The following is a 239,048-nucleotide window of genomic DNA, read 5'->3' on the forward strand; positions in this document are numbered from 1 at the left end:
CTATCTGTATGGAAATCAGATAGAACTGGAGAAACTAGTTCAGATTTTTTTCTCTGATAATACTTGCATGGTGTTGATCAAATCTTATTGTTTCTCTCAGCCTCAGTATCCTTCATATGTAACATGAGGATAATGATATTTGCCTATTTCATAAGACAATTGTGTGGAATACTCTAGTTGTTCTAGTTCTGCAGAAAGGTGTCCTATTATTCTCCCAGTAGTTCACTCAAGAAAAAAATTAACATGAACAAGAGATTGCTTGATTTAGCAGTAAGAACAATTGAGCTTTTACTACATGCCCCACAATTGTGAATGGCACAAAGAAACTTCGGATCTGGTCTCTATTCTCTATCCTCTAGAACCTCACAGTCTGCTTATGGAAGTGATTACAATTAGAATTAGAATTGTAGAATTAGATATAATTGCTGCCATAACTGAATGTTTCAAGTTCAAAAGATAAATCAGTAGTCACAGAAGATTTTTGGAAAAGGAATGGGGGATAAGACTCTAGCAGGAATTTGAAGACTGGGTATAATTTGGAGAGGTATAGAAAAATGGGGAAGGTTTTCAGGGGGAGAGCAGGAGGAGAGTTAATTCCATTTCTCTCACTTCAAGTATTTTGTCTTTTCAAATATCTGCTTTATGATAGTCGTTCATTTATTAGCTTAGTGATGAGAGACAGATGGAGAGAGAAAGAGATGGAGAAGGATAGGGAAAGATGGAGACAGAGATAAAGATATGAAGACAGAAATACAAAAAGAGAAATGGAGAGAGAAGGAAAAAAGGAATGGAGAAAGACAGATAAACAGGGAGAAAAAGAAAGAGACAGACACAGAGAGGAGATAGAGAAAGAGAGAGACAGAGACAAAGACAGAGAATGCCAAACTGTATGTGGAAGAAGTTTCTCTCTTAGAAAATTACAATGAATCACAAGTCCCGTCCCTCTTTATTTGAAATAATTATTGAAACTTCTAAAGGAATCAACTTATTTCCAAGATGATGTTCTGATGATCCATGGAGTTCCTTTTCTTTTTCCTCTTGCATGTCTCATTTCTGCAGATGGGCTCCCAGGAGACCTCAGAAGCACTTTGAAAAATCCTTCTATTATATGTTCAGTAATAAAACCAACACCCTTGAGTAGAAGATAAATAAGTCTAAGAAATCAATGCCCTCAGATTCCCAAATGCTGCCAGTCAGTTTAAATTAAAATGTAAAAGACCGCAGAGCTCAAAACCCTAAGTACCTGAGAAAAGGTCACTGGCGAATGAAAGGGGATTGATTTATTTTTCCTGATCAGACCAGCTGCTCAAAGGAGTGGGGAAAGGAAGAGGGGTCAGGGAACTAAAGGACTCTTTCCCTCCCCAGTTTTAACACTTCAGCCCATGAGTGGGACATTCAGAAGAGGTGAAAAGATCACAGATTTATAGCTCAAAGGGATATTTTTGTGTGCTGAACTAACTTTTGACCACCTGAGGGAAGGGTATGGATACCTTCTTAGAGTAATGTTTTCAAATGTATAAAATAAAATGCAAAGGACTATCAAGGAAACTAATTATAAGATGCAGTTATCAAGATATATTCATTGCAATATAGTAATATATATGATTAATGCATTAAATAACAAGATGATCTATTTTAAAACATAGGCTAACATTCAATTTTATTTTTAAAATACTTTTTATATTTTTATTTTTAAAAGACATTATTATTTAGCTTGAATAATAACATTAAACTGTGGGATTGTCTTTAACAAGACAATTCACACAGTACAGTACAATATGTACAAATCATCCATTCGGTTTGGTTTTTCTTTGAATGGTTCCAAGAGTAGATAACTTGATTCACAAAGATACATTGTTGCAAATGGAATTAAACCTTTCATAATTTGCCTTCCAAGAGACACAGTAATTTCAAGTAGTGATGAATATAAGTGATATTTCAAGATAATGCAACAATTGTAATGAGATAGGAAAATAACTGGTTTTTATTAATGGAAAGTTTCAGGTATTGGTAATAACACTGTAATTTGTTGCCTGTTTTCAAAATTGACTTTTCAGTTAGAGGTTAATGAACATAAAGAAGTATGTTTTTCCATCCAAGATCAGAGATCCTCTGTAATCTATCCACAGACCCATAAGAGTCCGTGGGCCCCTCTGATCTAGTTTAGCCCACTTGTTTTAATGGGAACTTGTGATTTCCTTGGAGTATAGAACTCCCTCCTCCAATAACCTTCTGGCCAATTTCCAGGCCAGCTTTTGGAGTGTTTCTGTGAGTTCTCTTGGCTCACAAGATTAATATGACAATATGGCTGGATTTGAAGCTGCCCCCAAGGCTATTCTTGCCCCTCATTATTCAGAGCTGCATTTGAAAACCCAGAGAGATTAATTAATTTGGGCAGAGTCCAGAGCTGAAGTGCCATTTTCCAAGCCCAAATTAAGCTCTCTTAGTACCACTCACTGGAAAGTACCAGGTTATCGACCCATTTCCCTACTTTTACAGAGAAAGCCCAAAGAGGGAAGCGCACTTGCCCAATATCATCCAGGAGTGATATTCCCCAGCTCTTTTGAGAGCATAGTCACCACACTTATCCCATAGCACTGACTAAGCACGTTAGGGGAAAGGGAAACTCAACCTCCTAGATGTTGATGCTGGCACTGTGCTAAGAACATTTTAGATACTATCTCACTTAAAAATACAAATAGGAATATTCTATAAAAATGTGATCCATGCTGATTTCTCATCAGTTAAATATAGTTTACAGAAAGCAATCAAGTAATTAAATTCAATGGTAAGAAGAATGGGTTGTGTTTATTTTAATAATGACAGAATGTAACTATATTGTGAATATAATAATTTGTCTACTGAATCCATCAAAACATTGGATATCCCTTAGGCAGGCAGTAAAAACCCTTCAAATCAAATCAATTTAAAGTAACTTGTCCAGGGTCACACAGTGCCTAAAATAGGATTGGAATCTAAGTCTCCTTGAAACCTGAATCTATTGCCTAATCATACTTACTAGATTTCTAGTCCTACATTCTTCATCCACCTATCAAAATTGTTAAGTAATTTGAAGTCTGTCTCTGGGGCACTTTTCTCTGCCTATAGCTTCCCCTCCACATACACATACCCACTTCCTTTTTACTGCTCTTTCCCTATTTAACATTTCCCCTGTCTGCAAAAACCTTATTCTTGTGTAGAAGGAAAAACAAGATAAACTTGTTACTCTCTGGTAAGATCTTGCTTAGGTTAGAGACTCTGCGTTTCCCTTCCTGAAGTGTTTGGAATTTAGAAGGTCAATCTTTAGGAGGGAAATTTTTAACCCAAAGGAATGAATCCACTAATGGTGGAATTTGGGGAGAACAAAGACATGGAACCCTTTTCACAATGATAACTTAAACTTTCCACAAAGTACAACAACCCTACAAGGTATTACTGTTCCCATTTTCCAAAAGAGAAAACTAGGGTTAAGATGTAAAGAAGCAGCTGTTGTTATGACTGGGACAGGAATCTGAGCGTTCTGACCCCCAAGGCCATTAGACCATGATGCATCTCTCTAGGCTGCCAAATTCTGGGGAGGGCTCCCATTTAAACAAAAGGGAAACATCTATGAATTATTTAAAAGGTGCTGCAGTGCTAAGGACTTGATCTGTCAGGGAATATAGTTAATCTTCAGGCCACTGGAGGGGAAAAAATAGGAATATTCCACTAGATGGGATCAAAGCATATTTTTCTCGGGTAAGACACAATTTACAGAAAGCAACCAGGTAACTGAACTCAGTGGCAAGGAGAATGGATTCTATTCATTTTGGTAATAAAGGAAACTTAACTGAACAGCTAGGTGGTGTAGAAAATAGAATGCTGAGCCTAGAGTTAGGAAGATTCATTTTCCTGAGTTCAAATCTGATCTCAGATACTACTAGCAGAGCAAGTCACTTAACCCTGCTTGCCTCAGTTTTCTCATCTGTCAAATGAGCTGGAGAAAGAAATGGCAAACCACTTCAGTATCTTTGCCAAGAAAAGCTCAAATGGAATCAGAAAAAATGACTGAACAATAAAATATTGTACCATAAAGCATTATGAGTACAGTAATTTGGTTACTGAATCCATTAAACACTGGAAACCCTGTAGATAGTAAGTACACCCTTTAAATCAAATTGATTCCAAAATTTTGAATACCTGCTATATGTAAGTCACTGATACTGCTACTGCATTAGATAACAGAGCATGAGTATTACTTTAAAAAGCAGAGGTATATTGTAAATATATTTAATATTGGTAGAATCTTAAAGCAGCTCCAAGCTAGGCAGATTAGCCTATGTTCCCCCCTCCCTCCACAAACATTTTTATATGGTTTAAAAGGACAAATCAATATCAAACATGAGTCTCATGCAGCCTGGGAATTTCTAGATGTGTGCCCATAAATTCTACCAGGTTGGGGCAGTCTTCTTATTTTTTTTATTAATATATTAAAAGATTGGGGTTGCAGACTGGTAACTAGAGGTTTCCCAAAAGAATTTGCAGACTTAAACTGAATTGAATTTGGGCTAAATTCCAAAAGAATTTAGCAAAGAACCAGGAGCCAGAAGATAAATTCATAAGAAAAGACAGATCTTCTTGTTCTTTGATTGAAGATTGTTCTTCATGTCACTGATATGCTAATTTTATGGCTTAGAGGAAGAATTGAGGAGTGATCTAGTAGGCACCTCAATATTGAATTTTATGCTTTAGAGGTGAGTTGAGAAGTAGTCTAGAATACCTCATCATTGAACTCAGAAACCAGTTATCACTGACCAACAGATTGCAGAAAGCAATATTTGTAGGATTATACTACGGTATTCCTAAAGCCAAGAGACTTTAGGATCATTGAGAAATATATTGTTAGAACACTAGCACTCTCCAGGTCTGGGGCTCTCAGGATTACTGCTGTGTTTCACCTAGAAGATGCACCCTATTGTTTGGGACAATTGCATCTACCCAAACTGACTACTCAGGAGTCATTCCAAATGATGTACAGAAAGAATTTATTAGAATCTCGAGAAGCGGACCATCCTGGCCTGTGGGCCCAAAAGGACAGCAAAGATACTCACAGGAAGAGAGTCATTCATTTGAAGATGCTTACAACTTTTATACATTTCCGACAATGAACTCCCCAAATCCCACCCTCTATAGGTTGTGATTGGTTACATAAACCTTTATCCCCCTATTTGGTCAGTGGAATGCAGTGAAAAAGGTGATACACAGCTTGGGCCACTTAATTCCTTCCTTGGACAATGGAATGCAGTCCAGGACTCATCTAAAATCACATGACTGGGGCCTCTAGGCCTGATCTACTTCAGTTAACAGTCTCTGATCAATATGTACTTAATCTGTAAGTTCTTCACCTTTCCACACACTATCAAATAAATATTGTTTTCCAGTTTGGATGAATTCATGATCATTGCTACTTTTGCTAAATGGAATTTAGATAACTGAAATAGCATCACCTATGGATAGCTGAGAAGGTAATTACGTCAAGAGAAAGCCATTTGGCTTCCAAAGAAGGCAAAATAAAAGACAAACCAACAAGACCGAGACAGGATTCAAAGTATTTTTTCCCTTGACTGAGTAATCCCCCTCTTCCCACTTCCCCTAGAAAATATAAGTTTCAAGCCCTTCCTCTTTCTCCAAGCTAATGTTTTTCAGGTCTCCTCCTTCCCTTTAAATTTATTCATTTGGTCAGACAGGCTTTAAAGAGCTGAAACTGAAGTAGGACATTTCCTAAAAAAACTTTTTTTTTAAATCCTCTTGGTCTTTTTGCTGACATTTGCAAGGATGGGAAGGAAGACAGGATATGAGGGAGGGAGGAGAGGGAGAATCGCATAGATGACCATCAAGCTGCCATCTTCCGTGACGCAGGAAGCGAAGCCAGAGATTACAGAGACGAGGACCGAAATCCAACGCTGCCTTGCTCTTTTTAAACTGCTGACTGTGTGATCTTGGACGAGTCCCCTTGTTTCCGAATTGCTCAACAGTCTAACGAGATTGTTGGTAGGTGAAATGCTAAAGTCCCTATCATTTCTATTTATTGATTCTGCAAGCTGTTTTACATTTGTAAAATGGGGGAATTAACATTTATCAAACAACTGTCCCTGCCCTCGAAGAAGGAGGCAACGTGCCCAGCCTTGGCAGAGCGGAGGGGGTGGTGGCCCCGTCACCTAGTAACCTCTCCGGGCTGGCAGCCAATGGGAGGCGCCGCACTATTGGGCACGGCTTAACGTCACGGACCGGCGGCCAATAGGAGCTTGGCGCGGGGCTTGGGAGGCTGGCAAGGGAAGGATGGCGCGGAGCTCGTGCCATGCGGGTCCTTAGCGGGGGCGCCGGGAGCCCCGGGGGCCCCGGGGGCCCGGGGATCTCGGGGATCTCGGGGGCGGCCGCCCTGGGGGGCTCAGCCCTACTCATTTTCCTCCTCCTCCTGCTGCTGCTGCTGCTGCTCCGGCCCAAGCGGCCGGCCAGCTTCCCCCCGGGCCCCGCCGGACTGCCGCTCCTCGGCAACATCTTCTCCCTGGCCGCCTCCGCGCAGCTGCCGCACGTCTACATGGAGCAGCAGAGCCACGTGCACGGCCAGGTACCGCTTCCGCGCCGGGCCTCAGCCCAGCAGCCAGCCCGAGCCGGTCCGGGAGACGCGAGATTGCCGGGTCCGAGCTCCGCCCCTGGGCGGCCCCTCCCCTCTCCCCGTGGCCAATTACCCACTTTCTCCTAGTGGCCACCTGCTGTGGCCACCCCCTTTTGTCCCTTCGGTCATTCCCCCACCTTCCTCCTATTTACCACCCCCCAAATATCTAGCTTGTGACCCCCGTGAGCGGTGCCCGCCGGGCCGCGTGGACTTTAGAACACTGCGGCCTCCGCTCCATCGGCCCGGGGTTAATCGTTAATTGGACGCGTCCTCGGACAAGTCTGAGCTACGAGCTGAGCCTGCACCGAGCGACCTAAGGACGTCCGGGCCGGGGGCTCAGCTGGGGGTCCTGCCCGCGCCTGCGCTGCCTGTCTGTGTGTGTCTGTATCTGTGTCTCTTGTCTCTGCCTTTCTTAGTCTCTGTCTCTCTATCTCTTTGTCTCTCTTTCTGTCTCAGTCTCTGTCTCCTTGTCTCTGTATCCGTGTCTCATCTCTGCCTCTCTCTGTCTCTGTCTCTGTCTCCTCCTCTCTGTCCCTATCTCTTTGTCTCTCTTTATCTCCCTCCCTCCCTCCTTCTTTCTTTCTCTTCCCTTCTTCTTCCCTTATTGGTTTCCTTTATAATTAATCACTTATATGCAGTGTTTGTGCATTGAAAAAAAATGATTCTCAGGGAATCTGGCATATCTTCATGTCATAGTGGATAGAGCTAAGGAGCAGAGTCAGGAAGACTCTTGAGTTCAAATCTGGCCTCAGGCACTTACTGTGTGACCCTTCATCCTGCTTGCCAAACCACTCCAGTATCTTTGCCAAGAACAGCCCAAAAGAGCTCTGTTTTATTGTTGTGTTGTTTTCAGTTGTGACCTCCTTTATGGTAATTACTTTATAAATGTTAACTATTAGTATTAAATAAGGGGATTATTAGAATGGTAAGAGAAGTGTAGAAATGGAAAGTTCACTTGTAGCTGGGAGAATCAGTGAATAACATTGTTATTTGAAACTTGTAATTGGACAGTTCTGTTGTTTTAAGAGTAATCTGTAGGACTTCCTAAAAGTATCCCTGCTAGGCTCAGTGATCATATTGGAACCAAAATGAAAACACTAAACAAGAGGCAGTCTGGGGAATTTTAAGAAAACAATCTTAGCCAAAACTTGTGATTGGAAGAAATAGACGGAAGGAAGGAAGGAAGGAAAAGGCAGGGAAAGGAGAGAGGAAAAAAGGGGAAGAAAGAGAAATGAGAGGGAGGAAGGAAAGGAGGAAGGGGTTTCAGCATTTACTTTGCATAACTCATTGTGTTAAGTACCTGGGCTACAAATAGAAGAGCAAGAATGATCACATTCTAATGGAGGGTGGAGTGGGGTACAGGCAACAGGATATAGGAAGATTCAGCCATAAGTCTATAAGCAAAGGTCCAGGGGCCCACACCTTACAGGATAAAGCTAACAGTAATGCATCTTCTTTAATGTCCCCTCCAATGATAGAGTCATTTCCAATGTTGAACCATTTGATGCTGCCAAAGATTTTGATGGTTAGTACTTTCTTTTAGAGGGTTGCAGCACCCACAGAGGCTGGTGGCCCGGTCCCCTCTCCTCAGTGGTTGCTTGTGTGCTCTTCTGCGATGGATGGCTCATGGCTGGTGGTTGCTTCTGTTCCTGGGGTTCTTGGGTTTAGAGTCCTGGCCTGTTTCCACCAGGGTCTGAAGGGACATTGTAGTTGAAGGAGGTGGCAGTGGTTTGATCTGCCTGGCATTTTTGAGGGCATTTACTTGGCTACTTCAGGTAAGTAGGTTGGAGGCTTGACTGTTGTTGGTGATCATCCATCAAGTCAAAAACATTATGTGACTGGAATGTGGCAGGCAGACCCACCATTATTGAAGCCATTGCAGTAATCCAGGCGTGAAGTGGTAATGGCCAATGCTCCAGGTGGAGCAGTGTCAGAAAAGGGGGGTGTGTGTGTGTGTGTGTGTGAGAGAGAGAGAGAGAGAGAAAGAGAGAGAGAGAGAGAGAGAGAGAGAGAGAGAGAGAGAGAGAGAGAGAGAGAGAGAGAGAGAGAGAGAGAGAGAGGAGGTTCCCAGGTTGGGGAGCTGAGGCACTGGCAGGATGGTGCTGCCCTCTGGTTGTTGTTAGGGAAAGAAGGAGGTAGGGAGTATTTAGAGGAAAAGATGATAACTTGAGTTTTAGACACCACGAGTTTTCCATGTCTTCTGAATATCCAATTCTGGGTGTCTGAAGGGCAGGTGGGAGATGGGAGATTGGAGGTCAGCAGGGCCACTTCTTAGTAATAATGCCCTTTATACCCAATTCACTATCTTCACAACAGTTCTATGAGACATTAGCTGGTATCATGTCTTTTTATAGAAGACACTAGCTCCAGGAGAGAGAACTTAAGTTGGTGACAGGGCCAACCCTTGAAGCCAGGCTCTGGGACTCACTGTTCTTTTCACTGTTCCATGCTTGCTGGGTCCAGCAAAACCTGCCACCTCCATCACTAGGAGAGACTCTCTCTCCTTGTGAAGTATTTAAAAGGCCTTTCATTTATAAGCCTCTTTGACTTATAAATGTGGTTTTTAACTATGTATAATCAATTCTAGCTTTAACTGCAATCCATCGATCACATTACCTATCTTCTAGTTCCGCTCTGTATAGTCTGGCTGATTGGACTTTCTCAGTTTGCTAAGCTACTATGCAGTAATAAGCAGTTATGACATGAGTAAGCAGCCCCCTACTTGCCAAACAGAAATCTTCCAGTGTCACAGCCTCTCCTTCAATAGAAGCCATCCCAAACATCAGCTTTGCACATTGAGGGTACCAGGCCCACCCTCTGTGCCTATCCGCATTCCACATCCTCTGGTCAACAGATGTTGTAACTAAAGAAGACAATGTGATCTATTGGAAATTGTAGTTATTTATTGTCATCCGAGAGCCTGGGGTCATGCCCCCCAACTCTTCTCCCTGTGTGATCTTTGGGCAACTGCCTGACGGGCACTCTCAGGGTCTTCGTTTCAAAATTCTGTAAAATCTTGGAATTGGAATAAATAGATTGTCTCTACAATTCTTTCCAGGTCTAAGATCACGTGGGATGCTAGGTAAAAGCAATTAATTTTCTGTTTCTTTGGGTATTTCTAACCCAGACACTTGACAGTCATCATAAGATATCTTCATCTATACAAAAACCACCTGTCAAATCTGCATGAGACAGGGAAGTGGTTTCTTTTATACAGAAGGGGAATGTCCATGGAAGGACGCCGGCCATCAAGCCCGGGCTCTGGTCTGGGTCCACTCTGGTTCAGTCCCTCATCATCTCGTCTGCACTATTGCAGGAGCTGCTGGGGGATGGGGAGAGGGGGCTCTCTCCACTCCAGTCTGCTCCATTCATCTGCAAAAGTGATTTTCCAAATTGCTTAACTCATCCAAACATCAGTTTCCTCCCATAAGTCAGCATACTTCTGGCATTTCCTACTCCACAGAGTTATTGTGGCAACACAGAAGATGTGAAAGTGCTTTGAAAATTGACAAATTTAAAGCATTTCAGAAACTCTGAAGCCACACAGAGAGGAGAGAACTTTTGTTCTTACATCATAGAAATGTAAGAGTACAACATGACATGACATGATTCAGATATTAATTGATAATAGATGTGTTCCCAAGTCTCTAATTAGCCAAAATTTACTCTGTTGACCAGAAGATATAGAACGTGGACAGGCAGAGGGTGGGTCTGGTACCCTCAATGTGCAAAGCTGAGGTTTGGGGTGGCTTCTATAGGAAGGGGAGGTTATGACACTGGAAGATTTCTGTGTTTGGCAACTGCTTTTTACTGGGTAGTAGGTTAGCTGCCTGAGAAAGTCCAATCAGCCAGATTGTATAAAGCAAAACTAGAAGATAGATAGCATTACTGATGGATTGCAGTTAAAATCATAATTGATTTTACATAGTTTAAAACCACATTTATAAGTCAAGTGGCTTATAAATGAGAGGCTTTTAAAATACTTAACAAGGAGAGTCTCTGCTAGGTGGCAGGTTTTACTGGACCCAGCAAGAATAGAACAGTGAGAAGAGCAGTCACAGATGGGAGTCCCAAAGTCTGGCTTCAAGGGCTGTCCCTGCCATCAATTTAAGTCCCTTCTCCTGGAGCTAGTGTCTTCTATAAAAAATATCATCTTTTACTAGCTAATGTCTCATAGAACTGTTGTGAAGAAAGTGAATTGGGTATAAAGGGCAGTTATGAAGAGTGGGTGTGAAACTAGTATGCTCAGGTACATTAATAAATAAGTCATGATGAAATAATGAATCATCAAAATAAACAAAAATCTTTGCAAAGAGATCGTTAGTCAAAACCATGTTCAGTTCTGTGTGGAAATGAGAAAGAAGAAGGGATCTCAGAACTTCTCTTCCCACAATTGGTGCACTTCTCACTGACCCAAAAGGTTGAAAGTGACATAAACTGTGCTTGAGCTAAAATGGACTTCTGATTATTTGCTCCAACCCTATTCACCCCCATTTAACAGAGGATAAACTAAACCCAGAATTTGGCCTGACTTGTGTGAGGTCACCCAGTTAGAGGTGGTGGATCATATCTCCTGATCCCTCACCCTGTGCTCTCTTCTTTATGCCCATTGAGCCAAGGAGGATGCTGTACATGGTTCAGGGTTTAGCAGAAAGGAAGCCTTTGTGGTCCTCCTAAGACCTCAGTTATTGCCATCAGTACTTGCTGGTCAATTACTGAAGCTTGGAAAGGCACCTAAACATACTCCTGGATAGTAACTCTGACTCCGATAAATCTTGGAAAAGAACATAAAGATTTCATTAATGTTCTTTCCCCAGATGACGTATTTAAATTCTGGTTTTTTTCTTACTCTTTTTCCAAAGATTTTCAGTTTGGATCTTGGAGGTTTGTTCACTGTGGTCTTGAATGGCTATGATATAGTAAAAGAATGTCTTGTTCATCAAAGTGAAATTTTTGCAGACAGACCTGCTCTCCCGCTGTTCAAGAAGCTGACCAAAATGGGAGGTATGTGTATTTTCAACTATTAAGGATTTACTAAAATATCTTAAACTTCTTTTAGGTATCATTTGGTTTGAGAAAAGTCTATGTCATGCACAAACCAAAATACCCTTCATATACAGACTTGGGCAAATGAAATGATATTTGTAAATCTGTTTAGTGCAGGGGCTTTATGTGTACTTTTATAAAGGTTATTTTTCCTCCTCTCACCTTGGGCACTCTCCCTGAATTGTAGTTCTTCATGTAGAAAATGGAAATATTTGTACAACTTTCTTAATGGAGTTGTCAGTATCAGATGACATGATATAGGTCAAGTTCCTTATAATCCTTAAGCAGCATTTAAACCCTAAGTGGATATTTGAATTCTTATCCATTTTTCATCTAAGTATATCCCAATTTATTAAAGGAAAACAGATGATTTAACCTATTCAACAAACATTTATTAAGTCCCCTTAATATGATGAAAATATCATGGTCTATATCCTTCAGAAACATTTTCTCTTCTAATAGAGGAAATGATACACATGGGAGAGGAGGGTATAAATCAGAGATTTTAAGAAATTTGAATAGGAAAAACACTTAAGGGAATCAGAAGAGGGTTCCTAGAGGAAATGGCACATGAGTTGGGCCTTGAAGAAAAGGATTTTGGTAAACAGAGATGGGAGAACATTGGGTGCAATGGGGACAGAATCTGCAGATATGGAAAGATGGGAGAGGCCAGAATGAAAGTAGAGAATGATTCTATGCCTGAAAGGGCATGGAATGAGTTAAGGTGAGGAGGGCAAATTGGAGCCACACTGGGGGGTGCCTTTTTATTCTGTTCATTGGGCAAAAAACACTGTATGTGTGTGAGCGAGGAGTGATGGGATCAAAGCTGGGTCAAGGTGTAGTCTGAAAGGTGATGGATCAGAGAGAACAAGAGGAGACTTAAGGCAGGTGGCAGCAGGTGGCTTGAACCCCCAGTGGCAGAAGACAAGAAAAGAACAGACAGGGACCTGGAGCAGACAGAGGAAAAGTTAGGTTTGGAAGAGAAATGAGGATTTATGTTGAATTCTCTGAGCTTCCAGTTGGAGGGAACGTTCTGGAGCCTTGAGATCTAGATTCAGACATGATCTACGTATGCATGCAGCAGAGAGAGCTGGGTCTGGATGATAGGGAAAGGGGAATAACTGGTTCAATCTTCCCTGTAGGTTTGCTCAATGCCACATACGGCCGGGGCTGGGTAGACCACCGAAGGCTAGCCGTGAACAGCTTCCGCTGCTTTGGCTCTGGTCAGAAATCCTTTGAATCCAAAATCCTTGAAGAAGCCAAGTGCTTTGTTGATGCCATTGACACTTATAAAGGGAAACCCTTTGACCTTAAGCAGTTGATAACAAACGCAGTTTCGAACATCACCAACATAATTATTTTTGGACAACGTTTTTCCTATGAAGACACAGAATTTCAGCACATGATTGAGATCTTCAGTGAGAATGTGGAGCTGGCTGCCAGTGCCTCTGTCTTCTTGTATAATTCTTTCCCCTGGATCGGCATCTTCCCCTTTGGGAAACACCAGCAACTTTTTAAGAATGCAGCTGTGGTTTATGATTTTCTCTCTAGAATTATCGAAAAGGTGTCTGCCAACAGAAAACCACAGTCCCCTCAGCATTTCGTCGATGCATATTTAGATGAGATGGATAAAGGCAGAAATGACCCAGGCTCCACATATTCCAAGGAAAACCTGATTTTCTCTGTAGGGGAGCTTATCATCGCCGGAACAGAAACCACCACCAATGTACTGAGATGGGCAGTTCTTTTTATGGGCCTTTATCCCAATATTCAAGGTGAGAAATCTGCCTGAAACTGGTGCCCTCTGAATGGAGGAGGGAGTGGGAGAGAGCTCAGCTGCCAAGGAAAGGGCACTTGATATGAACTCATGGGTCCATTATCTACCTGTGGGAACTCGGGTGAATCATTTAATCTCTTTGGATGTTTCCTAACTGCCAAATGAGGGTTTTGGACTAAACTTCCAAGGTCAGGCCCCTTTCAGCTCTAAGCCTTCAACTGATAAGATGAGCCACATTTGGAGCTGTTTATATAAAAGTATAGATTAAACATAGTCCTGACTGAGGAAGAGGAAGACAAACAATATGTTTTTTCTCCCAAAATATAACATTTTCCCTTTAGGTCCCTGTTAAAATTTAAGAGTTTTCTGTATACCAGACTTTAGCAGGAAAATTGGTTGCCCTCAAATACTACCTGGGAGTGCCAGAGAGTCTAGGAAGTGTGTTTTAATTGTACTTATTGTCTGCATGGCTGTTCTGGGGGGGGGTCGTGTGTTCCATTATCCCCTTTTAAAATATAGGGAAACAAAAGGAGGGGGAAAAAATCTGTATGGGAGCATCAGCCTGAAATCTACTTATTTAGAATAATCTCAGTGCTGTCCAGTAGTAGTATCTTCAACCTCTTCATGTATGAGGTCAAAATAATGTAAAGTTTTATGAGTTTAATAATTTCCTAATAACTTGCACCCTTTTCCTCTAACAGGACAAGTCCATAAAGAGATTGATTTAATTGTGGGACCTAATAGGACACCTTCTTTGGAGGACAAAGCCCAAATGCCATTTACTGAGGCAGTTTTGCATGAAGTTTTGCGGTTCTGTAATGTAGTCCCACTGGGTATTTTCCATGCAACTTCTCAAGATGCAGTTGTACGTGGTTATTCTATTCCTCGGGGTACTACAGTCATTACAAATCTTTATTCCGTTCACTTTGACAAAAAGTACTGGAAAAACCCAGAAGTTTTTTATCCAGAACGATTTCTGGACAGCCACGGACAGTTTGTTAAGAAAGAAGCGCTGGTTCCTTTCTCACTAGGTAAGATATACCTGGATATGAGGGTCTCTGGTCTGTAGCAAGAAGTTTTCCTGGTGACCTCCTCATGAAAGAGCCAAGCCCAGGTGCTTCTTGGGAGAGGATCTTTGTAAATAGCCATTGGTCAAAGTAATGAGAAAGTTATTTTTAAAATGTAATTAATCTGGGTTTTAGAACAAACCTGGCCATTCTCCTCCTTCCCTCAAAGTTATTGTAAAGAAAGCTTTTTTGTCAGTGCTGATGCACTCAAGAAATGGTGCTGTCATATTAATAGTAGTAGTCCATCCATTGTCATCATTCTTGGAATTTGTAAAACACTTGGACAAACATTATCTCATTTTATTCTCATAACACCCTGGGAGAGGCACTATTATTTCCCCCATTTTACAGATATGGAAACTGAGGAGATGGAGATTAAAGTGACTTCTTGGGAGACATATAGCTAGTAAGTTCCTAAGTTTAGGATTTGAACTCAAATCTTCTAAGCACCAAAGTTAGCTCTCAATCCACTGTGCTACACAGTAGCCCAAGTAAGAATGAGAGGACTATGGAGATCATCAATGAATAAAACTTTTGTTAGGTTCCTTCTATGAATCAAGTTACTGTGGTAAGCACTAGGGATGCAGAAAGAGGCAAAAGACAGCCCTTAAAGAGCTTTACAATCTTAACGAATGAGACAACATGCACACACGCAAAATAAGCTATAAATGGGATAAATGAGAAAACACACAGAAGGCGTCAGAACTAAAAGGGATTGGGAACAGCTTTCAGTAAAAAAAAAAAAAAATGGGATTTTAGGTAGGACCTACTTAAAGGAAGCCAGAAAATTTAATAGGCAAGGATTAGAAGGAAGAGCATTGCAGTTTGGGGGAAAGTCTGGAGCAGAAAGGGTTGTGTCTTGTTCCTGAAACAGACTAAGCCAGTGTCACTAGATGGAAGAATAGAGAGTGAGGAAGGAGGTGTTAGAAGCCTGGAAAAGTAGGAGGGGACTGGGTTCTGAAGGGCTCTGAACACCAAAAAGAGCATTTTGTATTGGTCTGGAAGGTGATAGGGGGCCGTGGAGCTCATTTTATAGGGAGGTGACATGGCCAGACCGGGGCTTTAGGGAAAAAATCTTGTTGACTAAATGGTTGGGGAAAGCCTTGAGGCAGGCCAGCCCACCAGCAGGCTACTGCAATGATCCAGGGGTGGGTGATGAGGGCAGTGTCAGAGAGAGGGAACTTATTTGAGAGATGCTGCAAAGGTGACATCAGGAAGTCTTGGGGATAGAGAGGGAGGAGTCCAGGACTCCTGGGTTGTGAGCCTGAACGATTAGGAGGATGGTGTTGCCTTCTATAATAAGGATAAAAGAATTGGGGGAAGGATAATTAGTTCACTTTTAAATATCAAATTTAAGAATTTAAATATTGAATTAGATACGAGATTGAACAGAGAAATTGGGGCAGGAGAGGCAGGTTTGAGAATGCTCAGCACAGAGATAATGAGAAATCCATGGGAGCTGGTGAGCTCCCAGAGTTAAGTTGTATGGAGGGAAAAGAGAAGGGGGCCCAGGACAGGACAGAACTCTGCTTAGTGGGTATGATCAGGAGGAGGACCCGGCAAAGGAACAGAGGAGTGGTCAGATAGGTAGGAAGAAGCCGGAGAGATAGGTGTCCAGAAAACCTTGAGAGGAAAGTCAGAGACAAGATGGTAATCACCACTGTCAAGAAGAATGAGGATCGAGAAAAGATAATCCCTTAACAAGAATGAGTCCCTGGGAGTACAAGGCTTACCCAAGGTCGCCCAGTACATGAACAGCAGAATCAGACCCCCCCCCCGTCCCACATTTTCTTCACTCAATATAGCTTCCCTCCTGGAAAAGAGCTGAGGGAACGCATTTGGTCCTTGACATGGATTTAGCTTTTATCAGGAACCCAGAGATGTCCTGTGACTGACAGCAGCTCTGGAGCGCTCTGCCACCCAGTAAAACCTCTAAGCCCCTCAGCTGGGGGCGGGGGGCGTTTTCCAGCTGCCCTCCTCAGTCTTGCAGTCATTACCGAGCACCTCTTGGGCCCCCAAGAAGCAAGCTTGAAGGTCTGGCCCCCGAGTCTGTGCCACCGTTGCCAAAGCATCCTTCATCCTTTAAGAGTTGGACCTGACACATAGGAGACACTTATGGATTAATTGGTACCACTGAATTCCTTATCGTAACACTTCCAGTTCTATGTAGTGTGTTTAGGAGAAGAGGGAGGAGAAGGCACTGTTTGATCTTGGGAAAAGACTGATTTTTCCTCTTCTCTTCAGGAAGAAGACATTGTCTTGGAGAACAGCTGGCTAGGATGGAGATGTTTTTGTTTTTCACATCATTGCTTCAGCGATTCCACTTGCATTTTCCACCCGAGGTAGTTCCAAATCTCAAACCCAAATTAGGCATGACATTGCAGCCACTACCGTACCTCCTCTGTGCAGAAAGACGGTAGCCAGAGTGGAGTTATGTATTTATAGACCATGAAAGAGTCTGCCGTCTGCTCAGAATTTGAACAATAGCTCCATTCTCTTAGTTTTATTTGAAACTATTTTCAAAAATCTAAATTGAGAAATGCAGAGTTTTTAAAATATAGTTGTACCCGCAGACCCACCTTTCTAACTGCCTACTTTTTAATCTAGATTCTTGATTTTTCTGGGAATCCAGAGAGGGGATGTCCTCTGCCCTTTCTCTTTGGGGACAGTGTTTGTTAGAGAAGGAAAAAATAATAAAAAAAACAAGATTCCAAGGCAGGGATTGGGGGGGCGGAGGAAAGGGGTGTTTGGTGGGGAATGGGATTTGGATTTTTCAACAAATTCTGGTCTTTCTCTTTACCTGGCTTCAGGTAAGGTTCCTTGCTTTCAAAGTGGAAGAGTTTAGTTAATATTAAATAATGACACTTCTGTTTGTAAAATAAAAGTGACTGGTTTGCCTAGATTTCTCATTCAATAGTTATTTGCAACCATAAATAGTAATAGATTATATTGTTTTTGAGAATACTCTGACTTTTGGGGAAAACTGACCACCACTATTGGTTATTTGGCTCAGTTGACTTTAAAACTAGATATAGATCGTCTAAAGGCAAATCATCTTTCTCTTAACACAAAGCAAGGAGACGATCATTGGCCAGAGGGGAGGGCCCGTTTGGTGGAGCTGATGAACATCCTCCCTTAAACTCGTAAGATTTAGTGCTGGAAGGGACTTCAGAGGTTAGCTCGCTTACAAATGAGATGAATGCAGAATACAAATCCAATGCCTTTCCCAGCCAGGGGAATGGAAGGGAGGCAGAGGCTCTCAGAAACTGAGAAGCAGTTTCCTGCCTCTCGTCAGCATCAAGTCATTGCAAGAGAAAGATATGGTCCTTCACCTCTATTAATAACCCCCAGTGGGCTACCTCCAAACCAGAACCTAGAATCTCAAGGGGGAAAACACAGTGGTGGTCCTACTCAAGTTGCTGGGCCTGAGCCTTGCTTCTCGAGTACGTTTTTAGCAATGCCCTTGTCCTTGCTTTACTTGCTCTCAGTGGTTTTGACCCAAAGTGGAATGTAAGAAATGGCATCAGAAACAAATTCTAGAAATGACAGTGGGCATGGGCACTGTGAGTAGGGTTTGAGTTTACAGTGAAGACTTCTACTTGGCTACTGAACCCCATGTTTCAGAATGTAGAGATGTTTGACATTAGATAGAATGGGGTTCATTCACATAGCTCAGTCCTGGAGTTCAAGTTGCTGTTCAGGAGCATTATCTCCATTTAAAATAGCTCTTAATGGGAGTAGCTGAAGTTATAACTACAGTTGGCAATAATGAACAACCAGCAAGCTCCATGGCTCCCAATTTGTCTCCAAAACACTTTTAGTTCAAGTCAATAGGAAAGATTTCTGTTTCCAAAGAGAAATAACAGCTTTGATTTCACTTTGGAAGTTGGTTTAAGATCTGACATACAAACTTTTTAGATATTAACTATGTTGATATAAAATTTCCTCGGCCTGGTTGCTTTCATGGTTGGTTTCTTCAAATCCAAACTGACTAGTGTTCCCAGTGGCCAGGGAAATTATTAATTCCCAACCATCTGGACCTCAGCTCTCAGTTTTTAATGGCTCATGCTCACTGTAGTTTCTGTTGATAGTGACCTCAAGGGCTGGTAAAAATTTTGGTCCCCTTTGCACTGTAACTTTTGGGTAGAGATATTGGTAGCAATCACAAACTTAAGTGTGAACTTAAAATGTATTCGTTGCTAAAATCCATGCAACTTTAAGATACTTGACTGACAAGTCTACTGTCCAAAATGAGAGCTTTCCTCTATGTGCAGCTGGAGTTTCAGGTGATTCGGAAGCTCATTTACAGGAGCATGAACAGGCTGAAGTGGCCCAGCAGTACAGGAGAGATTAGGTGAAAACTGAAGAAAGGCAAGAAGAGTCCTTAGCAATGAGAGCTTTCTAAGAGCAGAAAGGATAGGCTGGGAAGTCTGGGAAGAAACCAGAAGTGGCTGGTTCTTCCTCCACTAGGCAGGGTCTTAGCTAGATGAGTTCTCCGATTCACAGATGATTGGATTAGTGAGCCTTCATGCATGTGTGCACATGTGTATGTATGTAAGTATCTGATGAGTGAACCAATGACAAAAAGAAATCTCCATCCCTGGGCAAAATATAGACTCAACTGTATGGAAATTTTTGCTTTCTAGCAAAGGTCATTTAAGTACCTGAAAGATTGAGTACAATCTGGGGCTCAGGAGAACTGAAAGGAGAAGCAGGCCTCGAAGGGCCATTTGCTGTGATCTCAGCTTTTGAATCAGTTTTTGTTATGGAGATGGCAGGTTATCTGGCTAACACACAGTAGCAGGCAAATTATGGTATATGGAAAGGCATCATGCTGCATATCAAGTATGGACTAGACTAGTACAAAAACTTACCTAAGCTTCTAGATTCTGATTTTGTATTATCTGCCAGAATTAGCTTAGGACAACTATGGTGATTCACACAGTACTATGCTAGAGTTCCCTGGAAGAACAAAGAGACAAGACCCTTTAACAAAAGTATCCAAAGGTCTCTCAGGATGGCCTGCACATCCTCCCCAGTCACAGCAGAAAATAAAAGTTACACTTGGGAACAACTGGTATCTTTAAAATATTTAATATATCATATCTGTTCCTTATGATTATGCAAGTAACAAATTGGACAAAAATACTTTGCAGAGTTTCTTTGGGCTAAAGTCACTTGTTTATAAGCCATAATCAAGGAACAAAAAGTTGAAAAGCTCTAATGTTGAAAAATCAACAGCCAATTGTCAAATTATTCCATTATTTTAAAATAAATTCCAGTAACTGAATATTCTAAAAGAATAAAAAAGAATAACACGCTTCTATTGAGAAGCTAAATGAAAACTTTACATTAAATTCCCCCCTGCCTCCCCTTCAAATTCTTAACCAAAAAGGGCTCTCCCTTTAGTGCCTGCTTTGTCACTGACAGGTGTGCTGCACAGAACCCACAGCAATGGTGCTCTTCTGAGGCTGGTTTCTGGTGGGGGAAAAAAAAAAAACAGGAAAAAGGCCAAACCATTAACTGTAGATGAAACCGGGTCTACATGGTACAAGTTCCCTTGGTGAGTGTGTGGCAGGTGGTGGTCACTGTTGGGAGCAGGAACTTGTGTGTTAACACCCAACAAAAGCATCTTTTGCAAACTGCTGACACCATATTCCAGATGGATGGCCATGGCTCCTTTGGGGGTGACAGCTGTACAATCTGGATTACCTCTCCAGTCACATCAGGCTCGCAAACCAAACACATCTTTACCCTGCCAAGAGGCCACGGCCAGATGCCTTTAGTCCAGGCTGAGCTCCATCATTCATTATTTGACAGGCATCGGTAGGAGCTGGTTTGGGTGCTGCCTTCCCCACAGACTCATACATAGCTCAGTGTGAATTTCCCCACACAAAATTACATTTCCAACCTTCCTAGCTCACACGTGCTATAGAAAAGCTGCCCATGCATGTGTTCTGCAACCATCTTCACCATGATCATCCGAGAAGTTTTAGGAAGATGGTGGGTAAAAATAATTTTAGGTAGCAAGAGAAATCCAGAATCAGGGCAATTCTACATGGTGATATAGTTCTGAAACAAAACCAACAACTGGGCAATAGGAATAAATACACAGTAGTCATCTTAAGTTTAACCTTTTCAAAAGCTTCCCAGAATGCATCTGGGGCAGAAGAAAACAGATCCAAAGCTGGGTGCCTCAGTGTCACCCACATATACTTCTAAGAGCACTGACCGGGGGAATTCTGACTGAAGATGGCTGGTCCGATTCTGTGTTTACTGCAAGAAGGCACACAGACTTTTTCATTTGGCTGTTCATGAACTTTTTGTAGGAGTGGTTTGCATTATATGTAAGGATCAGAGGGGATTTCAATTCAACAAAAAGAATGAGGCCGAGTTTTTCCCTTTTTTGGCTTTGATCTGTCTCAAAATGTGTATCTGCGAGTGGAACATAGCTCAGGCCCCACAGTGGGATGGGACTGCGTTCATTGGGTTTAGTAGAATATGCTTAAAAAGATTCATCCTGAGTAAGAGTGAAAAAATGTAGCAGTACTGTGTCGAAACAAACCTCTTTAAAGATTAAAAAATTCTACCATGGAGCATCAGTATATAAATTTAAAAGAGGCAAAATCTGATGCTCACAGCAAACCTGAATCATTTCAGCAAAACTGCAACAATGGTGCACAAGAGTCAAAGGCATCAGAAATTGATGTCTTAATCCATCCGAATCGTTTTTAAAAATTAGAATATCCTGTGGATGTCCCAGTCCCCAAATGGGAGACCAAAGGTGGGAGGCTAAGACACACCATGGAGACCATCCCTTGGCTGTGCAGCAAACACCATCTTCGTCATTAGACAGGAAGAGCCACGGAGATGCAAGAACAGAGCAGAGTGAATCCCAGTCTCACGCAAACCAGAGTTCTGCCTCCTTGGCAAACGAAGAGCTTTCTCAGCTTGCAGGCTCTGCACGTAAAGGCCCAAAGATCTGCCCCAACGGGGGACTTCCAGAGACTTTACAATCATGGGATTTACCAAAGCCCAGACCCCACTGCCTGGTCCCTGAGGACATGGCTGGGGCGGCACCAAGGCCTCCCCTCCCAGAAGATGGGCTGGTCCTTCCTCAGTCCAGGGGACAAGCCGGGGCCAGAGGGCGGGGGATGGAGTGCTCCTCCCCCACTCCTCCCACACTGCCTCCCTCTGGCTAGCGGAGGGGATGCCAGGGACCAAGGGCAAGATGGCAGCAGCCTTTCCCGCCTCAGAGTTCTTCACTCGGAAGTGGGCTGGGGCCCTCCCCACCCGGCGTGAAGTCTGCAGTGGGGCCCTCGCTTCCTCTCTCCACCAGCCTCTTCCACAGCTGATGATTCTCATTCAGATGCTGAGTTAGCTGGCAAAACTTGCGGTACTTGACCTTCCTTTTTCGTTGTAGTTCTGTGAAAATCAAAATACAGCTTTAACATCTGAGCACTGCCATGGCAAGGACTCACCTATGACACAGATGAAGCCGAGAGCCACCTAGAAAGAGCTTTCTGAGAGCTGGGAGGGGAAGGGGGGGGGGAGGATTCTACACATACCTGGGAAGATAAGAGGAGGGCAACGTGGGAGGGGCTGATATGGGAGGAGAACGTGGGAGGAGGACAATGGAGGGGGAGATGGGAGGAGGAGTTAGGAGGAGGATAATGGAAGGGGACATGGGAGGAGGAGGACTTGGGAGGAGGACAATGGAGAGGGACATGGGAGGAGGAGGACTTGGGAGGACGACAATGGAGGGGGACATGGGAGGGCGCCTTACTTGGCCTGGCCCCAGGCAGAGAAGCCTCAGGAGCAGGGGCAGGACCTCCATCTTCTTCTGACTGGGACTGCTCACAAAACTCCTCCCTCGCAGCATCTTCACACTCCTCCTCGATCCACAGGCCAGGCAGCAGGCCCGCTGCATTGTAGGAATTACACAGGGGCCCCACTATGTGAGAGATAAAAGATTCCTGCAACTTGGCAAGCTGTGGGCAGTGGCGATCCATGAAGGGACTGATGGGCAGCCCAAGACTGGCCTCTTCATCTCCCTGAACAATTTAAAAAACAAGCACAAGGGGCACTTTATACACTTCCAGTGTTCCCCTCTCTGACCCTACATCCCATCTCCAGAATGGCACCAGAACGTTTTCAACTACGTGACCACTGCCTTGCAAAGGACTCATGTGGAGATGGAGTATTTCTCATCAGGGCTGTGATCTCTATGACAGAATACTAGTGATGAAGCTGAGCTATGAGCTCTAAATGTATACCGTTTGTTGGCTGTTTCCTTCTCTATTTCTAAGGCCAACCTAATATTTTTCTTTATTTAAAAATCATGCTGAGATAATTGTACAAATAGGGTTACATATGTTGGATTTAACTTTTTTTTTTACCATGTTTAATATATATTGGATTACTTGCCATCTAGGGGAGGGGTGAGGGGAAGGTGGGGAAAATTGGAACACAAGGTTTTCCATGAGTCAATGGAGAAAAATTATCCATGCATATGTTTTGAAAATAAAAAGCTTTAATAAAAAAATAAATAAAATTCCTAGCTCCACTGGGGGAAAAAAAAGATCATGTTGGCCAACATCTTGAGAAGTTTTCTACAGCTGTGATTCTAAGTACGTAATCACATCCAGGTCTTTAGAAAGTATCACATGCACACCAGACTTCTGTGTATTTTCCTTTTAGTTGGTTCCTCAGTTTTTAGCAGTTTCTACTAATAGATTTTGGGTTCATTCAACAGTGAAATGGCACTGAAAAGAGAGACTGCTTCTTCTTTGAGCACCCACTCCCCCAAACCACTAAAAGGCCAAGAATGTGAATAATGAGGGGAAGAAATGATCTCCCCCTTTTCTCAAGCCCACTTGCTCTCAGAGGCTGGCAGCTAATGAGAACAGGCATTCCTTGCCCAGCCCACAGGAAGGCCCTGGTGATGGGAGCAGTATAAGGCAGTCAGGACTTGACTCCTCTGACAGGAAATTTGGGATATTACCCATTTGGGGGGTCATTTTCTTCCCACTTTAAGAAGGAGTAAAAGAAATTTGTTTCTCACAACATTAAGACTTTAGTATTTATGTTTTTATTGAAAGACAAATACTTTCAACAAATAAAAAATTGTAAACTCTTGAAGGAGCACCTCAATGAATTTGATTTGCCCCATGCTTGGAGAATTTGGGGCTGACAGGATTGTGTTCTGTTGCTCTCTGGAGAGGGAATTAGGATGAATGGAAAGAAATTATAAAAAGGCAGCTTTCATCAATGTGTGAAGTACTTTCTAATTATGGAAGTTATTCTATAGTCTGTTTCACAAAGGAGTGAACTCTCTGTCCCTGGAGTTCTTCAAGCAGACGCTAACTAGATGTAGGATAGTATGAGACGCATAGGAAATAAAAAAGATTCCTACTTAAATGAACCATGTTTTGAGTGACTTTTAAGGGTACCATTCAAGAATAAAATTATGGCATGTTATGAAAATACATTGGTAAGTTTATGAAACACAAGATAAACATCTTGTACCACAATACTGAAAGACCCTGTTGGAGTCAACACCAAGTGGAGGATGGGCACGAACCTAAAAGGACTCCTGAGAGGGCATACAGAGGGCAGAGCTGGAGGAGGAGGAAGGGGAGGACAACGTGGTCACGTCTAATGTATTCCCAGAGCAATGACTCCTTACTAGAATAGGAACAGTAAAGTCCTGGCAGTCAAGGAGACCAGGGAGATCACCTCCTGTTACATGTATTTGAATGAGGAAAGAAGGATTCCTCACTCAAAGTCAAAGAGCCTAGATTTGCGTGTGGCGCGGACTAAGCCACGTGATTAGCTAATCTGTAAACAAGGGGAGGACTTCACCACCGCACCAAAATTGGTGATTCTGTGCTCGTAGGACAATATCAAAAGAAAACCACGAATCTGGCAAAGCCGTGGCCTGCCCCTCCTCTCTCAAGGCCTCCCAGCTCTTCCTTCTCCAAGGCAAGAAGCTGCAGTGGGAAGTGGGCAATGGGGGCTTCGGGTCAGAGGGCCTGAATTTGTTGGGCTCTTTTATGTAAAGTGACTTAAACTCAGTTATTCCATCTGGAAAAGGTGGAGGGAGGGAAGAGAGGAACTCAATGATCTCTAATGAGCTAGAAAAATCTTGCCCAGAACTTACTTTTCAGAACAGAACTCGGACCACCTTGGCCTTTGCCTTCTTCCTCCTCCTGGCCTTAGTCACCCCAAGACACTGTTTGGATGAGATGGGTGAGACCAACTATTCTAGGAAGCTGTAAGACCCCAGCCCAGGAAGAGTCCCTGATCTCCTGGTGCTGCCTGGGATCCTAGGGGCTTTGCCAGCTGTTGCACCCTTAGGTTATTCAAGCTTTTACATCTGCCCTGATCCTCAGCTCCCTTGGATGAGCTGTAAGAGTGGGATCTCTCTGAAAAGGGATCCAGTCTCTCCTTCTCTTGTATGTCCTCCTACCTCTGAGGACTTTGCCACAGAATATACTTGTCTTGGACCATTCTGTAAGCTAGACTCATCTCACCTCCAGACAGATCAGACTCCAACTAGCCTTCGGTGATGAGAACTGATTCTTCTTGTCACTTCTGCTGGCAAAAGCCAAAGGGGCTGGGGTGGAGGAAGGGGAGATGGAAGGCTGCCTTTCCCCTCCCGGCCCAGGCCTCTCTCCTGAGCTGCCGGCCTCCCCTCTGGGTCCTGGGCTCACCTGGTCATAGAACTCACTGACAATCCCTTCTGTCCACTTCACATGCAGATCTTCAGCTTTTGCTGGACCATTTATGTCGGCCAATTTGATGCACACCTGACACACAAGGAGCCGATCATCTTCACTATTCCACTGTATGCCAGGACTGTTCACATCATTGGCCTAGTTGAGGAGAAAGAAGAATTCTTAAGCTTCGCCCATCATTGTTCCCCACTGAGCCCGACTGTGATTCTCGTCCAAATGAGAGAGTCGTTTTCCCAAGTCCTCACCAACCACTTATGGCAAGAGCTCTCTGGCTCGAAGGACACTTCCTGCTCTCTAAGATCATGTTACAGATTTTTGTCCCTCAAGACAGCAAACTTCCCCAAGTAGTTCTGTCGATTTAAAGGGTTCAAACACCATTTTTAGCTATAAAGAACTATCTGATATGGAATAGGGTCTGAACCTGTGATTTCTCTAGGAGAATTCTCAAATAAAGAAACTCCCTCTAGGAATCAGCACTTTCTTGGCAGCTAAAAGTCCTGAAGTTGACTTGCCTAAAACCACCCAGCTGATATATATCAGAAGCAGGATTTGAACTCAGGCTGACTCAGAGGCCAGCTCTCTATCCACAAGGCCATGCTTCCTCTCAATTATATTTATAACTACCAAAAATAATGACAATAATGGCTAGTGTTACATGGTGGACAAAGTCAGCCCAGGAGTCAACGTTCCAGGTCCTATGTTCCAGGCCCACCTGTGACCCTCTGCCAGTCCCGGAAACCTGAACAAACCCCTCCCTTCTGACTAGCCCAGGGCCTGGACCCTGATGAGGATCTTCTCCTAGCATTCTTCTGGGGGTCCTCAGTAATTCGGGTCTTCAGGAAGAGCTGTGATCTCTCCAGGGACATAGAATATATTAGAAACTGCCACTAACCAGCTGGCAGACACTGGGAGATCTGAATTTAATGATCACTGTCAGCATGCCTTTTGCCACGACTGGTATTGCCCGATTCTAACTCAGAAGGTTGTTGGAAGATACCCCGAGGGTGGGGAATATTAAAGAGTTCCTTCCTAGAGAGTCTGGGAATTATCTTAGAATGGTTTCCTCCTGATAGGGGGAGAGAATAAGTCACAAGGGAGAGGGCCAAGTAAGTTGACTAGGGAAAAGCAGAATGAGACTGGAGTACTGGGCCTGGAATTAGGAAGACATCAGATGCTTACTGGCTTCCTTTAGACCCTATGCAAGTTATTTAACCTCAGTTTGCTTCAATCCACTGGAAAGGGAAATGGTGAATCTCTCCAGTATCTTTGCCAAGAAAACCCAATAACTGTACCTTGCATGTTATGGTCACAACTAATTGATGGAATAAGAGAATGCACAGCTGAGATTTTAAATCAAATTTGTAGAGAACTAAGTCAGCACAATCTAATAATTTTCTCCAGTTTTGTTTAGCAATATATGAATGACAACAAAAAAAAATGTAGATAGTTGTTGGGATTTGACAAGGCATGACCAACAATAAATTTTATCATTGATTCTTATAAAACCTTCCCATAAAATATTCCTCATTTCCAGCAGCAAATAAAGTGATCTAACCATTGTGAAATGCAACTGGTATTTATGGTAAAGGAGCAATTCAACTTTCCATACCCTTTGACCCACTTCTAGGAAGGATCACCTAATAAGATCAGAGACAGAAAAAAAAGCCCGCTATCCAGTACAAGATTCAAAGCACTAGCTTCAATGATAGCAAAGAATTAGAAAAAGGCAAATGTTCATTGATTGGGAAGTGACTGAATAAATGAGAATATCTGAATGTAAGAGACTGCTATTATGCCATTAGCAACAATATTGAAGATTTCAGAAAATCACAGAAAAACAACCCCCAAAACTGCAAAAGTCAGATGAACACTAAGAACTAGAAAGACCAAGTTGAGCTAGAAACCAAGTTAAGAAAATCCATTGCAGAGGCAAGAGATTGCCTATCAACTATAAACTTTCAGATACAATGTATTAGGGTGATCTTGCTGAATGTATTATTTTCAAATCTTTGCTATAAGGACAATTCACTGAATAGAAGGAGGGTATATTAAGAAATGAATATGCTGTAAAAACAAGAGGTAGACAGACAGATAAACAACCAACTAGGATGAAGATAGAAAACCTCCTTCCCAATCCAACTTACTCAAAAGAAATAAAAACAACCCAATATTTCTACCCTTAAGTTTAGGTAACAATCCATAAGACAAACCTTAGTATTAAAATCAGCAAGAAAATCAAAGTGCTTTTTGAGATCTGTGGCTAGAATAGCTTCAATCACTAAATAACGAAAATGCTTGAACTCTGGTTGATTAAGGTTACTGAGGAAGTTGAAATCAGGGCGAGAAAGAAATAGGTTCCAAGCAGCAGCAGCATGATGATTTTCTAAGACAGAGCGGTCATTGTACAACACAGCCTAAAAAGGAACAAGGAAATATGTCAGCAGTATCAGAAAACATTACATCTTAGTAAGACATTTAAAAGATTTTGAAATCAAGAAAGGTAAATGACAAAATGCTATCATTATTTAGAATCAAATAATTTTATAGCTAGAAAAGAATTCTGTGTCACTCTAACCTTATCTTTTGATTAATTAGATTTACATGTGGCCAGTATAGAATACCACCTGCAAAAAGCCTTCTACTTACATCAAGAATTAATGTTTAGATATGTGCAGAGACTACTTTCATGAGGACTTTGCAGAAATAAAAACATAAGCACAGAGTTCAGTATTACTGGTATTTTCTCAATCATGGGAGAAAGAGGAAGGGAGTAATGATATAAGTGATTTTTTTCTTTAAGGATCTGGCTGATATCTTCCTCCTTCAAGGCTCAATACAAAACTGAGTCATCTACTGCACAGGCCCCCTCTGGTGACAAATGAATAAATGCCGATGTCCTTCCCACTGTTCACAATTTTTAGTGTTTTTCCTACTTCCTCATGTAACCCCTGTGGATTGTAAAGTTAGAACCCAAGTGTGGTGGCTCCATTATTAATGTAAAGAATAGTTGATTATGGTCATTTTAATAGGTCTTTTTATCCTTTGCTGGTTATCTTTCCAGTTTCATCCAGTTTCATGAGAGCTTAAATTTAAGCTTGAAAGTTAGCTTAACAAAGTCTCTCTCATCAACTTTTCTGGTTTTTGCTATACTACCTGCTCTTTTTTAAGGAGTTCATAACCTTCCACCATCTTCTGATTTTCTTCTTAAATGTAATTATGTTGTTTTTACATGCAATTTGTTTCTGAAGATGCCCCCTTTCCCCTTTCCCTATCCAGAAACCTTCCTTGTAACAAATATTTTTTGTTTAAAAAAAAAGCAATTAAGAGACTTCTAGCATAAGATTTTATAAATGAATTTATATCCTAAACCAGTTATGTTAACTGTCACATTTCTCTACTTAGTAAATTAGTATTTCCTAGCTAAGAGATGGTTTCTAGGCTTTTTTTTATATTCTTGTTATGGTGATTCATTTGTATTTTAAACTTTTTTGAAAATGGCAATATTCTATATCAATATTATTTTTATCCATGAGTGAGTGAGGCATACTGCTGGCCATATTTCTTCATTTTTATTTTTCTCTTGATTTTGATCTGTGCCATAAGATGATCATTATATAAACTGTTGAGGTTTCACATTGAGTCATACATTGTAATCAATTGTTTTCTGTCAAGAAAAAAAATCAACTTTTTGTGTTATTTAGCATCTCCTGACTCTCTCTTGAATAAAACATTAATGATAAAAAGACATTACTATGGCTAAGGGACTATCCCAGTAAGGAATGTCCAACAACAAAGGAATGTCCAAGAAGCAAATTGTTCCCAAATGGATGGGGAAATAGAGTATAAAACAAAAATTGTGGGAATTAGAAGACTAGATAGATACTCTCATCCAAAATTCTCATTTTATGGTTGAAGAAGCTAAGGCCCTGGGAAGGAAAGACTTTTGCCCAAGTTCAAAAAGGCAGCTAAGTAGTAAAGCTAGGACAAAAGACTTGAACAATATGAGGCCTTTTTAGATAAAAGGACCTACTGCAAGAATGATTTTTGGAGGAAAAAAATTCTACCCTGTAGGTAATAGAAGATGATATAGGCTCTCTACATCCTTTCCTTATATATGATGCTCAACCACCTCCTTTAACATAAGCATATAGGAACTTTAAACCAAGTATATATGTATAAATGAAAAAGTATCTGCAGGATATCTATGTAATAGTCACTGAATCCTCTTATTTTCCAGACCTAATAAGTATTTTATAAGAAATTTTGCATCCTAATTGTTCTTTTCTCTGATATAGAAGCACTGTCCAGTTTAGATCATTGTTGATTTGCCACTCCTTCAGAAACTTGTACACAGTATTATTCTCTGAATTTATAGATATTATAGCAATCTCGAACAAGATTACTAAAACTTTTGTGATATTAAGCCCATTTAACCCAAAGTTCTGGAAAACAAGATTTGAACAGAAAAATAAAATATTAAAAAGTTGGACTATTATTATATTTTTCTCAAGTCAGGTCTTTTTGTTTATTTGAAGTATTCTGTATTCCTAAAACACTGGATAGGGTTATCCAAAATTATGTACCAAAACCAAGTATAAATGACAGATCTTTTATTTGGAGATTTAATTCGCAAGCACACACATACACTTATCATCATGGACTGCTGACCAGGCACCCAATCTTATTCAGTGATGAAAATCCAGTACTGACAATCATTGCCATAATTCTGCTTCTACTGATCCAGTAGTCCACGCACCAAACTACTCTAGTAACTGGGTCTTTGTGACCTGACTCCATTTGGGGTTTTCTTCTTAATCTGGAGGGGATGTATATATAACTATGTATGTTTGCATAATATAAAGGAAACAAAATTGATCTTGGGGCCAACTATACTTATACTATTTGCAGAATTATTCCAAGGAAAGTTCTTAGTAAATTTAAATGTGCTTTATAAATGGGAGTTATTATGGACATCTGAGATACAAAAGAGAGGAATTTATCAGAACAATGTTTAATTTACATAGCTTTCCTAGTCAAATCTCATGCTATTTCTTCCCCTGCAAAGTCCCTCTCCTCAATTGCTCTCCTGAAGCTGCTTCTTTTACATTCTTAGGATTTGTAAAGAATTGCAGAGAAAAGAATAAAGCAGACCAAAAAAAAGTGCAATTGTCCATTGAACCAGGCCTGGAGTCAGGAGGACTCATCTTCTTGAGTTCAAATTCAGCCTCCAACACTTACTAGCTGCGTGACTCTGTTTGCCTCAGTTTTCGCATCTGTAAAATGAGCTAGAGAAGGCAATGGCAAACTTCTCCAATATCTTTACCAAGAAAACCCAGATAGGGTCGGGTTACAAAGAGTCAGACACAACTGAACATTACCATTTACAGGGGAAGGCAGGAAAACCGGCCAGAGTTCTGGGACAGAGATTCAATGGCAGAGAGGAAAAGAGGGGGGGAGGGGAGATACCCATGGCCTGATAAGGAACTTCAGGCCAAAATGTGTCCCTGCAGCCTCTTGGCAGTTAGAGTAGTCCCTGACAAACTGCAGGGCTAAAGATGTCACACATCCCATCACCCTCTTCAGCACCAGGGGAGAAATTCCAAGGCATGTTCAAAGGCCCAAAGAGTCGGCATCTCGGCCCAAGGCTTCAACAAGCAAAAGGAAAAGAGATCTCATCTACCAATGTCATTGTCAAGTTGTTCATCCACCTTTGTCACAGTCACACTCAGGCTAGAAACAGCGTTTCTAGGAGAGGGATGAATCCTTCCATCCATTTCCTGCTTTCTGAAAATCCAGACTAAATTATGATATTTTGAAAGTGATGAAGACTTTCCCAAGTGGGTATGAACTTTCATCTGATGACATGCTGATAAATTGCACCACAGGAGCAGATCTTTAGTTGCTAACTCAGCATTCCCATTCCATGACCCTTTATTTCCACTTTAAGGTTAATTTACTGATTCAGAACCAGCTCATAAACTTAGTCTACATGCCTGAACCTAGCTTATAAAAAAGAGTTCAAGAGATAAAAAGAACCAAAGACCTGATGACTGTAAGAGGAAGACTACAGAAAATAAGACTCAGTTTCCAAGTTAAAGACAAAATCATAAAGAAAGGCTCCAACGTTTTTCCACAGCAATGTCAATCTTTCATAAACCATCTATCTATAGCCATCTGGATAACCAAAGGGGAAGACTTTTGACCATTTTCTTAAGACAGATTGATGTGAGCAACACATCACCCCTTTAAAATCAATGAAGGATCCAATGGGAGGAAATGGATATTTAATTGTTATATAATTATATCAATTTTTAACAGTTTCTTAACTATTCCTCTCCAAGTTTTGTAATAAATAATGTTCCTACCTGAGGATCACTAGTGGCCACCAAAAATGCATTTGTCCGCCCTGGGTGATCATAGTCGTGCATAGCTGCTGCCACATAAAGAGCCATCAGTTCCAAAGCAGGAATGTTCAGAGCTACACACCCATAGTTTGGATCCGTCATCGGGCAACTCTTGGAGGAAGTGTATGAAATGCGTATAGGAGATAGTCCACTATTATATTCTGAGAGGGAAATAAAAAGCAGAAGCAACTGTCATTATTTTCAGTTCAAAGCAACAAAGATTTTTAAAGTCTTACATAAAATAAAGGCTTGGCATTGGGGACATCCCAGAGAAATGAGATTCAACCTTTGTATAAACCTTAAAGTCTAATATAAACAGTATGACACAGAAACAAATAACTCCTCCGAAAAGCAGAATATGTTAAGAGGACAGCACGCTAAGTGATCTATAAACTCTTGGTGTGAAATGTCAATATGACCTGGGGAAGTGGGGTTAAAAGAAAGCTTCATAGAAGAGGCAGAAGCTGAACTGGCCCCTGAAGGACCCATCATCCTGCTAAGCTTCCTTCCACTCAGAATTACTTGCCTTATTTTTGTATAATCTTATAATTGTCTACATGCAATCAATGATACTGATAATTTAAAAATTATCAGCTCTGAAGTAGACATGACCAACTTTTTTATTGTTGCTGGACTTAGGACTTCGCTGGTATAGGATCTTCTAGCAGATTAGTTAACTCCTGCACAATTCAGAGAGTTGCCTAAGACACTGAGAGGTTAAGTGTCTTGACATAGTAATCTTGCCTGCTTGAGTCTGTATTTTGCTTAGAGTGTTCCCAAAAGGCAGATTAGCTCTTTGCTGTTCAGGTTAAGCAGTATAAAAATCCTTTGTTTTAGGTACTCCTTAACTCATTATCTCCATTTTTAGGGTGAGTGACTGATTCCTAGACTAGGAGCTCAGCAACCTGGAGCGGAAGCTGGCGTATCTACAAGGTCCAAACACCACACAGCCCCAGGACCCATGGGGCGATTTTGATGCCATTCGCCCACGGCAGTGATGGAATCCTGGGGTAGTCCCCACAATGAGCAACAACAGATATGGGGCCAGGGTGGAGGAGCCAGCCTAGACCTTGTCCTGCCTCAGCACTCCCAAGTGACGCTTCTCGCTCTTCCCTATTTCTTTAGCCCTTCTGGGAGGCTGATGTCACATGACATGCTAATAAATTAGCACTATAAGAGCAGTTCTTAAGTTGCTAATTCAGCATCCCTTCTACCCAGGCCCACAAATGACCATGGCACAGTCTGTGCCTTGTAATCCCCTCAGCAAGGCTTTTACTGCTGCAGTCATCATTGCCACGATTCCCAGCCCTCACCATCATCCCCAATTCTGTGGCAACAAGTAGAAAATGCAATTCTGCTTCCCCCCACCTTCTCCAATTAATCCTGGCAGGATCTTGAGGCACTGAAAATGCCTTGTCTCCTGGCCTTCAGGACTGGGGTGGGGGTTGTTATCCGGCCGTATGGAAAGGGTACAGATATCCAGCTAAATCCAACTGTGTGTCTGTCTAGGTTGTCACTAAATTGGCACTAAGGCCAGTGAAGAGTGATTCCTCAATATGGAAAGAGACTGTGACAGCTTTGAGACCCAGTCTTCAGGAGATCTTCTACCCTCAAAAGGGAAGGTAGCAGGAAGTGAATGATAGTGGAATATAGAAGAAAAAAAGAAATTACCAAAGACCTTAAGAGAAAGAAAACAGCTAAATGTCCTGAGCCCAAGCATATAAACAACAGGGAAGCTATCAATAACAGATGGAATCATGGTCACCAGAACACCTAAACAAGTCCAAACATATCTGAATTAATGTAAAACAAAGGAAACTGATTGAGGCAGAGGACCGTGTAGATTCCCTCAAGGGTTAGAACCATAGAAAGAAACTGTTCTCAATGATTCAAAAAAGAATTATGGAGCAAAATTTAGGGCCTGCATAGCAAAAATAACTAGCAAAAGAGAAAAACTTTAATCCATGGTGGTAAGTTTCCATAGAAGCAAAAGAAATATTGTTTGGGAAAACAAATATACAGAAAGCAAAGATGATCTAGAATAAGAGAAGTAAAAGTCACAAATTTAGAAAGAACACATCTCTATAAAAAAGCAAAACGTACTGATCTTGAGGACAGTCAGATTGTGTAGAGACACTGATCAAAGACCTTCCAAAAGAACAAAAGTGAAAAAACCTGAATACCATAATTCAATACTATCAGAAAACTTCCCCAGAATTTCTAAATACAGAAAAGACTCAGTAAAAGGAATCCAGAGACTGCTTCCAAGGGAACAAAAACCCTTAAGACACACAATGATTAAATTTTTAAATTACAACAACAAACAGTAAATCCTGCAAGCAACAAGGAGAAAGACTTTCAAATATTGAAAAGAAAAGGAAATCTAGATAAAAGAAATTTATTTTACACCCACCAAAAGCCCAGAAAGGAATGGAATATGTCTCCATGGGCAAAGGTAGTGTCAAGATATAAACTAAAGTGACATTCTCGTTAAACTGAGCCTAACTATTAATGAAAAAAGGACATTCAATTTTTTAAATAAACTTGAGGCATCCCTAACAACAAAAAAATTCTTATGTGAGCAAGTTATTTATTTTATAACCATCCCAGACGATAGGAAGAAAAGTATAATAAATTAGTTAAATTATTGGGAGAGAGGAGGAGAAAAAGTCGCCTTTGGCCTTAACAATCAAAGCAAAGGGACCATTAAAAGATTTTTAACTATATACAAAGAGATAAAGATAAAAATGAAACCTAAACAGGAGAAATGTGCATGAAAAAAAAACATAGACTACATCAGAGATTTTTGTGAGACTTCAAGACTAACCCATAGATAGAATAGGAGGGCCCATAAAAGGAAACTTTAAAAGAAAGACGTTTGAGTGAAATGTGTAATGTATTCCAACCAAGTCATTGATAAACAATGAAGAGAAGATAGCTCATGTAGTCTTTCTGGAAGAAGGGAAGCCACATGAAAAATGAAGCTATAGATGAAATGGCAAAGGGAGGGATTGAAACGGAGGAAAGATATCTTGGGAAAAAATCTTAATTCTGTAGCCAGAGAGGATCCCATAAAGAACCCTGACATGAGGAAAGAGATCTATTTCTGTAATTGGAAATGGGAACTTTATAATGGACTTAATCTGTACATATTTTTCTTCAGAGAGACTGTTGGTAGTTATGAATCAATTTTGACTGTTCTGGATATAAGCATGGAATTATGCAAGTCACTAAAGTGCCTTATGTCTCCTCTGACCCAATGATCTCCCTACTGAGCATACATCTCAAAAAAGTTAAAGACTACTGTCTTTAAACATACAAAGATGTAACATGCACCAAAATATTCACATTACAAAAGGTGATCCAGAATCTTAAAAAAAAATAGAATTAGGAAGCAACTAGGTGGCACAGTGGAAAAAGCACCATCCCTGAAATCAGGAGGACCTCAGTTCAAATCTGGTCTCAGACTCTTAACACTTCCTAGCTGTGTGACTCTGGGCAAGACCCAAATGCCTCAGGGAGGAAAAAAGAAAAGAAAAGAAAAAGAAAATTAGAATTAAACAAGGGGAAATCAGTGAAACTATAAGGGACCAAGAAATAACAAAACAAAACATAAAAAATGAAAAAATAGAAAAGAATGTAAAACATAAGAAAAACAACAGATCTGGAAAACAGGTCAAGAAGAGAAAACATAAGAATAATTGGACTACTTGAAAGCTGTGACCAAAAAAAAAAGCTCAATACAATAAAACAGGAAATAATCCAAGAAAATTGTCCTGATGGGGTGGAACAGGAGAAAGTAGAAATAGGAAAAAAAATCCACCAGTCACCACCTGAAAGAGATCCTACAAGAAAAATACATTATATAAGGATCATTTTTATAATTGCTAAATTTTGAAACCCCTACATCAAAGAGAAAATTTTACAAGAAAGAAAAGAAATTCAAATAGGCTAGAACTACAAGTAGAATTGAACAGGATCTATCAGCAGCTACAATAAAAGACCACAGGCCCTGGAATATTATATGTCAACAATTAAAAGAACTAGGCCTATGGCCAAAAATACTATATCCAGCAAAACTAAGCATAATATTGAAAGCACTCAGTAAACTCAAAGATTTAAAAAATTTTGTTTCAAACAAACCTGAACTCAGTAGAAAATTCAATATATAAGAGCCAACATCAGAGACTAATTTCAAGGCACTCAAAAAAAAAAAAAACCCACCATGTTTTATATATGTGAAAATGTAAATCATTTAAGTTTAAAATTGACTGAGCAATTGAGTAGTCCAAATGAAGGATTGGGAAAGAACTGAGTATGATCTGACTCTAAAAGGGAAAACCATCTAGGAAAAGATAAAAATAATAATTGTGCTATATGAAATGAGATGCAGAGTAAGAACTGAATAAAGGCACTAGATGGGGGAAAGGACAAGTAGTTCCAAAAACCTACTCACATTGAGAATGGGTTAAATAGGGAAAATATCACAAAGATTATAGCATCCTCCAAAATCTAGAAAGAAGTAAGTGGGGAAAGAATAAGGTAAAGGAAGGAGTATAGATTTATAGCAGTGGGACAAAGTGTATAGATTAATGGGAAAGGCATGAAATGAGGGGAAAGGTGGCACAGGATAATATGAGATACAGTAAAATGATTAGATTAATTGGAAAGGGATCAGGTATGTAGATGAATGGAATGAAAAAGAAGGGGAAGGATGGAGAGAAAATAAGGGAGAGCTCCATTGGGAGGGAAGTTAAATAATAGCAAGGCAAATTAAGGAGTAGAATTAAAGTAGAATTTATTAGGAAAAAAAACCTAGAGCTAGTTATCTTTGATCTCAGACAAAGTCAAACTTAAAAATTCAATCAAGAGAGAAATCTCTATTATATGTTATATTATATTATATGTTAGTTATATTAATATTATTTAGATGCATATCTATGTATGTATAAATGCTTATTGTATATGTGTGTGAAGATATGCATGTAGGTGTATGCATGTGAGTCTATGGGGGTGGGTATGGGGATGGAGGGCGGTGTACACATACATAAATATATATGTGCTTAACTATAGTTTTCTTGAGGGAATCTGGGGGTATGTAAGAGGGAAAAAAAGAATAAGGTAAAAAGTGCACAGCAGAAAACAAAACAATAATGTATAAGGAAGAAAAGAAAAAATAGTCATGTATATGATGTCTTTTATTACATATGCTTTCTTGAACTGAAAATGTTACATATTTTGAATCCTCTCTGATGTTCTGTGGGGCACATGACCATGCTTTATTTTGTTTTGTCTTATTTTCCTTTTTCCATCTTTCTTTTTTTATTTGGTTTTATTTTTTATTTTGCACTTAGTTTTAAATAAAGAAATTTTTTAAAATTCAGTCTGAATGTTAAAAGGAAAATTTATAAACATGACAAAGTTCTAAGATTTCAATCTCAAGACAGGTAAGGTACAATCTATCCTACTGGAGACTTCCCAGTTTGCTTCACTACCATAAAAGCAAATATCCCCAAGTAATGATATTCACAAGGAATTTCCTGTAGACTTCTTGAAATAAAGCTTTGACCACTAGAGACTTGGCAGTAATTATCGCTGGTTAACTAATATAATGAAGAATTGTTCTGGAAAATAAATAAGATTTCAGAGATAAGCCAGCTCACTTATCTCAGCCAATATCAGATTTATTTATAGTCTGGGTGTTATTGTTGTTGATGATAATCAATCATGTTTGACTCTCTGTGACCTCATGGACCAACTGTCCATGAAGTTTTCTTGGCAAAAATGCTGGATTGGTTTGCTATTTCCTTCTCCCATAAATCCTTTTTGTCAGACAATAGAGAGTTTGACTTGTCCAGGATCATACAATAAGGAAGTGTGTGAGGCTGGACTTGAACATGGCTTTTCCTGATCCCAGACCCAGTGCTCTCCCATCAGCTGTCTCCTGGGGCGTGGACCATAATTCAGTGTCTCCCCTTAAAATGTCATACAATGGTCGTAATTGATAGGTAGTCAAGCCTAATACTGGATGCATCCATTGGATATCTCCTATCAATTTTTGGAAATCATTTAAGGTATTTAACTTCTCTGTCCTTAAAGAAAGTTTTTGTACTGTAAGTGCCTTAGGATATACTTCATATCCTAAATATTGAAAAGAAGCATGCCTTTGAGTTTTTTCTGTAGCAATATAAAGTTTGTAATTTCTTAGTGTTTCTATGGTCTTTTGTAGACATACTTCTCACATTTGTTCCTCAGGTGCACACCCCAAAATATCATTCATATAATTCTTTTGCAAACCTCATTGACATTTTCCTTAGCCAGATGTCTGGTCATTATTTCTGTGGCAGCATTATCTCCAGTGGTTCTTATTACAGCTGTTTGCAAACGTCCCACAAAATCCGCAAAAGGTTCATTGGAACCTTGCTCTATTTTTGTGAAGGCTTTATTTCCATCTTTCTGTCCAGGGAGAGAACTCCAAGCTTTTACTGCAGCCTTAGAAATTTGCTCATACACTGTTATGGGATAATAAATCTGTTCTGAATTCTCTCCATACTGACCTTCACTAGCTAGTTGGTCAAAAGTGATTTGTCCGATAGCTCCTGTTTGCCTATTGTGTTAGGCTTGAATCCTACATAATTCACGAAACTCCGAAAGCCACAACAAATTTTGTCCAGGTTCTAGACATGTCCTAGCTATGGATTTCCAATCATTCAGGGTTAAGATTTCATAAGACAAATTATCTAGTAACTGCTTAACATAAGAGGATGTGCAACCCTTTTTCAAATCTTTATTTTTTTTTTCCAAATTTAAAGGAGTGTATCTTCTCCCTTTTTGACCTGAAGAGTCAAGCTCTTCGATCACAGGATATGCATTTATAAAATCAGATATGTCTTCTCCTTCATTTTTTGCCTTAATTAATGCTTTTTCTAATCCTGTTATATTCTGCTTCACAGAAGATGCCTTAATAGGAGGTTCGGATTGCATTACTCCCTCTTCCCCTCTTACTTCTTCCTCCACCCATGAAGGGTTAATTGAGGGGGGAGGGTCATGAGATGTGGAATGATCTAATTTCTCCTACTGTGAAGTATCATAGTAGATTGTACTTAACTCCATTCTTATCTGATTCTTCCTGCTTTTCACCTAGTTTAGTTGGCACCTCCCCTTCCTGCACTTTCTTTTTCTTCATTCTAACACTTAACTAATTTCCTAAAGCCAGCACCAAGGTGAAAGCTGGAACGAATCTCTTGTCTCCCAGAGAGGGCTTCTCTCTGTACTCACTTGACACTCCCCCTCAATCTTTTCAGCTGAACTAACTTGACTGGCTCACTGAAGCTCTATTTATGCTCCTTCTCTGAGAATGGGATTGTGGGATCTGAGAGTGGGATTATGGGTTTCCTCCCAGAGTGCTCTCTGGTCCTAAGAGCTTCTTGCTCTCTAAAGGTGTGAACACAAGCATTGCTTCTATCAGTATTAGCTGATAGCAGTATTTCACCTTGTAAGGATTATCTCTAAGGTGTGAACCAATAAGCATTGTATCAATTCCATTGAGTTAACTCTAGGATTCTAACATCTCCCTTGAGTTATCACCTTGTTTCAAGTTGAGTTAACACTAGGATTCTAACATGCAAACATATCCATCTGTAGATTTTATTATAAAGGAAAAAAACTATGTTTTGATAACTTCAAATATATAAAACTAATGGAACTTCTTCCATTACACTATTAATTTGTCTCTAAAAATTAAACACTCTAAGAATCATTTTGCTCAAATTACTGATGAATTATATTTATGTTCTATACTTATTTATGATTTAGAATTTTCTAATACATTTTAAAACATCCATTTGTTTAGCTGTAATTATTCTTCAGTTTGTGAGCACTAGAATTGTATATACTGGAATTATTTTTAATACAAAACAGAAGAAAAATTAGACATTCTCTTGGGCAAATGTATTTATATAAGAATGAGTTTATATTTCCAGTATTTTTAACCAGGAAAAATCAATTATCAAATATAGAACAAAAACTGAAAATTTGGGGGGGGGTGTAAATATGTCATTTATTTAGAGTAGAATATCTGAATGTATACATTTCCATGCCCAAAATGTAATCATTCAGTGATTTAATTGAAGCATCAAAAAAGTCTAGATTTTCTTTGTTACAGTAAATGAAGCTATTGCTAAATATCTTAAAGCATTAAAATACTTTTTAATAAATATGATAAAGTATTAATGTGATTTAAGCAAGAAATTTCATTTTTAAAAGTAAGAATTAATGAATTCAGACCTCCTCGGAAGTTAAAAGTTTGAGTGTGATACATTTATAATATCCAAATAAGAAATATTGAATGACCAAGTAAATGTTCATTCAAATGAAACCACAGCAGGATCCATTGATCAGAATCACTTTGAGAGACAGTGATTTGATTCTGTTTGATTTACATGAAAAGGTCATCAAAGTCAGATGAAAGAGCTTCTTCTTGCAAGAGCGTTGCTAACACCGAACTTAACCTTCGATCCCGGTCAATCAGCATCTGTGTTAGCCTTTCTTTCAATAGAGCCTCGATAACATGGCATAGATCAGGAGGACAACAATATAACATGGATGAGCAATGATAAATGTTGCTGGGCTTCCCATCAGCAGTGCAGCAACAGGAAATAGTGGATTTTCAGAGCTTTTCAGGCATATTTTAAATTTGGTCATATCTTAAATTCTTTTACTGAGACATTTTAGCAAGAGAGTAATAAAACAGCCTATCATTTATTTTGCTATATCTGTTAGCCTAACATTTGAATGTTCCATCTGAGTCAGGGCTCTAGGCTCTTTGATCCTAATGAAAACTTGACTGAATGATCTTTCTGTTACTTCAGCAGAATCTATATGTGTTTGCATTTCTTCTTGAATGTGTATTGGAGGTTCACAATGCATTACAAGCTTCTGACTGGTCATTCCTGGGCACTTCTCTGAGGGAAAGTGACCAGCCTCTCCAGGACAAAGTCTGCAGACAGACCGAGAGCTTGTGGAAGGCAGAGGTACAATAAGGGACCAGATCTGACCTTCTGGAAAAAAAAAGAGAACTGGCTTTTGGCACTGGCAGGAAATGGCTATGAACTGGTTAGCTGGCCATGAAATCAATGCAATGTGTACGTATCTGATAGGCCTGGATATCAGTGCAGAAGGTGATGGAACGGCATTTTACCCAGGGGAAGAGTCAACCCGTACATGATAAGGCAGCAAATGGCAAGGAAAGAATTAGGAAAGGAAACTGTGTCAGTCATTTATTGCTAGATTACAAATCTCCTAGTGTGCTTTTTGTGTTCTGTAAACTTCTACACTTGATCCTTTTTATTTTCCCTTTTTCCCAAGATGCTAGTGAAGTTCTTTTTTGAAATACTTAAGCTTTGTCTCAAATGACATGGGAAGGGAAGATTTTATTCAAAGAGACAGAACCCTAGCAATCAGTAAAGATTGGAGAAGCAGTAGAGAGAGAAAGAGGCCACCATTCCAGAAGCAGCTCTATGGTATGGGCCTATGAGAAGTCCATTCACCTGCAATTCCATTATGAATGTTTTCCTCCCATCAGCATGAGCACCAATTTGTCATTATGCCAAAACATAAAGAGCTCACTACTAGCTCCTGACCTGTCCCTCCAAATCCCCAAACCAAAAACCTTTGAAATATGAACACCATATAATAATGCCCAATTAATTTTAACTTTTCCAGATGGATTAAAATAATTGGCTAACTTTATTAATACAATATTCATTAAAGTAGAGCTTAATGATCTGGCCAGAAGGCACAAGAGAATGTGCTTTCTAAACTACTGAACTTATTCTCAGGCTTATCCTTAAACATTCCTTTAACAAAGGCAGTACCTGAACGAATCACTTTCACAAGATCTTGCCGGATCTGTTTAAATCCAGGAATCGGCCGAGTTGTCAGGTACCAAACTGCGTGTAAGACATCTGTAGCATGTACGCGATTGTGATCTACAAATCAACAAAATATTAGGGAAATAAATTCATTTATTATACATAAAAGGATTGGAAAATGGGATGCTGAAGAGATTTAAAAAGTCTCAACATTTTGTTTAAAATCTAAAAAGATATCTAAGAAGAAAAGTATTGCTTCCATTTCACATAATATTTTTCTTAACACTCTTCCTTTTCACTTATAATTTACATGTCCACTCATGTGCTAAAAAAAATGTCATTTTCCAAAGATTACTTTGACCACTTGCTTTCTCAGTAACACTAAGGCAAAATTTTTAAATTGACAAGCATTTTTCTCATAGCACATTTTTTTATTCTGAATTTAAATACTAAATAAAATTGACATTTCTATGTACATCCTATGACAGTAGTGTTGCACATGAAACTATAGATTTCTATTATCTACAGCTTGCTTTTCAAGTACATGATAAAATCAACCTGCAGTTTTCAAAACAAATCCATAAATACGTATTTTATTTTTAAAGATTGTATCCTTCTTTCTCTCTGTCTGAAAAATAAGCACTATTCATGGACCAGATTCAACTGGATCCCAAAGAGTTTTAGCCTGCTCTGTTTCTGACTCTCCCTGGGTGATCAGGTGGCCCCTACTGCCAAGGGTTCACCAAATCAATGCCCAGCTTAATGCAGACAATCCATCAGCTTATTCCAAAGTGGCGGAGAACTTCTGAGCTCCAGCCTCCCCAACGAAAAGAGAATCTGGGCCAGCACCAAACAAGCATTTTTAAAAGGTGCTTTCTTCCTCTATATTACTATCTGAAGATCAATGGAAGTGAAAAGGTAACATAATTAGTGATATATCACAAAATCCCAAGTAGTAAATGTTTTAAAATAATTTATTTTTTTAGGTTGTACATGTTCATTTTTTCACATATTTCCATGAGTTAAGAGAGAAAAATCAGAACAAAAGGGAAAAACCATGAGAAAAAAAGACATTAACCAAAAAAAAGGTGAAAATAATATGCCTTGCTCTGTATTCCGTCCCTATAATACTCTCTCTCTCTCAATGTGGATGGCATCTTTCACCCAAAGTTTATTGGAATTGCCTTGGATCAGCACACTGCTAAGAAAAGCGAAGTCTGTCATAGTTGATCATCACACAATTTTGCTATTGCTGTGTCCAGTGTTTTCCTGACTCACTCAGATTAATTCATATAACTCTTTTCAGACTTTTCTAAAATCAGCCTGTTCATCATTTCTTATATAATAATAATATTCCATTACTTTCATTCAATATTTTTAAAAGTGAAATTGTGACCCACACCAGCAATTTGTTCTCAGTATTGTGGCTATTACTACAATATTAAAATGCTGACTTTCCCATGTCCTTTCCTGGAAATAACTTTGTGGATAAATTTCCAATTTCTACTTGGGACCCACCCTCAGAGGCCATCTTGTCCAATCTCATTGCAGAAATTTGGAAATTGAGGCCCAAGGAAGTTAAATAACTAAGCTAGGAACTCAAAAGATGGCTTTGGAGCTCAGATCTAATAACTCAGGAGCCATCATTAACTTCTTATGATACAAATTAGAATATAAAAAGTTCCAAGTAATCATGAGTTCTGATTCATCAAATAAAATACTCATTAGAATGATTCCTAAGTTGGGAAATCATCCAGAAAATATTCTTGCAGATCCATTATTTGTTCAGTAAGAACAGGGTCTCAATCTCCACCTCTTCCCTCAGCGTGATCTTACAAACTCTAGATAACATGCTTTTCTGGGGCATAAATAACTTAGTTCTTTCCCATTAATGCAAGCAGTAGTAAACAGCTCAATGTGTGCTTGGTTTGCTTGGTGTTTACTGCTTCACAATTTACAAAGCTCTTTCCTCAAAACAAGCCTGAGAGAGAATTTAAGTATCTCCACTTATTAGATAAGGATCCTGGTGATAAAAAAAAAATAGGAAACAGTAAGTCCTCAGTCACACGATTAGGTGGCAAAAGCTGACCTGAAACTCAGTTCTTCTGACTCTTCAATGATTATCAAATGCTTCAACCACTTCTCTATACTATCAACAACCCATTTATTCTTCTCAGAATGGGCATTCTTCATATCCTCTCAATCACAATTCACATTTTTAAGAAAAAAAAGTCTTTACAAAAGAAGAAAAACACTCTTCTGAAATGATAAAGGAATGCTATTATGAATTTATATTACATAGGATATAAAAATTACCATCTCCTAGAACATGGGGTTTTTTTTCCTCCTCTCATTCTCCCTCTTCTTCTCCCTCTCCCTTTCTCTCCAAAAAGCAGAAAAATTAATGCCTTAGCAATAATTTTATCTTTTAAAAGTTGAAGGAATCTAGAAAGGAAATTCTATTCTAGATCTAATTCTTACTAAAAGAGAGCAAGCAGTTGCTGGGGGGAGAAAGAGGGAACTTGGAGGAAACTTGTAGGGAAGTAACCATTTCATCCTAGTTTGTGACAGAGAGGCTCAGAGCACAGCACAACACACATCTTAGATTGAGGGAGAGCATGCTTGAAATGATTCGGAGAAAAGACAGGCAGCCTTCTATGGATAAAAATACTTTGGAGGAAATCAGCCCAAGAGGGAAGGAAGATACTCAGGAATAAATCTCTCAGGCTACAAAGGGAAACCATTCCATTCAGGAAGAACGTTGGGACTTGCTGAAGTGATCAATGTGGATACACAAAGCATTCACCGAACAAATTCTTGGTAGGGAAGCTAGGCCAGGCCACAAAAGAGGAATGAAAGGAAGATCCAGGCCTGGGCCTAGAACATGAGTTGGTGATCGGGGAGCTCAGCTGAGGCAAAGGCTTCATTAAAAACTCAGCTCTGGTGGGAGACCAAGGAGGGTCAGACTGGGAAGGAACCTTGGCTGGGTAGGGAGCAAGATAGTGGGAAATGATCACTGGGAGGTAGCGGCTGGGCCATTACCTTTGCTCTGCTTCTGAAAATGACTGAAAAAGAAGTGATACCCCATCAAAGTAAGAAACAAACACAGAGAAAGAAGAGATTTTTAATCAAAACCCCCTGACTTGGGCCCTGAAAGAAACTATGGACCACGGAGTCAAGCGGAGGCAGCGGGAGGGCTGCCGGGATTCCTTCTAGGGTTCTAGAGCCGCTGCAGCTCCCAAACGGGAATGTCCATTCTTCAGTGCACAGGACGTGATCCCCTTACTACGAGTTTTTCATTGTAATACACGTGTCACACCTCTTACATGACCAAGACTCGAGGAAGATGGCGCCTTCTGACTCTTCAAAAGTGGCTAGCAATAATCTTTTGCCCAACTCCAGAGTCAAAAGATGAAGGATTCAAGTGTCTGAGTCACTTTATGTAACAAAAGTAAGAACAACTTTGGTGAACACACAGAAACTTAGGGCTCTACTTCATTTCCTGATCATGTTAGCTCTAAATATAGGTAATAAGTATTACTCTGCTACAGAAAAACAGTTACAAAAGCTGAATAACAGAGCATCACCACACCAAAATAATCCCAAACTGGAGCAAGGAAAATAAACTTATTTCCTTCAGCACAAATGAAGCCATGCCATTTGACTTTTAAAATTGGTCTATTCAGAAAAACCTGGAAAGACTTAACATGAACTGATGCTGAGTGAAGTGAGCAGAATCAGGACAACATTGGACAGAGTAACAGCAATATTGGGTGATGATAAACTATGACAAATTTGGCTCCTCTCAGAAAGGTGGTATTGCAAGACATTTCCAACAGACTTGGGATGGAAAATGCCTTCTGCATCCAGAGTGAGAACTGTAGAGACTGAATGTGGATCAAAGCATACTATTTTTACTTTTATTTTGTTTTTGTTTTTTTCTCAGTTTTTCCTTTTTGTTCTTTTTTTTCTTTCATAATGAAATATGAAATATGTTTTAAATGATCAGACATGTAAAACCTTTATTAGATTGTCTGTTGTCTTGGTGAGTGGAGAAGGAAGTGGGGAGGGAGAGAGAAAAAAAATGGAACTCAAAATTTTACAAAAATAAATGTTGAAAGCTATCTTTACATGTAGTTGAAAAAAATAAAATATTACTAAGTGGAAGAATACTTTCAATGAAAAATCAATCAAAGATAGATAATATTTAAAAAATAAAATAGGTCTATGTGATAATGGAAATATAGAAACCCTAGCTCTTTAAACCGATTTTTTTCTTTCTACTTTTCAACTTAAAAACCTAAGAAGTATGTGTTGTTCCCATTTTCTCTGAGAGACAATGAGGTTGAACAATGCAAGCTAGCAAGAAGAAACCACTTATCCTAGAGATGTCATCTTTGGCTGGAGCTGGAAGGGACCTCATTCAAGACCTAGACCAAGCCTAACGATTTCCAAAGAAAGACACAGAGCTAGTTCAAGTCAGGATCCAAAACCAAGCCTCCTGACTACCTGTCCAGAGATCCTTCTGGAAGGTCCAGGTAAAAGTTACTGGAGATTACTGTCCCAATTCAAAGTTTAATTCCATCAGGATAGCCCCAGGACCTTAAAAGATGACCCCTCTAGGAGCCCTCAATTTCCCAAGCTTGAAGTCATGCTGTGCTTCAGTCCTCTCCCAGAGGATGAGGAGATAGCCTGGCTTCTGCCCTTGAGACAGGAAATCTCCTTTGTTTCCCATAAGACTTCCATTATGTGAAGGGGCTCTGACATAATTTATCAGTGAAGGACTTTAAAACTAATACAGCGGGCAAGGCCATCTTTTGTCTTTTGAAAACAAATCTATGTACCTATAGGCTCCTAAGATTTAATTCTGGGAGGGGCTTTAGAGCTCATCTCATCTAACCCTATCACTGTAAAAATGGGGCTGAGCCCTGGAAAGTAGGAGCAGTCCAACCAGAGCCCTGAGAGACAGAAGGGAGCTGGGAGCCGCCCTGCTGCCCCTCACTCCACCAAGGATACATTGGCTTGGGGCTCCATAACAACAGGATTCTGAAGGGAAGGCTTCCCACTTTCTCATTGAGCCCTATGACAGTAATAGCACAGAGGTGAATGGCACCTGTTTCTGTTCTCTTTCTTTTACAATGATATTGCTCAGCTCTGCCCAAGTTTGAATGTGAACTGGATAAAGCACTGTTTAAGCTTTATCGGCCATTGTTAGGGGCAGGCCAGGAATTGGCAAACTTAGTTCAGGATACATCTGAGGAGATGGGGCCCACTGAGCAGTTACAAAAGGCGCTGACGGGGCCCTAACCAAAGCAAGGGCAGGTAAGAAGGATATGGTGGCACTTGGCTCCTCTCCACCTGGCCCACCTTTCCTCTGTAGGTGTGTCAGTCCATCTGACCTCCACCAAGTCAGAGGGTCCCCAATTCCCCATGCGTGGAACTTAGTTTACCCCATGTGACCTAGCTGGATCCTGGACTGGCTTTGTCACGTCTCAGAAAAAACAATTCCTGTTGAGGGGAAAGAGGAAGACAAGGAGAAATAATCATAGTAGACAGCAGTTTTATCATATGTAAAATAAGCATTCACATTGTGAACAGAGGCACAGGTAGCCCAAGGAGGGAAAAAGACCTTGGAAAATGGGAGAGCACAAGACTGAACAAGGATAAATATCCACTTTTTTAAAAGGGGAAAAGACTGCAAACTTTAAGTCAGTGATTTCCACTTGACCATTAAAGAACAAGGTTGTTAAACACCAGGAAGTGGTCATGACAAAGAACATAGCTGTCTCAAGAGCAGGACATGCAAGAGGGACTTCATTTCCTCTCCTGACAAAAGAATCAAGGCAGTAGATAAGGGATGCTAGAGAGAATTTACCCAGATTTGGCCAAGATTTAGAGTGGGCTCCACCTGGTGCTTGGGACACGCTCCTTGCAGACAGGGTGGAGGCTTGGGTCCTGCCCCCATTCACGACATTTGGGGTGCTTACTGTGGGGACAGAAGCCTTCTGATTAGCCACTAAGCCAGAAGTACGCATAAATAACTAAGGCCCCCCAAGCTGGCCTTCCTCTCCAGGACCGAGAGAGAAAGGCTGTCAGCCTGGGGGGAGGGAGTACCTTCCCTGGCTGATCACCAAGGGGCCTTAGACCCATGGCACTTCTGCTTCTTCTGCCTCGGTTGGGATTTATTTTTCCTTGATCCTATGTGAATGAGGATCCCAGAGAGAAGGACCTTGTGGTCTTCAGAACATCCCAAGTTCCCCCAGAAGTCAGCACTGGCAGCCATTGAGTCTGCAGCCCAGCAGGGGGCGGGGCTACACCCAGGGGCTCAGCCACCCCCAGGGGGTCCACCTGCAGCCGCTTGGGTACTCGGGTCCTCACAATTTCCAACTCTTTCTTTACTGCAATTTCTCAGTGTCCTAACAGATACCAACCCGTTATTTATGATTTCAAAGCGACATTAACTGGTCAAAACTGCACTGGGGCCTTACTCACTGCGTGCGTGATGCTGGGACGGCGTTTAATTGTGTGAATGAAGTGGGGACATGAAGGCTGGCTAGACCCTTATGGCTCCGAGGACTGCATCTTCCAGTGCAACTGTGCTGGGGAGTCCCTTCAGGGGACACACACACTCACACACACACACACAGAGTATCCCAAAAGGCTTAGTGTAGTTTTAAGTTTTAATCAACTTACTGTATAAATTCTACAAACTTACCAAAAATTCTGAAATTTTAATTAGTAAAATTTCTTTTACTTTTACGCTTAGTTTTGTGAATGTTGAAAAACATTTTTATCTATAACTTTAATAAAGACTTGGAGGACATGCTTATCAAATTTTCAAATGGCAACAAGTTGGGATAGATAATACAGTGGATGCTAGAGTCAAGATGCAAAAGGGATCTTGACAGCCAACTGTATTATACTGAAATAATAATATGAAATTCAATAGGCATAAAAACAAAAGCCTTACACTTAAGTACTAAAAAAATCAGCTTTCCAAATATAAAGTGGAGAAGGCATTGTTCTGGGAATATCTGGGGAGTTCAGCAGCCTGCAAGCTCACAAACACTAATGGAAGCTTAGGACAGATTAGAAAAGGCACAGCCTCTAGAAAAGGGGAAGTGATAACCCTCGCACGAGGCACTCTATCCTGCTCAGATCTTGTCTAGGGGACCACATCCAGCACTGTGCATCATGGTTTAAGAAGAGCCCTAATTTGGGGAATATCCAAGATGATGAAGGTCCTTGAGTCCATGTCAAAGGAAGACTGACTGAAGGAAAAGGGCAGGTGAGGAGCCCAGAGAAGGCTAACTCAGCAAGGAGAGGACAGCCGTCTTTGAGCACTGTGGAGGAGATAGGAGACTAGTTTTAGTTTTAGATCATCTAGTTTTAGATGGCCCAGGAGACAGAACCAAGAGCAACAGGCAGAAAGGCAAACTCGGGCAGAACCAGAGGAGGCTGGGCTGCTTCCAGAGGGGGTGGGTAAGATGTCCACTTGTTAGACCAGAGGTGGATGGCCCCTACGGCATCTTCTAACAAATTCTGTCCCTTTCTCATTCATCACTAGCTTTGTGACCCAGAGTAAGTCACTTTACTTCTATGACCCTCAGTTCATTCATCTATAAAATCAGGATGATTCTATCTCTAATATTCACCTCTCAAGGTTGTGGATAGGAAAGTGCTTTGTAAATTCTCAAATCCTATTAAGGGTGTCCCCAAAGTCCCCAAAGCTAGGAGGGTTTCTTAATCTAACACGGGCATCAGATGGGATCGATGGGGTAACACACATAAAGTGCTACAGATAAATATCACTGGCCATTATTTTAAGTATTATGTTTACCCACAAATAGTTTTAAGTTTTTTTCCCAACTAATAAATAAAATATTCACTCCCTTTCCCAGCTCAATCCTTAGCTTGACAAGATGTCTTCCAAAAGCAGGAATGCTGACAGATTATTCTATCTGTCCACTATAAAAGCACATTGTGCCAACCCCACAGTGCACTAAGCAGGCCAGAAATCCTGGGTGTGTGCAGAATGGAATAAATCAGATTTGGATTCACAGAAGACTGACTTCAATTCCTAGAACATTAAAAATCTCTTACAATGCCAAAAAGAAAACTATGATCATATCAAAGAAATCTAAAGAAATAGGCCCAATGGTTTATTCTACTATTAAATAGGAAAATGACATGCTTATATATATTTACTGCTTTACTATGATACCCATACTTTCAAATTTTAACCTGTCACAAAAGCAAATGAGGAAGCAGACACTTCTCAAAATCATTCTTTAGGGAGACACTTAAATATAGTCAGAAATCTTAAAGACAAAAAAAAGTTTTTAAAAATAATGCAGTTGAGCACTTTCAGAACTACTACAACTGTCTGAAGCAGCTAACCATTTCAAAAGGAATACTTCCCCCTTTATGACTCAATTACATTGCAGTTCCATTACGTACTAATTTATACTTACAAGGAATGTCCCGGTAGCCATTTTCTAATGCATGGAAGTAGCTCACAAATTCTGGAACAGGGATTTTGAACATGTCCATCAAACCAGTGTCTTGAAACAAGGTATACATAGTCTAAGAATAAATTCAAATAATTTTCATTTTAAGGATCAAAATTCCTAAGCTTTATAACTAGTTATGGCTTATTTTAAAGGCATGACACTTTTTAGTTTTCACGAAATAGAAATGTCAGTTACCCTGCTTATTAGATCATTGAAGTGAATCAATATTTCCCTAAAATCTCCCCTTCCCCAATCTGTCATCTTGGAAGACTACAAAAATTATTTAAAAAAATTATAGAGCACCATCTATAAAGAAATTTGGAACACATATATCCTAAATCACTCTTTGAATTGGATGGGAACCTATCAATCAACCTAGTCCAATTCCCTTATTTATAAATGAGGAAACTGAAAGGATACATGATTTGTCCAAGGTCATACAACTAAGTGGCTAGTGGTACAGTCAACCGACTAAGCCTTGAATAACTATATAAACTTCAGTATCAATTATATAATTTGAAAAGGAGGGACAGGGAAATTTGGGTAGGGAATGCAGATATGATATAATCACTACAGAGAACTATTCCAAAGAATTTGGCTTTACTAGCTAAACAGAAAAGACCTAGTGGATGAAAATCTACTGCTTAGATCGCACCATGCATTTGTATGGATGACAGAGAGATCTTAGCTGTCAATGTGTTCATCAGTACATATACCATAAAAACAGGCAAATTGGGCCCAAAGTTGAGCAAGAAAAGAGTGGAGAAAAATCCAAGATTCTTCTAGAAACAAAGATCCATCTTTTTAACACTAAGTGAGGCTGTATGGCAGCAAAAAATGGAACATGACAGTCTCAGAAAAGTCAAGAATATTACCTGGAGGCAATGGAGAGATGTACAGAACTTTAAGAGAGAAGATTAAGTATTTTATCAAGGAAATATATAATTGAAAAAGAAAATCAGTAGCTATCTGGACAGTGAGAGGAGAAAGTGAAAAGGGATCTCCCTCAGGTTGCTGGGTGAACCTGTTTTTTTGGATTTACAGGAGGACACAGAAGAGTTACATAGAAGGGCACACACAGATAAGTTGAAATCTGCATCACTGAAAAGCACATCAATATTGATGATGTCACATTTCCTTATAAATTCCGAGTGAAGAAATTGTGCTACCGATGCAGATCAGCAATGGTTCTGTGACTTAAAAGTCTTTTCAGAAAGAGTTTTCTAGGGCAAAAGACTAAGAGATTATCTAACTTATCTAGGACCACTTTGCGAAATATGTCAGAAAAGGGAGTTGAATATACCTGATCCTGAAGCTAAGTATTTATCCAATATACCATAATATCTCCTTGCAGAGAGACATGTAAGAGAATTTTGAAAATTAGAAAATTTCCAGTCTCTAAACACTCTCGACTTTCAATACAATCTGTCTGGGGCTATACCTAACTACATTTGATATGATAAAACCAAATTAGCCATTGGCCAACTTTTCAAAAGCATTTCATCTCTAGAATGAGCTCAAGGGAAAAATTTTACCTGAAATACAATATTGTAAATACTTATGATTCCATCAAAATGTTTTTTAAAAATGGAAGGAGGAGAGAAATTAACTAGGAATCATCATTCATTGAATTTGAAGAGTTTTTTAAAAAGAATAATATGCCCAGTCCTATCTGCAATAGCAATAACTTTGGATTATAATTTTAAACAACTTCAAATGAAAAATGTTTCTAGAAGTGAAAAAAGGAACATACAACAGAATAAATTAATTTCCTTCTTTAGTTCTTGTACTAAAGAAGAAATCCACTGTGATGGAAAGATCACTAGACAAAGAATGAAGAGACCCTGGTGCTTATGTAGGCCCTAGAAGAGCTCAGCATCCTCTTCTGTACAATGAGTAGGTTGGATGAATAACCACTGAGGTATCTTTCTAGGTCTAACAATCCATGATTATTATGTTTAATTGCTCAACAAAAATGGTACAAAAGTGGAAGGAGAAGCCTTTGAAGGTAATGGAGGTTTTCAAGTGAAAGCTGAAAGACTCCATTCTAGGTATAAAGAGGATTCCTGCTTCAGATATGGATTTGAATTAGATGTTCTCTATGGTCCCTCCCCCAACTCTAAGGCACAAAGATATTCTTTAAGACATACAACTGTATTCCTTAAAATTTGGAAGAACAAAACGTATCCTTATAATCTTTTTGATATCCTTATACTATATCCCTATAATCCTTTTATTTTTATAAATAAAATTATAAAGAGACAAACTTTCTAAAAACAAGCAATTCCCTCATTAGGAAGATGAGTGTCGATTACTAGAAGCAGATAAAAAGTATTCGGTACTTTTACTTCCTGATATATTGTGTTTTAAATGAATGTGCAAACTTCTATTTTATCTTGGTGGAATCAGCAAGTTATATTATGACACATGAAAAATAACAACTGGATAAAATGGCCGAGTTACCAACTAGAGCAATGTGACAAAAGATGTCATTATAAATTTTGTTCTATTTCCTGAGAAAAGAGATAAAAATCAAAGACAAAAATCATCTTCTCACAGACAACCTGCTTCTGTTAAAATAACATCTAAAGTTTCCTATTCAATACCAATGAATAGTGATACCTAAAAGGTACCAGGTAATGATAATAGCTAGCACACGTACAGTATCTACTGTACGTCAGCCACTGGGCTAAGTACCTTACGAATATCATCTCATTTGATCTATAGGACAACCTTAGGAGGTAATTGCTATCATTATCCCCATTTTACTGATGACAAAAAGAGGTGTATCAGTTAAGTAACTTACCCAGGATCAAAATATAGGGCCTGAGTTAGTATAATTGCCTCCTCCTGTCTATACATTTACAAGGCCCAGTACATTTTCTACACAGAAGCATTACTAAGTGACTTCTAATGGCTGAAATAAATTGATATAGTATTAATACCATACTCAATTTACACAAAATGTAAATCTTCCAAATTGCATATGTATAAATGGAAATAGCCAATTTAAATAAATCCAGATGCTTATCTATTTCCCAACAATTTTAAATTTCCAGACATTAGCACAGCTCATCAATGAGTATTGAGCCAATTATGCCAGACACACTTTGCATTTTTATCCTATTATTTACACATGAGATTGTTGTTGCCTTTTCCTAATTAGAGCTATACTCTACTCTTTTAGAAAAATGTTTTACAGGTTAGCAGAAATGTTTTAATACTTAAAAGACTCGTAGTGCCTTTTGATGAAGTGACCACATTGCTTTGTCCTTTGACCTGTCCAATTCAACATGTTTATTAATGATCTATGGCTGATGCATAAAGATCTCTGGGTCTCCTTCTCCTGTAGACTATCAGGCTTTATCAGATCTTAACTTTCTCTTTGTCTCCCCCGAAGCTCGGCACAATACTCCTGTACAGCAGGCACTTAACAATGATTGAATGAAAGAATGACACGGAAGAATCCACACAAGGCCAAATTTTCACATGACACAAAGATAGAAGGGATGGCTAACATAGGATAGTGGAATAAAGATTCAGAATGTCTATAAGAGACTGAAATTCTGGCTGAAGCTAAAAAGAAAAAAACATTAACAATAATAAAACCACTGAATCACAAAACTTTATAGAGGTGGAAGGGACTTCAATGGTCAGCAGTTCCAACTACCATCCAATGCTCATTTCTACAGCATATCAGACAAATGGCCACTTAGCCTCTGATCGAAGAACTTCCCAGAGGAAGAAGTCCACTACTTCCAAATAGAGGCCATTCTACTTATAGATGGCTCTGTTATTAGGAAGTTTTTTCCTGACATAAAGCCAAAATTTACCGCCATGTCATCAATACAACTAAATATTCCAGTCGTGCTTATTCAGCTTTCTAGATCCCATAAAGTTGAATGTCCCCCAAAGTGTTATATTTTCCCAGCTATAGATGTTAATCAGCATATATCTGTACACTCTAACTCCACTCAAAAGCAAGGAAAAAGGCAGAGGGAAGACGGGGCCATGTCATCACTCCAAGAACAGAGTTTAAAAAAAAAACTTAGTTTTTAATATTTCCAGCACAGCAGAATAAAAACTACCATCAGAAAAGGCTGTTGTAACAAAACAGCTCAGGAACCTCAGGGCACTCTCTCATGCAATTGTTGGCTCTCTCCTCTCTCTCTTTCTCACTATATTCACTCTTTCTTTCTCACTCACTAGCTCTTGTCCTCATTCTTTCTCTCCTTTCTCTTTCCTTTTTCCACTCAGGGGCTTGTCCCTTTACAGAAGGCAGCCAGAATTAGTAATAAGATTTTAAAACTGAACAAAGGATGTATCATCTTCTAGCTGAGTAACAGCTTTCCTCCTCTTGCTAGCCTTCCATTTCCCCATCTGAAATTAAACCCAACATTCAGGGTAAAAAAATAAAGTCAATGAAACAAATACAGAGAGAGGATTTGGTTTAACAGTATCTGGTAGGGCAAATATCTGTAGAATTTAGCTGAACACAAGCTTGGTACAAGCCAACAGGTTAATAGAACTTATTTTTTAAAAGCTACTACAAACTTGGGCTGGGTATGTTCAGACAATAAAAAGTCAAAGCCCTACCACACTCTCTTTTGGGCTCATCATAGCTAGAAAATCTATCTAATTTTGAGTAGTGCAATTAGATAGAACATTCATAAACTGGACTGGGTCAATCAGAGGAGACCAGGAAGCTACAGGAACAACAGTTTAAAAAAATCAGGGCTGTTTAATTTAAGGAAAAATCCATAGTGTGATTCAACAGGTTAAAGCACTGTCATTTCTTTTGAAAAGAAAGTTTTATCAACACCTTTTATTCTTCATAATATAGTCAGCTCATCTCCTCACCCTCCAATACATAATTGCCTCTATAGCAACCTTTATCTGACAACATATTAACCATTAATTCTCCACCCATACAAGAGCTATTATTTAGAAAAAGGAGATGGCATGCAACTGTGTTACTTGAACCAGTCATTCTTATTCACCTTCCTAGATCCCATAAAGTTGAATGTCCCCTGAAGTGTTGTTTTCCACTATGTTTACAAGAAACCAGCTACAGATGTTAATCAGTATATATTTGTACACTGTTATTGTGACACTCTGACTGTGTTACTTTAGAGGATGCAACTGAGCCAATAGATAGAAGTTATCCAGAAGATTTATTTCGGCTCAAAATAACGACTTTATAACTACTCAGCTGTCCAAAGATGGAATGAACTCCCTGATTAAATCACTGAACTATTCAAATGGAAGCTTTGGTCAGCAACCTGATCAAAAGAGCTTTGGAGATTGGATAGGAGTGTAGACTGAGTGATCTGCACAGTTCCTTCCAGCTCCAAGCCTCAGCAGTCTATATAAAGAGTATCCCCCCCCCCCCCCGAGGCAACTGGGGTTAAGTGACTTGCCCAGGGTCACACAGCTAGGAAGTGTTAAGTGTCTGAGGTCAAATTTAAACTCAGGTCCTCCTGACTTCAGGACTGGTACTCTATCGACTGCGCCACCTAGCTATCCCTAAATGCAGTATTTCTTGATAGAATAACAAACCTGGCTCAGGATCCTTCCTGATCTTCCTCCCATTGTTTCCATGACTTCAAAAATAGGGAAATTCCAGTTGTTCATCTTCGCTATTAGTGCATCATGATCTTCTCTTAATGTCAATTCCAGTAAGCACTCCTCATCTATCTGTGTGCAAACACACATTTATACACCTAAGAAAACATTGCTTTTCTACTGTGATAAATTTATCTTGACATCACAACCCCAAATAGATGCTACAAATCCTCAATATTGTGTTCTTATTATGATAGAATGATGTTTTCAAATCATGTTAAATAAATTATATTGAAAGACTTCTAAACATTAGGAGATTCTAAAGGAGGTACTAAAGAGATGACCTCCCCATTAGTAGCCTATAATTGAAAATAAAGCCTTATTTCTGCAAATAAAAATCTTTTCATGCTAAAAACCTACTAAATGAATTCTAAAATTAATCATTTTTATTTAAAATTTATCATATGTATTCTGATGGAAGTGGATTTCTATGACAAAGAGACCTAACTGAGTTTCAATGGATAAATGATGGACAGAGAGAGCTACACCCAGAGAAGGAACACTGGGAAACGAATGTGAACTATTTGCATTTTTGATTTTCTTCCCGAGTTATTTTTACCTTCTGAATCCAATTCTCCCTGTGCAACAGGAGAACTGTTCGGTTCTGCAAATATGTATTATATCTAGGATATACTGCAACATACTTAACATATATAGGACTGCTTGCCATCTTGGGGGGGGTGGAGGGAGGGAGGGGAAAAAACAAAACATAAGCAAGTGCAAGGGATAATGTTGTAAAAAATTACAACATTCTGGATTCTGTCAATACAAAGTTATTATTAAATAAAATAAAATTTAAATTAAAAAAAATCTAATACCTTTCAAAAAAATAAATAAAATAAAATAAAATTTATCATACATGTCTTGAGATACCAGATGTAAACTAACATATCTGTTTTTGGGATTTTTATCTAGAAAAAAAAAGACTTTTTTTCCTATTGTGTTTTTGAGTCTTCAGAGAAAAAGTAAAACCAAAAGTGCCTAGAATAAAGGCATCATATTTTTTTGCACTGGCATACAAATTTTCCAAAAATTGAAAAGCAGTACTCTTTAAAATAGTATTACCTCTGCGTTTCCATAAGGATAATTTGAGTTTTTATTCTGCTGTATCACTGATGGCACCTGTTCTTTCTCCCCTTCCTTTTCTTTTTCTTCATCTTCCTTCAAGGCTTTCTGGTCATAGCACCTAACTGGGTCATGGATTAAGTCCTCTCCTGGTTTATCAGAGGACTTCCATTGGGCCTCTTCTGAGTCTTCTTCCCCTTTTCCTTTCTCCTTCTCCTTCTCCTCCTCCTTTTTCTTCTCTTTGCTCTCCTTTTCTTCCTTCAGTTGTCTGTCAAGTCTCTTGTCTGGTTCTTGCTCTGGCTCCTCTCTAGCTTCTGTGATTGGTTCTTGGGTAATACTGGTGTTTCCCACTTCAACTTTCAAAGAAAGAGATGAAATTAAAAGTAATACATATATTTGCTTTATCCTTTGCAGACAATTTGGTGAGAAAGAAAATTTTTCTTGTTATGTTTTGATTTGGTTATAATTGTTAGACTATATTAAGCCCGGTGTTAACAGAGTCCACTCAAAACCACTGACTGGAAGCATGGGATACTCAGTGGCACACACCTAGATCTGTTTTACCCAGTAAATGACACTAGACTTCATTCAGTCTTTTTCAAAGGAGCCCCAGGTCCCAAAGGAATCTTTTCCAAAATACCTTAATTTATTCATATAAGAATGAAGAAAAACTGCCTAGTGTGTGAAGAATGAAAAATGTTTAATCAGTTCCTAGAAATGGTAACATTAATTTTCTAAGCACAGTTCCAAGCACAAAGTTATTTAAATTTCATTTACAGAAAAATTTTAAGTTCACTCACAACAGCAACCAATTCAATGAACTAAGATGTACTTTCTTCCACCAAACTAGCTGGCTTATTCCTATGGGAAAGAGAATCTGAACTCTGATCCACTAAATGGTCCCAATAACTAATAATGACAATTCCATTAAGTGAATCACCATCTTCATACTGGAAAACATCATTTTAACATGTAAAAATAAAGTTATAAGACTATAAAAGTGGAATCAATTAATTTTCAATTATCTGATACAAAAATTATTTAGATTTGGAATGCCATGTATGTTTTTTTGTGAAAGAATAGCATTCCTAAGTGTGCCCAGTTTAGGATAAATTTTAAAATCTATGTGTAATTCCTTAGCACATACCAACTGAGAACAAGTGAAATCTATCTATATTCACACTGGGCAAGAGGCAAACTATCTGGAAATACAATTCTGGCTTGGCCAATAAAGTCTGTCAATAGTTCCTCTAACAAGTACTCTTAAAAAAATTTAAGAAATCCCCATCAGAAGTGAATATCTTTGGCAAAGAGAAGATTTAATTCAGTTCCAGTTGATCAATGATGGACAGAATCAGCTACACCCAGAGAAGGAATACTAGGAAATGAGTGTAAACTGTTTGCATTTTTGTTTTTCTTCCCGGGTTATTTTTACCCTCTGAATCCAATTCTTCCTGTGCAACAAGAGAACTGTTTCGTTCTGCACACATATATTGTATCTAGGATATACTATGACATATTTAATATGTATAGGATTTCTTGCCATCTAGGGGAGGGGGAGGAGGGAGGGAAAGGATAAATCGGAACAGAAGTGAGTGCAAGGGATAATGTTATAAAAAATTACCTATGCATATGTACTGTCAATAAAAAGTTATAATAATAAAAAAGAAATACCCATCATCATTATTATAGAAGCATAAATAGTAATTTTTCTAATCACATTACACTGTGACATAATCATTATAAATACAATTTCTGGTTTTGAAATACATACTATTTCACAGCTATAAAATATTTAAAATTTCTAAAAAATAATTTTCTTACCAAAAAAAATCCAAAACATACCTATATAAACTCTAAATACACATAAAGGCCCCAAATTCAATGTAAGTATAATTACTTCAAATATTTATTATTGCTATTGTTAATAGTCTTATCTATTATTAATAGTGTGTTATCTTGTCCACATTCTCTAGATATTTTCATTCTAAAAATCTTGTAAAATAAGATACAATTCTGTGATGCAGAAGGATAAACTAAAATACAAGGAAGTTAAATGATTTGCCTGGAACGGACCATCTAGTCAGTGACAGAACTTAATTTGGAACCATTATCTAGACTCCTCAAGCACCTACACACTGTCTTCTCCTTATCTCACTACCGAATCTAACTCTAGATGGATTCCAAGAATTAGCAATGGAAGAGACAAGGGAGAGATTCCATAGGTTTCCTTCAATCGTGGGTTCTCCCTCACCTTACATGACTTGTGTAGTTTCCTCTAACACATATAATATCCTCATTTGATTAAACATTGAGTAACAATGAAAGGGCCATGTTCCATACTAACAGGCTATGGAGCACTTTCCATTTGCTGATTGATCAAAAACAACAAAAAATATTTTAAATTCTAGGGTGATATTTATGTACTTGAAAGACATAGTAACATCATTTCTTCATTTAATTTTAGGCCAACTTAAAAAAAATACAATAAAATACTACTAAGCATATGTATTTTTTGAAATCTCACCTGGTTTTCCACCCTGGTCATCTGTATCATATTCAGATTCATGTATTGAAACATGCTTCAGTACCTCACGTCCACAACTTAAGAAATAAATTAGATAAAATATATCAAAAGGCTATTTCTCTTAATTTTTATCTAAATATTCTTTCCCACCTAAACCCAATGGAAAATTCACCTAAGATCACAACTTCCTTAAATCTAGTAGGTTTTCTTCTAGAGATCACTCTAATAATGCTCCCAGCTTCTGGGGAGCTGGCAGTGTTTTTGCATTTGATATTCATTTGATCCCAGTAACTCTAAGGGAAAAGGGGAACAAAGGAAGATAAGAATGTATATAATGTCTACAAAGTGCCAGATACTATGTTAAGTACGTTTACAAACATCATCTCATTTGATCCTCACAACAACCCTGTTATAATCCCCATTTTATAGCTGAGGAAATTGAGGCAGTCAGAGGACAACTGAATTGCCCAGGATTACGCAGCAAGTTTAATGTCTGAGAATAGATTTGAACTCAAGTCTTTCTGACTCCAGGGGCAGAACTTGATCCACTGCACCACCTAGCTGCCTCAAATTTCCTCCCGTGAAAGAGGTAATAGAAGTATTTTATAAGTAGAAGGAAACCAAGGTTCAGAGAGATTCAATTACCTTACCAATTAGCTCCCAACTCAATCTCTCTTTTACTACAATAGCAACAAACAAGTGAGTACAACTCAGGAAAACATATGACTTTTAGATAAGATTATTCTTCATCAAACTACAACTAGAGTGAAAATATCACACTAGACAAGTTGCCAATATTGAACAAAATGAGCCGGGATTTAGAGAAGACCAAACCCAACGGCCAGGCTGCTTTACAGGCCACTGTAGTCCCTCTGCCCTTTGGACCGCTACCAGGCCTCCCACATAGCCTTTTCTTCTGTTCCCCATCGTGAACCTGCTTCTGCAGCTTCAGGAGGGAAAACACAGCGGACTGAGCAGCAGAAAGGAAGAAAAGAGGGGCCCTGGGTCCAACCCAAGTTAAGGTTTGCAAGGCCTGGCCAAGCCTAAGCCAAAGGACAAAAAGGGAGGAGAGAGGCCCACTGACCGCACGCCCTCACCGTTTTAAATGGCAAATGATGAGCTCAGTCTTTTTAAAGAGAGCGGCATGGCGGGAGGAAGCCGGAGGGCCCCTGCTAGCCGAGTCCCCAGGGACACTGACAATGAACAGGAACGATCCCTTGCCCTGCCTCTCTTCCCAGGAGAGCCAGTGTGGACCAGGCATTCTAGAGCTGTAAGTCACCCCATACTTTCACTCAACAACTGCTGGTCTACTTGCTTGCTGCCTCATTCAGGGGAGCTGCAAAACTAGCAAAAAGCCCATGGAGAACGCCAACTGTTCTGCATCCTCCCTTATAGTTCCTCCAAAGGAGAGAATACAGGTTCCTTTCCTAGAAGTAGGTGCCCAGCTGAGGGAGGGGCTGGCAGGGGGTGATCTCATTGTTTCAGCAAATAAAGAGGTGGCTGAGGTCTTTGGGAGCCAAACAACACTGCAACAGCCAGGAATAACGAGGGCAGACGCCACAACCTGCCAGAGAAGGGCCAGGGACCCTGGGTTATTTTGAAAAAAAAAAAAAAGAGTTCTGAACATCTCGGATTTCCGAGGAGTCCAGCTCGCCTCTGACCACGTAGAAACCACATGCACCTGCTGAAAGAAAGGGTTTCCCAGGCCATGGGCACTGGCTGACACAAAGGAAGCCTCGGGGCCCAGGAAGCATCATACTGCTCTGAGCTAACCTAGTAGCGAGGCCGCTGAGGAACTGAGAGACCTCTCCATTCCCTATTCTAAACTTTCCTGATACCCTGCAATATCAGCATTCGGTGATTCTAGTTTTTAAATAGTTCTTTATTTCATCCCAGAGAGGTAGGGAAAATTTTCAAAGGAAAAATTTCAATTTTTATTGAAAAATGGATAAAGCTTATTTAATATGAATGAGATGATAGAATAAAAACACTACATAAACAGAAGTGTCAGACTACCCACAGGATTACAGCTATCTAGTCTATTGTGGATTTGGATGAGGGAACAGACAAATGCACGTATATACAATGACTAAAATGACATCTATGTCTGATAATAAAATAAGTAAAAGTTTACAGAGCTTACCTGGTACATATTTGGCTATCAGAAGTTCTAAATTGCCGAGGCAAATCTGTAGTACTAAGTGCAATCCCCAGAGGTTTGGGTAAAGTAACATTCGGCTTAGTAAGAAAATCAGCAGCATCAGGAAATCCTATAGGTGACCAGTTAACTAGAGAACCAGTGGACTTTGATTCGTGGCTAGGTGAACTCAGGTTGGGTGAAGCACCTAAAAGAAAATTAATCATGCAATTCTTTTCTTCGAAGAAGCTAAAGTATCTGCAATACAGACTGTTCCTGGCAGGTCAGCATTAGACACCGACATTCTTCTTGGAGCTCCCTTGAAACTCCAGCAAAACTTGTTACTCTTCCCTTTATCGATGACCACTGACAGGTCGGGAAGGAAAGGAACATTGCAGGAACACGCTTGCAGGAATGTTTCTCATTTGGTATAGTTATTTCCCAATTTCTCTAGTGCTAGAGTTTTATTCACATAGTATCAAAGCCAAATCCTATTTTTAAGACCCCATGAGCAGAGTGACAAGTCCTATGGTGATACTATTGCTGACATTATTTTTTTAAATCTCCACTCCCCAAAAATCTTCAGCACAGCATGAAGCCTCTTTATTTAATGGTCCACACCATTTTCTCATCAAGAAAAAGGATTTCTATCAGAAATAACAACTAGTGGTCTCAATATCTGTCCTAAGACTTTAGGAAGACCCTGCAAATTCAAGGCAGAGAAGGCCCAAGTCTCAAACTGCCCAAAAGGAATATCAGACTTGACTATAATTTTGTAATTTCAATTAGATATTTTAATTTTTATATAAATATGGTGGGGCCAGGAAGAGAAAAAATGACTGTTGTTTCTAGCTGTCATGTTGATCTACTGGATGATTATAAATCTGAATGATGGCCAGAGGGAGGGAAAGGGACTGCAGAACATCCTAGGCTGGTGTTTTGCATGTCTTAAAGTTTATATAAGTAACCTGCAGCATGGAATAAATAGCATAGGAAAATTCTGAGAAGAGGGATAAAATAGGAAATCTGGGAAACCTAGTTACTCTTCAATCAGGTCTTCTGAATTTAGCCTCATTATTTTAGCTTTAGCCTTCTGAATTCTCATAAGATCAAACAGGCAAACACAATCCTAACAACACATTGCCAAAAAAATATAAAAATCTGAACCAGTACAAATTTGCCATTATTTACAGTAGGACTTCCTTCTATTATCTTAGATAATGGAAAGATATTTTCCCTCTTAACAATACTACTTTTAAATATTTCAGAGAAAAATACTCTGAACCGAATGGTTTAGGTTAGAGACCAACCAGGAGAAAATAAGGTTTTTCATTCCCTCCCATACTGCTATACCTAGAACATTCTCCCCATGATTACTATTCCATGAAGTGGAACAAGAAGAGGGTGGTTATTACCTCCTGAAAACCTCCCCTCACACTTGTTCTCCTCCTGAATGCAGGATATTGCATTACTGGAACTGTAATCATGCAACTTAGCAACTAATTCCCCATGACCAAATGAAAAGCAATATAAACTGCTGAGTCACATAGATTTTTATGGCAATGTAAGTTGAATAAAAACAAGAAAAGTGGGTCTGAAACAACTCCCCCAAATGTCATGTTTTTTATCTCCCAAAAATGTCAAATATTTTTCTATCCCTGTATTTAAATCACAAAAACCAATATCTTACCAGATCTCAGAGGACTCCTATAGTCAGTCAAGGTTACTGAAGATGACCTTTGCTTTGGGAATGTAAATACATTTGAATCTGGAGATTCTAGGCTAAAAGGAGAATACAAGTTAAGCACCTGCTCAGGTAGCAATTGAACTAAATAACGCCTGAACCCCTTGATACGCTGTGATTCTATTTCTCTAATGGTACTCTGACTCCACTCACTCTGGACTTCCCTCTGATTTTTTGTGCCCAGAATTTCAGCTTTCTTAGGACCCAAAGACTTACCAAGGGAATGGATAATTAGGTAATGAAGTTAAGATAGGTAAACACAGACATCAAGAGAACCACTTCATCTTACCAAAAGATCCCCACACACTTAGACACTAACAGATGCCAAAAGAAATATATCTGTTCATAACTAAAACTAAAGTAAAAACTTATATAACTGAGGGCAGAGGGCAAGAGGATAATCTCATGATATACTCCACTTTAGGAACGTAAAATCTGTTAACCCACTGGTTAGTGACTGTCAAAAGGAATTATCACTACCTATAACTTGCACTCTGCAATATTTTCATAAATCAATAACTAGAAAACAGACTCTCCAGACAGTGAGCCAGGAAGGATCAAAACCAATGGCCTGGAATCAGAAGATCTGGATTAGAGGTCCAGCTCCGCCACTGACCAACTGTGCATCCTGAGAAGCCAAACGGTGGAGGGGGAGACCCTGGCTGCGGGGACTGCTGAGGGACCCAAGGCAAACCCTTTACTCTCTGGGACTCTGTTTCTGACATGTAAAATGAGAGAGTTGGACTACATGACGCTCCTCAAGTTCCTCTGTCTCTAAATCTATATTTATGGCTCTAGAACCTTGACCAAATTATTTTCCATCTTTGAGCTCCATTATTTCCTGAGAAAAGGAAGAGGGCAAGATAATCTCTGAGGTCCTTTCTATCCTTGACATTTTATGATTTGGTAACTGCTACCACTGTTCTTCCTTGAGGATCCTAGATTGCTTAGTCACATATAACACATGAGATGGCGCCTTAAAAAAAATTATGTCTTTTGTTTTTACATCACCTTCATTTCTAAACGTTATGCTTCCTCTTCCCCATACCATACCAAGCCTTCCCTTGTAACAAAGATGAAGAACAGTTCAGCAAAGCCTGTGATACATTTACCTCATGAGCCAGGCCATGTGACATTCCCAACATTTCCCCCACTTCTCTGACGGAGAGAAACAAGTCTATTGTCTCATCTCTTCACCAGAGCACCAGGGCCTGCCCCAGTCCTCTGTATGCTCAATTTAGCATTATAATTCCTGCTCTCTCTTAGAATTATGGCAAATACCGTGGTCTTGGTTCTGCCACTTTACTCTACATTAATGTATACATAATGTATGCATCTCTTGATGCTCTGAATTCATTGTGTTCATCATTTCTTACAACAAATATTTGCAATATTTCCAAACAATGACACTTATTTTGCCTCCAGTTCTTCTCTACCAAAGAAAAATGCTGCTGTTTTCACATATATGGAACCTTCCTTTCTCTCTTTAATGTTCTGACTCTTTGATGGTCCAACAGTGAGACCAGCCAAATTCTTACATATCCTTCCCTCTATTAAGGTGGTATAGCAAATAAAGCACTGAGTCTTCAATTAGGAAGATCTGAGTTCAAATCCAGTCTCAGACATTCACTAGGTGGGTGATACTACATAAGTCACTTAACTTCTATATGCCTCAGTTTCCTCATCTGTAAAGTGGGGATAACCATTTTACATCCCAGAGTCATTATGAGGATCAAATGAAATAATATTTGTAAAGAGATTAGCACAGTGTCTAGTATGCAGTGGGTGCTTAATAAATGTTTGTTCCCTTCTGTCCTCTTCACTTACCAAGAACAAGTAGAGATGAGGTAAAAAAAAAAAAAAAACACAATTTTCCCCCAGAAGAGAACTTCTGACTGATTCTTTTCTGGGCCAAAAACCCAATCTGAGGTCTAGGAGTCAGATCAAAGATTAGAGTTCCCTTTGTGAACTTCAAAGGAAGAATGGTTGTGGGGTAGAGAAAGGGATCTGGAAGTAGTGGAGAGGACCAGGCAGTATCCCTCCTCCTCTTCTTCTGGCTACTCTTCCTCCTCCTTCTAGTTCAGTGAGCAGGTACATGGGGTGGAGGGGGAAGGGAATGAAAGCATATCCAGTATTAGAAAAGGTGGCTACGGATGCGGGGGGGAGGAGGGGAGAGGAGCCACGTCTCTGTGATTCACAGCAGATGGACAGAGCATGAGAGACAAAGGGCTAATATGAAAGGTGATTAACAACTGATCAGGGGAGCCACATGGGACACAACAGGGAAGGTCCAGCACACAGGTGGCTGGAGGCCAATGGGGATGATAGAGAAAGGAGTGGCAGTCGTGGAAGGGAAGCTTCACCTAGACCAGCTCTGCTTCTCAATCACAGGGATCCAGAGAGGAGAAAGAGAAGATGAGCCGGATGTCAGGGCCCTCCAGCTCATAATGCACTTGACATTTCCCTCTAACTGGGACTAAGAGGCTGGGAGTAAGAGGCTCGTCCTGGTTGTGCAGGTTGAAGCTGTGGCTGTCAGCAAGGGCATTTCTGCCTCAGACCAACTCTAATGTTCATCTGATTCCTACTAGCTGAGGAAAGGTTCTGTATATCAAAGGTGAGGAAGCAAAGTAAAGTGCAAAGGAAATCCAGACTGAGAATCAAACTTGCCTCTGCTCTTGAATCTCCCACTATGTCTCCTTTGCAAAGTCCCTTCTCAGAGTCCTCATTCTCTTCTATCAAAATAAGAGGACTGGATAAAATTAATCTCTAACTAAAAGCTGCTTCTAGCTAAAAAATTATAGGATTCTCTATATTCACAATAGGGGAAAATAGATTCTTATTAATATTATGATGCTCTATATCTATTAAAAACTCTATAAATCATAGAAATAAATGGAACTTTCTTTAATATAGTAAATACTCTATTTAAATCCATGAGTAATGAACGCCTTTCCAATAAGATAAATCAAGGAAGATTATCACCATTACTATTGTTTAACAAAACTACAGAAATGGCAGAGCAATAAGACAAGAAAAAGAAACTGAGAAATGAACATAGGCAAAATAGAAACAAAATTATCAGTTGTATAGGTATTATGATGATGTGCTAGAGAAGCCTAGGGGTCAATTAAAATTAATTTCATAAAAACTTCATAGAATAATCCACATAAGTCATCAGCATCCCTATATATTACCAGCAAAATCCAGAAGGATAAATTAGAAGACAAATTCCATTCAAAATACCTACAGAAGTTATAAAATGAATATCTGGGGATACATCTACCAAGGTTCGCCCAGGGATTACATGAATTAGCTATAAAATACTCTTTGAAGAAATAAAAATAGAATTATTGGAGAAACATTAATTGTCCCCTAGGTAGGTTGAGCCAATGTAATAAAAATGAAACTAATACTTTATTTACTTATTCAGTGCTGTACTGACCAAACTATTCCAAATGATTACTTTATAGTTAGAAAAAATAACAAAATTCATAATCTGTATTACAAAGCAGTAATCAACAAAAATGATTTGGGTACTGATTTTAAAGAGAGATTGATTAGTGGAACAGATCAGATTATACAAAAACAAATTAACAAAGAAGCATAGTGTCTGATGAACACAAAAGCACCAGTTAGTGAGGGAAAGATTCAGGATTTGAATTAAGTGCAGTAATGTAATGATGTAAGACAGTAATCTGGCAGAAATCAGGTTTACAGCAACACTTCAAAACATACTTCAAGACAAACTTCACAGAGACACATGACACAGCTATAAAAAGGTATACATTGTTTAAAAAGAGAGAGGAGCAAGGAAGAAATTGCCTTTCAGATCTATGAATAGATAAGGAAAAGAATCCATCACTAAACAAATAATAGAACCACAGTTAAAATGGACAGTTTTGATTATTTAAAATTAAACACAACAATAAACAAAGCATAAACAAATCTAAATCTAACACAGCACATGCCCTCATTACCTCAAGCCTGGACTGTGGCAAGAGTTTGCTGCTTTGTCTCTTTGTCACAAGTCTCTCCCAACTTTTCTATCAAACTGACCTTCCTTAAACACAATCACGACACCACCCTTAAGCCCACCGTTTCTCTATTATTTTCAGGTGCAAATTAGAACCTTGCTCCCCTTGCTCCCCTTCCAGTTTTCTGATACCTTGCTCTGCAATTCAGCGCCACCAGCCTTCTTGCTGTCTCATATGACACGTCCAGATCCCAAGCATTTTCCCTGGCTGGCTGGCCCCCACACCTCGAATGCTCTCCCTCCTCATCTCTAATTCCTGGATTCCTTGCCAAAAGTCTCTGCTAAAGTCCTACCTTCTTGAACAACTTCCCAGTCTTCACGAGTCCTAGTGACTTCCTGCCAAAATCATCTACAATCTATCCCTGTGTTTTGTGTGTGTGTGTGTGTGTGTGTGTGTGTGTGTGTGCGCGCTTTGTTTGTACATAATTATCTGCATGATATCTCTCCCATTAGTAGAGATTTTTTTTGGCCTTCCTCAGTATTTAGCACTGTGTCTAGCACACAGATTAGATACCTAATAATGCAAGGTGACTGACTAATATGATAAAAATTAACTGGAAAACATCTTTGCAGTAAGTTGCTCTGATAAAGGTATCATTCCTAACTAAAATGGGTATCCCAAAAGCCTTACTGTGGTTTTAAGCTAAGACTTTGGGGACATCCTATATAAAGAAAGGATTCAAACTTAGAAGAATAAGACCCTGATAAATGGTTCGAGATTAGTAATTTACAAAGGAAGAAATACAAACCATCAACAGGCTATGAAGAAATGCTCTAAATGATTCAAATTAGCTGAGTCTGCATTAACCTAACAATAACTAGAAAAATACAAATTAAAGCAACTTTGAGATTCAACATTACATGTACAGACTGACGATGATGACAAAAGAAATGACAAATGTTGAAGGGGCTATAGAAAAATAGGCACAGGTAATGGAGCTAAAAAAAAATTAGGAACTTATGCTCAGAAAGTTCTCAGACTGTGAATACTCTTTGACTCATCCATCCCATGACTAGGCCTACCCTCCAATAAAAAAGAGAGAGGAAAAGGGTCCATACCTGCACAAATATTAAAAGCAGCTCTTTCAGTGGTAGTCAACAACTAGAACTCCTATTGGAGAATGGCTAAACGAATTGAATTCAAAATATAAATGGAATAATACTGTGCCATAAAAAAATGATGAAATGGACATTTCAAAGGAAACTGAAACAATCTCTAAGAACTAATACAAAAGAAGGAAGAATTAGAACAACAATAACATTATAGGAAAAATAACTTTAAAGACTTGAAATTCTGATCAACACAGTGATAAACCATGAGACCAGAAGAATGAATATGAAACATACAACACCTCCTGAAACAGAGATAATGAACTTAAAATGCAGAAAGAGACATAAAAGGCTAATGTGGGAATTTGTTTTTGCCAAACTATGCTAATATGTACTGAGGTCTTTATTGGGGAGAGGGTTCTTTTTCCATTGCTAAATGGGAATCATTTTTAAGTTTGCCCATTTTTTTAAAAAAAGAGTTAAAATTTCTAAAGTGTTGCTTAGACTGTCTCCACCAACATTCCCTTGCTCTCATAGACCGAAATGCCTCCATGTCACTGTACCTCCAGCCATTCCCTCCAGCACTCACTTTGCCTCGCCTTAGTCCCCACCCCCACTCTCCGCAGTCCTAGAGGGGAATGCTCCCCGCTGCAACTTTCAGACTGGCTCTCCCCACTAACAATCAGCTCACTCATTTACATTTCCCACAGTGGGACCACAGTGTCTGGTGGGCCTCCCGGCCTTCTGCATCTGGGTTGGGGCATCCCCTCCAGCTCCCGCCCTTGGGAGGGGGGGTTTCCTAACATCTCCAGCCTCCCTATCCCTCCCCTCCCCAAGTCTCCCACCACAGTGCTGCTCACTCCTGGCCTGACCTCAGGCCTGCCCCCACAGTCTGCAGGGGAGAGGAAGGAGACCCTTTTGGGAAGGAGCTGCTGGAGGGGGAAGGGAGAGCGGGGACCAGGACTGGGGAACACATCAGAGCCAGGGAAGGGAGAGAGGCTACGGGCGTAAGGAGGCCTGAGGGCCCAAGGGAGGGATCTGGGAGGTGACAAGTCCTGCCACCACGGCCCTCTGTGGGTTCACAGGCAGCAGACAGCCTGGGCTCAGACAAACCACAAGCTTTCTTGGAGAGCCGTCCCAACAAGGCCGGGAGCTGCTTAGTCCCTGTCTCTGCTTCGTGTCATGCTAACTCCATGAGCCAGAGTCAGTCACTCCCGACTCTCCATGTTGCCCAACAGGGACAGATCTACCCTCGGGGAGGGAGTTTCTTCACCAGGGCTTCCCATGCCAATGAACTCAAAGGGCTTGATGGAAGGAAGGAGAGAAGCAGCAGGAAAGACTCCATTACCACAGCAACTGAAGAGGGTCCCGACCCTTGGGCTGTCCAAACCAAGGTGGCTTGGGCCGGGAGACTCTGGCCAGCAGAGGGCTTTCTAGAAGTGACCCTCCACTGTCATATGGGGACACTGAGGCCCAGAGAGTGCAGCCCCTGCTGATGACGGAAGAGCAGGCCTGGAAAGGTCCTCTGGCAGGCAGGCCAGAAGCGGGGGAAGGGGACCAGGACGCATTTTACCTTGGAGTACTCGGCTGTCGGAGAGTGAGCGTGCGCCTTCTGGTACTGTACTCCCATCGGGAAGGAGACGGCTCAGGGGGCGGCAGAGGGAGTCCGGAGGGTCTTGAGTTTCTCCTTAGCTGTGGTAGCAGCAAACTATTTCTATGACTTGGAGTCTGTAAAGTAATTAAACAACATTTAAAATGATCACATTCATTACATGTGTGTTGGTGCATCCATATATCTAACATTTCAATAAGTCACAGAGAAATTAAAGTCATTCTTTTCCTGAGAACTGAGTTAATTATCCTCACAAATTTCACATTTTAGCCTGTTCCATCCCATGTTACAATGGCTAACTGTTATTTCCCACCTCTGCTGCCAGGTGGAAGAGACCTCTTCCTCCTCTAAACTTCACAGCACGTTTCCCCCTTCACCTGAAGCTTATACTGTGATGCATTTGTGGACCCAATCTCTCCTAACCACGTGCTCTCTGAGGCAAAGACTAAAACAGGTTATTCGTGGCTCCACAGCACAGTTTAAACCCTAAAAATAATAGGTACTGACCAAGGAGGTGCTGAATGAATGGGAATGATCAACAGAATGTCCCTGGGACCCCAAGGCTTACAAGTTCCTTATGAATCATCCAAAGTTATTATTTTATACAGTCTCTGAAGATGGCTCCTCCCACACAGCAGCCATGTATCTCAGTGAACCACAACACTGAACCAGGAGAGTCTACTCTCCCACTAATAGCTAAGAGTTTGTTTTCTTAGCAGTGACAGAGAACTTATGTGGTTTTCTGAGAACTTATTTCCTTTGGATGCTTGTTTGTGCTTCACTTCACAATTAAAATCTTCAAAATAACTCAGAGCATTCCAGAAGGCAAAACCTATGAATTCTTAAAAACTCTAAAGTCTCTTTTTATATAATAGGTTGCTACTATGGCACAGACGAGAAAAATAATGAAACTCTACAGAAACCTGTCAAGTAATTTTTTTTCTAAATTGGTTTTCAGTTAACATTAGACTTAGCAACCCTAAGGCACCCAATATTATTAGACTGCTGTTTTCAATAGCTGGGGAATATCATGAAATCAATAAAAATGGAAGACAGAGTTCCATAATCTTCTCTAAGCTTATCAACACTACTTGGACACATTTACAATCAAATTCTTCTTTCAGTCTCTCCAGATTGTCTCTGATGGTACGGTCATCTTATCTTGTCCAGTCCTCTGGACAGATAGCTAAGAAGTTATTATATACTATTAACATAGAAGGGTATGCAATATTCTCTTTTCCAAAGCAGATCTCATAGAGATTATTTTCTATTCTGCTGCTCATTATGTGTTCCTTCAGTGAACTCTCCCTTGTTTTCTCACAAACTTTAAAAAACAAAACAGTTGAGAGGAAGCATGGCGTAGCAAAAAGGGAACTGGGCTCTTCCACTAACTCAGCTCCAAATATAATCTTGACTAATTTTTTATCCTCATCAAGTGTGAGTTTCTTTGTCGGCAAAAAGAGATTGAACCAGACAATTTTTAAGGCTTCTTCCTATTCAAACAGTCTCAAATGCCTAATGATATAACTGAATAATGTCTAGAACTGGAGTGACATTCAAGTATCAGCTCTTGATAGCTTAATCTAATTGCTGAAATACCTATAAGGGTTATAGGACATTTTCAAACCTTAGCCCATAGCAACGAATAGTGCAACACAGAACACACTTTTGGATGATCAAGTGTCTTATGGTACATAAGAGTCATTATTCTACGTGTCATTTTCCACTAAAGAAAATGCAGAATAGTTGAGCTGAAGATAAACTGCCTCTAGCACATATCTTGAAAGATGTATTTTAAAAAGAGGCAAAACAGAGTTCCTCCCTCCAAAGGAACTTACAATTTAATGGGGGAAGACATCAAAGCATTATGTATAAACATAAGCTTGTCTCACTGTTCCTGATCCCATCTAGAGTTTTCTTGGCAGAGATGCTGGAGTAATTAGCCATTTCCTTCTCCAGATCGTTTTACAGACAAAGAAACTGAGGCAGACAGGGTGAAGTGACTTGTCCAGGGTCACACAGCTACTAAATGTCTAAGGCTGGGAGCAACTAGATGGCAGTGGATAGAGCATTGGCCCTGGAGTCAGGAGGCCCTGAGTTCAAATCTGAACCTCAGACACTTAACACTTCCTGGCTGTGTGACCCTGGGCAAGTCACTTAACCCCAATTGCCTTAAAAACAAACACAAAGTCAAATATAACTGAAGTTATAGTCTTCCTGAGTCCAGGCCTGGTGCTCTATGCACAGGAAATAAATAAAAGAAGGAAAGCACTAGCACTAAGAGGAACTGAGAAATGGCTTCTTAAAGAAAATGGGATTTTAGTTGGGACTTAAAGGGAGCCCAGGAAGCCAAAGCATAGAAAGCAGAAGGGAATGCTTGTGGCCCAGCCCGCAGGCCCATGTGGCTGGGAACAGAGTGCGAGAAGAAAGAAAAGGTAGGAGGGAGGGCCAGCCCAGGAACACAAAACAAGGACTTTGTTCTGGATCCTGGAAGCAGCAGAGAACCCAGGGAAGTTTACCGAGGAGAGGCCGGGTGATGTTCAGACCTGCCCTTAGCCACTGAATGGAGGGTGGATGGGAGTGGGGGCAGCCTGGGGGCAGAGCCAGCAGGAGCCATTGTAGTGATGAGGTCACAAAGGGCTGACCTGGAGGAAGGCAGCATCGAAGAAGAGAAGGAGCCATCAGGGAGACTCACAGGGAAGGCAACAGGCCTGGTAACAGTCTCTGGAGGGAGGATGAGGAAGGTGGAGAATAGAAGATGACTCACAGACTGCAGGCCTCAGGGCCTGGGAGGATGCTACCGTCTTCTACAGCAGATCCACAGAGAGAAAGGGAAGAAAGAAGTGCTCGGACCGTGGCATAGTTACTTCTTTGGAAACAAATGCAATCAATCTATCACCAAGTATTTATTAAACACCTATTGTGTCCCAAGCACTATCTTGACAGGAGGGACTCCAGAGACCATCAAGCGCTCTCCAGGAGCAGCTGGGTGGCCCCGTGAACAGAGTCAGCACTTGATTCAGACGAGCTGTGTCACCCTGGGTTAGTAAATTGCCTCAGTTTGTCTGCCTCGATTTCCTCATCTGTAAAATAGGTTTACTAAGAGCTAGCCCTCCAAGGCTGTTGTGAATGAAATGCTATTTATATACCTTTTAGCAAACCTTAAAGCACCATAGAAGCGCCAGCTGTGGTGATGGCTATTATTATCCCAGGGAGGAACATAATCTGTGCTCATATAAGTATAAACAGATAAACATCAGCTGGTTTGGGGGAAAGGGATCAAGAAAGGCCTCAGAAGGTACTTGAGATGGGTTTTAAAGGAAACCCAGTATTTATTCTACGAGGCAGAAGTGGAAGGGCATTTCACGCAGGCTGTGTCACAGGCTTGCAAGGTCACATGTGAGGCAAGGAAGAAGGCCATCTTGGTCAGACCCCAGTGCGTGTGAATACATCCTGTGCCTGAAAAGACAGTTTGGAGCCTGACTGTAAAAGGCTTTAAATACTAAATAGGGAAAATTGCATCTTATCCTGGAGTCTGTGCGTGACCCAATAACTACTTCATGTGAAAGGGATGGCTCAGCATTGCCAAGAACAGCATTGATAACCATTCATAACTAAGTCTAGCCTCTTCTGTTAACTGCAGAGAGTGCATTGATAAAAGGCAATTCAGCACCAGCCTCCAGCCATTACTGGTGAGTAATCAGGAATCCCACCCCAAGAAGCGTCTCAGAGGTCACCAGCTCCCACAAGCTCTTTTCTTGATTCTGACATGACCCAAAAAGACCCTTTTTATCACAGCACAGGTCACGTCAAAAAGATCCACAGCAGCCGAAGAGCCCTCCATCTAGTCTTTGGACGCTGTTATTGTTAATACATTAGGAGACCCCCTGTTTTCCAGAGCTAAGGCCCCGTGAGCAAGCTGTGTCCTGAGTTTGGCATAAGGACAATCCTTTGCGCTCACCCTCTGGCAAAATCAGCACCAGACAAGCTCAGACAAGTTTTGGTCACGAAGTCCTGCCCTGAATTAAGCTTGTGCCACTGTCAGAGCTACAACTCAGCACACAGCCACTGGTCTAATTCTGAGATCTTCCCCCCAGCCTCAGGCCCCCACTAGGCCTCGGGCCCTGGCACACGTGCTTATCTGCCCTTGCCCACAGGCCATTTCCCTCACTTTGAAATTACACTTCTGCTCCTTTCTGACTCTCCCACCTCCAGCCTGCTCCACTGCCAGTGGGCATTATCCAAGAGAAAACAGACCAATGCCAAATCACTGAAGTCACAGAAAGAGACCCATCACCCATTTCTGTCTCCCATCCCAGAAGACTAAAACTAGCCATCATTTTCCTGATTGTATGACAAGGAATTTTGCCATCATGTTCTTAGTATGATGAAGTTGTCCATATAGGAATGATAGGGAGGGGAGGGAATTGTGTTCCCTTTAGCACTCTGAAATTGTGTCTCTTTTTGATCTGTAAAAGAAGAAAGATTCCTGGCCTCCCAGACTCCAAAAGTCTAGAAGTCTGGCCTTTTCTAAGGCAAATCATCCTCCTCATCATTGATCTTTTGGATAGTGGGATTCCCCACTCAAATTCTGGGGAAAAGCCTTCAAAATGATTTTCATTCAATTGGAGATCTGGGCCTGATATTGATAAGTATCTATGCCTGGGGGTGGGGGGCCACTGGATTTCTTTTCAACCTGAAACCTGAGCCTCAATTTTATAAAGACAATTTAAAAACCCATATTTTTGCCTCAGTCTGGAGTAGGGCATAGCTGCCTCCCAGGACTCCTGTCTGCCGTGAAGAGATCTTTTTCTCGGTGCCAATAAACTTCCTTTTGCCATTAATATTTCGGGTTTATGAATTCTTTCATGAAGGACCTGAGCCTCTGACCAAAAGGAGATTCCCACAACTCTCTGTACTGCCACTAGAACAGCATCAGGAAGATCATTATCTGTCTGATAAAATATGGGGAAACATAGAAACTCGACTTCCACTACTGCTGGACTCTTTATCCCAATGGAGCTCCACAGATCATTAGTTCTTCTTTGAGCTGGCCCCTGTGATCACCATCCAGGGAAGGAAACCACCCCCTTCCAACTCACCACCATCAATACCAAAGGCCAACCAAGCCAGAAGCTAAAGCAGCAAGGTTCTCTGAGAGAGGGAGAACAGTGCGAGCCGAGCACCTCCAACCTTCCTACAGACAGACAAGGACCCCGTGCACAAGGTCTCTGGCCCCCGGCCCTGCTTCCACTCCAGTTCCACAGCCATCTTCCAAGGGAGCAACCCTAACTCCTGGCAGACGCCTTGGCAGATGCTTCAGGCACAGCTACTAAAGAACAAAGTCCTCCATGCCCAAATCTTCAGCAAATTAAATGGCACCGGACACTCACAATGCATGGCTGTGTACGTCACTGATGCACTCCCAGAGTCCTTCTATCTACCTGCCCCTGAAACGGTCTCTATGTTGTTTCCTTTTAATCACGTGGGAGCTGCTGGAGAGCAAGAACTGCCCAGCTCTGCCGCCTGGAGTCCTGCCCACAGGCAGGGCACTACCAATGGGTTTTCAGCCCTCATCTTGAACCCTGTGTCTCTTCCTCACCAGTCAGGATCTGGGAGAAGCCTAGATCAGTCTTCCTCTGACCACCAGAGAGCTGCCCTTAGCAGGTGGAGGAGAAAGAGCAGCGGGCGCTGGGGGTCAAGTCCCAACAAGGACCAGCACCAGGCGGGCAGGGGTCCTATGCAGACAATGGTGGGTGGGGGAGGCGATCCCACAAGTCTCTTCTCACTACAATCCTATCTAGGGTCCCCTATAAACTAGGTTTGGAACATGGCATCTCTAAACATCATCTCCCAGGTCCAATTCTCTGCTGCCACGGACCCAGTGAGGCAGCACAACGGGGTGGACAGGGCTGCCTCCGAACCACAAAGACTTAGCTCTCGACTCCAACACCTCCTGGCTGTGGGGTCCTGCTCCCCCGCCTGCTGTGTGCTTCTCAAACTCCCGGCCCCCTCCTGAGAAGTTGCCCCTGCACTGGTAGAGTCTCTAGAAGACTGAAATCACAAGTCCAGTCCCCATCCCTTTACAGGCAGGGCACCGCGCTATTTTAGATGCTGGGGACATAAAAATGAAAAATGACACAGAGACGAGACGTGAGCAAAATAACTAGAATAAACCTCGTCTCCTGTTACAACAGGAGAGACGAAAAATCAATGGAGCAGATGTGTGTATGCATATATGCATAAATGCAAATACATATATATTAAACCTCCAGTCAAGGCACTAATTAATCTTACTTAAAAACAACTTACAAAGAATTGAGTTACTGGAAGAGAAAAATGCTTTCTACATATAATGATGAAAAAACCAAGATGACAGGAACACAGATTCTAACCCAGAAGGGACCTTAGAGATCAAGAAAACCAAGTGAGGAAACTAAGGCACAAAGAGTTTAAATAGCTTGTTCAATCACGCTTAAGTGTCTAAGGCAGGATTTGAACCCACATTCCCCTGACTCCAAGTCCTGCACTCTCTTTACTACATCATGCTGCATCTTCAGGACAAAATCTAAGTCATAGTAACTGCTAATGAGAATAACCAGGAGAAAACTGAGTCCAAAGGACAATAAGTTGAAAAAAAACACTTGGCAGATTATTTTTTATAAAATTCAGAAAAATCATTCCCTTTAGATTTCCCAAATGAACACATACACAGACACAGACACAGACACAGACACACACACACACACACACACACACACCCCTAAAAAGAAGCACTAAAAACTTTAATTGGTACAGGACCAACCTTGGAACTACACAAACCATAAATGCCAAGCTTAATATCACTAGATCAAAAGTATATTTAATTCTACCATCAGGCAAAAAAGAAGTTATCAAATATGACATAAGAAAAATGCAGATCATAACTATCTCTGGAAAAATCAAAAAGATTCAATTTAATATATAATCCTAAAAATCTTTGCAAAATTATTCTATTTTGTACAAAAATTTTAATGGTGATTCTTATCTGAAAATCTCATTAAGACTTTATTGAAGGCTGTGTGATTTATTCCCCAGTTCTCTAACCTTGTAAGTTTTTGTGTCTTTTTCATCTGGGTCCTCTATTTCACTGCAAGGGTTAAACCCAGAAAACAGTGGGAATGAGTTGACATTAGGCCTACATGATTTGGAGAAAGCACCCATCAAACTATCCATGCTTCGAAGAGAAGTGATCACATGTGGGGGGAGGGCTGGATCCAGCAACAGTTCTGTCACCATTTGACGAGCCTCATTTAGCATGGAGACATCAACATCAGTTCCTCGTGATGCATTCTAAAAAAAGAGAAAAATACTTAAAATTATATTAATTCTTTAATTTTATTACACAAAAAATACCAAAGTAATAATTTTTTCTATGATTATAATATTAACATATTGTATTTTATTCCATAGATTATAAAGTAAAATCTTTTTTAAGTTAGATCATATCAAATGCATATTTTCTATAAATTTGATACAGTATGCATTATTCTGATTGAGTGGAAAGACCGGGGGGAAATGCCATAACTTGAGATTTCATCTATATAATTCTAAAAGATAATTTAAAATTTGATCTTAAACCAAAGCATAAATCTTATCTATGAGATGTCTGAAAAATGACTGATTATACGTCTAGATCAAGAATTTAAAAGATTCCAAAGTAGTTCAATTCCATTTGTGGATTAATCTAGCTAAAGATTAGTTACTCTAAGAGTAGCTAACTAAGTACTACTAACAAAGTTTTTTACTTCCCATTTGATAATTTATGATGAGTATGAATTAAGATTTCTGAATTTTAAATTCAGAATTCACAATAACCAGGCATAAAAGTGGTAAGGTTTTACTCTTCACCAGTTAATACTGAATTAATAGAAAATGGAAAAGAGACAAGCTATAAGACTATCATTCCTCCAAATGAAAATCTGAGGAAATGAGTGTTTGGCCTCGAAGTCTAGCAGTCTGTTTTAATAATTCCACAAAATGATTCTGAAAGATGCATCCATTTATCTTAAGAAAACTGAGTTTTGCAGAAAAAAACTTAAATACAGAGTGTTTACAATTCAAAACTCTTTACATGGTTTCAATAAAGTCAAGGCCAATAAAAAAGAAGCAGTCTGCAACATAGAAATATACTGAAACTTCACAAATCTCAATTCTAACATTGCCTGCAGAACAAAATGTCCAGCATGTTTTGACAGAGAAATAGCAAAAGAACAAAAATGGGCTCAGAATAAATAAATGATTGTAATCAATAGGAAAATACAACTAAAGAATGGATTACTAACTACTAAATAAAACTAATAGTATAGTCAGGGAATAATCATGAAGGGAAAATATATGGAACCAAGAGAAGTACAGTAGAACTGGAAAAGAAATGAGATGCTCAAGTTAATTTGTTCTTTTGGCTAACTGAGATGAATTCAAGAACTGCTATAAGAAAAAGCTTTAAAATGCATCATTAGAATACTTTCCTCCCTTTCTTGGTCAAAATATATTCCACATATAATGGAATTCATCTCTGATGATTACCTCCATCATCATTTCCCATGCTGCTTATCACTAGAGGGCCCCCTATGAACCTATGAGAGGCTCAGATGCTCCTGAAGGAGTTAACAGCCCAGCCCAGCCCTTTTCATCTCATGGGACTGGAGTCCTGACATCACTCTCTCAAGAGAAGTCCAGATCACAATCCCTCCTTCTGGGCTCACACTATTCTGCAGAAGATGTGTAAGGGTAAAAAGTAGTGGAAAACCTATAGGAAGTAGGTAATTAATCAAAACTTCAAAGTAACACTGATTAATGTTAATAACTGACTCTAGAGACCAACAGTCCAGGGTGGAGCTAAATCATGAGTAATTGATAATATTGTCACTTCAGAATTCTCTAAGTTTATCTACTGATCTCATCTTTCTTCCTCTCCATCCTTAGTACCTTTCTCCCACTATCTGCTTACATCTCTCTCCTACTCTATGATGGCTGTTTCTACTAATGTTCTTTTTCTCCTCCTTCCCTTTGACCCCCCAATGCTCCCTCTTCCTTCTTTCTCCCCCTCTCCTGTTGGTCTCTCTCCTCTCCCTGTTCTATCCTTCACTCCAAAGGGCCATAATTTTATCTCTTCTTTCCATCAAATGAGACTGTTACAACTCCAGCAAATGTTACTTAGTGGCCAACCTTCTAACCAGCAGCCTCTCTGCAGTTAGGTAAGCCATGCTAGGATGACAGATCCACAGTCCATCTCCGGAACAGTACTAGAAACTGTTTCAGTTGTATGGGAACTGCCAGAGCACAGGCTCTAAGAACCCAGCTATACTAAAATGAGCAAGTAGAATCGGACTTTAACAGCCCAAATACATTTGTGAGGAGAAATTGCCATCTCCTTCTTTCCCATCAAAAATGCCGCAGCAACTAATGGGGAGCCATTGCCTAGAAGTGTCACCTCCCCTAAGTGTTAGGGTGGCGATTAGAAACAGTGTATCAACATTCTCTCCTCCAACATTGGAATGAGCTTTTCCTAGTCCCTATCCTGGCTCCTGAATTTCTCTCCCAGCCTCTGGTTACCTAATATTGGTCAACTAAGCACACATCTAATCGCAACTCCTCCCTTCAGAACAAACTCTTAGGAACCCTATTTTCTCTCTATTCCCAAATTAGTGGTTTCAAACTTTTCCCCCAATTCCCTCTGCCTCATCTTCTTTCCTACTTTACTGAAGCAATCAAGCAAGCTTCCTTCTCCCCTCAATCTCTCTTTTCTTGCTCTAGTTTTTGAAAAATAGGACTCTTCTTGCCAAAACTAACCTTTTTATTTCCCCATTTTCCTTCTCTGTTTGTTCCTTGATGCCTATATGTTCAGGTCTTCTCCAGTCTTAAGTTTTCCTTTAGCTTTGTCATTTTCTCCAGATGTCTTTTCCCTGTCCCAACTTCTAGAAAAGCCATATAAACTCATCTCCACTTTCTCACTTCTCACCCTCTTTTAACCTGACTTCCTACTAGAATGCCACACTAAAAGACTTTTCCAGAGGTTAATATTAATTTCACAGTTGTTAAATTTGATGGCCTTTTCTTAGCACTCATCATTTTTAACCTCTCAACAGTTTTTTAATATAACTAATAACCATCCTCCCAGATACTCTTTACTCCCTAGCCCTAAAATGACCTTCTCTATTCAGATGATCCTCCTTTAGGCTCCATATTGAGTTTTCAGCTGGCCAGGGCTGCAAATCATCTCCAGTTTCCTATTGGCTGGAAAGCCTTGTTATCCATCCTCAAAACACTTCTATCTATCCTTCTTCTCCATTCACACAGCTACCATCCCAGCTGGATCCTTCATCACTTCTCACCTGGTCAACTCCAACATCCTCCTAATGCATCCTTCCACTTCCAGTCTCGCCTCTCCTGTGTCCAATCTTGTCTCTGCTGCCAAAATAATCTTCCGATAGTAGGGGTATAATTGTATCACACACTGGCTCAGAAATAATGACTGGATTCCAATCAGCTTGAAGAGAAAAGGATCCAGCACTTTGGATCCTTTGCCATCTTGTTCCACATTGATCTCCCAGGATTCTTCCTCACACACTCAGATTCTAGTCCCCTGGTCTCCTTACTCCTCCTTACACAACATCGTATCTTCTGCCTCTCTAATGTTCCCAGGACAGATTCTCTTCTTAGCTAAGTTTCTTCAAATACTAGCTGCCTTTAACCTTCTCCTTGTTAGCCCTTTCTTCCTCCTCAAATTATAATTTATTTACAGAGATGTTTTCATGAATCCTCCAGGAAAACATGAGCTCCTTGAAGGCAGTTATTGTTATTTCTTTTTGTCTTTGGATAGGTGCCTCTGCACATAGTGGGCACATAATACATATTTGTGGGACTGTAACTCTATCCAACTAGTTCCTGCAATAACAATTTGTCTGCTCCTCTTCTAATCTAATCTTCTAATACATTGAAAAGTATCTTAAGAGTTTTGTTAGACTTCAGGCTAGCTGTCATTATCAAAATTGTCCTAAACCACTCCCTATACCTACAATACCCTCATCTTCGAGTCTGCTGTCCTCCAGACACAACTCAAACTGCCACCAATTTCGCGAAGTGCTCACCAAGGTAAAAACCTCGGCCTTCCTTCATTCCAACTTCCAAGCTTAAAATTGTTTCTCCTTTCTCTGAACTCTAACAAGGTTCTTGCACTTGCCGCATCCTAGATGTTATTATAATTTATATGTGTGTTTTAGTTTCCCTACTAGATTATAAAGTAGAGGGAAAAGGGAAGAAGTAAGGCTGGACATATCTAAATTATTTTCTTATCTCTCTCAGTGCTGATGGTATTTTGTGCATAATTAGTCACTGAACAATGTGACTCAAAATATACTTTAGTATTTGTTGTATTAATAATAAAGTTTTGTGATTTTTCTTGATTTTAAAAATTAAAGGGAATTAATTTTAAGTCCCCAAATTGATTTTTTCTCATAGTAAGGAACTCAATTTTTTTCAAAGGGGTCCTTGAATGGATTTAGATTGAAGCCTAAGCTAAAGCCCAAGTTAATCCATGAAAACCCTTTGTTTATTAAACCAAAGAAACACAGAATTTTAGAATTGGAAAAGACCTCAGTATCCATCTAATCTCACTCAAACCCAAAAAGGAATCCCCACTACAACATACCCGACAAGAGGTCATCCAGCCTCTTGCTTGAAGAATTATTTTTAAATGAACTTTTTGGGGGATCACTTGCCTCTTTTTCCTACAAGTGGAATTCAGAAAAAAAGATCCATTTAATTGCAGATTCTAGTTAGTTATATTCTAGATTATCAAGTTCTTACTATAGGAAGTTCTAATTCTAAATTTAAATGTTTCTTTTAAGTTCCTCACAAGCATCGCTCTTCATTAGTGCTAATGCACACACTCACCTGGTAATGGGGTTTCGACCACTGCTTCAAGTCCCAATCCCAAAGAATCATCTGAAAAAAATAAAAAAGAAATTTCATTCAGTTATAAATTAACAGGAACTAAAAGGTTATAAAGTCAAAGTTTGGCTTTTTTCAGTTCTAATTACTTAAAAAAAAAACTTCTGATATTTGAGAATAGAAGCAAAAAAGATTGAGGCATAATTTTTAAACAATACTTCATTAACCCAAATATTAGTACTTGAAGGAGTGAACAGAATTACAGAAAAAGCAAACTAATTAGCAAAATGCATAGAAGCATGCATTTCTAAGAAGGGGTAATAATATAAAAGCAAAAATAATACTATAGTTATAAATAAAAAATAATCACATCACTCACTACCAGCAAAAAGCAAATGCCAGTGAGTTAACACTTCTTGCCAGTGGGTGGTGCTGCTTCCCTATGATATTTAAAGAGTTGTTATAAAAAGCAACCCTCACTTAAACTGTGTCTATTTCCTGCTGTTAGATGAAGCATAAATGAGGAACTTTCTCAAAGTTACTTTCATCTTTACTCTTTGTTCAGTTAATTCTCAATTTTCTATACTATGAATGCTCTTCCATCCTCAGCTGTTCCCCTAAATATACTTACAAATCTGCTTCTCCATCTTACTCAGTCAATATATACTCAGGGAAATAGGAGAAGCCTTAGAAAAATTTTATTTTTGTGGTCTATTGTTTTGAAACATATCTTTTCCATAAAACAAGACTGAACTGCTAAAGTAGATACATTTATAGGCCTTAGAATTAGGAATTAGGTTTGGATCTCAATTCTGACTCAGTTACTAGTCGTGTGACCAGAGGCAAAGCATTTAGCCTATTGGGAGTCTCATTTATGGATGTCCCATGAACTGCATTATTCCCAGACTGACCATTTATGACATACTGACATAAAGAACAGCCGTGTCTTCCCGTCTCACAAGAACAGAACATTACTGCTGGAAAGGGCCTGAAATCATCTGGTCCAGTGGGGTCAAACTCACATAGAAAAAGGGACCAATATGTCATACATAAGGATCCGGGTCATCAGATATTGACAGAAAAAAACCACATAGTAGCATCATCTATATTCTACCATAATTTGTACTTTCTTTACTATTGCTCCATAACATTTTAATTTGTTTCTGGGCTGATTGCCCAGTGTGGTCTGGGGTGGTGTTTGCCCCCTCGAGCTGGATCAATCCTCTCCTTTTATAGATGAAAGGTGACATGATTTGCCAATAGCACAGAGCTCGATGGTTACAAAATATAGGCTTCAAAGCAGGTCTTCTGTCCTAAAGTTCATCGTCTTTTTAAAATGTGTTCCTAATATCATTGTGAATCAAGAATAACATATAAAGGGAGATTGTGGGGCGAATGAAACACTCTAATGCTATACATTATAGCATTGTTAAATAAAGCATAAATTGTCTGATTTTTGTAAAATAAATTAGTTCTAAGAAATTCCATTTTTCTATCATTGTTCCTTTTTACTTCAATTCAAAATGTCAGACAAGATCCATAAAAACAAGCCCTAGGTAGGTCTAATTTGGATAGGAATCTCAAATGGTAGGAACAATGATCTGAACAGAGAAAATTCTAAATGAAGGAGTATAAAATGGAACTGAATTGGCTAACTCATAGATGGAGAGAAGCAATTTAATATCAAAGGCACATTTTTTAAAAAAGGGTTGCAATTCAAGTCTTTTTTCTTTTTATCTTTAATGATACAAAAAATGAAAAAGGCGGGAGTGGGGAGGGAGGTAGTTGTTTATTATTATACCTTGAATGAAATATGGGCCATCAGGATCAACTTCAATTATAAAGAAATTGGGTAAAATTCTATTAATTCTTTCTCCCCTGAATTAGTCCTTAAATTTTCTATTGCCTGTAACAACTAAATTATCAACTCTATGGTCAGTTCATATAACCCCTAGAAGCAGACTCTGCTGTTTGAATATGTAAAGAATTCTGAAAGTTGGTATATCAGTCTCCATTTCAACAAAAACGTATGGAGAGGATTCTGGGAAGATGACAAGAGTAGGTCAATAAATTTCAGAATCTCCAGATTTCCCCCACAAATAGAACAAATTTGCACCTTAGGGTGAAAACAGACTGGTGAAAAAAAAGAGTTGGGCTGGGACACCAGAACCAGAGTTTAACCAGTGTGAAGTGTAAACACCCCCAGGCTAGCTGCACAGATCAGACAGTGGGGAGCCCTGGGCTAACTGGTTTAGGAGGAAACTTCAGCTGGAACCACAGGAACTTTCACCTGATAGCTGGGGAGCTGGGGGTCTGAGTCCAGGAATACTGAGAGAAGCTCTACTGATTAGGAGCACCAGGTCCAGCTGGGCTGCAGAGATGGACCTTAGGCTAAAAGGAACCAGGAAACTGGGAGGGCAGGAGCAGGGGGACAGGGACACTGCTGGCTACCAGTACTTGTAGTACAGGGATTGGTTTGGGGGTTCCAGGTCAGAGGGGAGAGCTGAAGTGAAGCTGGAGGCATCATGCACCCCACAATTAAAGGTACTTACACTGACAGTTCTCATTTTTAAAAAAATGAACCAGAAAAGAAGAAAGAACCTCACCATAAAAACTTACTATGGGTATAGGAAAGACCAGAGTTCATTCACTGAGGACAGTGAAATAAAAAAAAAAAAAACCTCTTCTACCCCAAAGAGTAACATTAAATGGCTACTGGCCCAGAAAGACCTATTTATAGAAGAAAAGACTTTAAAAGTCAAGTGAGACAGTTACAAAAACACTTTTCATACAAATAAAGATTAAATGTAAACAACTGTAAGACTATCAAGTGCATCCACCTAAATTTATATACTTATTCAGTGCCATACCAATCAAATTGCCAATAAATTACTTTATAGAGTTAGAAAAAAACAATAACAAAATTCATCTGGAAGAACAAAAGGTCAAGAATTTCAAGGAAATTAATGAAAAAAAAAGCAAAAGAATGTGGCCCAGTTGTACCAGATCTAAAACTATATTATGAAGCAAGTGATCATCAAAAACATTTGATAGTGGCTAGGAAAAAGAGTAATAGATCAATGGAATAGGTTAAGTTCACAAGACACAATAGTCAATGACTATAGTAATCTAATGTTTGATAAACTCAGATTCCAGTTTCTGGCATAAGAATTCACTATTTGACAAAAATTGCTGAAAAACTGGGCATTAACCAACATCTAACACCCTATATCAAGATAAGGTTGAAGTGTGTTCATGATTTAGACATAAAGAGTGATACTATAAGCAAATCAGGAGAATAAGGAATAGTTTACCTCTCAAATCTATAAAGAAGGAAATAATTTAAGGCCAAGGAAGAACTAGGGAACATTATGAAATGCAAAATGGATAATTCTGATTATATTAAATTAAAAAGGTTTTGTACAAATAAAATCAATGCAGCCAAGATAAAAAGATCAGCAGAAAGCTGGGAAAAATTTATTTACATCAAATGTTTCTGATAAAGGCCTAATTTCTAAAATATATAAAGAACTTATTCAAATTTTAAAGAATACAAGCCATTCCCCAATTGATAAATGCTCAAAGGATATGAACAGACAATTTTCAGATGATTAAAGTCATTTCTAATCATATGAAAAATACTCTAAATCACTGTTGATTTAAAAAATGCAAATTAAGAAAACTTTGAGGTACCATTTCACATCTCTTAGATTGGCTAAGATGATGGGAAAAGATAATAATGAATGTTGGAGGGGATGGGGGAAAACAAAACACAAACACTTTGTTAATGGAGTTGTGAATTGAGCCTACCATTTTGCAAAGCAATTTGCAACTCTGCACAAAGGGCTATCAAAATGTCCATACCTTTTGATCCAGCTGTGTTTCTACTGGACCTGTATCCCAAAAAGATCTTAAAGGAGGGAAAAGGACCCACATGTGCAAAAATGTTTATGGGAGCCCTTTTTGTAGTGGCGAGAAACTGGAAACTGAGTGGATGCCCATCAGTTGGAAAATGGCTGAATAAGTTATGGTATATGAATGTTATGGAATATTATTGTTCTATAAGAAACGACCAACAGGATCATTTCAGAAAGACCTGGAAAGACTTACATGAACTTATGCTAAGTGAAATGAGCAGAATCAGGAGATCATTGTACAAGGTAACAATGAGATTGTCTGATGAGCAACTGTGATGAACTTTGCTCTTTTCAACAAGGAGGTCAAGGCAATTCCAAGAGACTTGTGAAAGAGAGAGCCATCTGCATCCAGAGTTGGAACTATGGAGCCTGAATGGGAATCAAAGTATAGTATTTTCACTTTTGTTGTTGTTGTAGTTGTTTGTTTGCTTGGTTTTTTCTCATGTTTTTTTTTTCTTTCACTTTTTGATCTTATTTTTCTTGGGCAGCATTACAAATATGGAACTATGTTTAGAAGAATTTCACGGTTTGTTTATATTGGATTGCTTGCTGTTATGACAGAGGGTAGGGAAAAAAAGGGAGAAAAATTTGGAACACAACATTTTATAAAGGTGAATGATGAAAACTATCTTTGCATGTGTTTGGAAAAATAAAAAGCTATTAAAAATCAAGTGAAAAAGACAGAGGGAAGACTAAATTAAAAAATAACATTCAAGAAAAACAAGATTATTTACAAAGTTAACCAACTAGAAAAGGAGATACCATCTTAAAGAAGGAAACAATTCTTTGAAAATTAGAATTGGGCAAAGGGAAGCAAATGAAGTTAGAAGAGATCAAGAAATAACAAAACAAAATATAAAGAATGAAAAATAGAGAATGTAAAACATCTTGCAAGAAAAACAACAGATCTGGAGAATAGAGCAGGAAAGTATAAGAATAATTGGACTACCTGAAAGCTGTGGCCAAAAAAAAAAAAAAGAACCTTGATACAATAATGCAATAATCATCAATAAATAAATTATCCTATAATGATAGAACAGGACAGGAAAGCAGACATAGAAAAAAAAAAAGTCCATTCATCACCACCTCAAAGTGATCCTTTGTGAAAAATACAAAAGAAAAAATTATTGCTAAATTTCAAAACCCCCAGATCAAAAGAGAAAATTTTGTAAGAAAAAGAACAAAAAAATTCAAATATGCTGAAGCTACAATTATAATTGCACATTACTTAGCAGCCACAATAAAAGACCACAGGTCCTGGAATTACACTGGCAATCAAAAGTACTAGATCTGTGGCCAAAAATATCATATCCAGCAAAATTATCCATAATATTGAATTAAAAAATGGACATTCAACAAACTTGCAGATTTTCAGAACTTTGTATCAACCAACCTGAACTTAAAGAAAATTTAACATATAAGAACCAATATCAATGATTATTTTCAAAGAACTCAACATGGACAAATCATTGTTGTTTTGTGCATGGAAATGTGTACCATATATTTTAGGTTGACATCAGTAATTATGTAGTTCAAAAAAAAGATAGAGTAATGGGAAAAGGATAAAGGGGGGAAAGGGTGTTGTAGGATAAAGTGGGTACAGAAAAGTGTTTAGATTAATCAGAGTGAATTAATGGGAATGGGATAAAGAAGAAAGGAAAGAGTACTATTCATTCATGAAAGATGAGAGGGTTCCATAGATGGGGGAGGTTAAGTAATAGTAAGGCAAGTTAAAGAGCAGAATTAAAGTAAAAGGCTTAACAGAGATATGAAATAAAGAGATTAAGAAACATGACAACAAGGATCAGGAGTAAGATTGATTGGGGAAAAAAAGTAGGACTAGCAATCATTGATCTTAAAGTCAAATTTAAAGATTCAATTAAGAGAGAGATCTAAATTACATGTCAGTCCTATTATTTTGTTAGATGCATATTTACATATGTATATATGTATGTTTCAGTATATGGGGATATGTCTTTGTATGGGTATATATAGATATATATTGTCTATATATGTATATATATATAGATAGATATTGTCTATATATGGGTCTGTGAGTGGGTGTGAATATATATATGCACCTATATATGTATGTATGTATAAATAATCTGTGCTTAAGTGTAGTCTATTTGAGGGAAATGGGGGGATTTGAAAGGGAAAAAAAAGAAAGTCAAAAGTGTGCAGCAGAGAACAAAAGTAGAACCTTCAAGGAAGCAAAGACAGAGAGTAATGAATATAACTTTTTCTATTATTATTTATGCTTTCTTGAGATGGAAATTTATTATTATATATTTTGAATCCTTCCTGGTATTCTGCTGGGCATATGACAATGTTTTGTTTATTTTTCTTTCCTCTCTTTTTTCTATTTTTTTTCTTATTTTGTATTTAGTTCAACAAAGTTTAAAAAAAAAAAAAAAACAGGAATATATGGAGTACCAGGCCTTATGTTAGGCGCTAGAGATAAATATCAAAGACAAAAATGAAACCATTCAAAGGACATACAAAGGAGAGCATAAGAAAGAGCTTCTGGTAGTGTGTAATAAGAGATGAAAAATAAGGAAAAATACCAAAAAATACATAAAATATATTCAGGGAAAAAAAACAACTTTAGAAGGAGATAAACAGGGCCCTTTGATCACAACTGTACTAAATTCAACATACACTTAAAAAACAAAATTACACATAACAGTTCATGATTCCATATAAAATCTTTTTGTTCTTTCCACATTGAAATGGGTTTTAATTAAATTCATGATTAAAAAAGAAAACTTAATTTTAAAATAGTTCCCTATAGTTGGTGGCATCCCTAAACTCTAGAAGAAGCTTAGAATTCTACTAAATGGGGGCGAGGAGGAGGGTATTCCAGGGATGGGGAAAATCATGGGTGAGGGAGACAGAATGTCATGCATGGGAAACAGGCAAGTTTGACTGGGACACAGATCATGTTAGGAAAGTGGAAGTGAGATTAGCTGGGAAAGAGATTGGAGATCAATAAGAAATGCTTTTAAATGACAGAAATCGACTGTATCTCATCTTGAAGATATGGGGAGCCACTGGAATTTAACGAGCAGATAAATGGCATGGTCAAACCCCGTGTTTCAGGCTATCAATGTGGCATCTGTGCAAAGGATGAAATAGAAAGCAGAAAGTGGGGGCAGAGAGAACAAATAAGGAAGCTCCTTTAATAGCCCAGCTGTGAGGTCATGAGAACTGAACGAGGGTGATGGCCATGTGAGAGGAAAAAATAAAAGAAGCAAACCATGTTATTGAGTGTAAAAGTCAATAAAACTTGTACACTGATTATATATGCACAAAGGAAGGATTGAAGATTAATCCAAGACTTCAAACCTGCAATGGGAAGGATGGGGGTGCGTTCAACACAAACAAGAAAGTTGGGAAGAGAGATGAATTTTTATGAATTTTGCTTTACATATCCATCAATCAGCAAGTAGCTATTAAGTAACTAGTAAGTGATATTTACCTGTAGAAAGAAGTGGCAATAGAAATTCCTTGAGAAAAGTGAATCATATTGTTAGAGATTTTGTTAAGTGAAATTTTATAGTATAAAGTAGTATAGTGTGAAACAGCTGAGAAGTAACTCAGGGATTAGCAATGGATCAGACAGACTTCTTGTTCGAGTTTTTTTTTGGGGGGGACAGTACATGTAGCTCTTGTGATAGTATTGCTACAAACCCCATATATGCATAATACTGTACTTTATCTTTTAATTCACATATAATTGGACCTTAGTCCCAACTCTGCCAGTAATTCACTATGATCTCAGAAAACATTTAACCTCTCTATGAGCCTTTGTTTCATCCATAAAATGAAAGGGTTAACAAAGATGCTCTCCAAGGCCTTTCAACTCCGATTTCTACATTCCAAATGTCAATATACATCCAGTTACCAATATTACAACTAGCGGATACATCCAGTGTCTGAATTCAGTCTTGTCTCTCTATCCTCCCATTCCAGGGGTTATTTAGGTATTCTGTTCTTGACTCTCAAGAAGCCTCCTCCCTCTTCTGAATTGGGACAGATATGAGGTTCAAGGAATCTTGAGAGCCACGGGACTCTCACCACCACATCCATACCAATGACTGCAGAGCATAGATGGCAAGCTCATCAAATTTTGAGATGACAGGAAGCTGGAAGAGACTGCTAATACTGAGGATCCAAAAGGCTGAAACGGGAGCCTGTAGCTCCTATAGCTAACACAATTAAATTATCAGGGGTAAATGCCCTTGTTATGCAAAATGAAATCAACTAAACACACACAGAATGAGAAAGATGTGAATAGGAGATAGTTTATGTGTAAAACCTGTACAAGTTCTACCTGGCTCAATGACATGATGCTGTCAACCAACAAGACTAATATGATGTTGGGCTGCATTTACTGTATCCAAGCCCACGGAGGGGATACTCACAGATTATCCTAATCATAGATAATCCCAATGGACACTAACATGTTCAGTCCGAGGAGCCACATTTTGAGAGGGACAGTGCCCAGTTGGGGCCAGTTTATTCCCAGAGAAAGATGGCCAAGATGGTGAGGAGATCCAAAGCAGGGAGATTGTCAGAATGAAGGGGGAATAGTTAACCAGGAGAAGATAAACCCGAGTGGAGAGAGAAGATGGTAGTTGCTGTCACATATCCGGATGGATATTAAAGAAGGATATTAAAGTGGCCTTTCTATCACCAACAAGGAATAAGCTATCAGAATGCAGCTTAAGAGAGAAGAAGGTGGACTGGGGCCACTGGAGTCCTGGCCCACCGTTATGATCCTGGGCCCCATCTTCTCCAAGATGATCTTGCTGCTCCTCCTAAATCTTGGCACTTGTCCCTGAGGCAATCTCCATCAGCATCTATCATTCCTCATTTGTGGGTGAGCTCCGTGAGAGCTTGGGACATTTTCTGCCCTTCCTTGAATCTCAGCATGGAAGGTCTCCACACCGTAGGCGCTGTTGGTCTGATCTGACTCTGGCACCCGGGGAATAGGGCGAGGATTAGAGATCGCAGGCTTTTCTAAAGGCCGCCTCCTCTGGGTTTCAATTACTTTTTCAAGATGCAATATGAGAATGACCAGAGCTCTCAGGTCTACAACTAGAAACTGCTGCCACCAACTGGCCAAAGACAGTCAAGGCAGCTTCCCGAGAGCACACAGCTCCTGACTCACAAACCTGCCCTGAAGAAAAGACTGTTTAAAATATTTAACATCCTTTTTATTCACTCTGTTTTTTAAAGAAAAAAATTACAGAGAAGACTGGAAACCTAGCCCAGAAACTCAAAGGAGAAATGTGTTTGCAAAATGGAGAGAGAACAGAATTAAAGGTTTTCAGAGCTGGAAAAGACTAACTGTTATCTAGCCCAGCTCCTGTCACCTTACAAAAAGGGCAGAGGCTGCCAGAAGAATGGACTTGCCCAATGCCATGCAAGTCAGCAGCAAAGATTGGAACTCACAGACTCCTAATGCACCCTTACCATGACAACAGGCTATCCCCCAGAGCAGCCGCCCTGCCACTCAAGTTCAATAATGAGATGACAGTGATGATAAGAAATGTATTTGCTCAGGACAACTAGGTGGCCCAGTGGACAGAACACCAGCCTTGCAGTCAGGAGGACCTGAATTCAAATCCGGCCTCAGACACCTAATACTTACTAGCTGTGTTGACACTGTGCAAGTCACTTAAACCTGCCTGCCTCACAAAGTAAAACCAAAAAAAGTACTTGTTCAAGAAAATTCACCCAAAAGAACTAAAAGATGGTGCCAACAAATGACATAAAAACTGGAAGAGGATCATCAAGATGTAAGGAGAACTTTAAAAGCAAATATTGAATGTAAAGTATTAGAGATAAGTGTAAAATAGAACAGCCCAAAATTAATTTTAAAAGGTGATTACCAGTTAAATTGACATAAGCCAAAGAATACTAAAAATTAAACTCAGAAAAAATAACACAGCAGAAACAGCCTACAGTGCTATACATGGCATGTTTTCAAATTTTTTCAAGGAAGAACCATAGCCTACTTATGAAGTAAAGCAAAAAAAAGGTAGCTTTATTATACAGACTAAATAAAAATTAGAAAATTATAATGTAAACTATTTGCCACAGGATATATAGGCTCATGAGGAAACTTAATACCAACAGGATCCACAAGATGTTGCCATATAACATTGGATACTGAGCCACAAACTCTCTTGAGAAGACAATTTTCAGGAAACTAAGTATTACGGATTGGATTGTGATAATTTATCGGTTTTTCCTATAAGTGTGAAAAGTTTCATCAGTTATATGACTACTAAAAGAATTTAAGAATCTGGACTATTATTTTGAAGATACATAAAATTTGAAAATGCCTTAACTCTATTATAGATACTGATTTAACCTTCCTATTACCAAAATGCTGATACACTAGTATGCAAATTTACAGCTGGTTCCATTAATAGTAAAGTCTGAGCATTCATTCTCCCCTCAGTTCTGCCCCCAAAAGAATGAGAGATCTAAAGACTGTTTATTGGTACTCTAATCCAACCCTGGCCTTTTACAAGCACTATGCTTTATTTTAAATCACAGAAGGGAAAGTACAAGATCCTGTTATCGGAGCATTCAGATATCCATTACCCAAGTTTTCAAGTATTAGTGTAGCAGGGTGTTTGGTACAAGCCAGGATCATCTAAGAAGGATTCATCTTCTGGGAGAAGACCTTTTTTGTTTTCCTCCAATGTGGTTCGTAGAAGCCTCTTTTCCAATGGCTATTTTGCCAGAACAGGCTGAATTTTAAAAACCACCAAAATGAGAAACAAGTTCTCTTTCTCCTGGTGCTCTTTCCCCCCCTTTCTTTTCTGTTCAACATCCAGAAAGTCAAGGTTCACCCAGAGTAGGAGACCATGAATTGAACCAGTGAGGGGGAAGGAAGGAATACACCATTCCTCTTCTCCTCTCAAGACCCAAGAAACTGGTCTGGGGGTTCTAGGTGTAGGTAATGATTCTCATCAGACCTGGAATAGAGCCACAGTGACAATGGAGTCCAGATTCCCAGCTAGCCAATCTAGCCGGGAAGTCCTGAGAAGCTAGGAGTCTAGGACATAAGCCTAAGCAGACTTTGGACTTGGAACTTGGTACTATGCAATTTAGGAAACAAGCTAAACTATAAATCTAATCCTCTATTTCCCCAGAGTATAAAATGGGAGACGGGAAGAATTGTGCCCCATATGTTATGGGGTACATTTGTATATTTATATTTGTTCTTATATCTTTGAAGTAACTATTCCCTTGTAAAAGCTAATCTGAATGTTAATAAACGAAAGTGGAGTGTACAGGATCTCCTCCTACAAGTGGGCAGAGGGGGCACCTCGATATTCAGGTATCAGAGAACTTTAGTGGGGAGGGGGAAAAAGTAACAGACCTTACCCTCAAGTAATGGAAGCCATGGGAATCTCTGTTACACCAGATCCCACTTTGTTTTGGTATATAGCTATGATTTCATGGCTGTAACGAACTCCCACAGAGAAAGGCCCTTCCAACAATGCAGTTCTGCATTTACTCTCCAACTCTTAAGTTTCAAGAGTACTTCCAGGAGACCCAGAAGTTGAATGATTTGCACTTAGCTAGGCACACTATTTAGCAAATTTCTTCACTGTCATTCTACATCATTACTAAAATTCCTATCCTAGGATCATTTCTCGTGGATGTGAGATGGAAGAAATTATGCATCCACAGACACACCGAGAGTGCTGGGTGGCCCACTGGGAAGAGCAGCAGGCCTGGAATCAGGAAGACTGCTGCTCCTGACCTGAGAGCCAGCCTCAGACACAGATGAGTTATGTGACCCTGAGCAAATCATTTAACCTTGTTTGCCTCTGCTTTCTCACTGATAAATTGAACTGGAGAAAAAAATGGCCAACTAGGATCTCTGCCAGGAAAACTCCAAATGGAGTCACCAAGAGTCAGACCCAGCTGAAATGACTCTCAACAACCACCACCCAGACAGGTAGTAGCTGAACTGGAGTCTTCCTAATTCCTCAGTTATTCTCTATTAACTATACTGGGCAGCCTCCATTTTAGGCTGGGTAAGGAAGCAAGAGTGTCTCTCAAAGTATCATTACTAATATGAGAATGATTTTTAAACTTAAGGATGAAGAGAGGCTTGTGGAAAAAAATTAAGAAACTCTCCAATATTTTTGTAGCAATGACCCTCTTGGATCACAACAACAACAACAACAACAACAACAACAAAAATCAAAGGATTTCTTATGGGGACCTATCATACAATTTTATCCAAAAAGATTATATCCCTACCAAAAATCAACACTTGATTCAATCTTTGTTCATTCTGAGAGTTAAATATTAGTTTCAGGAATACTTAATATCTTGTTAAATATAAGATAAAATGAATTCATTTTCATAATTTTTGTTTCATTTTCTAAGATAAAGTCTCAATCAAATTTTTTTTCCCATTGTTTACTATAAAATGTCAGTTTCTGCTTTAGATGGATCCATATTGAATAGATTTTTTTTCTGGCAACAATTATCCTCAAATGAGGTCTTCCTGTTTCTGCAAAATAGCAAACTTTTTCTAATATGCCCTTTCTTCCACTGTCTCCCCACAATAAATGATTTTAGAATAGAAATTTTAGCAATAATGCTGAACAGCAATGAAGAAATTTGCTAACTAGAAGTGAGGGTTATTGCTAAAATTACTTGTAACAATTTCACAATACAGTTCTCTATATTCTAAAAGTTTATTTAATAAAATCTACAACAACTTGATTTAAAATTTTCAATGAATTTCTATTGCCACATCTTTCTAAAGGCAAATATAAATTATCTAGAATGATTATATTTTTTCCTAAGTAGCCTACAATATGTGATCTACAATATTACTCTAAGCAAAAAAAAAAAGTTAAAAAATAAATCTTTAATTGATTTGATAAAGATCTTGTCCAACACCTTTCACAATGCCATCACTTAAATGCAACTTATTCGTGCTATAAAGCTGTATTTTAAGTAAAAAGTTTCTGATTGAACATGATTCAGAAGCCAAATTTGCCTTGCACAGCTCTACAAACCAACAAAACCACAGGGAGACGTCAGCAGCATAATCAGGAGATATTATCAGATTCAATTACGTCAATGAGGTTTATTTCATTGTTCCTCATGTAGCTCAAGAGAAAAACATATATGTTCACAAAGCCAAATTTATACAACTGCTATATTTCTTTTGAAAATTTTGTTGATAATGTTTTGTCTTTACATCACATTAATTTCTGATTAAGGTCTTACTGCTTACTAAGATGCTTACTAGTTAACCAAAAACATCCTTCTCCATCTTCTTCCCAGTGAGGCTTCTCTTGTAGCAAAGATTTTAAAAGAGAAAAAAATTAGAACGGTTATATTTTCAGTGAAATTTAAAGTTAATATGTTCTGTACAACACAGTTGTGAAATAACTGTGTTACAGCAAACACTGCAGGAGGCTTTTGAGGTCATACCACCTCAAAAACAGGACAGAAACAGGAACACTGGATTCTAAGATCACATCTGGTCAATGACTTACATGACATTGGACAAATCATTCTGCTTACATGAATCTCGATGTGGGTTACAAAATAAGGGGATTTGTCTAACATCACTTCCAAATGTAATATTCTGAGCTTAATTTTTGAACCTCATAGGAATATGAAGACAACAGGTAGTATGGCATAGTGAATTGGGGAGTCAAGTAGACAAGCCTTAAAATACTTGCTACTCAGAGAAGTCACTGAACTTTGCTAAGTCTAATTCCTCCTCTGCAAAATGGGGATGATACTAAAAGCAACAACATCACAAGGTTTTGTAAAGATCAAATGAGCCGATATATTTAAAGAATTTTTCCAACTTTATGCTGCTATATGACTATCAAAAATCATCATTACTTGATGAATTTCTGCTTTTAAGAAGCCCTCAAATTGTCACTCTACTCCCAAAGTTTTACTACAAAATTTCTATATCTACACTTTTCTTTGATTTCCTTCTTTATTTTTTTCAATTAAGAAAAGCATTATTCCACTGGAAAACTAAAAAAAAAAAAAAAAAAAAAAAACCACTGTAACAAATATTCTTTTTTTTTGATGAGGCAATTGAGGTTAAGTGACTTGCCCAGGGTCACATAGCTAAGAAGTAACAAATACTCTTAGTAAAAAGAAAAAAGAAAACCAAAGAAATTCTTACATTGGTCACCTCCAAAAAATATGTCTTGTTCTACACCTAAGACTATCACCTGTCAGTAGATGGGCAGAGTGCTTGATTTCTAATCCTCTAGAATTGTGACTGCTCATTTCATTAGTAGTAGCCCTTAAAATATCAAAAAGTGTTTTTTCACTGTTGTTATTGTACACGTTGTTCTGCTTCTGCATACCTCCCTCTTCATCCATACCTCTAAATCTTTACCTTAAGGACAATGGGACTTTTCTATCTGATGTGCAGAAGTGTTGTCTCTACCATTTGAGCTCCTTGAGAACATGTCTTCCCTTTTCAATTTCAAGGCCCATGACACATAGTAAGTAACTAATAAATGTTTTACACATTTATTAATACATTCTTCCCATGTTTCTCTAAAATTATCCCTTTCACCACTTTTACACAACAGTATTCCGTCACATTCATATATCATAATTTGTTCAGCTATTCTCCAATTAAAAAACACTTTCTTAGTTTCCAATCTTTGCCACATACAAAAAAGAACTGGCTCTAAATAGTTTTTGTCCAGATGAGTCCTTTTCTTCTTTCTTTGATTACACTGTAGCATAAGGCTACTACAGGAGTAAGTGTGTCAAAAAGTATGATCAGTTTAGTAACTTTGGGAGCGCATAATTATAAATTGCTTTCAAAATGGTTGTACTAATTCACAGTTCCACCACTAATTCATTAATGTGCTTATTTTCTCACAGCCCTTCCAACATACTTTTCCTTCTTTTTTATCAACTTTTTTCACTCTGCTAAGTGTGAGGTAGAACCTCACTGTTGATTTAATTTTCATTTCTTTAATTATTAGTAATTTAGAGAATTTCTTCATATAGTATTGTATTTTTTCCCTTAGAAAGTATCTTGTTGATATCTTTTGCTCATTTATCAATTGAAGAACAGCTCTTATTCCTATACATGTGAATATCTTTCTAATATGTATTAGAAATAAAATTATTATAAGATTAAAATAAAGATTTCCCTGTTTTCCTTCTAATATTAGCTACAGTGGTTTTGTTTCTACAAATTTTATAATAATCAAAACTGTCATTTCAGTGATCATTTCTAACCCATGTTTAATCATTAATTCTTCCCCATCCACATCAGAAAGGCAATTTACTCCTTGCTCTTCTAATTTATGATGTTACCCTTTATGATTAAGTAATGTACACTTATGGAATGTATCTTCATATATGATGTAACATATTAATCTATACCTAATTTCTGCCAAATTATTTTCCAGTTTTCCTAGCTCTTTTGGCCAAAGAATGAGTTCTTAGCCCTGTACTAGGGTTTGAGGGTTTAATCAAACAAATATTCATTTACTTCTAAATATTGTGTTGCCTACCGATCAACCTCTCTATTTCTTACCCAATATCAAATAATTTTGATGATTCTCTTTTATAATATAGTTTTAGAAACTGACACAGACTCCTTTCCTTTTCACTTTTTCTCATTTCCCTTGTGATTCTTAATCTTTTGTTCCTCCATGAGAATTTTTAAATCCTTTTTTTTCTAGTTCTATTAAGTCATCCATTGATAGTCAGATTTGTATAGCACTAAATAAGTGAATTAATATTAGTATTGATATCATTTTTTATTATATTTGTTTGACCTCCCAGCTGTACTTCTGATTCTCCTTTTAATTCTGCATGATTCATCTGCTTTTTCATCCCTCAGTACCAAGGGCCTTCTCGCCCTGAAACCTTCATTTTCCATGGCAACCCCTTTCTCTCATTGATACATTCCTTCTGGGGCCTCCATTATAGGGGACAGACCCTGCTGTTTATGATTCTTTAGACTTGCTGTGGATACTTTTCCCAAAAAAAAAATTTTTTTTTCAGTTCCCTTTTATGTGTTATCTTCTACCATAACAGTGTAAGCTCCTTGAGGGCAGAGATGTCTTTCTCTGTTATCTGTATTTGCTTCCTCGGCATGCAGAATGATTCCTGTCACAGAGTTAAGTGGTTCCTTCACTAGGAGGAACAAATGAGAAAATATTCATGAAGTGCTTAGCACAGTGCGAGACTCATGATAGGCAGTACTTAATAAATTCCTTTCCTTTCTTTCCTAACAAATGTCTATGGCCTGCCTGTCTATCCATAAGTAATCAGTATTTCAGATTATTTAGGGCCATCTTTATTTCTATAAAGAGATTTTATAGTTGATTTCTCACAATTGTCATCTATTTCTTGGCCAGTAAACTACCAAGTATTTTACACATTCTGTGGTAACTTTTAATGGAATTTTTCTCTCTTCCTTTTAGTACTGGTTCTTAATATACAGAAATGTTGATGATTTATGTGCTCTAATTTTATAACCTGAAATTATGCCAGTGGAATTGTTTTAATTAATTTTACATGAACTCTCAAGATCCCTAATCATCAGATCAGCTGCAAAAAAGCAATTATTTTGTTTCCTCTTTGCCTATCTTTAACCCTTCGATTTATTTTTCTTGTCTTATTTCCATAACTAGAATTTATAGCACTATTTCAAATAATAATGATGCTAAATAGACATCCCTGCCTTATCCCTAATTTTCATAGAACGACCACTAGTTCATTCCCATTACCATAGAATTCTGACTGTAGGTTTTAGACATATTATTTGTCATATTTGTTAACAGCAGTTTATTTTTATTTTCTAATGGGTAATTATTATTTTAGAGAACAATTTAGAACTATTGTCTACAGGGTTATAAAGTGCATATCCTTTGACCCAGTAATATTGATACTAGATCTATACCACAAGGACATCAAAAAAAAGGAAAAGAACGACGAGCCAAGATGGTGGAGAAAAGGCGGGAATTCAACCTGAATTCTCCCCAAACTCCTCACCTGACTGGCCCACAACAAATTCTGGAGCAGAACCCGCAAAAGGACAGGGGGAAGCCATTTTCCAGCCCAAACCAACGCGAAGCACGGTCCAGCAGTCAGCACCAGCCCAGCCCAGAGCCCAGCACACCAGCAGCGAGCGGAAGGGGGCGGTCCCGAGCTCTCGCGAACCCAGACGGCCCAACGGCGTCAGGGGCAGGACTCCGCTGCACGACCTTCCGGCACCTGGGCGGCCGGGGTCACCCTTCCGGGTGAGGAGGGGCCCTAGCACACCAGAGCTGGGACCGCGGGCAGCTGGGACCCTGGCCACAACCCGGATGGAAAAGAGCATCGGTGAGGGGGAGGGTAAGCACGCTTCTCGCTGGATCACCGCCTTGGAATAATTAAAAACTTATGTGTCCCCAGAACTACCCCGGAAACAGGGAAAGCGCGCCCCCTTCCGCTCGAGGAGCAGAGCTCCATTTAGCGTGGGGAGTCAAGAACTGAGCTGGAAAATGTGCAGACAGTCGGAAAAGATCCCGACTCCAGAAAGTGACTAGGTTGGTTGTCCTGCGTTCCTGAGGAGGAGGATGAATCCGGGAAGGGAGGCCATAACATAACGGGATTTCTGTGAGGGAGGGCTGTGCGAAGTCATTAACCTCGCTTTCTCCTCCGCAGCCATCTGGGCCCAGTGACAAGATATAGACGAGGAGGACTGCAGACGGCCCTGGATGAGAAAATTGCTATGGTGACGGAGAAGGGCTAACCACAAACTTGGAGACAAAACTGCTACATCTAAAGCATCAAAGAAAAATATAAATCGGTCTTAGGTCATGGAAGACCTCAAAAGGGATTTTACAATCAAAGCAGAGAAGTAGAAGAAAATTTGAGAAAAGAAATCAGTGATGCAAGAAATTCATGAAAAAAAATTTTTTTTCTGGTAAAGAAAAAAGCCTCCTGGTAAAGGAGGCTCAAAAAAAAAAGAAAATACTTAAGAAAATAACACCTTAAAAAACAGAATAGGCCAAATGATTAATGAAGTACAAGAAGCAGAAAAAGAGGAAAATGCCTTAAAAAGCAGGATTGCTGAATGGAATAAGAGGTACATCACTGAAGAAAATACTTAAAAATTAAAATTGAGCACGTGGAAGCTAATGACTTTATGACATCAGAAAACAATAAAACAAAGTCAAAAGAATGAAAAAATAGAAGAAAACATGTAATATCTCATTAGAAAAACAATTTGGAAAATTTGATTTGGAAAACAGATCCAGGAGGGGTAATTTAAGAATTATTGGACTACCTGACATCCATGCTTTAAAAAAGAGCCTAGACATAATCTTCTAAGAAATCATCAAGGAAAACTGCCCCAGTATTCTAGAACCAGAGGGTAAAATTAAACTAAAAGACTCACCCATCACCTTTGGAAAGAGATCCCACAAAGAAAAGGAAAAGAACCTGGATGTACAAAAATATTAATAGGTCTTTTTATGTGGTAGAGAATTGGAAACTGAGAGGTTGCCCATTTGAGGAATGGTGTAACAAGTTATAGCATATGAATGTAATGGAATACTATTATGCCCTAAGAAATTATGGAGTTGGTTTGAGAAAAACCTGAGAAGACATACAATCTGATGCAAAGTGAAGGGAATAGAACCAGGACAATCTACACAGTAACAGTAATACTGAAAGATAACCAGTTGCAAAAGACATAGTAACTCTGATCAATACAATGATCCACCAAAGGATTCTTGATGCAAAATGAAGTGATTGACTCAAAGTACAAACTGAAGCATTTTCCCATTTTATTTTTCTTGCCTTCCCCCTCCAGAATATGGCTAATGATGTAGAAATAAATTTTTCATGTCTTCATATGTTTAACAGGTATAATATTTCTTGTCTTCTGAGTGGGTGGGGAAATAGGTAGAAGAAAAAGAACTTGAGACTGAAAATAAAATATTTTAACATTAAAAAGAAAAATGAATGCTGTATTCTACCAAAACCTTTTTATGCCTCTTTTGATACATTAGATTTTTGCTGTAATTGTTATTAAGACAATCATATTGATAGTTTTTCTAATATTGAATCCTTCACTCTTGATATAAATCCAGTCTGATCATAGCATATAATTTTTGTGATATGTCATAGTTTCTGATATTAAAAATTCTCTATCAATGCTCACATTAGGTTTATTGGCCTATGGTTCTTTTTCTCTAACTCTGCAGAGTTTAGGTATCAAGACTATATTTCCATCATAGAAAAAATTTGACAAGATCTCCTATCTTCCCATTTTTTCCACAACTTGTTGTACAATACTGGAATTAGTTAATTTTTTTAACATTTGAAAGGATTTACTTATAAAGCTATTTGGTCCTTGAGTTTTTGTTTCTCTAGGAGTTCACTTTTGCTTGTTCAACTTCTTTTTCTGACACTGGGTTATTTAAATTCTCTATTTCTTATCTGGACAATGTGAGGGTTTTATATGTTTATAAAAGTATTCAGCTATTTCATTTAAGATATTAATTTTACTGGCATATAAGTGAGCAAAATGCTCTCTAATAATTTCCTTTATTCTTCATTTGTTATGATTTTTTTCCTAAGTTTTTATACTAGTAATTTTGTTTTCCTCTTTTAAAAATCAAGTTAGATAATAGTTTGTCTGTTTTATTTGTAAAAGCTTTTAATTTTATTAATTCAATGTATTTTTGTTTTTTATTTTATAAATCTAATTTTTGTATTTTGCAAAATTTCTATTTTTGGTGTTTAATTCAGATTTGTTTTTGATGAAATTCTACATTTTTTCAGTTGCACTTCAATTAGTTCACTGTTCTCTTTCTTCTTTTTGCTAATTAAAATTATTAAAGATAAAATTCTCTTCTGTTTTGGTCCATTTTAATTTTCAAGGAGTACCTGTTACTCAGATAATGGTTTTTACTTCTTCATCTAAGATACTGTTCTTCTGAGTCTTTCCACTAAAACTGTCACTTCTTTTACATTTTTTCCTAGAACTCTTCTTAACATTTGTAAATTCCTTCTACACTCTTGCATAGCTCCTGCTTCATTTTCTTCTGGAAGTCTAGTTGAACTTGTGACCAGGCTGATTTTTAATTTAAGGCTCTGGAGTCAATTTCTTCTCAGTTTCTGTCTTGGGCATCACTTTTACTGTAACAGTCCTTTACTGTGAGAGTCTTTTTGCTTACTCTCTCTTCCAGTCTTATTTCCTGCATTAAGACTTTGTGTTAGAAAGACGAAGCACATCTGAGGCAATAAATGTCTGTATTATTTTCTATCCTGTTTTATAACCTCCTGGGTTCTGCTAATTCTCTGAGTATTCAATGCATCACTTTTAAAGCCAACCTGCCAACTTTCAGTGTTCCTCAAGCAATCTCTCTAAGGTTCACTCTCTAATACCTTCTCATTACATGAGTCTGGGTAACGTAGGCCAGCTCCTGCATGAAGGCCCACTACAGCACTGTGTCCTTGGAAGGCTACGCAATACAGCAACAGAAAGGCAAGTTCTAGACCTGGTTTTTGGCTGAAGGCTTCAGAATAGGCTGGGGATAAATATGGGCCTAGAACTACAAAACTAATCATTTCCCCTTCTTGCAAACAACACAGCCTCAGACCATAATTCTTACTCCATCTGCTGCTCCCAAATATAGATTCTCCCTTTCTCTTCAAGGCCTTGGATCCTCAACCCAGCTCTGGGGTAAGAGGCAAAACTCCCAACTTTGGGTTCCTGTTTCTGCTCACTAGACATACTCAACCTGTTGCTATTGGGTCTCTGCTTGATACTATACACAGGCTTTTGGCCAAGAAGAGTCCAAGCTGTACAGCTCTGTGCACGGCACCGTCCAGGATAGCTCCTATTTCTCAGGTCCACAGACCTCTATCTCCTTAAGTGAACCTGGGCTGGAAAACTGACTTGCTTATGATCTTTCCCTGTTTCTCCCACTCATGATTTGGCATGACACTCTAAGACTTTGCTGGATTAACTGTGGGGGAAGAGTTGGGATTACTGCTGCTCCCTCCTCCATCATCTTGGCTGGTTTGCCCTTTTTAAACGTGAGCCACAACAAAAGCAGTTTTTTAAAGATGAAGATCTTCACAGATTCTTCCTGTATACATGCTTTACAACTCGTTTTGCTTCTTCTATCAATCCTCAAGACTCACCAACTGCATGATGCAATTAAGAAGTCTGGGCTATAATCATGTGACTTTAATATTTGCCACTTCATACATTATCTACTTTGCTGCTTTCAGGTTATTGACACCACTCAAGAGCAGAGCAAGTGTCTGACTGTTAACTCTACATTTTCTGTAGGACTTCATGGATTTGGTAGTGATGTTGGTGGGTTTGCTTCTGTCTCAAAGCTTCTATTAAAAAATCAGAATGGTGAAGTGTTTCTGTGACATTAAGATTCCTTTCCCCACTTGTCTGTCCATTCATCTAGATGTACTACAAGATACAGCTCTTCACTGATTTTTTTCGTATGGGCCGTACTACCTATCTTCACATTCTGACTCTGAAGAGATCCGGTAAAAGAACATTTGCTAAGCATACAGAATGATGATCTTTGTTACTTTATTTTCTACCAGTATGTACTTTCAGTTACTGATGTCAAAGTGTTCCAGAAAAATATGGTTCTACTGTAAAAGTCTGATCTTTTTGCCTTTTATCTTCTGGCATAATCTTGTCTATAAACAAAAATGTGATAAATTGAGTGTGTTTTTTTCATGTAATTGGCTTGCCATATTTGGCTACTTAGATATAGTGAAAACATGACAATGCTTTTTATAGAAGCATCAGTCAAATACACAAAATGTTAATAGCTAGTGGAAATGCAGACATTGTGTGATCAACTTCATTTTACAGATTAGGAAATTTGAAGTCCAGAGAGATACCTAAAGTTACAACTAATTATAGGCACATCTGAAATGAGAAATATATCTTTCCAGGTTCTTCTGAAAGCACCCTTTTCATTATTTCTTATAGCAGAATAGTATTCTGTGACAATGGCAAGCCACAAATTTGTTCAGCCATTCCATAATTGAGATATCCCCTCAATTTCCAATTTTCTACTACCACCCCAAAAAAAGCTGCTATAAATATTTTTTGCACATCTTGATCCTTTTCCTTTTTTATCTCTTTGAGATACATATGTAGTAGTGATATTGCTGGATCAAGGGGCATGTGCAATTTTATAACCCTTTGGATACAGTTCCAGAATGCTCTCCAGAATGACTATGTCAGCTCACAACTCTATCACCAGTGCTTTAGGTTCCCAATCATTCCATATCCCTTCTGACATTTGTCATTTTATCTTTTCTGTCATATTACACAATACAGTAGGTGTGGGGATGGTACCTCAGAGTTGTTTTAATTCACTTTTCTCTAGTTAATACTAATGTAGAGTGTTTTTTGAATGACTAAAGATAGCTTTTAATTTCTTAATCTAAAAACTGCCTATTTATATCCTTTTACCATTTATTATTTGGGGAATGACTTGTATTCTTATAAATGATGCTATTTTCTATATATTTGAGAAATGAGGCCTTTATCAAAAAAACTTGCTGTAAAATTTTTTCTGTTATGATTACTCACTATGTATTTCCCTCCATCCTATTTTTCTCCCTCCCTTCTAGTAGAGTTCCCCTTCTTTTGTCCATTTCTCTTCCTACTATCCTATAGGGAGAGAAACCCAACTGAATATGTATGTTATTCCCTTTTGAACCAATTCCATTGAGAGCAAAGTTCAAGCACTGTCTGCCACTCCCCTCAACTTTTCTCTCTACTGTAAAAACTTTTATTTTTTTTTTAATGTGAGGTGTTTTACCCCATTCTATCTCTTCCTCCCCACCTTTTCCCAGTGCAACCCTCTTCCTTACCCCTTAGTTTTACTTTTTTTTAAGGTATCTCCCCATCATAACTCACACATATGTCTTCTGTCTATATATACTCATTCTAACTGCCCTAATAATGAAAAAGTTCTTATGAGTTAGAAGAATCATCATCTCATGTAGGATCATAAAAAATATAGCTTTACTGAATTCCTTATATTTTCTTTTTTCTTCTTTATCTTTTTATATTTCTCTTGAGTCTTTTCTTTGAAAGTCAAATTTTCTATTCAGCTTTTGTCTTTTCAATCAAGAAGGCTTCTAAGTCCTCTACTTCATTAAATATCCATTTTTCCTCTGAAGGCTTATACTAGGTTTTGCTGAGTAGGGGATTCTTAGTTGTAATCCTAGATGATGTGCCCTCCAGATAATCATATCCTAAACCCTCTGATCCTTTCATGTAAAAGCTACTAAATCTTTCATTCTCCTGACTTCTTTCTGACTGCTTGCAGTATTGTCTACTTGACCTGGAAGTTCCAGAACTGGCCATAATATTATTGGGAGTTTTCATTTTGAAATATCAGGAGGTTATCAATTCCCTGAAATATTATATGTAGTCTCTTTTTTAAAAAAATAAATTTCAGATTTTCAAATAATTCTTAAATTATCTTTCCTGGATCTATTTTCCAGGTCAGTTGATTTTCCAAAGAGATATTTAATATTTTTTCCTACTTTTTCCATATTTTTGATTCTCTTTTACTGTTTCTTGATATCCAATGAAGTCATTAGCTCCCACTTGTCCAATTATAATTTTTAAGGAATGACTTTCTTCAGGGAGATTTTGTATAGACCTTTTCCATTTGATTAAATATACTTTTTAAGATTTTTTTTTTTGCTGAGGCAACTGGGGTTAAGTGACTTGCCCAAGGTCACACAGCTAAGAAGTGTTAAGTCTAAGGTCATATTTGAACTCAGGTTCTCCTGACTTCAGGGCTGGTGCTCTATACACTGTGCCACCTAGCTGCCTCAAGAAGTTTTTGAGTAAATTTTTGTATGTCTTTTCATTTGACCAATTCTGGTTTTACAAGTATTTTTTTCACTAGATTTTTATGCCTCTTTTACCACCTGTCCTATTTTGTTTTTTAAGGTATTATTGTCTTTTTTTTGTGTGTCTCCTTTACCAAACTGTTGACTCTTAAAAAAAATAACCTGTATTACTTTCATTTCTTTTCCCAATTTTTCTTCTACCTCTCTTAATTGATTTTTAAAATCCTTTATGAGCTTTCTAAGAATTCTCTTTTAGGCCTGAGAACAATTCACATTTTTATTTGAGACTTTGGGTGAAGGTGTTTTGACTTTTTAGTGTTCGGAGTTTGTGTTTTGAGTTTCCATCGCTATCATAATTTTCTATGGTCTGTTTCTTCTTTTTCCTTGCTCAATTTTCCAACTAATTTTTTTACTTTAAACTCTGTGTTAAAGTGAATTTCTGCTCCAGGAATGGAAGGACACTTACCTAAGTTTCAGTTTCTTGTTCCTTTCTCTGCTGTTTTTGGAGCTAGCTCAGGGCCAGGGCTGGGGAATCTAAGTTTTCAGTTCTTCCAAAGTGATACGATTTAAGGAGAGGTATGATTACTGCTCTCCTAGCCTGTGATCTATTCTGTGCACAACCACAAATGCTCTTTTCTTTCCCAGAACTGTAACTCCCCTGCAGCCACACATTCTAGAGTGCTAGTTCTTCTCCTCACTCTGGGGCTGTGACCCAGAAATGTATATGAGCAATGAGATAGAGCCTGCCCCCAATGCCAGCCAGTGGTTCCCTGTCATCTCCTTCTGATCAGTTGTTTGACCCCCTTACCATCTGTGAGTGAAAGCTCTATAAACTGCCACAATCTACTCAGTACTCCTCAAAGGCCTGCTACTGGCTTACTCAGGAACCTGTGCTAAACCCTGCCCTATTTTCACTCCAGTGGCAAGAGCCTTCCTACCAACCTTCTAAATTGGCTTGGGCTGGAAAAGTTTCACTCTGTCAGCTGTTCTAAAATTTATTTTGAGGCATTACATTAAAGTTATCTAGAGAGAAATTTGGCAGAGCTCAAGTGAATTCCTGTATTACTCTGCCATCTTGGCTCTGCTCCTCCCCAAGAACATTTTTTAAATACTCAGTGGAGGAGTCTTAAATACAAGAATATATCTGGATCCAAGCTACATCAGGAAATTAATATTTGATAATATTTTCAAAATGTTATTTTTTTCTTTACAGAATAATTTACAATGTAAAAATATCTTGAGTCACTGTAAAAATGTTCATATAATCTAAAGTTTTCAATTTTCTAGACATTTACTTCTCTGCTATGATTACGAAAGCTGCATCTTTTATACCAACCTTCCTTTCTCTTTACAATCAATGTCTCTTCATTGTCTACTGGACATTTCCAGTAAATATCTCAGTAAAACTTAAACCTAAGAATCACCTATTCTAATACACCTATCAAACAGTACCACTAATCCTTCCCAATTCCCTAGGTTTTTAATTCTGCAAGCATCTTGAACTTTTCTCTTAATTCTGATTTTCCAAGTTTTCTTGGTTTTTTTTTTCCAGTCACCACATCACTTTTGATGTTCTCATCCTACAAAACTGCTCAAAGGCACCTATGACCATTACTCTTCTTTTGCCTTACCCAAACTACATGAAGGTTGCTTTTATAAGATTTTTCCTGCTGTTCCATCATATCACTTCCTAATTCAAGGACTAGAACCTATCATATGTCCAATTGATTCTATTCATGTTATTAGGAGTATAAAATATAATTGGATACAATGGCCTCCTGGCTCTAGTCATATAAGTATAAAATAAAACAGTATACAATTGGTACTTATAGCTACATTCAGAAATGGCACATATAACTTCTTCTAAATCCTTACCTAACATTTTCAAAAACTGAATGTAAATTTAGGAAAAACATGTTAGAAATAGATGCTATTAACTAGCACAAAACCTAAAAGTTAGAGCAAAACAGGAAAACCAACTTGTTGAAGAATATTTTTATTTAGGACTATTTTATATGGAAATGATTCCAAGTTGTCAGTGGCATCTGTTTGACACAGCAAAGCATTAGTTGAGTAAATGACTATTGCCATGGTAACCTAGCATAAAATTAAGCAAACAAGATACTAGTACCATAGCAACTTGATTCAAAAATCAAAACTGTAGGGAACCCTCTTTTGTAGAAAAAGAAATCTACCAAGTGAATGAATATGTTAATGCTTTCACAAACAAACCAAGCTTTAAAACAAATCCACAGAGTTGAGACTGCCTGTTTAGCTGAAGACAGGATAGGGAAAAGGGACTAGACCCGTAATTTCTTTAGAAAAAGGGATTCCAAGGTAAGGAAACTTGCTCTGCCGATGTAGGTCAGACCTTCTCTGCAAACCTTAAAGAAGTGACTGGAGAAGTGCCCGTTTTGCCCAAGATGGCAGTCAGTGTGTGGGAGGCATAAGATGAGCTTGGACTTCCTGGCTAGAAAGACAGCTCTCCCAACCAATTATAGCACGGCAGTGCTCACATGAATTCAAACTCATTCAATCATTGCCAGGAGAGTCCATCGGGCATCGCCAGGGCCCAAGATTAATCCCAAGGACCAGCTCTCGCCCACGGGGGCCTCAGTGCTGCCTTAGCAACAAAGCCCGGCCTCAATGTTCCTCTTTAATTCCTGCGGCTCTCCCAACAGTGAGATCAGGGGTTCTCCCCTGGAGGGGCTAAGAAAGAAAAAAAGAAGACTGCGAGGACTTGTTCTGAAGGGGGCACCCGGCCTCCGAAGGCGGAGGCTGGGGCAGAGGGCGGTTCCAACTACACAGCCAATCAAACAAGGCTCCTCTCAGCAGGTGGTCAGCCAGCCAATCCCCGGTCCCGACATGCCCTTCCCACAAGTCCATCAGAAACTAGCACCACATCCTTCCTGGAGGGGGGGGGGTGCCAATCAATCCATTATTAAGCACCTCCTCCCTGTCAGTCCCTACCCTCAGGGAGCTTGCGGTCCAGTAACAGAAACCACAAAAACACGCAGACAAGCTAACTGTCCCTGTTGTCGCGGGCCCTTCCTTCTCAGTGACGCCAGGGAGGGGAGGCCAGGCCAGGCAGGCGAGCTGGGATTTAGGGGAGGGAGGCCTGGCCACGGGCGCCAGCTGGGCGCAGGGGCTGACGGGGACCGGGACGGCAGGAGGTGGCCCTGGCCGCAGTCCGGGCCTGTAGAGGGCTGAAACTCCCAATCAGACAAGAGAGCACTTACGGCTACCTCCTCCATGTGAGACAATGGCTCTATTAGCACGCGTTTGGAGGATGGCTCTCCTCACCACTGGCGCTGGCCGCATGGTTGGTAGTGAGATAATCATGGGCAAGGATTGCAGGGGGAGGGAGGGAGTGGGAAGCACTCGGGGGCAGGACCAGGAGAGAAGCTGGAGACTCCGGAATCCGGAATCCAGGAGCCATCTTTGGCAACCCTCCTGGCAGCCTGCCTGCCTCCTTCACTTCTCCCCCTAAAGACCAAGGCCTTTGATTTGTCCTGACTCTGGCTGACTCTGAAGCCCTCCCGGGAGCTAGGCCGTGCTCTGCAGGGAACCTGAGCCTTTCTAAGCTAGGTCTTTTAACAGGTCTCTGTTTGACTGAAGCAATACTCAGTGGTTGGGCTAAGAAAGAAAGAGGCAAAGAATGGCCTCTTTTACCTAGTCCCCCCCCAAAAAAAAGTCAGTCCAGGAGGCAAAGACCCTCAGGATTTCTAATTAAAACAGAAACAACTGCTTTTTATGTTCACTCAGAGCTAATCAGGGCCCAAAGGAAGACCAGAGCAAGATTAAACCGGAGGGAAGGTACTAGAATTCAGAGGTTGGGAAAAGTTCCTGCTGAAGATGGGATCTTAGTTGGGCCGTCAAGAAACCCAAGCAAGTCCGTGGGGTGGGCAGAGTGGGAGAGCATTTAAGGCTCAGGGGCCGCAGTGCTCAGAGCCAGAGGAGAGAGGGTCTTCTCCGCAGAGCATCCAGGAGTCAGGGTCGCTGAATGGAAGCCTACATGGCAGGGAGGAGAGGCTTAAGGAGAAGCTGGTGCAAGAGTCCAGGAGCCAAGGAGGACCTGCGGCAATGTCAGGGAAGAGGCTGTAAATGGGGCATCGGAGGGCTTGGCAACTCCTGGATGTGGGCTTGAGAGAGGGTCAGCAAGGCTTGTGGGGAGTGAGCCTGATGGACTGGGGGAAATGCCGCCCTCCACAGTAAAAGGGGCAGCGGGGGAGAGTCCTGTGCAGAACATGCTGAGTTGAGATGTCTGAAAGGCAATTGGAGATGCGTGACTGGACAAAATCCGCAGATCTGAGGAGCATCGGGGTAGTGAATAAATCCATAGGAGCTGAGAGATCACCAAGGGAAGCAGGGGGTGAAGGGAGAGAACAGACTGTGGGACATGCGTTTATAATGTGACCTGGAAGAAGATCCAGAAAAAGAAACTGAGGAGATGCAATAGGAGACCATTAAGGAAAAGGGGGTGATTAACAATGTCAAAGGCTGCAAGAACTCAAGAAGAAAGAAGAAAGGCCATTGATTTGCCAACTAATCACTATCTACTCAAATCTTATTCTTAATTTGCCCTTAAAGTCAAAATTCAAATGCTATTTACTTCCTTCATGAAGGCTTCAATGATCTCTCCTGCCCTTCTGAAATGATCCCTCTTTCTACTGTACTCAAGACTATTTTATGTGAATTTCTTATGTGCTGCTTTATATATGTACTTCTCTTTATATACTTCATTCTTCCAATGTATTTGTGTACAAGCACTCTTTCTTCTACTTGAGCAAGGATTGACTTACTCATCTAAGTAAGTTTCTTATGTTCCTTAGCATTTAACACTTTCTATACAATAGTCAAGTAGCTATTTAAAGGATAAACATAACTCAGTTGAAGAAATTGTATTATAGCAAAAATGAGATCTATTCATTTTTTTAAAAATGCAACAATCTCTACATGAAGCAGGGTTACATTCTAATGAGAGATAATAAGTACATGTAAAAATATAGTTCAATAGATATGAAAAACTCTTTCCCTCCAGTTTCTAAAAGCCAGTGGAGTTTTGATCAATACTTATCAATCTTTCCACTATTATACCTAATTTTATACTTAACTAAAATTAGAAATGAAATGCTTCCTAAATTTTCTTGGCATAAAAGCTACTGGATTTAGGACTGTTCATCCTCGGGTATTATTAAGATGAGAATGAAAAAACAAATTTAAGATTACTCTACAAATATCAGTAAAGGATACCTCCTATGAGATTCTTAAACAATCTGGTTTATTTATCCGGGGAAATACTAATGATATATAATGTGTGAGCATGTCTGACTCTTGTGACACACTTTATAGTTTTCAAAGTACCTCCTTGAAATACTTTTTTTTTTCATTCGATCATCCCAGTAATGCCACGAGGGCTGTAGGGCAGATTAAAAAGCTTACAGAGTTAAACAGAACTAAGAATTGACCAAAGAGAGTTTGGCTCTTATCTAATCCAGGATTCTTTATATTTCATTGTTGCCTCACCTTAAAGATAATCTAACTGTAGTTCCAAAAGAAGTAATGTTAGTAGCCATTTCCTAGGTGGACAGATTCACTAGGATAAATGCATGATATTTAATATGAGTGGGAAATTGGATGTGCTCATTATTCCAAGAGGAGGTTTTCAAGAAGAGGTTGAATGATCACTTACCTGGGCTGTTGTAAAAGTGACTCACTAAGACTGCCTGACCTCTATTTCTTGGTTATTAGAATCTATAGAATGTTCTGACAAACATATGAAGCTACCTTATGAAATTTACAAGGACTGTCACTTTTTAAAGAATTTGAATGTAAAAACAAACAGCACTGAAAATTATACAAAACAAAACAAACTTTCTTAAGTAATTCAGAAGTCACTTCAAGATATTTCAGGATGAGCATCAATTAGCATTTTAATCACGAGTACACAAAAGTATTACTTAGCAGAGTTCCAACAGAATTTCTGCCTAGATTGGACAATGTCCAGGTGAACTGTGACAAGGTTTAAAAGTCTAAATAAAACACATCCTATGATTCGTAGCTTAATACCCTTCATGACTTGGCTCCAGACTACCCCTCTAAACTTATGAACATATAATTCTCCTTCCTACTTTCTGCAATCCAGCCAAACTGGCCTTCTTGTATATGTGCCACTACTTCTTCCATTTCTGTTCCTTTGCACAAGCTGTCTGTCCCCTCACACTTGGGATGTGCTCTTCTCTCACCTCTTTCTCAGAAGCTCCAACTTTCTTTAAAACCTTAAACTTAAGTTCCACATTTTACATAGTCTTTCTCTTAATCTCCTCATCTCTAAAATGTTGCTTTGTCTCATATGTGTCCCTGATGTACACCTGGAAATACTCTCTTGAGGATGAAACTGTTTAATTTTTATCTTTGGATTTCCAGAACCTGGTTCAATGCCTGGCATACATAAGGCATTTAATAAATAGTAGATTGATCAATAACTACTATTAGTTTCACTTCTGGTAGCAATGAATCAAATAAGCTATCATTAAAAAAAAACCTAGTCATCTATACAAAACTCAAAACATGTAAGGTGGCCAATATTCACATGGAAAACCTCACAATGAAAAGATTCATCAATCTACAAAAGGATTAAAGGCAGATTACTTTTAAGGAAATAGCTCAACCAGTACACCTCAGAGTTTGTTTATTGACATATTAAAGGACACTAAAACAAAGTATTAGTGGACACAGAAGTTCAATGAAGATGAAATTGTCAATCAAAAGAAAAATAGGATTTGATTCACATATAACAAAAGTGCTATACATAACTTTGCAAAAATCTATCACTTGTATGAAGTTAAATTATCCTAACCTTCAAATCTTACTAACAAAATTTTAAAATAATCCTCCTTCCAAAAAAAAAAAAAAACAACCTAGCTATCTGGCTTGGTCAAAACCCGTTGTCAAGTCCATTTTACTTATTCTAAAGATTTGATTGTTTATATAAGCCACTGTAAGTAAATATGTTATTCAACATTATACAAACAGGAAGTTCCTGAAACATAAGCTTCAAAGTTACTCCTTTAGAAAGAACCATCTTGACCATCAAAGTTTTTGTTCCAATACTGGTTACCATTAACATTTCCAGGTTTTTTTTTTCTCCTGTGCAGTCTTTCCAAATCCTTACTATTCAGTAACTTGATATCCTTGGCAGTCCTGGGGGTGGGGGGTGCCTTACCTTCTGTTATTCCAGGAAAAAAAAAAGAGTGCAATATTTTATGAGCATTTTGTTACCTGGAAAAATACAAACTCATTCCTGAAATAAAAGAAAACATTTCTCTTTCTTCCAAAATAGAGAGGTCATAGACTGTTACCTTTTTAAGGGAAAGAAAATGAATTTAAGAGTTAACTTCAAAAATCTATCTTAGAACCCATGTTCACATCCGTCCAACAATGTGTGACTGCTCCTCTGACAAAGCTGGACCAACAACTCCCAAGGTGACACTTTGGGAGGCCAAGAAGAGAGAAGGCTTCCAGAGGGTCATGATGGAGGGTGGAGCTTGAGGCACAGAGACTTTAAGAAGCTGCGAGAAAGCTGAGGGAGCCCAGCCCAGAGCAGCAGCGCTAGTGACAGAAATGGACACCTGGAGCTTCTTCCTTTCCCAGGCTGGCAGGCCGGCTCGTTAAGAACATGCATCAGAGAGAAGCGGAATTCAGTCTTCTTGGAGAAGATGGCAGAATGAGGGTGACTCTCCACACTGCGTTACTGACCAGGATGGGCAACAAGGCTACCCAACAAGGGTTTGGGGGATATTTAAACATCTGGATCCTTACAGGTAAGTTTAGTGACATCCTGAGTTGGTGTTCTGCTGTATAGGAAGTGTGATAGAAAAGGAAAGCTGGTAGACCTCTCATGGGGCTTGGCAGTGGGAAGGGGAGCCAGCTATGTTATGAGTTATGTTTGCATTTTTAAGTCTTTTTGTGCTTTGCAAACAAAAGAAGTCACACTGCTGCCTTCATCCTCGCTTAAAATCATAAGAAGCTAATGTTCTTTTATACAAAGAACAATTTGATTTTTGTTTATTTTTGTTCATCCCCTTGAGAAAGGAAGAAAATGGATAACTCAAGAGAAAGTCAACCCCGAATTCAGCATAAAATAATTTTATGGAAGTTTTTCCATTAAAAATCTAGTCAATATTATATACACACACACACACACACACACACACACACACACATATATATATATATATATATATATACATACATACACACACACACACACACACATATAATATATTTGCTAAAGAAAAGTGCACAGTACAAAAACTAAATATTTAAAAGTAAAAAAGGAAATGAATTTATAATGTAGAATACCATACTACTTAGGCAAAATCATTTGAAAAGAAAGAATTTCTTCAATATTTTTATGTAGTCAGCTATTGATAATTTTATTTAGGGTTAAATTAGATACATTGAGTTAAGCTGTGGCATGTTTATAGACAACTCTCTTAGAACTCAAATACCTCCAATGAATTAGTACAGAAAGGAATTTTTTTTACACTAGGCTTGTAATTTTATTTCCAAATATGATACTTTACCAGTGCAGATAAGCAATTTAAATACATGTCATTTAGAGTAACACCACTGGTCCATGTCAGACACAAGTCTCAAATATTTCTTCCCGACTCCAAGACCAACGTACAAGGTGCCACCAGGCCTACGGAATCAGAGGGTCATGAAACGGAAGAGAGCTAGGAGTCACCAGAGAGACCGCTCAGTATGCCCTTTGAGTTTTAAGGGAAAACAGAAGCCCAGAGAGTTCAAAAAGGAGACTCTACCACTATGAAGCTTTTAAGATCCAAAATAATTGTAATACAATAACACAGGAGAGTTAATAATGTGTCACTGTTTCTTCTGTTTTAAATAAATGACAACTATGACCAAATCTCCAAAGAGACTCTATTTTCACTCTATCCATCCAGCAATACACTGAATTGCTAGCTTTTTATTCTCTTTAAAAAAAAAAAACCTGAAAATTCTATTTCTATTCCTTCCAGATATGGGGAACACTTATAACTTATTTCTGACCACTTATTATCAATTCAACCAATTTTTTTCACCTAAAACCTCTACTTCTATACAAAAAGGAAGCATAATAATCACCTATCAGGGCACTAAAATGTATTTTACATAAAACAGAGAGATAAGGCATAAATTTCCCTGCTAAACTAAGCATCTATGATTCTAAAAAAATTGACTGACTATGGGACAAATTGTTAGATAACTCCCTGACCTAGAATAGATTTTTTTTTAAATTTAAGAAATCCCACAAAATTCTATAGAGAGAAATGTGATTGATTTTTTAAAGTTAGATGATTTTGAAACTGTTTGAATAACCAGATTCAAAGAATGGATTGATGGTCATTAATGAACTGATATCAACTTAGAGAGAAGTTTCTAGTAGTAGCCTGTGAATTTTTTTTTACCATGCACTTTATTCTGTGTAATATTTCTTCCCATGGCTTAAAGACATTAATAAAATTTTTATCAAAAAAAAGAGAAAAATTAAAAAATTAACTTTTAAGCAGCCTTTTATTTCTTTAGTGTATCTTTTCTATTGAAAAATTAATTATCCAAGGACTGAAAATGTCCATATTCTATTATTCACATAAAACAAATCAGTTCACAATTACCAAAGGCAAAAGTTAGAAATAAAACAAGTGAAATATTGTTAAAGTAATTTATTTGTATACTGTCAAAAAAGCTCAGAAATGCAGATTTCATCCTCCCAGTTTTGCTCATTCTTAGCTTAACCTTGTCTATTAAGCAAAATACATGTGGAAGACCTCTAGATCATCAAGCATAATGAATCAAGCCCATAAGGCTTTCCTATATATAGCCAGTGTACAGCATATAGAAAAGTTTTCCCCTTCAAGTAGTAACCAAAGGGACAGCAAAATGGCCACAGTGGGTACAACAGGCTCTGAGTCAGAAGAACTGGAGTCCAGATACTTACAACTAGCTAGCTTGTGTGACTTTGGACAAGTCACTTAACCTCAAATGCCTTGCAATAAATAAAGAGTAACTGAAAAATGGTCAAATATTTATCCATCTATTGGGGGGTTTTAATTAAAATAATTAGAACAGAAAAGAATCTGCCTGAAGAAAACAATTTTTTTAATCTTTGCAGAACATTTCTAAGTTAAAACAAGGTACAAACCTAATTACATCTTATTACATTCTAGTAGGAGCCTGTGAATTTTTTTTACCATGCACTTTATTCTGTGTAATATTTCTTCCCATGGCTTAAAGACTAATAAAATTTTTATCAAAAAAAAAGAAAAATTAAAAAATTAACTAAAAACTAAAAAAAAAATTATCTAAAGATAATGATAACTAGAATGTAGATACAAGTATTATATAAATGACTATAAACTATTTGCAAATATTAAAAATAACATTATGACTTTAAAATTTCATCAATGCCAAAATGTTAAAAGTTTTCTCAGGAAGATGTAAAGTCCTTAGAAAAAAACATCAGTGTCTTAATTCATGTGTAGGTACTATTTCCTCAGGCCACCTGCTTCAAATCAAAACAGCTGCCAATGCAAACTGGGATTCTGGTCAACCTGGCTCAGAAACAAAAACATACCCAAGAGAGCCATCAGTAAGTCTCAGAACAAGCACCCAATTATACAAGCATTTCTGAGGCTGGGGGCTTCCTTCAATGCAGGCTAGGCTGGGTGGGGAAGGGAGAAGGGGGAGGGAGGAATGATTTGACTTGAAATTACTCTCAAAATTCCAGAACTAAATAAAAGATCCTTTTTTAAAATCTTACTTGCTCTTTGTTACAGCTACACCTTACGATGATAAAATACAATAATCTTTATTATAGGTATAATAGTAGCAAAGGAAATACTAATTACATCAGAAGATGAAAGAAGAGTTGGAATTTATATTTAAATTCTAAGAATCTGCACACTGCTACAGAAAAAAAATTTTTAAATAACTCTATTAAATTTGGAACTATGCCCAAAGGGCTATCAAACTGTGCATATCCTTGGATCTTACAGTATTTCTACTGAGTCTTTATCCCAAAGAGATCATAAGGGAAGGAAAGGGCCCTGTATATGCAAAAATGTTTGTGGCAGTCCTTTTCGTAGTGGCAAGAAACTGGAAACTGAGTGGATGCCCATCAATTGGAGAATGGCTGATTAAGTTATGTTACATGAATGTTATGGAATATTACTGTTCTATAAGAAATGTCCAATAGGATGACTTCAGAGAGGCCCGGAGAGACTTAACAGGAACTGATGTTGAATGAAATGAGCAGAACCAAGAGATCATTGTACCTGGCAATAACAAAATTATGGGATGATCAATTATGATGGATGTGGTTCTTTTCAACAATGAGATGATTGATTCCAGTTTCGATGATCTTGTGATGAAGAGAGCCACATCTACACCCAGAGAAGAGAACTATGGGAACTGAATATGGATCACAATATAGTATTTTCGCCTTTGTTGTTTTTTTTTCTTCTCATTTTTTTCCTTTTCAATCTGATTTTTTTTGTGCAGCATGATAAAAATGGAAATATGTTTAGAAGAATATATGTTTAACCTATCTTGGATTACTTGCTATCTGTAGGAGGAGTGGGGAGGAAAAGAGGAAGAAATTTTTGGAACACAAGATTAAGGATGAATGTAAAAAACTATTTTTTGCACGTATTTTGAAAATAAAAAGCTATTATCAAAATTTTTGAAAATAATGTTATTACAAATTTGGCAAGTATTCATATATCATGGACACCTGTTTGCCAAATCATTTCATATAAAAAATAGATAACTAAAAATAAGTACCATGATAGGTTAATGAAGAAAGAACAGTGTAAGTTAAGGATTATTTTGTTGAAATAACAATTAAGTTTTTTTAAGTTTCCACATATCTCAAAAAGTGAGCACTTCTGGAAAGAGATTTCATAGTAGTTTGGGGATGTATAAACATTTAAATGCCTTACCACAAACTAAATATTTAACTAATTTGGTTTATAAATAGTCATGCAGTCGGACGATCTGTTCTTCCCCCTTTTTCAATACCTCCCCAAGCTCATCCCGCTCAACACACTGTCAGGCTCCTGACCAGAGAGCATGGATGAGGCATTTGGCTGCTTACCTCACTTTTCTTCCTTTATTAGATTTTGCCTCCAATACTGTGAGTAGGCTACTTCTAGTAATTCCAAAGATTTAAAAAAAAAAAAAAAACAGGAGGATATTTCAAAACAGAGGAATTCAGACTTCCAGGGAGAAAATGTCCTTAACATAAAGTGAAAACTTCCATGTAAAATTTAAGATGACCATCCATTTTAAGAGAAACATCTTAAGGAGGAAAATCAACAAGAACCAAAAACACCTCCATTACATCCCAACCTTTCGGGACTATATATTCCTTATCAAGGATAAAACTCCTTAAGGAGAGATGGAAAACCAGTCCCGTCATGTTAGACAGATGTTGTTATTGGTGGTGTTGAGTCATTTCAGAAACATCCAATTCTTGTGGCAAAGACACTGGAGTGGTTGACCATTTCCTTCCCAGTTCATTTTACAGATGAGGAACTGAATCAGAGTGAAGGGATTTGCCCAGGGTCACACAGCTAGGAAGTGTCTAAGGCTAGGTATCTGCCATGTTCATGGACAATCCAAACAAAGTACATCCAGAATCAAGTCAGAATTCCCTATAAAGAGGTCCTCCAAACATGGCTGGCTGCGTGGGAATGACATTGTGCTGATCAAAGAAAGAGCCTTCTAAGTTAGCATCTCAGTGTTTTCTATACAAACTCTGAATGTGGGAGAGAGGGAGAGAGAGGAAGAGACAAAGAGAAAGAGGGAGGGAGAGAGAAACAGAGACAGAGACAGAGAGAAGGGGGGACAGAGAGAGACAGAGAGAGACAGAGACAAAGAAGAGACAGACAGACAGAGAGGAGACAGAGAGAGAGGAGACAGACAGAAACAGAGACAGAGACACTGCCCCAATTCCAGCTCCCAGGGTTGTTAAATATTTACCAACACATCCTCGCCCAAGGTCCCCATGTGCCTGAACTTAACTGGATTCCCCGTAGTAAATCCAAAGCTCACTTGGGTAGCTGGACTCATCAATACTCTTTCATTACTTTTCTCCATATAAAAATCTACAGTACAATCACTTGCACTAATTCTTGAATCCCCAGAGTTTACAGTCTCAATAGCAAAATAACTACCCTGGGAATTCATTCGTTAGAATGAAAATGAAAAGTGAGAATGCTGGTCCCAAAATGTTGCTTGCTTGCTATAAAATCTAATTGCTTCTTTCTTCCCATCCTACTAGAGAAACCTTACATCAAGAGTTCTTAACTCGGGGGTCTGTGAACTTTTTTATCTTAATAATCCTATTTCAATATAATCGATTTTCTTTGTAAACAATGTCATTTTGCAAATTTTAAAACATTCTACTGTGTGTGTGTGTGTGTGTGTGCGCGCACGCGCGCCCATGAGACACTGCCTATGGGCTCCATGACACAAAACGATTCAGAATCTCGTCCTTAGAAAGTACTTAAAAGTTGTTCTGGGGGAAAAAATCTGCTTCCAAAAGATTTCCAGATGCAGCCTCCCGTTGACTCTGCTCTGTCCTTTGTGGGGGTGGGGCCGCACACTCAGACATTTGTGCTGATGCCTGATGTTCCCAGGTACTAAACCACTAAGAGACCCAATTAGCTAACAGAATCAAAGGCAATAAGGATAGGAAATGCTGATTCATCATCATTTTTTAGATCACTCATCTGAAGAGGAGGAAGAAAATAAGCCTTTCTATGGTGCCTACTACACACCAGGCACTGCGCTAAGTGCTTCTGATCCTCCCAGCAACTCTTCAAGGTAAATGTTATTACAATCCCCATTTTACAATTGAGGAAACTGAAGCAAACAGTGATTTTTCCCAAAGTCACACGGCTAGTAAGTGTCATCTGAACGCAGGTCTTTTTGACTTCAAAAGCAGAATTCTCTCCAGATCCAAGAGCAGGAAACCTTTTCGTATCCAGATAATAAACCAAATAAAATCACCAAGTGAAAACAGTATCATTTAAAGTTATTTGCTTGGTAACATGAAACACTTACTCATCTTTTAAATTAAAATGGAAAATATAAAACTTTTGAAAAAGTACTAAAAACATAATTCAACTTCACACTATAGTCAACAATAGGAAAGGAAGTATGTACAATAGGAAATGAGAAAAGAAGGTGGAATGAAGAGGGAGGAAAAATAAATTAATGAATGAAAAATGACTTTTAAGCACTTTTATACATACTTTACAAGTCTGTCCTCAAGGTCTGAGAGTTTTCATGCCTAAAACATTTCAGTTAGCAGATTTACATTTATTAAGCAGCTACTGTATGCTGCAATAGTAAGCCAGCTAGGTAGCACAGCAGAAGCCTGAAGTCAAGAAGACTTATCTTCCCGAGTTCAAATTCGTTCTCAGACATTTACTAGCTGAGTAATCCTGGGCAAGTCATTAACTCTGTCTGCCTCAGTTTCCTCATCTACAAAATGAGTTGGAGAAGGAAATCCACACCAGTAACTATTTCAGTATCTTTGCCAAAAACAAACAATACAGAAAAATCAAATAGAGTCAATGAGAGCCAGACACAATTGAAAAATAACTAACTAAAATATGTATTCCAATGTGTCTTGGAGAGGCAAAGAGAAGAAGGAAAAAAAAGTCCCTGCTTCTCAAAGAGCTCATTATCTAATGAGAGAAACAGCATGCTAACATTCTCAGAATGTCCTAACTATAAACCAGGAATAAAAAAGAGAAATTGGGAGTTTTGTCAGAGAAAGGCTCAAAGATGAGGGTAAATCAGGAAAGGCTTCTTGCAAAAGCTGGGACTTAAATGAAGCCAGAAAAACAGAGAGAAAGGGGAGCCAGTGCAGGCAAGGAGGTCAGTCAATAAAAACACTCAAGAGTTGTAATGTCCTAATTAGAGTAGGCAATGAGGAAACCAAACTATCACTCTTTGCAGATGATATGATGGTATACCTAGAGAACCCCAGAGATTCTACTAAAAAGCTATTAGAAATAATTCATAATTTTAGCAAAGTAGCTGGATACAAAATAAATCCCCATAAATCCTCAGCATTTTTATACATCACCAACAAAATCCAACAGCAAGAGATACAAAGAGAAATTCCATTCAGAATAACTGTTGATAGCATAAAATATTTGGGAATCTATCTACCAAAGGAAAGTCAGGAATTATATGAGTTACAAAAAAGTTTCCACACAAATAAAGTCAGACTTAAATAATTGGAAAAATATTAAGTGCTCTTGGATAGGCCGAGCGAATATAATAAAGATGACAATACTCCCTAAACTAATCTATTTAGTTAGTGCTATACCAACCAGACTTCCAAAAAATTATTTTAATGACCTAGAAAAAATAACAACAAATTCATATGGAAAAACAAAAGGTCGAGAATTTCAAGGGAATTAATGGAAAAAAATCAAATGAAGGTGGCCTAGCTGTACTTGATCTAAAATTATATTATAAAGCAGCAGTCACCAAAACCATTTGGTATTGGCTAAGAAATAGACTAGTTGATCAGTGGAAAAGGTTAGGTTCACAAGACAGAATAGTCAACTATAGCAATCTAGTGTTTGACAAACCCAAAGATCCTAACTTTTGGGATAAGAATTCATTATTTGATAAAAACTGCTGGGATAACTGGAAATTAGTATGGCAGAAATTAGGCATGGACCCACACTTAACACCGTATACAAAGATAAGATCAAAATGGGTTCATGACCTAGGCATAAAAAATGAGATTATAAATAAATTAGAGGAACATAGGATAGTTTATCTCTCAGACTTGTGGAAGAGAAAGAAATTTGTGACCAAAGATGAACTAGAGACCATTACTGATCACAAAATAGAAAATTTTGATTATATCAAATTAAAAAGCCTTTGTACAAACAGAACGAATGCAAATAAGATTAGAAGGGAAGCAACAAACTGGGAAAACATCTTCACAGTTAAAAGTTCTGATAAAGGCCTCATTTCCAAAATATATAGAGAACTGACTCAAATTTATAAGAAATCAAGCCATTCTCCAATTGATAAATGGTCAAAGGATATGAACAGACAATTTTCAGATGATGAAATTGAAACTATTACCACTCATATGAAAGAGTGTTCCAAATCATTATTAATCAGAGAAATGCAAATTAAGACAACTCTGAGATACCACTACACACCTGTCAGATTGGCTAAGATGACAGGAAAAAAATAATGATGAATGTTGGAGGGGATGCGGGAAACCTGGGACACTGATACATTGTTGGTAGAGTTGTGAACGAATCCAACCATTCTGGAGAGCAATCTGGAATTATGCCCAAAAAGTTATCAAACTGTGCATACCCTTTGATCCAGCAGTGCCACTACTGGGCTTATAACCCAAAGAGATACTAAAGAAGGGAAAGGGACCTGTATGTGCCAAAATGTTTGTGGCAGCCCTGTTTGTAGTGGCTAGAAACTGGAAAATGAATGGATGCCCATCAATTGGAGAATGGCTGGGTAAATTGTGGTATATGAATGCTATGGAATATTATTGTTCTGTAAGAAATGACCAGCAGGATGAATACAGAGAGGACTGGCGGGACTGACATGAACTGATGCTAAGTGAAATGAGCAGAACCAGGAGATCATTATACACTTCAACAATGACATTGTATGAGGATGTATTCTGATGGAAGTGGATTTCTTTGACAAAGAGACTTAACTCAGTTTCAATTGATAAATTATGGACAGAAGCAGCTACACCCAAAGAAAGAACACTGGGAAACGAATGTGAACTATCTGCATTTTTGTTTTTCTTCCCGGGTTATTTTTACCTTCTGAATCCAATTCTCCCTGTGCAACAAGAGAACTGTTCGGTTCTGCAAACATATATTGTATCTAGGATATACTGCAACATATCTAACATATATAGGACTGCTTGCCATCTAGGGGAGGAGGTGGAGGGAGGGAGGGGAAAAATCGGAACAGAAGTGAATGCAAGGGATAATGCTGTAAAAAAAAAATTACCCTGGCATGGATTCTGTCAATATAAAGTTATTATAAAATAAAATAAAATATTTTTTAAAAGAGTTGTAATGTCCTACTCAAGGAACAGCAAGGAGGTCTGTTATTAGATCTCAAAGTAAGTGGAAGGGAGTAAGATGTAAGAAGACTGGATAACACTTGTTTCTAAACTGTCTACTCTACTTAATATTTATTTCTTGATGGAAAACCATTGACCACATCTATGTAACTACTACTTATATAAAAATAAAGATATTTACATTTCTAGGGTTCAAATGAGATTAGGGGATTTAACTGAAGTCATTCTGAAAATTGAAACGCGGATCAAAAAAAAAAAAAGCATTTGCTGGCATACTCAGAAAAAGCAGCTACTATGTGCTAAGCATTTAAAATTTTCACAAATATCTTATTTGAGCAAAAGGTAATTCTCATATGTAATGCGGAGATTGGATATTGAAGATCTCACTCTCAGAGCATAAGCAGAATTGCTCTTTTTGAAGGGTTCTATAGAGTATACATATCATTCCCTGACTGAGTTCAGCCATGAATGATGAGAAAAATGATTATTAATGACTAATGATTTGGGGAAGATTCAGATTTCCTCCTTTTTCTCTTATCCTCACTTCAAGACCTCAGACTCTAAAGACTGAGCTTTCTCCCCTAGCCAGATCACGTCCAGGTGGAACAGCCACTGTTTTCTACTAAGGTTTGGGTGGGGATATATGATCTGAATAGACTGCCCAAGTTTGGAGCTAACTTAGAAGTAAATGATGTAATCAAGAGTCAGGTCCAGCCCAGCACTGTAATATTCATTCTCTCATTAATTGTTCACCAGACTGACTGCCATCCTGGGGAACCTGCCTCTTCCAAAAGCTGAACTTGCCCTGCCATGATTTTCTCTAGTCTAAAAAAGACTGACCAATCTTCCAATTGACCAACCTTCCTTTTATTAAAATGCGACTATTATTAATAAAAATGTCTAAATGATCTAGAAATGTTATCTCTCAAACCTTTCTAAACACAGGGGAAAAAATGCTGACACCGGGGTGATAAGTTTTCTAGTTGGCTGAGCAGTAAAACTCAGAACCAGAACAGACATTTCTCCCTTCCCTGGGGGTTTTAAGGAGGTGGCTCACTGGGCGCTGTTGGGTGCATTGTCCCACCTTTCCACCACGTGAGAGCAGGTGCTTCTCTTTCTATTCTTTTTGGTTTTTTTCTAATCCTAGGTGATGGAACGGACCAGAGAACGACCTTTTCAGTTTCCAAATATCCCGAGGAACCAGAGATCCTTCTCAGTAACCAGAGTGGAAAGCAGGGTCAGCGGAATCCCAAGAGATGACGGTCCGAGGGACTCGGGTGCCTGACTCACCCAGCAGCGAAGGCATACCCAGAAACACACGTGGAGCGTCTGCAGGAGGGGACCGGGACTCCGGGGCCAGGACCTGCAGCGGCCCGCCATCCCACACTCTCCACACGGGTCACAAACCGCCTTTGTGCCTGAGCTGGGGCCCCGTTCCTTGGGAAAGCTGACTGGGATCAACTGGCTAACTGCACCGGAGAAAACACAGACAGTAGCAGAAACCTCCGTCCCTCGGCGTGACCCGAACTCCATCTGCCAGAGTCAGTAAGTCCGTAATAACATATTCAGCATCTCCTTCACACCAGGCACTGTCCTCCAGGAACTGACAACCTCCTGGGGAGAGAGCACCCGCAAAAGGGGGGGGGAAGGGGAAATGACCCCACCAGCAGTGGAGCCAGGGTTGGGAGAGTAGCCAGAAGAGGGCCTCCCGATGTCACCCTTCTTCAATGTGCAAAACTTTCACCATAAAACATGTAAGTGAAGATTAACACGCATAATCAGGAACATTTTCAATTTATTTTCGTTTTTCACTTTAAATGACACTAATTCGTCTTCCAGAGGGATGGGTGCTTTAGTTCAGCCATGTCAGTCATGACTCCTCTTGACCCCTTTGGGGTTTTCTTGGCTTGCCATTTCTTTCTCCAGCTCATTTTACAGCTGAGAAAAACAGGGTGCAGTGACTTGTCCAGGATCACTCAGCAAGGAAGTATTGGAGACGTTTGGGTGCTTCTGCCCCCAGGCCTTGTGCTTTACTCACTGTGCCACCTTGGTGCCCTCAAGAGGGACAGAAGCATCGATATCAATGGATAACATTATTTCAAAAGGAATATTAATCATTTTATCCATCAGTATCAATTCACAAAGGCATCTTTTTTGTAATAAAATAATAAATCAAAAACAACAGCCGGCAGCCATTTGGTCATTTCTAGCAGAGAGATTTCAAGCTGAGTATATTTTAAAATTTTAAGCTCATGCTTAGAAACTGCCCTAATGTAAAATGTCCCGAGGCACTCTGTAGAAAGAGCGAGTGCTCCTTATTTCACAAGAACTAGGGCCAGTAAAGCTCAAGCAGCTCAGAAGCACTACCCACTTGCCAAAGCTCTTTGCATTAGTCCACTGGCATTCAAATAAGTAGTAAGTTAAGAGACAGGTTATCCAATCTCTTAATTTTTGGCTTGGAGGATAACACTATATTTTGAATTTCTTTTTTTTTCCTTTTGTGAAGCAACTGAGGTAAAGTGACTCACCTAGAGTCATACAACTAGGCCGCATTTGAACTCGGGTCTCCTGACTCAAGGCTGGTGCGCTATTCACTGCGCCATCTAGCTGCCCCCTCAAGAGTTTCTTTAAATAAAACATACAGTTTTAAACTCCAAAGCTTGAAACAATCTTCAGAGATAAGCTAATCCAACCCCATTTTACAAATGAAGAAACTGAGGCCTTTTCCTTCCCTAAGGAACAAACTATCACCTTGATGGCTTAAACACTGGTCTATTATATCAAAACTACCTCCCAAATAAATTTTTAAAAATATCACAGTAATCCTTGTAATTATTAATAGCTATATGCATGATATTCCAAAAGTCTTAGTGTATTTTTAAGTTCTAATAACTTCAAGAGCTTTACTGCACTAAAACTTTTGGAATACCTTGTATTAGAAATGATACATGATACCACTTTTTCCTTTTTAAACTCTGACAGTGTTTCATTTAGAGCAGCAGCTCCTTGAATTTTTGGCATCAGAATCCCTTTATACTTATAAAGGTTACTGAAAATCCTCAAGAGCTTTTGTTTAATATAGTTACTATCCACATATAATATAGAAATTTACCATGTTACAAATTAAAACTGATACAAATTTTAAATATATATTTTAAAATAACAAAACCATCACATATTAACATAAATAATCTTATGAAAAAATAATTTTTCCAAAACAGCAAAAAAAAAAAATTAGTAAGAAGAATGTCACTATCATTTTAGAAGTCAACTAGACTGTCAGATTTGCTTCTAAATGTTATTTTGGTTAAAACATAAAAAAAAAATCCGGCTTCAGACAGATTATATATTTGGAAAAGGGAGATGTAGTTTAATAGACAAATAATGTCTTACTATTATGGAAATAGTTTTGATTTTCTCAAGGACTCCCAAAAAAGTCTCAAGGATCCCCAGTAGTAGGTTTGCAGGAAACTCTTTAAGGGTCCTTCATTCAGAGGTCTTGTTAGTAATACTAAAAAGAAAAAACAAGGTCCAGGTAAATTAACAACTTAAATGAAACACTGCTTTAATGAGAAGGAAAAGCCACCATCTTTTTGCTTAGGTTGTTAACAACAGTAAAAAATTCAAACTTCTGACTGAAGCCTTCAAGATACTAGCTAACTCCCTAATCTTCACTCGTTCACCCTCTATCCTCCTCTCATTTCACTCTATCTCTGAATGCCCTGGAGTAAAGCCTAAGGGAGTATCAACATCTGTAGAGGACTGAAGCTCCAAAAAGGTGTACTTGAATTAGACAACCTGAGCACTTAAGGCCAACTATCTATTCGATTTGAGACAATGACTCTATTAGCATATGTTTGGATAAATGGCTCTTCTCACTGTAGGTGCTTGCTCAATGTTTGGTGTTAAGATAATCATAGGCCAGGATTGGATGGTGGAGGGACAGAGGTCAGAGTCACTTAGCCACAGGACTAGGAGGAGAGAGGCTAGAGATTATGGACTCCAGAATCCAGGAGAGATCTTTGGCAAGCCCCACAACTTGCCTAAATCCTTCACTTCTCCCCCTAAGGACCAAGGACTTTAATTCATCCTGATTCTGGCTGACCCTGAAGCTCTCCAGAGAGCTGGCCCTTATTCTACAAACATCAGGGGCTGTTAAACTAGGGAATTCTACTTCTGTCACAGATTGGTTGTACGTGATCATTTCTAAAATTCCTATCTCATTCACTCAACAGGAAACCAGATAATATTAACATACATGAAAGTGTTTTGAAAATATATAAAAAACTAAGCTAAGGATAGTGGCCTAGGCCAGAAGAGAGAAAGTCCTACTTTTCTGTATTATCAAAATTACAGGAAAACAGGGAACCAATCCCTGAATCAGAAATGAAAATTTGGAAAAAACCATATAGTCCATTTCATAGAGAAAAGGCAAACAAAATGAACTTTAAAGTTTATATATTTTTGCATCAACATTTTTCAAATTCCTTGTGGATAAAATGTGCAGCCCTTCAGAATAATAAGTACAATGGACATTTAATAAATTCTTCTTAAGTGACTAACCAAAAAGGAATTAAAATTTGCTTTGATTATTATTTCCTATTATTAATAAATCTCCTGAAAAGTAATTTCCCTGAGATATTTACATAATTGCTTTTTTAAAAAAAGCTAAGGAAAAGTATAAGTAAAAATATTCTCTAGATATATCAGGTAAATAAGTTTATATATCCCAGGACAACTAATTTCCAAAACAATAAGAAAAAACAGTTTCTACTACTATCATTCTCCTTATTTCCACTGGCACCACAGATTGTTTATTTTTTTTTTACTATCACTGACATAATTCCACAGTGTTTACTCAAGCAATAATTCAAATAAATATTTTTGATCTATTTTGCTGTTCTGCATTCACCCAGCCATATCCAGATCTTTATGACCCCATGGACCACAGCATTTCTGCCTTCCACTCTCTTCTGCAGTCTGTCCAAATTCATGTTCACTGCTTCCATCATACCTTCCACCTCATCCTCTACCATCCTCTTCTCTTCTGGTCTTCAATCTCTCCCAATATTCAGAATCTTTTCCAATGAGTCCTATGTTCCCATTAAGCAGCCAAAATATTTAAGCTTCAGCTTTAGTATTTGTCCTTCCACTAAAGAATCTGAATTTATTTTTTAAGCATAGACAGATTCGATCTCTTTGCTGTTCAAAGGACTCTCAAATGTTTTCTTCTGTACTGCAATATGATAATGTCAATTTTACGGTGCTCAGCTTTCCTTATTTTAAATTTATGAAACTGCCAAGGGCCCTCATCCAGAGCCATATCGTTTCTCCACCAGAGCCATCACCTAAGGCTGACAGCAGACTTGCCTGTCATTCAGGACAAAATAGAAGTTTTACAGTTACACTGTTCGTAGAATTTACTCCATTACATAAATATATTAAACCTACATTATAATTATCATCTACACTATTCTGACCTACCATTTTCATGTTATATATGAGCTTACTTTTCAATACCATCTTAATGGAATGTCATGCATCTTAAGAGATTCTACACAGGAAGCATAAACCTAATACTGCAACTCTGACTAAGACAGTATAAAGATTTTAAGCCTTATAAGGAAACAGCAAAATCAATCAAAACATGAATGTACTTATTTCCTTAAATCCAAATAAACTAGAAAATTAACATTCAAAACCAAAGGTGAATAGACCAAACAAAATAAATAAGGGAAAGCAAAAATATAAGCAAAGTTGGGGAGACGGGGTGTTCCTGTCCTTTAGTTAATACTATTCTCAGTAACCCAGTACCTCTAAATTTCAAATTCACCTAAGGCTTTCAAAAAAGTATTCCGGTCTTATCAGAAAGATTCCCAAATTTAGTTCATTCAGCATAGTTGAAAGATAAGGCCTTTGCTTAGCTGAGAATTTACAATAATGACTTGTTTACCATTTTAATCATTAGTAGGCCCAGCTTGAAATAGGCAACTTTAGAAAAGGATTGTAATTCAGATAAATAGAGATCACCTTTCAGTGAGAGAATATAAGTTCTAAATTTCAGAAGAATCTTTTTGGGTCACATTGGCCAGAGACACTTGGCAATTGCTCTGAGAAAGACACAATTTTTTGCAGAAAAAAGGGAGATAGAGCTGAAAACATCTAGAACAGAAACAAAATAAACCAAAAATGTTTAGACTTTTCCATGCTCTTCATTCCACTGCTTTGGTGGATTCAGCACTGATGGGACTTGGACATTTGGGGATTAAGAACTTGGAACCATGAAGGACTCAGCACTGAAAGAAAACCTGGGAAATCTAAAGGAGGAGGAGGGCGGGACAAAGAATACACAGTGAGAAAGCAGAGACACCTCTAGGCTCCCTCGCAGGGTCATCAGGAGCTTCTCACAGTAGCAGATCTTTCACCCGCTTGTAACCGGGCTCCAGCTGCCTCTCGCCTTAGTGCTTCAAACCCAAGGAGCCGAGATGATCTCATTGGAGATGGGGCGTCCAGATCTGAGGGGTCCTGGGTCCTTCCGGTGACCCTGGCCGGCAGCAAAGGGAGCTTCTTCATTGGAAACGATGCCCACCGGCAGAAGCAGGACCTGGCTTGTTTAGACAGGGCAAAAGCAAGGGGGACATGGCTGGGTCTACACATCCTGCTTCATGTTCGGATGTTTGTAACGTCCTCCTCCAGAGAATGTGACAGCAGCCTTAACTTACTGAATGGAGTTTTGGGTGGCTTTCAGTCTTTCTTTCATGTGTAAAAAACAAACAACTGTCCTACACCTGATCCACAGCACACACAGAGAGCTCTTCTGCCAGCCCTCCCCTTTCTGACGAGACCTGGGTGAGAACAAAAGTTCAGTGCCGTCGCTGGTCCTCTTCAAAAATGAAAGATGGACAAGAAGTGTCCAAAATAATATCCCCTTATGCTTACTTAAAGCTTTAAGGCACCAATGTGGTATGTAAATGCAATGGAATATTGAGATGCTGGAGTAGAATAGTGCAGGAGAAGAAAACATGAAAATGAAGAATGAGACAAAGTACAGAAAGTCACAGACATGGGAAAATAATAGGCAAATGAAGAGAAAAAACAAAACAAATGAAAGGATACTATGAAACTATAGTGATCACAATTGTCCCAGAGAAGCTGTACCTCTCTCCCTTCTTTGCAGACATACAGAAGCAATGGGCCCATTAACACAGCTGGATCAGATGGGTTAATGAGTTTGGCTAAACTTTTTTCCTTCCATTTTATATTCTTTGTCACAAAAGGTGGCTCTCAAAAGGATTACTATATCTAGAAATAAAAGTAATATTAAAATCAAAAGACAGTAATATATTTTTTCAAAAAGATTTTAATTTAGTTGATCAATTTTCCACTTTCAGAAAGAACAGTGTAGTTTAAAATTTTGTCTCATGGCTCTTTTCAACAGTGAGATAATTCAGGACAGTTTCAATGGTCTTGTGATGAAGAGAGCTATCTGCACCCAGGGAAAGGACTGTGGGAACTGAGTGTGGATCATAACATAGCATTTTCATCTTTTTGTTGGTGTTTGCTTGCTTTTTGTTTTCTCTCATTTTTTTTCCTTTTAGATCTGATTTTTCTTCTACAGCATATTTGTGGAAATATGTATAGAAGAACATGTTTAACCTATATTGGACTACTTACCATCTAAGGGAGAGGTTGGGAAGAAGGGAGGCAGAAAAAAATTGGAACACAAGGTTTTGCAAGGGTGAATATGGAAAATTGTCTATGCATATGTTTTGAAAATAAAAGCTTTAAAAAGAAAAGAAAATCTTGCATCTCTTTTTCTCAAATTCTGCATTGCTTTTTGCATGCACAACTGACAGTTCTGAGCTGGCCGTTTTTTTTCTTTGTTACAGGCCACTTCAGCTTTGCAGTGTCATCATCAAAAACAAAAAGCAGTTAAGTTAATTGCTGGTGAATGTGACGCAAACAGTTTCCCTGACAACAGCCCAAGTTCTGGAGGGCCAGTTCCAGGATTTCTTCATTTGTTTGTCCTCGGTCTGATGATGCAGGCCCTGGCCTCCTGTTTCACCAAGCAGTCAATGTAAGACACACAACGCTGCTTACTTAACCATTCGCCGGTTGCCACAGCAATCCCAGTTCATCCCCATCAGGCTCCGGCTCCCACAATTAGAATCAGAGGCAGGGAGCCAGAAGGGGATGCAGAAGAGAAGTAACCCAGCCTCCACCTCTCACAGCAGAGGAAGCCCAGGCCCAGGGCTGCTGCTCTTCCAAAAACGCACACTCATGCCTCGTTAGGGGACACAGGCAGCCTTGGGATCTCCAGTATTCTGTAAATAAGCAAAGCTATGGAAGGGCTAACTTGAGGGAAGGTCTTCTCTGAGGGTTAGCCCAGTGAAACATGAAGAGGATCATGGCCAGCAGCCTGAACTTTGGGTGAGGAATTCACTGGCCCAGAAACCCAAAAAGCAAAGAAAACATAAATTGGCCCCCAATTTTAGGAAGTCCATTTCTGCAGCAATGGCAGATTCACAGCTTTCAGACTGTCTGCAAACTTTAAGTTTGTTATCCAGGAGGCTCCAAGTGAAATCCTTGTCCGATAAGTAGACTTAGTACAGATAAAATCATAACCATCTTGATATTTTCTATAAAATTACATAAAAATTAATTATACACGTACAATGAAAATCAACTGTTTTCCCAAAATAAACAAAAGAACAAAAAGAACATACGTAAAAATCTACTATAAAGACAGATAAGCTCAAAATACAATCTTAGAAGAAGAGTATGACCTGAAAATATCTACCAGCAAAGATATAAAGAAAAATTCATATTGAATACAAATACAAAAAAGAATTCCTAGAAGAACTAAAGAGTTTTGTTGATTGATTTTTTTTAAGAGTTTAAAAATCACACATATTTAACATCAGAATGCTTGCTATCTAGGGGAAGGGATGAGAGGAGGGAGAAAAATTTGGAACACAAGGTTTTGCAAGGGTAAATGTTGAAAACTATGCATATATTTTCAAAATAAAAAACTTTTATAAAGTTTAAAAATCAAATAAGTGGAGGGAAAAATCAAGAAAAGAAATAAGAGCAAAGAAAATTATGAAAAAAGAGTTAATTAACAAGTTTGGTAGAGACATCAAAAATTAGTGAAGAAAATAATTCCTTAAAAACTAGAACTGGCCAAATGATAAAAGAGGCATAAACTAGAAGCATTCCCAATAATATCGAAGATGAAGCAAAGATGTCCATTCTTGCTACAATTATTCAATATTATACTAGAAATGCTAGCTATAGCAATAAGACAAGAAAAAAAGAAATAATAAGAACAGGCAATGAGGAAATAAAACTATTATGCTTCACAAAAATGACAGTATATTCACAGAACCTTAGAAAATCAACTAAAAAATTAGTTGAAACACTTAACAATTTTGGCAAAATTTCAGGATATAAAACAAATCCAAGAAAAAAATCAGCAGTTCTATAATATTACCAACAAAAACCCAGCAGAAAGAGATAGAAAGAGAAATTCCTTTTAAATAACTACATACATAAAAACAGTCAAGTGGACTTCCCAAGACAAATCCAGGAACTATATGGACACAATTACAATACACTTTTCAAACAAATAAAGTCACATTTAAACAAATGGAGAAATAGGCATTGCTCATGTATAGGTCAAGTCAACATAAGAATGACAATTCTACCTAGACCGATTAACTTATTTAGTGCCATATAAAACTACCAACAAATTATTTTATAGAGCTAGAAGAATCTGGAAGAGTAAAAGGTCAAGAATATCAAGGGAATGCATGAAAAAATGTGAAGGGCAGTGACTACCAATAGCAGATTTCAAACTATAATATAAGTCAATAATTATCACAACAATTGGTAGTACTGGCTAAGAAATAGAGGGGTGGCCTAATTGAGTTTCAATTGATAAATGACGGACAAAAGCAGCTACACCCAAAGAAAGAACACTGGGAAACAAATGTGAACTATCTGCATTTTTGTTTTTCTTCCCGGGTTATTTATACCTTCTGAATCCAATTCTCCCTATGCAACAAGAGAACTGTTCCATTCTGCAAACATATATTTTACCTAGGATATACTGCAACATATCCAACATATAAAAGACAGCTTGCCATCTAGGGAAAGCGGTGGAGGGAGGGAGGGGAAAAAAAAATTGGAACAGAGATTCTATTGTTTGAGTTTCTCTATTTGCAATGTGCATATTTTGTAATTTTTATTTTGTATTTTGCATATATGTGTTTTTGTATAAAATATGCATATTTTGTAAAAAATAAAAATTAAAAAAAAAAGAAATAGAGGGGTGGATCAGTGAAAAAAACAAGTGCACAATACAAAGCAATAAATGATCATAGTAATCTAGTGTTTGATGAAACCAAATATCTAAGCTTTGGGGACAAGAACTCACTATCTGACAAAAAGTGCAGCAAAACTGGAAAGCAGTATGAAAGGAATTACGCATGAGACCAATATCCCATATCACATACCAAGAATGGGAACATAAAAGAATGAAATCATAAATAAACTTTTTTTGTTGCTGCTCAGGCATTTTCAGTTGTGTCTGACTCTTCATGATCCAACCTAGGGATTTTTTGGGCAAAAATATTAGAGTAGTTTGCCATTTCCTTCTTCCGTTCATTTTAGAGATGAGGAACTGAAGGGTTAAGTGACTTGTCCAGGGTCACACAACTAGGAAGTGTCTGAGGCCAGATTTGAACTCAGAAAAATAAGTCTTCCTGGCACACTATTCACTGCACCACCTTGCTGCCCAAGCAAATCAGGAGAGCACAGAAAAACGTACCGATGAAGTTCATTGATAAGGGAAAAGTTCATGTCCAAACAAGAAACAGATAGGATCAGAGGAGGTAAAATGGACAATTTTGATTACATTAAATTTAAAGGGTTTTGCAATAAACAAAACCAATGCAGGAATAAGAAGGAAAGGAAAACAGGAAAGGGGAAGGAGAGCTAATAGCAAGTTTTTCTGAGAAAGACTTTATTTCTCAAATAAATAGGGAACTGAGCCAAATTAATAAAAATAAGCACCGTTCCCCATTGGTTTATGTAATTTTTCAAACTACATTAACAGGCAGTTTTCTGAAGAAAAAAACCAAAGCCATCAATAATCATGAAAAAATGCCTTAAATTACTAATAATTAGAGAAATACAATTTTAAAACAACTCTCAGATACCACTTTACATCTATCAGATTGTTTAAGAAAAGGATAATGACAAATGCTGGAGGGGATGTAGAAAATAGGTACATTGATGCACTGTTGATAGAGATGTAAATTGGCCCAATCATTCTGAAGAACAATTTGGAACCATGCCCAAAATACTATAAAACTGTAATTGCCCTTTGACCCAACAATTTACTATTCAATATCCCAAATAGATCAAATAAAAAGGAAAATGACCTATATGTACAAACATTTTTATAGCAGTTCTTTGTGTGTTAGCAAAAAAACCAAGACAAAACAAAATAAAAAACGAAAAAAACTGGAAATTGAAGGGATGCCCATCATTTGGGGAATAGCAAAACAAGTTGTGGTATATAATTATGTTGGAATACAATTGTAAGAAGAGAGAGGGTTTCTGAAAAACTAGGGAAGACATTAATTGAAGTGAAGTGAGCTGAACTAGAATATTGTACAAACTAACGGCAATATTATAATGATGATAAACCAGGAAAGACTTAGCTATTCTGATAAATATAATGATCTAAGACAATTCCAAAAGTTTCATGATATAAATATATATGTGTATGTATATATGTATACATATATGTATGTAGGTATATTTTTTTGTGTCAAAATGTGCTATTTTGAAGAGTTTAATTCCCTTTTAAAAACAAATAATGAACTCTTGAGTATAAATTGAAGCATAATCCTTTCCACTTTATTTTTCTTGCCCTTGCCTCTTTTTGTTTTGTTTTTGCAACATGGCTAAAATAGAAATATGTTTTGCATGACTTTACATGTTTGCCTTCTAAATGAATGGGGAAGGGCTAAAGAGAAAGAATTAGAACTTAAAATTTTGAAAAATGAATGCTTAAAATACATAAATTTTTAGAAAAGTTATTGGAAAATACTTTACAAAATAAATGAAATAGAAAATATAATAAAAATTAGAATTAGTCAAATGGAAACTAATGATTCCATAAGATATAAAGAAACAATAAAGTCAAAAGAATGAAAAAATAGGGAAAAATTAATATCTCATATCTCATATTTTTGAAATATCTCATAATTTTGAAAAACAACTGACCTGGAAAATAAAGAGAAGAGACAATTTAAAAATTGGACTACCTGAAAGCCAAAATGATCAAAAATGAGCTTAGCAATTCTACTTCAAGAAGTTATAAAGAAAAACTGCCCAGATAATTTCAAATGAGAAGACAAAATAGAAACTGAAAAAATCTACCAATCACTTCCTTAAAAAAATCCCAAAATAAAATATTTTTCAAATAAGTGTTAAGATTTAATGTGTGAAACAAAACTAATACAGACAAGATTAGAAGGGAAGCAATAAACTGGGAAAACATTTTTACAGTCAAAAGTTCTGATAAAGGCCTCATTTCCAAAATATATAGCAAATTGACTCTAATTTATAAGAAATCAAGCCATTCTCCAATTGATAAATGGTCAAAGGATATGAAGAGACAATTCTCAGACGAAGAAATTGAAACTATTTCTAGCCATATGAAAAGATGCTCCAAGTCATTATTAATCAGAGAAACGCAAATTAAGCAACTCTGAGATACCACTACACACCTGTCAGATTGGCTAGAATGATGAGGGAAAGATAATGCGGAATGTTGGAGGGGATGTGGGAAAACAGGGACACTGATACATTGTTGGTGGAATTGTGAATATATCCAGCCATTCTGGAGAACAATTTGGAATATGCTCAAAAAGTTATCAGACTGTGCATACCCTTTGATCCAGCAGTGTTTCTACTGGGCTTATACCCCAAAGAGATACTAAAGAAGGGAAAGGGAACTGTATGTGCCAAAATGTTTGTGGTAGCCCTGTTTGTAGTGGCTAGAAACTGGAAAATGAATAGATGCCCATCAATTGGAGAATGGCTGGGTAAATTGTGGTATATGAATGTTATGGAATATTATTGTTCTGTAAGAAATGACCAGCAGGATGAATACAGAGAGGACTGGCGAGACTTACATGAACTGATGCTAAGTGAAATGAGCAGAACCAGGAGATCATTATACACTTCGACAATGATATTGTATGAGGATGTATTTTGATGGAAGTGGATTTCTTTGACGAAGAGACCTAACTGAGTTTCAATTGATAAATGACGGACAAAAGCAGCTACACCCAAAGAAAGAACACTGGGAAACGAATGTGAACTATCTGCATTTTTGTTTTTCTTCCCGGGTTATTTATACCTTCTGAATCCAATTCTCCCTATGCAACAAGAGAACTGTTCGGTTCTGCAAACATATATTGTATCTAGGATATACTGCAACATATCCAACATATAAAGGACTGCTTGCCATCTGGGGGAGGGGGTGGAGGGAGGGAGGGGAAAAAAAATTGGAACAGAAAAGAGTGCAAAGGATAATGTTGTAAAAAAAAAAAATTACCCTGGCATGGATTCTGTCAAAATAAAGTAATTATTAAATAAAAATTTAAAAAAAAAAAAGAACACTGGGAAATGAATGTTTGCATTTTTGTTTTTCTTCCCAGGTTTTTTTTTCCTTCTGAATCCAATTCTCCCTGTGCAACAAGAGAACTGTTCGGTTCTGCACACATATATTATATCTAGGACATACGGTGATATATTCAACATATATAGGACTGCTTGCCATCTGGGGGAGGGGGTGAAGGGGGAGAGGAAAAAAGTCGAAACAGAAGTGAGTGCAAGGGATAATGTTGTAAAAAAATTACCCAGGCATGGCTTCTGTCAATAAAAAGTTATAATTATGAAAAAAAAAAGATTTAATGTGTGAAAGGAACTAAGTTAAGCACTAAAAGAATATAGTAGTACATGATTCTCTCTCATAAAGGGGTATATGATGTATGTGCCAAACAAATGGTTATAGCTAGTTATGCAAAAAGTCTGAGAGGAAAAGTTCATTGGAAGTGGGTCAGATGCTTCGGCATTCCCAGTGGAAACCATCATGACTGACTCTTGCTTCCCGTCATTGCTTGTATCATCCAACCTTGGAAAATCTATTATAAGTTTCATTTACAAAGCCCAATAAAATTTAGCCTTTTTTACATCATAAGTTCTTAAGGGATGTGTGTGTGGGGGGGGTTGATATATGTCTTTTAGGCAAATTACCAATTATCTCTTAATTGCCAAAACTGATTAACTTTATTCAATCCTCATTCTTCTCTCCCTCATCTCTAAAGTCCCTTTCAGTTCTAAAATCCATGAAAATAAAATCTGACAATCTCTGGCAGAAAGCTCCCTACGCTTTAATACTATCTGTTTGCTTGTAATGGTGTAGGAGGTTTTTCCCTCAAGTAAGTCACTTTTTAAAAAGCAGATTCACTAATCACATTATCTGGAAATGAGAAACTTATTGGGATTTCATAATGAAGCAAATGAAATCATGCATACTGTATTTCAAATGATAAACCCAGATCCATAATTTGGTAACAATTCTCAAGAGAGTATAAACTATCATTATTACCATCAAAAATCTCAAATAAAAATGAAAGGCAGCCAGTAATCAATAGAAATAATTTTTTCAATATGAATAAATTATGAAGTCGTTAAGTAGCTAATGCCTTTCTGAAAAACATTTTGTGTAATTTACCAAATTGATTAATTACTTTTTTAACAACATTACTACTATAGTGAGTAGGGACTATTATTATGTAAATATAAAAAAGAACACACTTTCCACAAAGAAATCAATCCATTTCAAATTTCCTTGACTTCAATTAAAAAAAATACTAAACTTGAATGAAATTAATACAATCAATAAAATCTTGTAAACCATTCAGTACTTCCCAACTATTCATACTCACCTCCCCCCAAATTCTTGCTCCTACAGGTATCATTGGAGTAATAGAAAAATTTAAAGTGAGAAAACCTGGGCTTGATATTGCACCATCTTGCTGGGCAAGGGGAAATCACTTACCCTAAGTTGTGTTCTGCATCTGCAAATTAGGAATACTACCTAGCATGTTCTATATGCTTCCAAAGGTAGTTGTGGAAAGCACTTAGGAAATGCTAAAGCCCTAGGAAAGTGTGGATGACAATAATGATGACAATGATAAGTCCAGTCCCCTTAGGAACTTTGACTGGAAACAGGCACAGGTGGGAACATGCAAACATTGACAAAACCAAAAGGAAGGTCTCGGCCACAAACATACAGGGCTGAGAAGGGGGCATCCCCAGTTTCAGGCAGATAGCCTATATTTCAAAGAAATAGTCATGCTAATCTCTCTAACTCCAGAAAATTATCTCCAAGCCCCTGCTACTCAGAGAAACAATGAATCTCAGCAGTCTGCAGAAAACAAATGGAACTTTAATAAGCATCCCTGCTTGTGAGCAGGGTGAGGTACTAGAAAGCAAGGTTCAACTTACTGCTGAACACCAAAAAAGCCAAGAAGCGCCATCTGAGTTGCAGTATAAGCATTCCTCATTTTATTATGCTTTAGTTTATTGCACTTCACAGACATTATATTTTTTTTGTTTTTTATAAAGTGAAGATTTGTGGAATCCTGTATCAAGCAAGTCTGTTGGCTCCATTTTTCCAAAAGCATGTGCTCACAAAAACTCTTGCATTTTGGTAATTCGAACAAAATTTCAAACTTTTTCATTATTATTATATCTTTATGGTGATCTATGATCAGTGATCTTTGATGTTACTATTGTAATGGGGGGGGCACTACAAACCCCACCCATTAAGATGCCAATCTCACTTAATACATGTCATGTATGTTCTAATTGCTCCACTGACCCCTGCTTTCTCCCTCTGCTGGGCCTTCCCTAGTCCCCAAACAGCAATATTGGAATTAGGCCAAGTAATAAGCTTAGCTTGGCCCCTAAGCATTCAAGTGAAAGGAAGGTGAATCGATGAACAAAGGCCATTGTCTTAAGAATAAGACACTCTCAACTTTCAGCAACCATAATCCAAGAATTTTGAATATTTTTAATACTAAAATCTTTATTTTTAAAGCTTTTTCTTTTCTTTTTTTAAATTTTATTTTATAATAACTTTTTATTGACAGAATCCATGCCAGGGTAATTTTTTTTACAACATTATCCCTTGCACTCGCTTCTGCTCCGATTTTTCCCCTCTCTCCCTCCACCCCCTCCCCTAGATGGCAAGCAGTCCTATATATGTTAGATATGTTGCAGTATATCCTAGATACAATATATATTTGCAGAACCGAAAAATTCTCTTGTTGCACAGGGAGAATTGGATTCAGAAAGTAAAAATAACCCGGGAAGAAAAACAAAAATGCAAATAGTTCACATTCATTTCCCAGTGTTCTTTCTTTGGGTGTAGCTGCTTCTGTCCATCATTTATCAATTGAAACTGAGTTAGGTCTCTTTGTCAAAGAAATCCACTTCCATCAGAATACATCCTCATACAATATCGTTGTTAAAGTGTATAATGATCTCCTGGTTCTGCTCATTTCACTTAGCATCAGTTCATGTAAGTCTCTCCAAGCCTCTCTGTATTCATCCTGCTGGTCATTTCTTACAGAAAAATAATATTCCATAACATTCATATACCACAATTTACCCAGCCATTCTCCAATTGATGGGCATCCATTCATTTTCCAGTTTCTAGGCACTACAAACAGGGCTGCCACAAACATTTTGGCACATACAGGTCCCTTTCCCTTCTTTAGTATTTCTTTGGGATATAAGCCCAATAGAAACACTGCTGGATCAAAGGGTATGCACAGTTTGATAACTTTTTGGGCATAATTCCAGATTGCTCTCCAGAATGGTTGGATTCGTTCACAACTCCACCAATAATGCATCAGTGTCCCAGTTTTCCCGCATCCCCTCCAACATTCATCATTATTTTTTCCTGTCATCTTAGCCAATCTGACAGGTATGTAGTGGTATCTCAGAGTTGTCTTAATTTGCATTTCTCTGATCAATAGTGATCTGGAACACTCTTTCATATGAGTGGTAATAGTTTCAATTTCATCATCTAAAAATTGTCTGTTCATATCCTTTGACCATTTATCAATTGGAGAATGGTAAAGCTTTTTATTTTCAAAACCTATGCACAGATAATTTTTCAACACTGACTCTTGCATAGCCTTGTGTTTCAGATTTTCCCTTCCTTCCCCCTACCCCGTCCCCTAGATGTCAGGCAATTCAATATATGTTATACATGTTAAAATATATGTTAAATACAATATGTGTAAACATATTTGTATAATTCTCTTGTTGAACAAAAAAATCAGATCAAAAGGAAAGAAAATTAGTAAAAAAAAAAAATGCAAGTGAACAACAACAAAAAAGAGTGAAAATGTTATGTTGCAAACCACTCAGTTCTCACAGCCTCTCTCTGGATGCAGATGCTCTCTTCATCACAAGTCTATTAAAACTGAACAGAATCATCTCAATACTGAAAAGAGCCATGTCTGTCAGAATTGATCATCGTATAATCTTCTTGTTGCCTTGTACAATGATCTCCTGGTTCTGCTCATTTCACTCAGCATCAGTTCATGTAAGTCTCTCTAGGCCTCCCTGAAATCATCGTGCTGGTTGTGTCTTACAGAACAGTGGTATTCCATATTATGTTATAGGTCAGAACTCTGAAACAAGGATTCTTACAAGGTGTTAAGTCAGTGGAATTGATGAGACAATGGTTATCTAGTTTAGCATGGTGGTTAATTGTTCTCTAATTCAGTATGATTAAGTTAATCTTACAAGAAATAAGGGTTTCCTAGTGATGTAGTGATTGGTTTATACTCAGTGTAGAGCATATAAGCTGGGACTCAGAGCCAAATTCATTGACTTCATCTCACGGCTGGCCTCCTGCATTTCCCCCACTGAAATAAAGACTCCGGAAGGTCTTTAAGAAAGTTAGTCCAGGACCTAGGCAAGGAAAGTAAACTGTGAAGGAGATAATAAAGGATTTGGACTTTAACACTGAGCTATTCTTGTGGTGATTAATCTACTGAAAGGAAGGCTGCTCCAAGACCTCCAGAAAATCACCAGGAACACTACATTTTGGCACCTGAATGTGGGACTAAGGCCCTACATCTGTGACCCAGAAATTACTAAGTACAAAAACAGACAAGAAGGAATCTTTGTAAAGGGCTAAACTAGTACTTCAGCTAAAATGGGATAAATGTTAGGAGCCTTTTCCACCTCAAAGAAAATGTGTCAAAAGTTTAGTTAAACTCATAAAAAACCAAGGTTTGATTGTAACTTGGATGCAAATCATTGAACTCTTCAAAATATTAAAATACACATCTCCTTGGTTTTATAAGGAAAAAGAATTAGATCCAGATGAGTGGAAATTAGAGAGCTACTATGTGAATACTACAATGATAATGGTCCTAATTCCGTTCCTAAAGAAACATTTTATATCTATAACTTAATACAACTGGCTTTAAATAATTGTATAAGTATTAAAATAAGGAAAAAGAAGAAAGTGCAGGAGGGAGAGGATACTGACAAACTAGGTGAAAAGCATGAAGAATTAGACAAGAAAGGAGTTAAGTACAATTCTGATGAAAAAGAGTGTGGTGCTTCACAGTAGGAGCCATTAGGGCATTCTCCAACCCTGACTTATCCCCCTCAATTAACCCTTCATGGTGGAGGGAGGAGGAGGGGGAGGGGCAGTGACACAATCAGCACCACCTATGAAGCAGTCTATGACGAGATTACAAAAGATATTGGTTAAGGCTAAAAAAAGGACAGGTTATATCTGATTTGATAAATGCATACCCTGTGATTGAAGAATTTGATTCTTCAAGTCAAACCAGAAGAAGATGCACTCCTTTTGATCTGGAAAGTATCAAAGATTTGAAAAAGGTTGCGTTCTTTATGGGACTACATCGTCTTATGTTAAGATGGTATTAGAGAATTTGGCTTCTGAAATTTTAATCCCAAGTGATTGGAAACCTATAGCAAGGACATGTTTAGAACCTGGACAAAACTTGTTGTGGCTTTCAGAGTATCGTGAATTACGCAGGACACAAGCCCAACAAAATAGGCAAAGTGGAGTTAATATACAAATCACCTTTGACCAACTAGCAGGTAAAGGTCAGTATGCAGACACGTCAGCACAAATTACCCTTTGATAGCATATGAGCAAATTGTTGCTGCTGTTATCAAATCATGGGGCTCCCTCCCAGGAAACGATTGAGATAAAGCCTTCACAAAAATAGAGCAAGATCCCAATGAACCTCTTGCTGATTTTGTGGGACATCTGCAGACAGCTGTCACAAGAACTATTGGAGAAAATGAGCTACAGAAATAATGACCAGCTATCTGGCTAAGGAAAATGCTAATGAGGTTTGTAGACGAATTATATGGGGACTACACAAAGATGCTTCTTTAGAAGATCATACAACACTGTGCCACAGTGGGCACAAATGATTATACCCAGACTATGATGAACATGGGAAGACAGGGTCCCCCATGGCAAGGGACTTCTAGAGAGACTCGTCAATGCGTTCAGTGTGGTAAAGTAGGACATCTGAAAGCTCAGTGTAGGCATAGAGATAAGAGTGAGAAAACAGGATGAGAGAACAAGACCCAAACCCTATGTCCAAAATGCCACAAGGGCTTCCACTGGGCCTCCGAATGCAGATTGACCCAAGGAAATGAGAGGCAGGGCCCAGCTCCAAGATATTCTACAAAAGACAGGTGGGGCATGATGGCAGCTGAGTTTACACCCAGAGAATCTTTAGAAGGTCAGGACTCTGATGTAATCTAAGTGTCAAAAAGCAATCAGATGGCAGAAAGGGATTATAATTGGGGAGAATACAGGCTTTTTAACCCAACATTAGTACACTGTCTAGTTCGAGCAGCTCTAATGTAATTGCCAGGTGATGAGGAGAGATTAGAAAGTGGTGAATGGAAGAGACTAGATAGGTTAACTGCTTGAGGGAAAGGGTTTGCTTGTATCTCTACAGATGGAGAAGGAACCAGATGGGTAGCAACGAGCCCCTGGAGACAGAAAAGAAGAAAAACCTCAAAACAAAGGAAAATATCTAAGAAATATCTGACACTGAAAGAGCATGGCTGATATTGAGACTATTACAGAACTTCAAAATCCACAGGAATCATTGGACTCCCAGATACATGAAGTAATGGACAACAGATTCATTTTGGACTATTTCTAGGACTTATGGACATGTCTAATTCCTCATGTTGATTCATGTTGTTTGTTATGTAATACCTCCCATGTTGATGTATTTATGTATACCTGTTTCAAGTGAGACCCTTCAGAAACCCACTAATCTGGTTTGATTCCCCATTTTCTTTTGGTTTTCATCTCCATGAGATATCAGGGAAGGCGTGATCACCTCCTTTTTGGGGTTCTCACTTCCTTGAGAAGTCAGGGAGGATGTGATCACCTCACGTTCTAAGACAAAAAAAGGGGGAGATGTTTTGAGTCAGAACTCTGAAACAAGGATTCTTACAAGGTGCTAAGTCAGTGGAATTGATGAGACAATGATTATCTAGTTTAACATGGTGATTAATAATACTCTAAGTTCAGTATGGGATTTAATCTTACAACAAATAATGGTTTCCTAGTGATATAATGATTGGTTTATACTCAGTGTATATGCAGTCCTTTGTAAAGGACTAAACTAGTATTTCAGCTAAAATGGGACAAATGTTAGGAGCCTTTTCCACTTCAAAGAAAATGTGTCAAAAGTTTAGTTAAACTCATAAAAAACCAAGGTTTGATTGTAACTTGGATGCATATCATTGAACTCTTCAAAATATTAAAATACACTCTGCAACTCAGAGCCAGGTTCATTCATTTCATCTCACAGCTGGCCTTTTGTACTTCCCCCACTGAAACCAAGACTCTGGAAGGCCTTTAAGAAAGCTAGTCCAGGCAAAGAAAGTAGACTGTAAGGAGATAATAAAGGATTTGGACTTTAACACGGGGCTATTCTTGTGGTGATTACTCTGCTCAAAGGAAGGCATCTCCAAGAACTCCAGAAAACCACCAAGAACACTACATAACTTGTTTAGCCATTCTCTAACTGATGGGCATCCATTCAATTTCCAGTTTCTGGCCACTACAAAAAGGGCTGCCACAAACGCTTCTGCACATGTGGGATCCTTTCCCTCCTTTAAGATCTCTCTGTGATATAAGCCCAGTAGAGACACTTCTGGGTCAAAGGATGAGCACAGTTCTGAACATATTTTATACAAATGTGTAGCAGGCACAGATACCTGTACTTAGAATAACACAAGATGCTCCACAGCAACCATGTTTCAGGCAAGAACAAGGTAGGCATTTGATGACAATGAGCGCATGTTACGGCCTCCCACTCACCAGGGGCCAGCTGCTAGGGCTGCAACCAAGAGAGGAGTCCCTGTGCCAGAGCTGCCAGTGTCCCTCAGAGAATGCGGAGCTCCAGTAGGATATACAAGTAAAACCCGATGGGAAGAAAAGGGAGAAGAATCAGAAAAGGCTTCCTGTACAAGGAGGCTTGAGATGAGCCTGAAAGGAAAGGAGGGATTCTGGGAGAAGGAGGAGGCGGAGGAGCATTCCAGGAACAAGGGACTGTCAGGGCAATGATGGCCACTCAGCAGCCCAGCACATGCAGGGGAGCAACGGGGAGGTTTGAAAAACCAAGCTGCCAAGGGCTTTGAAAGTCAAATGGAGGCGTTTATATCTGTTTTTCAATACAATAAAGATCCACTGGAATTTACTGCGAGGGAATAGCGGTCAGATTTGTAGTTTCGGAAAACCAATTTGTCAGTTGTGGGAAGGATAGTGGAAAACCAATTAGGAAATAACTGAAATAATCCATGAAGCCCTGAAATACAAGGGTAGCTCTGAATGGAGAAGAGATGGAGAGGCTGAAATGAGAAGACTTAGCAACTGAATGGACATATGTTTGGGATGGATGGGAGTGAAGAGCCAAGGGCAGCTTTTAAGGTTGCAAATCGGAATGTCTAGAAGGGTGACTGTGTCCTCAACAGAAATAAGGAAATTCAGAAGAGGAATGGAGTTCAGGGATAAAGATGAATTCAGTTTCTTTTTTTTTTAATTTTTTAAATAACTTTTTATTGACAGAACCCATACCAGGGTAATTTTTTTACAGCATTATCCCTTGCACTCACTTCTGTTCTGATTTTTCCTCTTCATCTGAATTCCTGACTCCGGCTGAGTTTAGATACGCGGTCATTACAGCAAAGAACTGAAAATTACAGAGATGCTCACCAACCGAGGAATGGCTAAGCCAGTTGTGATGTATGGTAGTGTATTACTGTGCTATAAGAAATGCTCTTAATGGTCTTAGAAAACGTGCAAAGACTTGCACGAAATTATGAAAAGTGAAATGAGCAAAACCAGGAGACCATTATATACAGTAACAAAAGGGTTCTCTTTAGCCTCTGGGATCAATTATAAACTCTTTCTCTATCACCTAGCACCAATCTAACATTCCAGGTTCACTGAATATTAATCTGCTTCCTACATACAACCATATGGCCAAAGTGAGAATTTTCTGTTCATGTTAGACATTCCTCTGGGCCAGACCTAGAATGAATTCCCTCCTCAGCTCTGGCTTTGAGGACTTTAGTTTCCTTAAAAACTCAGCTCAAGTCCTCTACCTTTCCTGATCCCCCAGCTCTAGAGCCTCCATCCACAAATGATCTTGGATTTATTTTGCTCATGTATGTGCAAGTTGCTTCCCCAGATATGAACTTTGAGGAACTTTATACCTTTATATCTCCAGAAGCTAGACAGCTCCCAACACAAAGCAGGTACTTCATAAATGCCTGCTTATGATGCACTGGGAAATACAGCATTTACATCTCTGTAAATGTAAATCATTTCTCCTGTGAGATCTCACGTCTTAATATCAAAAAATCATACACTAGAAGAGCTAGAAGAGACCATCAAGTTCACATCCCTCATTTTATAGATGAGGAAACAAAGGCTCAGTCTCACAGAGCTGGAGTTAAACCCTATCCTTCTTGTGTCCATATCCAGTACCTATATACTACACCATCCTGATTCTGTTGTATTCCCCAGCAGTCTTGCTAGAATCCTTTTCCAAATACCAACAGTCAATCAATACATATTCAATAAGTGGTTGAATTTCATCATCCCATTATAGGATTTTTAAGAAAAATTAAGATTTCTCCAACAGATGAATGGTCAAAGGCTGCGTGGTGAGCACCAGCTCTGGAGTCAGGACAATATAAGATCAAATCCAGTCTCAGGTATTTGCTAGCTGTGTAATCCCGGACATGTCACTTAACCCTGTCGGCCTCAGTTTTCTCATCTGCAAAAATGAAATGGAAAACCACTCCAGTATCTTTGCCAAGAAAATCCCAAATGTGTTCAGACATGACTGAAGGGGGAAAAAAGCCTGACAACAAAAAAGGATATGAACAGGCAGTTTTCAGAAGACATTAAAGCTAAATACAATCACATTTTTAAATGCTTTAAATCACTATTGTCTAGAGAAATGCAAACAAAAATAATTCTAAAATGCTACCACCACTTCACAACTATCACATTGGCTTAATATGGCATAAAAGGAAAACCACAAATGCTAGAGAGGATATTAGAAAAATTGGGACTTTAACCCACTGCTGATGCAACTTAGTAGGTCTGTATTCCAAAGGTATCAAAGAAAAGGGGAAAAAAGACCTCTTTGTACAAAAAATGTTTAAGTGGCTCTTTTTGTGGGGGCAAAGAATTAGAAATTGAGATGGTGCTTATGAATTGGGAGATGGCTGAACAAGCTGTAGTCTTTGAATATGGTAGAATACTATTGTACTATGAAAAGAGAGGGATAGTTTCAGAAAAACCTGGAAAGATTTAAATGAACTGATGCAGTCAAGTCAGTATAATCAAGAGAATAATCTATAGAGTAAAAATAATATTGTAATGATGACTAACTGTGAAAGACTGGGCTATTCTGATCAGGACAATGATCTAAAATTATTCCAAAGGACTCATAATGAAAATTGTTATTCATCTCCAGAGAAAACACTACTGAAATGTGAGCACAGACCAAATTTTACTTTTTATTTTCTTTATTTTTCTAGTTTTTGTATTTTTTTTTCTTTTGCAATATAACTAATATGGACATATGTTTAGTATGACTTCATAAGTATAATCATCAAATTGCTTACCTTCTCAGTGGGTGGGAGAGAGGTGGGGAAGAGAAAGAGAATTTGAAATTCAAAATTTTAAATAACAAATGTTTTAAAAATTTACATGTAATTGGGAAATATTTAATCATATAAATAAAAATATATTTTAGGAAAGAAAAATTAAGATACTATGAAACTGGAGGATTTGATCAAGGCCAATTAAGATAACTCCATTCTTAGGAACTAGAATTTTCCTCTGAAAAAATGCTCCAAACACAATAATACACAATAGTATTATCATGAACACAGTAAAAAATTAAAAAATAAAAAACAAAAACAAAAACAAAAGCCAGATCAGCAACGAATCAGACAACTGAGGAGTTGTCTACTCTCGGTGATGGAAATTATTCACAGCAAAGAAAAAGAAAATGTCATTTAATCTTTCTATCACAATGCTAATAGTTTGATGAATCTATATACTAAACATATAAAGTTTATAAAAAGGAATGAAGGACTAGCACAACCAGAGTGCACGTTCAGTCTCCTGGCCCTGTGCCCTTGAAGGGCCCACTGTAAACAACCTCCTAAAACAAAAGTGTTCCCAAGCAAACATGACTGACTACTGATATCAGCGTGGTACTGACGCATCTGTCTGTTTGCCTTCAGTTGCTAGGATTCAGTAAGCACGTTTACCTCCAAAGCTCGAAAATGTGCAAACCTTTTATGTTCTGTTGATTCCATACTAAAAGAGGATCCGTGCTGCCAAATATCTAAGTATTGCTTTGAACCAAACCTACATTATTACTGGCAACTTATTAAAAAGTAACAAGGAACAAAAACGACTAATGAAACTCAATGTTAAAAGTCTTTTCTTCTAAACGCTAACACTGAAATCAAGAAAAGAAAGGCATGCGTTTAATTACTTGCCAAAATGATAAACCAACCTACACGATGTGCCAAGGACTGTGCTGGACACTGGAGATGCAAAGGCGACAATCCCTCACTCTTTACCGAAAAGACACCTGCAGTGAAGAAAAAGTAAGAAAGGAGCTAGCAGAAGACAAGAGGTTCCTGAAGGCGGAGCTGGCGCTAGGTCTGGAAGGCCGAGGGCGGCACAGGAGCGCCCAGAATCAGACTGGGGCACAGCTCCGGGGATGGAGAGGGGCAGAAAAGGCCCTCAGCGGGGCTGTCCGGGCCATAGGGAGGCTAGCCAGGGCCCAGACCAGACGGGGGCTTCAGGCCCAGGGGGTGTGAGGAAATAGGGCCGTGACATCACGGCCGATGGAGCAGCAGATAACGGGAAGCTGCGGCAGCAGTCTGGGCCAAAGGCGGCAAGTTTTAGCTGGGTTTGAACAGCACGAGGAGGAGAGAGTCAAGCTGCAGTGTGGCAGCTGGCGGCCGGGGAAGACGGGAACAGTAAGGCAGGCCGGTTATAGAGCAGGGACACGAGCAGAACGGCGGCAGAAGCAGGAACCTTTATAGGAAAGGAGAGAAGTCCGGGAAGAGCCCGAGCTTGTGGTCTGAGACACACTGAGCCTGAAACGGCAGCGGGCAGCAAGTGCCGGGGACTGGGGCTCATGGGAAAGTCAAGGGCTTGCACAGAGACGGGAGTCCTCGACACAGAAGCCTGGGCTATCCAGAACCCTGTCCAATCTCACATAAAATTATGTTAAATATATGGGAAACCGGGGAATTAGGTAGATGGGTTTTAAATTAAGCCACTCCTAGTAATCAGCCCACAGATGAGAGGCAGCTAAGGCCTTCTGACTTCCGAAATTGTTTTTTTGTCCCTACTCTTTCACCAGTCCTAAACACGACCACTTGTCATGGTGTCATGGTGGGTTCCATGTTCATTCTCACCCAGTGGCTACCAAAAGAATAGAAAACTTGCAAGCGCAAGAGTGATGAAAATGAAACAAACAGCAGAAATAAGAGAAGTCAGAGATTCCTCATCCCAGGCGTTCTGAAGAGAAATATTCTATATCCTTCGCCTCATAGGGATGCAAAGGAAGTTGGCCAACTGTCTCTACGTGCCCTCTGGTGGGCAGGAGGTGGTACTAAAGCACAAAAAGCACAGGATGATACAAGAAGCAAATCTGCTAACAGGAACTTCCCAAACTCAGCAGTTCTCCTGTGATACATAAGATCATAAATTCTTGTGAAGACTGCACACCCCCTGAGACCATCGCACTGGCTTCCTCTCACACAGCCCATCAGAACTACAAACCCTTCAAAGTTCTTCATACTTTGGAATAAACCGACCACAGAGGACTTGTTTGTCCTAACTTGTGTATGGGGTACATACACATGTGTATCTGCATCATTGAAACGTGTCTCTTCCCAGCAGACAAGTCATGGTCACCAACACTGGATATACTTGCTCTCAGGCTAAGAAAGAGCAGGCGTGCTTCTTGCCCTTCACTGTTGCTTCCAGACCTTTTCCCTGTGACCATCATTCAGCAATCTCTCCTCCCCTGAGGTTTCCTGCATCCAAATATGTAATCCTCCCCAGGACTGGCAGTTTTATTTTTATTTTTGTTATCCTTTTCTCAAGTTTACTCTCTGCCTCAGTCTTCCCGCCAAGCTAATGCCATCCTCCCGCGCCAGGTTCGCGCTGGTGCCCTCCAAACGCTCTTGCATCCCAGCTGATCATCACCTCAGCCACACCCAAGGAAGGCGACACATCAAGGGCCCTGCGCCCATTTCGGAGCACGGGTGGGCGTTCTGTAACTATTTCCTGTCTTCTTACACTACCTGGTAAAGGGTCTCCTAATCGACGGTCAGAATGGTATTTGCAGGTAAAAGGCACAACCAAGCAAAATGTCTGTCTCCTAGCAGCTCTGAGGAAGGACAAAGAACTCCCTTTAAACCTCCTGATGGGGGGAAGAGGGCAAAGGGGGGCAGCTTCCATCACCCGGGCGCCATGTATTTTGTCTTCCTTGATGCTGGGTGAATGGGTCTGAGGCAGAATGACCCCGTGAGCCTCAGAAGGTCTCAGAGCTTGCGCACGAGTCCAGCAATGAGAGCCCACAGCATGGTCTGCCACGGCCTCCGCAGCTGGACTCGATGCAACCCCGAGGACTGACCAGCTTGGCCCAGGCCATGAGGAGAGCTGTCCTCCCAATAAGGAAACTAGGAGCCGCTGGCAGGGATGCACCTGGAAACCGCCTCAGGTGGAGGAGAAAAGCTCCGAGTTTGCCTGTTTAGGTTCGAGCTCACTCCAGAAACTAGCCGAAAAGGAATGAGATTGCTCCCCAGTTCTGGGGAAATGTTTTGTAGCCACCACTTTAGCTTTAGTTCATTCTCTCTAGGCAGGGAGGTGCAGAGACAAGTTTATGTCCCAGTTCAGGGAGATATTTTTTACTCTTTGCAAAGGTTAATTGATGATGATTGGTTATTAATGAGACTGGCCAATAGTATACTGAGGCAGGACTTTGGAGGCCGGTGGTGGTACAGACTTGGAGTTAGGCCTAGAATTCTAGGGAACTAGACCTGAGTTTGAATAAGTCCTCAGACATACACTGTATGACTCTGGACAAGCCACTTGCCTCAGTTTTCTCATCTGTAAAACAGGAGTAATAACAGCACCCACTCCCCGCAGGGGAATTACAATAAATGATCTACTATTTGCAAAGCATTCTGCAAACTTCCAAGTGCTACACAAAGGCAAGCAACTGCGATTATCATTAATTACTGGTTAACCATCAGTGGGGGAACACTTTGGATGAGGGTTCATGAATTAGAATATTAGAGAAAAATACTCCCATGCCTCAGAATTATAGAGAATTTGGGAGGAGACCTGACCCCTGATTAAGAGAAAATGTATCCCAGTGTATAGGGCTACATCACATCACAAAGATATCATTGCTGAGTTATTCTAACTCTAAGACTTTGCTGCAACTGCCTCTTCCCTTTTTTTTTGAGGGGTTACTGGTATGCTCTTACTAATTTAGATCCCTCTCACTAATCTTCCAAACTGAAATCCAGGAAGAGAGTTGCATTAAGACTTACAGCTTTTAGAATTCAGAAAATTTTTGCTAGGTTTCTACCTTTTTCCTCCTTTCTGAAACATTTGCAAAAGTTCATTTCTTAAATCTTCCCCTCAAATATATTATCAAAAGGAATGGAATCCTTATGCATATGCACCTCTGATATGGCAAGTATAGTATTATTATCATGAAAATATTTGCCGTTTAAAGACCTGTGGCAACTCTCCAGACCTTCACAATCTTTCAGAGATCACCAACAGTAGCCCAGCAATCACATCTGCCAATTCTGCAGACGACCCAGCATTCAGTTCATCGGGTCCTGGTGACTTAAGCTGATGCAAGGCAGCTGGGTGCTCTGCTCCTACGTCCTTTCTTAACCTAGATTTTAACTCCTTATTCTCCATGTCTATATTTTCAAGTTTAAAACCATTCTCTTTGGCAGGAAAAAAAAAAAGGAAAATAGGAGTTGTCTCCATCCTAAGCAGTAAGTTCAAACCCTTTTTTTCACCACTTCCTTCACCTTGAAATGAAATGATCACAAAGACTGGTCAAGAAATTATGAGCTGCCCTGCTATGGGATGAAAGCAGCAGCCATGGTACAGCAGACAGACCCGACAAATCCCACCTCCGACACTCACCATTACCAGCCGCACCACTCTGGCCAAATCCTGTAGCTCCTCCAGGTTTGGCTATAAAATGAGAGGGAACAGTTCCTTCCAGTTCTAAATCCAGACACCTGAACCCAGATAACCGATGCCTCTCATCAGGGCTGTGGGCCAGGGCCTGTGGATGCCTCCTGAATTCCTTTCTGTCCAAGTGGTCTATAACGCCCAGTAACAAAATCATCGATTCCATTCTCCCTCTGCCAAATACTCTGCATTGCCAATCTACTACATCTGACAACGTAAGAAAAATTCCACCCATAATCCCCCACTGTAGCTCGAGACCCCATTTCATCTGAGAAATTTTTATACAAGCCCAAGTATGTGCATGTAAGTTAGATATACAAAGCAAACATTTACTGATAACAAATCCCCACTTCGAGACCCCACATCCATCTGAGTGAGCCCATTCCTCTTTCCACTCCACCACGATGTTTCTATGACTACTCGTTGTATTCCAATAGGAATGGGTAGAACTAGGCAGTTTTCTCCATTCCCCCTTCCTCTTTCATTTATGACTTGGAATTAGATTGGCAAAAACCAGGTAAGGCTTGTAAGGCCATCTGAAGCTCTTGCCATCCCTGCCCGACAGCCCAGCTAGCCAAGATCTTAAGCCATGGTCCAGGATATCTCCTCAGGGCCAGCCCACATACATGATGTGATTTCAGGAGCCCCTCCTCAAGACAAAAACAATCTTTCCACCTACTTGTCAAGGTCTGAAAATTATTGAATTAATGTGGATAAGTTCTTTCATTCCACAATTAGCCACAACGTCCCATGTGGGTTCTTCCCTGAGTAGAGGGAGGCACAGGAACTACCAAAATAGTCATTTACCCAAAAAATGGCATCTGAAGAAGTCAAAATACTTAGATTCTAGCCTTTATTCTGACACTGAGAGTCTGAGTATCTAAGGCCTCAGGTTCCTCATATGTAAAATAAATGATGGCAAATACTCCTTTCAACCTTGAATCCTATAAGCCCAGACCAAACCACCTAATTAAGGTGATTCAATGATTAAAACTCAATTGTGCTCAAATGAAATCTGTCTACAAGTGCAAATTCCCAAAATCATTTTTTCCTGTTTGGATAAGGGTAATATATTAAAGAGTAGAAAGATATTGGTACCCAATAGTCCAGAAAAAGGCTGGAGCTGCTGGACAAATTCCATGACTTCAATCAACCTGTAGAAAGGAACTAACAGATGGAAATTGTTTTGTAAACCTTAAAGCGCAATATAAATGTCAGCTATTGCTATTATTACAGCCTAGAATTAGCTCTATTCATTTTCCAACTATGTAGACAAAACACATTATTCCAGCAGAGTAGAAACACCGTTGTAGAATGGAACAAACACAATCGCTACTAGGAGCAGAATGAATACCTAACAAGCTATGAATAGGCCCCGAGTTCAAACTAGCAAGCCATTTATTTTTCTGAGTCCAATTGTCCTTATCTTTTAAATGAAGAGGTATTACTCTAGATTAAATTTTAAAGCCCCTTCCAGTTCTAACATTCTTTAATTTACAAAAAAAAAAAAAACTTTACTAATAACAAAGAGATTGTAAAGAATGATAAAAAAGTCAATTTCAGGGTAATTTATAATCAATTTTTAATCAGATTAGCCAGCAATCAATAAATTGATTTATTTGTTGTAGTAAACCCCAGTAACCCCAAGGAGAGCCTGGAAGCTTTACACACTTCTTGAAAGCCAATGCCCCTTGAAGTGAAAATCAACCCTGTTTGCCCGACATTTAATGAGGAGGTGGGCAAGAAGCTTTCGCTCTGTTCCTCCTGATGATCTGAGATTCAAGCCTCCTCCAGCATATGGACAGGGGAACCCATCTCCCCCAGACTCCCAGCTAGTTTTCTAACCCTAAGCACTAGAGAACCACAGTGTCCCACCCAATGTGGAAGAGCAAGTCCTCGAGGGCAGGGGTGATCCCAGTCAATCATGTCCTTCAGAGACAATGGCCTTGACGTGGAGAAAAACCTGGATCCCAATTTAATAAGTTGTCACTAACATAATAGGAAAATAAGCATTATTCTCTAAAGGAAGGATCAGAGTTGGTGAGTTGCCCAAGAAGTGCCAGTATTCAAATCCAAATCCCCTAACTCCAGACCCCATACTACACAAACTTATAACAACTCCTTAAGGAGAGAAATGTTTTCTTTATTATTTCCAACATTTTGTTGGGCCTGGCACATGAAGGGAGCTCAATATGTATCTGCTAAACTTAAAGGAATAACCCTAATTTCCCCCCCCCAAAAAAAGTATATATTATTGATTTGGATAGTATCAGATACTATTTTTTTTTTTGGAGATTTGCGAGGAAAACCATTCTCCGAAGCACAATCACCCATTCACTGTTTCAGGTGTCCTCCCACCCTATCTGTGCTAGATTTAGTGGCAACACATGAGCAGCTTTAACCCTACTGCAGCTCAGAGCTCCCAAACTCAAGCAATCCATCAGTCTCCACCTCCCCCAGCAGTAACCAATCTACACTGAATTTCATAAGAAACAAAAATAATAACAACATATTTTGGAAAGATGTCCTATTTACATATATCAAGACAGTAAAATAAGTTATCAGTATCAACAAAAAGAATTTTGAATAATCTTTTTTACAAAATCCAATATATACAAGTCCTGTCAAACTCATCATATAATACAGTATCAGTGTGAAATGAGATTGGAAAAAGAATCCTGAGAAGCAGTGTTTAATTAGCAATTAATTAAATGACTTCATTTCACAACTACAAGAGTATTCTTAATGTAGGATGAACAAAAAACTCATTAGGATAAAAGAAATAACCTTTTTTTTGCATTTTAAACAAAATTGTACTTTATGTAATGTGCATAGCTTCAAGTCATCAAAACTTTTAAAAATATTTAAATATCTTAGATAAATGTTTAAATTGGTTAAACATTTAGAAAATATTTAATATTTTAATTTGGGAGAAATATTAAATGCATTACTTTTTCAAAATTTCACAATTCTGTGTTACCTAAATCTATCACAAAGTGATCAAGTAAAAAGGTGAAAGTGAAGTTAAACAAGAAATACTTGAAATGTCATGAATTGGAGCTTGTTATTCAAATGTCCAAGGCTTGTATAAAAGCAGATTGGTTCTTTTTTTTTTTCCCCTAACTTCTTCCTCATCTTCACTTTTAGCTGACGATCGGAAAACATACTATAAATCTAATATTGCTTTCTTGTTGGGTTTTCATCAACCCAGGAAAGCAAAACATATGCTGTCAGCAATAACCAGATTCAAACTTGAACCTCTTAAATGTTTTGGGAAAGAATTTTGAATAAGATTAAAGATCTACACTCATGTACATATTCATGAAATAACTATAATTTTTAATTTCAAATATTTACTGCTGGTCTTCAACAGGGGACCCACTACAACTTTACATAACTTAATTCTGCTAAAATCCATCCTGACATCAATTTTTTTTCTTTGCTAGGAGGCAAGGCTCATGAGAGAGAGGAAAAATGGGAAATAATTAATTATTAAGATAAAAGAATAAACTAGATCTAAGGATTCCATTGATTTAAGGAACTCTTCAATGAGGAAGCTAGTTGCCCTTATTGAAGTAGGTCAAGCACTCTTTAGAGCAGATGTATTAAAACTAGCAGCCACAGCAGCAAAACTCATCAGTGCAGTCCAAACCAGGTTAAACTATAATTGCAGAATGTTTAACAAAATAAGTAAAAATATATCACTATACATTATACACATTAGAGTATGTGTGTGTGTGTGTATACAGACAGATATATATATATTAGGGTTTTCTAAACCAATATGGGCTTTGCAAGGATTTGAGTTTGACACCAGTAACCTAGAACAGGGCTTCTTAAACTTTTTTCACTTGTGACCCCTTTTCATACAAAAATTTTTTATAGGACCCCAGGTATAAATGTATGTAAACAGCTGTACAAATCAAACATTTGCTGATAATAAAGCCTAATTTTGCAACCTCTACATTCAATTACAAGCCCCCTTTCAGAACCACTGTCCACAGCTTAAGAAGCAGGGGCCTAGAATACAGAGAGGTAAGTGATTTCCACAGTCAAGAGTCCAGACAGACAAAATCATCAATAAAACTTATATAAAACTTAAAAACAAAAAACTGCATTTGTGTACAGAGAATTTGGGTTCAAATCTTTACTCTGCTACTAATTCTATAACCTTGAAAAAATTACAGCAACCTTTCTGAGCTTCAAATTCCTTATCTATGAAATAAGAACATTAAATTAAATTACATCTAAGATTTCTCCCAGCTCTATATCCATGATCATATTTAGTGATTTTGCTATTATAGTCCTGTAAAATCATCTATACACAAGAAACCTTATAAAAGTTGTGGCACTTTTTTAAAGAATTGAGCAAACCAGTTAAAAAATTCTCTCCCTTCTAGAAAGTGGTAAATGCCTACTTACATCCCATATTTTCCCCCAACGACCATAAGTTAAAAGGAAAAATAAAAATAAGTGATTATCAATATTCAAATTCTGAGTTAAACTTTCAAGAACTATTAACTTAAGAATATCAGAATATAACAATAGTAAAAGTCAAACTTTTAAGATTCTACACTAGTTTGCACTTATCTTAATAAAAGACAAAGTGACTTGAAAAAGATATTTCAGACCTGGAAGGAATCTTGCTGTTCCATCATGTCTGATTCTTTATAACCCCATTTGAGATTTTCTTGTCAAAGATCCTGGAGTGATTTGCTATTTCCTTCTCCAGCTTTTTACAGTTGAGGAAACTGAGGCAGAGTTAAGCGAATTGACCAGGGTCACACAGGTAGTAAGTGCCTGAAGTCACATTTGAACTCAGATTTTCCTCACTCCAGGCCCAGAGCTCTATTAATTTTGCCACCTAGCAATCCCAGAATGAATCTTAAAGATCATCTAATCCAAGCCCTTTTTTTAAAAGATGAGAAAACTGAGGCACAAGGGAATAAAGTAATTCAGCTAAAATTATAAATAGTAAAGTAAGAGAGCCAAGGAAAAGTAAGAGAACCAAGTCTGCTCTCCAGACTTGGAGTTAAAACCATTCGCTAAGCACCTATGTTCCAGAAGCTGTTCTGGGACTCCACGTTAAGAGGCAGAAGTAAGAGGGAGGGCATTCTGGGAGGATGGGACGAGCCATGAGCCTTAGGCAGAAAATGTCATACCCAGTGTAAGAGCTGGAAGGCCAGTTGGGTTAGTGGGTAGAATGAGTGAGGATGAATTAAGAAGTCTGAAAAGGGGGGTCAACAGCACTAGGCTGTGAAGGGCTAAAAGGCCACACAGAAACCTGCACTGCACATAAGATGCAAGAGGGAATCCCTGAAATGTCCTGAGTAAGAACAGGACCTGGTCAGGTTTGGGCACATGGCAGGTACCATAACGCTGACTCTTTTCAGACCGTTTCAGAGTTTCTTTGCTAGTTAGCTTTTGTGGAAGAAGCAGGATGAGAAGCCAGGTCTACTCCCCGTCAGTCTGCCAGGCCCTCCACCCTTGAACTCTACTCTTCCAGTCATTTAAATGACTCTTGTTTCCAGTGTAGTTTCCACAGCAGAGCCAGGAATTAAAGCTAAGTCCTGTCACCCCCAATCTGCCTTTTTTCTCTTTAAATGGCAGTGTTTCAACTCCAGGTGATAATAAAGGCAGATAATAAAGGTAATACCCACAATACTTTCACAGCGTGTTACACAATCCATGTGAGATCCTGGCAGCTGCCCAGAGCAGTGGGTGATTTGCTCATAGTCACAGTCCATGTCTGTCAGGGTCAGCACTTGAATCCAGCCCTTCCTGGCTTAGAACAAGGCTCCTCTATCCACTACGTCATAATGCTTCTCACAGTAGAATTCAACAGAAAGTATATTTAAAAAATGGACTATCAACTGTCAGTAGATATGATTAACTGTGCCAAGAGATTAAAACAAAGTTAAAATGTAGCAAACTGCTAGCTAATAAATAAAACTTGCACCAAATTGGTAATCAAATTGCCCTAATTAAAACCTCTTTTTGGGGTCTTATGTTCTTAAAAGTCATTGATTAATAGAAAATGTTCTTTACAGTTAATACATTTGTTCTACAGTGTACATTCTTTTCCTAAGTAATTTTTTCCTAATACTCTACCTCTTGATTTTCCCAAATGATCAGTTGTCACTACTAGCAAAAGGGAAAAATGGAAGACAGTAAAATGTATTTATCAAACTATCTTACTGACCACAAGCCCTTGGCAATAGCTGCAGCAATTTCATGACACAAGGATTAAGTTGTCTACTTGTACTGACGTATCTACTTTTGCTTTCAACAGAACCCTTAACAAACATTCTTCCTTACAAAACTCCCCAAAACAAGCTGCTTGATGCTAGAAGGCAAGTAGATTCACTGGGTGGCAAACAGCAAAAAGTTCAGTTCCCTCAGATGAAAGTTTCAATTCCTTTTAAAAAGAGAGGTTTTCTTAAGTCAAACTGTCTCAGGCATCTCTCCAAACGTTATTAAATGTTGCTTAAAGGTTACATATGGCAAGAAATAGTTTCTATAAAACAGATGGCTAAATACTCCAAAAACAACATTATCTAGTTTTGCAAAAAAAAAAAAAAAAAAAAAAAAAAAAGGAATCTATTTCCTTTTACAATTCAGAGGGCATGGCGGGGAGCAGAGGGGGCTTGAAGGGAAAGCTAACCACATGATCTCTAAAAATATTTCAACCAGTCTTCATCTAAATTGAGAAATCTTCTTTCCAAAGTTCCATCAGAATTCTAGTTAACAATGTTACGGATTTCCCTTCTGTGATAACAATAACTTAGTCTATTAGTCGATACAATTTTAAAGCACCGATTAAAGTGCCCTACCTATATTTCATCCTCATTCTTCGGATGGTTATCATTCTACACAACAGCTGGCCCTCAAAAGATAGACCTTCAAGTTTCCGTGGGCTTCATCACTCAATTTGTAATTTTTAAGCGCATTTCTGTTTGACAAAGTTTTGAGAAAATGCAATAGTTAGTTGCTGCTTTTTTCTACAAAGTTAATAAAGCGGTGGCTGAGTACAGCACTAAAGATGAAAAGGTTTGTTCTTGCAAGTGTACAATGCGATTCATTTTGAAGTTCGCACGCTTCCCAGGATCCCTACAGAGAGCTCACTCCGGGGATAGGGACACTAGGGAAAATAAGCCTTTCCCAGCTCCTGCTTTTAGGGAACCTACCTGTTCTCTGGAAATACAAGGCAACGAAGGTCTCCGGGACGTTTGGTTCCCGAAGCTGAGGGGAGTCTCGCCTATGGGCGCACAGCTGGATCTTCTCCTGGGCCGGATCACAGGCACTTTGCCCTCCCCGCTCAGGCGAGGCGGGGAGGGAGCTTCCCCGGGCGGGAAGAAGCGGTCGAGCCCCAGGGCCAGCCCAGTGCCGATGCCCCCGGCGAGCCAGGAGAGCAGGGGCCGGAGAGCGGCGGGCAGGAGGCTGAGGCTGGCGGCGGACACCCACCAGACCACGCCGGAGAAGAGCAGCACCAGGACGCTGCGCGCCGGCTGCACGGGTTGCAGGAGGCTCAGGACCCCGACGCAGCTCAGCACCAGCAGCAGTCTGCCCAGCACCGCGAGCTGCCCCTCGGGCCCGGGCTCCCAGTGCGCCAGCACCAAGTCCCCCACGAAGCAGCAGGCGGGCAGCGCCAGGAGCCCCCATTCCCGGCGAGCGCCCCGGCGGCGGAGGCGGCGTCCGCGCGGCCGGGTCAGAAAGCAGGTGAAGAAGAAGAAGGCACAGGCAAGACTGAAGAGCGGGCACAGGACGTGAGGGAGCCCGCGGAGCAGGAGCCCCAGCGGGCGGCCGAGGCGGGCGCAGCCCTCCGGCCACAAGAGCCGGGCCAGCACCAAGCCGCCGAGGGCGCCCAGCGCGGAGCTGGCCAGGGCTTCGTCGGGGGCGCGGCGTGGAGCGGGGCCCGGGGGCGGCGAGGAGGAGGAAGAGGAGGCGGCCGCGGCGGCAGCGCGGGGCAGCAGCAGCTCCACGTTGCACAGGCGGCAGACGTGGTACAAGAAGCCGCGCGGAGGGTCCTCGCGCAGCGGACTCGCCGAGCTGCGCACGTAGCCGTTCCGCAGGCTCTCCCGCGGGGGGCCGGCCCCGTCCCGCTGCGGGAGCCGCCTCATGGCCGCGCCGGGCTCAGCCCGAGGGGCCGGGGATCAGCTCACTGGCTCTTCCCTTCTCTTGTCCTCTCCTCTCGGATCCTCCGCGCCGCTCTGGGAACTTGGGACGCGCTGAGGGCTCGGGCTCCTGCGCCCGCACCTCCGCCTCCGCCCCCGCCCTCCTGGGTCCGTTGGGCTTCTGGCGCGCGCCCCTCCTCCTTCTTCTCCTCCTCCTCCTCGTCACCCTCCACCTCCGTCCCCCGCCCTCCCCACTGGGAGCGCGCCCCACCCGCGTGCCCGCGTGCCGGCCCCGCTACAGCCGCCGCTACCTCGGCCCGGCGCGTCCAGGCTGAGGGCTACTGCCCGACAGACAGACAGCCTGGGCATGCCCAGTTGGGTCTAGGATAGAAGTGTCTGGCAAGTTCACTGTCCCCCACCCCAGTCCCACATATCCCAATCCCAGGGAGGAGGAGGAGGAGGGAGTGACCCAGCGCTTGGGGAAGAGATCCCAGGGCTGAAAATTTAGAGGAAATGATGGACTGAGAAGGGAAGCTGCTCTTAACTTTGAGGTCAAAAGGTTTTCAAAGGGATGAGGTATTCAGTGGGGTCCGGAGGCTCCTTACTAAAAAAGGACCTCATTAACCCATAAAAAGACTTTGTTCCCTTCCCAGGGTCAGGGATCCTAGAATTTATAGCACAAAAAGACTAGATGGTCCAGATTCTAGAAAGCCCCTTCGAATTTTGCAGATGAAGATACTGAGTCCCAGGATGAGAAAGGACCGGCCCAAGATCACATGGTCACTGGATGGCCGAGGAGACCTTGACACAGTAGCCAGGTCCTCGGGGCCTCTCTCTGAGCTTGTTTCCTTCCCCATGCAGCTCTGATGCAATAGAAATCTTCCTGGTGGAATGCCGGTTTGGGGTCCAAAAGTCCACATTGTGTAACATATATTAAGCACTTATCTGTCAGACACCTGGATTCAAATTCTGCCTTAGAGTCTAGCTGTGTGACCCTGGACGAAAGACCCCTCTCTGGCTTCCTCGCCTATAAAAATAAGGGGGTTTGGATTAAGATATCAAAAGTCCTACCTCTATATCTATGATGGGGGAGGAGGTCCTCACCTTAGTCAATGTAACACCTTACTCTACTTAAAATAACAAACTATTCTAGCCTTGTTACCTTTATCAGGTTAGACCATCTCTAATGAGTCAGTCAAAAGGATTAAATTAATTTATGTCCAATCAACTCAATGTAGGTTTTGTATAAAATAGCAAGTTAACTGCCAGCTGGGCATTCAGGTGTCTGGCAAAGAAGAAACCAGTTCCTATCAAGCCCCTAAAAGAGACCTGCTGGAGGAAGGAGGGGGAGTTGCACTCCACACCCCGAAGAAACTCCTCCTCTTCCACACATTGACCAGAGGAAGGCTTTGTGAAATATATTAGCAGTATCTCCTCAGCAGCAACAGGTAGTAGAAATAGAAGCTTTGAGAGCCAAGGATCCTGAAGAAAGACCGATTCTAGACATCTTGCAAGGAATTTAAATATGTGTTGAATCCCACAAAATCAGCCCAACTGATATTTGTCCCTAGCTATGCCGTAGAACACATCTTTTTTTTTTTTTTAACTTATAAGAATGTCCAACCAAAGAGATTTTAGTTTTGTTTTTTTTTTAACAACTTAGGATATAGTTAGATATTCAAAAAAGGACAAAAAAAGGGGAAGAGTTGAGAAGAAAATATGAATCCTATCTTCTCCCATTTTATAGGACAATATTTTAAAATTTAGAGCTAGATCACTTGTTGGCCAAAAAATTGAAGTAAAGTGACTTAACCAAGGTCATCCAGTAAATTAATAGCAGAATCAGGATTACAACTCAGATGTTAACTACAGCTAATGCTTTTTCTCTTCCACCACTACATTTCCTTTTTGACTACTTGTTTGAAGGCTCTCCACCTCTAATGGGATATGTAGTAACTTTCATGGACTATCTTTTCTTCTACACTAATGGAGCTTTACATTGCATCTCAAGAAACATGTGATGTCCATTATCAGGAAGAGCAGGAAATCACAAAGCAGTTTCACCCTTCCATCATGGTAATTAAGTCCAAATGTCATCTTTCTTCTTGAGGAAACTCAAGGCTCAGAGAAGTTAAATGGCTTGCCACCAAAGTCACAGAAATAGCTAGCAGGACAGCGTTAGAAGCCAAGTCTCTGACATCACGTCTAGTGGTCTTATCTTCAGTACTATGCCTTCTGCCACCTCTTAACATAATTTAACAAGTGATCCATCATATTAAAACTGGAAAAGTCTTCTAGGACAGAGGAGGCTGCCAGGGAAATACTGGGGAGGGAAATTGCCTGGCTTTGCCTTTAAAACTTGCAAGTTGCATCTTCTTTGCCTAAATTTTACATCTGTTTTTTAAAAGGGGATAGGACTAAATGACCCTTAAGGTCCCTTCCAACTCTACATCTGAGCAAATGAGTCCCCAAAAAGCCCCTTCTTCTGACAAGAAATTTATTCTTCCAAACTAAGCTAAGCTTGTAATGGAGAGAAGTGAACCAAAAATTCAAGGACTCAATGATCAGTGGGTTCAATAAAAAAGATAATTGCAAAAGTTGATTTTTAGGATTGTTGCCTTCCCTAATCTTCCATCAACTACTCTCTTGACTTTCATCCAAAATTTCATGGATTTTTCTTGAATTAATGATAATAGCTGACACTTAGATTTGTGCTTTAAGCACATTCTGTATGTTTTGTTAGCTACCCCATGAGGTAGAGCAGAATTATTATTTACAGATGAAAAAACTGAAGCTAAGATTAAATGGTTTTCCTAAAATTACATGGATAAGTGGTAAAGATCTAGTTCCTGCAGTATTTACCCACAGTAGGTGGATGCTTGGATGGGAACACCAAGCCTAAGGTTTAGAAGAAGACATTTCTGATTATGTGCCTCTGAAGACTACCAAAAGTTAACTAAACTTAAAATAATGCGCAACAAGAATGAGCTATGTTTATAGCAACTCCCTCTTCTATTTACAATCTTTGTCACAGACTGTTGCTTGGCCACATTTCTTAGAGGTCAAATTAAATTATTGTTCTGCCACACCAAGACAGCCACAGTACCAAAGGGTTTATACTGCTTCTGACTTTGGATCTGAGAATTTATAACTATTATCCAATGTGCAAATATGCTAAAGCATCAGAATATCTTGACCACTTGTTGTCCCTTCTCAATGAAGACTAAAATGACATTGCCATATTAGACTCAAGTTACATTGTGTCCAGCTGTGACTGACCAATAAGAGCTCAGAATGCTCTACCTTTGGACAGACACAAATAGTCCAAATGAGCATTTGGGATGGATTCTCTAAATCTGCACATCTTGTGTGTCTTTTGAGCTCCTTGGTAATTCTGCTCCATTCAAAGAGCACAGCGCCTTCTCTAATGAGAGTACTCCAAGCTGGGCAGTTCTGTGCTGTATCTTCCTGTTGGAATTCTTACAAAGTGTTAACTCATTAGAGTTGATAGAGGCAATAATTATCTAATTTAGCATGGTTCAGTATGATTGATCTGATCTTACAAGGAGATGTTATGGGCCAGAAGGAAGAAGGTACTAAGTGGAGCTGATAGAAACAATGCTTGTGTTCACATTTTTGGAGAGTTCATATAAGCAAGAAGCTCTTAGGGCCAACGAGCACTCTGGGAGAGCCAGAAGCCCTCTCTCAGAGGCAAGACAGATTTATTCCAACTTTCACCTTGGTGTTGGTTGGAGACATTCAGAGTTGAGCTAGAGGAGTCAGATCCATTCCATTTTCCATCTTTGTGCTGGCTGGAGGCTGAAGAAAGCAGAGGCAGAAGCAAGAGACAATCTGCAAGAACTCTTGGAACCAAGCAGAGAGATAGGCCTCCAAGAAAACTAACCAGGCTATATTGAAGGACACAATTAAAGGTTTGAACTTTTACCTGAGTTTGGAATGATTATTGCTTTCAACTGAAACTAAGGCTGCCTCCAGAAAACCTCCCCAAGAAACCTGCTCCCAGAGAGAATGATTATATTATATTAAAGAAGAGAACACCACATCTTCCCATGTCATGCAATCAGTTCTAAAGTTCTTAAGAGAGATCTTGAGATTGTCCTATCACTTTTTCCGACCACCATGTGAGAGCTTGTTTTGTGTGAGTTCTCCATAAAATAGTCTTTTAAGCAAGCAGATGTTTGGCGTTAGAATGACATGGCCATCGAAGTTGTGCCCTCTACAGCAGAATTTGAATGTTTGGCAGTTTGGTTCAAGAAAGACCTCAGTGTCTGGTATCTTATCCTGCCAGGTGATCTTCAGAATCTTCCTGAGACAATTCAAATGGACATGACTCAGTTTCCATGTCATGGTATACTGTCCAGTTTTCCAGCATACAACAATGGTCAGCACAATACCTCTGTAGACAGTCAGTATTGTAGTCTTCTCTCCCACACTTTTCTTCTGAGTCTCCCAAACACTAAGATGATGGTTGACCTCATCTTCTATGTGGACATCCCTGGAAAGTACACTGTAAGGCAAAGAACTTATCCACAACATTCAAAACCTCTCCATTTGCCGTCACCAATGGTTCCATGTTTGGATGGTGTGATGCTGACTGATGGAGGATCTGTGTTTTCTGGGTGTTGATTGTTGAGCCAAAATTAGCACAAGCAGCAGAGAATCGATCTATACTTTGTTGCATCCCAGTTCAGTGGCTTCACTGAGTACATAATCATCTGCAAACAAAAAATCACATATCAACACTCCTTCCACTTTAGTCTTGGCTCATAGCCTTTTCACTTTTCAAATGGAAGAAGTACCATCAGTGTAGCAGCTGACCTTGACGCTGTGTTTTTCCTCATTGAAGGTGATTGGCAACATAGCTGATAATCTCATGCTAAAAAATATGGGACCAAGCACATGGTCCTCCTCTGGTGGCTGGAAAAGCTCAAGAGCATCAATCATTATCTAGGATCTTGGCAAACCTGCCATCATAAAATAGACATACTAGTCTCTGGTCCTGTTGTCACGTCTCATTGATTCCCCTCCATATCCCAAGAAGTGGGATGTGAAATTTCTACTGACCCAACAATTTACATATTTAAAAAAATCATAGAGTATACCTAGTCTTTTTCTATTTCAAGGCCTAGTTGTTGGAGTCTGTTTTCAAGTTTCAGCAGCTCCACCTATTGGTAATTTTATCACAATTATCAAAGTGGAATACAGATATCAAACAGAGTAAACCTCTGGAAAAGTCCAGTGCAGCCTTTGGCTTGATTTTATCTGGCCAGTAAAATCAGACGATGATGCCCTGGCCATGGCTCTGCATTCCACTGAATGGTTTCACCCATAGTGAGCTGCTGTATCCTATCCCTGTTACAAGAGAAGCCTTTCACTGTTTGAAAAAAAGCAGTTGAAGAGTTGTGAATTGTGGTTAATCCATTTAGAAGTTGGTTTCAGGGTTCTTTTTTCACCTCTAGTTATCATCATTGCTAGGAGCCAGCCAAAAAACTTGACTGAATTTGAAAAAAAAAAAAAAGACCCATAACAATAAAATAAATGTTGGTTCTAAATGTAACCCTTAGGAATTTGAATGGGCTATCCTGATTTCTCAAAGTAGGAAGCTAAGGCAGTCAAACAAGGTTTGAATATCAAAGAAACTTTCAGAAATAGCTAGTAAATTCACTAATGCTTCTGAAGTTCCAAGAAAATTTGTTAAATCAAAATCATTTCTTCTTATGAAGAAGACCTTTGAAATTTCAAAAGAAAATGAACCTTTGTTTCAGAAGTAAATTTCCATTAAAACCTGCAAATAAAATCAAAGTAGCTCTTTCTAGGCCAGAAAAGCAAATTCTAAAGTTCTGAAAAGCTAACAATGTCAAATTTATACAGAATTTTATATAGCATTTTCTTTGCAGTAACGAAGTAGTAAAAATATCATATCCATCCCCATTTTATTGATAGGGAAACTGCCCTTCAGAAATGGTCCAAGGTCAGTAAGTGGAGAAAATGGGAACTTGAAACACATTTCCTGCCTTTAAAGTCCGATATTTTTTCCAAGTACTCTACATTTATTCTGACACCTAAGTCTCAGATGAAATATTGAGCCACCTATATGTCAGCTCTCTCTCCCTCAGCTCTGAGATAGGCTCATATGAGCCAGCAGTAAGTACATTTTGTATTGTAATTTGTCAGGCTGATTGAATAGTTTTATGTTCCCTCAATTTTAAAAAGATGGTGATTTGTCCATCAATGACAATAATTGTATTTCTCCCCCCCAAAAAAAGAATGACAGGTTTTTCCTTACTTGAGGAAGCCTTTAATTTTGTTGATTGTTTTGTGTTTTATTTGTAGGTCAGTGTCCCTCCTTGAAAAATAGGTTTTTCCACTGTGGAATCCAATATTAACAGTCTTTGGTGGTATGTGCTCCTGGTAGCATTTGTGTCTGAATACCTATGAATAGAATTCTCAAAGGATCAAAAAAAATTGACATATACACTTGAGTTATATGGTGACATCTGAGATCCAAATGACAAATAAGGGTCAACTAAGACACCTGTAGTTTACATTTTAAATATATCAATTACTGCTTTCCCCTTCCCCTTTCCTGTGAAAATATATCCTTTAGTATTGCAAACATTTCTCCTTTTTTCTGCCTCCAGTTTCAAGAGGAACTAAAAGAATCTATGTCACAAGCTTGGTACATTTTTGAAATGTAACAACTAGTTAAAGTCTTAAATCAATACCTGATTGTTAATCTGAAATTTCCCAGAATTTGGGGTTAAACCCAAGCCTTGACCCTTGGACAATAAACAGTGATACAAACTCTTTCCAAGTTTTGATGTTCCCCTCTCAGACAAGCAGGAGTTTCTTCTGCTCTGCCCTTCCCAACAGACCTGCAGGATCACAGCCCCAGTGGGGGCTGCCTACCGTTGACACTGAACTTGCGGTTAATTGTGGAGTCCTGCCACAAAACCACCTCACTACCACAAGCTGGATATTTGCCCGGGGAATGACAGACTGCCAGCCCAGTCAGGCTAGGGGAGGCAGGCAGCAGGAGCAAACTGCCTTCCCAATTTGCTCACCCCAGACAGGAGCCACTTCCAGGTTCAGGGTGGAACCAGAAACGGGTCACTCTATCAGAAAGAACAAAGTTCTTCTCCTTCCTTAACTAGAATTTTAACTTGGCTTGCCAGAATTTATATAATCAATTATATGTTTATTAAGTATATACTATATGAATGAGATAAGTTTTTGTTATTGGGGGGAGGATTGTGGTTTGTTGGGGGGAGGTTGCCACTGGTAAAAGTTCTAAAAGAAAATAATATTTTTTAAAGAACCAGGGATCTCTATGCTATAGGGGCATCCTCTTCCTGCCTTCTCCTCCTGTGTGATTCTTGTCCATATCTCCCTTACATCTTCTATAAAGGAACCACTCAGCGGGCTAGAAGCTCTGTTATAAATAAGCAACAAACATTAGCAATGTAATTATTTACCAACATGTGCTAGTATATGCTGAGTGAACTCTTTACATATAAGTATAGTGGAAAGAACACCCAGAGTCAATCTGGGCACTGGGCCAGGCACAGGGCACTCACCCCGAACAGGTCGTTTCCACATCTGCAAAATGTAAGGTTTGTCCACCATTGTTTCTAATGAAATGCAATGAAATTCAGCTGTCACCCCATGATTCTGTATGTTACAAGAGATGAATGCTACCTAAAGTATTTTTGAATAGGTAACTGGACTTCGACCAAGCCCAGGGCATCTTAAAGCCGAGATAACCACGCATATCTACGTAAGCTCGGCCTCTTGGGAAAAGAGACATATGTGATTTCAGAGACTCTTTGGGAAAGACCGAGAAAAAAAAAACTGCAGACTAGCAGGGAAATCATTTGCTCAATATAGCCCAGATCTCCTGCCTGCCTCCCTAGAAGTAGATCAAATGGACCTTCATAACTGAGACTGGGCCCCCTTTCTCTTGGTTTGAGCTATCACCTCATCCCCATGAAGGATTTCAAAATTGTTCTAGACCAATATTCAGGAAAAGCACAGTGGGAATTTGTGCAATTATTCAGGGAATTCAAACACATCCAAATGGATAATTCAGATAAAAGCAAAGGGATTGTATATCCTTTCCACACTAAACTCCCCACAATAGCTGCAGTGCTCCTGCTAAATACTTTTAATCCTGTCTGACAGGGTTCAACACTTTGATATAACCATCTTAATGTAGATATGTGTGGTGGAAAATGAGAGGCTCCACTACATATGAAATATTTTAATTTTGCATATATGAGCTATACAATAAAGTTTAGAGTGACAACTGACATCCACTCTTTGCTGAACAGAACCTGACTCCCCAGGGGGCCTCTTTTACCTGGAACTTTCAGGGATGTGGCTAAATTCTCCCATTGAGATTCTGACTTTCTGCAGGTGAAACATTTTACCTGGGACCTTCTCTTACTCTCTCCAATGTTATGCTGACCAGAAGTTCACTTTCTTCTTTAAACAAATGCCAGCCAACCAGGAAACCCTGAGGTTTTATTGTACCATAAAACAGGCCAGACATTTCCAAGTCTTCATTGGAATGAACCTGACTAAACTTATACTAAAAATAGTTTCGAAATAAACTCTGGGCTCCTGGTTTCCCTAACAATCAAAATTCCTTTGCTCAAATCAACTTCCTTCTTCAATCTCCTGCTCTTTCAGAGCCATACCTCTTTAGAAACTCAACTACATTTCAATCCCAGGCCTTAGTTTTTATCATGAAGAACTGAATGAGAGCCCCATATTCCTAAAATTTTTCTATTGGGGCCAAGGAGATTAAACATTTTTGGAGCTCTATGAAGGAAAATTAGCCCTATTCTCTGGAGATTTTCATCCCCACCCATCAATGATAGTCCAAAGATAACTTCCTGCTACCTTTAAGTTAGCAAATATCATAGTATGTATTAGGAATTGGCTGCCCTTTCACCCCTTCCTTTCCTCCTTTCCAAAGCCCTGGAACTCTTTCTTTTCCCAGGCCTTCTGAATAGTAGCCATGCTTTCCACAGTTTCTCTCCCCTCTTGTCCCTAAGATGAACAAACAGTTCGTTTGGAGGGATTACTGCTAGAAGCTACAAGGAAACAGACAGCGGCAAAAACAACTGCCATGAGGAAGTTACCAAATTACAGATGTTTTAGAAACTTTACAGTAATACTTCTCTTTAGCATGGAACAGAGGTGGGTCAGAGCTTTCTTAGTTCCTGTCTTCACCCCTCTTCCTTCACATCATTTTTGTTTTGGATATTGGTCCGACCCAATGGTCAGAATTCTCTTCTATTCCCAGAGTGAGTGCTCTTGATCAGACCCTTAACTAATTCTTCCAGGACCTAGAACAAAATGGTGAGGGGGAGGATAAGAGGATATGGGGATATGCATGAGTACATGCAAAACTTTGTTTTTGTGCATTTTGTGGAATGTGTGTTTTGTGTGTTTCAGTGAGACATTTGGGCTGTGCATGTGTGTGTATGTGTCCAAGTGTGTTTCTGTTTATATGTGCACACATGGCTGTGAGTGTATGTGCAAAAAGCAGTTTGTTCAGAGGCAGTCATGCTGGAGTAGAGTGGCTGGTTCCCAGGTAAAAGAGGCACACACACACAAAAAGTCAGGATTGTTCAGCAAAAAGTGGAGTCAGTTGTCACTTTAAGTTTTATTGCACAGCCCATATATGCAGAATTAAAATATTTCATATGTAGGGGCGCCTCTCATTTTCCTCCCTACTTTATACCTTGTAGCATATTTAGCAGTCTCTTAACCCCATAACTCCTGGAGGCAGAGGTAGTACCAGGAGAGGAGCACAACAGCAACTAGACACCTGGAACTGGATGAGGGATAGGAGACAGGCTTTGCCCAAGCATCATTAGGGCAGCTAGGTGACTCATTCTGGGCCCAGAGTCAGGAAGACTCATCCTCAGACACTAGCTGTGGGACCCTGGGCAAGTCCTTTAATTCTGTGTCAGTGTTCTCATCTGTCAAATGAGCTGGAGAAGGAGCAGACCCCTCCAGCATCTTTGCCAAGAGAACCCCAAATAGGGTCATGAAGAGTCAAACATGACTGGAAAATGAACAATAAACTGAGAGCTGCATAATAGTCTGAAGGAGAAGGGATTTTAGAGAGAGTTTAATCCACTTAGTGGGGGAAACTCCTCAGGAATAGTACAACAGCTCCTTCCCACCACGGCAAGTCATTCCATGTTAGAGCAGCTCTAATGGTCAGGAAAGTCCAGAGCTCCTCATTCTTCCCTCTGATGCTGAGCAGAATAACTGTCCCTTTCTGGGAGATGTCACCCTCAGGCTCGAGCCTTCATCTGTGAAGGACATCCTTGTGAGTCAGCTCTGGCAGAGCAGGGTCCCCAGTACTGGGGATGGATTCCCCAAAGGCAGACATAACCAGATGTCTGGCTGGGGCCAGAGCTGAGCCCGTGGCAACAGAACAGCCCTTGAACAGTATCATGGATTACAACTACAAACTGTAAGAAAAATACAAATACAGCTAAATGGAAGGGACAGATTTGCCTTTCTTCCCTGCCTTCCTTCTTCGGGAGGTTCTGCCTTATTTAAAGAGAGGAGTTGGAGGCAATAAGGAAATTACAAGTCTCCTTTTCTTAAAACTCAGTATTGATACACTGATCTGTGGAGGCAAATTCTCAGAAGCTGGTGCACAAAAATGGTTCCTAAGCTCCTTCCTCCTTGCACTGTACCAGCTCCTGCCGGCTGAGGTCACATTTCCATAGCAGCAAAGGGAGAAAAGAGGGAGAAAGGGGAAACTGCACAGATAACCTGCTGAGTTTTGTCCTGCAGCCAGTTCTACTATGAGGAAGCAAAGAGCTTGAGTTGTAGAGGCAGAAGACCTGGCTTCAAATCCTGCCCCATAATACATGCTCTCCATGTGCTTTTGTCCTTAACCTTCCCAGGCTTCGGTTTCAGACAAGGCAGCTTCTGAGGTCCCTTCTGGATCAGAATAACCTGATTATTTCCAGACATACATAGATACAGGGGTAGACCTTGGTCCTGTGACTTCCCTGGAATAGGGAACTCTTGGGTAAGGAATCTCTCTCTTCTATATAGCACCTTCTCTGCAATATAGTCTTAAAGAGTCATTTCCAATATTTAGGCAATTTGTCCAATCTTACTCAGCTGTCCTATAAGACTCAAACCCAGGGTTTCCTATCTTCTCCCCGCCCCAAGCTGTGCTGACTCCAAATGGAGTCTGCATTTATGTGTTTGTGCATTTTATATGGATATATAGCAAATATGTAGAGTCTATATATCTACACACTCATAGGTATGAATTCATATATGAATATATAGATGAAAAAGATGCTGGGTATAATGTATTCCCAAACATCCCTAATAACTTAAGCCTTAGAAATGCAGAATATTGGTAGGAGTTAGCCAAGTATAGAGAAAGATGCTCGGGGGCTCAAGGCCCTGGTTCCCCCACTCACTCCTGTTGTGACCTGGAGCTCTTACTTCCCTTTCTCAACTTCAGTTTCTTCTTCTATAAAATCAGGTGATGAACCAGAAGATTTCTCTACCTCCCAGTTTTGATAGTCTATGATTGATCTAGAATCAAAACTATTATCTGGATTTCTTCTATGTCACAAAAAAAAAAAAAACCCTATCAGAACAGAAAGCAATGAGATAAGACTAACTTTCACAGAGGGGAAAAAGTTGTAAATGATAGATGAGAGCTCTGGATAACACATTAATATGAAAGAGTTTGGGATTTCCCCCCCAAAAAAATATGAGATTTTTAAGGAAAATACAAAAGAAGATTATAAAATTGGATTTAAAAGATTGTTTATAGAGATCCTTAACCTAGTAGAGAAATGCAACTATCTTGAGCCAAGTCATCAGTATGCTATACTTAAAACAAATTTATGAAACCTTTTGTCAGCTCCAAAAATCTTTAAATCTCAAATGCGAAGAACTTCTTTCTCAAAGTAGAATATAACACACTTTATAAAATAAAATAAACAACAAATCCCTTCTCGTCTCTCTCCAGAAAGATTTTTAATGCTGCCACAGCAGCAGAAAAAGTCTTCCCTCCAGTTTTGTTCCCATGATAATATCATATTTTCCAGAACTAGGAAGAACAACTCTGAGGGTCTTTAGTGATTTAGTCCCACCTTGAAAGAAAGTCATTCCAGGAACATTCCAGACTATAACATGCCCAATGTCAGGGTCAGAGCTTGACTTGATTTGCTGACTTCTAGTACTGGACTGTTTCCATAAGATCCATGCTTCTGCAGGAAGCTTGGCCATTTTAAACATCTTTCTGGAGAGAGATGAGAAAGGATTTGTTGAGGATGAGCTAGGGCAATAGAGTGGCAGAAGCAGCAGATGATGAAGAATACTTTGAAAAAGACTGATTCTAAGTCTTCTATCAGTGGGAAACTGCCTTTCCCTATCTTGTCACTGAGTTTATTATTAGAATTCAACAATAAAAAAAAATAACCATGCTGTTGTGTTCTTTTTCCTTTTTTTAAATATAAGTAGAATAGTTCTCTCTGGGGGAGAGGTGCAGGTTTCTCGGGGAGGTTTTCTTAGAGGCAGCTTTAGTTGCAGTTCAGATCAATAATTACCCCAAATGCAGCCAGGTGATAAAAGTTCAGATCTTTTATTATCTCCAATATAGCCTGGTTAGCTTAAAGGTCTATCTCTCTGCTTGGTTCCAAGAGCTCTTGCAGTTTTGTCCTTTGCTTCTGCCTCTGCTTTCTTCAGCCTCCAATCCAGCTCCAAGTTGAATCTGTCTTGCCTCCGAGAGAGGGCTTCTGGCTCTCAATCTCCCAAAGTGCTCTGTGTCTGCACCAGAGTGCTCCTCTCCAATCCAGCTGAACTCTCTTCCGCCACCAGCCAGCCAACTGGAAAATATTCCAATGAATCTCTCTTGCCTCGGAGAGACGGCTTCTGGCACAATTCCGCTGAAATCTCACCAAGAGTCTCTGTCTGTTTCTTTTATACAAGAGGGAAGAATTGTGGGATACGAGAGAGAGGGATTATAGGTTTTTTCCCAGAGTGCTCTCTGACCCTAAGAGCTTCAAGGGAGGTGTGAATTCACAACGTTACAAAGTTTACTTTGTGAAACTACCATACTTGTGAACTCCAATGAGTAAAGGTGTGAACACAAGCCTTGTATTAATTAGTTCTACTTAGTACCTTGTTTCAGGTTCTGGCCCAAAACATCTTCTTGTAAGATCAGATCAATAATCTATCAATTCTAATGAGTTAGCAGTTTATAAAGATTCCAACACCATGCCTTCTCAGAAATCAAAGAAATGGGGAAAGGAAGCACACATACAAAAATATTTATAGCAGCTCTTTTTGCAATGACAAAGAAATGGAAATTAAAAGAGTGATCATTAATTGAGGAATGGTTGAATAAATTAAGGTATATGAAATAAATGTAACTAAATACTATATTGTAAGAAATTACGAAAGGGATGGTTTCAGAAAAACTCATATAAACTGATACAGAGAAACAGGAAAACAATGTATAACAACATGGTAAAGAGAAACATCTTGGAAAAACTTTAAGAACTTTGGTCAGTGAAATGATCCATCACAATTCCAGAGGACTCATCAAAAACATGCTATCCATCTCCTAATGAAGAAGTGATGGCCTCAGGATGCACACTAAGACATATTTTTGGAGATGGCCAATGTGGAAATTATTTTTGATTGATTATGCATACTTATTAACAACAGGTTTTTTTTTCTTTTTTCTTCCAATAGATAAAGGTAGAAGAGACAAAAATAATTTTTGTCCATTTTAAAATTTAAAAACCCACACATATCAGAGAAATTGGTAGAACAATTTAGAAGCATCTCTTTCCCTATTTCATCCCTATTTCTTTTATTGCTTCTTGCATGTGGCCATTGTTTACCTGTGCATTATTTAACAATAAGTGTTTTTTGCTCTTTTAGATCTGCTTTCCAGTTGCTTGTATTTAATGATGGTTTTCTATATATAAGATAATATTATTGCATCCAAAATTAGTAATTTTGCTAAAGAAAATATTGATGTTGGAAAAACAGTACACAATTTAATTTTTTTATTAAAGCTTTTTATCTTTTAAAATATATGCATGGATAATTCTGCAACATCAGCATTTACAAAACCTTATGTTCCAGTTTCTTCTGGAAATTTCTCCTACCCTCCTCCCCTAGATGGCAAGTAGTCTAACATATGTTAAACATGGCAGAAATAGATGTTAAATTCAATATATGCATATATATTTATACAATTACCTTGCTGTACCAAAAAAATCAAATCAAAACAGAAAAAGATGATGAAGAAAATTAAATGCAAGCAAACAACAACAACAAAAAAAAAGAGTGAGAATGCTATGTTGTGAACCACATTCAGTTCCCACAGTCCTCTCTGTATGTGTAGATGGCTCTTTTGATCACAAGATTATTGGAACTGGTCTGAATCATCTCATTGTTGAAGAGAGCCACATCCATCAGAATTGATCAGCATATAATCTTGTTGTTGCCATGTATAATGATCTCCTGGTTCTGCTCATTTAAGTCTCTCCAGGCCTCTCTGAAATTATCCTGCTGGTCATTTCTTACAGAACAATAATATATCATAACATTCATATATCATAATTTGTTCAGCCATTCTCCAATTGATGGGCATCCATACAGTTTCCAGTTTCTGGGCACTACAAACAGAGCTGCCACAAACATTTTTGCACAGACAGATCCCTTTCCCTTCTTTAAGATCTCTTTGGGATATAAGCCGAGCAGTAACACTAATGGATCAAAGGGTATGCACAGTTTGATAACTTTTTGGGCATAGTTCCAAATCCCTCTCCAGAATGGTTAGGTCAGTTCACAATTCCACCAACAATATATCAGTGTCCCAGTTTTTCCACATCCTCTCCCAAATTCATCATTATCTTTCCCTGTCCTCTTAGCCATTCGCAGAGTTGTCTTAATTTGCATTTCTCTGATAATGATTTAGAGCACCTTTTCATATGGCTAGAAATAGTTTCAATTTCTTCATCTGAAAATTGTCTGTTCATATCCTTTGACTATCAATTGGAGAACAGTTTGAATTCTTATAAATTTGGGTCAAAAAATGAGACCTTTATCAGAACCTTTGATACATTTATTTTTAAATAGCTTTTTTATTTTTCTAAATATATGTTTAGTTTTCAGTACACAATTTTAATCTTCTTAGCTTGGCAATCAAATGATTTCCTGGGTCCTCAGAGCAGTTTTTCATTTTTTGTTTTTTGAGACTGAGTCTTCCTATTTCACCCAAGATGGAAGCGGAGCTGCTATTTATGGGTCCAAGCTATCTACTAATTGGTTTGATAACTTATATCTTCTCTCTTTCAGACTTGGGCTGGTTTTCCCCTCTTTAGGCAGCTTGGTGGCCTCCACTCTTGGAGACTCACACGTCTGGTGCTGTTTTTAGTGCAGACATCCAATCATGCTAGCCCATTGCAGTTCAGAACTTCCCAGCTCAAATAATCCACCCATCTCAACCTCCCTGGTATACAGCTGTGTGCCATAATACCTCGTCTGTCAGAGCATTTTTGTGATTTTTTAATAAATAGTCTGTACTTTTAAGCTTTCTGACTCTGTAAAAAAAAAAAGATTCATATAACTTGTGCCCTAGCTCTAGACAAAAATCCTCATGAGCTCATCTTTCTATATCTCATCTCACTCATAGGCTTCTTTGAGCCTATGAGACCATCAGGTTTTCTACACAATTAGAAAGAGGGGCTGGTAAGAGATCATAAAAAAGGGAAAAGGACCCACATGTGCAAAAATGTTTGTGGCAGCCCTCTTTGTAGTGGCAAGAAACTGGAAACTGAGTAGATGTTCATCAGCTGGGGAATGACAGAATAAATTATGGTATATCAATATTATGGAATATTATTGTTCAATCAGATATGACCAACAGGATGATTTCAGAAAGGCCTAAAGAGACTTCCATGAACTGATGCTGAGTGAAATGAGCAGAATCAGGAGAACAAAACCACGGCAATGAAAAGATTATGGGATGATCAATTCTGATGGATGTGGCGGTTTTCAACAAGAGAGATGTCTCAGTCTATTTCCAATGATCTTGTGAGGAAGAAAGCCATCTGCACCCAGAGAGAGAACTGTGGATCACAACATAGTGTTTTCATTTTTGTTGTTATTTGCTTGCTTTTTGTTTTCTTTCTCATTTTTTTTCTTTTTGATCTGATTTTTCTTGTGCAGCATGATAATTATGGAAATTTGTATAGAAGAATTACATATGTTTAATATATTGGATTACTTGCTATCTAGGGAAGGAAGAGAGAAAAAATTGGAGGGTGAATGTTAAAAACTATCTACATGTGTTTTAAAAACAAAAGTTTTATAAAAAAAAAAAAGAAAAAGAAAAAAAGAAAGTGGGCTTGGAGAGCAGAGGCAAGCACCTTAAGAGAAGGAAATGCCCTAAGCAGGTCCCATTGGGTGGAAAATATGTGGTCAAAGAGAATCAGTTCTACACACTCTCCCAAAAGGAGGGAGAAGTGCTCCTTAGTCAAACCACCCTCCACAGCAGCATCTACTGGGCAGTTCTCCTTTCTGAGTCTCTATTTCTTCTTCTAGACAGTTAGAAGGTCAGACAGAATAATTTCTCCGGTCCTCTACAACTCTAAATTTCTACCCTGGTAAACCTAACCTGTATGTGACAAAGAGTAGTTCAAATAAAAGCTCTTGTAACTATTTTTTCAGCTTTTCTGACAAATAGAGGGCAAATTCATAAGAAGTCATGTAAGAAAACAAAAAAAAAAAAATGCCACACAAATAAAAGAAACTAAACATTCGTTTGCATCAGGAAAAAAAAAAGTTCACTGATCACTTCTACAGAAGCTTGGAATGCTGCACAAAATAACAGAACCGCTAACGTTCTAGTCTCGTTGAGATTGGGAATGATCAAGTCCTCTGACAGCAACAATATGGTCATAGATCAAATGATTTTGGTGGTTCTAAAAGCAATTTTCTGGGAGTCATTATGCACTTCATAATATTCACATCCCTCTTGTTGACACTGCTTAGAATCAAGCCTTGAGCCTTTAGTAACAGCTCAAAGGCTTCTTGTACACTCCCAACAGTAAGAGGTATGGGAAAGGGCAGTGGAGTAGGTGGAGGCCAGAATGGTAAAAAAAAAAAAAAAAAAAAAATAGGGCTTGCTGTAACACCAGAGAGAACAGAGGAATCAAAGGAGTCCGTAAGGTCCAGGCTGAATTAGAAACTACCTGCTGGATCAAAACAACCTAAACAGTAACCTAACTACTTAAATAGCCACCTTTTCAACAGCCATCTATCACTGCCTTGTTTTCCAGTTCAAAACCATAATCAAATCAGCACTTACTCTTGCTACTCCAAAGGGTGTATCAAGCTATGAGTCCATGATTACACCCTCCATCCCTGTTATTTTTCAAACCAAAATGCTTTCCCTGCATTACTCTCCTCTGTGTTTTATTTCTGCCACTATTATAAAAGGTCTTGGAGAGCAGGAACTTTCATTGGGTTTTGGGGGATCTTTGTATCTCCAAATCTTAGAGCTCAGTTCTTGTAGTCAGCATTAAGTAAACACTTTATGCTTTTTAATTCATTCATCGTCATCACCCAGGGCTTCATTATCATGCTTTCTCTCAGGATAGCCTAAGCAATTCTGAATGACAAAATCAAACAAAAACTCTCCATTCCAGCCCTGTTGCTGAGTTAGACATCTAGTAATATTAATGCAAGGTCCAGATTACTGAGGCTCAGGGTCTGGAGATGAACTAGAATCCTTGCCTCCACTATTAACTCATATTATGACCAGATCCAAACATTTCACTTTTCTAAACATCCACTTCTTGGTCTGCAAATTTATACCGGATTATTTCAAGGAAGCAGAATTTCCATGATGTAGGTGTTCTCTCACTCAGTATAGACTACAACCCTTCCAAAGGGCAGTTCTTAGTAAAGGGAGAGTTAAGGTTGCTGGCAGATTGCTGTGAATATGAAAGGAGAGTAGAGTAGTGAAAGCACTCAACATCCTCATTACCATGACTACTGCCATCATCCCTGACCAAGTGCTCTGCCTTGCCATGTCTCTGCCTGTGGTTCTTGTGAGCAGTATTAGCTGAGAAGCTAAGAGTTAAAATTGACTGCTGAACTTGAACTGGGAAGGTTAGAAGTAAATCAAATTGGACCAATGTGTGGGTCAGCTTCATGAATAAACAGAAGAGTTCAGGCTTAGGACCCTATAATGTTAAGTCAATATTAGCTATAAAGGAAATCCTGTTTGTTCTCTCTTCTGCTGTAGTTGCCCTTCTGAAAGAATTCAAGTAGAGCTTCTTGGAGAGTTGTAATACTATGAATAACTCCTTCTTCCACACCAAATATGTATGTTTGTGTAGCTAAAATAGAAAGGAAATCAACATTGCTTCTTGCTGCTAGATGCCCAGAAATACAAAGAGATCCCCTTATTTTCCAAAAGCACAAAATTCCAAATTTTTTTCCAGACTTCAAGAACTAGGTTCAGATCCTGTACAAGTCACTCTATGGTAACTTTTAAAAAGAGGGAAAAGATTCCATCCAAAAAAACTCTTGGTTTCTACTTCTTTGGCAGATGCTTTCCTTCTGTTCATTAACCAAAAAATGAAAGGTAACTACATCTTAGATAACCTAAGTTAGAACTTCCAAGGTATGAAGGCAATGATTCACAACCTCTTTGGAGTTTTGACAACCTTATCTTGTTTGTGAGATTTCACAACCCTCCTATCTCCACCTGAAAAAAAATTCCTCTTGCCTGTGATATACTTAGTATATGAATTAAAATGAATGCCAAAAAAAATGAGAGTTCTCTGAGTTGAGTGGATCCCCAACACTGAGAAGATTCCATGGAAAGTTATGAGGGAAAATATAGCAAGAATTCTATGAAATGAAAAAGGAGAAAGAACTGTGATCTGTGTTGATAGAAGGAATCCCCACACTGATAGAATCATGATTCTATCAATGTAAATAATCAGTTAATTGATATTAATAATCATTATCATACAAATAGCTAGTATTTATATGCTACCTTGAGGTTGCAAAGTACACTGAATATGTTATCTCATGCTAACTCAAATTTATCTTTATGGGATTTTTAAAAGGATTTCATAATACATCTAAAGAGAGCTATACTCCAGGTTATCAAAAATCCAAATTGAGAATTCTGAATCCAAAACTTTGAAGATGAGTGATTCCCTAATCTGTAACTTGACTTGATAGTAAATTCTAGATTTAGTAGCCTCCAAAGACTAGCTTGGAAATTCAGTTTTCTCAACTATAAAATGGTGTGCAATATCTTCCTTCCATGGTGGATGTGAGGAAAGTGCTTTGAAAACATTAAAAATACTATTGCCAAAGCACAGCTTGTGTATATAAGAATAGGTATGGAAAGCTTGGTCCTTTCTCAACCAAAGTAAGAAATTATTCTATAAGTTTCTCAAAGAAGGGTGGATATGGTTCAATAAGTAAAGGGAAGGAGTTTTACCAGAAGTCTTTCCATTATGTAATGGAAACCCTATTGTGGAAAACTAGGTCCACCTGGGATCTTTTCCAGAAGAGTATTTGTGTTCCCTAGCCTTTAAACACCTATTGATCTAAGTGCCAAGAATTTCAAAAACTCATATAGTATTCAGAAAAATATGTGGCAACAAATGTATCAAGCATCTAGGCTTGATTAGTCAAGGGTACCAATGTCACATTTGAATAATGCTACTGAGAGGCCAAGATAACTTGATGCACTGAAAATTGATCCCTGGTAGGCAGCTGCAATGGTACTCCAAAAGGGTATAAAAATAGTAGGGTAATTTGACAAATAATTGTGGTTCAAATGGGTAAAATAGTATGTCAGTGTAATCAAAGTTCAGAAATTATGTCTATAAAGTTGGATTTATGAAGTCAATCAGTAACTAAGGAAATAGTTAATTGAGATACAATGACAAACTAGAAAAACAGGATATAATAACAAAGATGAATGATCACTTTGCTAGATACTCCCACACTATCATACAACACAATCTGATGTCTGGCAGATAAGGCAAATAAATTTGGAAAAAGAAAAAGGAAAAAAAGAGCCTATAACCTATGGCATAACTAATTCCATTACTGCAATCAAGTCACCATCTTCCAAAAATAGAAGACTGTCCTTAAAAAAGGGAAATTGTATAGCACTCAGACTGAAATACAATTATTGTGGTAATATTTATCTACATGGGAATATGATACCTGGAAACATCACAGTATAGTGTGTAGCAAGTTGGATGTGGGGTGAGAAAGACCTGGGATCAGATCCCATCTCTAACACATATATGGCTATGAAAATCACTTGGACTTTTAGGGATTCAGGTAGCTAAGTGAAAGAGCTGCTCCTGATTTGTATTGGTTTAAATTCCATCCCCAAGGAGTTCTCTAGATCAGGACTTGTTAAACTTTTCCCACTTTTTGCCCAAAAAATTTTTACATGACCCTGAGTATGTAGATTTATAAATAGATATATAAATCAAATATTTATTGATCATAAGTCATAATTTTGCAACCCCCACATTCATCTATGAGACCCCATATGGAGTCACAAACCACAGTTTAAGAAGCTGGGTTCTAGACCAATTAAATCACAGATCTAACCCCCCCAAATGAAATACATAAAAATTATTTTGAATGACAATATATATTTTTGTTATAGATGTGTCTAGAGTCCTTCCTTGTTAACAAGATAACAAATAGCTAATTGAAAGAAAGGGAGGGAGGGAGGGAGGGAAGGAAGGAAGGAAGGAAGGAAGGAAGGAAGGAAGGAAGGAAGGAAGGAAGGAAGGAAGGAAGGAAGGAAGGAAAGACAATTATATATAGATTTAGAGCATTAATTAAATACTTACTATATGCCAGGAATTGTTATGAGAAGTAAACATAGGAATACAAGCAAACAAGATAGTCCCTACCTTCAATGGAAAATAACAATTAGGATAAGAGGGAAAGGAGGAGGCAGGCAAGGAGACAGAAAGTCCAGACAGATGAATAATTACTAAAACAGTGGTACTTGGAAGAAGATCACTCCACCCTTAAGATGGAGGGTTCTCCAGATTGGCAATGGGACAGACAAGGAAGAAGAGTCCAGAGAAAGTCCAGTTGTGAGAGAGATGAAGTTACCAATTGTATCCAACCTGTCTATGAGACTTGGAATAGACAACAGTCACTAGTATTGTGTGATGCTATAGAAAACTACTTTCTACATTTAGCAAAGACATATGAGGAAAAAATGTCATAGTCTTTGGAGATGTGTTCCATAGATTCATAAGGTTCTTGGGCTAAGCAAAGGATAGCCAAGGTATGTACCAAACAACGTCTTTATTAGCAGAAAGTTACTTAGTTGGAATCTACAACAGCAGAGCTTTAGCTTTGACAGATCCACTAGGGTGATGTGCAGTGTGAAGTTTATCTGAGGACCAGCCTCGCTAAGTGTGGAGATACTGAATCCCAAAGAGATGATGTGTTTTGGCCACAGAAACCCATAGATATGATCTACTAAAGCAGCTAAATCACATATGTTATCCAGTTTTTTTTTAAATAAGAAGAACACTGCAAATCTGAAAGTGCATTCCCACGCATTGTCTCATTCAATTCCAAACAGTCCCAAGAGGGAAGCAGTAAAGGTCTTGTTTTCATTTTAAAGATGAGGAAGCTATGAGTCGAAAAAGGGAAGTGATTGGTCCAATGTCCCACTCCTAGGTAATGACAAAGTCCATTCTGGAATCTGGTTCTTCTAACTTACAGATTTTTGAGCAGAAAGGGAACTTACATATACCATAGTTCAAATCTCATTTAATAGATGAAAATAGTGAAGCCCACTTAACCTGAGATTGTACATGACTTACATATCCAAAATCATAATACAGATAAGAAATAGAAGAGTTGAGATGTGAACCAAGATCCTCTAACTTCAAATCCTATGTCCTTGCCAATTCCAGGGATTCTTTAATTATTCTTTCCTAGTAAGTGCTATTCCTGCTCCTACTCATCTACTTTTAGTAATAAAATGCAATTTAATGCAATGCCTCTCTCACTACTATAGTCTTTAGGGTAGGGAAGTAAGAAAGGAAGCAATATAACAGCTGGAGCAGAAGTATAAATGCCAGAAGGTCAGGAGAAAAGAGGCTGTAGGACTAAAATGACAGCAATACTCCAAGATAGGCTAACTGGGGTCAAGGGTTCGTTGAATATTAGACAGATGAGCCCAGGAGAAGTTCTAAAGCTACTGGGTTCCAATTTGCAATAGATCCCATTCCCTGTAAGCTGAATCTCAGGTTCAATTTCTCCAGTTTCTGCCTTTTTGACTAATTTCAGGAATTACTCCTTGTATACTTAAAAGGAAGCAACTGGAGAACTAAGCAAACTCAAAAACACATTTTCTAGAATTCCTGGATTTGGATTGACCCTGTGTCTGGGCTATTTTCAGGATTTAGAGAAGTAAAGCAGGGTTTCAGTTGATTGGTTTTATCAGATGTGTTTTATTACTGTGCACTTTTCCTTGTTGATAGGTTTTATTTATTTCTTGTAAATCCTATGTTAATTGGTTGTATTTATTTACTTGTCAATCCTATGTTGATTAAAAAAGTTGCTTGCAATATCCAAACATGTTTATCTACCTCTATGGAAAGCCGATTTCATTTTAGTGAGGTCAAGTGACTAATATTGAAGTACAAGAAGATCAAAAAGAAATGAATGAAAGAATACAAATGAAACTCATTAAACACTATGTTCTAGGCATAATACTATGTGTTGTGGATACAATACAAAATCAAAGACAACTTTTACCTTCAAAGTGTTTGGAAGAGAAAACATACATATATGAGTGCTGGTCAGGAAGAGACTATTTGGTCCATAAGCTTACAGAAATGGTAAATGGAGTCACAAGAGAATAGATTGGCACATTCCATCCAGGAATAATGGCAGAGTTGATATGCCTGATTCATGATTGAAAATATGGGTAAAGGGTGGGAACATTCTGCTGGCTGTAAAGTGGAGGAGACAGCCAAAGAGAAAGGAATGAAGTATATCATGATAGTCAAGGTTTCCTGAAAAAATAGTTCAAAGAATACAGACACCAATCAGGACAGTGAAGCCCCAGGGCAGAAGTGCCTATAAGACATAGCTTCTTATATAGTAAATGAGATTGTGGAAAAACAGCTGGAAACTCCAGATCAAGGAGAAAATATTGTGAGCAGCCACAGAGAAATAATTTAAATATCAGTAACTCACAGTTAGGATTACACAAGATTTAGGAGCTTGCACATTAAAAGGAGCCATTTTACTTTATTATGGAGGGGGTTAATGTAATGGCCTATTTTACTGAGGTTTTTTTTTTTCTGAAAGCAGAAAGGTTTTTTTGCTTTAGTTATAAAGAAGTGAATACATAATATTTAATTTTATTTCTCTTTCATTGTGCATTGCTTCTGAATATTTATTGTTTTCAGTTGTCTAAATAAAATGCCTCTACAATGGCTAAAAAAATGGAGCAGAGGGCTTGGAATATGATATTCTGGAAGGGAAAGGAACTAGAATTACAACCAATAATCACCTACTCAGCAAAACTGAATATAATCCTTCAGGGGAATAATGGACATTTAGTGAAACAGAGGCCTTTCAAGCATTCCTACTGAAATGACAAGTGTTGAAAAGAAAGTCTGACATTCAAATGCAAGACTCAAGAGAGGCATAAAATGGTAAACATGAAAGAGTAATCATAAGGGACCAAATAAGAGGTTAAACAATAAAGTTTTATTATATATTATTATATTATATATATTATTTATATGGGAAGATGATACATGGAACTTCTAAGAACTTTATTATTTTTAGGATAGTTAGAGTTTATATAGACAGAGGGCATGACTGTGAGTAAATTATGTTTAGGATGATCTCCAAAAAATATGTAGGGATGAGAAAAAGAGGGATGTACTGGAAAAAGGAAGGAGAAGCAGAATGGGGAAATTTTTCTCACACAAAAGATACATGAAAGCAGAGGGGAAAATGGAGAGGTTGCAAGCAATGTTGGAATTTCAATCTCATCAGAATTGATTCAAAGAGAGAAAAATATGCACACACACATACACATACACATGTACATACACATGTACATACACATATACACACACAGAGTTGTGTATAAAAATCTACCTTACCCAACAGGGAAATATAAAGAGAAGAGGATAAGAAAAAAGGGGAATGATAAAAGAGAAGATGGATTAGGGAAGGCAGTGGTCAGAGGCAAAACAGATTTTTGAGGAGGAACAGGATGAAAGAGAACAGGAAGAATAAACAAAAGAACATGGTTAGAAGGAAATACAGAGTTAGTAATCATAATTGTGAATGTGAATAGGATGAGCTCGCTTATAAAATGGAAGTGAATACTAAAATGGATTAGAAGTTAGAATCCAACAATATGCTGCTTACAAGAGTCACACTTCAAAAAGCAAGACATACACAGAGTTAATATAAAGGGCTGGAGCAGAATCTAATATGCTGAGACAAAAAAAAAGAAAGGGATGTCAATTGTAATCTCAGATAAAGAAAAAGTAAAGACAAACCTAAATAAAAGAGATAATCAGGGAAACTATATTTTGCCAAAAGCTCCATAGACAATGAAATAATAACAAAATTTTTACAGCAAGTTTCTCTAATAAAGACTTCATTTCTTAAATATAAAAAGAATGGGATCAAATTTACAAAAATGAGAGCCATTCCCCAATTGACAAATGGTGAAAAGATAAAAACAGGCTGTTTTCAGAAAAAGAAATCAAAACTATATAGTCATGTGAAAAAGTATTCTAAATCATTATTACTTAGAGATAAGTGAATTAAAACAATCTACTGCAATCATCTACTGCATCTTGACTTTTGTCTTGTCATTGAACTTTGATAACTGGAGGAAAGAATGACAATGATCTTGAGCAGTTCTGCTTCACTTAAGTCCAACTCACTTGCAAGTCAAGACATGACCCTCATGATGTCATGATGTTCTCTTTGAGAATGAAGAACCAGACCAAGAACAAAAACAACTCTGAAGTATCACCTTATATCTATCATAAATGACAAATGCTGGAAAGGATGAGGGAAAATAAATACATTAATGCACTGTTGGTACAGTTGTGAACTGGTCCAAACACTCTGGCGACTAATTTGAAAATATATCCAAAGGGTTATAAAACTTTGCAAATGGTTTGATTCAGCAATACCACTACTAAGTCTGTAACCCCAAAGAGAAAAAGAACTCATAAGTAAAAAAATATAGCAGAACTTTTTGAGGTGGCAAAGAATTGGAAACTGAGAGGTTACTCATCATTTGGAGAATGTCTGAACAAGTATGGTATATGATTGTGATGAAATACTATTGTGCCCTAAGCAATGATGGGGGGAAGTGTTTCAGAAAAACATGGTGAGCCCTATATGAATGATGCACAATATAGATCATTGTGCACAATCATGTTGTAATGATGATCAACTGTGAAAGAGTTGGCTATTCTGATCAATACAATGATCCCCCCCAAAAAATCCAAAGGATTGGGGATGAACAAATTCTATGCACCTCCAGAGACAGAGAAATTACAAACTCTGAGGGCAAAAGAAGTATAATTTCCTCACTTTATTTTTATTGCTTTTTTTTACATTATAGCTAATGATTTCACATATATAATTGATATCACGTTGCTTACCTTCTCCTTGGGTAGAGTAGGTATGCAAGGGAGAAAGAGAATTTGGAACTCAAAAATTTTAAAAGAAAAAAAGTCTAAAAATAAATAATAATTTTAAAAAGTAACCTCCAAAAACATCTAGAAAATAGGAAGGGAAGAAGAAAAAAAAAATAATTCATCATAGATACACCAATTTATACATCACCATGACAGTTTTGTATTGCCCTGTAGAGAGAGGTAAAAGTGAGCCAGAAAAGGTCATTGCTTCTTTGATAATCTTGAAGAGCACAGCAGTTACTAACACTTCTACATAGCAGGGTGTGTTTAGCTTCCCCCCATAGGTAACACCCCATGGAATGGCTATCCCTGCCCCCTGCTGGCTAAAGCAATCACTGACCCCTTTTAGGTATGAGTGGATATGGATGAAGTATCAGAGGTGACTGACCCAGGACCACTCTAGCTCCCCAGAACCAAATTTCAGAGGTGGAATTTTCTGCCAACTGCAGGATCCACATGGCACTTCCATCTATATGTCCACTGCTATGGACTCTGGCAGCTGAAGGCCCCTGTTGTGCCTCCTGCTTGTTTCTTTCCTGCCTCCAAGATCCAGGTGGTTTGGTAACAACAGACACCTGACTAATAATCCCTGCTTGAATAAGCTCAAGCCCAGCATCCTCCAAATCGTAATGGCACCTGAGGGAGCTCTGGGAGCCTCGTCCCAAGTCCCACCATCATAGAGGCACCCCAGGCACAGCCTCCACTCAGATTTTGAGAAAGACCTAGAAGGGTCAGATTCAAATCTTTTGTGCCATTGGCTCAAACATCCACCTGTGGATTTTTTTCCCCAAGATTACTAGTTAAGAATCAATTTAGTAATACAAGCTTCAGAGCTTTTAAAAGGGGGCATTTTTATAAATGATCCAATAAGACTAATTGGTATAAAACTTCTCCCTAAAAGTCTATATCACAGTCTCCCTCAAAAATATGCAGAGTATGAAGGAAAATAGGTTCAGTTTTTTAAATTACATTTGACAAGGGGGTGATTTAAGGCTCTTATTTGCCAGAAATTCTTTCTTCCATTTGTGGAATGCTTGAGAAACTCTCCTTAGGTGGGACATAATTTCTTCATTCAGCTTCTCGTGAAGCCATGAATTTGTCCTTGGCTCCTAATGCAGACATTGTCATCAGTTGATTTGGGGATAACACTTGGACCTTTCTGGAAATATGGGAAGTCTAACATCCTTTGAATTTGAAAGGTCTTCCTCCTGCCAAAAAGGAAGGAGACATAGCCCAATCTATCTCCCCTTTCCTTCCAGGTAGTTCTTCCTCAAGGGTTTGCTGAAATGCTCTCTTCTAGCTCACCATTCACTGGAATTTCTAGATTCCTACAAATTCCATTCTGCTCTGAAATCTAAATGGTGTGAAAAAATGTTTAAACTTTTTGAAACTTCCAAAATTAGAGACTGCACTCCCTTCACCTATAATGGAAAAGAACAAAAGGGCCAACGACTTGTTTCTAGGAGCCATATAACTTTGGAGATAAAGTTTTAAAGCTTTTCTCATTGCTGCATGACAGCTCACTCAATATCATTGGCAAAAGAAGCACCAAGCTCCCTCAGATGCAAAGGAAACAAAGAGGCCATGATTATTGCTGATTGAACATGCTGAATGCTTCTGAAGCTGACTGGCTAGGTTCTGTGCCATTAGGCAACCAGAACCAGGTAAAGAATGTCAAAATATGCTTTATCATTTCTCTAAGGGATTTCCCTTTCTCCATTATTTTGTAAACAAACTACCTAGATCCTATATATGGAGAAGGTACATTACAAGCAAGCTAATAGCATCTACACATGTGTCAGACTCCCTTAATTTTAGTGCCTTTGATTATGATCAATTTAATAATCTGTTGATTATTTTCAAATTATCTTATGTAGATCCTGTTTGTACATAGTTGTTTGCATATTGTATCTTTCATCATACTATAAACTCCTTGAAAGCAGGAACTGTCTTTTCCTTTTCTTTGTATCCCCAGTAATTAGCACAGTGCCTGACAAATTAGGTGCTTTATAAGTATTTAGTGACTGACTTGTTGGAATCTTTACAAACTGCTAAATCATTGGAATTGATGTTTTGGGCCAGAACCTGAAACAAGGTACTAAGTGGAACTAATTAATACAATGCTTGTGTTTACACCTTTACTCATTGGAATTCACAAGTATGGGAGATTCACAAAGTAAACTTTGTGACTTTGTGAATTCACACCTCCCTTAAAGCTCTTAGGGTCAGAGAGCACTATGGGAGAAAACCCATAATCCCTCTCTCTGGTATATAAGAAGAAAGCTGAGGCCCAGTGGGAGAATTCAGCCAAATTACATGGAGAGGGGAGCGTCAAATCAGAAGAAGCCACAAGTCAGAGTTGAGCCAGAGCAAGGAGAGAATTACTTCAGAAGGCAAGAGAGACAGATTCATCTTTGTGCTGGCTGGAGGCTGAAGGGAGTAGAGGCAAAGGACAAAGCTGAAGGAGCTCTCAGAACCGAGCAGAGAGACAGGCCTCTAAGAATCTAGTTATCTGGGCCCAAGGAAAGAGACAAGACTTGGAAGGAGAAATAAACATTTGTATTTTTACCAGCTGGCTGCATTTGGGGTAATTATTGATCTGAACTGATACTAAGGCTGCCTCCAGAAAATCTCGAGAAACCTTCTCTCGCAGAGAGAACTAAAAAGAAGGATTGCAGCTGTGACAGATGACCACTTACGCTCACTATTTATATGAATGGAATACCATTAAAAGGATTGGTAGACACAGGTGCACATTGTACTGTCATTAGAGGTGCCAGCTGGCCCAGTCACTGGCCAAAGATTAAGGCAGACACCTACATGTCTGGTGTAGGAGGATCAATAGCAGCAGAAGTTAGTGCTGCCCCTATGAAATGGACATTTGAAAATGAAACAGGAGTTTTTACTCCTTTTGTGGTTGAAAAAATCCCCATCAATCTGTGGGTAAGAGACATTTTACAGCAGATAGGATTAAAATTAAATACTCCGGCTTTTTAGGCAGAGCGGCTGTTGAAGGCCTGCCAGCACTCTCACCGGTTCCTATTCAGTGGAAAACTTATACACTAGTGTGGGTAGAACAGTGGCCCTTAACAAGAGATAAAATTCAGGCCTTAGTAGATATAGTGCAACAGCAACTTGACCAAGGACACTTACAACCTTCTCTAAGTCCTTGGAATTTTCCAGTATTTATTATAAAAAAGAAATCTGGAAAATGGAGGATGTTAAGTGATTTAAGAAAGGTAATGAACAGATGGAAACTATGGGAACTCTTCAGCCTGGACTTCCATCTCCTACTCAGTTGCCTAGAGAATGGCCTCTTTGGATTATAGACATCAAGGATTGTTTCTATTCTATTCCTCTAGATAAGGAGGATATGAAAAGATTTGCCCACTGTTAATTTAGCTGAGCCTTATAAAAGATATGAACGGACAGTTTTGCCACAGGGAATGAAAAATAGTCCCACTATGTGCCAAATGTATGTTGCTGCTGCTCTTGGTCCAGTAAGAAAAGCATTTCCAAAAGTTATGCTATTACATTATATGGATGATATATTGGAATGTGCACCTGAGGAGCGAATGTTAGAGGCATGTCTACAAAAGAACATAGAAATACTAAGAAACTACAAACTTCATATCGCTACAGAAAAAATTCAAAGGCATGCTCCTTTTCAATATTTAGAATATGAAATATATCCTAAGGCACTTACAGCACAAAAGCTGTCTTTAAGAACAGAGAGGTTGGACACCTTAAATGATTTCCAAAAATTAATAGGAGAAAAACTGGGTGAATACTACAGATCTAATTCAAACTCAATGCAGTGGACATTAGAAAGAGAGGATCTTTTTTATAATAGAAATGGACCTGACTCAAAGGACAGGTGGGGCATGATAGCAGCTGAGGTTACACTCAGAGAGACTTTAGAAATTCAGGACTCTGATGTCGTCAACCAACAGAAAAGCAATCAGGATTACAGTTGGGGAGAATACAGGCCTTTTAAGACAACAAGGCAATATCCAGTGCAAACAGCTCCAATGTAATTACCAGATGATGAGGAGAAATCCCAAAAGTGGTAAATAGAAGGGAATTAGATAGGTTAACTGCTTGCGGAAGAGGATCTGCTTATATTTCCACAGGTGGAGAAGGAATCAAATGGCTGACAATGAGACTGTCAAAAGAATTTAAAATCTTCAGCTTTCAGTTCCTGAAAAACCAGCAACAATTATTGGATTTCCTGAGATGAAATAGAAAAAGAAAAAAACTTCAAAACAAAGAAGATTTAAGAAGCATCTGACACTGAAAGAGCATGGCTGACAATGAGACTATTAAAAGGACTTCTAAAATCTTGGAATCATTGGATTTCCTAACAGAAGATGAGACTGTTTTAGTTCTTGAAAAACCAGCAAGAATCATTGGATTCCTTGAGATGAAAAATTGTTGATGAGACTTTTGCAGTACTTCAAAGCTTACAGGAACTATTGGATTCCCAAGACATGAATTAATGGACAATGGAATCCTTTTGGACTATTTCTAGGACTTATGGACATGTGTAAATTCTCAGGTTGATTCATGTTATTTGTTACATTACTACTAGTCTGTGTTATATTGCTACGTGCTTATGTGTTTTATATGATTGCAAGAATCATTGGACTTCTTGAGATGAAAAATTGTTGATGAGACTATTGCAGTACTTAAATTTTCATGTTGATTCATGTTATTTGTTACATTACTACTAGCCTGTGTTATATTGATTATGTGCTTATGTACATTATGTGTAATGCCTCCCATATTGACAGATTTATGTATAGCATGTATATCTGTTTCAAGTTCTGGCCCATATTGATGGATTTATGTGTACCTGTTTCAAGTGAGCCCCTTCAGAAACCCGCGAATCTGATTTGACTTCCTATTTCCTTTGGTGTTTTCATCTCCCTTCCTGAGGTGTCAGGGAAGGCGTGATCACCTTTTTGGGGGGATTCTCACCTCCTTGAGAAGTCAGGGAGGTCATGACCACCCTATGTTCTAAAACAAAAGAAAGGGGGAGATGTTGGAATCTTTACAAATTGCTAACTCGTTAGAGTTGATGTTTTGAGCCAGAACCTGAAACAAGGTACTAAGTAGAACTAATTAATACAATGCTTGTGTTTACACCTTTACTCATTGGAATTCACAAGTATGGGAGATTCACAAAGTAAACTTTGTAACTTTGTGAATTCACACCTCCCTTGAAACTCTTAGGGCCAGAGAGTACTATGGGAAAAAACCCATAATCCCTCTTTCTGGTATATAAGAAGAAAGCAGAGGCCCAGTAGGAGAATTCAGCCAAATTACATGGAGAGGGGAGCGTCAAGTCAGAAGAAGCCACGAGTCAGAGTTGAGCTAGAGCCAGGAGAGAATTACTTCAGAAAGCAAGAGAGACAGATTCATCTTTGTGCTGGCTGGAGGCTGAAGGGAGCAGAGGCAAAGGACAAAGCTGCAAGAGCTCTCAGAACTGAACAGTTAACCTATCAATAGTTCTCTCTGGGTGAAGAGAGCAGGTTTCTCAGGGAGGTTTTCTGTATATAATAAAAAGAAAAACCAAGTTGGAAAAAAATCTTTGCATCAAATATAATGGATAACAATATCCAAGTTACATGAGGAATTGATATAAATAAGACCATGCCTCCTAGTGGATAAGAAGTACAAGGATATGAACAAATTATCTTCAAAAGAACAGTAATCTATAAATGACCACATGGAAATGGGCTCCAATTTACTTATTATTGTAACAAAAAAAAAAAAGCAAATGTTTAAAACTCTTAGGTTTTACCTCATACTTTGCAAATTGGCAAAAATGACAAAAAATGGAAACATTGGAGGGGTTATGAGAAGAAGGGAACATTAATATAATGTTGGAGGAACTATAAAATAATAGCACAACTAATCTGGAAGGCAATTTAGAACTATGTAAAAGTGTCTAAACTGTTTATACTCTTCAATCTAGCAATCCCACCTCTGTTTTTAGATTAGTTTAAATTAGATAGATAGATAGATAGATAGATAGATAGATAGATAGATAGATATTTCCATAGCAACACTCTTTTTTGCTAACAAAGAACTAGAGAGGGGAAGATGGAAGAGTAAGTCAAAAAATCCCAAATTCTCCAGAATTCTCCCACAAATAAAACAAAATTGTGCCTCAGGGTGAACATAAGTAGAAATGAGAAAAATAAATATAATTTGGGACAGAACTGGGGTGCTCCTGGAACAACCTGAGAAGATCCAAAGAAAATTTAACCAGTGTGAAGTGTAAATACCTCCAGGCTAGTTCCTTAGAAACAGTAAGCAAGGAGCCTTGGGGCTACCTAGGTTGAAGGGAACCTTAGCTCAAACCACAGGAACTTTCACCTCCCAGACAGCAATGGAGAATAGAAGGTCTGAGTCCAGGAAGACTGAGGAAACTTCTGCCCACGCAGAACACTAGCCCAGCTGTGCTGCTTGAATGAAGCCCCAGGTTCAAAGGAATCAGCACACCAAGTGAGTGCAGAAACAGTAAGATGGAGATGCTGCTGACCTCCGACACTTGCAGGAGGGGGGAGTTTTTGATTTGGGGTTCCACTGAAGTGAAGCCAGAAGTACCATCCTTCCTACCCTAGGATTAGAGGTGGTTACACTAATAAGTTCTCATTAGGGAAAAAGAGAGTAAGCAAAGGAGAAAGAACACAACATAAAAATTTACTATAGGAATAGGAAAGACTGGGTTTCATCTTCAAAGGAGGACAGTGAAGTAAAAAAAAAAAGTTTCTTCTACCCCAAAGAATAACATTAAATAGCCCAGAAAAAAAATTTTAGAGAACAATTTTTTAAAAGACTTTAAAAGCTAAATGAAAGAGATTGAGGAAAAACTAAAAAAATAAAAATAAGAACCATGCAAGAAAAACAAGATTATTAAAAGAAAATCAACTAAGTAGAAAATGAGATCCAGGCTCTTAAAGAAAATAATTCTTTAAAAATTAGAATTGGGGCCTTCTCTCTAATGGTGCCATTCTCCTTATTCTCACTAACAATGGCTTTCTCCCACCTCATGGGAGAACTTGTCTTTTCCTTTTCTATCTGATCTCCCAACTCTATTTCATATTTACTATTCCTGGTGTCGACTGTATCCTTTCATTTTATCTGTAACCTATTCTCCTAAATAAATCTATCTTTTGCCAAAAAAAAAAAAAAAAAGTAGAATTGGGCAAAGGGAAGGATTGGTCAAAGGAGCTACAAGAGACTAAGAAATAACAAAATAAAAAGTAAAAAATGATGAAACATCTTATAAAAATAACAACAAATCTGGAGAACAGATCAAGAAGAGAAAATATAAAAATAATTGGACTACCTAAAAGCTGTGACTAAAGAATGAACCTTGACACAATATTATAAGAAATAATCAAAGAAAAATTTCCTGAAGTGATAAAACACAAGGGGAAAAGAGAAATTTAAAAAAAAATCACCAATCACTACTTCAAAGAGATCCTAAAAGGAAAACACATAGGAACATTATTGCTAAATTTCAAAAACCCCAGATCAAAGAGAAAAATTTCCAAGAAACAAACAAAAAAAAATTCAAATATACTGGAGTTATAATAAGAATTGTACGGGATATATCAGCAGCTACAATAAAAGACCACAAGTCCTAGAATATTATATATCAACAATAAAAATAACTAGACCTGCAACCAAATTTTTATCATATTCTGCAAAACTAAGCAAAATATTGAATGAAAAAAATAGACAATCAATAAACTCACAGATTTTTAAGATATTGTCTCAACCAAAATTGAATTCAATAGAAAATTTAACATATAAGACACAAATTAGAGATTAATTTCAAGAGACTCAATAAGGACAAACAGTTTATGTTTTATATATGGAAATATAAACTATACATCTAAGATTGACATCAGTAACTAGGTTGTTCAAAAGAAAGAATGGAGCAGAGCAGAGTATAATATGACTCTAAAAAGCAAAATTGTCTAGAAAAAGGTAAAAATAGTAATTATACAATACAGATGATGTACAGAATTAAAACTGAAGCATTACATAGGGGAAGAAGGGTTAGTTAAGAAAACCTACTCACATTGGAATGGGTTAAATAGGGAACAATGCATATATGTGCATGTGTGCTTGTGTATGTATATGTATGCATGTAGGTACATGTGTGTGTATATAGATGTATACATGGGATATGAATATATACATATATTTATATTTATATTTATATATATGTGTGTGTGTGTGCTTAACTGTAATCCTGCTTAGGGGAAGTGAGGAAAATGAAAGGGAAGAAAAAATAAAGTAAAAAGTGCACAGCAAAGAACAAAAGAATACCTATAAGAAAGAAAAGATAGAGAGTCATGAATATAATGTATTTTTATTATTATATATGCTTTCTTGAAATGGAAATTTATTGTTACATATATTGAATTCTCCCTGATGTTCTGTTGGGCACATGATATGTTTTTTTTTTAATTTTCCTTTTTGTGTCTTTATTTTTCTAATTTGTTTTTTCTTATTAAAAAAAAAAAAACTGGACACATATTGGGTGCCCATCTATTGGGGGAAAGGTTGAACAAACTGTGCCATATGAAATGAATGACATGTTATAGTGTCACAAATATAAGGAACTCAAAAAAACATGAGCAGATATGTATAATTTGAAGCAAAGGATAATAACCAGAATCAGAACCATCTCTAAAAGTAAGCCAACTCTGAGCAACTGAAAAACCAGTAATGATCCTACAAAGCAAATAATGAAAAATATCTCTCTACTCTTAGGGGAACAGTCTTGAGGAAGAAAATTGTCTATATCATCAAATAAGTTCACTTTTCAATTATTTTGGAGTAATTGTTTTTATTCCCTATAAGGAGAGTTTCAATTCTATTGCAGATTAGGAGGAATTGAAGATTACATCCAGGAATGACTGTGATATAAAAATAAAAGTTATTAATAAGACTTTTAAAAATAAACAGTACATATTAGGCGATATCCTTAAGTCTAGCGTGAGGTTAGCATAGGTACATATGGTCAGATTGTTTCTGGTCTAAACAAGTACACATCAAAAATCTAACCACAAAACACAAGAGAGTCAATTTGGCAACTAACTACTTATCTTGATTGATTCATAAAGTATCAATTAATTAGGCAATTCAAAATGTTTGTGGCAGCCCTGTTTGTAGTGGCTAGAAGCTGGAAAATGAAAGGATGTCCATCAATTGGAGAATGGTTGAGTAAATTGTGGTATATGAACATTATGGAATATTATTGTTCTGTAAGGAACGACCAGCAGGATGAATACAGAGAGGACTGGCGAGACTTACATGAACTGATGCTGAGTGAAATGAGCAGAACCAGGAGATCATTATATACCTCAACAATGATACTGTTTGAGGATGTATTCTGATGGAAGTGGACCTCTTTGATAAAGAGAGCCTTAATTGATCAAAGATGGACAGAAGCAGCTACACCCAGAGAAAGAACACTGGAAATGAATATAAACTGCTTGCATTTATGTTTTTCCTCCCGGGTTATTTATACCTTCTGAATTCAATTCTCCCTGTGCAACAAGAAAACTGTTCGGTTCTGCACACATATATTGTATCTAGGATATACTGCAACCCATTCAACATGTAAAGGACATCTTGCCATCTGGGGGAAGGGGTGGAGGGAGGGGGGGGAAAAATCGGAACAGAAATGAATGCAAGGGATAATGCTGTAAAAAATTACCCTGGCATGCGTTCTATAAATAAAAAACTATTTTAAAAAAATTAATTAGGCAATTGCTAGTTGTGCTCTTACTTTGTGGCAAGATATCCCAACTCAAATGATGAATCTCAAAAACATGATGCAAAAAATACTCCACTGGAAATTTGGAGACATATGTTTTGGGTCCTAGATCTGTTACTAACCATCTGCCCTGATTTTCTTGATCTCTTTTCTTGATCTCAGTTTCTTTCTTTTTATCAAATGAAATGAACTCTAAGGTTCTTCCCTGCTCTAATATTCTATATTATAAAGCTCCTTCCAACTCTGATTTTCTGTGGTCTGAATTCCTTCTAGGTATGATATCCTGTGATTCTATGAGCCAATGATCTAAATTCCCTTCTTCTCTTTATAGCAACTTCCTCTTAAAGTCTTCTTCTAATATTTCCTCAGAGAACAGAGGTGACCCTGGACTCAAGAAAGCAATGCCAGCAGAGCACAAGCTCTGACTTGTTAGCAAAGCAACAGCCTCACTAAGTGAAGAGAGACTCATTACCAGAAGTTTGGCTACAGAAGTTTGGTCACAGTAACCAACAGACTAGCTAGATACTATGTTAATCTGCATTAGTAGAAAGACTAGAAACCCAGAAGTTTGAGTGCTTTCTCATTCCAACCACTAAAATCACACATCTGGAAATAAAGTTATCAGTAATGAGTATCCCTCTCTATACAAATGTTTGAGAAATAACCAACTGTATGGTGCAATATGATGAAGACAGAAATATGAGTTGAGACTTGAATTGACTAGAATGACCTGGTCCCATTCTGCCATTAATATTTTGTGCAACTTTGAGCAAGTCACTTCCCATTTCTGGGTCTCAGTTTCCATATCTGGAAAATGAGAAATCAAATCCACAAACAACTACCTACTATGTGCCAGTCACTGTGCTAAATGTAAATGCTAAGCAGCAGGAAGACTGAACTATATGATTCTGAGGGCATTTCCAGTAAAAATTCTCTGAATCTGTAATCATCTTCATTGTAATCATACCCACTTTTGCCTCCTGGGTATCTTGTGTGGCTATTCAAACATGTAACATTTCTCTAGCCCCACTTCCCAACTAACAAAGTTCTTCCTGATTCCCATTTCTCTAAAGAAAAACGTATGTATCCAGGAGAACTGAATTAATAATGGTAAATCCCATTGTGCCAGAACCACTTCAAATTATTGTTATTCAAACTATAGTTGTATCCAACAACAGCTTCTATTTCTGAGCAACTGCTTGTGCCAAAGGTACTGGAGAGACATAACTCAAGCACAAACAGAGTTTATAAACTTTTACTTTTTTCTTAAATGTTTGAAATAAATGTACTGTTTTGTTTGACTAATATACCAACATATTCACAAAATTTATCCGGAGTTGGTGAGCTAACAATATGAGTTTTCTTAAAGTGCAGTGGGCTACATCATGGAGCAGCAGGTTCTTCATCACTGAAAGTCTTCAAGGAAAGACTAAACGGTCACTTGTCAGGAATATTGTTGAGGAAATTCCTGTTCTAATATGGCTTAGACTCCTTGCCTACGGAGGTCCTTTAAATGCTGAGATTCTGTGATTCTTTGGGGTGTATACATGTCTATTTTATCTTATGCATTTTTTTTATTATAGCTTTTTATTCACAAGATATATGCATGGGTAATTTTTCAGCAATGACAATTGCAAAACCTTTTGTTCCAACTTTCCCCCCCCTTCCCTCACCCCTTCCCCCAAATGGCAGGTTGACCAATACATGTTAAATGTCTTACACATTATTTTACGTATTTAACCACTACTCTGCAATTTCTAGTTTAGTTGTCTGGGGTCACTGAGGGGTTAAACAACTCGCCCATGATCACACAGCTAATATGTGGCAGAAATAGGACCTGGAGCCCAGATAATGCTGAGTCTGTCAGGTTTTCTATATACAGTGACCTGATGCTTCTCTATGAATCTTTATATAATAGAATTTCACTCTGTTCTACTCACAGATAAACCAATCAAGCTAATATGTGCTACTATATAGCTAAAGACATGTTTAGTATATGATTGAATTTCATGATTAAAGTTGATACTGTTTTCTTTTTCTGACAACTAGGGGAAAAGCAGAACTATACAGGAGTTTCATAATCAAACTCCAAACCACATAGTCTGCTATCAAGTTTTGTTACAACTCTCCAAACAGGCCAGACTCTCCAAGATTGGCAACAGGGTAAAGTTTGAGAGAAAACCACACCCTTTGAGCAATTTCCAAGAATGAACTTCATTTTGGGTGAGAAGTAAGAGAAACACTTTTTTCTCCCTGATATATGGTAGCTTTTTCTGTCATTGGAGAATTTATTTGAAGCCTGAGCCCAGTATTCCAAGTAATCTAAGAGAGAGAGAGAGAGAGAAAGAGAGAGAGAGAGAGAGAGAGAGAGAGAAGAAAGAGAGACAGAGCGAGAGACAGAGACAGAGACAGAGAGAGACAGAGAGACAGAAAGAGACAGAGAGAGACGGAGGGGGAGAGAGGGAGGAAGAGACAGAAAAAGACAAAGAGACAGAAAGACAGAGACAGAGAAGGAGGGAGAGAAGGAGAAAGGGAGAGAAGGGAGAGAAGGAGGAAGGTAGAAAGAGAGAAAAGATAAGGTCTTTAACAACTAAGAAACTGAAACTTAAAAGTTTCTTTCCACTCTGCTGAAGAACATTTTAAAATTCAAGAAAAGAATCTGATTGTGTCAGTTTTTTTCAGAAGAGAGTTCAAGATCACACCTGGACTAACCTTGACTAGTTTCTGTTTATCTGGAGATGATCTACCCCCTCACCTCTCTCTCAGGGCCATCACTTGTATGAACAAAAAAGAGAGAAAGTAGTTCAGCAAAACTACAGAATACATAAATGTAATCTGACAGAGTATGAAATGTTCTACACCCACAGGTCCTCACTTCTGCTAAGAAGAGAAGGAAGCAGCTTCTCTTCACTTCTTTAGAATCAAGCTTGATCAGTGTAATTATAATGTTAATTTTTCTCAGAGTTTTTTTATTTCCTTTCTTCACTTTTTAAAAAAATTCTGAATTTAAATAACAAATAAAATAGGAATTTCAATATGCATAGTAGAATTAAGAACATGAAACTGCATGTTTGTACTGCTTGTTTTTATTTTTATGTAATATAATAAAATTAACATGCAACTTTCAAAGCTATTCTACTTGTCTGTGATTTTTTTCTGGCCTTCCCTTTATTCTCTGCAATTTTTTATTAAAGCTTTTTATTTTCAAAACATATGCCAAAGCTGAAAAATTACCCATACATATATCTTGTAAATAAAAAGCTATTTAAAAAAGCATATGCCTACATAATTTTCAGCATTCACCCTTGCAAAACCTTGTGTTCCAAATTTTTTTCCTCCTTCCTCCCAACTCCTCCCCTAGATAGCATGAAACATGTGCAATTCTTCCATACATGTTTCCACAATTATCATGCTACACAAGAAAAATCAGATCAAAAAGGAAAAATAAGAAAGAAAACAAAATGCAAGCAAACAACAAAAAGAGTGAAAATACTATGTTGTGATCCACACTCAGTCCCTATCCTCTTTTCTCTGGTACAGATGGTTCTCTCTATCACAAGACCATTGGAACTGAGCTGAATCATTTCATTGTTGAAAAGAGCCATATCCATCAGAATTGATCATCGTATAATCTTCTTGATGCCATGTACAATGATCTTCTGGTTCTGCTCAATTCATTTAGCATCAGTTCATGTAAGTCTCTCCAGGCTTCTCTGAAATCATCCTGCTGGTTGTTTCTTATAGAACAACAATATTCCATAACATTCATATACCATAACTTATTCAGCCTTTCTCCAACTGATGGGCATTCACTCAGTTTCCAGTTTCTTGCCACTAGAAAAAGATTTGCCTCTGTGTGTGTTTTTTTAGTATTTCAAATGCCCTCTTTTCTTTCTTTGGTTTTTTTTTTTTTTTTTTTTTTTTTTTGCTATTATATCCCTAGTTTGCTTCTCCCTCCTACCTCTACTCTCCATCAAAAAAGAAATATACAAGACCCTTTAACAAATATGAAGAGACAATAAAAACAAAATACCACATTAGACAAGCCTGGACATTTGGGTTTTATTTTGTATTTTGAGTCCATAAAATCTCTGTCAGGAGATCAGGTAGCCTGCTTCATCATTAGTCCACTGGACTCATAGGTTATTGTAATAATTACTTTCCTTCCCTTAAGTGGAATAGACATTTTTAAGCATGAGATTTTATTCCATGAAATTCTGGCATCAAGGTTATAACAAGAATAGTTCCCGTTAATATGGTGTTCTCAGATTTATTAGGTGGTGGTAGAATATGGTTATCTGCCTTCAATTCTCATGTAAACTGAGTCTATCTTATATTCAAGAAGATATTTTTCAATTCAATATTTTACATCACTTTCCTAAAAGAAAAGGCACTCTGAAGTAGTGATAGAGAGGTGGGCTCAGCAACAGTAACACCTGGGTTGAGGTCCTGCTTTAGAAACTTACTGAGGGACTGCTGAATGGCACAATGGACAAAGTGCTGCCCCTGAAATCAGGAGGACCTGAGTTCAAATCTGGCATCAGACACCTAACATTTATTAGCTGTGTGACCCTGGGCAAATCACTTAACCCTTGCAAAAAAAAAAGGAACATATAAATCTCTTTGTTTCTAAAGCAATTCTTTAAAATTTATCTATGAAATCAAAGATGGCATGCATGGGTTTCCAATGTAGGATGACCCTACAATAATTAAGTGATAAATGCTTTCAGTATTCTCTGGAATTATGAACAAGAATCACATGGGAAAAGAAAGTAGGAGAAAAACTACAATCTCATCGAATAACTACCCAAAATGAGATGATTTTGGAGCCAATGAAATACAAAGTATTTTTCCAAGGGTTATCTGCTATATTTTCTTTCTTTTCATGTCATTTAAGATCATTAGTTAAGGGTCTTGGGATGGCTTCAAGATAGGAGTAGGAGAACCCAAGTGGAATGAACTGGCTTATGAATTCCCTCAGGAAGCCCTAAATTAATGAATTCTTCAATCAACCTGATGAGATTATAAAGGGTCAATTTTTGTCTAAAACTAGCTGAGAGACAACTCTTTCAGAAATGGACATATTCCTACTAAGATACAGCTGTTTGGTTCTCAGTGAATGAGACTAAGGAGACATGCTTAGGGACTTTACAGACCACTCTATGGGTATTTGTCAGAGAAGAATGTTCTTGAGAATGAATTTTTATATGAGGATAAGAATTTCTAAGAGATAGAGAATTTGATTAATCCAGGACCAAGCTCCTAAAGGAACTTCCTTATCACTTCTCTATTTGTTCAGGAGCTTCTGCGAGCCCTTTGTCTCCTGTGGAGGTGAAGTAAAAGTTCTCCTATGCCCAGTGATATGCTGATAAATGTTTAAGAACTTTAAAAACGCACAACACAATTTTAAGTTTAATTTGTATTATCATTTTCTCCATCACTTTATTAAGTCTAAAGAACCCACAAAATTGTAAACCAAGTCCTGCTTAGTAGTTTGTTAGATGTAAATGCTTAGGCTGAAATTTTAACTAGTCTCTCAAATGGGTTACAAAGTAGTTCAAGCACATCCCTGCCTCTATCTCCCTTACCCATAGTCTACATTGAGTACCTGCCTCTATAAGAGTTGAAGCTCTCACCCACATTTGAATACCTATAAATAAGGCACACTAAACTTCACTCAGAAAATTTTCCTTGAGTAAAACTTGGGGTGGTGGCAAGAAAACGAGAGAAATTGACATTTTGAGGTCCTACTCCCTAGAGGGATACTCAGTCTAGGTAAGCTTAGAGTAGCTTAGAGAGTCTTGGGCCATAAGTTACATTCATACTCATTCAAACCAGTCAACTCATTCAACCAATTCTTAAAGAATTGTGTTGGTAAATGTTTAACAATTGGCTGCTTCCCAAAAAATGTATGCAAGACGCATTTTACCTTTAATCTCCACGATTAACATTTTTCTCCACTACTTTCTTAAGTCAACAAAATAATAAATCAAGCCCTGAATTGTAACATTTGCTGATTTCTAAATTGTAAATTTAGCCTGCAAAATTTAACAATTGGTTCTAGATATCCAGTTTGCATTAGCTTGGGCATACAATTGCTTAAAGGGCATCTACTAAACTAAAGGTCCTAAAGGGACGTGAAAGGAAAAAGATCAGGAAAGAATTCAGAGTCTGGTGGGACAGGTGAGATTTGTGCACAAATGATTTGAGGACAAGGCCGAATGCTAACATATTCTTAGAAATGAAAACATAGTGTTTCTTAAGTTTGAAGGAGGAAGTGACCTCATGGTTGAGCATTAGAGCAGAGTTTCATAAATGAAAAAAAAAAGTGAATTGGGCTTTGAGGGCTAAGTAGTAATCCGGTAGACAGAGTTGGAGTTGAGAAGGACATTTCAGGAAGGAAAAGAGGCTTAATAAAGGCAAAGAAGCAAGAAATTATGAGATGAATTTAAACACAAGAAACAATTCAGTTTAACTGGAGAAGTAGAAGACAGTGTTGGAAAGGCTGGGACCGATTTATAAATGGCAGTGAACATCAGGCTAAGGAGTTTAGGTTTTATTTGTCAGATAATGGAGAGCCATTGAAAGTTGTTGAAGAAAAAGGTAACATGATCAAGGCTACACATTAGGAAAATTAATCTAATATCAGTACATACAGTGAAATTTGTGATTGGACAGGGATGGTAAAGAAGAGGGAATAACAAAGGATAAATCTAATTTTTGAAGGAGAGGTTCCCAGGGTAACTGGAAAAAATAGAAATGCCAGTAGCAGCAGCAACAACAGCAGGATTTACAAATTTATCTGAACAAAGGTGAAAAGGACTCCATAATAAGATTTAAGGATTGCAAACAGCTCCAAGTAGTTGTTGTTTTGAGGTTTTTGTTTGTCAGATTTTTTTCCTACTCTTTTCAAGATGCTTATCACAAGAAAGAATAGAGGTTATTCTTCATAGGTTGTATTGCATATATTGGAAAAGATTTCATATATTCCCCAATTCTTTTGCAAGATGCAATTGGTCCTGAACTTCAGCAGTTTCCTAAGTGCAGTGTTCTGGTTGACTCAGCTAACCCCAAAGATGGTAAGACATAACACACTGCTCTCATTACGTGATACATAAAAACTAGAGTAAGGCAGGGAGTACAGGGGGTTAGTCAAATATCAGAAGAATGAAAGGACATGTTTTGACTCAGGGCATGCAGAGAGTGTGCCATTTGCTACCAAGTCCAAAGTTCTCCTATAAAATGGGATGTCAAATATCAAACAATCCCAGGAATGTTAGACTTAATTTAGCCTTTGCATTCTTTCATTCTGGCATCCTTTGACCTCTGCAGAATTTCCTATAGTTGTAAACAAATGACTTCTTTCATTAACAATATATTTATTCATTGGTTACACTTGCTCTTTTGAACTCTGAGAAAGTGTGGCATCAACTGTCTGTATGTGTATTTAACATGCATTTTTCTGTGATTTGTTAACATTTTTCCACATAAATAAGTATTTCACTTTTGCAGAGTTGAGAGTTTGGGCCTATGAAAATAGGAAGAAAACAGGCTCCTATTCTGAAGGAAAAATGGTCCACTCAAAACAAGCTTTAGCAGTTTAACCAAAAAAGAAATGTAAAGCACCAAGTTTTGTGCTGCCTAATTTATGCTAAATTCTTTGTTGTTTTATAAGTAATACTGTTGGAAGCCAAGGTGACAGAGAACAAAAAGAAATACAATGAATTTCTCCCCCACAAAACTTCCAAATTTACCAAATACATTAGAAAATGTACCAAACTGACTCCTGATTAAGAAATTGAAGAAAAAGTCAGTGAGTCATTTTCCGGCACAGATCTGCATAGGGAAATAGAGAAGTCCGTGGACACTGGGTATAAGGTCTGGCCTGGAGCCGGGGAAAGGCTATGCACCTGGGGAAGAGGAGGTTTACAACCCATACCAGGACATCTCAGCATTGTATCACATTTGGAAACCGATGCCAATAGCAGCTTCATTCTACCCACTTCTCAGTCACAGATCCAGAGTGGACAAAGAAGGTAACCTGTGCCTATGGATGGCAGTCCCAAGATGAGAAGCTACACTTTGGGAGCACTGAAGGATGGCAGGTCCCCAGTCTGAGTTATCTCTGAGCCTAAAATATAACACAGTACTACCAAGAAAGCATCAATTCACCAAACTAGACCTTCCTTCCAGAAGTGTGCAGAGCCTGGCTCTCAAAACAAGTCCAAAGTCAGGAAGTAAACCAGAAGAATTAGTAAACAAAAAAAGAATTGTACCATAAGAAAAAAATCTAATACAGTTACAGGGATACGTAAAACAAATACAAAAGAAGAGAATGACTCAGAAACATCTATAAGCAATGCTTTAGGGGAAAAAAAATCAAAAACAGCTTGAATAAAAATTGAACTAGAATTCTAGGAAGAGATGAAACAAGAGTTCAAAATTTTTTAATGTCTTTATAAATGAATAGGAATACTGGGCCCAGAAAATGAAAAGAAATGAGAGTTATGGAAGAAAGTTGGCACGACTTTGCTCAAGTAATAAATTCCCTTAAAATCAATTTAGACCAAGTAGAAGTAAATAATTTCACGAGACAGCAAGAAATTTTAAAAGAAAACAGTCCAGATTTCTTAGAATTAAAATGGAAGTAGAAAGAATCCACTGACTACCTCCTAAAAAAAAGAAAATCCAAAATAAAAACTCTCAGGAATATCATAGCCAAAATTCAGAGTTTGTATGTCAAAGAAAAATCATCGAAATGGCTAGGAAAAAAAAGAATTCAAGTACTAAGGAGCCACAATCAGGATTACACACAATTTAGCATCCACTACTATGAAAGAGAAGAGAACTTGGAATACAAGAAGACAAACAATAGTGACTTACAGCCAAAAATGACTTACCCAGCAAAACTAAATAAAATTCTGTTGGGGAAAATGAATTTTTAGTGGAATATTAGACTTGTAAACTTTCTTGATGAAAAAAAAAATAGATCTGTATGGAAACTTTGAAGACTGAATGTAGGAATTAAGAGAAACAAAAAAACTAAACGAAGATAAACTGCTTACATTCTAATATAAAATCCTTCCCTTCTGAATTTTATCATCATTATGAGTGATAGACAGAGTCTAATTAGATAGAGTGAGGGTATAAGAGGGGTTCTAATATATCTTGCTTATCTTAAAACAAGAATAGAAAGGGGAGAAAAGGGAAGAAGAGGAAAGAAAGGAAGGTTGGGGACAATTATCTCACATTATTGAGGTGTACATGAAATTTACACAGACAAGGAAGAAGAAGTTGGGAGGAGTGGCTGACACTTGAATTTCATTCTTATATAAATGAGTCAAGGAGGAAAGAATACACACACACATCTCTATCATCTGTTACATACTATATACTATCAGCTATACAAATAGCAAGGAAGGGGAAAAAAGGATAAGGAGGAATTAGAAAGAAGATACAGAAAAGGAAGGATTAGTTCTAAGCAAAACAAACACTATGAATGTGCAAAAATTGTTATACTTCCTTTTGAGGCTGCAAAGAATGGGAACCTGAGAAACATCCATTAATTGTAGAATGACTAAAAAATTATAGCATACAAATGATCAAATGTGAGAAATTAAGGGAATAGCTTCAGGGAAACTTGAGAAAATTTGTATGTACTGATTCAGAACTAAGTGAACAGAATCAGAAGAATAATTTATACAATGACAACAATAGTGTAAAGACAATTTTAAAAGGCTTAGGGACTCTGATCAATATAATGACCAACCACAATTCAAAAGGACTAGTGATAAAACATACTACCATTTCTGATGAACTGAAAATACAGACTCTACAGTTCCTCTAAAAAATAGGATTTTATAGGAACTTAAAGGAAATCAAGAAGGTCAGTAGTTGGAGTGAAGGAAGGAATGCATTTCAGGCATGGGGACAGCCAGAGAAAATGCCCAGAGTTGAAATGTAATGTCTGGTGGATGGAAGAGCCAGGAGACCAGTGCCACTTGATCAAAGAATAAGGGACCAAAATGTTGGTTGATTGTTATGCTTCATTCTTGAGGAAGACCAAAGTGACATACCTATTTTTGTCAAGTTAGTGCATCAGATTGTGGCTAACCAGACCAATACAAGCCCAGAATGCTTTGCCACAGATCAGAAACAAATCATCCCATGAACAGAGAGGCGGATTCTTTAACTGTACTACTTCTTATGTTTCCTCTGAGTTAATTCACTTCTGCTTTGTTCACAAAGCACAGCATCTTCTCTGATGAGGGCCTACAATGCTGGGCAGTCCTGTGCCAGTGTCTCCCATATCACAGAATTGATTAAAAAATTCTTAAGAGAGTGATCTTGTATCACTTTTTCTGGCCACCTTTTTCTGACTTGCCCTGTGTGAGTTTTCCATAAAATGGTCTTTTTGGAAAACGCACATTTGGCATTTGAACAATATGGATAAGCCAACAGAGTTGTGTTCTCTGCAGCAAAGTTTGAATGCTTGGAGTCAGGAGAGGGCTGGGTTTGTGAAGGACTTTGGATGCCAAACAGAGCAGTTTGTATTTGCTTCTATACACAATACGAAGCCACCGGAATTTATAGTGATTAAGGAAACTAGGGAGGTTTGGTGTAAAGAAAAGTACTTAGTACAAGATAGGATACCCATTTTTAAATTCCTGAATGACTATTATGTCAAAGAGGAATTAGCTGTGTTTTACTTGCTCCTATTCACAAAGAAGTAGGATCAATAGACAATAATGATAAAGAAAAATATTTGGACTAACTACAATGAAAAGCCTAATCTAAGAAATTTGACTAGAAACAATATCTATCATGTGGGATTTGAGAAAGTGGGCTCAAAGAATATTTAGGGTTTGCCACTGTGAAGGCTGATCTCCCAAAAAGGGGACCAAAAAAAAGGTAATACCCAGAAGTTTCCAAGTAAAGTTAGTTGTGTAGAGTCAGAATCATTTATTTGAGAGACTGAAAGGTTATTGAGGAACTCTTTAAGTCTAGAGAGAAAAAAACTCATATTTAATTTGAATATTGAATCAGCAATCTGGAAATACGGCTTTACGACATTAAATTAAGGCATCATGTTTCTCATGAGGAAATATTTCCACATAGTTTATTTATGTTAGCAATGTCTAATCTACCCACAAGTTTTCACAATGATGTCAGTCTCTCTAGAAACACACACACACACACACACACACACACACACAAATAGGACTGAGGTTCTGATTCCATAGGAGCAAACAAGGAAAACATGGAACTTACCAGAAGATCCATAGTAATCCAATTTGTCTATCTGTAGCACAGATTGTGGGAAATAAGTCTAGATAGGTTGTTTATATTATGAAATGACACTGTTTCTCCAACTGTAAAAGGAAGCTATTTTTGAAGCTCCTTTCCTCTGTTCCTCATCTCAGATCTATTCTGGAAATTAAGTATGTAAGCCGAACATTTATTTTTGAAATTAGATTTTATTTTTTCTATCAATGAAAATTCACCTTCTCTCCCTTCTACTTTTCCCTGCTTCCAACTGAAAAAGAAAGTACAACAAAACTCCTGTTATAAATATTTATAATTAAGCAAAACAAATTCCTTCATTGGCCATGATCAAAAAAGTCTCAATTGAGCATTAATTTTAAAAATCCATAAATTCTTAAGTACACAAAAATAAAAGTTATACATGAAATCACAAATTTCTATGATTTATGGTTTTTAAGACAAAAATGTATAAATATAAATTTAGCAAGGTAATAAAATCATTTTTATTGTTTCCTTCTGAGTCTTTCTTTCTCTTTAGCAAATTGTTCTAGATCTGAGGGTATTTACTTTTTGGCAATGCTCACATATATACTGCTCTCAAAGCTGTGCTATCAACAAACATGAAGGACAACAATTTGAAAATCTGCATGGTAAAGAAAAGGCTTTTTTGAGTGTAGTAAAGGGGGATTTCACTTCAACATTTGTATAATATGCAAATAGACACTGGGTGCTTGTTTTTCATTTTGATGGGGGAAAATATCTCTTGTTGCTACCTCATTCTAAGGTTGCTTATGCCTTCTCTGCTAGATTCCTGTAAATCCTCTTATCAAAAGTCTGAATTGACATCAGAAAAGGCAGAGAAGAATGAGTGCTCCTTCTGACATCAGGGGCAAGAATTGAGTTTAAATGCCACCTCTGACATTTAGTAGTGTGATCAAGGGCAAAATCCCCATTTTAAAGTGAAAGAAACTGAGACTCAGATTAAAAATCCCTTTAATATTTCTTTTTTGGGGAAAGGGGAAGGTAATTGAGGTTAAGTGAATTGCCTAGGGTCATACAGCAACTTCTTATATAAGATTATTATAAGAATGAAATAAGATAAAACAGTTTTGCCAGCTGTTATTGTTATTGGGATCAACAGTATGTAAGCAGATTTTAAGTAAGGGAGAGCTGGGCAAGGTTACTTGCCTCACTTTACCCTCCAGAGCCATCTGGGTCCAGTGGTCAGATATAAATTGGCTATTTGATGCTTTCAAAAGTAACATGGCAAAACACTTGCAATTCTTCAGTAGTAGAAATAAGAGAGCTTAGAACCTAGTCAGAATTATTAATGAAGACAGAGAAGAAAGACTGCTGTTTAAAATGACCACATGACACCATCAAGCTAAATGGAGAAGCCTGGGAGTTCCAAGACTACCCAGATGGGAAATCCCAGGGAGGACAGAGTCAACCTGATAAGAAATAACCCTGGAACAGAAGTAGCAGTGCTCTATTCACAAAGACCATTCAGAATTCTGATGGGGGAAGAACCATGGAGGACCAAAAAACTACCTAAGGGCCTGATGAGATACCCCAGGGAATAGAGAAACCACCCAGTGCCCTTATCAAGGATAACCCAGGGGAAATGAAAAATCACCAAGTGACTTGATCAGGGACAGCTAACTACAGAATTTTAAATGGCAATACAGAAGCCTATCAGTATCTTGTGCAAATACACCCAGGGAAATACAAACTGGCAGTTGGAATCCAAGGAAGTGATGTCAGAACTAAACCTGACTACTTCATCACAAAGTGTGAAGAGGGGTTGGAAGACCTTAGCACTAAATCTCAAATCAATAACTGAGGCTAGAGATATTAGTACACACACATACACAAAAAATAAAAACATCAAATGCTATATAAAGAAATAGTTTGTCAGAATAATACAAGTGGAAAATCCAAAATATGAGACTAACTTTGCAATAACTGCAAAATAACTTCAAAGAAGAAAATGGTTTGACTTCAGAGACTATAAGAAGATAACAAACCTTATACAAGATATAGACTCCTTGAGAATTAAAATTAACCAAATACAAATCTATGATTCTATGATACAAAAATATTAAACAAAATCAAAAGATTGAAAAAGGAGAAAAAAATAAAAATAAAACAATCACCTATTAAAATAACTAACGTGGAAAACAAGAAAAGGAGAAATAAGTTAAGAATCATTAGGACCAAAAAAAAAAAAAAAAAAAAAAAAAAGAATCATTAGGACCTAAAAACTAGGAGCAAAAAAAGCTTCTAGAAAGCCTATTTCAAGAGGTCAAGAGGGTACTACCTAGACCTTTTGGAACCAGATGAATATAAGGGAGTTAATCTGATATCTTCATTCCATCAAGGTATCCTTCAAGAATGTCTGATTTGCTATTCAAAAAAGTCTGGTGTGCTATCTCATATCTGGATTCAATGAGCATTTTAGTATCATGAGAAAAGGGGTGTTATTGCTAGCCCCTATCACAAACTTCTAATCAATCATGTTGTTCCCTAAACCTCAACTTTGTAATCAAACATGTTGTCTTCAATCCCATGATATTAGCTACCCTAGTCTGCTCTTTGTTCTGTATTCCCCTGAACCAATAAGTCAAAACTGTCATTTTGCTCAGGTTTTTTAATGGAGGCAAGCCATTAACCCATTTATTGGCAGGCAGCATGCCCCTGTTAATAAATATCATCTTCCTCATAGATTTGACTTAGTTTACCCTTTTGTTAAAATCTCCCAAGACCTAAGTTTTGAGACAAAAACTCATCATTTGACAAAATTGCTAGGAAAATTGGAAAATAATACGGCAGAAACTAGGTATAGACCAACATTTAACACCATATACCAAAATAAATTCAAAATGGGTACATGATTTAGACATGAAAGATGATACCATAAGCAAATCAGAAGAGTAAGTGTTAGGATTTTTACAAAGTGCTAAGTAAGTGGAATTGATGAGATAATGATTCTCTAATTTACATATACTTAGTACTTACTATAATTCCACAGATTCACACCTTTAAGAGAGCATATATAAGGAGGCGCTTTCAGGGCTAAAGGACAGAAGCCCACTAGAAGCTCATTCGGAAGGAGCTAGAGGCAGAAGCTGGCAGAGGCAAAGGACTAGCGACAGGAGCTCTTGGAACCAAGAAGAGAGATAGGCCTCTAAGAAAGCTAACTGGGCCTAAGGAAGGAGACAAGACTTGGAAAGAGACATAAAGGAATTGAACTTTAATACCTGCCTGCATTTGGGATGATAACACTGAACTCCCAGAAGCCCCCCAATAAACCTGCTCCCAGAGAACATTATATTTTAGAGAAGAACATTACATTTTGGTGCCCGAACATGGGACAGACCCAATCCTGATTTCAGTAGAAAAGCCTCTGATCCTGATTTCAGTGGAAAAGTCTCCTCGACTCAGAAATTAGGATGAGTACACAATTAGACAAGGAAACTTTGTTTAAGGGCTAAAGTAGAATTTCAACTAAAATGGGACAGATGTTTCCAATTCAAGGAAAATGTGTAGAGAGCATTGTCAGACTTATGAAGAGCCAAGGTTTGATTATAATTTGGGAACAGATCACTGAACTTCTAGAAACTGTACAGAACACATCTCCTTGATTGTCTAAGGAAAAAGAATTGGATCCAGACGAGTGGAAATTAGTAGGAGAGCAACTAAGTGAATACTACAATTCCAATCCAAGCTCAATTTCCAAAAATACATTTTATACATACAATTTAATACAACTGGCTTTAGGAAATTATATAAGTTATAGAATAAGGAAAAGGATGAAAGAGCAGAAGGGGAAGTGCCAAATAAACTAGGTGAAAAGGATGAAGAATCAGATAAAAATGAAGTACAATTTTGAGTGTGAAGCTTCACAGCAGGAGAAATTAGGTCATTCCCTATCCCCTGACCTACTTCCCTCAATTAACTCTTCATGGGTGGAGGGAGAAGGAGGAGAGGGAGAGGCAGTGCCACAAACAGCACCACCTATGAAGCAGCCTATGACAAGATTACAAAAAGCACTGGTTAAAGCAAAAAATGAAGGATAGGATATATCTGATTTAAAAATAAATGCATACCCTGTGATTGAAGAGCTTGACTCTTAAGGTCAAAAAAGGAGAAGATACACTCATTTTAATTTGGAAAAAAATCAAGGATTTGAAAAAAGGTTGCACTCTTTATGGGGCTACATCATCTTATATTAAGATGTTACTAGATAGTTTGGCTTATAAAATCCTAACCCATAGTAATTAGAAATCCATAGCAAAGACATGTTTAGAAACTGGACAAAACTTATTGTGGCTTTCGGAGTATCATGAATTATGTAGGATTCAAGACCAACACAATAAGCAAACTGTAGTTAATATACAAATCATCCTTGACCAACTATCAGGTGAAGGTCAGTATACAGAGAATTCAGCACAGACTAATTATCCCATAACAATGTATGAGCAAATTGCTACTGCTGCAATAAAAGCTTGGGGTTCCCTCCCAGAGAAAGGTGGAGGTAAAGCCTTCACAAAAATAGAGCAAGGTCCCAATGAACTTTTTGCTGATTATATGAGATGTTTGCAAACAGTTGTCACAAGAACTATTGTAAGAAATGCAGCTACAAGAATTGTGATAAGACAACTGGCTAAGGAAAATGCTAATGAGGTTTGAAAAAGAATTATATGGGGACTACACAAAGATGCTCCTTTAGAAGAGATCATAAGATGCTGTGCCACAGTGGGCACAAATGCTTATTATAATACCCAGACTATGATGAACATGGGAAGACAGGTCCCTCTTGGCAAGGGACTTCTAGAGAAACTTGTTGATGTTTTCAGTGTGGAAAAATAGAAGGGACATCTACATCAATGAGGTCACAGATCTACTGAAATACATGCTTATAATTGTTTCTCATGAGAGTTTTCAAAATACCTAAAACGCATTTCTTTAAACACCAAAAATTTTTCCTTTTTACTTTGATGGAAATCTTTTAAAAATCACAATTTAATATATACTTCAACATATTTAACATGTATGGGACTGTCTGCCATCTACAGGAGTGGGTGGAGGGAAGGAGGGGGAAAGTTGGAACAGAAGTTTTTGCAAGGGTCAATGTTGAAAAATTACCCATGCATTTTTTGTCAATAAAAAGCTATAATAAAAAATATAATACATATATAAGATATAGTCACTGTATCAGATATTTTTGTTTTGCCTAATTAATTTTTCTTATTACAAAAGGAAGGTTCAAATCTTGGGAGGAGGAAAGAGTGGGTAGTAATAATTTTAGGAATTATAATGTTATAAAAACAAAAGACATCAGTTATACTCCACTCCCCTGGGTCAGCCTGTCCACTTTTAGCCTCTATTCTCTGCTTCTCCAGGTATAAAACAAAACTGGTTTTCCTCTGCTCTCATTTTAGTGTTATAATGGACATTAAAAAGTAGAAGTGAGCATTGATTTTATTAATGATGAATATAAATATACCAATCACATACCTATGCCGTCTTCAACCATCTTTAAGGTAATGAAAGGACTAAAGAGAGTTTTAAAAGGTGCACTCATTGCTTTTTAAGTTCTCCAATGTGCAGAGCAAGCAATAGGTGATTGTTGTTTTTTTTCTTTTTCTGGGTACATTTTGCTGAAGAAAACATTTGATGTTGTTACCCTATTCCCATTATTCTTGTTCATTTGCCCTGTCTTCTCATTTATTAGTAATCCCAGTCTTTGTTAGTTGGTAATGCCACATGTAATGGGCCCAGAGCTAATCGTCTGCAGGTTTTTTCTGATAAGTTACAGCTTATTTGCTGTTCCATTTGAGACTTAATAACGGTTGCAGGGGTATGTTGATACTAACAGCTAGTGTTCGGATGGGGGGTTCTGGCTCTGAAAGCTGTCTGGAATTTGTTCACTGCCCTGCAGACACTTGTCTGCATCTTCCCGGGACATGTCTTAGAGATGCCAAGAACTGAGCTAAGCACCCTGGATGCAGAGATAGCCTTACGTCAGTGGAATTTGCTCCTAATTTAGGCATCATGTATGATGCATTATCTGAACTCAGTGATCTATCTAAACAATTGCCCAGGAAAGGAGTCACATAGCCTCTAGATACTGTCAGAAGAGGTTCCTGTCATTGTTTCCAAAGCTGACAGTCTCTATACTTTGTTAAAAGAATTGACAATGACAAAACTTAAAAAAAAAAAACACAATAAACTAGTGAATTACAAAAGTGCCAAACTGTTGAGATCAACCTCACAAAAATCCAACAGGAGAACAGTGAGTACCATGAGAAGGGGAATGATGATAACTGGAATTCTAAGACTGAAATTTTCCCTGACTTGATAAATTTGGTACAATGGTTTGAATCTAAGGTTACAAACTAGACAAAAAACAGAGTTTGACACTTTAAAAGGGCCCCATTATATTGCAAAGAATAATAAAGCAGGATACCAACTACATAATATAAAGAGAATCAAACAGTAGTAGACCAAGGCAAAAAGATCTTCCTTTTGTTAAAAACAAATTAACAATAATAACAACAACAAAACACCAAGTCTTTATGATCTCTAATCAAAGGACTTTAGGAATGGGAAGCTGCTGATCTTCAGGTGAGAAAAGAATGGTGGATTAGCCTGTATATGACAAAGCAAGGAATTATGTAAGTCCTACAAGTATTTTGAATACAGAAATTGGACAAGTTCCCGTATCCTCTAACATTGGAAAAATGACCTTATTCTAAGCTCCCTTATGTATAGAAAAAGTTCTCTGTGCATTTATGTGTGTTGGAATAGTAGGAATGAGATAAGAAAATGGAGCTTCACTAAGATGAAGTAGTCTGAATAGAAATGAGTGTCCTAGAGACACACCCTAGAAGTGATAAAGCATCCCTCCTCTAAAAGACTTCTGATTGGCAGTATGGAAAAAAAAGAACTAATAACTTGATGTTCCAGGTCAGAGAAAGCAGTAGAATTCTGAACACCATTTTGTCACATCCCTTATTTTATAGACAGAATTAGAAAGCAACAAAGCAAAAGGTTGAACACGAAAACAAGACTTCTGCAATGTTCTTTTTAATAGCATGGTAAGAGAGGATTTTCTTTTTCATGTTAAGTTTTATTGGAAATGTGGATTTCATTTTGTCCTAGGAAGATTATCTATCTGACTTTCATTTGAGAAATACTTAAGTTCAAGAGCCTGGAGATAAAATATATTTGGGAGTTATCACTTGTTCTCTTTTTAAAAGAAAAAATGACCTCAGGGTTATTTTTGACTCTTCACATTCCTCTATCCCTTATACATGGTTAATCATTAAATCTGTTTTTGTTAGTCCTAAAATTTTTAAATATTTCCATTGTGAAAACTTTACCCACTAAAGTGCATTAGCAACTCCTCTGTAACTTACAATCTTGAACAGTTTCTTACTGAAGAACCAAGATGTTAAATGACTTTCCCATAGCCACACAGCTAGTATTGTCAGAGGCAGGCCTTGAATTCAGGTATCCCTGCCTCCAAGACTGGCCCTCCATCTACTGTGCCATATCACCTCTCAAATTTTTCATAACATTTTAAAAGTTACTTGTTTTTCTCCATTCCCACTGTGCCTTCTCTAGCAACACTTCTTTATCTCCCATCTGAATTTTGATAGCCTCCTAAATTTTCTTCCGTTGGCAGTATAGAAATAGAGAATCTATCAGAGCAATGTTCTCAGACAAGAGCCTATTTAATCAAGCTCTAGACTAGTTTTGATCAGTGGCAGTTACCCTGTGTAATCTGTCTACCTTACGCAAGTTCTCCAGTTCTTTTTTATTGTCTACAGAAAAGATACTGCACAAAAGAACCAAAATTATCCACTCTTCTTGAAACAGAGACAAGAGACTCCTCCCCTGAATGCAAAAGTTCAAAGAGTTATATACCAAGTCACATAATGAGACAATAGAATCCCAACACTCCAGGTGACTTATTCTCATGGCCCATCAGGCATCCAAAATTGGGAGAGTTAACATAAAATAATAATGATAATAATAATTTACCTTGAATGTTTAAGGATAAATAGTGAAAAATAAATCTTTATTGTAAGGATTTTCTTACTGGTCCCCAGAGGCTGGAATTTGGGGAGCATTAATTGATAGAATCCATCAGAGCTATGTAACTTAACTACAGCTTTACCATACTCTACCTTATACTTGCTCCTTCACATTTTTTTCTATCCAGCTTGATAGATGACAGCTGAATATCTTTCTTGAGCTTTTAATTTTACCAAATATAATCGTTTTTTTCACCAGTTATCAAGTATCTATGTGCCTATGTCCAGGGGATACTGGGATATTTTACCCCATACATCAGTTACACCAAATGAACTCCTTACCTTCAGGTTCTTACCCTCCAGAAAGATAATTTCCTTGAAGCACCATTTTCATCATGTCACTTCACCTGTGACTCCCACTAACTATAAAAAAAGCCCAAATTTCTTAAGACTGCTATTCAATAATCCAGACTTAAACTATCCAATAATATTGCCCAGCACAGTTTTTATTATATTCACTTTCTCCTCTAACTAGTCTGATCTCCTTAGCATTTGTTACAGATAGGGGATTTATTCTTGTTTGTACTGTCTCTTGCTCTCCCCATCCTTTGTCACCAATTCAAATTTTCCTGTTCTTAAAGGCCCAGCTCAAACCTTTCTTTCTCCATATCACTTTCTTCCACATTTAGATTTTGTATATCATTTTCTTCTCTAACCTATAGAATCCATAGTTTAGACAGTCTTTTCAACTCCTCTCTTATATGTTTACCTAACTGTTCTATGTATCTTCTTTTCCCTAATAGACAGCTTCATTCACATAGGGAAAGACGTATGAATTGAGAACCAAAGGCCCTAGATTCATTTCCTACCTCTGCTATTTATTAAAGAGAGCAAGTTAATCTCTGTGACCTCAAGCTGCTCATCTAAACTCATCTAGAGTTTAGACTAGATGACCTATCTATAGTCCTTTTTAGCTCTCAACCAATGAAAAAGAAAAATAGAATCTTCTGTGGCAAGATCAGATCTACATTTTCTTTTGGATATTTCTCCATAGCAAGCAAAAGAATATTTATGCATCAAGTTTACAACAAGTAGTTTTTAGATAAGTCAACAATTGTATCTTGTTGTAAATGTAACTCATTGGCTTGACTACAATAGTGTCACTTTGGTAACTGCAGGAAAAAGACTTGGAAGTCTTTGCTTCATTCTCTCTTCTGGAGCTATGCTTTTAAATGCCCATAACAAGGATGCTGTCCAAACAAAGTACTTATTTCTAACTCTTTTTCTTTGGGGGGGGGAATAGATTAAGGAGTATCGTTCTGTATTTGGTCTCAGATATTCTGCAAAGCTAATTAAAGATAACGCTGTTCTCTCTGCCTTTACATCTGTGTCCATATAGTTCTTCTCTTAGCTTTACTGAACAAAATGTCTCTCCTCTTTCCTTATTATCTGCACAATAAATAACACAGAAAATAGTTTGGGTTTTTGTTAGATAAGAAAGTTTATCATAGATCAATGGCTTAAAAACAAAAACAAGCTTTTAGGAAAAGAACAAGATTGTCCAAACTCTGGTTAACTCTCCATACAACTTAGGAGAAACAAAAGAAGCTTGAAGGAAAAGGGAATGACTTGCAAGTTTCCTTTCTCTCAAAATACCTCCCTCAACTTCTTTAAAGAGCTTTTATAAGCTCTGATGATCCTTAGTTCTACTTGTAAGAGCTCATGAGAGGTAAAGTTGGATCAATTGCCCTTGTAGAAATAATCTATTAGGGAAAAAAATTTTAAAGTATTTTTCTCTTTGTTTTAGGCTATAATATTAGGATCATTTTTTATGCATGTATTTCCTTTATAAGTCAGAGCAGTTCATTTTGATATAATTTTTAAAGATTTTTACATTTTTTGAATATTAAAGTAATCTTATGCAAGTAAGAAATGTGGGTCTAATATCACTAAAATGCTTGTACTTAGCTGATAAATGTTCGTTTTTCATTTTCTGTTTACACATATCCTTTATACATAAACCTTAAGGATCTTTATCCCAACTTCCACTCTCACAGACAAACTGGGTCCCTAAGCATGGCTATATCACCCCTTTAAGATTTTAGGATTATCCCTGAGGACCTTGGGATATCTTTCTCTCATACCATCAAGCTCCTATTCTAGATGATTTTCTTAATATTGCTAGTGATAGTATCCCACTTTTATTTAGCCAATTATTATGACAGTTTTTACACAGAGATATTTTTAAGATATAATAAGAAGAGAAATAAAAAAAGTCTTTCCTACTTCAAAATGAGGTATACATCTTCCTTTCTACAATTCAATCTTTTGGGAAAGTGGGCACAAACTTAAAATGGTTGCTACAAACATTTAGCCCACTATGGTCATTTCTAAAAATAGCATAGCCAATAAATGAATTGCTATAGCTCTTTCTTGATTGCTTTCAATCTACTTCTATTCTGAGTCAAACAATTCCATAGCACATTTAGTCTGTACTTTCCAAAGACTAATAGTACATCTATACTTGGATCTCCCAAAAGAAACTCAAATTCAACAAGTCTAAAATCAAACTTATTGAATCATTGAACATTTTAATGAATTTTAATGCAATGAAAATAATGAATATGAAAAACTAAGGGAAAATGAGATGATTTACAGGAGAAAATTTATACAAATATATAATAACAAAAAAATTTTAAATTCTACAAGGAAATCAAACCCAAATGACTGTAATGATGAAGTTTGATCCTGGAGATTAGGAATGCAACATATCTTTTCAATAGAGAAATGGAGAATTATGAGTATTAAATAGCATATATTACCAGACACAATCATTTTGATAATTCTTTTCTTTGTTTTGAAAGGTGATTCAACAAGTAGGAGAAGTGGTATCTGGTAATATAAAAAAACAAAATTTTTTTTTAAATTTAGTGCTAAGAAGATAAAATAGAAAAAAGGTAATACAATGAGCATTCCCAACTCTCTGCTGTCTCATCTTCCCCCACAAAAAATCCCCCACCTCCAAACAGATCTGGAAAATGCAAGAAAAAATCACAAAGTTATTTTTTTCTGCTCAAGACAGAGAAGAAAACAGATAAGTCTGTGAATGGGGTATGACCAAGTACAGATGTATGAAGAATTTTAGTACCTAGGAAGGGGCAAGAGTGAGTCCCAGACTTTCATATCAGGACACTGCAATGGAGGCCCTATTTGGAAGTTTGACAACCATTACCCAGTCCTAAGTAGATTGAGGGGAAGATTGAGATTCAGATCTCTGCCAAGTATAGCTTTCTGGGGTAAGGAGCTTTGGCAGCTCTAGGCATCTTACAAAAGGAGAAGCAGGTTCAGAAGCAAACAGCAGCTATGAGCTTCAGACCTCAAAAGTACAGCAGGGTCTCAGTTCTACTATGTAACCAAATCTGAAACCTCTATAAAAATAACCAGGGCAAGAATCGCAGATCAAAGGAAGTCTGAAGTTCTATCTCTGTGAACTAGTAGAATTTCCTAACTAGCACAGAGTGCCTAAGTCCAGCAGCAGTCCACTGTTACACAGACCCAAATCTAAGTCAGCTACTTATAGAGTGTAGAACAATGGGGCAGCAATCAGATTTTTCTCTAGATCAGACTACTCTGTAATTACTAAAAGTTTACAGATCCCCAGCTTGAGATCCCTGAGAAACCTGAAACAACACAACTCTCAGTACCACCAAGAAAGTAGGAACAATACCAGTTCCGAACTTCCTTCCATAAGTATACAAAACCCTGTTCTATGAATTCTGAAACAGAAAGTAGACTGGAAGAACAAACTAAAAAACAAACAAAAAGAATTCTACTATTAAAAAACTATTATAACAGGGAAGCCAGAGATATAAACTCAAAAGAAGAAAATGACTTCAAAATATCTACAAGCAAAGCTCTAAGAAAAACACAGCTTAGGTATACTTCAACTAGAATTTCTAGAAGAGATGAAGTAAGAGTTTTTTTAAAAAAAGTAATGTTTTTATAAATGAAATAAAACCACTAGAGAAAAGTAGAAAATAAATGAGAGCTATGAAAGAAAAAATTGGAAAGAAAATTAACAATTTGGCACAATAATTGCAAAATCTTGCCCAAGCAGCAAACTCCCTGAAAATTAGAATGGGCCACATAGAAGCCAATAACTCCATGAGACAACAAGAAATATTAAATAAAGTCAAAAGACCGAAAAAAAATACAATTGTAAAATATCTCATAATAAAGACAACTAACATGAAAAATAAATTGTGGAAAGAAAAAATAAAGAATTACTGAACTACAGGAAATTTATGACCACACACACACAGAAAAAGACAGACAAAGAAAATTGCTCATATTTCTTACAATCAGAGGACAAAGGAGAAATAGAAGTGATCAACTTCGAAGAAAAAATAAGAAGGAAAAGGAAGAGGAAATGAGGAAGAGAAAGAGAAGAAGAAATTATGAAGGAAATGATTTTAGAGGAAATGGTGAAGATTTTATATGAACTGATGCAGAATAAAGAGAATAGAACCAGAAGAATAATTTATACAATGACAACAATATATTAATAACAACTTTTAAAGAATTATGAACTCTAATTAGTGTAATGACAACCACAATTCCAAACGATTAATGATGAATCATGTTCTCCCACCTCATAATAAAGGTTTCAGAATGTAGAACATAATTTTTTTCATGGATAATGCAGAAATTTATTTTACTTGTAACATGAGTTTGTTTGTTTTTTTTTCTTTTCATTCTCAATTGGGAAGGAGAAAGGAAGAAAAGGCAGATTTTTGCTGTTTGAAAATATATAACATTTTAACAAATAAAGCTTATCTTTCCTTAAAACCCCATTTTTTCTTTCTGACTTTTGTCTATTTCTTTCAGTGGTACTTTTGCTGAAATCATAGTGTTACCTTGACTCTTTCCTCTTTCTCACCTAACTAATTAGTCAACAAGTTATGCTGATCCTACTTCCATAATCTCTTGCATACCCACTTTTTAGTCTCTGTCTAGATTCAAATCCTGGTTCCTCCACTTAGCTGTGTAACTCACTTTTCTCTTCTGTAGAATGCAACTAATAATACTTTTACCATTTCATTTTGGAGCTATGTGCAGAAAATGTCTTTCTAGATCAGGGCTGGGAAAACTTTTTCTACCAGGGGCCATATATTTGTAATATCATTCAGGAGTCATACAAAAATATCAATTTACAGAACTCAAGCAGTGGGAGGTGATCATACCTAGATTACAACTCATCACCTTTGGTTGATTATGCAAATGATTTCACAGGTTCCCCATCCCTGATCTTGATATATAGTACAATAAAAATCATTTCATTTATTTTCCCCATAAAGCCTAGCATGGAATTAAACATTCACTTAACAATAATAATAACAACTAATATTTATATAACATTTTAAGATCTACAAAGTATTTTCCAAACACTTTTGTATTGCAGGTATCCTTAGTTCTGTCATAAAGATGAAGAAGCTAGCGTTCAGAGAGGTCACTTGACTAGGTCTAATTATTTTGTAATGGGTTACAAGTGTCAGAGGCAACATTTGCAATGAAAGCTTTTCTATTTCCAATTTCAATATGCTTTCTACTAGAGTATACTACATCTGAGCAGTAATACTTTCACTGATGTCAGTATGACTGCCACTTTCAAGAACTGAAAGCCTTTGTTGTTCCTTCCCAGACATTAGATTATAAACCTTGCGGGCAGGGACTGTCTTTTACCTCTTTTTGTATTCCCAGTGCTTTGCACAATGCTCGGCACATAGTTAACATATTATAATATGTTAATATTATAATAAATGGTTAATTGAGAATTATTGAATAATAAAGGATTATTGAATAGAATGGAAAAGTACCAACCCAACAGCTTTTCCCCTACTCTCTCTGGGAAACCAATTCTTAAACTTCTCTCTACTTGGACCTTTTCTCCCAAATCTCCAGACAAACCTCACCACTATAATCCCAAAATGGGGCAACAAAAAAAAAATTAATAGGAAAGATTACTGCTAGTCAGAATTTATTTTGTTTCCCTAACCCCCCTACTTTGTCACCCAGCCAGTCATTCCTGCCTTGTCAAGTGTTATCACAGATAAAGTTTTTGAATCATACTTCAGGACACAAAAAACCCCAAATCTCATTCCAAGAACTATTGCTGTGCTATATCTTCTCTATCTTGTACTTTTGAAGTTGATTTGTGAACCTGTGTAAAACTATACATTTATCTCAATTAACTTTTTCCCCTTGGCCTTCATTCCAGTCTGTCAAGATCTTGTTGACCCTGGCTCTATCATTCGGGTTAGCTATCTCTCCTGGACTTGTGACATGTGTAAATTTGATAAGCATGACATTTATGCCTTCATTCAAGTCACTGATAAAACTGTCCCATGAAGAGATTCCTGGTTCTGTCCAGACAAATTTGTCTTTCCCTGACAACTGTGCTTTTAAGAAATAATGCGATATAGCAGATACGAAATGCCATATCAGACATTCCAGATCTTCATGGTTTTATCTGCTATCTTTAGGCTGCCTAAGAATGTGAAAGAGCCTAGGAAAGTCATCAACTGTTCCAATTTCCTTAAAATATGGTAATAATGTTATCTCTCTGTACAGAATCCTTTAGTGACTCTCTATTGTCTATTATATCTACTTCAGACTCCTTAGATTAATATTTAAGGCCTTCCATATAAGACCCTCTTCTTTCCACTAAGATTATAAGACCCCCAAAGAAACAGGACTTCCTTGGCCTTTTGTGTGTTCTTTCCCATTGTAGGTAAATGGAAGGGAGTGGACTTTCTACCCTTGAGGAGATAGAAGAACACCGAAATCCAGGAGTCAGCCAGCATTGATGCTCCAAAGAGAGAGGAATGTTCTTCAGGAATGACTTTGTGACTCTAGCCAAATAGAAGTATTCTTCTGGTAGTCATGCAACATCCGAATATGGACTTAGCTGGACCAATGCTATGTAGGAAATAACCTAAACTATGAGCTAATCTCCCCAAACCCAAGAGAATAAAGTAGTTTAAGGGAGATTATGCTCTCCAGGTATTGAGGAAAGTTTTACATGCTTGTTCTTGCAATATTTTAAAATAAATATCTCTTTGTAAAAGTCAATAAATGTTAAGTGGTTAATCAGAACTGGAATACTAGTCTCTGGTACCCTAAAAATGGAGAAAATATAAACAATGTGGGGTCAAGTCAATGGCAAAGAAAAAAATAATCACAACAACCCAGGGAGCTATTATTAGTTTTATTTTTATAGTACAGGAAACTGAGGTAAACAGAGATTAAATGATTTACCCGGTGACACCAGCTAATAAACATCTCTGGCCAGATTTAAACCAAGTCTTCCTGACTCCAGACTCAGCACTCTGTCCATTGTCCTACCGAGGTGTCCCAAAAGATGAATCTCTGCAACATATCTGATTTTCTTATCCTGTCAGGGAAAACAAGAGTTGGTTTCAAAAGCGGATCATGAGTGGGATAAATGGTAGGCCTGTGGATAGTATAGGAGTAAACACTTCTGTTGGAGGCAAGATGGAACGGTTGGCTCCTAAAACATTTCCTCAGACCAATGTCGACAATATCTGCTCATCAATGTTTGAAAATCACAATAAGGCAGACACAGGCTGTATGAGTGTTTGAAGGGGTAAGCCCAATAGAGGAAAGAAATGTTTATTATGGGGGGGAGTGAGTATCTTGTAAGGGTATCTTGTATGGGTAAGGTATCTTGTAACAGAAAGGAGAAGCCTAATTTTTTCCTAATTGCCTGTCCGTTATGAAGAGAAAAATGATATATACATGAGGGTGAAGGAGGAAAGATTATAGAAACCCTCCAAACAGATGAACATACAATTCTAGAATCTTGAGATCTCAAAATAAGCAATAGACAGGGGTTTTTATTAAAGTTTTTTATTTGCAAAACATATGCATGGGTAATTTTTCAATACTGATCCTTGCAAAACTTTCTGTTCCAAATTTTTCCCTCCTTCCCCCCACTCCCTCCCCTGGATGGCAGCTAGTCCAATACATATCAAATATGTTAAAATATATGTTAAATCCAATATATGTGTACATATTTATATAGTTATCTTGCAGTATAAGAAAAATCAGATCTAGAAAGAAAGAAAAAACCTGAGAAAGAAAACAAAATGCAAGCAAACATCATCAGAAAGTCTGAAAATGTTACACTGTGGTCCACACTCAGATCCCACAGTCCTCTCTCTGGGTGTAGATAGCTCTCTTCATCACTGAACATTTGGAACTGGTTTGAATCATCTTACTGATGAAGAGAGCTACATTCATCAGAATTGACCACCGTATAGTATCGTTGTTGCTGTGTACAATGATCTCCTGGTTCGGCTCATTTCACTTAACATCAGTTCATGTCAGTCCCTCCAGGACTCTCTGAAATCATGCTACTGATCATTTCTCACAAAATAATATTCTATAACATTCATATGCTATAATTTATTCAACCATTCCCCAAATGATAGGAATCCATTCAGTTTCTAGTTTCTTGCCACTACAAAAAGGGCTGCCACAAACATTTTTGCACATGTGGGTTCCTTTCCTGCCTTTAAGATCTCTTTGGGCTATAAGCCCAGTAGTAACACTGTCAAAGGGTATGCACAGTTTAATAACTGTTTGAGCATAGTTCCAAACTGCTCTCCAGAATGGTGGGATTTGTTCACAGTTCCACCAACAATGTCTCAGTGTCCCAGTTTTCCCACATCCCCTCCAAAATTCATCATTATGTTTCCCTGTCATCTTAGCCAATCTGACAGGTGTGTAGTCAGACAAAACAGTTGTCTTAATTTGCATTTCTCTGATCAGTAGTGATTTAGAGCATCTTTTCAAACTACAAATAGTTTCAATTTCTTCATCTGAAAATTGTCTGTTCATATCCTTTGACCATTTATCAATTGGAGAATGGCTTGAAGTCTGATTATGTTGAGTCAATTTCCTACATATTTTAGAAATGAGGTCTTTATCAGAACTTTAGATGTAAAAATGTTTTCCCAGTTTATTGCTTCCCTTCTAATCTTGTCTGCATTAGTTTTGTTTGTACAAAACCTTTTTAACTTAATATAATCAAAATTATCTATTTTGTGATCAGTAATGATATCTAGTTCTTCTTTGGTTACAAATTCCTTCCTCCTCCACAGATCTGAGAGGTAAACTATCCTATGTTCTTCTAATGTGTTTATAATATCATTCTTTCTGTCTGGATCATGAACCCATTTCAACCTTATCTTGGTATACAATGTTAGATGTGAGTCAATGCCTTGTTTCTGCCATACTAGTTTCCAATTTTCCCAGAAGTTTTTGTCAAATAGTGAGTTCTTATCCAAAAGCTAGAGTCTTTGGGTTTGTCAAATACTAGATTACTATAATCATTGACTATTTTGTCCTGTGAACCTAACCTATTCCACTGATCAACTCTCTGTTTCTTAGCCAGCAATATACCATTGGTCACTAATATGATCAAGTGATCATACATAAATAACAAAAATAGCCTTAATAACATCTTTTGAAAATTTTTTGCCCCGATTATTTCTTTTTGCATCCATCAAATGACACAGCTGAAGGATAATGAACAAAGAATGAACAAAGAACTAGTTTAGAATGCTAGCTGTCAAGTTATTAGCTATGTGACTTCACTGGATCTCTGAGTCTGTTTTCTTGTATGTTAAATGGAGGTAAATAATACCTTCCCTCCCTACCTTACCGAGTTACTGAAGGCTACAGGCATATCTCGTTTTATTGGACTTTGCAAATATAGCTTGCTTTTTTGTTTTTTGACTTTTTTTTCCCCACAATTTAAAGGTTTGTGATAACCCTACATGAACAAGTTTTTATCAGTGCCATTTTCCCAACATTGCTCATATCATGTCTCTGTGTTACATTTTGGTCATTTTTACAATATTTCAAACTTTTTCATATATTATTATCTGTTATGGTGAACTATGATCAATGATCTTTGATGTTTCTATTGTAATTGTTTTGGGGTGCCAATGAACCGAACCAGCTACATCCAGCAAAAGAACTATGAGAAATGAATATGAACCACTACATAGAATTCCCAATCCCTCTACCTTTGTCCACCTGCATTTTTTATTTCCTCCACAGGCTAATTGTACACTATTTCAAAGTCCGACTCTTTTTATACAGCAAATTAACTGTTTGGACATGTATATATATATTGTATTTAACTTTTACTTTAACATATTTAACATGTATTGGCCAACCTGCCATCTGGGGGAAGGGGTGGAGGGAAGGAGGGAAAAAGTTGGAACAAAAGGATTTACAACTGTCAATGCTGAAAAATTACCTATGCATATATCTTGTAAATAAAAAGCTATAATTAAAAAAAATTTTTTTTAAACATAGTTCTGACCATATCCCTGACCTGAAAAATTCTGAATGATTCCCTACCACCTCTAGAGTAGCATAAACTTTTCATTCTGGTAGACATAAATTAAATTAGTTAAAGCATTTATTACAGTGCCAAGTATTGTGCTGAGTTATACATGGCATCTAAAGACTCATCCCTATGGTCAAAGAATAAGAACAGACAATTTTCAGGTGAAGAAATTAAATCCATTTCTAATTATATGAAAAAATGTTCTAAATAACTATTGATTACAGAAATGCAAATTAAGACAACCCTGAGATAACACTTCATACCTCTCAGATTGTTTAAGATGACAGAAGAAGATAATGATAAATGTTGGAAGGCATGTGGTGGGACACTTATACATTGTTGGTGGAGTTGTGAAATGATCCAACCATTCTGGAGAGCATTTTAGAACTATTGCCCAAAGGGCTATCAAACTGTGTATACCCTTTGATCCAGCTGCCACTACTGGGTCTATATCCAAAAAAAGGTCATAAAAAGGGAAAAGGATCCACATGTGCAAAGATGCTTATAGCAACCCTTTTTGTAGTAGCAAAGTACTGGAAACTGAATGAAAACCCATCATTGGAGAATGGCTGAATAAATTATGGTATATAAATGTAATGGAATACTATCATTCTATAAGAAATGATCAGCAGGATGATTTCATAAAAGCCTAGAGAGACTTACATGAACTGATGCTAATTGAAGTAGATAGAACCAAGAAAACATTGTACACAGCACAAGATTATATGATGATCAATTCTGATGGATGTGGCTCTTTTCAACAGTGAGCTGATTCAGGCCAATTCCAATAGACTTGTGATGGAGAGAGCCATCTGCATCCAGACAGAGATTTGGGGGACTGAATGTGGATTATAACATAGTATTTTCACTTTTTTGTTGATGAGCTGTTTGTTTTTTTCTTTCTCATTTTTTCCCTTTTGATCTGATTTTTTCTTGTGCAGCATGATAAATGTGGAAATATGTATAGAAGAATTGTACATGTTTAATCCATATTGGATAACTTTCTGTTTAGGGGAGAGGAAAGGGAGAGAGTGAGAAAAATTTAGAACACAAAATTTTGCAAAGGTGAATGTTGAAAACTATCTTTGAGTTGTATTTTGAAAAATAAAAAAACTATTATTTAAAAAAATAAAATAAATACCCATTCCTTCATATAATTATGTTTATAATACCTAACATTTTCATAGCTCCTACTGTGTGCCAAGCACTGTGCTAATCATTTTATATAAATATTATCCCATTTGATCCTCATAATAGCCCTAAAGGGCAGGTGCTATTATTATCCCCATTTTATATTTGAGGAAACTAAAGCTAGTAGGAACTAAGTGACTTGCCCAAGATCACACAGCTAATGAGTCTCTGTGGCTGGACTTGAATTCTTGTCTTCTTGGCTCTAGGCCTAGCACTGTCTACTGCACCACATATAGTTGTTACATTTCCTCTTTGGAACATTACCTGTTTTCACCTTCCTTCTTTTCAAAGATGAGGTACCACTGATATAGTATGTTTAAATTTGATGCTAGCCTTGGTTGATTAGTTAGTTTTCTTGAAATGCTTTTTTAACATCATTTTTATGTTCTCAGAGAAAACACTGGTCAAGGAAGGAGGAGAGATATATTGAAAAGTGAAGGTGATATAAACCAAATGAGAGTAATAATTTTTTAAAAGATGGCCTGTTCATGTTTATCAACCATTTGTTTATTAGGGAATGGCTCTGATTCTTGCTCTGATTCTTACGTGAATTCCCTACATAGTAATATTAATAACACCTAAACTATATAAAGCATTTTAAGGTTTTCAAAGTAGTTTACATGTTAACTCATGTGAGACTCACAATCTCCTTATTGATTGAGTTATTATTATCCTCACTTTACAAATAAAGAAGCTGAGGGAAAGGAAGAAAAAGAGAGAAAAAGAGAAAGAGAGAAAGAAAGAAAGAGAAAGAGAGAAAGAAAGAAAGAAAGAAAGAAAGAAAGAAAGAAAGAAAGAAAGAAAGAAGAAAGAAAGAAAGAGAGAGAGAAAGAAAGGAAGGGAGAAAGAAAGAAAGAAAAGAAGGAAGGAAAGAAGGAAGGGAGGAAGGAAGAAGGAAAGGAGTTTTCCAACTGACTATTTGCAAGTCAGCTTTACTCACAAAGCTTGATGTTTATCCTTCATTTTGGAAGATGACCATGACATCAGGGAAGTGATGCCATGACATGCGAGTGAATTGGATTTAAGTAAGAGAGGGCTATGCAAGGGCACCTGCTTCACTTTGACCTCTAGAGTCATCAGGACAGTGAAGATCAGCCTGGATAAAATGGGGGACCTTGGCCTTTTTAAGCTAAGATCTTCAACAGGTCTTAGTTTGACTGAAGCTGTACTCATCCAATGATTAATCATTAGGTTCTGACTTTTAAACTCATTTTTAACTAATTTCAACATGCTTCCTGATAGCATCATTTCATTTCATCTAATACCTGGAAGCATTCTAGCCTTTCCTAATTTGATAAATTTGGTTGTTCCATTTAATCCAATGTCTTTAATTGAACAATTGACTGATTCAATAGCTTTGTTCTTACCTAATAATAGTACTAGGACACAGCATCTTGTTAACTACTTCAATTAAAGTGAGTATAACTGATTAATTCAATAAAATCCCATCCTCACACAATTTTATGATTTAATATCCATTGTTTATTACCACTTCCAAAGGTAGGCACAGTAGTATATGCTTGTATTTCCAGCTACTCAGGAGGCTGAGGCAGGAGGATCACCTGAGCTCAGGAGTTCATGGCTGCTGTGTGCTATGCCAATAGGATGTCCTCACTAAGATCAGCATCAATATGGTAACCCCCTGGGAATGGGGGACCACCAGGTTGTGTAAAGAGGGATAACCAGCCCAGGTTGGAAACACAAGTAGACAAAAGTCTTACTTCTATCATCATTAGTCAGCAATCTTTCCTGCTTTGAGATTCACAAAATTAAATATGTCATTCAATACAGATCTTGGAAGTTTCTGGCTATGCACCCTCAAATCTCAGTGAATCTGGTATTTGGCTCATAATTTCCCTTTCCACAATGTTCAACTTCATACTAGAGCAAATGCTTTATTGATACTTTTTTTCTTAATGATACTTTTTTAATGCATTAATGGCTTTGCTTTTATTTGTGAATTCTAAATAACTAGACTAGAAAAGGTTAACACACTGGTGAGGGCTCATCAACTATAGTTTTGAGTGTATGGGGAACTAAAGAATACCTTGAACCTATAACCTATATTGACTTTTCTATTTGAGCCACTGTACAAGATGAGTGTCCCTTAATAATATACTTATGTTTCTCCCAGATAAATAGGAGCTAGCAAATTTTATTGGATATAATTGGACTACAATTATTGAATTTGAATTCCCTGAGTAGAGAGAAGGGGAAAAAAAAAAAAATATATATATATATATATATATAGCCCAAGTATAGGAAAAATAAACATTAGCAAAACCACTAATCAAAATTCAATAGTGAAGAGGTTGATTAAGAGGAATGGGAAAGTAGAATTTTCTTAACCTCACAGATCTGAATGGCAGTCAATTTTTATTCCCTTCCTGGGTCAACATAGAGTTGTCCACAATTATGTATTCTTCTGAATTGAAAAAAAATTCATTAAAATGCTCTACAGAATGAAAATGTGGTTCTATAGTTTTAATGTATATATATATATATATATATACATACACACACACACACACACACACACACACACACACACACATATATACATATACATATATATAATATATATATATGAAGATCTACAGCCAAATTTCCTCTGAGGACCAGAAAACAGAGAAGATATACCTGATATTTGCTGCCAGCAAGGAAAGAAGTTTCCAGGGTTCTTTTGAATGCTTGCATCTAAAAAAAGCCTTCTCATTAGCAAAGAGCTACGGTTGTGAAACCTGGTCAAAGGGATTTATGAAAAAATATCTCTTTTCTAAATGCAGAGGAAATCAATGAATATATATATATATATGTAGATGATTATAAGAGTAATATATTCCATTTTTATTAATCCATTTCATTTTTATATCATTCTTCTCTGCTACAATATGTAGACTGCCTTTAAATTCATGACCTCAGCTCTAAATGACAAATTGTCTTCACAGCAGCTAACAAATTATATTTACATGTAAACTGAAGTTACTTCTGATATTTTTCAAAGATCCCTCTATTGAAGCTACTTTTGAAATCGTATTTGCGTATTGGTCAACTGAACAATGTGGTTTAATAAACAGAATATTGAATCTAAACTCAAAAAAATATTGTAAAAGGGAGGAAAAGTAACCAAGAGAACAACTACTAAACTATATGTCTACTTTCCCATCAAAATAAAAATTTCATAAGAATCATCTATATAAATATCAAGGGTATCCTTAATAAGAGCCTTAGTAAGGATCAAGCAGGGTTTTACATATTCTATATTCTATAATAGATCACATCTTTACCTCTTTACTATCATGTAATTGACTAAAAGATTTAGAGAATACAAAATTCCACATTGCTTAATTTTTATATTTTTTTAAACAGCTTGGGTAGAATAAATCCCTTCCAACAAAGTCTTTCCATCTATAAAGCAAAATTAATCAGCATTCCTTGGAAGATATAATAATAGAGTTAACCTTATTTAACAATTGTCTGATCATAAATATGAGGAGAGGCATAAAACAGTGAGAAGTATGCTTGCCAAAAGTATTCACCAATGTAATGGAGAAAATACAGTAAAGTCCAAGTTGAAGAGAAATTTCTATGGGTACATAAGGTCTTCCAGATGCTCTTGTTTGTTGATGAGTTTGTGCTGGTTGTAATAAGCTGTGGGTCACTTCAGAATTTATGGAACAAATCCAAAATCATTTGAAAGAGTTTGGCCTGACTAGCCACAAATGAAAAACCAAAGTGGATGAAGATGTATTTTTCAAACTATGATATGCAGTTGGATAGGAAACCTATGAACTCATTGAGTGTGTATGTGTGTGTGTATGCATGTGCACAAGCATGCATGCATGTATGGGTACACATAATTCTTGGACAGAGAGCATAAACAAAATGAGTCAGGTCTAGAAATACACATTGCCTTGGGAAAATTACAAAACTCCTTTAATGACTCCAAACTTTTCACATGCAAAAAAGGCTGTCTTATTAATACCAATATTCTGATTTTGTTGAATGGCTCTGAGACACATTCAGATTTGTAAATTTCTCTTACTTTATTTCTCTCATAGATAATTCTAGGGTACCCTCTAGGTCTAAATTCCTAAAATTATAGCTCATAAGCCTTGACTTCCTATTAACAGTGAGCAAGTAGATACAATTACCTCAAAGACCTGACACTACTTATGATGACAAAGTCAAAACAAAAGCTACAAAGAATTCTTCCCATAAACCTCAGGCAGTCTCCCATAAATATATGCAGCATTTCTAGGAAGAGTGGGAACAAAGTTAGAATTTGATGTACTGAAGCAAAAGAAATATATAATCCATGTGATTGGAAATCATATATGGAGATGAAATACAGAATCCATATATAATCGATATAGTCCATGTAATTGGAGATGTTAAATCATTATAGTTCACAATAGTAGCTCTCCTTTTGTAAATGAATCACAATAAACAGAAGCAGTACCAAGAATATGAGGTCTGGCACAGTTATCTTATTGTCATCATGACGTATCAGCTATAGAAGTAAAAAAGTCCTTAGCTTAGCCTTGCTTTAAGGTCCTTCCCAAACCTTCCCCCACACTATATTTAAAGCCCTTTTTCCCACTGCAGCCTCATAGGAACAGAAAAAATAGAAATCCTGAAAAAAAAAATTTTGGAGCAGTATCTATAATGGGCCTTGACATTTTTATTTCAATTACTAAATGAATCAACAAGCATTTAGCTTTCATTATGTGCCAGGCACTGGAAATACAAAGAAAGGCAAAGAAACAGTCCCTGCTTTACAGACGCCCACAGTCTAATAGAGGAAACTACGTAAAAATTGCATTGTGCATCCAAGACCTGTGCAGGAGAGGTCTTAAATGGGAGAGTTTGGGAAAGGTCACCTGTAGAGGATGAATTCCCTAGGAGTTAGCTAGTGCAAATGCATAGAGGCAGGAAATGAGTGTTCTATGGGAGACAAAGTAAATTGGCCAATGTAATTATAATTCAGTACTAAGTACTGGGGCTATAAAGGCAAAAAATTGTTCCTGTTCTTGAAGAGCTCGAGTCTAAAGGGGAAAAGAGCATATACTATATACAAATGAGCCATATATAGGATAAGCTGGAGATGCCCCCACAGAAGACACCAAGATTAAGATTGATTGGAAAAGGTTTCTAGAAAAAGGTAGGTCTTTAGCTAAAATTTGGAGAAAACCAAGAAAGCCAGGAAGTAGAGCAAAGAAGGAAGAAAGTTCCAGACAGAATGGATAGTCAGTGAAAATGCACTGAGTCAGGAGATGGAATATCTTGTTTAAGGAACAGCAAAGAGGAGATATTTTATCTGATATTTAAATTTATATATTTAGGTAACAAAAGATATTTAAAATAAATGAGATATAACATAGCCAGGCCAATGCTTTGGGAAATCATTTGGGGAGCCGAGTGGAGGATAAATCAGAGAGGTGAGAGATTTTTAGCCAAGGATGCAAGTCCCTACTATCATATCTCTGGTCAGTTTCCTGTATCTGGAATCCCCTTCCTTCCCCCTCATCCTCTCCCAATGTTGAAATTCTATTTAGCTTTAACAATCTAACTAAATGCTATCTCCTACATAACACCTACCCCAATTAGAAATAATCAAACCCAAAATAACATTGAAGTTGCCCATCTTTTACCCATTTATCATATATGAAAGGCTTCCTGTTACAATAGAAAGCATGCTATCAGAAGCCCTGGATTCAAATGGGAGCTCTTCCTCTTGCTGACTGTAATCTGAAGAAAGTCACTTAATCTCTCTAGATAGTTCTTCATCTGTAAATGAAGTGGGGATGACTACATGACCCCTGAAATCCCTTAAGGCATGGAAGGAAGGAAGGAAGAAGGAAGGAAGGAAGGAAGGAGGAAGGAAGGAAGGAAGGAAGGAAGGAAGGAAGGAAGGAAGGAAGGAAGGAAGGAAGGAAGAAGGAAGGAAAAAAGGAAGGAAGGAAGGAAGGAGATAGATAATAAAAGAAACAAGAAAGCTTCAGGACTTTGGGGCAAGAAAACTCTTTTCTAAGAGTAGTCTGTGTTCCCTTACTCTCTCTCTTTCCTTGACAACCCATGGAAGGCCAGAGTAGAATAAATGTCTTAAGACACATAAGACATATAAACACTGACTTTGGTATATGGGAGAAAGGTATAGTTAATTATGATATTGAAAGTGTGTCCCTAAATTCTAATGAGAAGCCAAATTAGGCTTTGAATGAACAAATTCGTTTTCTACAAAGATGCTCAAATTTGGGAAGATTTCATTTTTCTTTTGATAACATCAAGGAAGGTTTTGAGTGATAGTAAGGTGTAGCAGAAAAACTTGGGAGATCTGAGATCATTTAACATTTCTGAACTTGTTTCCTTATATGCAGAACAGAAATAACTGCATGCTACATCAAAGACTCATGAGGAATGTGCTTTGTAAACTTTAAAGTGCTACATAAACATCAGTTTTCTGTATCCTGTATGAGGCTGAAACACTCATAGAATACAATCATAAAAAGTAGACTTGCACCATCCCTTTTAAGGATAGTGAAATACATTGGAGAAAACAAAATAAACATGCTGAATTAGAAAAGATGAATCAAAATAGTATCTATTTTTTTATTTGCTTCAATAATGCAACAGATCCTATCAAAGCTTTATTGAATATTGGCTTTACAAATTATTAAGGCAAACGGAAGCATACAGGAATAGTACAAGTGAACCTCAACTATTATCAGTTGTTGGTTTTTCTAATGCAATCTGACTGATGGGTTTGTTTAGCTTAATGATCACATCAAAACTTTACTGGCCACATAGCTCTGTTTGCTACAATCTGAAGTTCTTGAAATCAATAAGAATCTCTGTACTTAACCAAAAACTGAGAATGAGGCCTATGAAGAAAATTCAGGGGGGGAAATAAGCCATTATGGTAGAATTAGACTCCTATTTTGGCATTATTTAGTAGATGGCATGTCGATTTTTTGATGCTTAAATAAAAATAAATCCAAAATAAAGGCCAATTTTTTTTTTTTAATGACCATGTAATGTTTATGGTGTTACTCAACTAGCTACATGAAATTCTGTAATAATTGCTTAATTTCTTGAAAAAAATTTCCAAATAGCTATATTGCTTGCCAATGGCTTTTGTACAGGCCTCTTTTTAGTTCCCAAATGAGGGGTAAAAAAATTGTTAAACAGTTCACATACAATGCTGAGTGTTTTCTTCCATAATTATCCTTTTTTCATAATATTCATGTTTTGCAGACATCATCTTTGATCCTTACCATAATCTGTTAGGGAGATAATTTTTATATGATAACAAATAATAATCTTTTATTATTAAGACATAGAGAGTTCAAGACAGTTGTCGAAGGAGACAGAGGAGCAGACTCCATGCAAAATTTCTGACTCCAGACTTAGGGCTTTCTCCATTGTGCTCTACTGCCTCCCAGTGTTTATAAGAGTTGACCATTGATGATTATTAGTTCTACCTGAAAATTTACAATTCCAAATTTGTGCTAGAACATTAAGAGACATTTTTTTAGTCTCAGTTAATTAACAATCATTTATTAAGAGCCTATTTTGTGCCATATCCTGTCCTAGATTCTGGAAATATAAATACAAACATAAGGCCATTCCTGACTTCACAAGCTCACAGGTAAGTAAACATAGAATACATGTATGTATATGTGTATACACAGTAATTTGGAGGGGTAGAAGAATATATTAACAACAGGAGAAATAAGGAAAGATCTCTCAGAATTTTGAAGGGAGCTTAGAGTTCTAAGAGGCAGAAATGAGGAAAAAGAAAACTTCTTCAAAGACCTTGAGGAGAGAAATAGAAGGTTGTACACAAGAAATAGCAAAGAGACAAGTTTAGTTGGTACAGAATACACATGATCAACCTGAACAAATAAACTGAGATGAGACTATGCAAGAGTTTAAAAAGACAGAGAGATTTGTGTTTTAAACTAAAGGCAATATGGAGTCTCTGAACCTTCTTGAATAAAGAAGTAATAGAATCAAAGCTGCACTTTAGGAATATTGATTTGGCAGCTATATGGAAGACCCAGGAATTAAGGATAAACAATTAAGAAGCTGTTGCAAAAGTCCAAATGAAAGGGCTTAAGGACTTCAACTGCACAGCTACAGTTTGAATAGAATGTACTCAAGGAAATGAGGAAGCCCAATTAACAAGATTTGGCATTGGAAGTGAGTTTTAACAACAGAAGAGTCAAGGGAGATTGCTAGGTTGCAAACCTGTGCAACAGAAATAATTGTGTTATCCTGAACAGAAATAAGGAAATTATTAGGAAGCATCAGTTCAGGAAGAAAGACAAATTCTGATTTGGACATGGTCAGCTGAAGATACCTCTAGGACACTAAGGTGGAGATATCAAATAAGCAGGTAGAGATGTGGAAACTTTTTAAGGCTTAGCTAGTTCAATCTATACTTGAACAAAAATTATTATTAATATTAGTAAAAATAAATTTAAAATATTATTAACATCAATAAAATATAGTCTGTATAAGGAAACAGACTTCTTATACATAAAACAGTTTACATACTAATTAATCAACAAACATTAAATTTTTATGATGGATGAAGCACTGTGACATATATGCTCTGGAAATCCTCAAGAACTTACATTCTAACATACATTACATATGAGTATATACAGATACATATATGTACAGATATATACATGCAGAGAATAAATAGAAAGAACACAATATGCAAAGCAGTTAAATATATGGTAGTTGTAGGGATGGAAGGATGAGGAAAGGCCTATATAGACAGTGATGACTTGAACTGCATCTTGGAAAAAAAGGAGGATTCTACTCACCTCTTCATACTAGTTCCTAGTGAGGTGTAAGAAAAAAGAGTAAATGTCAGGCTTGTGTGATTGCCTATGTGACAAATAGAGAGATAAGGGTTACTGGATCTCAAAGTTTGGGAAGATAAGTAGCAAATAATTCTAGAGAGATCATCAACATGAATTGTATTAAATACTTACTAAGTACCAGGTACTATTCTAAATACAGGGAATAGGGGAAAAACAAAAAAAGCAAAATCATGGTTCCTGCCTCAAGGAATTAAGAGTGATATATAAAAGTGATATATATATATATATATATATATATATATATATATATATATATATATATATATATATATATATATATATGAAATATGATATAAAAAGAGCCTATGAAAGATAAGGAGCTACCTCCTTGCTGTTCCTTCAGGATAATTCAGATATTACTTTCTTTAGAAGTCCTTTCCTGATTCCACTTACCTCCTCATACTAGTTCCTTATTAGAGTTAATAGGAAGCCACTCAACTTTATGGAATAGGAAGGTGATATGCACTTTAGAAAAATCACTTTGGCAACTTAGTGGAAAATGGATTGGAATGGGGAAACCCTTAAAGAAGAAAAATCAATCAAAAAGATATAGATATATATAGATATACAGATATAGATATAGATATACATACATACACACACACATACACACACACACACACACACACACACACACACTGTTGTAAAAGTAGAAGGGCAGGTGGAGATAAGATTATGAAGGACTTTTAAAAAACCAAGAGGAATTTTTTACTCTAAAGGAAATAGGAAATGACTAGACTTTATTGAGGAGGGGTGAGAGATATGATCTGACCTGATCATTAGGAATATCAACTGGTAAAAATATGTTTTATATTATTGCACATAAGCTATATCAGATTGCTTGTTGTCTTAGGAAGGGGGGAGCATAAGGAGGGAGAAAATTTTGTAACTCAAAATCTTATTAAAATAGATGTTTAAAATTGTCTATACATTATGAATGTTATGGAATATTATTGTTCTGTAAGAAATGACCAGGAGGATGAATACAGAGAGACTTGGAGAGACTTACATGAACTGATGCTAAGTGAAATAAGCAGAACCAAGAGATCATTATATACTTCAACAACGAAACTGTATGAGGATGTATTCTGATGGAAGTGGATTTCTTTGACAAAGAGAAGATCTAATTCAGTTTCAATTGATCAATGATGAACAGAAGCAGCTACACCCAAAGAAAGAACACTGAGAAATGAATGTAAACTGTTTGCATTTTGGTTTTTCTTCCCGGGTTATTTTTATCTTCTGAATCTAATTCTTCCTGTGCAACACGAGAACTGTTCGGTTCTGCACACATATATTGTATCTAGGATATACTGTGACATATTTAATATGTATAGGACTGTTTGCCATCTGGGGGAAGGGGTAAAGGGAGGGAAGGGAAAGTCGGAACAGAATCAAATGCAAGGGATAATGTTGTAAAAAAATTACCCAGGTATGGGCTCTGTCAATAAAAAGTTATAATTATTAAAAAGAAAAAAAAGAAATAAAATATATGCAGTTTCTAACATTAAAATATAAAATAAAATTGTCTATACATGTAATTGGAAAAATAAATACTATTTATATTTTTAAAAATATCAATTTGGCAGCTATATAGAAGATGGAATAAAAGACTTGGTACAAGGAGACAAATTAGTGGATGTTACTATAGTCTAGACGAAAGGTGATGGATAATCTCCCTAAAGTAGTAGCTGTGATCAGATAATAGAGAATAGATGAGCTACAAGAGATATTATAGAAATAGAAAGAACAAGATTTGGCAATAAGTTCGATATTAGATATGTAACGTGAGAGACAGTGGTGAATCTAGGAAGAAAAAAAAAGCCCTAGAGACTGGAAAAATGGTGGTATCTTTGAAAGAATTTGAGACTATCAAGAGGGATGGTTTGATAGATAATGTAATTTGGGGGGTGGAGCTTAAGACATCCAGCCAATAGAGAAATAGTGAAGATTAATGTTCGAGGAGGAGGCTAATAATGGATAGACATGATAATTAAGCCCATGAGAGATAATGTCACTAAGAGAAAATATAGAGAGAAAAGGGACTCAGGACAGAAACTGGGGCCACAGTTAGAAATTATGCATGAAAAGCCAGCAAAAAGACTGAGAAGTGTTTAGACAGGTAGAAGAATCAAGAGAGAATAGTGCCATAAAGATCCAAAGAGGGAAAGAGTCCAAGAAGAGGAGGAAGTCAAAAGTATCCAGAATTCAGTAGACAAATCTAGGTTGAGAACTGAAGACTATCAAATCTAGCAATTAAGTGACTATTGGTAATTGTGGAAAGAGCACTTTCAGTTTAGTGATAAGGTGAAAAGCCAAACTGCAAAATGTTAAAGGGAGAAAAGTATTAGAGGCACTAAAAGTAAACAACTTTTTCTAGTTTGGATAAGAAAGGGAGATGAGATATAGATAAAGGAATTTTGAGATCTAGTAGAGATTTGAGGGTTTTTTTTTTTTTTAAGATGTGAGAAATTTGGGAATATTTGAAGACAGTAAGAAGTAGACTTGAAAACTTGAGAGAATGAGGATGAAAGAGCTTATAATCTGATGGAGGAGGAAAGGGATGAAATTAAGGATACATTTACTAGAGCTGATCACGTTAAGAAAGACCACTTCATGACTAGAAATTGGGAGAAAGGTAGAGAGTGAGGAATGATATTGAAGTGGGAGGGAAACTGTTCCCTTTACTGAAGCTGTGTTCCCTTTAAGATTATCACTCTGAAACTGTGTTCCCTTTTATTGAAACTGTGTTCCCTTTAAAATTATCACTCTGAAACTGTGTTCCCTTTTGATCTGTGATCCCTTTTGGAGTCTCAGCCCCTTCTGGGGAAGGCTAGATAAGTTATCTTTCGAGGATGCCAGACCCTTTGATTCAATTAGAAATCCTGGTCAAAAAGCATCCCTTTGAAGTGTTGATAATTCCAATAGGAGATCAGGGCTGGAAACATTATAAGCATCTAGACTGGGAACCTTGGCGTCTTGAAGCCTCAAGACTCCTTTTAAAAGTGAGTACTTTCTGGACTCACTCCTTGCAGAAGCCCAAGCAATTTGCTAGGACCCTGCCCTCTGAGAAGGCATTCTCTTCTCAGTACCAGAATCCATTTCCCTAATAGGATTTTGCCATTATAGAAGTCAGTCTCTTAGCAAAACTGGCTTTCTGTCCAACAATACACTTTCATTTCTGCCAATATTTCAGGATAAGTGAATTATTTCACTTTGAACCTGCCGCTGACCAAAAGGAGATTTTAGCAACTCTGTTATTGCCACTAACCTCCCCCTCTCCCCCAACCTCATCAATATCAAGAGGTTTTGAGGTGAAAATTGTAGAAGACAAAGTGCATTTTTAAATGGTCTCAATAAGTAAGAAATGAGAAATTAAGGAGAGAAAAGGAGATTTGAAATAAATTATGTGAAGAATAAGAGAAGTACTCTGGGAGGAATAAAAGAAATGAAATTGGATAACACAAATTTATAATGAACACAATTAACAAAGTTGTGTAACTTTCTCCATCTCTATTTAGCATATGAATAGGAGGAAATAAGGCAGAAGAAGGGAGTTATCCAAGCCTTAGGCAAGGGATAAGTGGTAATAGAACTTGGGACTCAGTGATTTTGAGAGTAGAAGACAGTGTGGAGTTTGAATTGACTAACTTAGGGTTCATACTGGAAAGGGAGG

The 239,048-nt window shown here is 38.1% G+C and overlaps 2 protein-coding genes across 5 annotated transcripts; one reads left to right on the forward strand and one right to left on the reverse strand.

Annotated features, from left to right (window-relative positions):
* The first annotated feature begins 5,838 nt into the window (after nt 1–5,838).
* Nucleotides 5,839–17,447, forward strand: LOC127540416 (vitamin D 25-hydroxylase). Its single transcript, XM_051965111.1, has 5 exons — nt 5,839–6,607; nt 11,518–11,659; nt 12,844–13,476; nt 14,180–14,509; nt 16,790–17,447. The coding sequence occupies exons 1-5, from the start codon at nt 6,338–6,340 to the stop codon at nt 16,963–16,965; spliced, it is 1,551 nt and encodes a 516-aa protein (XP_051821071.1). The 5' UTR covers nt 5,839–6,337; the 3' UTR covers nt 16,966–17,447.
* Nucleotides 17,448–19,623: 2,176 nt separating this feature from the next.
* PDE3B (phosphodiesterase 3B) lies at nt 19,624–159,917 on the reverse strand. 4 transcript variants are annotated; one of them, XM_051967703.1, is made up of 16 exons: nt 158,970–159,917; nt 81,804–81,854; nt 76,953–77,198; nt 69,828–69,982; nt 63,118–63,209; nt 61,434–61,635; nt 59,291–59,367; nt 56,764–57,119; nt 55,633–55,770; nt 50,035–50,146; nt 41,564–41,677; nt 31,650–31,849; nt 27,495–27,698; nt 25,261–25,422; nt 22,332–22,599; nt 19,624–21,970 (listed from the first exon to the last, which is right to left on the reverse strand). In XM_051967703.1, the coding sequence occupies exons 1-16, from the start codon at nt 159,900–159,902 to the stop codon at nt 21,798–21,800; spliced, it is 3,483 nt and encodes a 1,160-aa protein (XP_051823663.1). In that variant the 5' UTR covers nt 159,903–159,917; the 3' UTR covers nt 19,624–21,797. The 4 variants fall into 4 exon arrangements, with proteins under 4 accessions (XP_051823663.1, XP_051823665.1, XP_051823662.1 ...); XM_051967705.1 differs by having other exon boundaries at nt 21,834–21,970; nt 22,332–22,499; XM_051967702.1 differs by lacking the exon at nt 19,624–21,970 and having other exon boundaries at nt 22,012–22,599.
* Nucleotides 159,918–239,048: the final 79,131 nt, after the last annotated feature.

This window comes from Antechinus flavipes, chromosome 6, assembly GCF_016432865.1.
Source record: "Antechinus flavipes isolate AdamAnt ecotype Samford, QLD, Australia chromosome 6, AdamAnt_v2, whole genome shotgun sequence".
NCBI classification, from domain to species: domain Eukaryota; kingdom Metazoa; phylum Chordata; class Mammalia; order Dasyuromorphia; family Dasyuridae; genus Antechinus; species Antechinus flavipes.

What these genes read in the sequence shown, in the direction of transcription:
- LOC127540416 (XM_051965111.1), top strand. Translation starts at nt 6,338, where the DNA reads ATGCGGGTCCTTAGCGGGGGCGCCGGGAGCCCCGGGGGCCCCGGGGGC. An exon ending in AGAGCCACGTGCACGGCCAG is followed by an intron (nt 6,608 to 11,517) that starts GTACCGCTTCCG and finishes CTTTTTCCAAAG; the next exon opens with ATTTTCAGTTTGGATCTTGG. An exon ending in GCTGGTTCCTTTCTCACTAG is followed by an intron (nt 14,510 to 16,789) that starts GTAAGATATACC and finishes TCTTCTCTTCAG; the next exon opens with GAAGAAGACATTGTCTTGGA.
- PDE3B (XM_051967702.1), bottom strand. Translation starts at nt 159,902, where the DNA reads ATGAGGCGGCTCCCGCAGCGGGACGGGGCCGGCCCCCCGCGGGAGAGC. An exon ending in CTTGTATTTCCAGAGAACAG is followed by an intron (nt 81,855 to 158,969) that starts GTAGGTTCCCTA and finishes TATTTTTTTCAG; the next exon opens with ATGATTCTTTGGGATTGGGA. An exon ending in GATAGCCAAATATGTACCAG is followed by an intron (nt 59,368 to 61,433) that starts GTAAGCTCTGTA and finishes TTATTTCTTAAG; the next exon opens with TTGTGGACGTGAGGTACTGA.